A 288,358-nucleotide genomic window follows, 5' to 3' on the forward strand; every position below is an offset into this window, starting at 1 on the left:
GTTATTTGATTCTCCATCACACTGACATTCTTGTGTTTTATGTTCTATTTAAGGTTATTCTGGACCAGCACTCATCACTGAGTACTGGATTCGAGTTCTGTGTGCTCAAGTCCCGAGTAAGCTCTTAGTTTGATTATTCTTTAAATCTACATCATTAATTTCTACTATCGAGTCTTGAGTTTATCTGCACCTGGATCTGCTTATCTGAAGGTTGTAACAATTCAAGTATCTGTTCAATTACATTTTAAACATTGCAATTATATTGACTCTGCCACCTGCTTTTTCATATAACCATCACCCTGTGTGTGGAAAATCTTGCCCCTCAGACCTCCTTAAAATGATCTCCTCTCACCCTAAACCTATGAATTCTCTCATTACACCACCCCCCAACTTCAGGAAAAAGCCTCTGATGATCTACTCTACCTATGCCCTTCATAATTATATAAGACCCCATAATGTCACTCCTCATCCTACAGTGAGAACAAACCAGCCTATCCAAACTCCTATAAGCCCTCCATTGCAGGCAAATTCCTAGTGAATCTCTTCTGCACTCTTTCAAATGTTACTCTATCCTTCCTGGAGGGTGAAACCACATCTGTACACAAAACATCAAGAGTGGCCAGACCATTGTCTTGGCCAACTTATTACTGACACTCGGAAAGAAAACATTGTAGGCAGATGGGGCATGGATGTATTATCTTCAGCATATTAGTGTTTGTGGTTATGATATTACTTCAGTTTGCTCCGTGGAAGAGTCAATTTGGTCTTATAGGTTACAGGGAGAAGGCCAGGAACTGGGGTTGAGGAGGAGAAGAAAAAAGGCTCAGCTATGATTGAATGGCAGAGCAGACTTGATTGGCCAGAAGGCCTAATTCTGCTCCTATGTCTTATGGTCTTACGGAAAGGGGAGAAGTCTTTTGAATGTAGGCTATTGCGACACAATATTTGAAATGAATGCAAGTATATGCAAGTATATCCTGCTCCTCCGACACCTCCCTGTCTAACTGTCTGCCGCTTTCAGGGATCTTAAGATTTGTTAACCAATGGCCCTCTGTTCCTCAATTTTCTTTAGGGCCTTACCATTCACGATGCATATCCTGCCCTACTCTCCCAAAGTAAAAACATGTTACGTATCAGGATTAAATTCACCTGCCATTTTGTTAAACAATCAATATCATTCTGGAGTCCTTGAGTACCATCTTCACTATCAATACCATCACCAAATTTCATGTCATATGTAATCTTGCTATTCATATCTCCCATCTTCATATCAAAACCATGGATTGTATATACCAAACTGATGATACCAGCACCTATCACTGTAGTACACTGCTGGTGTCAGACTTCCAAATACAAAAGAAACCCCTCTTGGGACTCAAAAGTTTGCTTCTAAAATGTAAGGGTTCAAGCTTCAGATATTTAAAAGTATCCTGCTAATTTCCATCATTTTCCACTCTCTTTAATAAAACTGATCCTGGTATTTGGTTTTGAGATATGGCTGATGAGCCAAGGCTGCCTGGCTTTCTATGTCCAATATTTTGGTTCCTTTCAGGGCACTATGAGCCCTGTGGTTCTGAGATGTGAGGTTCAATTACAATTGATTCTGATTGGGGGCCTAATGTTTGGAGTTTTTTTTTTTGCTTGGAATTTAAATCCAAGTCATGGTGAAAAGGAGAGATGTGTCCTTTTAAAAGCAATAATGACTGAAGAATGACTGCAACCTCTGAATTTTAGGGTGGAATCCATGAGTTACAGAATAATGGCTAGTTATGGATAAAGTATCAATGAACTGCACTTATTAATATAGACCATCATTAAGTTAATGCATTATAAATGGTTATGTAGGGAATCTGAATTTTACAGGCATTACTATTCTTCATATCATTGCAAGTTCAGAGGGTTGCCATTTTATCTAGGTAGAATCAAAGTTCTTTGTCTCCATGGTTTCTTGTCTTGACATTTCAATTACATCATTGACATTCCTTCTCCTTTGCCCTTGGTTACTTTGCTTTGTTAGGTAGCTGCCCAATTCCTTGATCTTCTATCACAGCAGGTGCAGAAGCAATAGGGTCTTCGAGCTTTAGGTACTTAACTAGAGTTCTTAGTTTTTAGACTTGTAACTACACTGTTAGTGGCTTATTCAGAAGTCCCTATGACTTATCTGTTCAGCTGCTTGGGCCTCAGAATTTAGATGTTCAGTTACCAGAGAACTCAATCATTAGACAACCACAGAGAGCCCAAGATATTGGTACTGAACCTCTGAGCTCCTAGCTGTTAAGTACTCAGCTGTAGGACACTCAACTTTTCAAAGCCAAACACCATTTACTGTATTCTTGTTAATAGCATATGTTCAGAACATCATTTAATCAAATTTCCTAGAATGCTTCGAAACAAAAAAAAGGTACTCTAATAAGGGAGCAGCAGTTGAAGCTTGGAGCAATTTAGTGTGAGAAATTGATGGTTCCAGTGTGAGTTGAAACTGTGAAAATTGGTGATGTGATTGATAGCCAGGAGGACTGGGAAATGCAGGAGGAAGGTGAGATTGGGGCTAATAAACATACATGGTTGGTTGGAAGCTGGATCTGCACCTTGCAGTCCTGCTGGAAGACCAACCAATGTGGAACTACTAATGCATTCCAGGTTAGTCTTTACCTGCTCCTTATCCATTAGGTCTCAGACTCTAATATCAATTAATGCCATGGATTGACTGCTGATTGAACTCTGCCTGTGTGACACATGAGCTGCTCATTAGGGCAAATTAATGGTGCCTTGAAGGTATACCTGTCCATGCAATTCATCAGCTTAGATGGGCTTCTGAGGAGGCTTATGAACCTCCCATCTCACTACCCCTATCATTTCACCCGCACACATACACAAATCCAAAGTTGGAGAAACTGTTCACAGCCACGTCCATTACAAATACCATATGTTTAGCAATTAAGCCATAGAAGAGACAAATTCTGTCCTAATTTCTGGCCTGTCAGGTGCTGAATTATACAAATTCTGCTTTGGAAGGTGATTGTTGATTCAGTTAGGATATTCCATAGACAATTCATAAGATAAACTTTCACAAGTTGATTCTACAAGTTATGATATCCATTCTCTTACCCATCTTTTGGAAAAGTTCCATCAGAAATCGAGCCATTCAGCATCACGCTCACAATTCCCTCTGCCCCCCTTGAATACTGAAATTATAGTGACATGTAAATTGAATCATTTCAGAAGTTTCATAAGATTTTCCAAAAGCTGCTCAACAGTAAGTCACAAGAACAAAACAGTTTGGAGTAAACATGAAAAAATAGCTTATTTTTAATATAAGGACAATAGGGATAAGATGAAATTTGGATAGCAAATCGTTGAATTATTTTTTCTTTCCTGTAGACAATATACAAACTCTTCAGAGGAGGATTATTAACAAAAGACAAAAGATTGATTAACATTCTTTGTCACATGTGCTTTGAAACAGCAAAACATCCAGTGAAATGCATTGTTTGCATCAAATCAGCAAAGATTATGCTCTGCAGCCTGCAAGTGCTGCCATGATTCCAGTGCCAACATAGAATGGCCACAACTTATTAACTCTAACCATCCATCTTTGGAATGTGGGAGGACCTAGAGGAAACCCATACAGTCATGGGGAGAATGTACAAACTCTTTGCAGGCTATGGTGGAAATTGAACCCTGATCAGTGACTACTAGTGCTATAAAGTAATGCGCTAACTGCTACACCACCATATGCATCACTGGTTTGGTCCAATGTTATCCCCAATTACTTGTCTTAATATCTTCAAATCTTCATTGTCACAGAACTTCATTTGACTTGTTTTCAATTATATAGATAATAGGTAGATAGTTACTTTATTGATCCCAATGGAAATTACAGTGCCACAGTAGCACTACAAGTGCACAGATATAAATGTTAGAAGATAAACAGAACGGATAAAAAAGTTAGTTATCACGAACAGTCTCCTCCCCGTCTCTAGGTTGACTCATTGTAGAACCTAATGGCCAAGGGTAAGAATGATGTCATATAGCATTCTTTGGAGCAGCGCAGTTGTCTTAGTCTACTACTAAAAGTGCTCCTCTGTTCAGCCAAGGAGGCAGGCAGAGGGTGAGAAACATTGCCCAGAATTGTCAGAATTTTCCGTAGGGTCCTTTGTTCTACCACAGTCTCCAGTGTGTCTAGTTTGACTCCTATAACAGAGCCAGCCTTTCTGAACAGTTTATTGAGCCTTTTGGCATCAGCTGTGTTGATGCCATTGCCCCAGCACATCACCGCATAGAAGACTGGTAGAACATGTGAAGGAGAGGCCTGCATACTCCAAAGGACCTCAGTCTCCTCAGGAAGTAGAAGAAACTCAGGCCCTTCTTGTACACAGCCTCTGTGTTGGTGCTCCACCCGTCTGTCATCCAGGTGCACCCCCAGGTACTTGTGGGTCCTCACCACATCCACGCCCTCACCACCAATAGTAACAGGGAGTAACGCAGGCTTCATCCTCCTAAAGTCCATCACCTTCTCCTTTTTCTTATTAATATATTGTCTTTCTCTTTCAGAGACTTGAGAATAAAATTCTAGGTGGTCACTCCCTTCTAAACCATATCTAACAAGAGCTAATCCTTCCACTACCAAACATTTCTGTTATCCAAGTGCTGATCTTTTCCTAATCCTTTCCTGATAAATGCTGTTCTTCCCTTAATCCCTTCCCAAATCCCCTTGCCATTCTCCCACAAACAAAAGAAAATCTGCAGATGCTGGAAATCCAAGAAACACACTCTCAAAATGCTGGAGGAACCCAGCGGGCCAGGCAGCATCAATGGAAAAGTGAAATGTCAACATTTTGTGCTAAAACTCTTCAGTCCTGCTGAAATGCCAAGTTCCTCCAGCATTTTGTGTGTGTTGTTTGCCACCCACCCATGTTTGATTGCCACACTTTGTTCAGATGCTGATGTCAAATGTCAATTTCCAGCCAGAGCAGTGTTAATGCTCCAGTGTAGGTGTTATTTGGCCTTTTCTCTCAACACCTCCCTTGTGCATATCTCCCTAATCTTCCCCCCTCTGTTGACACTATTGGGCTACCACCTGAGTTCCCAAACCCACCCGTACCTTCATATTACATACATGACACTGGCATCTCTTCATGTGATGCTCTCCCCTTTCCCCTAACATTGAGCTTCTTGCCATGTCTCCAGCTCCTCTCTACTCCCTGAAGAAGAACTCTTTGGTCATTGTTTAGTTGAAATAGATGGATCTTTTTTAACCTGGGAAGGTGTAAATAGTGGAGTTCTAGCCATCAGTTAGTTACTAGCTATACAAATGAGATGGAGGGAGAAGCACAGTGTAAGGTATTCACGTTTTCTGCTGACATAGCAATAGGTTTGAGGACATGTTGATATGAGGATATTTGGAATCAGTAACAGAATATACGTATATAGGTTGAGCGAGCAAGCAAAAATGTTGGCAAATGGAGTCAATGCAGGAATCTACCAGACTTCAGAAAAACAAAACTTGAAAAAACCAAGAAAACATAAATACAGAAGTATTGTTACAGTTGTACATGGTGTCAGTGGGACTGCCCCTCAAGTACTGTGTATAATTTTGGAGATCGAACAAAGAGATTCATTCTGCTAATTACTAGTGTGAGACAATTGAACTGCAACCTGCTAAAATGTTAGCCTTGTTTTCTTTGGAGTTTAGAAGATTGAGCCTGTATCCACTGAAGCACGATGTACATGTTGAGATGTTTCCACCAATGGGAAAGTCTTAAGGTAATAGGATGTCATATAAAATGGAAGCCCTAGGAATTACTTCTTGTGAAAGGAGGAGAATCTCAGAAATTCTCTACCTTGGAGGGATGTGGAGGTTAAAGTACTGCAGGCCTTTAAAGAGAGTAAGATACACTTTTGAAAGATCCAGGAATTGAGAAATATGTAGAACTTGCACAGAAGAGCAGTTGAAGTCTGGGGCAGATCAGCCAGGAGTATGATGGGGTTGGTTTGAAAGGTCAAGTAGCCTAGTACTGCCCTGGCTATCTTGTGATCTTGTGCATTCTTCCACACTAAGGCTGGTTTTCACCTCTGTTTTGCCTTGTACTACCTCAAAGAACGCATCTATATGGATGGCATGTAAAATACTGATTTTTATTGTGCCTCAGTACATGTCACAATAATAAAACCAATTTATCAATTTAATATTCTACCTCTCCCTCTACCTTTCACAAAGGTACTCTTTCAGCTTCCATTAACTACTGCAAGCAAGGCTGAATCCATTGTATATAATGCTTTGGGTCTTTGGAAGGGCAGAGTATTGCTTTCAAGAGGTCCAGCACAAAACTCGTTTGCCCACCCTTCCTTGCAGAGTATCACCACAGCACACTTTTAAATGGCCAAGCTTTCTACTCCCATGAAGGGAAATACTGCATAAAGAAGAAGGAAAGACTTTGAAAGGTGTGAATGAAAAAGCATGTTGCACTGACATGGGATTATAAATTTGATTCATTTTACTAGAAAGCTTGAATTAGGCACCACATATAGAATGCACAACCAGAACACTGGCACGAGGACATCACAAAATCGGTTCTCGAGTTTAATCTTAATTTCACTACTTGTACAGTCTGCCAAAATCCAGCATGTATTCTGCTCATTTTTACTATGAACAAGCTGAGAAAAGTGTCTGCAATATCACCCTAACCCCGAACTAATTCAAAGCTGAACAAACATGAAAATGCAATACTAAATATAATAAATTCAATGCTAATTAACAATTATGTTATAACTTAAAATGATGCAAGTATATGTTTTTCAACGCTTTTCTGTGTTGCATTGCTGAATTAAAACATAATATGTAATTATAATGAAAGAACTTCCAAAAGTAAGGGTTTGAATGCATTTGTATATTTACAAGAGAGGATTTATTATGCTCTATTGAAGGAGGCAAAGGAAATTTTGATAATAATATAATTAGGAATATTATTCTAAAGGTAACTTACAGATTCAGATGCTATTACCCAAAAGGAATTCACCGGATTATTTTCACATTCAGTTGTAGTGGGACAGGATTGAAAATTGATCCCTGTAAACAATATGAATATGGTAAGGAAAAATAGATCAGCTTATTGTAATTATGGCATCTTATCATCTTACAACCTACACTGATCTTTGCCTTTGCTGTCACTGAACCCTTGAGAATTTTTGACAATCTAACTGATGAAAGACAAGGCTAGCTCGATCACTTTATTTGGTCATCTCTCAGTGGCTGTTCCAAAGAATTGAGCTCATGACGTAGGCTGACACAATGCAACACACTGGGGGAATGCTGCATTTTGACTTTACCATCTTCACGAAAGTATGGTGGTGAATTATAAAAAGCGTCTGGGATTACTGAAGTAAAGTTGTGCTGTCATGAAATTTCAGCCATGATCAGGCACAACTGACAGAATGGCAAAATTCAACACCATCACAAATAACGAAGGAGTTTGGAGAAGGATTATCTGTCTCTCATAATAGATGTAGGAATATATTGGGATAGAGCTTTGAATCTAACAAATACCCTTGGCTTTGGGGCTTTGCATTTCCTTTCCATGATTCGTCATTTATGTATTTTGAAGTAAGAAAGATTTTCTGGAAATGTAGATGCTTTGGTTAGCTGGAGAATAGAATGTAGTTTCGATCTCTGTACTTGAAGAAGGTCGTGCTGGACAAGAAATGAGTACTGTGTAACTTTAAAAGATTCCATCCCTGACTGAAGGAATCTATAACTAGCAGTTGAGGAATCTTGGCATGTATCCACTGAAGTTTAGAAAAATGGGAATGGGTGACATTGCTACTACACATGGGATTTTTGTCAGATGAAATACTGTGAAACAGTTTCCTCAGAGTAGGGAGTCTAGAACTAGGGTACATAATAGCAAAGGTCGGAGTGGAGAATAGAGTGGGGGGGGGGAAAGATTTGTTTATTATAAGGAGAAATTGATATTCCTGCCATCAGATATGAGGCTACCGAGATGGAATTTAAGGTGTTGCTCCTCCACCCTGAGGGTGGCCTCATCATGGCACAACAGGAGGCCATGGAATGACATGTCAGGACAAGAATGGGAATCGAATTAAAATACTTGGCCATCAGGAAGTCCCGCTTGTGCTTGATGGTGCGGTGGTGCATGATGAAGTGGTCCTCTAATTTACAATGGGTCTCACTAATGCACAAAAGGCAGCATTGGGAGCTCCAGACACAATAGCTGACCCCAGCTGAAAGAGTATTCTGTGCATGATTAACATATTAGAAAAGATAGCATTAATTTGTAAGATTGTGTGAATTCATATGCATTAATAATGTTTAATTATCAGACTTAATAGTAATGTTTCTATTCACAATGGAAGTGTATGATATCAGATATAATAAATGAATTAAGATTTGTTAAATGTCATAATTGAAATCTATGCTTGAAAATATAGAAAGCATCCAAAAATATAGATATTCTATTATTAAATATTAATATTCTTTAGTTATATAATTAATAAAATGTACTTTTAGTTGGTTGAAACCCTACATAGTATTGTCGATCAGAATGCTAAACCTGTGCAGGAGCTGTGTAACTCACCTGGAGCTTCAAGCTGTCCACACCAGTCCAAATTATCTGCCATATATCCAATCAGAGTGTCACCCAAAGGCATCATTCTTTTCGTTTTATCAGAATATTGGTGTACAAGAGGTTTGGTGTTTTCCCAGAATAATGCCTGTAATTAAGAGTCAGAGAATCAAACGGCACAGAAGCAAGCGCTTCGGGTCACCACATCAATACCAACTATTAAATGTGCATTGACACTAATCCATTCAACTCAACATCCTTCCTATAATGGGGTAACCAGAACTGAATGCAATACTCCAAACTTGAGTTTTATAAAGCTGCAAGATAACTTTCCAACTCTTGAACTCAGTTGATCAACTAATAAAGGCAAGCATGCCATATACCTTCTTTACCACTCTTAGCCACTTTCAGGGAGCCCTAGACAAAATCCTTCTGCATATCAACACATTTAAGGGTCTAGCTATCAACAGTGTATTGTCCTTTTACATTTGGTTTCTCAAAGTGCAACACTTCACATTTTGCATCTGCTATTTCTCTCCCCATATCTATAAATGATCCACAGTATATCCTGCTGCATCCTTTGCTAGCCTTCTACGCGATCCACAACACCACCAGTCTTCATATCACCTGAAAACTTACTAACTCACCATCTATGTTTTCATCCACGTCATTTATATAGATCACAAACAGCAGAGATACCTTGCCAAACACCATTGGTCACAGACCTCCAATTAGAATAAATCCTATCGTCTTTTATGAGCAAGTCCCTTCTAAATCCAAATGACCAATTCACCATTGGTCCCATTCAACTTAAATCTTCTGCATACATCTCTGTTAAGGGACCTTGTCAAATGTCTTACTAAAAGTGGAAACATCGTCTGTTCATTTCCATAGATGCTGCCTGACCTGCTGAGTTCCTCCAGCGTGTTGTGAGTGTTGCTTTGACCCCAGCATTTGCAGATTATTTTGTGTTTGTCTTACTAACATCCATGTAAATAATATCCACAGCCCTACCCTCATCAATTTGTGTGGTCACCTCCTTGAAAAACTTTTGACAAGGTCCCTTTGACTTTTCCTGCAAAAGGCCATGGCTTTTGAAATGTTCATTCTATAAATCTTAAGCCTATTGATTCTCTCCAGAACTCAGCAGCTTATAGTTTTCAGGATTATCCCTTTATCTGTTCTTGAATAATGGAAAAATGTCAACTATTTTCCAGACATCTGTGACCTCAACTGTGACTAGAGAGTGCATGAAGCTATTAGTCAAGGCCCTAGAAATCTCATATTTTGTCTCTCTCAATAACCTGGGATACTGTATATCCCATCAGACCCTAAAGATTTATCCATATTAATGTTCTTTAAGAGATACAACATATCTTCTTTATATTGAAATGTTCTAGCATGTTGACATGCTCCACACTGATTTATATAAATAATGAATAACAAGGCTCTCCACACCAACCCTCATGGCACACCATTAGTCACCAGCTTCCATTCCAAGAAACAACTATTAAGTTCATGTTTATTGTCATTTGACTGTACATATATATAACCAAACGAAACGATGTTCCTCCGGATCATGGTGCACCCACAATATATATATCACACGCAGCACAGAAAACTGAATATTACCACAAGTAAGTTCATAAAATATAATTTCATAAAATAAAAGAGTAAGAGAAAGTTCATAAAATAAAGAAGTGAACAGTATACTAAACTTTAAACAGCTTGCTCTCCTAGTGATGGCACCTCTGTGGAGCAGGGTATTCATTAGTCTCACACTTTGGGGGAAGAAACTGTTACCCAGTCTGGCAGTCCTAGTCCTGATGCTCCTATACCTCCTTCCTGATGGTAGTGGGCCAAAGAGATGATGGGGATGAGTGGTAGGGATCCTCAGGCCCTTCATATAAATGCTCCTGGTAACTTTGCACTCTACCCCTGAACCAATTTTGAATTTAGCTGACTACCTCAACCTGGATTCTATGGAAGCTAACTTTTCTGGCCAGCCTGCCAGGTGGGACCTCGTAGAAGGCCTTGTTCAAGTCTAAATAGATAACACCCTAACCTCATCTATCCTGTTGATGACCTCTTCATCAAGTACACTGTCTGATGCACAAAGCCATACTGACTCCTCCTAATCAAATTCTGCCCATCCAAATGTTAGTAGATCCAGTCCCTCAGAAATCCTTCTCGTAACTTCCCCACCATTGATGCCAGGCTGACAGGCCTTTAATCCCCTTGTTACCCTTCATAAACAGTACAACAACATTAGAGTCCCTCCATAAACTCAAGAGATTCTGCAGATGCTGGAGATCTTGAGCAACACATACAATGCTGGAGGAACTCAACGTGTCAGGCAGCATCTACGGAGGGAAATAAACAATCAAGATTTCAGGCTGAGACCTTTCATCAAGACTGGAAAAGAAGAGGGCAGAAGCTAGAATACAAATGTGGGGGGAAGTGATAGATAAGACTAGGTGAGTTGGTGTGGGAGAGTGGATGAAGTACGAAACTGGGAGGGGGATAGGTGGAAGAGATAAAGGGCTGAAGAAGGAGGAATCTAATAGGAGAGGACAGTGGACCTTGGAAGAAAGGAAAGGAAGAAGGGAACAAAAAGGAGGTGATGGGCAGGTGAGAAGAGAAAGGGTGAGATGGTAACCAGAACGGGGAATGGAAAAAAATAAGGAAGAGGGTAATGGAGGAGTTATTACAGGACTTTGAAGAAGTCGATGTTCATACCATCATGTTGGAGGCTTCCCAGATGGAATATAAGGTGTTGTTGAGTTTGGCCACATCACAGCCACAGAAGAGGCCCTGAATAGACATGTCAGAATAGGAATAGAAAGTCAAATTGAAATGGTACCCATTGGGAGATCCTGCCTTTCTGGAAGACTGGAGGATGAAGGGTGGTTATGAGATGGATCTGGCTGGCAAGAATAAGGAAAACTCCACATTCTCTAGATTCTGGTCAAGATGGTGCCAGTACACAGTTCCTTGGGTGACATCAGCAGATGGTCAATGTCTTCAATTATTTCACTTTTTCAACATCTTCTGCTTGTTCTTTTTGTCTTGGATGTGTTTCAGAAACTGTTGGAGCCTGTGACGTGCAGTTTGGAATTCGATCAAATGATCTAGCGCTCTGCTGTGTCCAGGTGCCTCGTGGAGTTTGGGTGCGGGGCCATGATCAACTCCATTTTGAAGCATCGAGGAAGATTGAAACATCGAGGTGAATGTGAAGGAGGTCAACAGTCGCTCTCCATGGAGACCATGGGGTCGGTGGCGTTCGGACCCAGTGTGGCGGACACCCTTCACAGGAGAACTGAGTTTGTGCAGCTACTCTCGTCGATGCTAATGGGAGGATATTTTTGAAATTCTGAGATTTATGTGATTATTGAACTCTAGTTTATATTAGCCTCCTTCAGTTTTCTATGTTTTCTGTCTTGTTGTCAGTTGGCAGGTGGGCGATGTTACTTTTTGTGTGAAGGAGGGGTTGGGGATTTGGGGTCTGATGTTCTTGTTGGTGTTTTTCTGTGTGGGCAACCTGCTAGTTTCTGTGTGTGAGAAAGGGGTTGGAGTTTGATGCTATTGTCAATGTTCTTTGTACCAAGGGAGGGGGGTTTGGGGTTTGATGTTCTAGCTAACATTTTCCGTGTGGGTGATCCGTTAATTTTTGTTTGCAAGACTGGGGGTTGGGGTTTGGGATTTGATGTTCTGGCTGCTGTTTTCCGTGAGGGTGATCTGTTAATCTTTTGTGTGAGGGAGGAAGTTGGGATTTGTGAGTTATGTTTCATTTTCTTTTTTGTGCAGGGGAGGGGTTGATGTCTTTTCTATCAACAAATCCTATGGGTTTTTTTTTGTATTTAATGACTATCTGGAGAAGATGAATATCAGAGTTGTATTGTACATACATATTTTGACAATAAAATGAACTGTTGAACCTTTATTAAAAGTGCAAAGGAAAACAAGACCCTTGAGAGATCAGCAGGGCTGCCTGTGTCTCTAGCCACACATGGGTGGAATTTTGAATGGATGTATTCCCTCAGAGAAAGAGGGAACAAGTAGAAATGTTTTGGAGAACAATCATATTATCTGGGAGGAGATACTGGCAGACTTACAGCGCATTGAGATAAATGAATCCCCAGGGCTTGGTTGAGTGCAACCTCAGACTTTGTGGGAGGCTAGAGAAGAAATTACAGAGGACCTTGCGGCAACATCAGTCATTGGTGATGTTCCCCAAGATTGGAGCGTCTCCGTGCAAAACACACAAAATGCTGGAGGAACCTATAAATGCTATCATAATTATACTTGCTCTTGAATTCTATGCTCCAGTAAATTAAAGCTAGTATCCTATTTGCTTTCCTTACACCTTATCTACCATGTTGCCACTTTCAGGGATTCTTGGACTTGTAGCCAAGATGTTTCTGTTCTTCAGTATTCCCTTGGACGTGACTGTTCATTGTGTTCATTAATGCTGTCCATTAAGGCCTTACCCTTATTGTTGCTCCCAAAGTGCATCAGCTCACACTTATCAGGATTAAATTCCATCTGTCATTGCTCAGCCATTTTACCAGTTAATCAATACACTCCTTTAGCCCAGATTATCTTTTCACTGTCAACAACACCATCAGGGGGGCAGAGCAAAGTCAAGTTGGCGCTAAGCAGCAACTCCTTTGCTTGCATCTTCGGTAACAACTCTATTTCTATCTTTGATATCTCTTTTTTTTCTTTTCAAGGTTCTTTTGAAGACCCTAACTTGGAAGTTACACTTTGACTTCGGTTCTTTGCGGGAATGGGACCTGCTCTCAGGGCCTCATGACTGGCTGCTTTTTGATATCCCAAGGTTGCGGCCTGGAAGACTAGTGTGCCTTCAGGGAGACGTGCTGACTCAAGGCTGGTGCCCATGACTGAGGGGTCGTGGGAGAACACAGAACATCAGGAGCAGCGGGTTAACTGCCGTGGGTTGTGTATCCAGAGTTCTGAGCCTTTCCGGGGTGGACTCTCTGGGCGCAGAACTCGGGAAAAGCGACACAAGAGACTTTTAACATCGTAAATCAATGAGTTGTTTGTTATGTCTCCCCTCTCACTGTGAAACTGGGACATGTCTTTTTCCCTTATTAGGGAGAGAGAGACTGTGATATGTCGAATTACCGGGTAAAGGAGCAGTCGTGGTACTGCAAATCTTTGTCTTTATTGACACTTGCTGCACGCTTGAGTGCTCAGTAGAAGGTGCTGATGCTTTTTTGTTAGTGGGGGTGATTGCCTTGCTACTGCTTGTGCGTGGGAGGGGAGAGCTGGGGGGGCTTTGGGGCTCTAACGTTTAATTCTTTGGGGCACTCCTCTGTTTCCTCTGATGCCTGCAAAGAAAAAGAATTTCAGGATGTATATTGTATACATTTCTCTGACATTAAATGTACCTATTGAAATCTACTGAATTTTAGTGTTATTTACAAACAAACTTATCACACTTCCTGCAAGTGACAAACGTCAAGGTTCCTAGCACTGGTCACAGACTTCCAATCACAGAAACAAATCTCTATGATCACTTCTTGTTTGTTAAGCTAATTTTCGATCCAATTTTTCAACTTGCCTTAAATCTCAGATGCACAAACGTTTTGGACCAATTACTCTTGTGGGATTATACAGTATGATCCCTCAATATGCAGTCTATATGGCCTTAATGAAGTCCACATAGACCACATAAAGCATACTGTTGTCATCAATGCATTTTGTTAACTCTGGAAAAATTGATTGAACAGAATTTCCTACTAATAAAGCCTCACGAACATCCTTTTATTAATTCTCACTTTCCAGTTGTAGTTCAATCCTGCCTCTTAGGAGGAAAACAGTTCACTGAAATTTAATAGCCAAAGAAAATGCTGTTCAAAACAACTGTAGAAATTGGTTAACTCCGATACATACTACTAGATAGTCCTCTAACACACTGCCATACTGATTTTGGCAGAGCTTAGACAAAATGGCACAAAATAAGAAACTGTAAATGCATTTAATGTTTTAAAATAACAGAATTAATTTTGTTTTACTTCACTCTACTAAAATACCAAGGTATAAGGGCTGAGCATGCATATACATTTATTAGACAATCTCTCCTGTTACTCAAGGAATTTTGCATTATCAATTAGCCTCACCTCATTTTGGGGGATCTTGTGAAATGCCAGCCTGATAAAAGTCTCATAGTTAGTAGGACTGACGTTGCATGGGTCTTTATAAACAAAGGCATTTTGAAATGCTTCCCAGATTTCTGTGCAGTTCTTCTCTCTGAAATGGAATGAAAAATCTCAAATATTCTTTCACAATCAATAATTGATCACCCACCTTCCTCTGTCTCCAAACCACACCTGTAACCCTTCCCTTCCTGGTTCCACCTGCCTGCTATCCTTCACCCTTCCTCAGCCCACCCATTATCTAGCAGCTACTGCCTCACTCACTTACACTGCCTCTCTTCCGGCTGCACTTAGTCCTAACGCAGGGTCTCCCTCCGAAACACTGACAATTCTCTTCCTCCAGCAGCTTGTTCTTTTTTTGCTTCATATTCCAGCATCTGCAGTCTCTTGTGTCTACGGAGATTTGTTTTTAATTTTTGTTAGCCATAGGTGAGGTATTGCAAAGGACAGACCAAAGAACAGTTAATGTTGTAACATTATTTAAGAATATTAGCAGGGACAAGCCAAGAAACTACAGGCTGGTGAGCCTAACACCAATGGTGGGAAAATTATCAAAAGGGATTCTAAGTGACAGGATTTATTTGCATGGAGAAACCAAAGACTGATTAGGGATAGTTAGTGTGGATATCGTCACTTAAAGTAAAATTGGATAGCTATATGGACAGGAAAGGAATGGAGGGTTATGGGCTGAGTGCAGGTCGGTATATGGTTATGTTTGTCTGTGAAAAGTATCATGCCTCACATCTTTGAAAAGGTGACGAAGTGGACTGACATGGTAGAGTGGTCTGGAAGGTTAGAGCATCTGGGACCTAGCAAATTAGCTGATGACCAATCAGTGAAAGTCATCCTGGCATTGGTTTCAGCTGACCACTAAGTGCTGATTGTTTTGGCTCACCAGGCAGAGGGCGGGATTATAGTTTGATTTCCCATATTGGAGACCTGTTACTAGTGGCGTGCTGCAGGATCAGTCCTCTTTTGTCTGTCATAAATATTATTTGGATGAGAATATAGGCAGTGTGATCAGCAGGTTTGCAGATGTCACCAAAATTGGTGGTTTAGTGGGCAGTGAAGATGTTTGTCTATGGTTGTAACAGGATAGCGACAAAGTAGAAAAGTGGGCCAGGGAATGGCAGGTGGAGTTCTACTCAGACGAGTTAAACCTGGCAGGATATTCACAGTGAATGGCAGGGCTTTGCAAAATGTTGTTCAAGGGAGAGGCCTTAGCAATGCTGGTAGACAGAGTGGTGAAGGAGGTCCATGACATGCAGATTCAGCCAGAGAGGATGCAGTAAAGAATCACAGAAGTGTTTCCTGGATAGCAAGGCTTGAGGTACAAGGAAATTTTGGATAGGCTGAGACTATTTTCCTTGGAGTGAAGGAGGCTGAGAGGTGACATGATAGAAGTATACAGAAGTATAAGAGGCATAAATAGGGAAGATAGCAGAGTCTCTCACCCCTGAGAGGTGTGCTGAAAACTAGAAGGCAAAATTTTAAGGTGAGGGAGGAGGTTAAAAGGCTATCCAAGACATGAACTCTTCACAAGAAGTGTAGTTGGTATCTGTAATGAGCTGCCAGATGAGGTTGTAAATACAGGGCGGTAACAACACTTAAGAGGCATCAGTACAGGTAGTTTAATGAACAGGGCGTATAGACATAAGGAAGTTTCCCTTCCCTTGCTTCATAGAATAAACAGTGAATTTATTATTCACTGGTATTAGTGATACTGTGGTATTAATAGGTGAAATTAAAAAGCAAGATTGCGCAAAGGCTGTACTGCAGTCTTTGTGCAGTGTATCCGAAATAATGTTTTGGGACAGGATGTTGAATGACTTCTCAAAGAAGGGGCTGTTGCCACTGAGAGGATACCCACTCCCCATCAACAGTATTCACACTTTTTGACGGCCGTTTGACCGCAGAGGACTCCTGCACTGCTTGCTTGCACTTACTGTCCTTCCTGGTGCTGAGCCGCCATTTCGTTTCTTTCTGTACCTGCGGCATATCCAACTCACTAAGCACGCTGCCTATCAAATGTTCTCCATCTGACACCAAATGGCTAATCGATATGGTAGATACTAAGTCTAGTTCAAAGGAGGAGAAATGGAAAGGCTACTGCATAATTTTTATGGCACTTCCTCTGAAAAAATATGTTCAGCGTTTCCTCTAATTTTTTTTTCTGCTACGTGGACCAACCATTCCTCAGAGCAGGAAGTTCGTGGACTGAAAAATGCACAGCACTTTGTGTTTTTTTGTAATTTTTTAAAATTTACACTATGAATATTTAGAATTGAAATATTAAAAATCACATAACTTTAATTTAACTTATTAAACAAATTCTGATTTGATGGAGACGGATGTGAGAGTACGGAGGAACGTCTAGAAAACTTCTGAAATGCCCGCTTCGCTGCTGCTGCTACTGTGTGGTAACCGGAATCTCCGGAGCAGAAGGCCCTGAAATCCTTGGCTTTGCGTGTTTCAGCGGCCGGTGCGAGGTTGAAGGCGCTCAGCAGAGGATGGCGCTCGGGAGGCTGTATCGGAGAGGCTGGTCGGAAGCTTGAAGTTTTCGGACGGATGGATTCAGTGTCGGCTGTGGTCGGCTGCTTCCAAGGCATCGGCAAGTTGACGGTGCCTGGAGGTTTATGGCAGGGAGTTTCTCCCTTTTGCCGCTTGCTATCGGGGACTCAGGAGTTGATCGACTCGGGGACTTTTGAGACTTTATTTACCGTGTCCATGGTTTGTTCTTCATCAAATTATGGTATTGCTTTGCACTGCTGTAACTATATGTTATAATTATGTGGTTCTGTCAGTGTTAGTCTTTGGTTTGTCCTGTTTTCTGTGATATCACTCCAGAGAAACATTGTATCATTTCTCAATGCATGTATGCATTTCTAAATGACAATAAAAAGAGGACTGTGTGTTCTCATAATCTAGTCTAATCTAATCGAAGGGTATAATGAAATACAGGACAAAAAAAAATCTTTCACTTTTTGTAAACTTTTTATAGCTGCGTCCAATGCCAGGTGCCTAGAAACCAGGCTATGCACACGGGAACATTTCAGTTACTGTGGCTACGTAGCCTAGAGGGAACAGTGATTATGTTTGTGAACAGATGGAGCAATACATCTTTCACTATAATGTAGAACAGTTCTACTCAAGCTCGGCGAGTTGTAACAGAAAAATCAAGAATGTTCTGAATGATGTGCAAGTTCAATCTTGTTGAGCTGATGTTGCCAAATTGCAATGATTGATACTGAGCGCAATAATTAAATATATATCCACCCATTCAGGTTTTAGCAATTAAATAGTTATATAAGGTCACCAGTTACTGAAAATTCTCACCCACTTGAACACACTTACCTAACATAATATTTAAACAATTGCATCAGAAAGAGAATTGCAACATCCACTGAGTTTCTAGCGAAGGTTGGAGCCCTTGAAGCTGGAGGAGGATGGAAAGATAAGAAACTAGGATGTGAATTTAAAAGGCAAAGCATTGCTGGAATCTCATATGGTGCGTCTTAGGTAATTTTCCTATGTTAAAGGCATTCCATTAGTACAGGTTAGGTGCTTTAGGGAGTAAATTTTGTGTGATATATTCCTGAGTACAATATTCGAAAAGCTTGAATAATCCAGCATCTTTGGAACTTTGATGGTATAGGTGCCAAGGAAAGCCAGTTCTGCTCTCTGTTACTCAATAGAAGCATTTAATCTCATTATTTTATAGATTTTTGGCAATAGAAGATTTACAAAAATGAAATCAATCAACACTTCTTCCATGCATGGTGAAAAGCAGACTAAACTCTGAACTACGTTATTTTGCAAAGCTGCATAAAGTATAGAAATGGAATTATTGGAAAAGTGGCTTGCTGCAAAGTAAAGGTGATTACTGCACCAATTACAAGGAAAAGAAATTCTTCCATTGACATTACAGATTTGATAACACTTCCATCATTTATCTATCTTGTTGTTGGATATAGAAGATAAATATTTCTGAATATCTAAACCAATGTTCTGTGAAGTCCACAGCTGAAGTATTCCAGTTTGCCAAATACAGGTGGCATATTTACTCCAGCAAGGACACACGCATGCCCAAGACCAACAAACCTTGGTTATGTATTACTACAGCATCCAATCTTTACATGACTAAACAAATAAATGTGTCTAACATTAGAAAGTGATGACCTAACATATTTGGAAAACAAAAACAAAGTAGTTTGTTCTCTTGAACTCATTCTGTGAAGCATCGGTTACAAAACGTCGGAAGACACTAAAGAACCACTCGATAAACCAAAATACAAGATGCTGCGTATACTGAAGAGGCCAGGCAACATCTGTGGAAAGAGAAAGAGAGTTAACATTTCAAATCCTTTTGATGAAGGTGTGATTAAAGGTCTCTGTCCTGAAATATTGACACTTCTTCTCTTTCACAGATGCTGTTTGACCTGTTCAATATTTCTGGCATTTTCTGCTTTTATTTTGGATTTCTAACATCTATGTTTTTTAAATTTTTAACTATAAGTACAACAGTCACGGCATAATTTTGAAGTAATTTTCCTGCTCACTACAACCTGAAGTCAAAGTATTATTCCAGAACACGAAAGGTATGTGTACCTCAAGTAAATCAATGTAAGATCTGTGTTACATGCACTGACATAACTTCAGACATCCCACCCTACAAAAGCTCTTTTTAGGGAGGTAGCACCACCACCCCTGCACCCCGCAACCTCATACTCCCCCCTCCCCATCTGAGTCGTTTTTTATTCTATTACAACTTTAAGCAAGTCTACAGGGAGTTTTTGTCCTGGATATGACTCTAACCTGCAACTGCTAAGAGAAAGTGGACTTACCCCCCTTAGTCATTCATTGCTCCCAGGGCCGCTCTGACCCAGAACGGTAGCACCTGCAAGGGTTCCTGCTCAGGATACGAGCGAAGGCCAACGGCAGATCTGGCAGGTTCAGTAACTGAACTTATGACAGAGAAGACGGATGAGATAGGACCCCAAATGTCAATGGCTATAGTGGTGGATGAACACTTGGGAAGAGAAATGGCGATTTCTTTAGTTTGTCCAATGGTAGGCAATAACAAACCACCGTTGCTAGATACTAGGTTTCCTAGAATCTATTTGCTAAGAAAGCTATGGTCAAACTCACAAAATGTATCACACACCAACAGCGTCAAGAGGATCTTCAAGACAATTCTGAAGATGCTTCGCTCGGTTGAGTTGATTCTGGTCAGCAGGGGATCCCCGACCGTCATCAAGCTACTGCTCATAAAATTCAAGCAACACAAAAGAAAATTATTGCCACTTGGAATGTAAGAACCCTATATCAAGCAGGAAGATTGGACAATGTGATAAATGAAATGGAAAGACTAAAGATTAACATCATGGGAATTAGTGAAGTTCGTTGGATAGCTGCTGGAACATGTCAGAATAGAAATAAAACACTGATTTATTCTTGTGGAACATCCCATACTAATGGATTAGGAACTCTTATGGATGAAAACATGGCAAAAAGTGTTTTAGGACATTGGGCAATATCAGAAAGAGTGCTCCTTGTTAGCTTCAGAGGACAACCATTTGATTTAGCAATTATACAGGTATATGCACCAACAACAGATGGAACAAATGAAGACATAGATAAATTCTATGAAGAGCTTGAACAAGCAAAGAATGGATGCAAATCTCAACATATTGATATTGTCATGGGAGATCTAAATGCTAAAGTAGGACAAGGTGCTGATGGAAATACCAGAGGAAAATTTGGACTAGGGGAAAGAAATGAAGGAGGTGAGAAATGGGTAGAATGGTGCAAGATGAATAATCAGGTCATTATGAATACCTACTTTACAAACCATCCAAGACGCTTGTGGACCTGGAAAAGTCCAGGCGATAACACTAGAAATCAAATTGACTTTATTACTATAAACCAAAGATTTAGAAACTCAGTGACTCAATGCAAAACATATCCAGATGCAGACTGTGATAGTGACCATAACCCAGTAGTATGTCATGTAAAAGTAAAACTTAAAAAACTAAAGAAGCAAAAACCTGAATAATCCCTTGGCTACTTGCAATTTATTAAAGAAAACGTAAGACAAAAATTTACAATTGCATTAGGGAAACGATTTCAAAGTCTAGAAATAGAATCTGTTGAAGATGATACCAATCATGTAGAAATGAAATTTAACTGTCTAAAGGATGCCTTGGTAGAATCAGCAAAGTCAGTGTTTCCTAAAAAAGAAAAAAGCACAAAGAATAAATGGATGACAGATGAAATCAAAAATCTAATGGAAGAAAGGAGACGGAAGAAAGCAAATCCTATAGAATACAGGTCCTTAGATAAAAAAGTTAAAAGCTTATGCCAAAAAGCCAAAGAAGAATGGTTAAACCAGGAATGTGAGCAAATAGAAAGAACCCCTGTTACTGATCCAAAAAGGTTACATCAACAAATCAAGAATATCACTGGTAAAAAGCTCCTTTGTTCTTCAGGTGGATGTTTGAAAGCAAAGGACATTACCATTATCATGGAAAAAGATGAGATTATGAACAGATGGACTGAGTATATTCAGGAATTGTTTGAAGACGATCGAGGCGAAAAATCAGAAATTAAGAAAAACATTGAAGGTCCAAGTATTTTAGAATCGGAAGTTCGAAATACAATAAATAAGATGAAGGTAGGAAAGGCAACAGGTCCTGATGAATTAGTAATAGAACAAGTTATCGCCCTTGAAGATTATGGAATTGAAAAGCTTACTGATTTAATCAATGACATTTATGAGACTGGAATAATACCAGAAGAAATGAAAAAATCAGTATTTATCACTCTTCCTAAGAAGCTGGAGCAATAGAATGTGAATTACATAGGACCATAAGTTTAATGAGTCTTATCACCAAGATACTTCTGAGAATTTTGATGACAAGAGCTAAAAGTAAGATACAAGCTGAAATAGGCAAAGAACAACGTGGTTTTGTGAAAGACAAAGGAACAAGAAATGCAATATTGATGTTAAGGATACTATCAGAACGAGCTATTCAAGTGCAAAAAGATTTGTTTGTTTGTTTTCTCGACTATACAAAAGCATTTGATAAAGTGAAGCACAATAAGTTATTTGAAATATTACAGATAACTCTAGATCTAGATTCGAAAGACCTCCGCCTAATCAGAAATCTTGGTAACTTGGTAGCCCACCAACCTCCTGGTGCCCCTAAAGGTTACCAGCTTTCCCTCGGGATATGGTAGTTATGGAACTGGTTCTTCATTTTCTTAATCTTAATCACTGACTATTGGATGTGGTCGGCCAGGTGAGTAATATTCCCCGACTCATCAGGGATGTATGTCCAGCACATACATCCCGTGCCATCTTGGCCAATGACGACAGAGGTGCTGCCCCTTTTCAGTAAGCAGATAATCTTATCATTTCCCAGGACAGCCTGGCTGTAGCATAAAGCCAGAAATCTTTCACAACTTCCGGCCTTTGTTATAAGCCTCTTACTCATCCAACCATCATGGGGCAGGGTGCTCAACCAGGTCACTGAGATGATGTACTGGTGCAAAATATCCCAGATAGCAGAAACCCTATCATCCTGTGAGAAGCTACGGGTAGGCTTGGGAGCGGCATATCCAATAAGTACCATTCAGAGTCAAGGAGAGCCCACTTTCACAGCACCGTTCAGCGTAGACACAATCATCTTACGATACCATTCATTTCCCTTGCTTGTTGGCTGGGGAGTCATTCTTAGAGTCAGGACCTTTGGATTAGATAAAACATAAACAGAGTCTACCAGGAATTGGAATGGATTAACTCCACCCCACTCACCCCAAAACAAAATGCCATAGCTGGAGAAGCTGATAAGTTCTTCCAACAGTCCTTTCCCTGTTCAACAAAGGGGATTGGTGCCAGTGGTTCCCCTTCTGCAGCACGAGCTGGAGCCTTCATACATATCCAGCAACTGAAACATTAGTGCGATTTGCATATTGGTACACCATCTGCAAGATCATGTTGTAGGTCATCGTCATCACCACTGTCGTTAGTGTCCACCCCTTTGTTATTCTGCAATGTAGGGAGATAAACACTCACTCCATCCTAGTTAGTCTTTGGGTATTTAAACATGCCATTCTCTGTTCCCCTGGTAACACTTCCCATTGCATATGTCCAATTTAACTGTTCACCAATGAGCAATTTCCCAAATGCCCATTTCCCTCTGAAATGTGGGCATCTCATATGAAGCACAGATTTCCATCACCTTAACCCAGATTACACATAATTTTTGTGGAATCTGGGTCTCCCTCTAAAACCAATTCCATGGAAAACAAAGAAAGACAAAACAAGAATTCATGATGTACTTGTCTTTTTTCAGAAACTTCACAAGTGACTGCAAAACTTAGAACTAACAATTACTCTCCACAGTGTAAAACATTAACTCATTTTCCAAAGAACGAAAGGAAAGAAAAGATGGTCAGGTGAGGGCCTCTGATACATTTAACATATTCCCATAACCTCTTAAAGGCACAGCCTCTTTTAAAAAAAAAGTTCTCCTACAAACTCAATTCACAGAGTAACAAAATATTCCTTCCACCCTACCTTCCTTGAACATTCCAACTCATCTCCTTCCTCTGATGACATCAACTCTCCTCCCCCTTCTGATCCCATCCATGTCTTCCCTATTCCTTCCGACCTTCCCCTCTCTAAGGTGGAATGTTCTGTGCTCAGCCACAGCCTACCCTTAGTTCCCCTTCACCTGCACCTCAGTGAGTTTCATGCCCGTCACAAAGCTGAGCTCTTCTTCTGTTGCCTCTGTTTCCAAGTCCACCTGTTTGGCAAGAATTCTCCACCCTCAATACCGCTTCTCCCATCTCCAACTTTCCTCCTCTTCTTGGATATCCCACTCTGGTTCTCTACCTTCTCTCTATCTTTTCATCTCTAATGGCTGAAGAAACATCAACTGACCTAACTTCAGTCCTCTTCACTCCTCCTTGAAACTTACCCCTCTGAATGCACTGCCCTCCACCCTCTCCACACCAGTCCCAATCTTACCATTAAACCTGCAGGCAAAGGGGTGCTATTGTAGTGTGACAGGCTGACCTCTACCTTGTTGATGCTAGATAGCAACTCTCAGATACCTCCTCTTTCCTACCCTTTGAAAAGAACCCCACTCCAGTTCATCTGAAAACTGTATCTGACACCATTTCTAATCTCATCAGCTTTGGGGAACTCCCATCCACTGCCGCCAAATTCATAGTTCCCTTACCTATCACAGTTCAATTGTACTTCCTGCCCAAGATTCACAAACCCGACTGTCCAGGAAGGCTCATTGTCTCTGCCTGCTCCTGCTCCCCCCTGTACTTGTGTCTGCATACCTCAACTCCATTTGGTCACCAACAAGAGAAAATCTGCAGATGCTGGAAATCTGAGCAACACACACAACATGCTGGAGGAACTCAGCAGGCCAGGCAGTATCTATGGAAAAAAGTACAGTCGACATTTCGGGCCAAAACCCTTCAACAGGACTGGTGAAATAATGCTGAGGAGTAGATTTCAAAGGTGGGGGGAGGGGAGAGAGAAATGCCAGGTGATCGGTGAAACTTGGAGGGGGAGGGATGAAGCAAAGAAGAAGTTGTTTGGTGAAAGAGACAAAAGGCCATGGAAGAAAGAAGAAAGGTGGAGGGGGTGGAAGGAGAACCAGAGGGAGGCGATGGACGGGCAAGGAGATAACATGAGAGAGGGACAAGGGCATGGGAAATGGTGAAAGGGGAGTGGATGCATTATTGGAGGTTTGAGAAATCAATGCTCATGCCATTGATGGTTCCACCTCCTCCTGTTATCTCCTTGCCCGCCCATCGCCTCCCAGTGATGCTCCTCCTCCCCCCTTTCTTCTTTCCTCCGTGACCTTCTGTCTCTTTCACCAATCAACTTCCTAGCTCTTTGCTTCATCCCTCCCCCTCTAAGTTTCATCTATCGCCTGGTGTTTCTCACTCCCCTCACCCTACCTTTCAAATCTACTCCTCAGCTTTTTTTCTCCAGTCCTGCTGAAGGGTTTTGGCACAAAACAAAAACTGTACTTTTTTCCATAGATGCTGCCTGGCCTGCTGAGTTCCTTCAGCATTCTGTGTGTGTTGATCCATTTTGGTCACCATTGGTTCAGTTTTTCCCACCTATAGTTGCAACACTGCATATGCCCTTGATCTCCTCAACAGTTTTCAATTCCCTGGCCTTGACCAGCTCATTTTCACCATGGATGGTCAGTCCCTATACACTTCTATCCTCGTCATGAAGGCCTCAAAGCCCTCTGCTTCTTTCCCAATAAAAGAACCAACCAATTCCCCTCCACCACCACCCTCCTCTGACTGACAGAACTGTTCCTCATCCTCAACAATTTCTTTGACTCATCCCATTTTCTCCAGACTCCAGGGATAGCTATGGCCAGGAGCATGGACTCCTGAAACACCTGCCTTTTCATTGACTACATAGAGCCGTCGATGTTCCAAGCTTTCAATAGTAATGCTCTTCAACTCTTCCTGCACTGCATTGGTTACTGTATTGGTAATGCTTCATGAACCTGTGCTGAGCTCATCAAGTTTATCAACAATGCCTCCACGTTCCACCCTGCCCTTAAGTTCACTTGGTCCATTTCTGACAGCTTCCTCCTCTTTCTCGATCTCTCTGTTCACATCTCTGGAGACAAACTATCTGCAGACATCTTTTATAAAAATACCAATTCTCACTTCTATCTTGACTATACATCTTCCCACCCTGTTTCCTGTAAAAAATGCTATTCCCTTTTCTCAGTTCCTTTGTCTTCACTGCATCTTTTCCCAGGATGAGGCTTTCCTTTCCAGAACATCAGAGGTGTCCACTTTCTTCAAAGAATAGAGTTTCCCTTCCTCCATCATTGATTCACCAGCAACTCCTCCATTTCCCGGACATCAATTTTCACCCGATCTTCCAGTCACCGTAACAGGGATAGAGTTCCTCTTGTCCTTGCCTGCCACTCCACAAGCCTCTGCGTTCAACACATCATTCTCTACAACTTTGGCCAACTTCAGTGGGATCCTACCACCAAACACAGCTTTACACCCCACCCCCCATGACTCTCTGCTTCCTGCAGGAATTGCCGCTCTGTGATTCACGTCTATCTGTCCATCCCCACTAACTTCCCTCCTGGCACCTACCCTGCAAGTGACCGAAATGCTACACCTGCCCACTTACCTCCAGGTGCTCAAACAGTCCTTCCAGGTGAGTCAACACTTGACCTGAGCATCTTAAATTGGGGGACTGCTTTGTCGAGCACCTCCGCTCCATCCGCCAAGAGCAGAATTTCCTGGTGGCCAAACATTTTAATTCCTATCCCCATTTCCATTCCATCAGGTCGATCCATAGCCTCCTCTTTTGTCATGATGAGGCACTCTCAGGGTGGAGGAGCAACAATTCATATTCCATCTGGATAGCCTCCAACCTGATGGCATGAATATTGATTTCTTCTTCTGGTAAAAACTTCCCTCCCACTTCTCTCTTCTTCTATTTGCCATTCTGGTCTTTTCTTCTTCTCACCTGCCTATCACCTCCCCTGGTGTCCCCTCTTATGTCCTTTCTCCCATGGTCCACCCTCCTCTCCTATCAGGTTCCTTTTTCTCCAGCCCTTTACCTTTCCCACCCACCTGGGCTCACCTATCATCTTCTAGCTTGTCCTTCTTCCCCCCCCTTCACCTTTTTATTCTGGAGTCTTCCCCTTTCCATTCCGGTCGTGATGAAGGGTCTCAGCCTGAAACAACAACTGCTTATTCATTTCCACAGATGCTGCCCAACCTGCTGAGTTCCTCCAGCATCTTGCGTGTGTTGCTCTGGATTTCCAACATCTGAAGAGTCTCTTGTGCTTATTCCAATTGGTCACCTTTTCCACTGAAGCATAGGATTAATTCAAACTTCCAGCATCAATTGAGTAAACACATGCCAGCCTTTGCACTCACTCATACACACACACTCTCTCACTTAAGTGAACTTGTGTGGTCACACCTCATGCAATACTTGAAACCTACAAATCATGCACACTTCATTACATGAGGAGGGTGCAGGGCAAATGGCCTCCTCCCTACAGGGGTGGAGTGGGAAGGTGCCACCCATGGCCCAACCCCTGACCTGCTGCGAAGATCAGCTCTAGCCTTTTGTAAGGTCTCCAGCGAATGATGGAAAGATCCCTTATCAGGGGAGGGCTTAAGAGATGATTTCCAGCCCCCCCTCCCACTCTCTATCTGCTCATCCAACTTATGCTCCTGGCTAAGGGCCCTTCTCCCGTGTATTTTAACCCTTCCAGCAATCGGATGGCAATGTTTACAGCACCCAAATGGCTGGTCCCATTAAGGGCAGCACTCCCTTTTTAAAATGGGGTTTTAACCAAGTACCCCACCACGGTCGTGCTTACTCTACGACCCTTTAGGATAGTGATGGTGGGTCATCACTATCACTGTTTATACCTATGATCAAAGCCCAATGGTGAAGGGCTTTAGTCCCTTCCTCTTTCATGCTCCACAGCTCCCAGGACTTTAAATCCCACTCGAGAAGGGAGGGTTACCTAACCTTAGCTTTGATCCCATAAAGATTAATCATCCCTTTGGAAGGCAGGTGGCATTCTCAGTGCATTATTTTTGCGAGATCGGGCAATAGCCTTGGTGCCCAACTCTATTGTATAAAAATAACTCCAGCACCCCCGCATCCTGTATACTCATATCCATGTGGTGAGAGACTTCCCCCAATTTTGTTTATATTCATCCCCCAATTCTCCCAGTCTCCCAAGCAGAAAACTCTAATCATTATCGTCTCCGTGGCCAATGATGCTATCCACCCCACACCATTCATGAGGAGGGGGCCATAGACCTAAGCAAAGTCCTCCATGTGTACGTGATCGCATGGTCACCGATCTAGCCTGTACTGGCCCTGTTGTATATGAGGGAGGCCAATTATTTGAGGGGGAATTACAGAACTCTGCTCTAATCTCTCTTCCCAATCTTCACTATCAAGCTAGATATTCCCACCCCCATCCACATGTTGGGATCATCTCTCGCTCCATCAAGACTCCGACCTTAACAGATTCTGGTTACCAATTAACTCTTTGGGCAGGCTCTAACTGCCACATTTTTACATGTTATCTCAGTGCCCTTGTCCTCTAGTTCTTCAGCCCGGGTCTGTCCTGGCTGGGCAGCCTCCCCATTGGTGAAACTGCACTGGTTCAATGCTTTCACCTCGTTTTTAAGGCTTTCTATTTCCTCTGCTCCCTCTGTGAAATCAGCTCATGTTGTGGCTTTACGATGGCTGCCAGCAGCCAAAAAGATCCCCTCTGGTTCCTCTTCCTAAATGGGAACCCTACCTCCTTCAGCATGGACACAATGTATGTCCCATTTCCACCCTGTGGGGGTCCAGCACGTCTGACCAGTCCAGCCATGTGCCATTGCCTGCCAGTAGGTTAGCAAGGCTTCCGAATCCCCCACTATGATCAGTTCATCCTGAGACTCAGCATTGTTTATATGGGGGGGGGTGGTGGGTTCCCTTTCTCACTTCTCCTTTTAAACATTTTCAGTATTTTAATCTCCTAATACCAAATCCTGGCCAATTGTGCCAATTGTTACAGGGAATTAGGTTCACTGATTTGGTAAAGGGGACAGAAGACACTAACTGCAGGTAAGTATTTTAAATATTTATGAACAAAACAAGGGTAAACACTAAAACGTTTAAGTTACACAGGTACTTTTGTGTAAGTGTGCACATGGGCCTCTATCCACAACACACTTCCAACCTTTCTGTCGCACTGATCACATGATACCAGTCCATTGGTAAGCCCCCAAGCAAGAGAGAGAGAGCTCCACACATGCATCATTAATACGTTAGCAGTACTTTGATGCCAGAAACTGGTACCATGGCACTAGAAGCGCCAATGGAGAGCATGCAGATTTTCAAAGTGAGAGTTCAAAGATATTTGTGAACACTCCTGCCAGTTGATAAGCAAATTCCAGCAAGTTCCTTCCAAACAACATCCTCCATGCATTCTTGTTGTGTTGGAAACAAGGTACTTTCTCTTTTACCAACTCATTCCTACTTAGGAAAGAATTTCCTACCAGAGTACAAGTGTAATACAAAAACTCATTGGAATTGTGGACAATAACAGGGTGAATATGGTGCCTCAGCTCTGGAGTGCCTTGCTAGGATGCTATCTGAGTCTGAAATTCTGTTTTGGGCTCAAAGCCACTGGAAAAGATATTTTGGCCCTGAAGTGGATGCATGTGGATATATCAGAAGAATACCAGTTGTATTTACAAACAAGAGAAGATCTGCAGACGCTGGAAATCCAACAACACACACAAAATGCTGGAGGAGCTGAGCAGGCCAGGCAACATCTATGGAAACAAAGTCCTGCCGAAGGGTCTCGGCCCGAAACGTCGACTGTACTTTTTGCCATAGATGCTGTCTGGCCTGCTGAGTTCCTCCAGCATTTTGTGTGTTACCAGTTGTATTTATTTGGGTGTCTTTGTTTAAGAGAAGAACTAATCAAGTAATTTAAAGTAGACCAGATTTTAATGGTACAGGAGTAGAGAAATTATTAGGGCAATAAAAGAACAATATGAGACCGATTATTTGTCAGTGAAATCAGGAAGCATTTTATCACACACAGTGAAATGGAACCCACTGTCACTAAAGAATGTGTACAGGTCAGACAATGATAGTACCTGATGCAGTGACTTCACTTTTCCAATTAACATTTGCTGAACTCCCTACTTCCTTGTGATGTGCACTGGAAACTTTGTTATTCCTTTTCATGCCTTGCGGCACATTGAGTGGCATTTTGACGTTTCCGTTGCATTTGGCAGCTTTTTAGAAGGCCAAGTTGCTAACTTGACGCTCAACCCAGCACGGATGGAACGCGTGCAAGGAGCCAGCTCGATTCAAACTCGAGATCACTTGCCTTGAAGTCTGGCACTGATGCTACTACACCACCAGCCGACCACTGGAAACTTTACAGTTCTGAAATTGTGACCGGAGGAAATATTTAACTTAAACTCATGCCAAAGCACTGATGGTTGATTGTCATCATCACATCCAAAGCGAAGGCAATGCATGGAATATGTGGAGATGAGTGCAACCCTTCCGACTTTTTAAACAACCCTCCTTCAATAACTGGATGCAATTCAACTATTAATTAATAACTTTGATCAACAAAAAGGCAGACACAAAGATAATATTTTCCATGCTGCCTATGAAAATGCACAGCAGCTCTCATTTCCCTGCTTCCGAAATGCTCAGGTCCTTATTTTGAATTTGACTGACAGACAAAAAAAACATTTAAAAACTTAGCTTGTGGGCTGGGGGCTTTTCTACCTGTTATGGCAGAAGACAGGAATATCCCAGACACAAGAGTGACTGCAGAAGCTGGAAATCTGGAGCAATATATACAAAATGCTGGAGGAATTCATTGGGTCAGGCAGCATTCCTGGAGGGAAATGAATAGTTGATGTTTTGGACAGAGACACTGCATCAGGACTCATGTGCCCTAGAGTTCACTTGTAAGTTTTTCAAACTTCAGGACATTTTTTAATTTGCTAGAGGCATTGGGTGAAATATGAAGAGTTTTTATGTGATTACGTGCTTCATAAATTTCCAACTGCAGGTTATTATCTACTTAAAAATGGATTCCACCATTTTCCCAGTAACAGATAAGAGAGTAACTGGTCTATAACTTCCTTATTTCTATCCTCCTCATTCCTGGAGTTGTGGCTTTATATTTTCAGTTTTCTAGTCTTCCAGGGACTCTCTGATATCTTGGGAACTTTCAGTGGATTTGAATCAGCATATTCACTAACTTTGCAGCACTTCAGTTCAATCCACCAAACTCAGGGCACTTTCTGTTCTTTCACCTTATTGGCTTGCATCGTACTATTTAGCACCCCTCCCCCAATGATGGAGATTGTTTAGTTTCCCTCTCCTTTTGATTACCTTTTATTGTATTTCTTAAATGAAAACAATCCAAAATAATTATTCAGGATTGATGCCATTTTTCTATTCCTCATTAAATCACCTGCTTAGGAGCAACCAGTTAGACTGCTCCTTTGCTGATTCTGCACGATCAGGAAAACTCACCAACGCCTCTACTTTCTGAGGAGGCTGAAGAGAACTGGACCATGCACATCCATACCTACTCCCTTCTACAGATGAACAGTAGAGAGCATCTTAACAGGCTGCATCACTGCATGGTACATTGTCTGCACTGTGGCAGACAGAAAGGCTCTATAATAGGGAGTCAAAACAGCCCGATGCATCACTGGCACCATCCTACCAGCTATCAAGGACGTATATACAGAAAGGAGCCAGAAAAGGGCCAATAACATCATGAAGGATCTCAATCACCCCACTCATGAATCGTTTGTCCCACTCCCATCAGGGAGGAGGCTACATAGCATCCATGCCAGGACCACCAGCCTCACGAAGTTACTGTAATTACAATTGTTGTAAGTGAGGAAACAGATTCGGTAGGTCTGAAAGACGAGGACTCTGGACGCAGTCTCAGTGTAAAGGATTTTATTTACAGAAGGCAAACATGGGAAAATAGCAACGTGCATACAATCTACAGTAGTCGGATCGGCAATAAAACACAGGGACAATAACGAATGTCGGAAAACCGCGTGGGGACAAAGTACACACACACACACACACACACACACACACAACCAAGGGAAAAGTCAATATGATACCTGCAACCCCTTGACTCTGTGCAGGCACGGCTCTATGCTTTTAGGGACAATAATCAACGCTCCCAACCCTATTCAATGCACAGCTCACCAGTAATTTCTCTAGCACTGTTCCACGGCTCTCAACCTGGAGTGAAGCAGGGTGGTCCCTCGGAGGACAAAGAGAGCGGGTCCAGCACACGTGGCACCCTTTATAGTGCAGCAGGGCTGGAGGTAACTTCTGTGAGGCTGATGGTCCAAGCAGTAAGGCTCATCAACACCTCCACCTTTAAGCATCTCTCCACAACATTTCCTGTCAGTGTAACCTTATGTACACACATACCTGTGCCTAGTCTTTACAGCCATACAATCAACCTATGCATATAAACCATCTTGTGTAATTATTGTGTTTTTTTGTGCTGCATCAGATCTTATGTAACCATTACTTTGTTTTCCTTTACACTTGTGTACTGGAAATGACATTAAACAATCTTGAATCAATGTGTAGAGCCAAATATAAATCCTCTGAAATGTTAATGCCTTGAAACTTGAATCTGTTCCCTTTTTCAACCACGGGCCCCTCAATGAGGGCTGGAGTGTGTTCTCTTGACTTTCTCTTCCTGAATTCCACAATCAATTCCTTGGTGTTGCTAATGTTGTTGCATTATGACTCAAGCTGCACACCGACACTCAGTGGCCAGTTTATTAGGTACACCTGCTCATTAATACAACTACCTAATCACCCCAATTATGTAGCAGCAGCTCAATGTTTAAAAGCATGCGGGCATGGTCAAGAGGTTTATTTGTTGTTCATACCAAACATCAAAATGGGGAAGAAATGTGATCTAAATGACTCTGACTGTGGAATAATTGCTGGGACCTGATAATTGCTTTGAGTATCTCAGAAACTGCTGATCTGCTGGGATTTGCAAGCACAATAGTCTTTAGAGTTTACAGAGAATGGTGCAAAAAATACTGTAAATAAAATAAATCCAGTGAGAAGTTCAGTGGGCATTAATGAGAGAGGTTAAATGGCCATACTTGTTCAACTTGACAAGAAGACAACTGTAACTGAAATAAATACACATTACTGTGGGAAAGGACAAGGAATCTGATAGGAGAGGAGAGTGGACCAGAAAAGAAAGGGAAGAAGGAAGTGAGCCGGAGGGTTGTGATCTTGCACTTTACCCTTTACCTGGACTGCACTCTTTCAGTAGCTTTCACACTTCAATCTCCGTTGTTATTTTACCTTATTCTAACTCAATGCACTGTGTACTGATTTGATCTGTATAAGCAGTATGAAAAGACACACTCTTCACAACAATAAACTAATACCAATACCAATATGAGAAAATCTGCAGAAGATGGAAATCAAAGTAATACACACAAAATGCTAGAGGAACTCAGCAGGCTAGGCAGTATTTATGGACTGAGTCGAGATCCTTACCAATACCAATTTTGCAGGACTTTCCTTTCAATTTAATATCACTGGACAACCAAGATTTGGCTTCCTGAATACTTTTGGGTGTATCTTATGGAATTTGGGCTGCTAATCATGAGAATTACCATGACATTTTCCTATCACGCATCATTTAAAATAAATCGCCTGTATTTGTTATTTCAATTCATAATTCAAGGCAATTAAAATGTTGCTCACAATGTAAGCTGGTCTTGTCCAGGCATATGTGGATATGCTTTGGTGGATCAGATGCTGCATGGCAGGGCAAGTTTTAGAAAAGCTATAAATTTCCATGAAGGATTTTGATATTTGGGTCCAATGTTTCCCAGAATAACTGATGCCAATATAAAGGAAGGCATTTTTCTTGGTCCACAAATCAAACATATCAATGATAGGCAATTCGAAGAACTTCTAATGGGACCAGAGAAAATCTCATGAAAGGCACTCAAGGATGTTGTTGAAAATTTTCTTGGCAATTATGTGCGGCTGGTATAGGCGTGCAGCAGTTTAGTGGTAGTTCAAAATCAAAGGAATTCAATTAAAAATATTACTAATAACACCTTTTCTAAAGTAAATTGTGGTAAACTATCACTGTGAACAATGAAAAGGTGAGCAATGAAATACTTGAGATGTATCCTACTGGTGCACTGGAGCTGGAAGCATGCTGGTTGAGTGAATGACTTGGAGAGGGGAAGACGCGACAGAGGAGTTCTGGTGCCTGTCCAACTAACCCAGGTGCAAGGATGATCACTTGAGCTGATTTGGAGAGGATGAGAACGGCATTTTGGCTGCAAAATCTAGGCCTGAAGTGTTTCGCTGTGGGGAGGTGGAGGAGCGTGTTCTAGGCCCAGAGTAATTGGCCACAGCGAAGCCTGGATCCTAATGCGAGTTACAATCTCCTGTTTGGACAATCTAAATGCCAGCCCAGATAGATTGGAAAGACAAGGTGCTGAGAGTCAGGTGAGGTTGGATTGCTACAGGTGACAAGCCGATTTGGAGAGGTCGAGAACAGCTTCTTTAGTAGCAAAATCTAGGTCCGGAGTGGTTCACCCAGGTTACAAGGCGAGGTATGATCTAGTGTTCAGACAATTTAAACGCCAGCCCAGATAGACTGGGTGCTACTCTCTTGGTGATGCTAAGGTTGTGAGACTGCCCTGGCTGCTCTGCTTCTTGGCTGCAAACTTTGTGGCAATTTGCCTTGCTAATATGATGAACTAAATCCCGAGTCTTTGGGCCTACACCAGGGATCTGGATCTAATGACTAAATTTGGTTCGGAATGCTATTATATTGTTTGCATGATTTGTTTTTTTTGATCTCTTTCTCTGTGCAAATTTGGGGCTGGTCTTTTTTTTTAAATTTCATTTTTTTCAGCTTCTTTGCTTGATGACAGCCTGTAAGCAAATAAATCTCAAGGTTGTATAATTTATACATGCTTTGATAATAAATGTACTTTCACTTGATTTTAACATGCATCAAGCATACAAAACCATGAAGTACAACATGTCATTAAAGATTCCTTTTCTGCATTCCCATTTAGACTTCTTCCCTGCAAATCTTGGTGCTGTCAGTGACGAGCATGGTGAAAGGTTTCACCAGGACATTGCGGTCATGGAGAAACTGTATCAGGGCAACTGGAATCCACCAATGCTGCCTGATTATTGTTGGACACTTACATGAGAAGCCTCAGACAGTGAGTACAAATGAAAATCATCAGCAAAACATGTTTAACTTAGTTGAACTATTACAAAGTATCAGCAGCGTTATACAATTAAACAGATAATATTTAATAAAAGTTATTTTCTTGTTTCTCCAAATACCAATTTGATAGAAGTAGTCTGAAATTATATTTGTGTTCAGCTTCAAGTGGTCTATTACAACCAAAAAAAACCTTAAGAAGAAACACCTTCGAAAAAAATTTGCGGTCCCGTGTAATGGATGAAGTGCAAATCAGGTCATGTTGCACAGAGGATTCAGTTTACTCCTCAGCCCTGCATTGCACTTATACTAATTGATATTTTCTCACTTCTAGGCATTCCTCATTCATCTAGCATGCCCGTTGTCCTCTACTGTTTCAAATGGAACTTTATTGAAATAGACTAGGATGACATAGTGCACTTGCAGAGCGCAAACACGAGGAAATCTGCAGATGCTGGAATTTCAAGCAACACACATAAAAGTTGCTGGTGATTGCAGCAGGCCAGACAGCATCTAGGAAGAGGTACAGTCGACGTTTCGGGCCGAGACCCTTTGTCAGGACTAATTGAAGGAAGAGCTAGTAAGAGATTTGAAAGTGGGAGGGGGAGGGGGAGATCCCAAGTGATAGGAGAAGACAGGAGGGGGAGGGATGGAGCCAAGAGCTGGGCAGTTGAATGGCAAAAAGGATATGAGAGGATCATGGGACAGGAGGCCCAGGGAGAAAGGAAAGTGTGGGCGGGGGGAAGCCCAGAGGATGGGCAAGGGGTATAGTGAGAGGGACAGAGGGAGAAAAAGGAGAGAGAGAGAAAGAATGTGTGTATATAAATAAATAACGGATGGGTTACGAGGGGGAGGTGGGGCATTAGCAGAAGTTTGAGAAGTCAGTGTTCATGCCATCAGGTTGGAGGCTACCCAGACGGAATATAAGGTGTTGTTCCTCCACCCTGAGTGTGGCTTCATCTTTACAGTAGAGGAGGCCGTGGATAGACATATCAGAATGGGAATGGGACGTGGAATTAAAATGTGTGGCCACTGGGAGATCCTGCTTTCTCTGGTGGACAGAGCGTAGGTGTTCAGTGAAATGATCTCCCAGTCTGCGTCGGGTCTCACCAGTTCATAGAAGGCCACATCGGGAGCACCGCACGCAGTATATCACCTCAGCCGACTCACAGGTGAAGTGTCGCCTCACCTGAAAGGACTGTCTGAGGCCCTGAATGATAGTGAGGGACGAAGTGTAAGGGCATGTGTAGCACCTGTTCCGCTTACAAGCTGCTTCCTGCACGCATGCTGAACTCATTGATTTCATTAACTTTGCCTCCAACTTTCACCCTGTCCTCAAGTTTACCTGGTCCATTTCCGACCCCTCCCTCCCCTTTCTAGATCTTTCTGTCTCTATCTCTAGAGACAGCTTATCTACTGATGTCTACTATAAGCCTACTGATTCTCACAGCTATATGGACTATTCCTCTTCTCACCCTGTCTCTTGCAAAAATGCCAACCCCTTCTCACAATTCCTCTGTCTCCGCCGCATCAGCTCTCAGGATGAGGGTTTTCATTCCAGGACGAAGGAGATGTCCTCCTTCTTTAAAGAAAGGGGCTTCCCTTCCTCCACCATCAACTCTGCTCTCAAACGCATCTCCTCCCATTTCACGCACATCTGCTCTCACTCCATCCTCCCGCCACCCCACTAGGAATAGGGTTCCCCTTGTCCTCACCTACCACCCCACTAGCCTCCAGGTCCAACATATAATTCTCCGTAACTTCCACCACCTCCAATGGGATCCGACTACTAAGCACATCTTTCCCTCCCCCTCTCTCTGCTTTCCGCAGGGATCGCTCCCTACACGACTCCCTTGTCCATTCGTCCCCCCCATCCCTCCCCACTGATCTCCCTTCTGGCACTTATCCTTGTAAGCGGAACAAGTGATATACATGCCCTTACACTTCCTCCCTCACCACCATTCAGGGCCCCAGACAGTCCTTCCAGGTGAGGCGACACTTCACCTGTGAGTCGGCTGGGGTGATATACTGCATCCGGTGCTCCCGATGTGGCCTTCTATATATTGGCGAGACCCGACGCAGACTGGGAGATCGTGTCGCTGAACACCTACGCTCTGTCCGCCAGAGAAAACAGGATCTCCCAGTGGCCACACATTGTAATTCCACGTCCCATTCCAATTCTGATATGTCTATCCACTGCCTCCTCTACTGTCAAGATGAAGCCACACTCAGGTTGGAGGAACAACACCTTATATTCCGTCTGGGTAGCCTCCAACCTGATGGCATGAACATTGACTTCTCTAACTTCCGCTGATGCCCCACCTCCCCCTCGTACCCCATCCATTATTTATTCATATGCACACATTCTTTTTCTCTCTCTCTCCTTTTTTTCCCTCTGTCCCTCTGACTATACCCCTTGCCCATCCTCTGGTTTTTCCCCCCCTCCCTCTTTTCTTTCTCCCTGGGCCTACTGTCCCATGATCTTCTCATATCCCTTTTGCTAATCACCTGTCCAGCTCTTGGCTCCATCCCTCCCCCTCCTGTCTTCTCCTATCACTTTGGATCTCCCCCTCCCCCTCCCACTTTCAAATCTCTTACTAACTCTTCCTTCAGTTAGTCCTGACAAAGGTTCTCGGCCTGAAACGTCGACTGTACCTCTCCCTAGAGATGCTGCCTGACCTGCTGCGTTCACCAGCAACTTTGATGTGTGGCACTTGTAGCATACGGCTTCGCAGTGCAAAACACCCGATTTCAATCCCAACCTCAGCAGAAGGCCAGAAAGTGGCATCAGTTTGATGGGTTGAAAACTAGAGCCTTAATCGAAACGGCTGCAAGGTTATTGGATGTGTGAAGTTTCCATGTTCTTGTCATGATAGTGGCTGCTTCCTTTGGGTACACTGGTTTTCTCCCTTACCCTAAAGGGGTGCAGATTGATGTGGTCATTGGCCCATGTACATAAGTAAGTGGTCAAATCTGAGGAGAATTGAGAATGTAGGGATAATAAAACAAAATTAATGTAGGATTCTACCAATTGGGTGGTTGATGGCTGGCAAGAAGATTATGGGCTGAAAGGCCAGCCAGTTTCTATGTTCTATCGCTCTATGACTTGTGAATGTGTCACCCATGTATTTGCAGTTATTAATATTTAATATTTCTGAACAATTTTAACAGTAAAAAATCAACTGCAAAATGGCACTTTCCAAAATTTTCCCCATTAGCAAAATACAGTCACAGTGCTAAAACCCAAAATATGAAGGTGTAAATACAACATACAAATGGATGCACACTCAAAAATAATTCATACAGTATATTTGTAAACAAATTTGGCTATAGATAATATAAAAAGTGATAAATAGTTTCCTTTACAAGACCCGAATGAGATTTTTTTTTGTAGAAAAGTACAAAATTGGATAAAATCATATACAGCTATAAAGTCATTATACAAAAATTCATTAATTTTAGAATCTGAAATAGTCAATGGAAATGTAACAAGGTGAATGTATAGAATGCAAAAGCTGTGACTTCATGTAAAACCTTCATTATTCTGCAGCTGGAAGTACCTGGTCACCACATGTTAGGAATGATATTGAAGAACAATATACAGTAAATCACAGATGGTCAGGTATACGGAAATATGAACTGAGGCTGTTATCATTAGATCAACATGTTTCATCGAGATGTTTAACATTTGGAGGTGGATGGCAAGAGTGGATAGAAGAATTCCTATAATAGAGTATAGAATTGGCTGATATAAAATTTAAGAAGAGAAACGAGTTAGAAAACAAACAACATTTTCCATGCTTCAGCCTCCTGGCTATGCTGTCAGTGCAATAAATCAAGAAAAAGCCATGTTAATATATGGGAACCTATAATTGTTTGGTTAAAAGGAGGATAAAAGGAACGTGGGAAAAATTAAACATGGGATTACAGCCTATGCTCAAGCTGAAGATAATTATCAAACATGGTCCATTTGGTGTAAATGTCTTTTTTATTGAGTTTCAGTTCTTATCTTTTTTGCATCTTGTGTTTTACTGAAGAACTTAAAGTAAATGAACATCTACAATATGTGTATGTATCATTAGATTTGTTTCTTCTCGTAGAAAGATCTGTCCTGAGAATGAATCCTCATCAATACCATCATTCTTATTATCACTTGGATATTGAACTATTAATTGTACATCTTTATAAAATATTATCTGAATGCAAGGTATCAATTTTGTAATACTTAAACTATATATAAACAAAATTATTTTACAGTTACCAACTTCTACAATCTAAGTCACATCCTGTGTGCTAAAGTAATTACTATTAACTGAGACAAATAACAAGATGTAATATAGTGGCCCAGATTTTCCACAAGGTATCCGTACAAACAATAAAAACAGAATCTGGATATCATTAAACTAAACCACTCTTAAATATCGGCAATTGTAGCCCTAAATTGATTTCCACTTATTTTTACATTGGCCAAGATAATTTCTGTCCATGATCATATTCACACGCCTGAAGGAAATTAAAGGTTCTCATCACTGCACCCATTTTGGAAGTTGCTAAGCTTATCCTGCTGTGACATGAACTCATAATTGCGAGCAGTTGCATCAACTAATAGTCCACTGAAACCACATTAGATCTCTTTCCCATATTAGTCTCTGTAATATTTTAAACACAGTTAGAAGTGATTTTAGACTGTGCTAATAGAGTTGTCCTTGGAAAGTAGATTACTATAGATTAACTTATTTATTCAGCTGCAGCAAACACTGGAAGAAATTTTCATATTTTTTAAGCCCAATAGCAGAAGTCTCATTCCAGACTGCGATTGATTGCAACTGGTCTTGCTGCCTAAGCATGTTGATTCACTGCCGATTTTGTGGTTGAATTTATGTTCATGAAATGTAGTGCAAATTTGGATGTTAACTCAATTTTGCCAAAGTATGTGTAGCGTTAAACACAGATTGTGGATTGCACATGTAATTGAAACTTGAAGTTGTGTAATGTTCATATTTGAGATCTATTTCAGAAACATCTGTTCCTAGTAATACACAGGCCAGGTTAGTAGTTTTCTGCTCTTGCCTTGACTGTCTAGTATGCAAAGACTTTCACTATGTTTTAAGATTTTTTTTATCAAACAGTGGTCCTCAGATGCATTTAGGAATCAAAATCAAAATCATTTTTAAAAATTAGACAGTGAGCATAAGGTAAGAGAAATACGAGAGAAAGTAGAAAGCAATGAGAAAGTTATGACCGAGTTTAAGCTTTAAACATGTGTCCAATATACTATAATGAAAGTAAAAAATTCCAAACTGATGACTAAGATTACAATTTCAACTACAACTGTACAAATAAATTATCTTATAAAATAAACTGACTTGTGTACAAAATATATACTGTGATTAATGCAACACCGTAGTTCAATGCAAGCAGTGGGCAGCAACGAACAGATTAATACTCCGATCTCTGTCTCTAGCCTCTTACATTTACAAAGGAAACATAATGGAAGCCTGTAGAAATAGGATCTCATCTTCTGACTAGGCATATTATAATCTTCAATGACTTCAGATGACAATTCATTGGGCTGAGACATTAACTGTATTTCTTTCTCCTCAGGATACTGCTTAACCTGCAGAATACTTGCACGATTCTGTTTTTTCTCTGAGTAGAAGTACTCTGCTGTAAACCACATCAATATTGTTGCAATATTGATGTTCTCAATTAGATCTAAAATTATATCTGTCTCACATGACAAGTTCACCATAAAGCAAGATAGGGGAAGGAATCAGGGTTGTTTGCGTTATGTGGAAAGACATGTCAGTTTTCATGTGCAAGGCCACATTTTTTACAGAAGTGCAAGAAATATGCATGTACAAATTTAAGATAGAGTCTGATATAAAGTTATGATAAAACATAAGTATTGTTTTCCATATGGTATTACATCTAATTTGCATTATGCTGAAAGCAAATAAAGAAATACTGTTGGTCTCTGTAATGTTCAGTGAGGCAAGGCACAATGATAGAAGTATACTTTCCCGTGAAGGTCAGGATGACAAAGATTACAACTCATTGTGTATGTCATCTGTTGCGAACCAGGGATGCCACATAAATCCAGACCGACAGAACATTGTTGGGATATGGGTGAATATACACAGCCAAAGCAAACTCTGCTAGAGGGATCTCCGTATTATGGACGCCAGTGCTGTGTACTGCTTCAATAATCGGCTTCAGTTCAGAGAAAGACATGTTAATAGGGAACCCAGAAATCTGCAGGGAGAAGAAATGGCTAAAGGTTACTTTAGATTAATTTTTTGTATTTCGAAGACATAATCAGCAGGTTGTGTCTGACAAAATGCTCCATTGTCAAGTAATAAAAATAATTCCCAAATCAATGCTTTTCTGCAGAACACTTTTAAAAATAAGTGATTGAAGAATAGTGATGCAATTCTTGGCCTTGTTTTACTGCATGGTGAAATCTTAATCTCAATATAATAAATTGGTAGGAACAATAAATTCAGAGAGTTGTTTTCGAACTGAGGTGTGATATGCAATTTCTAGAACACAGCAGAAGTTGATTCAATAGCCGTTTGTAAACACAGGAATTCATACCCAAATACAAAAATCCTGTGTTTGGTGCTAATTTCCAAGAATACACATATAATTTCCATGCTGCATATGTCTGGAGTTATGGCATTTTGCTTAGATTTTCTTCATCATTATAAATGCTTACTTGATTCTATACTGTGCACCCATTCCCAATGGTTTCTGTAAGTACCTTGAATAACTTGGCTAAAGACAATTTGACAATAAACTAAATTAATAACTAAAAAGTCAACAGGATGAGTTGCATTGTAAAAGGTGGATAAAATCGAAAAGGGTGAATACAGAACTGAAGGTGTTGTATTTGAATGCACACAGTGTGCAGAATAAGGTAGACGAAATTGTAGCACAATTGCAGATTGGCTTGTGCGATGTAGGCATCACTGAATCATGGCATAAAGAACATTATAGCTGGGAGCTTAATGTCAAGGTGTTGTTCTGTTATTAAAAGTGAAATCAATCATTAGAAAGAGGTAACATAGGGTTGGAAGATGCTGAATCATTGTGGACAGAGCTAAGGAACAGCAAGGGTAAAAAGACCCTGATGGGAGTTGTATACGGACCCCACCCCCCCCCGCCAGCCGCCTCACCAAACGGTAGTAAGAGTGTGGTCTACAAATTACAACAGGAGATAGAAAATGCATGCCAAAAGGGCAATGTTACAATAGCCATGAAGGTTTTCAATATGCAGGTAGATTGGGAAAATCACATTGGCGCTGGATTACAAGAGGGGGAATTTCTAGAGTGCCTACGAGATAGCTTTTTAAAAAGAAGCTCTTGAATGAGCCCACTACAGGACCAGCTATTCTGGATTGAGCGCTGTGCAATGATCCATAATTGATTAGAGAACTTAAGGTAAAAGAACTCTTTGGGGAAAAGATCATAACATGATCAGATTCACCCTGAAGTTTGTGAAGAAGCTAAATTCAGATGTATCAGTAATACAGTAGAGTAAAGAGTATTACAGAGGTATGAGAGAGGAGCTGGCCAAAACTGATTGGGGGGGAACACTTGCAGGGATGATGGCAGAGCTGCAATGGCTGGAGTTTCTAGGAGAAATTGGAAGGCACAGGATAGATGCATCCCAAAAGTAGTAGTATTTTAAAGGCAGGATGACACAACCATGCCGAACAAGAGAAGTCAAAGCCAACATAAAAGCCAAAGAGAGGTTATATAATAGAGTAAAAATTAGTGGGAAGTTAGAGGATTGGGAAGCTTTCAAATACCAACAGAAGACAATTAAGTAGTCATTAAGAAGGTAAAGATGGAATATGAAAGTAGGCTAGCCAATAATATTAAAGAGGACACCAGAAATTTCTTCAGATACATAAAGTGTAAAAGAGAGGTGAGAGTGGATATTGGACTATTGTAAAACAATGCTGGAGAGATAGTAATGGGGGACAAGAAAATGGTGGATGAATTGAATAAGTATTTTGCATCAATCTTCACTGTGGAAGACACTAACAGTATGGTGGAAGTTCCAGGTGTCAGGGGTCATTACTAGTGAGAAGGTTCTTGAGAAACTGAAAGCTCTGAAGGTAGGTAAGTCACCTGGACCAGATGGTGTACACCCCAGGGTTCTGAAAGAGGTGGCTGAAGAGATTGTGGAAGCATTGGTAATGACCTTTCAAGAATCAGTAGATTCTTGAATGGTTCCAGAAGACTGCAAGATTGCAAATGTCACTCCACTCTTCAAGAATGGAGAGAGGTTGGGAAAATGATGGAGCTGGTTGCCAAGTATGTGGTTTTCGGATACTTGGAGATACATAATTAAATAGGCCATGGCTTCCTCAAGGGAAAATCTTGCCTGACAAATCAGTTGGAGTTCTTTGAAGAAATAACAACCAGGTAAGACAAAGGAACATCAATTGATGTTGCGTATCTGAATTTTCAGAAGACCTTTGACAAGGTGCCACACATCTTAAACCTATGCCAAAAGCAGATATTTTCTTGTTATGGTTTTTGCTGTCCATGTGGTTAAAAAAAAGGGCAGTACCCTGTAATCTCCCAATAGATTCTGCAGTTCTGCACAATGGTCATCTCCAACCTCTCCCCCTTGACTGAGCTCAAGTTTAGGCAGGAAATGCCGTAGAGTAGAAGTACAGTATCTGTTCCAGCGTGTTGGATGTCTTGGTCTCCACTCCATGATCTTCTCTTTCAGGATCTTTTCAATCCTAAGATAATTACAAGAATCATTAGAAAACATACCCAGATGAAGATGTAACATTGGAGAGCATTCTTTAACAGATTTGGGTGGAAGTTCTTAAGCACAGTGATTAGGTTTGGCATGTGATACAGTGCCTATAAGAAGTATTCACCTCCTTGGAAATGTTCATGTTTTATTATTTTATAACATTGGAACACAGTGGATTTAATTTGGCTTTTTTGATACTGATCAACAGAAAAGACTCTCATGTCAAAGTGAAAGCAAATTTCTACAAATTGGTCTAAAGTTATTAAAATTATTAAACACAAGTACTCACCCATTCAAGTCAGCATTTAGTAGATGCACCTTTGGTAGCAATTACAGCCTTGAGTCTGTGTGGATAGGTCTCTATCAGCTTTGTACATCTGGACACTGGAATTTTTCCATATTCTTCTTTACAAAACTGTTCAAGCTCTGTTAGATTGCATGGGGATCGTGAGTGAAAGTCCTTTCCAAGTCCAGCCACAAGTTCTCAGTTGGTTTGAGGTCTGGACTCTGATTTGGCTACCCCAGGACATTAACTTTGTTGTTTTTAAGCCATTTTTGTGTAGTTTTGTCTTTATGCTTGGGGTCACTGTCTTGCTGGAAAACAAATCTTCTCCCAAGTCGCAGTTCTCTTGCACAGTGCATTAGGTTTTCATCAGGATTTCTCTGTATTTTGCTGCATTCATTTTACCCTCTACTTTCACAAGCCTTCCAGAGCCTGCTGCAGTGAAGCATCCCCACAGCATGATGCAGCCACCACGCTTCATGGTAGGAATGGGGTGTTTTTGATGATGTGCAGTGTTTGGCTTATGCCAAACATAGCGTTTAGTCTGATGGCCAAAAAGCTCAATTTTGGTTCATCAGACCATAGAACCTTCTTCCAGCTGACTTAGAATCTCCCACATGCCTTCTGGCAAGCTCCAGCCAAGATATCATGTGAGTATATTTCAACAGTGGCTTTCTCTTTGCCACTCTCCCATAAAGCTGACACTGGTGAAACACCCAGGCAACAGTTGTTGTATGATCAGTCTCTCCCATCTCAGTCACTGAAGCTTATAACTCCTCCAGAGTTATCATAAGTCTCTTGGTAGCCTCCCTCATGAGTCCCCTTCTTGCATGGTCACTCAGTTTTTGAGGACGGCCTGCTCTAGGCAGATTTACAGCTGTACCACATTCTTTCCATTTCTTGATGATTGAATTAACTATACCCTAAGGGAAATCCGGTGACTTGGAAATTTTCTTGTATCCATCTCCTGACTTGTGATTTTCAATAACCTTTTTGTGGAGTCACTTGGAGTGTTTTTTTGTCCTCCTGGGGTAGTTTTTGCCAGGATACTGACTCATCAGCAGTTGGACCTTCCAGATACAGGTGTATTTTTACTACAATCAACTGAAACATCCTGACTGCACACTGGTGATCTCCATTTAACTAATTAGTGACTTACAAAACTAATTGACTGCACCAGTGATGATTTGGTGTGTCATAGTAAATAGGGTGAATGTAATGCAATCAATTATTTTGTATTTTATATTTATAATTAATTTAGATCACCTTGTAGAAACCTGATTTCACTTTAAGATGAAAGAGTCTTTTTCTGTTGATTAGTGTAAAAAAAAGCCAAGTTAAAACACTGTGATTCAAAGTTGTAAAACAATAAAATATGAAAATTTCTGAGGAGGGGTGCATACTTCTTATAGGCACTGTAAGTACTTAGAGATCAATATTATGAAAATATTGAAAATGCAGTAATTTTCATTGACGTATTAAAAACATTTAGACAACAGTCATAGTTTGAAATTATGCAGTTTGTTAAGAAAATGCAAAAGAACCTCTACATATAATGCAGAAAAATCAATAAAAACACAATTTCAATTAACAAATAAGCATTACTTGTCCTGAAGTTCTACTGCAGCAGCCTTGTCAGTATGGTGATATACCAACTCTTCTGGCTAAAAGACAGAACAAGTGAACAGAGAATCACAAAGCTGCTCAATAGCTGATTTGTACAGGTTAGATATCAAACACCTAATGAGTGCAGTCCACTTTATACCACTGACCATGACATTCCTGTACTTAATGACTTTGCCAAATGCAGTACAAGGAAATCATACAACTGAAGATTAAAATCAAATACTTCAAGTCTATGCCTCATGTCTACAATGTAAGTATGGTTTGTTGAGAGTGACCATGGCCTGATGCTTTTGGGAAATAAGTGACCAAATTTCAAACTGAAAACAAGAAAATCTGCAGATGCAGCAACACACACAAAATGCTGGAGGAACTCAGCAGGCCAGGCAACACCTATGGAAAAGAGTCCAGCCGAAGGGTCTCGTTTGGGTCTGGGACCCTTTGGCAGGAGTAGAGAGAAAAAGCTGAGGAGTAGATTTAAAAGGAAGGGGAGAGAGAAAAACACAAGATAATAGGTGAAACCTGAAGGAGGAGGGATGAAGTAAAGAGCTGGGAAATTGATTGGTGAAAGGGATACAGGTGGAGTCTGGTAGAAGAGGACAGAGGACATGGAAGCAAGAAAACAGGGTAGGAGCACCAGAGGGAACCAAAGGGTGGGCAAGGAGATAAGGTGAGAGAGGGAAAAGAGGATGTTCATGCTATCAGGTTGGAAGCTACCCAGATGGAATGCAAGGTGTTGTTCCTCCAAGCTAAGTGTGGCCTTATCACGCCAGTGGGGAAGGCCATGGATGGACATATCAGAATGGGAATGGGAAGTAGAATTAAAATGGATGGCCACTGGGAGCTCCCGCTTTTTCTGGCAGATGGAGAGTAGGTGCTCAGTGAAGTGGTCTCCCATTCTACATCAGGTCTCATCAATGTAAATGAGGCCACACTGGGAGCATTGGACACAGTATGTGGCCCTAACAGACTCACAGGTGAAGTGTTGTCTCACCTGGAAGGACTGTTTAGGGCCCTGAATGGTAGTGAGGGAGGAGGTGTAGGGGCAGGTGTAGTACTTGTTCCGCTTGCAAGGATGTGCCAGGAGGGAGATCAGTGGAGAGGGACGAACGGACAAGGGAGTTGCATAGGTAATGATCCCTCTCGAAAGCAGAAGGTGTGGAGGGAGAGGGAAAGATGTGTTTAGTGGTGGGATCCCGTCGAAGATAGCAGAAGTTTTGGAGAATTATGTGCCAGACGTGGAGGCTGGCGGGGTGGTAGGTGAGGACAAAAGGAACCCTATTCCTGGGAGGATGGGGTGAGGCAGACAAGCGTGAAATGGAAGAGATGCAGTTGAGGACAGCATTGATTATGGAGGAAGGGAAACCCCTTTCTTTGAAAAAGGAACATATCTCTTTTGTTCTAGAATGAGAAGCCTCATCCTGAGAGCAGATATGACAGAGGCAGAGGAATTGAGAGAAGGTGATGACGTATTTACAAGTAACAGGGTGGGAGGAAGTGTAGTTCAGGTAGCTGTGAGAGTCCATGGGCTTGTAACAGACACCAGTAGAGAAGCTGTCTCCAGAGACAGAGACAGAGCGAGATCGAAAAAGAGGAGGGAGGTGTTGAGATGGACCAGGTGAATTTGAGGGCAGGGTGGAAGTTGGAGGCAATGTGGATAAAGTCGACGAGTTCATCGTGGGTACAGAAAGCAGCACCAATGCAGTCGTTGATGTAGTGTAGGATAAGTGCGGGATGGTCACCAGTGTAGGCTTGGGACAGACTGTTCCATGTTGCTGACAAATAGGTAGGCACAGCTGGGGCCCATGGCTACACCTTTTGTTTGAAGGAAGTGGGAGGAGCCAAAGGAGAAATTATTTAAAGTGCGAGAAGTTTCAGCTAGGCACAAGAGATGGAAGGGAACTGGTTGAGTCTGCTGTCCAGAAAGAAACAGAGAGCTTTGAGGCTCTGAAACTGAGATTACTTGCAAAAGTTGTTGCTTGAGGAACAGCATCATAAGATGCATGTGACACCGATGACACCTGTCCATGCACGATTCCAGATGGGATGTGCGCAGTCTAATTTTCAAAATGATTTGAGGTGATCTAGAAACCATCATTATAAAGATATATTCTGGAAAAAACATCAGTTATTTATTCACACAATGCTGGAAAATAGCACAGCATGTTCAAATTTCCAGGCAAATAATGTTTACCAAACATGATTGAGTAGAATTTCCATGCTTCTGCATTCCTATATTTAAAACTTCCTGTCGTGGTCCTTCACCACCACCTGTTATTGACTCTCCATTTGCAGGAACTGATTTTTTTTTTATTCCTGTCATCAAAATGCTTCACAATTTTACAAATCTCTATTAAATCTCCTTCCTTAATCCAATGCAGTTTATCCTGGTATCTGTGCTTCCTTCCATCAATTTTCAACATATGGCAGAATTATTCCTTCTACTTTCAAAACTGCACATGGTATCCAACGACAATCTAACCAGTATACAGTATTATTTCATCTTTATTCTATAATTCCTATATGCTCTAATTTATGAAAGCCATGAATGTTATTTTTGTCGGCATCTTTTATCCACCTGCAATTACGGAGGGTAAATCACTGAACTCAGGCCATACCATCAGTACTTCAGAGTATCTTTGTCTATATATCCAACTTTCTATTCACAAGTATACATAAATAGCAATGTAGTTGAAAGATGTTACTTCCCACTCTTGATCAGCTCCCCACTTTCACACCAGCTACTCTGCTTTATCCTACCATCCTTTTATCAGTTGAGGTGCAAACACTTAACCAATCAGGAAAAAAAACAGCTTTTAAAAAAAAGCATGCTGGCTCCTCCCCTCTGATGCACTGGTTGTTGCAACTGGAAAAATCAAACTCTGAACCTCATTAAAAAGAAATAAAAATATATATTCATTGCACCACCGCACCTGAACACTTGATAAGCCTGGGAAGGGAAAGCTTCGTGAAAAAAATGGCTTCCACATGTTTGACTTGCTGGTATCAAAATTTATTCTCGTAACCGTTTCATATTTCTGCATGTTGAACCAGATCTAGAAAATCAATCATACACGAATTAACAAAGAAAAACAACATCTATTTGAAAGTTCTGTGCATTTTTTAAAAATGTTAGTAAACAGAAATGATATAAAGCACAATCTGATTAACTAGACTCTGAAGAAAGCCAAAGACAGGAATACAACATTCAGGTTTCAAGTGGCAGAAGATGTTACTTGGAGCAGGAGATTCAAAAAGTGGTGCCTGTCAGAACTTTCTATTCAGTTGCAGGTAGCAGGGGCCTGAAAGAAGACTGTGTTAAGGAAATGGAGCTGGATGACCTAATGGTCATTAGGAAGTCAGAGGGGTTGATTGACAAGAGTTACAGGGAAGTTTGCCACTCCCAAATTGTAGGATGCAAGTAACCTGGTGACTGTCGGGAGAGAGAGAATGGTCAGTGAAGGACATCCCTGAGACTGTTCTCCTCAATCATAAGTTGTGTTAGATACCACTGGGGTGGACAACCTGGAAAAGCAAAGCCACAGCAGTCAGTTCTCTAGCATTGAGTCTGATTCTGTAGCTCAGAAGGAAAGGATGAACAGCAGTAATAGAGAATTCACTGGTTAGGAGGACCGACAGGAAGTTCTGTAGATGAGAATGAGACTCCCAGATGGCAATGTTGCCACCCAGCTGCCAGGGTCAGAAAGGTCTCCGATCAAGTCCATGGTGTTCTTGAGGGTGGGAGGCTGGTGAGAAACTAAAGGTTGCGGTCCACATACAGTCCGCAATACCGTAGGCAACTAAAGGTTGCGGTCCACATACAGTCCGCAATAACATAGGCAGGAAAGTTGATGAGGTTCTACAAAGTGAGTTCAGTGAGTGAAAGAACAGGGCCTCTAGGGTGGTGATCTCAGGACTGCTACTAGTGCCACATTCCATTGAGGCTAGAAACAGGAAGAGTAAATACAGTTTAACATGTGGCTAAGAAGATGGTGCAGAAGGGGAGGCTTCATTTTTTAATCATTGGGCTGCATTTGAGGGAAGGTGGGACCTGTGCAAATGGGACGGCTTGTACCTGATCCGAAGAGGGAGCAATATTCTTGCTAGTGTTGCTCCAGCGGGTTTAGAGTTGATGTGGGGTGAAAACCAGAGAGCCAGGTCAGTAAGTGGAATGGCTGTGGGGAAATTAGATGTTTACTACATGCAAAGAGCGAAACTGAAAGCCTGAACATGGTGGAACTAATGTCCTGAGTTGAGTATATTTCAATGCAAGCAGTATTCCAAGTAAGACAGAACTTAGAGCATGGATAAGCATGAGGAACTATGATGTTTTAGCCATTAGTGAGACATGGTTGTGGGAGGGGCAAGACTGGCAGCTGAATATTCTGGGGTTTTGTTGTCCTAGACATGATAGAGGGGGGTGCTTTTAAAAGTGGGGGGGGGGTGTGGCATTATTTATCAGAGTTGTCAGAGCAGTGCTTGGAGAGGACATATTGGAGGACTTGTCTATTGAAGTAGTATGGGTGGAACTGAGCAATATGAAAGGGATGACCATGTTAATAGGTGTATATATTCAACCTCCCAAAAGTTAGCAAGATTTAAAGGAGCAAATTTTTGGGGAGCTAGCAGACAGTTGCAAGAAAAATAAGATTGTGATTTTAGCTTTCCGCATACTGACTGGGACTCCCAAGCTGTAGAAGGACTGGATGGGATAGAATTTGTCAAATATGTTCAGGAAAGTTTCCTTAATCAATTTGTAAAGACCCCAGCTAGAGTGGTTGTGATACTATATCTCCTCTTAAGGGATAATTGAATGTAGTGATCATAATTCCATTAGTTTCAAGATTATTATGGAAAAGGATAGGCCTAGTGCTCTGGTTGAGATTCTAAATTGGAGAAAGGCCAATTTTGGTAGCATCAAAATAGATCTGGCAGGTTGTTTTCCAGCAAAGGGATGCTTGGTAAGTGAGAGGGCTTCAATGGTGAAACAGAGAGTACAGAATCTGTATGTTCTTGTTAGAATAAAAGGCAAGGCTAACAGGTTTAGGAACATTGGTTTTCGAGGGATATTGAGGCCCTGGTTAAGAAGAAGGATATATAATGGACAAAAGGATGGCAAAGAACAAAAGTAATCCTCTTAATGACCAAACATCAGAATGGTCATCTATTTATGGAGCCAAAAGAAATGAGGAAAATCTGAAGTGATTTTTTTTGCATCTGTATTTACTCAGGAGACAGACACAGGATCCATAAAACTGAGGCAAATGAGCAATGAGGTCATGGACCTCATACAGGTATATGGATTACAGAAGAGGAGGTGCTTGCTATCTGAAGCAAAATAGGGTGGATAAATCCCAAGGGCCTGCTGAGGTGCCCCCTTGGATATTGAGGGATGATAGGGGCAGAAATTGCAGAGGACCTGGCAGAGATATTTAAAATATTTGGCATGGGTGAGCTGTTGGAGGTCTGGAAGACAGCAAATTTTGTTCAAGAAAGGCTCCAAGAATAAGACAGGAAATTACAGACTATTGAGCCTGATGTTAGTCATGCATAAATTATTGGTATGTATTCTAAGGGACAGAGCCTGATATGGCTTTGTGCGTGATGGGGTGTAGCTAACCAATCTTATACAGTTTTTAAGGAAGTTATGAGGGAGGTTATAGAGTCACATGGAACCACAGATTAGAAACAGACCTTTTGGCCCATTAAGTCCATGTGGAAATGTTACTTTGCCTGGTCCCATTGACCTTCACCTCAACCTCACATCCGTGTACTTATCTAAATTGCTCGCGTACTTCATCCGGCAGCTCGTTCCACACTCTCACCACTCTCTGAGTGAAGAAGCTTCCCCTCAGTTCCCCTGAAATATTTCACCATTCAGCCTTAACCTATGAATTTTAGTTAGTTTTAGTTTCATCCAACTCCAGAGGAAAAAGGCAGCTTGCATTTACCCTATCTATACTCCTCATAACTTTGTCTACCTCTGTCAAACCTCAATAAAGTTCTAACTTATTCATCCTTTGCCAAGAATTCAGGTCTTCAAGTCCTGGCAACATCTTCATAAATTTTCTCTGTACTCTTCTGATGTCATCTGCATAGGTTGATGAAGGATGTGTACAGTTTTGGTCTCCAAATTTGAGGAAGGACATTCTTGCTATTGAGGGTGTGCAGTGGAGGTTCACGAGGTTAATTCCCGGGATGGCGGGACTGTCATATGTTGAAAGATTGGAGCGACTGGGGTTGTATGCTCTGGCATTTAGAAGGATGAGAGGGGATCTGATTGAAACATACAAGATTATTAAGGGATTGGACACGCTAGAGGCAGGAAACATGTTCCCGATGTCGGGGGAGTCCAGAACCAGAGGCCACAATTTAAGAATAAGGGGTAGGCCATTTAGAACGGAGTTGAGGAAAAACTTTTTCACCCAGAGAGTTGTGGATCTGTGGAATGCTCTGCCTCAGAAGGCACTGGAGGCCAATTCTCTGGATGCTTTCAAGAAAGAGTTAGATAGAGCTCTTAATGATCGCAGAGTCAAGGGATATGGGGAGAAGGCAGGAACGGGGTACTGATTGTGGATGATCAGCCATGATCACAGTGAATGGCGGTGCTGGCTCAAAGGGCCGAATGGCCTACTCCTGCACCTATTGTCTATTGTCTATTGAAAGATCGTGTATGTTGTCTACATGGAATTTAGCAAGATGTTTGACAAAGTCTTCTTTGGGAGGCTGGTCCAGAGAGTTGAGTTGCTTGGCATTCAGGATGAAGCAATAAATTGGACTTAGCATTGGCTCAGTGGGAAAAGACAGAGTGGTATAGATGGTTGTCTTTCTAACTGGAGGCCTGTGCCTGGTGATGTGCCGCAGAGATTGGTGTTGGATCTGTTGTTATTTATCATCTACAGTAATGATTTTAGGTGGTAATGTAGTAGATTGAATCAGCAAATTTGCAGATAACACAAAGATTAGAGGCATAGTGAACAGCAAGGAAGGCTATCAAAACTTGCAACACAATCTGGACAGCTGGAAAAATGGGCTGAAAAATACCAGGTGGAATTAATGCAGACAATTGTGAGGTGTTGCACTTTGGAGGGGAGAAATCAGGGCTTACACAGTGAGCAGTCGGGCAATGAGGAGTGTGATAGAACAGGGATCTGGGAATACAAATCCATAATTCCTTGAAAGTGGCGTCATGAATAGATAGTGAATAGATAGGGTCATAAAGAAAGCTTCTGGCACATTAGCCTTTATAAAACCAAGTATTAAGTACAGGAGTTGGAATGCTATGTTGAAGGCGTATAATATGTCAGTGAGGCTGAACTTGGAGTATTGCATGCAGTTCTGGTCGCTGACCTACAGGAAAGATATCAATATACTTGAAAGAGTGCAGGAAAAATTTATAAGGATGTTGCATGATTTGAGGACCAGAGTGATAGAGAAAAGTTGAATATGATGGGAGATCTTACGCAGGTAAGCAAAATTATGAGGGGCATTGACAGGGTAAATCCATGCAAGCTTTTCCCCCTGAAGTTGAGGGAGACCAGAACAAGAGGGTGATGTGAATGTGGAACAAAGTGTCAGTAGAAATGGTTGACATGGATTCAATTGCAGCATCTAAGAGAAGTTTGAATAGGTACCTAGTTAGCGGGGTATCAAGGGCTATGGGCTGGGTGCAGGTAGAGGGGACTAGACAGGAAAACAGGTCGGTGTGGACTAGATGTACCATTGGTTTTGCTTCTGTGCATTAGTGCCCCATGACTACGTAGTTGATGGTAATCAGTTTTTTTTAAAAAGAAGCTACAGTTTAATTAAGAAACAAGATTCTAAAGTAAGCAAATTTGATCAGTGAGCTAAATCAATAAAGACCATTCTAACCTGGTCAAGTAATTGGATTCCGATACGAGTAACAATTTCACTCTCATTTTCAGCAATATGCTACAGTGAAACTTACATTATCAGCACTAATCAAGCACGTAACACTCTGCAAAGGACAGAATGCATCAAATTGTCCGTAATAATGTCCAGTAGTAGAGTTCCAGATTACATATTGGTTCTGGTCAAAGGTCAGCACATACGCTGTTGGACCCTGAAAATAAATTTGAGCAAAATTTCTTAGCAAAAGGTAATTAAGTGAGAAAAGTGATCATGAGATAGCAACTAGGGAGTGCTTAAATAAAGAAAACAACAAGAAACCATTCATCTCCCCCCACCACCCTTGTCTCTGCCAATCAATATCAAGGATGATCTTTTATCTCAGCTATGCTTTCCTGCACGCATCTCATATTCCATTAACATTTCAAAATTTATTGATATATCTCTTGACTATACTCAGTGACCTAGCCATCTCAACTCTTTTTTTCTTGGAGAGATAATTTCAATAATTCTCTATCATCTGTTCAAAGGAATTTCCTCACCTGATCCCTTATTTTGAATTTATGTAGGAAGGGGAATTAAATCTCTATCTACCCTGTCAAAGTGCTGAATGAATTGCACATGTTTGAATTTGATTGTCACTTGTTCCTTTTTTATGATCTCTCCTATTAATTTGCCCACCATCCCACATTTGTTAAATGTGTGGAAAACGTATTGTCATTTTTACCTGCTCAGTGAATTTTCTGCCATCATCCTGGTAGTGGTCTATATTCCACATCAGGCCAACGTCAGGCAGGCACCGGAGGAGCTGATCACTGTAATCAGCAGGCACGAAACAATGCACCTGAATGCCTTCCCTATCATTGTGGGGCATTTCAACCAGGCCAGCTTGAAGGAGTATCTGAACAACTGCCACCCTAGCTCTTCCTTCAGTTAGTCCTGACGAAGGGTCTCGGCCCGAAACGTCGACTGTACCTCTTCCTAGAGATGCTGCCTGGCCTGCTGGGTTCACCAGCAACCTTGATGTGTGTTACCACCAGTATGTGTGGAACCAGCAGCCAACACATTTGACCACTGTTATACGACCATCAAGAATGTGAACCATGCCATTCCGTACCCACACTTTGGAAAGTCCAATCACCTGGCTGTATTTCTACTCCCAGCATGTCGGCAAGGCGGAGACCAAAGACTGCAGCACCAGTGGTGAGGACCCAGAAGGTATGGTCAAGGGAGGAGAAGCACCTACAGGACTACTTTGAGTCAGAGGACCAAACAATATTCAGGGATCCATCTTCAAACACAGCACAGCTGTCACTGACATCAAGACCTGTGTAGCTGTGCCTTTGAGAACATACTGGACATACCCAAACCAAATTCCGTGGATGAACCAGGAGATTCATAGTCTCCTGCGGGTGAGATCTGTGGCATTCAAGACTGGTGATCTAGAACTATGCTAGAAGTCCAGGTATGACCTACAGAAGACTATTTTAAGAGCAAAAAAAAACCAATTCCAGTTGAGGTTAGTGATGGAATTGGATGTACATCAACTCCGGCAGGAGTTGCAGGCCATTACTTCCTACAAAACAAAACCTAACATCAAAGATGGCTGTGAGCTTTACACCTTTTATGCTTGCTTTGAAAGAAAGAATAAAATTACACCTGTGCAAATCCCTGCAGTATCTGCTGACCCTGTGGTCTCTGACTCGGGGGCTGACGTCAGAACATCTTTCAGGAGGGCGAACCCTTGTAAGGTGTCAGGCTGATGCTGAAACTGATAGGGCTTTGCCAATCTATGTGGGCATGTTCAAGGACATCTTCAATCTCTCACTACTGCAGTTGGAGGTTCCCAACCATTTCAAAAGGGCGACAATCATACCAGTGTTCAAGGAGATCAGGGCAAGCTGCCTCAATGACTATTGCCCAGTGGCACTCACAACTACTGTGATGAAGTGCTTTGAGAGGTTGGTCCTGGCTACAATCAACTCCTCAACATCAGTAAGAAAGGAATTATTTGCGGACCTCAGGAAAGGGAAGTCATGGGAACGCACACCAGTCCTCATCGAGAGGTCAGCAGAGGAAAGAGTGAGCAGCTTTAAGTTCCTGGGTGTCAACATCCCTGAAGATCTATCCTGGGCCCAACATACTGATGCAATTACAAAGAAGGCATAACAGTGGCTATATTTCATGAGGAGTTTGAGGAGACTTGGTAGGTCACCAAAAACACTTGCAGGTACCATGGGCAGCATTCCAATGGGTTGCATCACCATCTGGTATGGAGGGGCAATTAGACAGGATCAAAAAAAATCTGCAAAAAGTTATAAACTCAGCCAGCTCCATCATGGGCTCTAACTTCCCCAGCATCGAGGATACCTTCAAAAGGTGATGCCTCAAAAAGGTAGCATCCATTACTAAGGACCTCCATCACCCAGGACGTGCCCTCTTCGCATTGCTACCTTGAAGGAGGAGATACAGGAGCCTGAAGACACACACTCAACTTTTCAGGAACAGTTTCTTCCCCTCCATCATCGGATTTCTGAATGGACATTGAACACTACTTCACTGTTGTTTTCATCTCTTTTTGTAGTACTTATCTAATCTCACTTTTTTATATGTACTTTTTTGTAGTTTATAGTATTTTTATTATGTATTACGATGTACTGCTGCCATAAAACAACAAACTTCATGACATATGCCAGTGATATAAAATCTGATACTGAAACTGCCAGTGAGCATTTTAACACTGAGGTTCAACCTATTTATCTTACACAAATGCTGACATAGGAAGAATGATTTTGGACGGGGAGGAGTGAAGGAATAGGCATAAATTCTCATAGGAGTCACCTTTAGGAAATGTTCTGCTTCTTCAGCAGAGATCAGCCAACAATTTGAGCTGGAAATCAAAAGGACTTTCCTGGATTATGTGTTTCTGCTTGACACCACAAGAAAGAACAAATTTAACCAAATGACAAAATACAAGTAGAGGCAAATAAATTATGTAGACTATGCAGTTCTGTGATGTTGGTCCCCTTTGAGTTTGGTCATTGTTAGGAATTCAGGACTTATGGAAATATGTGGATATAAAAAGGATTATTTCAAACAAGCTCCTATCTTCAGCAAAACAAGTTCCAATGGGCAGCACAGTAGTGTAGTGGTTAGCACAATGCTTTACAGTACAGGCGACCCGGGATCAAACCACGCTGTACGAGCTTGTATGTTCTCCCTCGGGTTTCCTCCGGGTGCTCTGGTTTACTCCCACGGTCCAAAGACATACCGGTTGGTAGAGTAACTGCCTATTGTAAATTATTCCATGATTAGGCTAGAATTGAGTCAGGGATTGCTGGGTGGCGTGGCTTGAAGGGCTGGAAAAGCCTACTCTGCGCTGCATCTCAATAAATAATCTACAAGCAGTAGTAAGTATGAAATTAAAGACAGCTTAGTAATCAAATATTACAGTCTACAGAGCTCTGTGGGTCAATGGCAGGAGGTTGCTCAGGAGATAAGGGTTGCAAGTTGATATGACCATGTGATGTTCTTGAATGAATCAGCCAAACATAAATCAATGGGACTGTGACAACTGGCCTACTTCACACTAGGCACCAGACACTTTATCGACATTTTGTAACTTTACACATTAAGCACGGTCATTTGCATATTTGTTCCATCTCTTAATAACTGGGATATTTGTGTACCCAATACTAAGTTTGGGCATCTGGGCTCTCTGCCCTCAGGAGCTTTTACACTATCCTTGTGAATTACTTCATCACAACAGAGATGCCTGAACACTCAGAGGGGTGTGCTCAGTTACAGTGTGCTCCAACTGTAAATCTTGAATTCAACGGAACGTTTTATCAGACTCAAAATATCAAATGTCATTGTAGTTATTGAATTTGTACTGAATCACTAGATAATAGCATTTTTCTTAAGAGCATAAAAGTTTGATGCGGTTTTAGTTAGGTGAGTCTCTACTGAGAGGGGCAACAAGACTATGCCAGTGAACAAAACTTTATATTTTTCAGCTTCTGTCAGTTAACAGTCACAATAATCATGATTGATTTGTATCTTATTCCACCTATACATCATAGAGTTTTAGTACTCTTACAAAAATTTTAAAAAATGCCAATTTCCTATTTGAAATTTTCAATTCAAGTAACCTTCAGGAGTTCTAGTTGTGAGACTAAGTCAGGTGTTCGCACCTGGGGTCCACAGACCTGTTGTTTATTGGTCCGTGGCATAAAAAAGTTTGGGAACCCTTGGACTAAGTGTTTCTGATAGTTATTAAAGGCCAGTCTCTAAAGATTAGCTTTATTTGTCACACACATCAAACCATCCTTATTGTTGGTCTGCTTCATCACTGAAACCAGTCCTCTCCATCAACATACAAAAGAATTAATCTATTTAACCAACGTAAGCCTCTGTTCATGGTTTAATTAATTTGATATTACAATTTAAACTATAGCAATCATTACTTTAGGCAATCATTAGATACCCTGATTAAACGACTCATCTCTCTGTGGAAAGTCTAAAAAACATGGTGAAGAAGAATGAACTGCATTTTACCTCAGGAATGGCTGTCCCTATCAACAACCAAGCTTTCTTTCCCAGTGCAAGGAAATAGTTACAGAGAAGAACTGCATGTTCCTCCTCATCACCAGCAAGCAAGCTCAGGAATTGCTGTTTTAATTGAAAAAAGATAGATGTTAGAATTTGAAAGAGGCTATTTAATCACTATGATTACAAAATGCATCACAACTGACTGTACAGCTGCACGGTATTGACTAACCTGTGTCACTAGTAATGGTATTCTATATTGCAATTGGATTGTATTTATATACAACACTCGAGCCTTAAAGAATAGACAAGATCTACAGTGGGCCAGAATTCAGCCTATTAAACAGCAATCAACATCTTTAAGGCCAACTGCTGCCATAGGTACTGAGTAAATACACATGATTTTCTGATGATTGGCCAATGCTTCAAAATAACAGAAAAACAAATGAAAAAAAAAACAGAATTTGTTGTGTAACATTGTGTGCACTGCATTTCACCAAGGCTTGAACAGTACTTCCATAAACCCATGCACAAAATCAAATCTCTTATAAAATTTGCCCAGGGGTGTTTGATATGTCAATCTTTGAAAAGTGCAATGTGTGGGCTGTAGATCTATTTTGCGAAATTTGTCTCCATCATAATTTTGAAGCTAAGGAACGGAAAATTTCTTTTTCTAGCAGCCAAGGTGAAGGTGATGCAGATGAATGCAGTCATTTCTCTGTTTTCAGTGCTAAAAGGTCAAAGCTGAATGTATAGTCAAGTGTATGTATGCACAGGTGCAATGGAAAACTTACTTACAGTGGTGTCACACTGGTAATCAACATCAAGCATGTATTTTCTTCTGCTCCTTCTTCTCCTCTCTAACTCTTTCTTTCTCTCTCTACATCAGCCATCTTTCAGGTTTTTCACTGGGGATTCTACTTCATGCAAAATTACATGTCACAGACCATCCTACCCAACTTCACCTTACACCACATCTCGCAAGGGCCTTTGCTTTTAAAATGAACATTCAATGCAATAATGTCACCTTGTACTTATACAGAATGACAATAGAAATGTGCCAGAATTATTTAAGAGACAACCAAGTGTGCTAAAATGGGGGTGTGCAATATAGTCTGTCACTAGTTGGAATTCATATCCAATGTGACCCACAGTTTGTTTAGTTTCTCCAACAACACTGCTCTTATAAATATATAAAATGGTAAAATCAAGAGCACAAAAATCTATAAGCAGAACAATGAAGATATAAAACTGCTTACATCTGAAGTGCACCAGAGGTCACAGACACCAGCAAAGGGTATACTGTCTGGTAAGAATGGAATCAGAGAAACATAACGAGCCACCAGCTCCTAAAACACATGGGCAGATAAGATCAAGTAGCATTAATTTCCTGACACAGATCAGGATGTGAACCATTTGTGTTATGAAATAATGAAAATACAATAGATTCCAGTTCATTGAACCATCCGTTAAAACAGGACAGCTGCTCATTTGGGACTCTCTGACGCGTAATTGGAATAGGAGACTGTTGCCGAACAGTTCTAACTAATATCAATTATGTGCACTTGTTTATAACTAGTGTCAGTTGCATGTGTTTGTGTTTAAAAAGCAGTTATTTTTGTCACTGATGATTGGTGAGAAATAAGCAGTAAAACAATTCAGAGCAAAACATATAAAAGCTGTTGGTGAACGCAGCAGGTCAGGCAGCATCTCTAGGAAGAGGTACAGTCGACGTTTCGGGCCGAGACCCTTTGTCAGGACTATTGCTAAAACAATTCAGAGTTGGTTTGCTCACTGCAGTTTCAAGCATTCCTGCCTGGAGATTCCAGAAACGGTCGGGAGTGAAAATGAAACAAGTTTCGGCAAGTTGGGAACTACAAAGAATTGTAAGGTATCGATAATCACCTTGAATAATACAATGAAAATGAAGATATAGAGGATGCAACCTTTGAAAGTATTGCATGAAGGCAGTCCATTTTCTGAACTGGGTGTCTGCACTGATTTTGTTCATTTACAGTCAGTCAAAAGAACAGCAGCAAACACTGGATTGAACTTCTCTGTCGATAACTGTTAGGAATTAATACACAGATTTCTCGTACTGTAGTTATACTAGTAGTGTTCTAATTTGTTCCATATTTCATTTAGATACATAATTTGTTACTCAGTTAAACAGTAGTTTGTCTTTCTTATACCTTTCTAACTATTTCATTGAAACTTCGGCTAACTAGAGCAGTCACTTAACTGGGCCAAAGTGTACTGGTCCCGATGTGCCCCAGTTAACGGGAATCCACTGTATGATCATAGAACGTAACACAATAAAGCACAGAAACAAACCCCTCAGCCCAGCATGTTCATGTTGACCATTTGCACTAATCCCACTTCCCAATACTTTGAAAATGAACAGGACAGCTGAGGAACAGACTGTCAAATTAAACCAAATCCCTTCTGCCTGCTCATAATTCATAGCCCTCCATTCCTTGCACATCCAGGTGCCCACCTAACAGCCTCTTAAATATAGTCCAATTAGGGATAGTCAAACAACAGGAATTCTGCAGATGCTGGAAATTCAAGCAACACACATAAAAGTTGCTGGTGAACGCAGCGGGCCAGGCAGCATCTCTAGGAAGAGAAAGGGTCTCGGCCTGAAACGTCGACTGCACCTCTTCCTAGAGATGCTGCCTGGCCTGCTGCGTTCACCAGCAACTTTTATGTGTGTTGTAGGGATAGTCAACATAGCTTTGTAAGGGGCAGGTCATGCCTCATGAACTTGATGCTTGAGCTTCAATTAGAAATTAACATTAAAATGTGCATTACTGAAGGATATAACAAAAGAAGGACTCAGTGCAAAGTGCTGATGTCATTTAAAGTTAATTGTCAAAGCTATGTCAAGCTGCCTCACAGTAATCCAAATGCCTACATTTTTTAATTAAGCAGTTTATCTCAGTAATGTCAAGTGTGGTCTCAGAATTTTCTTACTGTTATTAAGAGAATCTTATTTAGTGGTAAATAAAGGATTTATAAAATAGTGGGCAAGAAAAGAAAGAGAAGGAAACAAACTCTGGTAAAATTTTTGCCGCATTTATAAATGCTATAAGTGTTGTTGGACAAACACCACAGCCAATAACAGAGTGGTCATTGCTCATCCAAATTCCTACATTAAAGTCATGCTTATAAATTCCCCATTCCTCCTCTCCTCTGATGTTGTCACCCCTCAACCCAGAAATGAGAACTAATTCTTATCATGAAGGACTTGAAACACTGACATTACTTCATCAGATCAGAAAGACTAAGCATAAAATTCAAGAGGAACATTGATAGCTTGAAAATTTTCAATATCGTTAGTAAGAAAAAATCATTCAACTTGCATAGAGAATCAATGAAGAGCAGTCATCAACTGAAAAGATTAAAGGAAAATATGGCTGGTAGGTTATAGAAATCTTTTGAATGGAGGGGTTGGGGTAGAAGAATAACTTTTTCTGTAAAAAGGAAATTTGGACAATCATTTCAGATAGAAACTGATTCAGGAGAATATGGAGTGAAGGGGACAGTTTGCTCCAGCAAAAAGACAGCACAGAAATGTGAGCCAAATTGCCTCCATTTGTGCTGAGAGTTCCTATAGCTATATGACTTGAGAGGTGATAATCATAGCTGAATTATATAATAACTCATTTCTATATGCCCACAGCATAGCAAAAAGACCCCAATATGGTACAGAAAGCATCGTTAAATCGTCTTAGGTTCAAAATGTAGAGATGTTTTTGTTGAAATCTACTGTAGTTTGTCTGTATCATCTCTTTTGTTTTGACATTCCTTTGACACATTCACTCATATGGCAAAATATGTTAACTATTTCTATGAGGGATATTTTTAAATGATGCCTGTCAACTCCCATCTGCTTTAATATTAGGTGCTTCATAAAATAAAAAAACTCACCATTGTGGCCTCAGGATTATGAGCAGACACATCCAGCAGCTCCTGGGGTGGAAATAATGGTTTAATGAACCTTGTAACAAAAACCATCTTGCCGGTGAGATCAGTAACAGTCGTAATACATCGACGATTTGGGAACTTCTTTGTGACTTCCTTCTGGAACTTGTCTGCCCTTTCCAGAAGTTTATCATCTTCCTGTGTCTCAAACTGAAAATTTCAGAAAAGTCAGAATGTTTCAGTTAGCACGAGTTATTTTTTTACGTCAGCTGTTGAATGCGCATCTGAACTAGTAAAATGTCAGAAGAACCAGTCATATAGGAATGATAAAAGAAAAATCAATCTTCCACCGTAGCAGATTTGTTTTTATCATTAAACTAATTTCTTATACAGACTTTTTCAACATATGTACTGTTCACTACCCTTGGACAAAATACAGGTTTAGACAAACATTTGATGATAATCAATTGAGATATTTGATTCTTTGCTGCAGTATTGAAAATGTTTACATTAGATGATCAAACAGGCCTGCATGGTGAGAATTACTTTACCTTTTTCAGCATCTCAGTCATCTGCAACGAAGCAGAAAAAGTAAGAGATAAAAAATAAAGACAGACATGAGATGCAAGGAGAAGAAAGATCACAGGGGTCCAGAGTACAATTATGAATTCTTTACAAATTAAAATACAAGTTCAGAATTTACAACGATGGGAACAAAATTCCATATGAAAGGCAAATACACAGAGAAATAAAAACACACTTTGGACACTTCATAACTCTGGAACATATGGGTAATAGTGATTTGCTAATCATTTTCAATAGTTGAAGAATCATGTGCAGCATATGGCCACACTTCTCCAAACATGTACTACTGCATAAAACACCTCAAGGCAGTGTAACACTAGAAAATCCTACTTCACTTAAATTATACCCACAATAATTTTTTAAATCTGATTTTTATTAATGCTCTTTTCCAACTTTGTAGAGTCAATGAAATGAAATCAATGTTGTGACATTATGGCAACGTGGTACTAATTTAAATTACATTCTTGTCAGGACAATGGAAGAAATCCCTTTTTATTTAGTTGAATGCTGCAATAGGAGCCTTTAACTACCTGATATGGTAGACTGGAACTTGGCTTATCACCTCCTGTAAAGGACAACACCTCTGACAATGAACCTCTCCTTCAGTTCTTCACTACAATGGCAGACTCATATATTATTAAATTTAAAGGTCCAAGCCTGAATCTGTCTGTTGGAAACATCGATGACCAGTGAAATAAATTCACCAACAATTGCAAAAAACCTTCAAATTATTGCATATAGCATAATGTATATTCATTGCAGACATGTCTTCAATGAGTCTATTAAATGAGAACCCCAAGTCTACCTCCAACATATTGGTGAATTGTAATGTACAATGCTGAAAAAAGAATAGGGTGATCTGGATTGTTCTGCCTCCCACCATTTTCCTTACCCAATTACACAGTTGGAAGACCCTCCCATAACACAGGACCTCACTCTGACTTTTGCAGCTGTTCCCGTTCAGTAAGCTCCTACTGGGGGAACTGTGCAACATGAAGAGCTCACCAGTTCTGGCACAGAAAATTTATGGCACGAGGTATATATTAATTGTACAAATTATTGTTACACTGGAATCAAAAAAGAAATTCAGATTTTGATAAATCAACTTTAATAAATGCCTTTCTTTTCTTACTTCATGCTAATATCCATACATGAAGCCTACTCTGCAATACAGTAACTGATCCACAAAATTAGCTGTGCAGTCAGACTCTCAAGTTTTCTGTTCCCCTGCTCTGACGTTCTCTTAGCTCTATGTTCCTCAGTTCAATCATATACTAAGTCGCTTCTATGTGACTGAATTTTACTGATGTCTTAAATATGCTTGCTATCTTACAGTATACGTGCCTTGTGCTGTGTGTGACTGTTGGTATTGTGTTTTGCACCTTGGCCCTGGAGTAGTACTATTTCATTTGGCTGTATTCACGGATATTCATGTATGGTTAAATGACAATTAAACTTGAACTTGCACCTTAACTATTCCTGAAATCTGGCAAGAAGTTAATTCATTTAGACACTCACTCAAAAGAATCTGAAATACATCTCAGACTGATATTTCAGTTTTCCTTTCCAAAGTAGTTATTTGACCTTGAATGCCAAACCAAAAACAATAACAGAAGGTATTTTGGATTCTGAAAAGTAAGTAAATAATTATTCAAAATACAGTGCAGATTTGGAGCTGGTTTATGTTTTACCTAGTATAAAGTTTGTAGAATTAAAGAGTTTTATTTTGTGCCATTATTATTTAGTTTGGCATTCAAGTTGATTGTAACTTTTGGTTTCACGTATGTGATGAGGATTTTTGCATCGTGCTCTCCTCCTCACTCTGCTTCTAAATCTTTTTATCTCATTCGAGCAATTTGTTATCCATCTACCTTTTGTTCTTTTTTTTAAAAACACCTCCACTCAATACAACTGCTCTTTAATTGGTCTGGTTAAGTTTCCATGTGAGGATAAATTCAACATTCATGTTGTAGGGACTAATGTGAAGCCGTTCCTCAGGATTTATGTTTATGACTGTTAATACCTGACACATTGTGTTGAGACAGGACTTGGAGTGTTGTGTACTTTCCTTATAATAAAGGCTTATTCTTGCAATGGAGAGTGGGAGGTGCGGGTGAGAACAAAAGGGACAGATGGTGAAGGAAATGCCAGAGAGTGAAGGGGACAGAGGATACGGGAAGTGATGAGGAGGAGGAGAGGTGATTGGGGGGGAGATAGGGAGGGAGAGAAAGATACTGACTGAGGAAGAGAAATCATGGAATTATTGAATATTGGGGCAGTTTGCGGATGGGAGTGTGCTCTGGTTAGGTACATGGTATGCTGTTGGGAGCAATGCAGAGTTTTTTCGCTCCACAGAGGGCACTGGGTTTGTGAACAATTTCAATAGTTTCTACATAGCTTGATCTGGTTTTACCAGTTCTGGATTTGGATGGTGTGATGAGCTTTGAATCAGAAATGATTAAACCTGATCTAATTATAAACAACAAGCTAAATGGTTTCTCACAATTAAGCTGACTAAGCTCTATACTTCAATAATTAATTTACAAAACAGAAGGAAAACTAGTGTTGTTGCAAAAAAAAAAAGGGATTTAGAAGAACTTTTATTCATTTCAGTTTACTTCTGGTTTCTAAAAGAAGTTGTGCATTATCCTATCACATCTTATTTAATGGTGACGTGACCCTAATGAATCAGAATGATGTGCTTCAAGGAACAATTTTCCTTTAATGTGTGTTGAGACAAATGTTCTATCGTCCGGTCCTGCAATGTAAAGAAATCCTGTAGAGAGGGCAGAGGAGCGACCTATTGAAGTTTGTCATAGACAAACACAGATCTCTGTGAGAGGCCGCCTCAAGACATGAGACAAAGTGGCAAGCATTGGTTTGGTAAAGTATTGTAAATTATCTCTCTTTGAACTCATATTCTTTCCAGCCTGGATTAGGTTACAGAGCTTGAGGAACTCTAAGGAAAAATAAACTGTACGTGCCATGAAAAGATATTGCATGGAAGTCCCAATTATACCTAACATCAACCTTGCACATTGCTCTTTTTTTTTCTTAACTTGAGTTGAGTGCCTGCAGAGCGCACCAATTATAGTTTGAAAACAGCTCAACTCTTGAACTATTTTGACACCTCTGGAAAACATCTGCATTTAAACACTTTCATTTGACTTCAACTTGACATTGCAAATGGAAGACCTAACAAAGTCTGGCAAGGACGCTGAAGACAATCTTGATGGAAGCAATTTTAAATTTAGAATGTACACTACCTTTTCAATTACAGCTTCTCCAGGTACAAGATGAGGCTCAACAGTAATGAAGAGAGACAAATATGATCCTTCACTTAAACTCCGAACTGCCTCCCATCCTCTTTCACTGGCTAGATTACGCTCTTTGCTGTACCCTAGAAGTACCGGGGGTGTATTAATTCTGAAGGTTCCATCAATCTGTAAAGCAAATCATTTTATTACTTGCCAAATAAAATCTACTGCTAAATTGCCCAGTTATAAAATGGGGTTTGAAGAGAAAACATTGTTAATCTCTGAGCAAATTGTGCACAAACTCTCAACAAATAGCAATGAGATGAAAGAACAAGGTTGATTTTTAAAACACAAGAAATTTTGCAGATGCTGGAAATCTACAGCAACACACACAAAATGCTGGAGGAATTCAGCAGGTCAGGCAGCATCTATGGAAATAATTAACCAGTTGACGTTTCGGGCCAAGACCTTTCTTCAGGGCTGGAAAGGAAGTGGGGACATGCCAGTATAAAAAGGGGTGTGTGGAGAAAAGGGGGAAGGAGGATAGCTAGACGTTTATATGTGAAGCTAGGTGGGTAGGAGAAGTATAGAGAGGAGTTACAGGCAGGTGGTCACACCGGGGCCACGGGAGGCAGACAAGTGGGTCACGGTTAGTAAGGGGAAGGGGAAGAGTCAGGTAATAGAGAGTACCCCAGTGGCTGCGCCCATTGACAATAGGTACTCCTGTTTGAGTACTGTTGGGGGGGGGACAGCTTACCCGGGGGAAGCCACAGTGGCCGTGCCTCCGGCACAGAGTCCGACCCTGTAGCTCAGAAGGGTAGGGAAAGGAAGAGGAGGGCAGTTGTGATAGGGGACTCGATAGTAAGGGGGTCAGATAGGCGATTCTGTGGACGCAGTCCAGAAACCCGGATGGTAGTTTGCCTCCCTGGTGCCAGGGTCCGGGATATTTCTGATCATGTCCAAGATATCCTGAAGTAGGAGGGTGAGGAGCCAGAGGTCGTGGTACATATAGGTACCAATGACATAGGTAGGAAAAGGGAAGAGGTCCTGAAAGGAGAATATAGGGAGTTAGGAAGGGAGTTGAGAAAAAGGACTGCAAAGGTAGTAATCTCGGGATTACTGCCTGTGCTACGCGACAGTGAGAGTAGGAATACAATGAGGTGGAGGATAAATGCGTGGCTGAGGGATTGGAGCAGGGGGCAGGGATTCAAGTTTTTGGATCATTGGGACCTCTTTTGGCGCAGGTGTAACTTGTACAAAAAGGACGGGTTACACTTGAATCCTAGGGGGACCAATATCCTGGCGGGGAGATTTGCGAGGGCTACTGAGGTGACTTTAAACTAGAATGGTTGGGGGGGTGGGAATCAAATTAAAAAGACTAGGAGAGAGGAGGTTAGTTCACAACAGGGGTATGGGAACAAGTGCAGAGAGACAGAGGGGTCTAAAATGAGGGTAGAAGCAAAAAGTAGTAAGGTGAAAAGTAGAAGTAGCAGGCCGACAAATCCAGGGCAAAAATCAAAAAGGGCCACTTTTCAACATAATTGTATAAGGGCTAGGAGTGTTGTAAAAGCAAGCCTGAAGGCTTTTTCTGTCAATGCAAGGAGCATTTGTAATAAGATGGATGAATTAAAAGTGCAGATTGTTATTAATGAATATGATATAGTTGGGATCACAGAGAAATGGCTCCAGGGTGACCAAGGATGGGAGCTCAGCATTCAGGGATATTTAATATTCAGGAGGGATAGACATGAAAGAAAAGGAGGTGGGGTAGCATTGCTGGTTAGAGAGGAGATTAACGCAATAGAAAGGAAGGACATTTGCCGGGAGGATATGGAATCGATATGGGTAGAGCTGCATAACACTAAGGGGCAGAAAATGCTGGTGGGAGTTGTGTACAGGCCACCTAAAAGTAGTAGTGAGGTTGGGGATGGCATTAAGCAGGAAATTAGAAATGCGTGCAATAAAGGAACAGCAGTTATAATGGGTGACTTCAATCTACATATAGATTGGGTGAACCAAATTGGTAAGGGTGCTGAGGAAGAGGATTTCTTGGAATGTATACGGGATGGTTTTTTGAACCAACATGTCGAGGAACCAACTAGGGAGCAGGCCATTCTAGATTGGGTATTGAGCAATGAGGAAGGGTTAATTAGCAATCTTATCATGAGAGGCCCCTTGGGTAAGAGTGACCATAATATGGTGGAATTCTTCATTAAGTGGAGAGTGACATAGTTAATTCAGAAACAAAGTTTCTGAACTTAAAGAGGGGTAACTTTGAAGGCATGAGATGTGAATTAGCTAAGATACACTGGCAAATGATACTTAAGGGTTGACGGTGGATATGCAATGGCAAGCATTTAAAGATCGCATGGATGAACTACAACAATTGTTCATCCCAGTTTGGCAAAAGAATAAATCAGGGAAGGTAGTGCACCCATGGCTGACAAGGGAAATTAGGGATAGTATCAATTCCAAAGAAGAAACATACAAATTAGCCAGAAAAAGCGGCTCACCTGAGGACTGGGGGAAATTCAGAGTCCAGCAGAGGAGGACAAAGGGCTTAATTAGGAAAGGGAAAAGAGATTATGAGAGAAAACTGGCAGGGAACATAAAAACTGACTGTAAAACCTTCTATAGATACGTGAAAAGAAAAAGATTGGTTAAGACAAATGTAGGTCCCTTACAGACAGAATCAGGTGAATTAATTATGGGGAACACGGACATGGCAGACCAATTGAATAACTACTTTGGTTCTGTCTTCACTAAGGAGGACATAATTAATCTTCCAGAAATAGTAGGGGACAGAGGGTCTAGTGAGATGGAGGAACTGAGGGAAATACATGTTAGTAGGGAAGTGGTGTTAGGTAAATTGAAGGGATTAAAGGCAGATAAATCCCCAGGGCCAGATGGTCTGCATCCCAGAGTGCTTAAGGAAGTAGCCCAAAAAATAGTGGATGCATTAGTGATAATTTTTCAAAACTCTTTAGATTCTGGACTAGTTCCTGAGGATTGGAGGGTGGCTAATGTAACCCCGCTTTTTAAAAAAAGGAGGGAGAGAGAAACCGGGGAATTATAGACCGGATAGCCTAACATCCGTGCTGGGGAAAATGCTAGAGTCAGTTATCAAAGATGTGATAACGGCACATTTGGAAAGCAGTGAAATCATCGGACAAAGTCAGCATGGATTTGCGAAAGGAAAATCATGTCTGACGAATCTCATAGAATTTTTTGAGGATGTAACTTGTAGAGTGGATAGGGGAGAACCAGTGGATGTGGTATATTTGGATTTTCAAAAGGCTTTTGACAAGGTCCCACACAGGAGATTAGTGTGCAAACTTAAAGCACACGGTACTGGGGGTATGGTATTGATGTGGATAGAGAATTGGTTGGCAGACAGGAAGCAAAGAGTGGGAATAAATGGGACCTTTTCAGAATGGCAGGCGGTGACTAGTGGGGTACCGCAAGGCTCAGTGCTGGGACCCCAGTTGTTTACAATATATATTAATGACTTAGACGAGGGAATTAAATGCAGCATCTCCAAGTTTGTGGATGACACGAAGCTGGGCAGCAGAGTTAGCTGTGAGGAGGATGCTAAGAGGATGCAGGGTGACTTGGATAGGTTAGGTGAGTGGGCAAATTCATGGCAGATGCAATTTAATGTGGATAAATGTGAGGTTATCCACTTTGGTGGCAAAAACAGGAAAACAGATTATTATCTGAATGGCGGCCGATTAGGAAAAGGGGAGGTGCAACGAGACCTGGGTGTCATTATACACCAGTCATTGAAAGTGGGCATGCAGGTACAGCAGGCGGTGAAAAAGGCGAATGGTATGCTGGCATTTATAGCGACAGGATTCAAGTACAGGAGCAGGGAGGTACTACTGCAGTTGTACAAGGCCTTGGTGAGACCACACCTGGAGTATTGTGTGCAGTTTTGGTCCCCTAATCTAAGGAAAGACATTCTTGCCATAGACGGAGTAAAAAGCAGGTTCACCAGATTGATTCCTGGGATGGCAGGACTTTCATATGATGAAAGACTGGATTGGCTAGGCTTATACTCTCTGGAATTTAGAAGAGTGAGGGAGGATCTTATTGAAACATATAAAATCCTAAAGGGATGGGACAGGCTAGATGCAGCAAGATTGTTCCTGATGTTGAGGAAGTTCAGAACGAGAGGTCACAGTTTGAGGATAAAGGGGAAGCCTTTTAGGACCGAGATTAGGAAAAACTTCTTCACACAGAGAGTGGTGAATCTGTGGCATTCTCTGCCACAGGGAACAGTTGAGGCCAGTTCATTGGCTATATTTAAGAGGGAGTTAGATATGGCCCTTGTGGCTAAAGGGATCAGGAGGTATGGAGAGAAGGCAGGTACAGGGTTCTGAGTTGGATGATCAGCCATGATCATGCTGAATGGCGGTGCAGGCTCGAAGGGCCGAATGGCCTACTCCTGCACCTATTTACTATGTTTCTATGTATAAGGCTGGAGGGAAAGAAGAGTGGACCGCAGGAGAAAGAGAAGGAGCAGGGGACACAAGGGGAGATGATAGGCAGGTGAGATCAGGAAAGAGGCCAGAGGCCAGAGTGGGGAATAGAAGAGGGGAGAGGGAAGGAAAAGTTTTTCCACTGGAAGGAGAAATCGATATTCGTACCATCAGGATTATTCATTCCCTCCTCCTTCCCACTTTTTCTATTCCCCACCCTGACCTCTTACCTCTTCCTCCTCCTTCCATCTTCTCTTCTCTCGGATTTCTTCCTCTTCAGCCCTTTACTTTTCTCACCCACCTCGCTTCACCTATCAATTTCTAGCTATCCACCTGGCACCCCGCCCCCCCCCACCCACCATACCTTTTTCATTCTGGCGTCTTCCCCCTTACTTTCCAATTCTGAAGAAGGGTCTCGGTCCGAAAAGTTAACTGTTTATCCAAGGTTGATTGTTGGCGTAATTTGAGGGAGGTAAGTTAGCTAAGACCTGGGGAAAAATCTACTTCTTTGAAAGGTTTACATTTTAATTTAAAAAATTCTATTGCGCCCTGGGATCTTGGATTAACATTTGATATAAGAATGGCACTTAACATTCATAAAAACAATATTATATGTGCACATGATCAGTCCTGGAGTAAGAATAGGCCTGATGAATTTCTGAATCTGATGCAGAAGGCTAAAGGTCGCAGCAAATTCCTGTTCTGCAGATAGACTGGATACGAGGTTCAGTAGAAGAGCACAGCTGGGTATTTATTGGTCATACTTCAGCACAGGGCTCAAACCTATGTGTTTGCACTGAGAGCTGCTGGCAAACCCAGAAAACGAGGTGTACCATCAAAAGCAGGAATCCCCAACCCTTTTTGCACCGCGGACCGGTTTAATATTGATAATATTCTTGCGGACCAGCCGACCCGAGTGTTCAAGTAGGGTTAAACTCACCTCAACAGGTCTTTTACAGTTAGGGTTGCCAATTTTCTCACTCCCAAATAAGGGACAAATGTAGCAGTCAAATCCCGGGACATTTGTGTTTACTCCATAAAGACTACCATGACCATGAAGCCTTGCGCGGGCACCTGTGTGTGCATGCGTGACGTGCGCATGCGCGTACGTGCCGGTTATTTTCCCACAAATCAGTTTTGGCTTAATCTTCCCGACTACATAGTACATACATTATTTCTACTTTATATAGGCTGCATATTTATCATATCATTCCTGCTTTTACTATATGTTAGTGTTATTTTAGGTTTTATGTGTTATTTGGTATGATTTGGTAGGTTATTTTTTGGCTCAAAAATTTTTCGCATATAAATTAATGGTAATTGCTTCTTCGCTTTATGCCATTTTGGCACAAAAGTTTTCATAGGAACGCTGTACCTTAGCGGGGGAAATACAGGACAAAGGCGGCCCCGTATGGGACAAACCAATTTAGCCCAATATACGGGATGTCCAGGCAAATATGGGACAGTTGGCAACCCTATGTTCAAGTTCACCAGTGCGTGACAGGGAATGAGGAAAGGAGCAGCTGACTCGCATCATTTCCTCGCGGCCCGGTAGCACATGCTTTGCGGCCCGGTGGTTGGGGACCTCTAATCAAAAGGACTTGTATACTTAATTCTCCAGGAGCAGGAAAAACGCCATATTATGTAATCAGAGAAAAAAAAATCCCATTCCTGACAATAGTTGCTTTTTCTTCTGAGGTAACAACAACAGGAATTTGAACTAATGCACCTTAAATTCAGGGTCACTGAGATCAGCCTATGCTGGGAGAGTAACTGATTTCAGTGTACTATATCCAATTATCAAATACTTCAGGACATAGGCAAAGAGGACAAGAAGGAAAACCAGGGAGGTCAAGAGTCAGTGACTTAAAGGATTTCAATCTGGATCTCTGCAAAGTTCCTCCGGGGAAACTCATTAAGTTCTCATTGCTAACTCATTGTTAATTCCAAAACACCAACTAAGTCTGACAAAATGAATGTTTGTCCATGATCTGTTTTGCCGCAAGATAAAATATCTGCTATGGTTGATGTGAGACAATGTCAATGAAGCAACTGTGAGAACAAAAGGGTTTGTAGACGTGGGAGGCCCTATTCAATGCAAAAAGACGATCATGAGTTATGAGTAAATAAAGTATTACAAACAATTAGTGATATAAATTGAATGTGACTCATCTGAGAGTTGGCTGTCGCTCTATGATTTGTATTGTTGTCATCTATAATTTGTAAATGTCACATGCTGTAGGGCTGTGGCTGTCACAAAAGCAGTCTGTATTTGCAATATGTGGTCACCTCACCTATTACCTGAAACTGTACTATGCAATCTGCATACAATAGCTTTCAACTACATCAAGTAACAACACATATTTCTGCCAAAGATTTGCATCTCAGCATTTAAAAACTATCATTCATGTAGAAAATAAAACAAGTCCTTACCCGGGACTGGGAGTAGATGGTAGCAAATGGAATATGGACAGTACCCAACCAGTGTCTCTCAATACGGGTGTGAACTCCACTTCCACGTTCCCTTTCATCCTAAAGGCACAGAATAGATTTTTGAAAATGTTTACACAGTGATGATTATACTGATTGGGATAATTTGGTTATATAATAAGAACTTTGATTACCTCAAGTACATCATAAACAACTTCATCAAAAACATTGATAAAAACTTCATCTGTAACAGACTGTAGACTGGGAGTACTATAATCCCCATTTGGTGCTCTAGAATTAAAAAATAATTAAGTCAGGCACCCATTAGCTTCGAATGTGGATTTACAGCTCTGTAATTATTATTATTTAATGGCAATTTTCTAAGAAGCTGAGAAAGAACAATTCTTGAAAAAGGTACTTTCAGTTATTAAAAGAAATCTATTCTGGCGAGTTATTGTGCTTGTCTGAAAGAGCCACCCATTTAGTCCTACCATTTTGCTCTTTTGCTCATTGTCCTTTTAGCTTCCATCCAACAATACACAAATACACTTCTTATAACCATATAGCAATTACAGCACGGAAACAGGCCAACTAGGCCCTTACAGTCTGTGCCAAACTCTTACTCTCACCTAGTCCCACTGACCTGCACTCAGCCCATAACCCTCTATTCCTTTCCTGTCCATATATCTATCCAATTTAACTTTAAACGACAACATCAAACCTGCCTCAACCACTTCTGCTGGAAGTTCATTCCACACAGCTATCACCCTCTGAGTAAAGAAGTTCCCCCTCATGTTACCCCTAAACGTTTGTCCTTTAACTCTCAACTCATGTCCTCTTGTTTGAATCTCCCCCACTCTCAATGGTAAAAGCCTTTCCACGTCAACTCTATCTATCCCCCTCATAATTTTAAATACCTCTATCAAATCCTCCCTCAACCTTCTACGCTCCAAAGAATAAAAACCTAACTTGTCAACCTTTCTCTGTAACTCAGGAGATGAAACCCAGGCAACATTTTAGTAAATCTCCTCTGTACTCTCTCAGTTTTATTGACATTTTTCCAATAATTCAGTGACCAAAACTGTACACAATACTCCAAATTTGGCCTTATCAATGCCTTATACAATTTCAACATTACATCCCAACTCCTATACTCAATGCTCTGATCAATAAAGGCCAGCATACCAAAAGATTTCTTCACCACCCTATCCACATGAGATTCCACCTTCAGGGAACTATGCACCATTATTCCTAGATCCCTCTGTTCTACTGCATTCTTCAATGCCCTACCATTTACCATGTATGTCCTATGTTGTTTAGTCCTACGAAAATGTAGCACCTCACATTTTTCAGCATTAAACTCCATCTGCCATCTTTCAGCCTACTCTTCTAACTGGCCTAAATCTCTCTGCAAGCTTTGAAAACCTACTTCATTATCCACAACGCCACCTATCTTAGTATTGTAGCGATGTGCTACACACAGCGCTAGAATAACCACACGGAGTCGGTGAGTTAGAGTTGCGATGAAAGAGATTTATTCAAACTTCGCGGCCTGCTTTAAAGCCTTCCCGTTCCTGCCCTCCCTGGGGCGGGACTGCTGTGGGGAATGCATATTCCCAGACCCTTTCCGCGCGTGGGATTTTCCCCCTGCTGGTGAAGATGGCCTGGCGCCCTTTTTGGGGCCGGACCTCTGCCTGCGCGCGCTGTTGTGAGCCGGTTCGTGGGTGCCAGAAAGTGGGTCGCCACATAACCCCCCCCCCCCCCCCCCAGAACCGGCGATACCTCCCCCAATGTCCACAGTCTGGATCGGCCTCTGTTTGGGAGGTCAGCCCCTGCGCCACGGTGCCTGAGCCTGGACCGGCTGCGCCAAGTCCACATGGGCCGGTTTGAGTCGGTCCACCGTGAAAACCTCCTCTCTCTCCCCAATGTCCAGCACGAACGTGGACCCGTTGTTCCTGATCACCTTAAAAGGCCCCTCGTAGGGCCGCTGTAGCGGTGCCCGGTGTCCGCCCCATCGTACAAAAAGAAACTTACAGTTTTGCAGGTCTTTGGGTACGCAGGTCGGGCTCTGTCCGTGCTGTGAAGTGGGGATGGGAGCCTGGTTACCGAGCCTCTCCCGTAGTCTGTCCAGGACTGCTGTGGGTTCTTCCTCTTGTCCCCTTGGGGCTCGTATGAACTCTCCTGGGACGACCAGGGGTGTGCCGTACACCAACTTGGCCGACGAGGTGTGCAGATCTTCCTTGGGCGCCGTGCAGATTCCGAGCAGGACCCAGGGAAGCTCGTCCACCCAGTTAGGCCCTTCTAGGCGGGCCATGAGAGCCAACTTCAGGTGACGGTGGAAACGCTCCACTAGTCCGTTCGACTGTGGGTGGTAGACAGTTGTGTGGTGTAGCTGAGATTCTAAAAGGTTGGCCATATCTGACCATAGACTGGAAGTGAACTGGGCGCCCCTGTTGGAGGTAATGTGGGCCGGTACCCCGAAGTGGGCTACCCAGGTTGCGATCAGTGCTCGGGCGCAGGATTCGGAGGTGGTGTCGGTGAGCGGGACTGCCTCTGGCCATCTGGTGAAGCAGTCTATCATAGCTAGGAGGTACCGCACTCCTCGTGACACTGGCAGGGGCCCCACAATATCCACATGGATGTGGTCGAACCTCCGGCGGGTGGGTTCAAACCGCTGCGGCGGAGCCTTGGTATGCCGCTGCACCTTGGCCGTTTGGCACTGCATGTACGTTTTGGCCCATTCACTGACCTGTTTACGCAGTCCATGCCACACGAACCTGTTGGCGACCAGCCGGACGGTTGTCCTGATGGAGGGGTGCGCTAAGTTGTGAATGGACTTGAAAACCCGCCGGTGCCAGGCTGCTGGGACGACGGGGCAGGGTTGGCCGGTAGCTACGTCACATAGTAGGGTCCTCTCACCTGGGCCTACGGGGAGGTCTTGGAGCTGCAAACCGGAGACTGCAGTCCTGTAACTGGGGATCTCAGCGTCTGTCTGCTGTGCCTCTGCCAGCGCTGCATAGTCCACCCCCTGGGACAGGGCCTGTATGGCTAGTCTGGAAAGTGCGTCCGCCATGACGTTGTCCTTTCCCGAGACATGCTGGATGTCCGTCGTATATTCGGAGACGTAGGACAGATGTCGCTGCTGGCGGGACGACCAGGGGTCGGGCACCTTCATGAACACAAAGGTAAGCGGTTTGTGGTCTGTGAACGCGGTGAAGGGCCTACCTTCTAAGAAGTACCTGAAATGCCGGATTGCCAGGTATAGTGCCAATAGCTCCCGGTCGAAAGCACTGTATTTGAGTTCAGGTGGTCGTAGGTGTTTGCTGAAGAACACCAGGGGTTGCCAGCGGCCCTCGATGAGTTGTTCCAGAACTCCACCGACCGCTGTGTTGGATGCGTCCACCGTGAGGGCAGTAGGAACGTCCGTTCTGGGGTGCACTAGCATCGCGGCGTTTGCCAAGGCCTCTTTGGTTTTAACGAAAGCAGTTGCGGCCTCTTTGTCCCAGGTAATGTCCTTGCCCTTACCCGACATTAGAGTGAACAGGGGTCGCATGGTTCGGGCTGCTGAGGGGAGGAAAACGGTGGTAGAAATTCACCATACCCACGAATTCCTGCAGGCCTTTGATTGTGTTGGGTCGGGGGAAGTTGTGGACCGTGTCTACCTTGGCGGGCAGCGGGGTTGCCCCGTCTTTAGTAATCCTGTGGCCCAGGAAGTCGATGGTGTCGAGTCCGAACTGGCATTTGGCTGGGTTGATTGTAAGGCTGAATTCGTTCAGGCGGGAGTAGAGCTGGCGGAGGTGGGACAGATGCTCCTGCCGACTACTGCTGGCTATGAGGATGTCGTCCAAATAGATGAATGCAAAGTCCAGGTCACGTCCCACCGCATCCATTAGCCACTGGAAAGTCTGTGCGGCATTCTTTAGACCAAACGGCATTCGGAGGAATTCGAAAAGTCCGAACGGGGTGATAAGTGCTGTTTTGGGGATGTCCTCCGGATGTACAGGGATTTGATGGTATCCCTGGACGAGGTCTACCTTGGAAAAGATCCTTGCGCCATGTAGGTTTGCTGCGAAGTCTTGAATGTGCGGCACAGGGTAGCGGTCTGGCGTTGTAGCCTCGTTCAGTCTGCGGTAGTCACCGCATGGTCTCCAGCCCCCCGTTGCCTTGGGCACCATGTGAAGGGGGGAGGCCCATGGGCTGTCGGACCGTTGTATGATCCCCAATTCCTCCATCTTCTTGAACTCCTCCTTCGCCAGTCGGAGCTTGTCCGGGGGAAGCATTCGAGCACGGGCGTGGAGGGGTGGTCCCTGAGTCGGGATGTGGTGCTATACTCCGTGTCTGGGCATGGCTGCCGTGAACTGCGGTGTCAGTACTGATGGGAAATCCGCCAGGACCCTGGTGAATTCGTCGTCGGACAGCGTGATGGAGTCCAGGTGTGGGGCTGACAACTTTGCTTCACCCAGGGAGAACGTTTGAAAAATCTTGGCGTGGACTAATCGCTTCCCTTGCAGGTCGACCAGCAGGTTGTGGGCTCGCAGAAAATCCACCCCCAGGAGTGGTTGGGCCACGGCGGCCAGTGTGAAGTCCCACGTGAACCGGCTGGAGCTGAACTGTAGCCGCACCGTGCGGGTGCCGTAGGTTCGTATTGTGCTGCCATTTGCAGCCTTCAGGGTGGGTCCCGGTTCTCTGTTGCGGGTGTCGTAACTCGTTGGAGGTAAGACGCTGATCTCCGCTCCGGTGTCGACCAAAAAGCGGCGTCCCGACTGTTTGTCCCAGACGTACAGGAGGCTGTCCTGATGGCCAGCCGCCGTAGCCATCAGCGGCGGCTGGCCCTGGCGTTTCCCGGGAATTTGCAGGGTGGTCTGCAGCGGTGGGCCTCTGTGCCCCACCGCTGGTGGTAGAAACACTATTGTTCGTTGGGCTCCTCACTCCCGTCGCCGGGTTTCATAGGCTCTGCTGCCGGGCCTGGTCTGGTCCGTCGTTGGGCACGCGGCTTGGTGATCTGTGCGACGGATGCCCCTCTCTCTTTCCTGGCATTCCACAGCACATCTGCTCGGGCGCCACCTCCTGGGGGTTGCTGAAATCTGCGTCGGACAGCAGCAGGCATATGTCCTCGGGCAGTTGCTCTAGGAACGCCTGCTCAAACATGAGGCAGGGTTTGTGTCCTTCAGCCAGGGCCAGCATCTCGTTCATTAATGCTGATGGCGGCCTGTCTCCCAAACCATCCAGGCGCATTAAGCGGCGTGCTCGTTCACGCCGTGAGAGTCCGAAAGTCCTTATGAGCAGGGCTTTGAATGCTGTGTACTTGCCGTCCTCCGGGGACGACTGTATAAACTCCTCAACTTGTGCAGCTGTCTCCTGGTCGAGTGAGCTCAGCACGTAGTAGTAGCGAGTGGACTCCGAGGTTATCTGCCGAATGTGGAATTGTGCTTCTGCTTGTTCGAACCATAATTGGGGTCGCAGCATCCAGAAGCTTGGCAGTTTTAACGAAACTGCGTGAACAGATGCAGCGTCGGTCATCTCTGGTCCAAATATTGTTTGGGCCGTCGGGGTCACCAATTGTAGTGGTGTGCTACACACAGCACTAGAATAACCACACGGAGTCGGTGAGTTAGAGTTGCGATGAAAGGGATTTATTCAGACTTCGCGGCCTGCTTTAAAGCCTTCCCGTTCCCGCCCTACCTGGGGCGGGACTGCTGTGGGGAATGCATATTCCCAGACCCTTTCCGCGCGCGAGATTTTCCCCCTGCTGGTGAAGATGGCCTGGCGCCCTTTTTGGGGCCAGCCCTCTGCCTGCGCATGCCGTTGTGAGCTGGTTCGTGGGTGCCAGAAAGTGGGTCGCCACAGTATCATCTGCATATTTACTAATTCAATTTACCACCCCATCATCCAGATCATTAATATATATGACAAACAACACTGGACCCAGTACAGATCCCTGAAGCACACCACTAGACACCGTCCTCCAATCTGACACACAGTTATCCACCACTACTCTCTGGCGTCTCCCATCCAGCCACTGCTGAATCCATTTTACTACTTCGATATTAATGCCCAACGATTGAACCTTCCTAACTAACCTTCCGTGTGGAACTTTGTCAAAGGCCTCACTGAAGTCCATTATGACATCGTCCACCGTTTTACCCTCGTCAACTTTCCTAGTAACCTCATCAAAAATTCAATAAGATTTGTCAAACATGACCTTCCACGCACAAATCCATGTTGATTGTTCCTAATCAGACCCTGTCTATCCAGATAATTATATATACCATCTCTGAGAATACTTTCCATCAATTTACCCACCACTGACGTCAAACTCACAGGCCGATAATTGCCAGGTTTACTCTTAGAACCCTTTTTAAACAATGGAAACACATGAGTAATATGCCAATCCTCCGGCACCATCCCCGTTTCTAATGACATTTGAAATATCTCTGTCAGAGCTCCTGCTATTTCCACACTAACTTCCCTCAAGGTCCTAGGGAATATCTTGTCCGGACCCGGAGACTTATCCACTTTTATATTCCTTAAAAGCGCTAGTACTTCCTCTTCTTTAATCGTCATACTTTCCATAACTACCCTACTTGTTTCCTTTACATTATACAATTCAATATCCTTCTCCTTAGTGAATACCGAAGAAAAGAAATTGTTCAAAATCTCCCCCATCTCTTTTGGCTCCGTACATAGCCGTCCACTCTGATTCTCTAAGGGACCAATTTTATCCCTCACTATCCTTTTGCTATTAATATAACTGTAGAAACCCTTTGGATTTATTTTCACCTTACTTGCCAAAGCAGCTTCGTTATCTTCTTTTAGCTTTTCTAATTTCTTTCTTAAGATCCTTTTTACATTCTTTATATTCCTCGAGCACCTCAATACCTCCAAGCTGCCTATATTTATTGTAGATAAACAGAATATTCTGCAAGTAAGAAAAATCAAATGGACTGAAATGAACTTCTTCATCCAAATCAATCTTTTTAGATATTACTTTAAGAAAGGCCCTCATATCAAAATATCAATATCTAATATTGGAAACATTGATAATGCAGACAATAAAAAATTTAATCAACGTAATAATTAGATGATTTTCAACCTGGTAAACTGTTCATAGATTCTTCAATAGCAGATAGTTAACAATTAGTGTGCTTTATTTTCACAATGCTATTTTGTTCACACTTATGAAACGCCTTTAGTTTATGTCAATCTGAGGCTTTTTTCGGGCATTTGGAAGATCTGCAGCATGTGGGGTTGAAGTGATTGCTGATGCACCACTGGGGACAATTTCATTTTCTAAGTTTGAGACTGACACACTAGAGTCTAGGCTGACACTACATGGAGCTACTGCCCTATCTGCAAGCAATCCTTCAAAAGTGATTTTTAAAAAAATTGCCCGCACACCATAGACATCAAATCAGCATTAAATACCTTCTTCTCAGAATTGCACGCACCCGCAAATGAATTAACAAGTTAGTGAATGGCACGTTAAGTAATTTCAGTAGGCAGTTAAGAGGCAATCATATTATTATGGCACAGAGATCACTTAAAGGCCAGAAAGGAGAGAAATGACGGACTCCCTTTCCTGAAATGCATCTGTTAAGGTTTACAATAATCTCCTCATTCATGATCATCAGCTTTTAATTCCAGAATATAGCTAATTAATTAAATTTAAATTATTCAGCTGTCATGATGTGAAATGAAATTGTGTCTCAGGGCATGTTCAATCATTTGGATTGTAAGTCCTGTCATTACTACCATCTGACCTTATGACAACAGACCATTCATTTTTATCAGGTAAGTGTCAGAAGGATGTAATATTTTCATTCTACAAGGAAGAAAAATCAAATGGACTGAAATGAACTTCTTCATCCAAATCAATCTTTTTTTTATGAATTACCTGAATGGAAGTTCCAGTTCTTCATTCCAGTTAGGGTTTGGACCATCTAGAGTAGCAGTTCGACGAACTGTACGTTGGAATGAAACCTCCACAAAAGGATGCACTGTGACCTTTGACAAAATGTGTATCCCAATTATTTTAATTTTACTTTCATAACATCTTCCTGAGTTTTCATTTAATGTTCACACTCCACACTCATAAAAGCAACCACCATTCACAGCAGGGAAAATTAGAGGGAGTGTCACTTCAAAATAATTCAACTTTGATTAATGATGCGAGTTAAGTGGACTAGATCCCAGAAATGCCTAAATTCATCTGTTAAGCGGTATCAAGTTGCATTTCTGAAGTACCTTCATCAAAATAAAATGTATAGAGACACAAAACATTAGGAACATTACTGCCAGGACCTGCAGGAGAAACCAAATGACTCAACTCCAAAGTGGTTTCCCGGTGTCATTACTTAGGATTTAGAAGGCAGGACCTGTACACAATATTCCAGGTGCTCTCACTAAACCCTAATATAATTGCAAATAAGAATTCTTTACCCAGGTTCTCTACTCCTCATGATTACACTTCCTAATTGCTTGCTGTGCCCAAACTTACCTTTCTTAGAGCAGAGTTTGTCAAGTGTTATGCACATCAAACCTTGACAGTGGACAGTATTTTCTGAAGACTTATTTCAAGACTTAATTGTCCTGTTCCCATATTCCATTATTATTCTAAGTTATTCCATATTGTCAGTTTGGTTCAAATGGAAGGAAGGAAGGAAGGAAGAGAGCATAGGCCATCAACTTTTTGCTGTTGATGTTTCTGTAGCAGGCAATTTCTTTTTTACCAGGTCGAGTTGCTAGCTCAACGCTCAACCCAGCACGGATGGAAAGTGTACCACGGGAGCCGGCTGGATTCAAACTCGGGAGCCTTCGCTCCGAAGTCCGGCACTGATGCCACTACGCCACCAGCCGGCTGTTGATTCAAATATTGCCAAATTAATGGAACAGTTTGGCTAAGGGAATAGATAACTTTCACTTTCTCTTAATGTAACGCATAATGATTTGGAGACATAGCCAGTAAAACATGATGTTAAATTTAGTTTCTACAGTGATAGTGATGTAGATTGTTGGATAAATATTGGCTAAGATGCCAGGGATAATTTCTCTGCTCTTCTTCAAAATAACCTCAACTTTTTAAGTTGATCAGAGAGATCAGAAGCATCCTTAGTCTGACTTGTCATTTAAAGGATGAAATGACTGAGAAAATGGCTTACAGGTTATGGCAGGGTTCAGTTCCTGTAACATATTTACAACCCACACAGTTCCCAAGTTGGAAATGCAACCACGAAGTGAGTTCCCAAACGGCAGAGGATACATGGCAGCTCACCAGCACCTGGTAAATCTCCCAGTTCTGCCAGTCTCCCACCTACGTCTATTTATGTCTATTCATTTATTCTTTGGTCACAAACAGGTAACTATATGCCTTATATTTCTTGATCGTTTCATACCTGGTCAGTAAACCACTCAGGGCTTTGAGAGGATGTCTGGGGTGGCTGAGAGCCGGAAAACGTTTCATTAATAGATCTAGCCGATCTGGAAGTTAGTGCTGGTTTACTGAAGGAAAAATAATAATTAAAAAAACATATTTAAGAGGCATCTGCACAGGTACTTGAATGAGGAAGGCACAGAGGGATAGGGAATTAATCCAGTCAAGTGGGTTTACTATAGATAATACTGAGGTGGTGGATTGATGGGCCCATTTCTATACTACACTACTCTTACTTATTTGATTACCTTCTTTTTAACAGATTTCAAACATATTTGATGTTTTTTTCCCCCTAGGGAACATCAATTCAAATTGATGAAATGAAAAGTGACAATTCTATTGGAGGACTAATATAAAGAAACTTTATAAGATTGATTTAAAAAGAACAGAAATCTGAGTATTTTGTTAGTTATACATCATTTATTTAAAGTTCAAATTTCTTGTGATATACTTCACTTAATTCTTTTTACTGTGAAATAATGATAATTTATCCACCACTAGTTACTGGCATGAAGGATTCTCAAAACAAAACATAAAATTACAAAGATGTCTGGAAAAATGTCTCTTTGGAATCTCCTACCTTCCCATGGATTTACGTAATGGTATGTCATAGGCTCTGATAATGTTCACCAGAAGCTTAATATCTCCGTCAGAAAGGTTCTGCGCAGTGACCTTCTTTCTTTCTTTTCTTCGCGGTCTAAGTGGCCTTCTTGGTTCAGCCAGTTTGATCAGACTGACACCCAACACACTACAAAGGAAAGAAAACACATGTTAAAAAATATTCACATGTTCTCACCAACTTTTTTTTTTAAAAACCTCTGGGTAGGCTTTACTTTCCCTAGACTAAAAACGTCATGCAAGATCAAACAAATAAAATTTATTCCAATATTAATAATAATAATAGAAAATATGATTTTAATGTTAAAATAATCACAAATAGTTAATATAAATCATCTAAAATAATATGGAAAGGAAATGATGAGAATAGCGTAACATACCGTGATTCACCAGAACTGTACAGAATATGCAGGAAATAAAGAGACAGCAAGATATATGAAAAGAAACCAACACTAAAGCAGAGAAAGACACAATAATTAGTGCAAAAGATAGTTGTTATAAACAGAGGCAAGTATCAAAAGTTTAAATTAGGTTTAAATTTAATAAAATAAGAATTAAGAAAGAGAATGATTTTTTTGTTTGGAGAATTTACTTAAACATTTTTTCTCAGTATGAAGTTGTAAGATAATCACCATGGAAGCGTGGCGCTTAGTGCGATGCTATGACAGCTTGGGGCATCAAGAGGTCGTAGTTCAATCCTGGCGTCCTCTGTACGTAGCCCCATGGAATGTGAGGGGTTTTCTCCAGGGCCTCTGCTTCCCCCCACCCCCACAGTGCAAAGACTTACTGGGCAAGTTAATTGGTCATTGTAAATTGTCCAGTCCAGTGATTAGGTTAGAGTTAAATTGGGGTTTCGGCGGTCACTGGGTGGTGCGACTCAAAAAGTCGTGCTGTCTCCCTAAATAAAAATAAAACTAAAAAATAATCCCCAAAAAATAAATCCTTAATACCTTTGGCCCAGGAATGTAATAATATAGAGTACTTGGCAATGTACTGAGTCCTTAGATCCAAACAAAATAGATAATTTGAGTTGTGGTTACTGGAATATTTGCTGATGGTGGATCTTTCCCCTTACAATATTCTGGACTTCATTTCTACCACCCAGAAATATCACTTTGCAATTGGGTACAGTCATTGGGAATATTTAGGAAATAGACACACAGGAGACAATACAATATTGTCTCCAATATGCATCCATCCAGGTGATCAAGCCAAGAATAAAAGTAAGGCCCATCACTATCTCTCTCAAAATTATTGGCTCGTGGCTAGGCATATGATGCATAACTTAGATGCAGGATTTCATTCTACTCCTATTGCAATGGTCTTAGAGAGCTACACTCTAACTATGGCAGCCGAATCTATGACACAGGACTTCAGTAGGACTTCCATATTCTCTCATCATCATTCACGGGAGATATTTTGGCAAAGGGGTTACACCTCCCACAATCTGTTCCAAGGAGATAACTCATCTGAACATATTTAATGGAGTTATCAAACTATAATAATAGTATACACCGCTGATAGAAATACTTGCTGAAGTTACCATTGCAAACCACATTAATTTAGAATTAGTAAGCCAAATGCCCCACATAGCAAAACAAATATTACAATAACAGTTCACAACACAGAAGCCAAACAATTGATCTTTGAGTCTACAAGAGTAATTTTTCTGAGTCAAAGTGGTGTTTGGAATGTAAGTTTTTCGAAAAAGGATGAAACTATACTCAGTGAAAATTAAGAAAGATATTGAAACGTTTTTATAATTTGAAATGTAAAACTTTCTATTTATATAAAGCAGTAAACAGATAATCAGATGCATATTTCACTAGAACTGATAATCCTGAAAATAAATGGACAAAAAATATAATGAAATAATAGAGAATACACTAAATTTTTCAGAAAGTTCACTGCACTCTTGCAATATATAGCATTCAAATGCTGGTAAGTAGAATATGAGAGGTCAATTTATTCATGAAGAGCATCTTGAAACAAAGAGCCATGAAGTGCTTGCTTATGCTGCAACTTCACTCATTTTTATTACAGAGAATTATTGTCCACCTGATTAAACACATTTGTAAAACGGCCAAAAACATTGTCTTATTTTTTTTCTTCAAAGAGCCAACAGTTCTGCATGAAAATGCCTCCTTAATCTGTGTAACTGCGTGCAAGTTCTGAATTACCCAAGCATACAGCCATCCTGAACCTTGCACACTCTCAGTGCAACTCAGCTGCTTGGAAGAACATGGATTTCAAGAGACCTCCCAGCAATTATGCCAATAATTCGACCCTTTGAGCCTGCATCAAATCCAGCAAAAAAATTATTTTTAAATGAAGATAACAATTTACAGGCAGAGGGATTTGTTTAATTTGGCATCATGCTTGGCATAGACATTGTGGGCTGTACTGTTCTAGGTTCAATGAAAGTGGACAAGAGGAACAAGTAAAGTTTAAACTCACTCTATTTAATTGAAGATAATTCAGCTTTATCGATAACTAATAAATGATTTCTAGTGCATTGCGTTTTTATATTTTTTAATAATTTAAACCACTAGAACAATACATTTACATTTAAAATAGATTTTATATATGTTTTAATGTCTGTGAATATCAGAAGACTTTACAAATCCTGACCTGTAAACTTGAGGGAGTTGCTTAAGCAGTTGTCAAGGCATTTCCAGAGGCAAGGTTTACTACTTACTTTTAAACTCAAATGGTCATAAAGTACTACAAAAGAGTTTAATATGATTATGAATTGATGACAAATTTCATGGTCTTAGACATATATTGCATTGATTAATCCTATGTCTTTCAATATGCAACAGTTATTTTCTTAACTATGCGACGAGGAAATGATGAGGTGGTGAATAATGGCCTCTGGATATTCAATGTCAAAACAAAATTTAATCCCATTCAAAATCTAAAGTAAGATGCAGGTTATAATCAAGAATACAACCTTATTATTTACCTTATGCTTGGTACCGCTTCCTCAATAACCATATGTGACAAGGTATAACGATGCTTTGCCAGCAGAAATCTACTTGCTACAGAATTCCGCACCTAAGAGACAAACATTTATCAAGTGTTTTTGATTTAAGATTTCCACAAAATTCCAACCCCTTTTTTACTCAATGCACTACCAGAACAGATGCGTGCTTTTGAACATAATTTTGAAGAGTTTTACAGCTTTTCCACATTCTGTATATAAATATGTGCAGAACAACAATAAATCAGTCACTTTAGTTTAACCTTTATTGTAGAGAAACTACTTGAAAATGTAGTCAGGATCAGTCTTAGCAGCCACTCCAGCAATGTGGATTAATCAGGAAAATCCAGCGAGGGATTGTTAAAGGCAAATCTTATTTAACTTGATAAGAGTTGTTTAATGATATAGCAAAGAGAGCTAATGAGGCAAATGCATTTGCCAGGATGTATAAAGTGTTGCATGAAGGCTTGTGAGTATGACTGAAACCCACTTAATAAAAGATGTTATTAGTAGCATGGCCAGAAAATGGCTAAAGCACAGCAAACAGAGAGTAGCAGTGGATCATTGTTTACTGAATTGAAGGGGTTTGGTAAAAAAATTACTGCTTTGCTTTACATAATATTCAGGACAGATTTGGGAGTTTCCAAACCTGCAGATGACACAAATTTGGAAGTTTAATGAATTATGATTCCCCTAATTTTAATCCTAGCCTAAACAAGGGACAATTTACAAACGCAAACACAAGGAATTCTGCAGATGCTGGAAATTCAAGCAACACACATCGAAGTTGCTGGTGAACGCAGCAGGCCAGGCAGCATCTCTAGGAAGAGGTACAGTCGACACTTCAGGCTGAGACCCTTCGTCAGGACTAAGTGAAGGAAAAGTTAGTAATGCCCCACCTCCCCCTCGTACCCCATCCGTTATTTATTTATATACACACATTCTTTCTCTAACTCTCCTTTTTCTCCCTCTGTCCCTCTGACTATACCCCTTGCCCATCCTCTGGGTTCCCCCCCTCCTTTTCCTTCTCCCTGGGCCTCCTGTCCCATGATCCACTCATATCCCTTTTGCCAATCACCTGTCCAGCTCTTGGCTCCATCCCTCCCCCTCCTGTCTTCTCCTATCATTTTGGATCTCCCCCTCCCCCTCCAACTTTCAGATCTCTTACTAGCTCTTCCTTCAGTTAGTCCTGACGAAGGGTCTCAGCTGAAACGTCGACTGCACTTCTTCGTAGAGATGCTGCCTGGCCGGCTGCGTTCACCAGCAACTTTGATGTGTGTTGCGACAATTTACAAAGACTAATTAACCTACCAACTGGTACGTTTTTGGACTGTGGGAGGAAACCCATGCATTTCGTGGACAGAACATACAAACCCTTTACAGGCAGCAGCGGGAACTGAACTTGAGTTGCTGGCACAGGAAGGCGTTGTGCTAACCACTACACTATCGTGCCATTCATATACACAATTTAACATACAAAAATATGGTAGGAAGAATGAGCAGAGACAATACAAATCAAACAGCACAATTCATGTCGATGAAAACAACAGCGCAAGCTAAGAAAGTGCTATGAAAAGCAACAGTGTCTTGGGCTTTATAAACAAAGGTACAGAGTACAAAAGCAAGTCATACATCTTCATCAGATATTTTCTCTGCTGCAATTGTTCTCGCAGCCCGTTTTAGAAAAGATATGAAATTTCTAGAGAGGCTAGAGAAGAAATTTAATAGAATGTCTTCAGGTTTGAAGGACTTTTAGTCACCTGGAGAACTTGTTTTGTGTTCCTTACAATCAAGGCAATATGCTTAGTGAAAATGGAGAGGGGATTAAAAACCAGGGGGCAGAGTATGAATGTGATTGGCAAAAGAATAAAAAGAAACAAGAAGAAAAAATTCCTTGCATAGCCAACAGTTTGAATGTGAAGAAGGAATAACTACGAGGGGGTGTAGTGAAGGCAGATTCTATCTTGGAATGCAAAAGGAAATTAGTTAAGTAATTGAAAGGAAAAGAATTACTGGTCAATGGAAGAGAGTTCTGAGCAGCTAGATTGCTCTTACATAAACACACAAAGGAATGAACTCCTGAAAAATGGATATAGGGAACTAGGTAGGAAAAAGAAAAGCAATCTCTCAAGGTACTAATCTCTGGATTGCTGCCTGTGTCCCATGCCAGTGAGGGTAAGAATAGGATTATATGGCAGATGAATGTGTGGCTGAAGAATTGGTGCAGGGGGCAGTGTTTGAATTTGCGATTCATTGGAATATCTTATGGGGAAGGTATGACCTGTGCAAAGGGGACAGAACACAAGGGGATCAATATTCATGCAGGCAGGTTTGCTAGAGCTGTTGGGGAGGATTTAAACTAGTTTGGCAGGGTGTTGGGAACCAGACTGATAGGGCAGAGGAAGGGGCAGTTGATCTAAAAGAAGATGCAGCATGTAGGGAGAGTGAGAGGAAGGATGCAGTGGAAATGGCTATTCCTGCCCTTCCTGTAATGACTACAACGTCATAGTTCCATGCACTAATCTGTGCTCTTAAGTGCATGTAGAATGGGGCTCACTCCAGAAAAGTGTGAAGTGGTTCACTTTGAAAGGTTGAACTTTAAGGCAAAATACAAGGTTAATGGCAGGATTCTTAGCAGTGTGGAAAAACAGAGATCTTGGGGGTTCACATCTATAGATTTCTCAAAGTTGCTAAGCCAGTTGAGAGGGTGGTTAAGAAGGCATATTGTGCATTGGTCCTCATTAGTCACGGGGGAGGGGTTTGAGTTCAAGAACCATGAAGTAGTGTTGCAATTCTATAAAACTCTGGTTAGACCGCACTTGCACAATTGTGCCCAGTTCTGGTTACCTCATTATAGGAAAGATGTGGAAACTTTAGAGAGAGGTAGAGGAAATTTACCAGGATTCTGCCTGGTCTAGAGAGCATGTCTCTTGAGGATAGGTTGAGTGAGCTAGGGCTTTTCTCTTTGGTGCGAAGGAGGACAGAGGTGTGCAAGATGATAGGAGGCACTATTTAGAGTACACAGGCCGTGCCTTTTCCCCAGGGCATATATACCTAATTTGGCATAACTTTAGTTGATTGGAGGAAGGTTTAGGTGAGCATGTCAGAGCCAGTTGTTTTTTTTTTACACACACAGAGAATGGTGGGTGCACAGAACATGTCGCCAGGGATGGCAGATACTTTAAGGATATTTAAGAAACAGTTAGACACCTGAATGAAAGAAAAATGGATAAGCGTGAGGGAAGAGGAGGTTGATCTTGGAATAGGTTAAAATTTCGGCACAACATTGTGGGCTGAAGGATCTGTACTGCTTTATGTTCCATGTTCTAAACCTGGCATGGGTAAATATATACGTCCATGTCTCCACGTGTAATCTGTTTTTGATTCAGGAACCCAATGAATAGAAATGTCTACACCAATAACTTTATTCACAGTGAAGCAGAGAAGTAATTTTCTTTTTCTGAACTGCGGTGTTGTGTGGAGGATGGTTGTGTTGTTTTGAAACAAGGAAGGTGAAAGTTGAAATGCACTTCTCTTCAATTAAAGAGTTGACTGAATAGAACTGCTGAAAGAAGTGGAAATTCTGCCTGGGGTTAGGGTGTGTGTGATGCAATTCAATTGTAACTCTTAACTCAATAGGAATGAAAAGACTAAAAACTGAGACAATTACACTGGAGATAAATCACCAGCAGAATAGGAGGTGATCTTAGTTTTTGCTTTCACAGTCCATACACAGGTGGCTTATGCACAGGAAAGAGCAGGTTTCTCACTATGATATTGTGAAGTACGTAGTGAAGGTTGTTTGGTTACCTGCAGCCAAAGAGGAGCAGGAAGATGACAATTGATCTCAGAAAAGAAGCTGACTTACACTCCTGTATAAAATACATAATTTTAACTTCTTTGCTAATCTTTATGATTATAACTTCTCATTATTGCTGTTAATCTAGTTAAACTTTGGTGTAGACTGTCTAGGCTCCCATATCCTTGAGATGATTATGTGCCCAGAAGTGTGTTTTTTTTCTATTTTGTCTGCAATGAACCATCACCAAATATTCTACAGCAACATACTGAAAAGCCTCATATCCTCAGCTGTAAGTTGCCAAGCCTCATAGAAAACTATATTCAATTACTTGTGGCAGTTGTCGTACTGAACAGTTACCAAACTTCATAATAGATAAACAAGACTTCTGAAGTAACTACCAGTATAAACATCAAATTCAATAACTGGATGTAAAAGATGAAAAAGAAATTAGAAATTGAACCCTTTACCTAGTGTGGAATTTGATGGTCAATATTCATACAATGAATGAAGTGCATGTCGTTGGGTATTAAAACTGAAAACTGTCAAAAGCCTTTTATAATCTTAAAAATACTTAGCTGTATTCAGTGCTGTTATATTACCTTTTGCAAGTATTTCGATACCTTTGCTCTATGGACATCAAGGTGGCTTGTCATATCAGTCGTCTCTCTTTCACATTGTTTCTTCTTGTATTCCTGAAAGAAGGGATACAAACAAAACACAGCACCGTCCATGAAGTTGATTGATTTGTAAATAAGACACAAGACCGTAAGACATGGCAGCAGAATTAGGCCATCTGGCCCATCGAGTCTGCTCCACCATTCAATCATGAAGGAAGGAGTTGGAAAAGGCGACCCATCACACCCTGGACATCACCTGTTCCAACTCCTTCCTTCTGGTAGGCGCTTTAGATCACTGTATGCCAGGACAAATAGGTACAAAAACAGTTTCTTTCTGTATGCTATTAGTCTTATGAACACTTGAATTTTAGTCTATTATAAATCAAGTTCACCTGTACATACACAGGTATACCTCATTGTATATAGTTCACGATTATTTGCATTATTGTTTTGTTTGCTCTTTGATTCTGTACAGCGAGAGCTCAGGGAAACTGGCATCAAATTCCCTGTATGTGTCCACATACTTGGCGATAATAAAGGATTCTGATTCTGATTCTGATGACTGATCCTGTTTTTTAAAATCTCCTCCTCAACCCCAGTTCCTGGCCTTGTGCCATAACCTTTGATGCCATATCCAATCAAGAACCTATCAATCTTTGCCTTAAATACACCCAATGATCTGGCCTCCACAGCTGCATGTGGTAACAAATTCACCACCCTTTGGCCAAAGAAATTTCTCCACATCTCTCTTTCGAAAGGGCGCCCATCTATCCTGAGGCAGTGCCCTCTTGTCTTAGACTCTCTCACCACGGGAAACATCCTTTCCACATCTACTCTGTCTAGACCTTTAAACATTCGAAAGGTTTCAATGAGACCCTACCCCCAGCCCAACCTTCTGAATTCCAGCAAGTACAGACCCAGAACCATCAAACGTTCCTCGCATGATAACCCTTTCATTCCTGGAATCATCCTTGTGAACCTCCTCTTGCCTCTCTCCAATGCCAGCACATCTTTTCTAAGATGACGAGCCCAAAACTGTTCACAACACTCAAGGTGAGGCCTCACCAATGCCTTATAAAGCCTCAACATCACCTCCTTGCTCTTGTAATCTAGACCCCTTGAAATGAATGCTAACATAGCATTTGCCTTCCTCACTTTCGACTCAACCTGCAAGTTAACCTTCAGGGTGTTCTGCACAAGTCCCTCTGCATCTCAGATTCCTGGATTTTCTCCCCATTTAGAAAACAGTCTGCACATTTATTTCTACTACCAAAGTGCATGACCATGTATTTTCCAACATCATATTTCATTTGCCGCTTTCTTGCCCATTCTCCTAATCTGCCTAAGTCCTTCTGCATGCTACCTGTTTCCTCAACACTACCTGCCCCTCCACCAATCTTTGTATCATCTGCAAACTTGGCAACAAAGCCATCTATTCCATCACCTAGATCATTCATGTACAGCATAAAAAGAAGTGGTCCCAATACTGACCCTTGCAGAACACCACTAGTCACTAACAGCCAACCAGAAAAATATCCTTTTATTCCCACTTGCTGTCTCCTGCCAATGCTCTAACCATGTTAGTAACTTTCCTGTAATACCATGGGCTCTTAACTTGGTAAGCAGCCTCATGTGTGGCACCTTGTCAAAGGCCTTCTGAAAATCCAAATATACAACATCCACTGCATCCCCTGTATCTATCCTACTTGTAACCTCCTCAAAGAATTCCAACAGGTTCCAATAGTTTCCTAAATTAACAAATGTGTTTCTGATTTTGATTTACTCCTCTGTTCAGTGTCTTGCTGTCTCAATGAGCATAGAAGCTATGCGTGTCAAGAATCAAAACTGAACACTGGTATGCCAAAGCACTGAATAAAATATACTCAATCCAATGAGGAGATATTCATACGTAGAAACTTATATTCATTCATTGTATTTTTGGTATAATCCAGGTAGCATACTTCCACTATCTGTTGGGCTAGAGACATTACTTTATAATTATGGCTGATCTGAATAACTGAAGTCAACCTGGCATACATTATCATATTCTCTGGAGGTAGCGCTTTGCAAGGTCACAGCTTAGGGCACCAGTAAACTTATGAAATGCTATTAATCTTACCTGGAAAATCTTCTCAGAAATTTGAGAATCCTGAATGGGAATTTGTTTATAATTAAGGAATTCTGTCACCCCTTCATTTCGGAGCTGCAGCAGTCGAAATCTCTTGGATTTATTCAAATGTTCTTCTGAAACAAAGTTAAATTCTTCTTGCAGGTGCTCAAGTCTGAAGTAATCTTTATCCCGTTCTTCACCATTTGTTGCAGACTACAAAAGCAATTACTTCTGTTTAAATATTCATTTCAGTGCAAAGGTGTACATTACAGTGCTTATAAAGATTTCAAGGCATGCATCATGGAGGAACAGATGTTGAGATGTGCCCAGAGATGTAGAGGAAAAGAAGTTACACACAGTATATACATCTATAGATAGAATTCCAAATGGGAGGATAGCACAGCTACTAATTCTCAATCACTAAAAAGGGAAAGCTTGTAATAAAGACTGTACTTTATGGAGCAAAGCATTTGAGATTGTAACACCAAGGTAGGGCAAAAATCAGGTTAACCTGCCGCAACATTGATGTCAACAGTGGGTTCTGGTGAGCCATTCTTGATATAGGCTAGTGTGGCAGAAAAGCCAGGAGAAAGAAACGAATGGCATCCCAGTGTTTAATTTATACACGCTCAAACTAGATCTAGTGACCGGTAATGAAAATGCCCTTGACAAATTTTGCATTTGGATTAGTTTGACTCTAGGTGCAAAGAAGGAAAACAAAGAAGTGACTGTGTGGAAGGTAGTAATTAGCTTTATACAGGAACATCAAAGGCCATAAAGTTGAATATGAAAGATAGTTCTGAGGAACTAAATACAAAAGGAATGTTCAATTTTCATTTTCCCAAGTCAATACTGAATGAAGGAGAATAAAGCAATTTACAGATTTACAAAATAAAAAATAGCTAAAAGCAGAAAACATGACAGGTGTCCCACCGCTTCATCATTTCCTGTCAGTCATCTTATGAACAGTGCCTTGAAAAAGTACTGTAAACTATTTTTCCATTTTACTGTCTCATTTTTAAACAGTTTAAATAAATTGAAGCAGGATTTTTGAGCTAATCTACAGAACATAGTGCATCATGTCAAATCAAATGAAAAATTCCAAAACCCGTCAACAATTTACTAAAAATTAAAAACCAAAATTGTGAGGATGAAAAAGTATTCATCCCCTTTGTAATTACTACGCTAACTTTCATCAGGTGCAATATATTACTTTACCAACTCACCCAATCTGCTGATGGAGAAAATCTAAGGACCACCTGTTTTCAATGATTTGTTAAGAATAAATACCACCTCTCTCTGTAAGGTCCAACAGTACGGTTGATTTTCAACTGACCAAACCAAACTGAAGACAAAAGAGCATTCAAGGCAAGTCAGGGAAATGATAACAGAGAAGCACAAACTGGAGAAGGGTACAAGAGCATCTCAAAGGCACTGAACATAGCTCAGAGCTCAAGTCAACCATGAAAAAGTACATTGCCAGAGCAACCACGGAATGGCTTCCAATGAAGAAAATTGATGTCCTTGAGTGGCCCAGTCACAGTCCCGACCTTAGCCCAATTGAACATCTCTGGCAATACCTCAAGATTGCTGTCTACTGCTGCTCCCAAATAACCTGGCACGCCTTGAGCAACATCGCAAGGAGGAATGGACAAACCTTGCTCCATCACATTGTGTGCAAAGCTAATATAGACTTATCCAAAAATGACTACTAACTGTAGTAGCTGTGACAGATGGTTCAACTAAGTACTGAGCAAAGGGCAATGAATAATTTTGAACCACTGACTTTTCAGTTTTTTGATTTTTTAAAAGTTTTTCATACTTTACAATTTTCCTTTTTTTGGGATGTACAGTGAAATAAGGAGCATGTGATTCATAAATAAAAATTCTCAGCTAAACTGATGAAAACCTTGGTTGTAATACTAATTTAAGTGAACAAAGCATTTGTGGGTTGAATACTTTCACATAGCACAGTATATACATTTTTTTAATTATTGTGTTGCTCATCTTACAGTGGTTTGTGCTGAAGCAGATCTGGAGTAACAATTATGTTGTTCTTCTTTACACCTTCGGACTAGAAAAGACATTAAACAATCTTGAATCAGAGGATGAATAAACATCTTGATTAGATTTGTGAATTGCATTTACCAAAGTAGAGAAGTTTGAAATCCTCAAAATCAAAAGACACTGTGAAGCTGGAAATGTAAAATAAAAATAGGAGCTGTTGGAACTATTCAGCCGGTCAGGCCATCACAGTGATGACACTTCTGATGCTTCATGTCACTTCGACTGTTTACAATTTCCTGATTCTAGCAGGCTTATCTTCACCGTGCACATACAATCACTTTATAGCTCTGCCCCACAGCAGGATGGACTGAGGCTCTTCTGTATTTAATATTTCAGTACTACATGAATAATATTGTAAATATACTGGATAGTTTGATCAAGCTTTCTTTGGTGTTTACACAATGCATGTCGGGTTATATGTAGAAGTACGTCAATGGCATACGCTGGATTTACAGAACATAACAGTAGTGATAGGGGAAGTTTTAAACAAATTTGACACAACTACGTACCAGCAAGGCGTTCGAGTAAAAAAAAAAGCATTGTGAGAAATGGTCATGTTTAAAAAAAAAGAAAGAAAACGGACAAATTCTTGGGTTTATAAACAGGACCGGGTGATAATCACATTTAGTAAAAAGGCAGATATGGCTGGCTATATCAGATAGATGCATTTGATTGCACAAAAGGTAACTGGCTGCTGTATACGGAAGGAACTGAGCAGTAGTTTGAAGTAAATGGAATGAGAAATGAGTACCAGTTTTGCTGAGTGCATTGGGTTTAAAAGGCGTAGTTTTCTTACAAGTCTGACAGCTCTAACCAAACAAGCTGAAATGAGCTGCCCTCCGGTGTTGGATCTGTGGAATTACAGGCCATCAATTTGTAGGACTTCTCACTCAGGGTCTTGGACTAAAATGTATTTTCTTATGTGATTATGTTCTTTTTTTCCCTTTCTTACTATTTTGTATCTTGGCACCAGAGAAACACTGTCTCATTCAGCTGTATCCATGTATGGTTTGAATGACAAATAAACTTGATTTGATTTTGGACCTGTTTTTCCAGATCCCTTTGTTCTACAGCATTCCTCAGTGCCCTACCATTCACTGTTTAAGACCTACCCTGGTTGGTCCTACCGAAGTGCAACACGTCGCACTTGTCTGCATTAAATTCCATCAGCCATTTTTCAGCCCATTTTCCAGCTGGTCTAGATCCTGCTGCAAGCTCTGATAGTCTTTCTTGCTGTCCACTACACCCCCAATCTTGGTGACATTTGCAAATATGCTGACCCAGTTAATCACACTATCATCCAGATCATTGATATAGATGACAAACAACAATGGACTCAGTACCAATTTCTGTGGCACTCCACTAGTCATAGACCTCCAGTCAGAGAGGTAACCATTAACTACCAGTCTCTGGCTTCTCCTGTGAAGCCAATGTCTAATCCAATTTACTACCTCATCTTGAATGCTGAGTGACTGAACCTTCTTGACCAACCTCTTGTGCTGGACCTTGTCAAATGCCTTGCTAACGTGCATGAAGACAACATCCACTGCTTTGGTGGGAGGAGAGAGAGCGTGCGCAGCCCTCTGGTGAAAAATAGGGGCCGTGGACAATTTTGATTTGATGGAGATGGACATGAAAGCACAGAGGAACATCTGGAGAAATTTCTGAAACGCCAGTTCGCTGCTGTTGTTACTGCGCGGTCGGGAATCTTCCGGAGGGAAGGCCTCAAAATCCCCGGCTTTGCCTACTGTTGGCGACCAAGATTGAGGTCGAATTGTTCGGACAGAGATGGCGCTCAGTACTCGGTGTCGGAGAGCTGATCGGAGGCTCGAAGTTTTCGGATGACTCAGAGTCGGACTGTGGTCGGGCATGGCAGGGAGAGTTTTTCTTCCTTCTCCCATCTGCATGAGATGTGGGACATTTGAGACACTTTGAACTTTTTACTGTGCTCATGGACTTCTTCATCAAGTTATGGCATTGTTGCACTGTTGTAACTATATGTTATAATTATGTGTTTTTTTCAGTCTTGGTCTGTCCTGTGTTTTGTGATATCACACCGGAGGAAATATTGTATCATTTCTTAATGCATGCATTACTAAATGACAATAAAAGAGGACTGCGTGTCTTCATAATCTAATCTAATCTATTTTCCAGATAACTTCCTTGAAAAATTCTAAGTTTGGTTAAACATGACCCACCATGCAGGAAGCCATGATGATTATCCCTAATCAGTCCATGTCTATCCAAATGCTTATATATCTGGTCCCTTAGAATACCTTCCAATAACTTTCCCACCACTGATGTCAGACTCACTGGTCTATAATCTTCTGGTTTATGTTTACAGCCTTTCTTAGACAGTAGAACAACATTAGCTATCCTCCAATCCTCTGATACCTCACCTCTCACTGAGAATAATTTACGTATCTCTGCCAAGGCCCCAGCAATTTCTGCACTTGCCTCCCACAGGATCCGAGGGAACACCTTGTCAGGCCCTGGGGATTTATTCACCCTAAAGACAGCAAACACCTCCTCCTCTGTAATCTGTTTAGGGTCCATGAAGTTGATGCTGCATTGTCTCACTTCTATAGATGCTGCATCCATTTCCTGAGTAATACAAATGCAAAAAAATCCATTTTAGATCTCGCCCATCTCTATTGGCTCCATGCATGGATTACCATTCTGATCTTCCAGAGAACTAATTTTGTCCCTTGCAATCCTTTTGCTCTTAAAATATCTGTAGATTCCCACAGGATTCTCCTTCACCTTGTCTACTAGCGCAGCCTCATGACTTCCTTTAGAGCTCTTGATTTCCTTCTTAAGTGTTCTCTTGAATTTCTTATACTCTATAAGTACCTAATTTGTTCCTACCTGCCAAGCACCTCCTTTTTTCCTTAACTAGGGCCTCAATATCTCTTGAAAACCGAGGTTTCCTAAACCTGTTACCTTTACCTTTTATTTTGAGAGGCACATACAAAATTTGTACTCGCAAAATATCATTTGCCAAGTACACCTTTCCCAGAAAACAGCCTGCCCAATCCTTTCTGATTCCAACAAAGTTGGCCTTTCTCCAAGTTAGAATCTCAAATGATCTGCATGACCTTTGCTGACAAGTTGATGCACATCTGGACACAGTGAAAGCTAGCAAGAACTTTGAAGGTGTGCCTGTATTTCTGACCTTCATAGAGAAGTCAGAATTTTGGGCAGACCACTGAAAAGGCCATGGTCAATAATACAGACAAATTGATTTCACCATTCTAAGTCCACTTGCCATGGTCCACTCCTTTTCAGTTCAGTGGTTTTCAGGTTTACCAGTTGCAGGCAGAGCAGAGGTTTCAATGCAGGAATCTAATTTGTCTGTACTCTGAGTGTATAGGATCTATGAAGCTCAGTTTTGCTCTGCTCTAGTTCAGCTGCACAGCTACTTCAGTGTTGCAGAAGGTATTTCTAGGATTTGTGCACTCTTCACAACGTCACACTACCCTGCCAACTGTCACTGCTTCCCATTAACTACCCCTCCCAAAGATGGTGATACATACCTGCAACAGAACACTCAGTCCACCGGAAAACCTGCATTCATGAGCACGGAATCCAACATGGATTTGGCACATACCTTGTACAGAAACTGAGGCCTATCCCTTCTGGCGTGGATTTCAAATGAAGTCATAAGGCCACCCTTTGGAATGCAAGCAGCAGCCACCTTGAGTTTTGCAATGGATGCTCATGTTGCAGAACTGCAAGCTCTGACAACTGGAGCAATGCCTGCAGAATACCATGCAGAAAGGAAACTTTCACGCAAGAGTGCAATGTGGAAACTGTTATGTGGAAATGCAAAGTGTTAGAAAGAGCATGAATTTATCATGGTCAACACTTCACTTCTGTTGCATGTTGGAGGGACTAGACCACGATAAGTTAAGTCATCTTACCATTATCAGTTGCATCAGAGCTGCATTGCTGGGATCATTGGGGTCAAGCCTTGACTCTGCTGCCCATTTAGCCAGTTTCTTTGTATCTGTTAACCCAGTTGCTCCAATAGATGAAATGGCATCCAAGTGTTTTAAGGCACTGGTATATATGTACGAAAAATGTTAACACAAGTTCATCTTACTTGCAAGTAGGATTTTCAAACAGCAGGTTGTTAATGAAAGCCATGTTGTCTTAACAGGCCAGAACTTATTGGGAATAAATTTTCAAGACACTTTAGTAATTGTGTTTGCTTTCATGTTTTTAATTTTTAAAGAAATGTACATTACCATATTATTATCCCTCATCTCCACAGCCACGCATTTTGATTCAAATGAATAGCCTTACTATTTTTGCACCACATCTAACCTGGCACAGTCCACAAGCCAGCTTCCTAGGGGTGACTACTTGAATACCACTCAAGTTCTCCATTTAGAGTCCAACATCAGAAGGTAGCTGGAAAAATCACCTGTGAAACTTAGCATGATGGGTTGCTATTTACTGGCTATGTCAGATGGCTCCCTGCATGAAGTCCTGAACTTGCCTGCTGAGACCGGCTGGCAATTTCCAGTTGCTTTCCAACACCTGAGTCTTCATAGAGTCTGGTAGTGAGGCAAGAATTTAGAGCAATTCCTATGTAGCAAAACCAAGGGATTCACCTGATGAACCTGTCCTTGGTTAGACCTAGTAGAGGGGGAGCAAGCTCATTAAATGAAGAGGAATGGACAATGGCATTTATACATTTTGAACTGTTCAAATTAATTGAGTTTGCTTTTAATTATTTAAGTACATCTATATCTGTTTTTATTATTTAAAAAATCTTTTGTAATATTATTTCAATTGTATAACTGAAGTTGTAATAGCTTCTGAGAGCCAGGGTTTGCTGACTGCCAGTTTACTTTCAGTTCATTCAAGGCTTGCTCACATAGCAATTTTATACTGTGCAAAAGACCCTGCCATTACATAATGCCTTCCTATTTGGGAGTGCATCAATACTTAATAGCAAGTCAATATAACAGGATTTATGAGAACTACATTTACAGTTGAGTTGTGTGTTGCTGTTGAGGGCTGAAAGCTTGCCAATAACAAGATGTTCTAGGCTAACGTATTTTTTTGGGCTGAACTTTCCGCGTACAGTGCCATTTTAGTTTGTTGATGACACCGCTGTTGTTGGCCAAATCAAAGGTAATGACAAATCAACATACAGGAGGGAGACTGAAAATTTGGCTGAATGGTGCCGGAAAAAACAACCACTCACTCAAAGTTAGCAAAACTAAACAGCTGATTATTGACTACAGGAGGAGGAAACCAGAGGTCCATGAACCAGTCCTCATCAGGGGATCAGAGGTGGAGAGGATCAACATTAATTAACCCCCACCATCCAGGCCATGCTCTCTACTCACTGCTGCCATCAGGAAGAAAGTACAGGAGCCCCAGAACCCATCCCACTAAATTCAGGAAGTTATTATCCTTCAACCGTCAGGCTCTTAAACCAGAGAGGATAACTTCACCCAGCTTCTCTTGCCCCATCTCTGAATTGTTCTCACAACTGATGGACTCACTTTCAAGGACTCTTCATCTCATGCCCTCAATACTCATTGCTTAGTTATTTATTTATTTATTTATTTATTTATTTCGTGGTTTTTTTTCCCTTTCATATTTGCACAGCTTGTTACCTTTTACACACTGGCTGTTTGTCCATCTTGTGTGTGGTTTTTCATCGATTCTATTGTGTTTCCTTGTATTTACCATGAATGTCCACAAGAAACTCAATCTCAGGGTAGTATATGGTGACATATATGTACTTTGACAATAAATTTACTTTGAACTCTTGAACTTTGAACAATAATTCAAAGAAAGCATTAAATTCTAGTAAGATGGCGGACACTCAGAAATATCAGCCTCTCCAGGGCCAACCAAAGTTGCTTTTGTCTTTTTTAAACATTATTTTTATGATCACAAGACACTGCTTGACATTAAGAACTTCAAGTATTGCAGGTCTCCCCCCTCAGCGAGTTGCTCAATAGCAGAGGATAACCCAAATCAGGAGCTAATTTTGCCTCTAAATTAGACAATATTTCAGACTAAGCTGAATCTTTTACCTTTGAATACCATAATTTTGCTGAAGCATTGGAGGCACCAGTGGCACACCATCTTCACCCACTGCCCAGGAGACACTGCAAGCTAGTTTGCCAGAGGTCAACAGGATCAACTGATTGCTTCCATCAGCTTCAAAGGAAAATGGCACACCTGAAACCAATAAGAATAAGATTGATTACTTCTCTAGAAACTAGTGGATTAAGTTAACGTAGCATGAAGCAGCCTTTCAAGTGCAATAGGTATTTGGTTCTTCTATCCATTTGGTTGCGAATAATAATTTCTCATACTTAAACTTTAAAGTGAATTTTTTAATCAATGTACATATATGTCACCATATACAACCCTGAGATTTGTTGTCTTCTGGGCATACACAGTAAATATAATAAGCACAATAGAATCAATGAAAGACCGCACCCAGTGGGACAGACAAGCAACTCGTGTGCAAAAGACAACAAATGGAGCAAATACAAAAGAAAAAAAATAATAACAAATGAGAAATAAATATCAAGAACACGAGATGGTGTCCTTGAAAGTAAGTCTGCAGGTTGTGGGAACAGTTCAACGATGGGTTCAAGAAACTGAGGGGTAATAACTGTTCCCAAACCTGGTGGTGTGGGTCTGGGGGTTCCTGTACCTTCTTCCTGATAGCAGCAGTGAGAAGAGAGCAAAGTTAGACTTGCATCTTTCAGACTCTCTATCTTTTCCTTTAAATTATATTTATGCTTTGGAGTTACAAAACATAACAGTTCTTTAGTCAATAATCAGCTCCTTGGTCTTTCTGACATTGAAAAAGAGGTTGTTGTTGTGGCACGACTCAGCCAGATTTTCAATCTCCCTCCTATATGCTGATTCTTCATAACCTTTTCTTTGACCAACAACAGTGATGTCATCAGCAAGCTTGAATATGGCATTACAGCTCTTCTTAGCCTCACAGTTGTAAGTACAAAGCAGGTAGAGCAGGGGGCTAAGCACACAACCTTTGGTGATCTGCACTGATGGAGGTCGTGGAGGAGATGTTGTTGCTGATCTGAATAGACTGGAGTCTGCAAGTGAGGAAATTGAGGATCCAACTGCACAAGGAGGTGGAGAGGCCCAGGACTGGAAACTTACTGATTAGTTCTGAACGGATGATGGTATTAAGTGCTGAGCTGTAACGAGCATCCTGATGTACGCATCTTACAATCCAGATGTTCCAGGGTTGAGTGAAGGGAAAAATAGAATGGCATTTGCTGTGGACCTTTTGTGACAGTAGGCAAATGGGAGCGGATCCAAGTCACTTCTCAGGCAGGAGTTGATATGTTCATCACCCACCTCGCAAAGCACTTCACCATGACTATAGTCATTACAGCAGGTTACCATGTTCTTCTTAGGCACCGGTATACAAAAAGCCTGCTTGAAACAGGTGGATACCTCAACTTCTGAACCAAGAGGTTAAAGATATCGGTGAACACCAGTCAATCGGCAAAGGACTTGAGTACTCAGCTAGATATCTCAATGTGCCGGATACCTTCTGTGGGTTCACCCTCACGAAGGATGCTTTCACGCTGGCCTCAGAGACTGAAATCATGGGGTCATCGGGAGCTGTGGGATTTCCTGAAGGTTCTTCCATGTTTTGATGGTCAAAATGACCATAGAAGGCATTGAGCTCATTTGGGAGCAAAGCCGTGTTGTCACTCTGTTGACTGATTTCACTTTGTACGAGATAATAGCATTCAAGCCCTGCCACTGTGGTTGAGCATCTTTCAGCAAGTCAAGTTTAGTCTGTAATTGGCAATTCACACACGAGATGGATTTCTGGAGATCACTCCTTGACCTCTTGTAACTTACGTGGTTGCCAGACCTGAATGGCACTCAGCAGATTGCTGTTCATCTAGGGCTTCTGGTTGGGGGAAGTCTGAATGATTTAGTCATAGTCATACTTTATTGATCCCGAGGGAAATTGGGTTTCATTACAGTTGCACCAACCAAGAATAGAGTATAGATATAGCAATATAAAACCACAAATAATTAAATAATAATATGTAAATTATGCCAGGAAATAAGTCCAGGACCAGCCTATTGGCTCAGGGTGAGCCAAGGGAGGAGTTGCAAAGTTTGATGGCCACGGGCAGGAATGACTTCCTATGACGCTCAGTGTTGCATCTTGGTGGACTGAGTCTCTGGCTGAATGTACTCCTGTGCCCACCCAGTATATTATGTAGTGGATGGGAGACATTGACCAAGATGGCATGCAACTTGGACAGCATCCTCTTTTCAGACACCACCGTGAGAGAGTCCAGTTCCATCCCCACAACATCACTGGCCTTACGAATGAGTTTGTTGATTCTGTTGGTGTTTGCTACCCTCAGCCTGCTGCCCCAGCACACAACAGTAAACATGATAGCACTGGCCACCACAGACTTGTAGAACATCCTCAGCATCGTCCGACAGATGTTAGAGGACCTCAGTCTCCTCAGGAAATAGAGACGGCTCTGACCCTTCTTGTAGACAGCCTCAGTGTTCTTTGACCAGTCCAGTTTATTGTCAATTCATATCCCCAGATATTTGTAATCCTCCACCATGTCCACACTGACCCCCTGGATGGAAACAGGAGACACACTCATCTTGTGTGGATGCACTCATCTATGACTGTTTTTATAAAGTCCACGACAACTGTGATGCATTCATTCAGATTGTCTGATGAGTCCTTGACCATGGCCCAGTCCATTGACCACCTCTTTGATGTCCCTACCTCTGGAGCCTTGCTGTTTAGATTTTGCCTGTATGTGGGTAGGAAGAGGACAGTCAAGTGATCAGATTTCTCAAAAGCGGCCTAGGCATGGAATGATAGGCACTCCTAATCGTAGTATAGCAGTGGTTGAGTGTGCTGGGTCCTGTGGTGCAATAGGTTATTTGTTGATGAAGATTGGGCAGTTATTTCTTCAAACACGCCTGATTGAAGACCCCAACTATGATTTGACATGTGTTGAAGTGGGCTATTTCTTGTCTGGTGATGGCAGCATTCAGTATCTCGAGTGTCAGATGAACTTCGGCATTTGTTGGTATGTAAACTGCGGTCAGGGTCACGGAGGAGAACTCTCTGGGTAAGTAGAACAGTTGCACTTAATCGTTAGATGTTCCAGGTCAGGGGAACGAGAGTGTGACAAGTTTACTGCATCTGAACACCACAAAAAAATTTATCATGGAACACAGACCCCAACCTTTTGCCTTCTCCAAATCGGCAGTCTGGCCCATCCTGTGTATTGAGAAACTTTCGAAACTCCAATGAGATAAAGTAGTTATTAAAAATTCAATGAAATTGCAGGAGAAGACAACAAAGATTGTGAAAAAGAATCAATCAATATTTTCCCACGGAACAACAAAAACCATTATAGAGTTATAAAGATTCTCTACTTAGAAGAAAAATACTAGGATAATATTTCAGGCAGCAAAAGACCATAAGACATAGGAGCAGAATTAGGCCATATGACCCATCGAGTTTTCTCCGCCATTTAATCATGGCTGATCCTTTTATTTTCCCCTCCCTAGCCCCACTCCCCAGCCTTCTCCCCATAACCTTTGATGCCATGGCCGATCAAGAACCTATCAATCTCCGCCATAAATACACCCAACAACCTGGCCTCCACTGCTGCCTGTGGTAAGAAATTCCAAAAATTCACCATCCTCTCGTTAAAGAAATTTCTCTGCATTCTTAAATGGATGCCCTTTTAGCCTGAGGCTGCACTCTTTTGTCCTCGACTCCCCCACCATGAGAAACATCCTTTCCACATCTACTCTATCTAGGTCTTTCCACATTTGAAAAGTTTCAATGAGATCTCCCCTCATCCTTCTAAATTCCAGCAAGTACAGGTCCAAAGCCATCTAATGTTTCTCATATGATAACCCTTTCATTCCCAGAATCATCCTAGTGAGCCTCCTCTGAACCCTCCCCAATGCCAGCATATTTTTTCTTAGGTGAGGAGTCCAAAACAGTTTACAATGTCAAGGTGAGGCCTCACCAGTTACTTATGAAGCCTCAGCATCACATCCCTGCTCTTGTGTTCTGGACCTCTTGAAACGAATGCTAACATTGCATTTCCATTCTTCACCACCAACTCAACCTGCAAGATAAACCTTAGAGTGTTCTGCACAAGGACTCGCAAGTCCCTTTGCATGTCAGATTTTTGGATTTTCTCCTCATTTAGAAAATAGTCTGCACATATATTTCTTCTACCAGAGTGCATGACCATGCATTTTCCAGCATTATATTTCATTTGCCACTTTCTTTCCCATTCTCCTAATCTGTCGAAGTCCTTCTGCAGCCTACCCGTTTCCAAAGCATTACATGTCACATGCTGTGAGCAGAATTATCTGCAGCTTAATGTGAAGAAGACTAAGGAGCTGGTGGTAGACCTGAGGAGAGCTAAGGTACCGGTGACCCCTGTTTCCATCCAGGGGGTCCGTGTGGACATGGTGGAGGACTACAAATACCCGGGGATACGAATTGACAATAAACTGGACTGGTCAAAGAACACTGAGGCTGTCTACAAGAAGGGTCAGAGCCGTCTCTATTTCCTGAGGAGACTGAGGTCCTTTAACATCTGCCGGACGATGCTGAGGATGTTCTATGAGTCTGTGGTGGCCAGTGCGATCCTGTTTGCTGTTGTGTGCTGGGGCAGCAGGCTGAGGGTGGCAGACACCAACAGAGTTAACAAACTCATTCGTAAGGCCAGTGATGTTGTGGGGATGGAACTGGACTCTCTCACGGTGGTGTCTGAAAAGAGGATGCTCTCCAAGTTGCATGCCATCTTGGACAATGTCTCCCATCCACTACATAATGTACTGGTTGGGCACAGGAGTACGTTCAGCCAGAGACTCATTCCACTGAGATGCAACACAGAGCGTCATAGGAAGTCATTCCTGCCTGTGGCCATCAAACTTTACAACTCCTCCCTTGGAGGGTCAGACACCCTGAGCCAATAGGCTGGTCCTGGACTTATTTCATAATTTACTAGCATAATTTTCATATTACTATTTACCTATTTATGGTTTTATTACTATTTATTATTTATGGTGCAACTGTAACGAAAACCAATTTCCCCCGGGATCAATAAAGTATGTCTATGACTATGACCCTCCACCAGTCTTTGTATATCTGCAAACCTGGCAACTAGGCCATCTATTCCATTACCTAAATCATTAACATACAGCATAAAAAAAGCAGTCCCAACACCAACCCTTGCAGAGCACCCACTAGTCACTGGCAGCCAACCAGAAAAGAATACTTTTTTTCCCCACTTGCTGCTTTCTACCAATCAATCAATACTCTAACAATGCTACTAACTTTTCTGTAATACCACGGGCTCTTAACTTGGTAGCAGCCTCATGTAAGGCCCCATGTCAAAGGCCTTTCAAAAATCCAAATAAACAACATCCACTACATCCCCTTTATCTATCTACTTGTAATCTCCTCACAGAATTCCAACAGGTCTGTCAGGTGAGATTTTCCCTGAAGGAAACCATGCTGACTTTGTCCTATCTTGTCCTGTGTCACCAAGTACTTCATAACCTCATCCTTAACAATTGACTCCAACATCTTCCCAACTGCTGAGGTCAGGCTAATTGGTCTATAATTTTCTTTCTGCTGCTTCCTTCCTTTCTTAAAGAGTGGAGTGACATTTGCAATATTCTTGTCCTCCGGAATCATGTCTGAGTCCAATGATTCTTGAAAGATATTTACTAATACCTCCATAATCTCTACCGCTACCTCTTTCAGAAAAGTTACAATCATCTGGATCAAAACATTCTTCTGGTGGGCAAACATTCTTGATTTTTTTTTAAGTTAAATTAAACTTTCCCAGAGAGCTCCAGCCACTTGATAAGCATTTTTTTTCCAGAAGAGTGACGAGGTGGAGGAGGAGGGATAGTGGGCAGATGAGCAAGATTGTGACCTTTCTTTGAGCGAAGGGGATGGTGTGGAGGAAGGGAGAAATTGTCCGGAAGAATTGAGTCCAATGGTCAAGAACTGTGCTTTAGTAAGTGCCAAATAGAGGGTGAATAGATGGCGATCAGGGCTCTTATAGAGAATTATAACCCTTAAGGTTCGTGATGCAATGTTTTCACCCGCAACAGCAAAATTTCCTTTCTTCCCACAGATGCTGCTCGACCACGCGAGTTCTTCTAGCAAATTGTTTTTTTTTTGCTCTGATGGGAGACGAAATGATCAGCAGGGCCTGAGAGGATGGAAGTGGGAGGCTGTGCCCTAGAGTGGGGAAAAGTCATGGACTTTACAGTGGTGTTGTGTTATTCCATTAGTCAGAGTTACAGACGTTTCTGAAGGCTCATAAAACAACACGAATATTGTTATTGGGGAAAAATGAACCCAGTTTCCAGATTTTGATATATTTGGCAAAGTGCAGTACTTTTCCTACCCCGTAGGCCTACTTCAATGAAAATTCTTAGCCAGAATGAGGGGAGGTGGGATTGAGGCAATGGGCAAGAGTGAAACGACACCAATGTGAACATTTTTCCTCATTGAATAAAATTCTTAAGGATTTAAAATTTTGCATTTGAAACTTACCACTGCCAACGCCTTCATGGTCAAACATCACACGATGATCACTGCTAAATTCGATTTCCTCAACTGGGGCACTCCCTGTGAGGATGCTGGTTTCTGGGATGGGAACAAAGATTTCTACCTTCGTGGTATTTGTTCCAACAGATTCAAATATCTGTAGGGGAGTTAGAAGAAATGCACAAACATTGAAACAAGCAATATAATAATTTAAGAAACTTAATTAAGTTACATCATTTTAAAACTTCATTGAAAGTCAGCACCCTATACTTTTTTTAAAAATGGGAACAGTGGGGTTACAGACATTCAGTGCACAACACGGGAATATAATAAACTTGACTAAGTCATGTAACTCATGTAATAAACTTGGCCAGCTCATACTGTCCATCAGCTGCCGACTCCATATAGGAGCACCTGCCAGCTGCACTTACATGGGTTTGGTTGCCTCTGCACTGCAATGTGGAACTCAGGAATGTGCAGGAGGTCAGATGCTAGTGCACCTGACACCCACCCAACCCCACTCCGCTGCTGGACTCAGTACTGAATCAGGGGCGAAGCACAAACATCACAAACTGAGGAGCCTGCTGTAAATCAGGTCCAGTCTCTTAGTCTTCAACAGAACAGCACATCTAGCACTTTCCTGTTCAATTGACTGGAATCATCATCTTGATAAAAAGTACAGGTAAGTGGTTTGTTACCAGTTTCCTACTTTACTTGAGCTCAATGGGCTAGATTACTCCTAATCTATGCCACGTCTCAGGATCCACTACCTGAGACCTTGTCACCAATGGTGGAGCATTACATCTCATCAGAGAGATGTTGCTGTGAGGTCTTCAACTCAAATGGCTCAGTAGATTTATAAAGTACATATGGAGAAACTGTTTTACCTGTTTGATGAAGTTCCTGGTTGGAACGAATTACAAAAAGAATGCCTCAGCAGCAATATAAACCACATATGAACAAATTGCCTGATCAATATTTAAATAATTATCAACTTTAAGAGCATTAGTTGGGCCAAAGGAGGCACCCTTGTAAAAATACCTGAATCTTTATACTTTCTGGCCAGTTGACTATTTGCATGTTGAAGATCTGTCCAAAATGAATTCTAAAATCAGCGTCCAATGTTCGGCTACTTGTCCTGGATACCTCTTTGTTGTTAAAGAGAACTTTAGCAAACAGTGTGCATCTTTGCACATCCAGTCTTCGCAGTTGCTCCCCTCTGGAGAAGAAAATAAATAATTTGCTTTCAAACTGCATTTTAAACTTCCATTCCTGCATGTTCAGTCAACTTTACTGGAAGCACACTTGGAATACTTAGTAACACAGAGGAGGGGAATGATTTCTCGATATACATATACTTGAAATAAAGTGGAACAATGTCATGGCTTCAACTAAATTCAGCATTCTACACTGGGTGGAAAAGCAAAAAGGTCTTTTTCAAATACTTCTCTATCTATCTATCTATTTATTTATTTTTTATTTATTTTCACAAGAGTTCACCAAAAATTTACAGATAAGGCAGAATACACAAAGAACTAACTACAGGAAAATCAAATTATAATTTGAAATGCTTGCCAAATATAGTAGCAAAATTAGAGAATGCCAACTATCAAATAGATTTGCAGATTTTTCTCTTTTGTTTTTATCAGATTTACAAATTACTGGTTGGCAAGTTATTTTATGAGGAGAAATTAATCAGAATGTGCCTACTGAGCTTAGAAGAATGAAAGGTGATCACATTGAAATGTACAAAATTTTGACAGGCTAAAGAACAATGCCATAGTAGGAATATTCTTGGTGGAAAGGAAAAACAGATCAAGGCTACAGCATGTGCTTCTAGCAGAAGGCTGCCAGGGTGTTCTTCTTACACCATGAATGCACTTTATACATGTTCAATTTTGGGAAGTCTGCATTCCTTCTGAGGCCTGATGTGGGGACACGGATTGGGGGGGCAGGATGACGAGTTGGGGGGGGCAGGACGGGGAGGAGGGGGGAACAGTGAGCGGGAGGGATGGAGAGGGGGAGGTGGGATAGGGAGTGTGGGGGATGGGGAGAGGGGGATGATGGGGAGGAGGGGAGGAGGGGGGGACGGGGAGTGGGGGGGACAGGGAGGAGGTTTTGCATTCTTGGCAATTCCCAATTTGCTGATAGAGTGAACCACATCATACATTAACAAAAATTGATGCATTCTGGCTCCAAGGCAAATGTACAGAATTGCCATACTGCCATACTCTCGAGGAAGCTAATTTGTGACTGCACAGCACCATTGTTTGGAAGCTGTACAAACAGATTTCTAGGCCAGTGTGCTCAGACGTTAATAGTTTTAAATAGGTGACAGAGATATTTCAGTTCAAATTCTTAGCACTGTAGCATAATCCTTCAGCTTATCCGCTCTTGGTTGTGTCAGACATACCACTCACTTAATATTACTAATACGGCCTACCTTGGGCACTGGCTGGTGGGTGTTACAGTAGCTGCCATGCTCAGTTCAGGGGACAGGATGGGTTCTCCTGGTTTCCGATAAATTCTGGTGGCTCTTTCTCGGACTTGCTGCTCTATGACTGAAGAATCAACTGGCTCTGGAGGATCAGGCTTTGAAAGTTCTTCAACCATCAAACTCTCCTCTGTGTCAGTCTGCTGCTCACCTGCATTCTTCTTCTTCCTTTTCTTTGCTTTCTGCCAATAAACAAAGCCAAGCTTAATTCTCAGTTATAATCGATCGATACCTATATCAACTAGGTTTGTTTTGTAACATGTTATCAAGGATTACTATTTCAAACTCCCTTTTTCTAAATTAAATACAAATATCTGCTTAGAGTTTCTAAAATGATTGTTGTGAACAGACCAAAGAGGCAGTTGTAGAAGTCCGATAGAGGGAGAATATCAGGCCGTGATGTTTATACCAGCTGTATTTGATTTTCAATCAACTAGAACAGAAAACTGGAAAATGTTATTATTTCCAGTTCTTGTATTAACTGGGATTGTTGAAATGGGAGTTAAAAAAAAGTGAAAGAAAAAGCGCTGGGGAAGCTATTCTTGGGACAGGATTTATGAGCATTTGGATTTATGGGGCCGAATTGGAAAGGTCGAGTCCAGGCTGAATCGAGGCAGTGCGGTCCAGGCTCCAGAGAAAACCGAAGTGACTGAACTCAATGTTTTGATGGTGATCTAGGCGCTGGGCCAGATTGAAGAGGTCAGGCTGTCGGGACCTGAGGCAAGGGATGGGCCGGTTCAGATCACTGCTCTGAACTGTCTGACGGACTCTCCGTGAACTTCATCTCAGAACACTATTTGCTTGCGTTTATTGTCTGCACGGTTTTTGTTTCTCTACACATTGGATGGTTGACGGTCTTCTCCTTTAAAAATGGGTTCTTTTGGGTTTCTTTGTTTTGTACTTGCCTGTTAGGAAACAAATCTCAAGGTTGTATAATGTATACACAGTTCGATAATAAATGTACTTTTAACTTTGAAAAGCATAACTAATGAGGGATAGTTAGTATAGCTTTGTGTGGGGCAGGTCATGTCTTACTTAGCTGACTGAATATCTTTTGAGGTGGTGATGAAGGTGAACAATAAAGGTAGCTTACAAGGATTTTAGTACGATATTTGACAAGGTCCCTCATGGAAAGCTTACACAAAACACTAAGATGCATGGGATCGGCAGAAAATTGGCCATTTGAATGCATAATTGGCTTGTCCATGGAAGATAGAGGGTCGTGGTTGATGAGTCTCATTCTACTTGGAAGTGGTGTTCTGTGTGGATTCATACCAGGACCTCTGCTGTTTGTGAGGTATATAAATGACTTTGATGAACATGTGGATGGGTGGGTTGGTAAGTCTGCAGATGACACAAAGATTGGTGACCTTGTGGATAATGCTGAAGGTTGCCAAAGGATTCTGTGAGCTATAGACCAGTTGCAGATGTGAATGGAGAAATGGCAGATGATGTTTAATCCAGGCAAGTGTGAGGTGTTGTCCTTTCATATATCAAACGTAAAGGAAAAATACATAGTTCATGGCATGCATCAAGGAGAGGGGGGTGGGGTGCGGTCCAGGCTCCAGAGAAAACCGAAGTGACTGAACTCAATGTTTTGATGGTGATCTAGGCAGCTTTATTTTTAACAGAGCATGGTGGGTGCCTGGAATGTGCCCCCAGGAGTGGTAGTGGAGAAAAATAGGGGCATTTAAGAGCCTCTTAGAGATAGGCATATGAATATGGATTCTGTATCAACAGAAGGGATTAGGTGCCATTAGCTGAGTCTGTTTGACACAATATCATGGGCTGAAAGGCTTGTTCCTGTGCTGTACAATTCTATGTTCTAAACAACAGAAGGCTGGAAATACTCAGCAAGCCAAACAACATCTGTGGAGAGAAAAAGATAGTTCATATTTCCAACATTTTCTGATTGTATTTCATTTCCTCATCCTGTGCTGTCCATCAAATTTATTTCAGCGGTTATTTCTTCAGTGGTTTGATCGGGGTACGACTGCACAAGCACGTGGACGTCAGCCAGGTAGAACGGCGAAAAGAGTTTAAAAGGAGATAGCTTTATAGAGTGGGCAACAGAGTAGGAGGGCTTTGGTTCAACGGGGCTACAGCGATAATAGGTTGAGGTGAGGTAGGTTACCTGTGTAGAATACAGACAGGAAGTATGTGTGTGAGGCCGATGTTCTGCGCTCAGTGTCAGATGAGGGAAGTCCAGGAGACTCCCAGCCTCCTGGACAGCCACATCTGTGCCAGGTGCATTGAGCTGCAGCTCCTCAGGGACCATGTTAGGGAACTGGAGATGCAGCTCGATGACCTTCATCTGATCAGAGAGAGTGAGGAGGTGATAGATAGGAGCTTTCGGCAAGTAGTCACACCGGGGCCTCGAGAGACAGATAAGTGGGTAACAGTCAGGACAGCGAAGGGCAGGAGTCAGATGCTAGAGAGTAATACTGTGTTTGTACCCCTTAACAATAAGTATTCCTGTTTGAGTACAGTTGGGGGGGGGGGGGGAGCGGCCTACCTGGGGGAAGCAACAGTGGCCGTGCCTCTGGCAGAGTCTGGCCCTGTAGCTCAGAAGGGTAGGGAAAGGAAGAGGATGGCAGCAGTGACAGGGGACTCTATATTTAGGGGGTCAGGTAGGCGAGTCTGTGGATGCAGGAAAGAAGCATGGATGGCAGTTTGCCTCCCAGGTGCCAGGGTCCAGGATGTTTCTGATCGCGTCCATGATATCCTGAAGTGGGAAGAACAGCCAGAGGTCGTGGTATATATTGGTACCAACAACATAGGTAGGAAAAGGGAGGAGGTCCTGAAAGCAGACTGCAGGGGGTTAGGAAGGAAGTTGAGAAGCAGGACCACAAAGGTAGTCATCTCGGGATTACTGCCTGTGCCATGCGACAGTGAGTATAGGAATAGAGTGAGGTGGAGGATAAATGCGTGGCTGAGGGATTGGAGAAGGGGGCAGGGATTCAGATTTCTGGATCATTGGGACCTCTTTTGGGGCAGGGGTGACCTGAACAAAAAGGACGGGTTGCACTTGAATCCCAGGGGGACCAATATCCTGGCCGGGAGGTTTGCTAAGGCTACTGGGGAGAGTTTAAACTAGAATTGCTGGGCGGCGGGAACCGAACTGAAGTGATGGAGGAAGGGGCAGTTGGCTCACAAATAGAGAAAGCTTGGAGACAGTACGAGAGGGAGGATAGACGGGTGATAGAGAAGGGACGCACTCAGACGGATGGTTTGAGATGTGTCTATTTTAATGCGAGGAGTATCATGAACAAAGCTTACAGTGTGCATCAGTACTTGGAGCTATGATGTTGTGGCCATTACTGAGACTTGGATAGCTCAGGGGCAGAAATGGTGACTTTGTGTGCCAGGCTTTAGATGTTTCAGAAAGGACAGGGAAGGAGGTAAAAGAGGTGGGGGTGTGGCACTGCTAATCAGAGATAGTGTCACGGCTGCAGAAAAGGAAGAAATCATGGAGGGATTGTCTACTGAGTCTCTGTGGGTGGAAGTTAGGAACAGGAAGGGGTCAATAACTCTACTGGGTGTTTTTTTACAGACCACCCAATAGTAACAGGGACATTGAGAAGCAGAGAGGGAGACAGATTCTGGAAAGGTGTAATAATAACAGGGTTGTCATGGTGGGAGATTTTGATTTCCCAAATATTGATTGGCATCTCCCTACAGCGAGGGGTTTAGATGGGGTGGAGTTTGTCAAGTGTGTTCAGGAAGGTTTCCTGATACAATATGTAGGTAAGTCTACAAGAGGAGAGGCTGTACTTGATTTGGTATTGGGAAATGAACCTGGGAGAGTATTTTGGAGATAATCATTACAATTCTATCTCCCTTACCATAGCATTGGAGAGGGATAGGAACAGACAAGTCATGAAAGCGTTTAATTGGAGTAAGGGGAAATATGAGGCTATCAGGCAGGAACTTGGAAGCATAAATTGGGGACAGATGTTCTCAGGGAAATGTATGGAAGAAATGTGGCAAATGTTCAGGGGATCTTTGCATGGAGTTTTGCATAGGTATGTTCCAATGAGACAGAGAAAGAATGGTAGGGTACAGGAACCATGGTGCACAAAGGCTGTTGTAAATCTAGTCAAGAAGGAAAGAAAAGCTTATGAAAGGATCAAAAAACTAGGTAATGATAGAGATCCAGAAGATTATAAGGCTAGCAGGAAGGAGTTTAAGAATGAAATTAGGAGAGCCAGAAGGGTCCATGAGAAGGCCTTGGCAGACAGGATTAACAAATCCCCAAGGCATTCTACAATTATGTGAAGAGCAAGAGGATAAGACATGAGAGAATAGGACCAATCAAGTGTGACAGTGGAAAAGTGAGTATGAAACAGGAAGAGATAGCAGAGGTAACTAATAAATACTTTGCTTCAGTTTTCACTACAGAAAGGATCTTGGCAATTGTAGGGATGACTTGCAGTGGACTGAAAAGCTTCAGAATGTAGATATTAAGGAAGAGGATGTGCTGGAACTTTTGGAAAGCATCATCAAGTTGGATAAGACACCAGACTGGATGAGATGCACCCAGGCTACTGTGGGAGATGAGGGAGGAGATTGCTGAGCCTCTGGCGATGATCTTTGCATCATCAATGGGACAGGAGAAGTTCCAGAGGATTGGAGGATTAGAGGGTTGCAGATGTTGTTCCCTTATTCAAGAAAGGGAGTAGAGATAGCCGAGGAAATTATAGTCCAGTGAGTCTGACTTCAGTGGTTGGTAACTTGATGGAGAAGATACTGAGAGGAAGGACTTATGAACATTTGGAGAGACATAATATGATTAGAAATAGTCAGCACGGCTTTGTCAAAGGCAGGTCATGCTTTATGATCCTGACTGAATTTTTTGACGATGTGACTAAACACATTGATGAAGGTAGAGCAGTAGATGTAGTGTATATGGACTTCAGCAAGGCATTTGACAAGGTACCCCATGCAAGCCTTATTGAGAAAGTAAGGAGGCATGGGATCCAAGGGAACATTGCATTGAATTGGCTTGCTCATGGAAGGCAAAGTGTGGTTGTAGACAGGTCATATACTGCATGGTGGTCGGTGACCAGTGGTGTGCCTCAGGGATCTGTTCTGGTACCCCTACTCTTTGTGATTTTTATAAAAGACCTGGATGAGGAAGTGGAGGGATGGGTTAGTAAATTTGTTGATGACACAAAGGTTCGGGGTGTTGTGGATCGTGTGGAGGGCTGTCAGAGGTTACAGTGGGACATCGACAGGATGCGAAACGGGCCTGAGAAGTGGCAGATGGAGTTCAACTAAGATAAGTGTGAGGTGGTTCATTTTGGTAGGTCAAATATGATGGTAGAATGTAGTATTAGTGGTAAGACTCTTGGCAGTGTGGAGGATCAGAAGGATCTTGGGGTCCGAGTTCATAAGACACTCAAAGCAGCCGTGCAGGTTGACTCTGTGGTTAAGAAGGCATACAGTGTATTGGCTTTCATCAATCGTGGAATTGAATTTAGGAGCTGAGAGGTAATGTTGGCGCAACGGAGGATGAGAGGTGACCTGATAGAGGTGTATAAGATGATGAGAGGCATTGATTATGTGGACAGTCAGAGGCTTTTTCCCAGGGCTGAAATTGCTAGCATGAGAGGGCACAGTTTTAAGGTGCTTGGAAGTAGGTGCACAGGAGATGTCAGGGGTAAGTTTTTTTACGCAGAGAGCAGCGAGTGCATGGAATGGGCTGCCAGCAACAGTGGTGAAGGTGGATACAATAGGGTCTCTTAAGAGACTCCTGGATAGGTACATGGAGCTTAGAAAAATAGAGGGCTATGGTTAACCTGAGGTAAATTCTAAGGTAAGGAAATGTTCAGCACAGCTTTGTGGACCGAAGGGCCTGTATTATGCTGTAGGTTTTCTATGTTTCTAAATTTATTATTATAGTTTTACATAGGTGCCAAGACAGATAATTATCGAATAAATGGTTCTTGACTTGAAACTTTACCTCAGTTTCTCTTTGAAAAGATGCTGTCTGATCTGCTGAGCACTTCCAGCAACCAATGATTTTATTTCACATTTCCTGCAACTGCAGTTTAGTTTCAATATGAAATTAATTGCTCTGAGAAAAGGAATATCAATTCCTTGCAACACACATAAAATTTGGTGGTGAACACAGCAGGCCAAGCAGCAATCTCTAGGAAGAGGTACAGTCGACGTTTCAGGCCGAGACCCTTCGTCAAGACTAACTGAAAGAAGAGCTAGTAAGAGATTTGAAAGTGGGAGGGGGAGGGAGAGATCCGAAATGATAGGAGAAGACAGGAGGGGGAGGGATGGAGCCAAGAGCTGGACAGTTCTTTGGCAAAAGGGATACGAGAGAATCATGGGACAGGAGGCCTAGAGAGAAAGAAAGGAGGAGGGGGGAAGCCCAGAGGATGGGCAAGGAGTATAGTGAGAGAGACAGGGGAAGAAAAAGGAGAGAGAGAAAAAGAATACACAAATATATATATAAATAATAAATAAATAAATATCTGATGGGGTACGAGGGGGAGGTGGGGCATTAACGGAAGTTAGAGAAGTCAATGTTCATGCCATTAGGTTGGAGGCTACCCAGACGGGATATAAGGTGTTGTTCCTCCAACCTCCAACCTGAGTGTGGCTTCATCTTTACAGTAGAGGAGGCCGTGGATAGACATATCAGAATGGGAATGGGACGTGGAATTAAAATGTGTGGCCATTGGGAGATCCTGTGGACAAAGCGTAGGTGTTCAGCGAAATGGTCTCCCAGTCTACGCTGGGTCTCGCCAATATATAGAAGGCCACATCGGGAGCACCGGACGCAGTACATCACCCCAGCCGACTCACAGGTGAAATGTCGCCTCACCTGGAAGGACTGTCTGGGGCCCTGGATGGTAGTGAGGGAGGAAGTGTAAGGGCATGTGTAGCACTTGTTCCACTTACAAGGATAAGTGCCAGGAGGGAGATCGGTGGCGAGGGATGGGGGGGGGACGAATGGACAAGGGAGTTGCGTAGGGAGCGACCCCTGCGGAAAGCCGGGGGGGTGGTGGGGGGAGGGAAAGATGTGCTTAGTGGTGAGATCCCGTTGGAGGTGGCGGAAGTTACAGAGAATTATATGTTGGACCCGGAGGCTCGTGGGGTGGTAGGTGAGGACAAGGGGAACCCTATTCCTAGTGGGGTGGCGGGAGGATGGGGTGAGAGCAGATGTGCGTGAAATGGGAGAGATGTGTTTGAGAGCAGAGTTGATGGTGGAGGAAGAGAAGCCCCTTTCTTTAAATAAGGACATCTCCTTGGTCCTGGAATGAAAAGCCTCATCCTAAGAGCAGATGTGGCGGAAATGGAGGAATTGCGAGAAGGGGATGGCATTTTTGCAAGAGACAGGGTGAGAAGAGGAATATCCAGATAGCTGTATCCATTCCTTCTCTTTGCCTTGGTAGTAAATATTTCATCCACATAAAAACATCCATCAAAAGAATAGAAGTGCAAACACAGAGAATGTAAAAGAAACTGGGCATATTAGTTTGGTATAGTACCACTGTAAAATTAAATTCTTGCTTTGATCAAACATAATTTATTATTGTCAATAAGGTACTTTAACCAGGTGTTTGACCAAAGCATATTGTATATAAAATAATCATAATTTAACATAACACCCACTTTTGCTTTTCTCCAGGTTTTCCATTCCTCATACTTTATTTTATATTCTTCCATCTTATTCTCATAGTCTTCTTGATAGTCTTCTAGAAGTTCTGCAATCTCAGCCTGGATTTCACATTCATAGCTTACTTCATCAGCTTTCCTGTTAACCTCTTGTCTGTAACACAAATAATAAATCATACATGTTGCGTGTTCATTAAATACATAAATAGGCCCATAGCTACAGAGCAGTGCTGGAAAACCCAAATCTGAATTCTCATTTTCAGACACACTGGTGAACCAGCTCAAACACGTGATAACTGGCAGTAGCCTTTACAAGTTGTTGTAATGTGAGCATTATTAAAAGTAAGTTAATACTAATTAGGATAATGGAGGGTTTTACTTCTGTTCTTTTTACTTCTGGTATGCTTTGTATATAGGGTGCCTGCCATGCTGTATGGGTTGTGAAAGCCTCTGTAACGGTTTTGAAATTCGAGATAAAGTTGTTTCTTGGGCATGAAGTTGTCGAGTGTACCTTTTTCAAGGTAGATGTTACCACATATTTTTGGCGATGAGGTGAACTGGTTTTGTGAATGTATCGGCATGATTTTCAAACGGGAGCTTCGTGTTTCAGATGGCTACGTTTGGAACTATTGGGGAATTTCTAGAAGGAAATGAGGACTGGCCGGAGTATGAGGAAAGATTGGGACACTTTTTCTGTGCTAATGGAATTACGGAGGAGGCTAAGAAGTGCTCTATTCTCCTGAGTGTGTGTGGGGCAAAGACTTACAAGCTAATAAGGAATTTAGCCACACCGCGGAAACCTGGGGACATTCCATATAACGAACTGGTCAAGCTCATGGGGAACCGCTACAATCCGAAACCTTCTGTGATAGTCCAGCGGTGTAAGTTTCACAGCCGTTTCAGGAAGCCAGGTCAGTCTGTGGCCAATTTTGTGGCCGAGCTTTGGCAGCTGTCGGAGCATTGTAATTTCAGAGCGGTGTTGGATGACATGCTCTGTGATAGATTGGTATGCGGCATTAATAATGACGACATACAATGCTGCCTGTTAGGGGAAACCCCACCGTTGACTTTCAAGAAAGCCTTAGCGATTGCCCAAGGCATGGAGATGGCTGCTAATAATGTCAAAGATATCCAGAAAGGACATTGGGGGGTCGCAGTCGGCGGCAGTGCACCAAGTCGGGAGGGAGACTGGCAAACAGGTAAAGTGGGTGGAATGTTTCCGGTGTGGAGGGACGCACTATGCAAATGATTGCAAATTCAAAGACACTGTCTGCCATGCTTGTAGCAAAAAGGGACATTAGCTAAAAAGTGCAGAAGAGACGGGAGGAGAAGATGGCAGCGCCACGCAGCTCTCTGGTGAAATGATATCGTATCTGTTAAATAGGGGCCGTGGACAATTCTGATTTGATGGAGACAGACGTGAAAGCACAGAGGAACATCTGGAGAAATTTCTGAAATGCCGGTTCGCTGCCATTGTTACTGTGCGATCGAGAATCTTCCAGAGGGAAGGCCCCAAAATCCCCGGCTTTGCCTGCTACTGGTGACCGAGGCTGAGGTTGAAGCGTTCAGATAGAGATGGTGCTCGGTACTCGGTGTCGGAGGGCTGATCGGAGGCTCGAAGTTTTCGGACGACTCAGAGTCAGACTATGGTCGGGCATGGCAGGGAGAGTTTTCTTCCTTCTCCCGTCTGCGTGAGATACGGGACATTTGACAGACTTTGAACTTTTTTACTGTGCCATGGCCTGTTCTTCATCAAGTTATAGTATTGTTGCACTGTTGTAACTATATGATATAATTATGTGATTTTTGTTAGTTTTTCAGTCTTGGTCTGTCCTGTGTTTCTGTGATATCACACCGGAGGAATATTGTATCATTTCTTAATGCATGCATTACTAAGTGACAATAAAAGAGGACTGCGTGTCCTCATAATCTAATCTAATCTAAATTCAAAGGGTAAGATTCAGCCTGGGCAGGGGAAAGCTCAACAGGCCCAGGCAGCCACACACCATCTAGAAGAAACAGATGAAGAGGCAGCGTGTGCCTACGACATGTTTGCAGTGGAAACAGATGAGGAACCACCTGAACCATATTATGCCACAGTCACTGCCAGGGGAAAGGACATGTTTGAGATTGATTCAGGGGCTACTGCATCGGTCATTAGTGAGGAGACCTACAGGAGGACATGGGGGTCCAACCTGCCTCTCATCAGACCGTCAAAGCTCAAACTTAGGACCTATACGGGGCAGCCCATACCTCATTTAGGGGTGTTATATGTGGACATTTCAGCTGGGGGTCAGAAGGCTGAAGCCAGGCTCGTGATAGCTAAGGGCAGGGGGCCCAGTCTTTTGGGTTGAGATTGGCTTCGCAAAATCTGGCTAAACTGGCATGAAATTAAGTATACACACATGACGGAGGACATTCCGCAGCGGTACAGTGACGTTTTCAGGGAGGAGCTAGGAACACTGAAAGGCGTGACAGTGAAACTCCATGTCGACCCTGAGGCTACACTTCATTTTTATAAGCCCAGGTCGGTGCCCTATGCCATAAAAGGCAAAGTCGAGGAGGAGCTGGAATGTTTACAGAGGCTGGGCATTATTGAGTCCGTCCAGCTTTCAAGGAGGGTGGCTCCTATTGTTCCAGTTTTGAAGGCAGACAAAACGGTGAGGATATGGGGGATTATAAGCTTACGGTGAATCAGATCTCTAGGCTGGAGGAGTACCCATTGCCATGGGTGGATGACCTGTTTGTGACCCTGTCAGGGGGTAAACTGTTCACAAAGCTGGACATGAGCCACGCCCCAACAGCTGCTGCTCGATGAGGATTCAAAGGAGTATGTCACAATTAATACGCACAAAGGATTATTCAAGTACAATCACCTGGTGTTTGGAGTGGTGTCCAGCCCTGCCATTTTCCAAAGGACAATGGACACTTTGCTGTAGGGGATTCCGCACGTAGCAGTGTACCTTGATGATATCTTGATCATGGGGGCTATGGAGGTGGAGCATCTGGCTAACTTAGAATGGGTGCTGAAAAGGCTCTCAGACGCAGTGTTGTGGTTGAAACATGGAAAAATGTGTGTTCTTGGCATCAAGTGTGACTTACCTGAGACACAAGATCACAGCTGAGGGGCTTTGCCCTGTGCAGGACAAAGTGAGAGCTATTAAGGAAGCCCCAAGCCCTAAGACTGTCACGGAAGTCAGATCATTTTTGGGCATGGTGAATTATTATGGCAAGTTTCTCCCTGACCGCTCAAGGGTTTTGCCCCCACTGTATAAGCTGCTTCACAATGACACTAAGTGGCAGTGGGGTGAAGAGCAGGAGAAAGCTTTCAAGGAAGTGAAAGAACTCCTCCACTCAGCGAAGCTGCTTGTTCACTATGACCCAGACAAGGAGATCACCCTTGCATGCGATGCCTCACCCTACGGAGTCCGGGCAATTCTCTCACATGTAATGGAGCACCATTCAGAGAAGCCTATTAGTTTTGCTTCACGTACCCTGACAGCTGCTGAGAAGGGATATTCACAGCTAGACAAAGAAGGTCTGGCCATTGTTTTTGCAGTCAAACACTTTCACCAGTACCTTCATGGACGCGTATTTACAATTTATATGGACCATAAACCACTGATAAGCTTGTTTAGTGAGACTAGATGCATCCCACTTCTAGCCACAGCCAGGATACAGCGTTGGGCTCTTACATTGTCAGCCTACTGGTAAACTATAGTGTACAGAGCGGGTGGGAATAATGCAAACGCTGATGCACTGAGTCGACTACCTTTATCTGAGACACCTGTTACTACATACGTGTCTCCAGAGACTGTGTTTTCATTGGAGAGGCTGTCAGAGACACCTGTAAAGGCAACCCAGATCAGGCAGTGGACAGGGAGGGACTCAGTCCAGTCCCAAGTTAAGACTTTTCTTTTACAAGGTTGGCCCAATCGTGGAAGGAGAGGAACTGAGGCCTTATGCCAAATGCAAGACAGAACTCAGTCAGCAGGATGGCTGCATTTTCTGGGGGGTGAGGGTCATCGTGCCTCCCCCTGGCTGTTCACAGATTGTGGAGGAAATTCATGAGGTTCACCCAGGAGTGTCTCGAATGAAAAGCCTTGCAAGATCCTATGTTTGGTGGCCAGGAATGGATCAGGATCTGGAGAACAAGGTAAAATCATGCACACAATGTCAGACGAATCAGAATATGCCACCACCAGCTCCTTTGCATCCATGGGAGTGGCCAGACCACCCCGGTCTAGGCTACATTTCAACTTTGCTGGCCCTTTTATGGGGCAGATATTTCTTGTAATGGTAGATGCGCATTCTAAATGGATCGAAGCTCACATCATGAGCAACATCACAGCCCTCTCAACCATTGACAAATTCAGGCAAGTGTTTGCAGTCCACAGGCTGCCTGACACTCTGGTCATTGATAATGGCCCGACGTTCACCAGTGAACTGTTCAGTGAGTTCATGCAGCAGAATGGCATTGATCACATTCGTACGGCCCCTTTCCACCCAGCCTCCAATGGTTTGGCTGAGCGGGCTGTTCAGACAGTGAAGGAAGGCCTGAAGCGGATGACAGGGGACTTTCTTAGCATTCGGCTTTCATGTTTCCTGTTTAAATACCGCCTCACGCCACAGACTATGACTGCCGCACTCCAGCAGAAATGCTGATGGGGCATAGGCCCAAGTCAAGATTGGACTTGCTGCGCCCGGACATGAAGGCAAAAGTGGAGAGAAAGCAGGAAAAGCAGAAGGAGGGACATGATCAATGTGCGTGAGAGAGACAGTTAAAACCGGATGACAATGTCTATGTGAGAAACAATCAGCAATGGCTGCCTGGGGTTATTCTTAAGCAGAGTGGTCCCGTCTCCTATGTTGTTAAGCTGACTGATGGGCGTGTTTTCCACAGACATCAGGACCATGTGCGCCTGCGTAATATTACCGGCTCAGAGGCAGACAGTTCCATGGACTTTCCATTTGTGAGACAGACTATGGTGGGAGCATGTCCACCAGTGACTTTGCCAGAGGGCGAGACTCTGGAAGAGGGGTCGGGGTCCCCTGAGGAGGATGGACATTCTCACGCAGACACACAGACCCCTCTCATGCCCCCAACACCAGACACACTCAAAACACCATCACCAGCGGTGCCTGCTGGGTCACCGGGGGTAGTGTGCGGATCACAGCACACTCGTAAACTTCCTGACAGACTGAATCTTTGACGGGACAGTTCTTTTTTTGTTGTTGCTAGATTGAATGTTGAACCTGTCACATTTTCCACATGTCTTGTACTGATAAACTGTTGCTGAGATACTAGTATAAATTTTCAGGTGTATGCAAGTTAATAACACCACTGTTTTTATTTCCTAGTTTTTTACATTTGGGGTTGTTGGATTTTAAAGGGGGAGAAGAGTTGTAATGTGAGCATTATTAAAAGTAAGTTAATACTAATTAGGATAATGGGGGGTTTTACTTCCGTTCTTTTTACTTCCGGTGGGCTTTCTATATAGTGTTCCTGCCATGCTGTACGGGTTGTGAAAGCCTCTGTACATATATAACGGTTTTAAAGTTCGAGATAAAGTTGTTTCTTGGGCATGAAGTTGTCGAGTGTGCCTTTTTCAAGGTAGAAGTTACCACACAAGTGATCTCTTGCGATCCTTTCAAAATCACCAGTTAGTCCTCATGTTGAATAAAAAAAAATCAGATCTAATTAAACCTTACCATATTAAATAGTAACCTTTGGTAAGGTTACTATTTAATATTGCTAGAGTGGAGTTCAGTTCTGCCTACATTGACAATTACAGAAACAAGGATATTTATTTTAACTAATAAGAAGCCTAATGATAACTGAACATCTTGATGTTATAACGTCCTCTGACCAGGACTTTCTTACATAATAATATTCTAATACATCAAGTTTCTTCTTCTTTGAAAAGTATTTTTACACTTTATTTGTAACAATACAGTCATCTGATCCTGATTACAGGTTCATTTTTTTTTCCACAGTTGGTTTGCTTTTCTCAACTGTGTATTTGCCTCTGATGCATTTTTCCTAAAGGGGCAAAATAACTCTTAAAGTGCCTCCATACTATTCTGCGAGTTTTCAACAACAGGTATCTGTATCACCACAGGGAGCCAACCATGGTCAAAATGTGTCCAATTCCACAGTAGGATGCAAATCTCTCCATTGACACCAAGGCAACATTTGAAAGATTTTGGTGTCAAGGAGCTTTGGTAAAAACAGAAGGCAATGGGAATCAAAGAGAAAATTCTTTAAGGGTTGCAGTCGTATTTTGCATAAAAAAAGGAGACTCGTGGTTGTTCACACTTCATCTGCGCCCTAGGACATCACTGTGGTTATTCTTTCAGATTAGATTACACCCAGCCCCCTTCATGCAGCCTGACCTTGAAATCACATGGTCTAGACATAGATTGACGTTTTATTGATATTTACATATCCTCAGATCAAAAACAACACAGAAGTGCCAATCTCACTACCTCCAATGAAAGAAAGTCTAACAATTTTTAAATTTCAGTGGCTTTACTACCAATGAATCAACCATAATCAACTTGCTGGGTATCACCATATATTTGAAACTTAACTGGTCCTACATCTGGTTAATGTGGTTCTAAGAGAACTGTGCAAATCCTTTGGTGCGCAAACAACAGGAATTCTGCAGATGCTGGAAATTCAAGCAACACCATAGAACCACAGAAACAGGCCCTTTGGCCCTTCTTGGCTGTGCCGAACCATTTTCTGCCTAGTCCCACTGACCTGCACACGGACCATATCCCTCCATACACCTCCCATCCATGTATCTGTCCAATTTATTCTTAAATGTTAAAAAAGAACCCGCATTTACCACCTCGTCTGGCAGCTCATTCCATACTCCCACCACTCTCTGTGTGAAGAAGCCCCCCACTAATGTTCCCTTTAAACTTCCCCCCCTCACCCTTAACCCATCTGTTCTGGTTTTTTTCTTCCTTTGCCTCAGTGGAAAAAGCCTGCTTGCATTCACTCTATCTATACCCATCATAATTTTATATACCTCTACCAAATCTCCCCTCATTCTTCTACGCTCCAGGGAATAAAGTCCTAACCTATTCAACCTTTCTCTGTAACTGAGTTTCTCAAGTCCCAGCAACATCCTTGTAAACCTTCTCTGCACTCTTTCAAACTTATTCATATCCTTCCTGTAATTTGGTGACCAAAACTGAACACAATACTCCAGATTCGGCCTCACCAATGCCTTATACAACCTCATCATAACATTCCAGCTCTTATACTCAATACTTTGATTAATAAAGGCCAATGTACCAAAAGCTCTCTTTACGACCCTATCTACCTGTGACGACACTCTTAGGGAATTTTGTATCTGTATTCCCAGATCCCTCTGTTCCACTGCACTCCTCAGTGCCTTACCATTAACCCTGTATGTTCTACCTTGGTTTGTCTTTCCAACGTGCAATACCTCACACTTGTCAGTATTAAACTCCATCTGCCATTTTTCAGCCCATTTTTCCAGCTGGTCCAAGTCCCTCTGCAGGCTCTGAAAACCTTCCTCACTGTCTACTACACCTCCAATCTTTGTATCATCAGCAAACTTGCTGATCCAATTTACCACATTATCATCCAAATCATTGATATAGATGACAAATAACAATGGACCCAGCACTGATCCCTGTGGCACACCACTAGTCACAGGCCTCCACTCAGAGAAGCAATTCTCTACCACCACTCTCTGGCTTCTTCCATCGAGCCAATGTCTAATCCAATTTACCACCTCTCCATGTATACCTAGCGACTGAATTTTCCTAACTAACCTCCCATGCGGGACCTTGTCAAAAGCCTTACTGAAGTCCACGTAGACAATATCCACTGCCTTCCCTTCATCCACTTTCCTGGTAACCTCCTCGAAAAACTCCAACAGATTGGTCAAACATGACCTACCACTCACAAAGCCATGTTGATTCTCCCTAATAAACCCCTGTCTATCCAAATGCTTATAGATTCTGTCTCTTAGTACTCCCTCTAATAACTTACCTACTACTGACGTTAAACTCACCGGCCTATAATTTCCCAGGTTACTTTTCGATCCTTTTTTAAACAACGGAACAACATGAGCCACTCTCCAATCCTCCGGCACTTCACCCGTAGACAGCGACATTTTAAATATTTCTGCCAGGGCCCCCGCAATTTCAACACTAGTCTCCTTCAAGGTCCGAGGGAACACTCTGTCAGGTCCCGGGGATTTATCCACTTTAATTTTCCTCAAGACAGCAAGCACCTCCTCCTTTTCAATCTGTACAGTTTCCATGGTCTCACTACTTGATTCCCTCAATTCCATAGATTTCATGCCAGTTTCCTTAGTAAATACAGACGCAAAAAACCTATTTAAGATCTCCCCCATTTCCTTTGGTTCTGCACAAAGCCGACCACTCTGATCTTCAAGAGGACCAATTTTATCCCTTAGAATCCTTTTGCTCTTAATATACTTGTAAAAGCTCTTTGGATTCTCCTTCACTTCGACTGCCAAGGCAACCTCGTGTCTTCTTTTAGCCCTCCTGATTTCTTTCTTAAGTATTTTCTTGCACTTCTTATACTCCTCAAGCACCTGATTTACCCCGTTTCCTATACATTTCATACAATTCCCTCTTCTTCTTTATCAGAGTTGCAATATCCCTTGAGAACCAAGGTTCCTTATTCCTATTCAATTTGCCTTTAATCCTGACAGGAACATACAAACTCTGCACTCTCAAAATTTCCCCTTTGAAGGCTTCCCACCTACCAATCACATCTTTGCCAGAGAACAACCTGTCCCAATCCACGCTTTTTAGATCCTTTCTCATTTCTTCAAATTTGGCCTTCTTCCAGTTCAGAACCTCAACCCTAGGACCAGATCTATCCTTGTCCATGATCAAATTGAAACTAATGGTGTTATGATCACTGGAACCAAAGTACTCCCCTACACAGTCTTCCGTCACTTGCCCTAATTCGTTTCCTAACAGGAGATCCAATATTTCATCCCCTCTAGTTGGTCCCTCTATATATTGATTTAGAAAACTTTCCTGAACACATTTTACAAACTCTAAACCATCTAGATCCCTAACAGTATGGGAGTCCCAATCAATGTACGGAAAATTAAAATCCCCTACCACCACAACTTTATGTTTCCTGCAGTTGCCTGCTATCTCTCCGCAGATTTGCTCTTCCAAGTCTCGTTGACTATTGGGTGGTCTGTAATACAATCCCACTAATGTGGCCATACCTTTCCTGTTTCTCAGCTCCACCCATAAGGACTCAGTAGACAAGCCCTCTAATCCGTCCTGCCTGAGCACTGCTGTAATATTTTCCCTAACAAGCAATGCTACTCCCCCACCTTTCATTCCTCTGCCTCGATCACATCTGAAACATCGGAACCCTGGAATATTAAGCTGCCAGTCCTGCCCCTCCTGTAGCCAAGTTTCACTAATTGCTACAACATCATAATTCCACGTGTCAATCCACGCCCTCAACTCATCCGCCTTCCCCACAATACTCCTAGCATTGAAATATATACACCTCAGAAGACTTTTACCACCACTCACAACTTTTCTATCAGCGGATTTGCTTAAACTTTCAACATCATTTATTTTCACCCCAGCCACACAGTCAGCTCTGGCACTCTGGTTCCCATCCCCCTGCAAATCTAGTTTAAAGCCTCCCCAATAGCACTAACAAACCTCCCTGAAAGGATATTGGTCCCCCTGTGGTTCAAGTGTAACCCGTCTCTCTTGTACAGGTCCCACCTGCCCCAGAAGAGGTCCCAATGATCCTGAAATCTGAAACCCTGCCCCCTACACCAGTTCCTCAGCCACTTGTTCCTCCTCCAGAGCATCCTATTCCTACCCTCACTGGCACGTAGCACAGGTAGCAATCCTGAGATTACCACCCTTGAGGTCCTGCTTTTCAACTTCCTACCAAGCTCTCTATACTCACTGTCCACACATACAAGTTGCTGGTGAACACAGCAGGCCAGGCAGCATCTCTAGGAAGAGGTGCAGTCGACGTTTCAGGCCGAGACCCTGATGAAGGGTCTCGGCCCGAAACGTCGACTGCACCTCTTCCTAGAGATGCTGCCTGGCCTGCTGCATTCTCCAAGTTCTTTGGTGAACTACTCTGGTGTTTACAAGAAGTACAAATCAGGACTGTGATGCAATATCCTCCATTTGCTTAGATTATTGCAGTTCCAATAATCCCCGGTGTGTTTAACAGCATACTCCAGCCACAATCCTAAACATTTAATTCATCCAGCTGAAAACAATGCCACAAAGTGATCAGTGAAACATAATCCCCTCTTTCATTCTTCTGCAATGGATCTATTTCCAAGTTAATTGGATTTCTTCATTTTTATTGTTTCCAATTTTAAATCGTGGAAGTCCTTACACACTGGAACAGTAGGATCACCAACAGCAGAAGGATTTCAATGGCTCACCACTGCATTTTGGAGGGCATTTAGGGATGTGCTGGCTTTGCCAGTGATATTCCACATATTTTTAATGAATAAAACAAATTCCACTGTAGTGTCTTATCAAATGAATTTTTAAATTAATTATTTTTGTTCTTACTAACAAACATATGGGAGGGAATAGGGTATGAAAGAGGCACAGGCTGGGGGAATGAAGACTCAGAAATGAATGGGGAGAACAGAGAAGGGGTTATGGGATGGAACGGGAAGGAAAAGTGGTAGAAGAAGCATTGTAATATGACTAGAGCTCTTTGTGTACCAACTCCATTAAGTATTATAATGATTGAAAACTGAAAACAAAAATCACTTCACCTTCTAAGATGTAGCTTCACTGGTGTGTTGGTAAATTTCTGGAACTCTCTAAGTGACTTTATGTCTTTCCATACTTTAACAATATTCTTTAGCAGGGTTCGATCTTTTTCTTGTTCCATGTGACACATCCTTCGGGTTGCTCTGTGAAGAAATATTCACATTTATTTTTGTATTTTGATTACACCAATCTTAAACCTAATGAAAAGCCTCCCTCTTTAGATCATGTTTGTAGATCAGTTGGTTTTAGTGTTGTGAAGGCTTTAACCCAGCTTTTTTATTAAATCACTCTGCATTCTTGGCAGACTCTTCTCAAAAGACATTCTCACTGCTTATTAATTTAGCCTCCTTTCCAAAAAACAATAATGCCTGAAGGAAGAAGTTGTCTTCTCAGCAAAAAAAATAGATACAATTCTTTTCATGTTTGAATAAAAACACCTCAGGGTTCGTTGAACACAATAATTAAAATATATCTTGTTCTGTTTAAGACTATGGTACAGATCAACGCAATTTCCAATATTGATTGTGAATCAATTTATTCTGGCAAATAGTACGAAAAAAGTAACTACATAATTCAATCATTTGTATGCCTATTTGTTGCACTAGATTTATTTATTAGTTGCACTTGGCAGTAATATTACTTTTTCCACATAGTTGTTGAATCAAATGTCCTGTTTCATGCATTAGTTGGTTTCCATGGTGCTGGATAATATTGTTGCTTCAAGAATGATATTAACTTTATTCTCCCTTCGGCCTTACAAGTAAACACCCTACCAGATGGCATCAGATTTAATTCTGATTTGTGCTGTATCAGCTTCTTGAATTATTTAGCAGTTGGTGCAATATAATTAATCACGGTGTTGCTGGGAGACAAAAGGAAAAATTTGCTGCAGCTCCTGATCAATGCCCACTCCTGCAATGAATGTATCTGTAGAGATTACACCCACATATAAATCACAGGTATGATAATCCATTGTCAAATGCAGATTGATACGACACATGCAGATTTACAACTGGATGAAGTGCAGCAGGACCTGCTAACATTTGTGGGGCCATATCTGCTGCAAACTGCACAGGTAGAGAGGGAGTGGTAGCATTTGATTGAACAGAAGGGAGCTATTCAACATATTATGCCCAAACCACCCAAAATCGGAATGATTTAGCTTACTCTCAACTCTTCAATAACCTTACAGGTTACAGATACATAAACAGACATCCAGTACATTTTAAATACAGTCAGATGTATCTACTTTGCAGAAGTGAAACACCGCAGTCCTGAGGCTGCCACCAAGTGGCTGATGCCAAACACCACCAACAAAAACACTGAACACAGAGAACTGCAGTGTGTATACTAAAGAAGTATCAAATATAAAATCAACACAATATATACTCTAAAAGAATAAGCTTCAAACTCTGACCATATATTGTGGATAATAGGTGCTCTAAATCATCCTTTATCATGGATGGTAAACAGTGATCTAATCACTTGAATGTGCTGCAGTGTAAGTTCTGTTACTCTGGTCCTGCTACCCTATACTACAGAGATTCCCCTTCCAGTAACTTGTGATACCCTCCACCAACAGCCTCCATTTGGGAGGAATGTGAGGAAAGAGAGGAAAATTATAATCCTCCTCTCTAACTACACCCATTCTCCTCACCACAACTATCCTCACCCTCAATAATTTTTTCCTTCAGCTCCTCCAACTTTCTCCACACTCAAGGGGTAGCCACGGGCCCCAGCTATGTCTGCCTTTTCACTAGCTACATAGAACTGTCCATGTTCCCAGCCTTCCCCAGTAATGTTCTCCCCAGGAAATCGGTCAGGGTCTATCCAAACCAGAAACCCTGGATCAAGGGAGGAGAAGATGGCAGCACAACGCAGCGCGCGCGGCCTCTTCAGTGAAATGATATCATATTTGTTAAATAGGGGCCGTGCACAATCCTGATTTGATGGAGACAGATGTGAGAAGCACGGAGGAGCATCTGGTGAAACTTCTGAAATGCTGGTTCGCTGCTGCTGCTACTGTGCAATCGAGAATCTCCGCAGGGAAGGCCCCAAATCCTCGGCTTTGCCTGTTGCTGGCGGCCAGGGCTGGAGTCGAAGCGCTCAGCAGAGATGGTGCTCGGTGCTTGGTGTCGGAGGGCTGGTCGGAGGCTTGAAGTTTTCGGACGGACTGAGAGTCGGACTGTGGTCGGGTGCTTCCAGGGTGCTGCATCAGCAAGTTTGCGGCGCTGGAAGCTCATGGCAGAGAGAGTTTTCTTCCTTCTACCGTCTGCGTGAGATGTTGGGACTTTCAAGAGACTTTTGAGACTTTTTTTTTTAACCATGCCCATGGTCTGTTGTTCTATCAAATTACGGTATTGCTTGAACTGTTGTAACTATATGTTATAATTATGTGGTTTTTGTCAGTTTTTCAGTCTTTATCTGTCTTGTGTTTCTGTGATATCACACTGGAGCAACATTGTATCATTTCTTAATGCATGCATTACTAAATGACAATAAAAGAGGACTGTGTGTCCTCATAATCATAATAATAACAGTTCTGTGCGTGCTGTGCGAGACAGAGTTTTCGCCGCCGGTAACCAACAGAAACTCAAGAAATGCAGCTACGATCTAAATAGTCATCAAGCCAGTGAAACAACAATACAGGGACAAGATCCAGGCACAACTGTCCACCAGCAACACACACAGCTTATGACATGGTCTGCTCATCATCGCAGACTTCAAAACTAAGCGCAGTGGTGCTGCCAACATTGCAGCCTCTCTCCCAGATGAGCTAAATTTTTTTTAAGCTGAGTTTGATGTCGCCAACCCTGAGCCCCTGAGGAGCGCCACTGAAACGACCCGTACCTTGGTCATCTCTGAGGCTGAAGGACGCAGTTGTTTCCAATGAGTGGACATTAGCAAGGCTGCGGGACCAGACGGCATCTCAGGATGTGTGTGGCACAAATAGCAGGTGTGTTTACAGACATTTTTAATCTCTCCCTCTCCCTGTGTTGAGTGCCCTCCTGCTTCAAAACATCCACCATTGTCCCTGTACCTAAAAAGACCAAGGTAACATGTCTGAACAATTGGATTCCTGTCACACTCACCTCAACAATAAGTAAATGCTTTGAGAGGCTGGTCAAGGACTACATCTGCAGTATACTGCCACCCACACTGGACCCCCTACAATTTGCCTATCGACACAACCAATCAACAGATGACGCAATAGCCACAGCTCTACACACCGTCCTTACACACCTGGAGGAGAGGGATGCTTATGTGAGAATGCTGTTCTTGGTCTACAGTTCAGCATTCAACACTATAATTCCCTCCAGGCTCAACAAGAAGCTCAGAGACCTTGACCTTGTTCCTGCCTTGTGCAGCTGGATCCTGGAATTCCTGTCAGATTGCCGGCAGGTGGTAAGAGTGGGCTCTCTCACCTCTGATCCTCAACATAGGTGCCCCTCAGGGCTGTGTCCTAAGCCCCCTCCGTTACAACCTCTTCCTCAACGTCGCATTAACACAGGAGCTGGTTGTGGACTACAGGAGGAATGGAGACAGGCTAGCCCCTACTGGCATCAATGGATCTGGGGTTGAGAGGGTGAACAGCTTTAAGTTCCTCAGCATACACATCACCGAGGATCTCATGTGGTCTGTACATACTTGGCTGTGTGGTGAAAAAAGCACAACGGTGCCTCTTTCACCTCAGAAAGTTGGAGAAGTTTGGCATGAGTCCCCAAGTCTAAAGGACCTTCTACAGGGGCACAATTGAGAGCATCCTGACTGGCTGCATCACTGTCTGGTGTGGGAACTGTACTTCCCTCAATGGCAGGACTCTGCAAAGAGTGGTGTGGACAGTCCATCGCATCTGTCAATGTGAACTTCCTACTATTCAGGACATTTACAGAGGCAGGTGCGTAAAAAGGGCCCAAAGGATCATTGGAGACCTGAGTCACTCCAACCACAAACTGTTCCAGCTTCTACCATCCAGGAAACGGTACCATAGCATAAAAGCCAGGACCAACAGTCTCCGGGACAGCTTCTTCTACCAAACCATTAGAATGATTAATTTACGCTGATACGATTGTATTTCTATGTTATATTGACTGTCCTGTTGTACATACTATTTAGAGTATGTAGACCTCAGACTCCGCCCTCCAAGATTGCTGCCTCGGACTTTGACTTCGACTTCCAGCTCCATCCCCTTATTTTTTCTTTACTGCTACTGACCTCTCACTCTTCTCATCCCTGTCCCTACCCCTAACTTCCTGTTCCAGCCCCAAACAAACTTCCCCACGAACCTTTGCCACAAACCAACAGATCCCACAGCTTGGCACCATTTGATAAGTATGTCTTCCTTACCGGATCTCTGACTTATATTCCACAAGTCTGTGCTGTGCCAGTGAATTCTGCACACTTCGGCCATCGGTAATATTGTTCACCGCATTCCTTAGAGCACGTAACTATAAACATAAACAATGACAAAATAATTACTGTCAATTATAATTAATACAATGGATTCCAGTTAATTGGGGCACATCAAGAATAGTACATTTTGGCCCAATTAAGTGGCTGCCCCAATTAGCCAAAGTTTCATGGAATAGTTAAAGGTATAACAAAGACAAACTACCATTTAACCAAGTAACAAGTTACTTAATTAAATGAAATACAGAACAAATTAGAACATTAACAATATTATTACAGTTTTATGGTACTGTAATAGTTCCTAACAGTTTATCAATGGATGAATGCCATTTTCGCTGCTATGTTCGTTTGATTGACTGCAAGTGAACAAAATCATTGCAGACACTAAATGTAGATAATGGACTGCCTTCATACAATGCTATAGATGACTGCATCCTTCAAATCTTCACCTTTGTTGTAACATTCAAGATGATTGTCAATACTTTCTAATTCTTCATAGTTCCTAACTTGTTGAAGGAGTGAAATAGTTTAATTTTCTCTCATGGCCATTTCTGGCATCTCAAAGCCTGAATTTATGAAATCACAGTGAGAAAACAACTCTGAATTGTCTTACTGCTTATTTCTCACAGACAATCAATGACAAAAATCACTAATTTTTGAACACACACACAACTGACAGCACTTAAAAACTGTTCGCTCTAAATACAGTGTGGTATCTAACTGCCACACAAGTGCACGCGTCTGATGCAAGTTAGAACCTGTTTGGTAACAGTCTCCTGCCCCTATTAAGTGGCATGGTGCTGCAAATAAATGAAGGGAATCCCGGCTATTTTCTCGATTAGTGTTTGCTTTTTAAGAATTGCCCCAAATAAGCGGCTGCCCCCATTAAACAATGGCCCAATTTACCGTAATCCATTGTATATGTTGAGTAGCGATTTAATGCTAGTTAACCCAATATACTGTTCATGCTTAACAGTAAACTAGTGTAAAGAGTCCTATATTAAATATTAATCAACTTTCAAAACATACTTCAAAAAAAACATTTAAACAATATGTTCTAAGCTTGGTTACTTTGCATCAAAATCTGTCATAGAACACATAGTGAATTGAATAAATGTCATCAATTCAATAGTTTTAGACTTCATCCCATACTGTATATTTCAATGAATTAGTATATTCAATCTTGTTCAAAGATCGTCATTTTAAATTAGCAAAATAATTGCAAACCTATTTTTCTTTCATCAATAACTTTGCAATCACAACTTGAAAGCCAGTTTTAAACCTGGTTTACAGCAAAAAAATCATCAAAAAAAATTACAATTAGCCCTCTTGATGGGCTGTTGCATGTCGTGATATTCAGCTGCAAAACTGGACTCTCAGTTCATGTCACCCTGCAAGTTAAGACTGAAATTTCATCACTCCCTAGTCTCTTCTGCAGTAAAATCTTCATACCTTGTCAGTGTAAAGGGTAGCGAGGTTCTTCTGCTGTCGAAGTTGATACTGGTCATACAGCTGAATCAGCTTAGCTGCCAATACATGCTCACGACTGAACATAGGGTGGTGGGTGAATACAATACCGGCAACATCAATGTCGAGTTGAAAATGTCCCTGTAGTTCTGCTGATCCAGTGATATATTGATTATTGTACTTGGACTTCTCAGCCTGAAATTACAACATGAAGATTGCTGAGTCCTCTGTAGTTTCTACTCCACATTCAGAAGAGAAATGGTAGTGTAGTGGCTAGCACAATGTTTCACGGTACCAGCGGCCCAGGTTCAATTCCCGCCACTGCCTGTAAGGAGCTTGTACGTTCTCTCTGTGACCACGTGCGTTTCCTCTGGGTGCTCCGGTTTCCTCCCACCGCCCAGAGATGTACTGGTTGGCAGGTTAATTGGTTGTTGAAATTCTCCCATGATTAGGCTAGAGTTAAATTGGGGGATTGCTGGGTGGCGTGGCTTGAACAGCTGTATGGGCCTATTTCGCGCTGTATAGGAAGATGGGGGAGGGGGAGGAAAAATGCCCATTTTGCAATGAATTGCCCTAATCAGCTCAAGATGTGCAGCCAGGAAACAATTGTACAGAAAATAACATACCTATAACTTGTTTGAGAGTGTGATTTTCAAGGTATACCACAAAAGATTACTAATAAAAATGAAATGGCTCAGAATTGGAGATGTATGACGGAAGTCACGAATTTGAATTGAGATATGAGGCTGGCAGTATGGATAAAAGACTTAGATTCATAGAGTACTACTATATTACAGAAGCAGTTCATTTGGCCCTTCTACTCCATGCCAGCCCCGTTTTCTGCCTAGTCCCATCTACCTGCACCCAAACCAAGCCTCCAAGCCTCTATCATCCATGTAGCTATCAAAACTTCTCTTAAATATTACAATTCCACATTCAGGGCAACATCTGAGTAAAGAAGGTTCCCCTCAGATTCCCCTTAAATATTTCACCTTTCTAAACCTATGACCCCTAGTTCTACTCTCACCAAACCTGATGGGGAAAAGCCTGTAAGTATTTATGCAATCTATACCCCTCGTAACTGTGTAAAATCTCTCCTCATTTTCCTACGTGCCAGAGAAATATATCTTAACTTATTCAACCTTTCCCTATAACTCAGGTCCTCAAGTCCCGGCAACATTCTCGGAATTTTTTTTCTGCACTCTGTTCAAATATTTATATAATGGAACATAAAGGCATCTTATTTAAGCATTAATCAATGTCCTCTTTACCATTTTTACTTTTACATACCTACCCGGCCCATTTGGCATTCTCTGTATACATGTTCCTTTGATGAATTGTAAATATAATTCTACTTCTATGTTTCATTTTAAGCATTGTATCTTTACTAATACAAGAATATCTAGGATCTGACAACCTTCCTTTCTTGAATGAATGAATATGCCTCATTTATACCTCAACCTCTCCGTTCGCTGCTCATTTAGTTTCACCGGCTGTCCTTGAAACTAATCCAACAGCTCCTGATAAATTAAGTCCTCCTCCTATTGAAAATTTACACACTTGAATTTTTGTTGTCCTTGTCCTTTTCCACCAATGTTTCAAACCTAATAGCATCACGTTCATTGCTCTCAAAATGTTCAGTTACTGACGCATATTCCTTAGAAATAATTCCAGCACTGCTACCTTCTCATTTTATTGGAAACATATAGCAAACATATTTAAATTACACTATCCAGAGCCGAAAATTCTTTCTAATCATCTATCAGGTCTCCCCCTTTATAGCAAAAGAACATGCACAGTCTGTTTAATCTTTCATGAGCGTTAAGCATTCTCAGTACAGGTATTGCCATTTTTGCAATTTCCCTAGGTATTTATATACATTTTCATAGAATTGTTAAAGCATGGATGGTGGCATATGACCCACTGAGTCCATACATGTTAAGTGTCAAATCAATCAAAATAGTCCCACTCTTTCCCTCTGTAGCTACTTTGTCGTACATTTATCCAAAGGTTTTAATTAAATTTGAATTCTTTTCTTGTAGATGAATATTTCTCAATATGCTATTTTTGATTTCTAACTGTTGTTTAAATGCTTTGTGAAATGTATCTGCTCAAACCTTTGTGTACCTCTCTCCTGTTCCTATTTTCCAAATCGTATTTGACCTTTGTCCACATACTCAAAAAAATTGTCACTCATTTCTCCAGCCTTCCTGTTACTATTGGTGCCATCAAAATCCTTTATACAAATACTGACCAACAGCAGCTTTAGCACAAATTCCCATGCATCATTTCTCCTCAGCAACCTGAGTACCCATCTTGGTTTCTTACACGTCACTTTCTGCCTTGGGGACATTTCATTATCTTTTATGCCACTAATTCTACACTCTTTGAATTTAGTCATGAATCTGTAAAGCAGTGCCCTATCCAAGGCTTTTTGAAAATTTCATTATTTTTTAAATTACTTTCACCTACGATTTGGGCATATTAAAATAAATCACAAAGATTGAAGAAGCACAATCTTCCTGTTTAGTTCATATTATATTTTAAAATCCTAGATGCTTTTCAATTGTACTTTTGAGTAGGAAATCCAGTACCTTTCCTAACCTTCACATTAAGCTGATCGATCAATAGATTCCTGAAATTCATCTGTTTCCTTATTAAACTGAGGAATGATGTTAGCTGTTTGTCTTTTGTATATTTTATATATATGTAACAAAACTATATATAATTGTTTACACTGGTGAGACTGAATTATCTACAGAGATAGAACTACCTGTACCTTCTCTACTTAATCCCAGCTTTGTAACGAGGGGAATAAAACTCCAGATGCTGTAATAGAAATGTGGAGAAAATTTGAAAATTTGTTAAAATGCTCAGCAGACCAGACAGTATCTATGGAGAGAGAAATAGAGGTAGCATTTCAAGTTGAATAACATTTCACCAGACTAGGAAAAGATAAAAATCAAACATTATAAGTTGTAGAGAAGGGGGGATGGATGGGGTGAAAATGATTGTAATAGGGTGGAGACCCCCTCAGCAAAAGAAGCAGCCCATGTCTGCATGTAGCAAAACCTAGACAACCTTTAGGTTCAAAGTGATAAATGGCAAGGATATGAAAAATGACTAATTTGAGGGGCAGGGAATTTGTCCCAAAGGCCCGCCCAACATTTATCTCTCGGACGGTATTGTATTAAGAAAAACTGGCCTTATCAGCCTACTCATGTACAAGTTTGTTGTGCTCAAATTAGTTGCTCCCTTTCCCAGTTTACAACTATGTAAACATTTAAATACTTCAGCATGTTCTGGCACTGTGTAAATGGTTTACAAATGCAAACCTATTTTTATGGATGCAAAAATATTATATATCTAAAAAAAGTTTGTATTATTATACGTATAACCAGAAATAGCAGCATTTATTTGGAAACTATATCAAAAAGTGCTTCAGGGAGGCACACTAGGTATGGATGCCAAAGCTAAAGTGGTGGTGAACCACACCCTCCCACCCCATCCAATGGTTCAATAAGTCCATAAATAGCAAACAGCTGTAAGTTATATTTTAAAAAATAGTGCACTTGAAACATCATTACTCAATTATAAAATTTAGCTTTTCATTACAAAACATTTTTTTAAGTTATTTCTGGGAGCTCGTCACTGACACGATGATAGAACCATTTTCCTTGCAATCACAGCTGCAAAACTGTTACACTGATTTTTAGTTGATATTTAGATTAGATTTTCCCAGAATCTATTTAGGGATCTAAGGATCAAACTTTAATGCAAATTTGAACTATTACAATAATTAAATAATAGATAATATCCAGTGAAATTACCCTCAGTGCAAAATGAAATATAATTCCTTCAACAAGCATTCCTTGAGAATAATGAAGGGTGCAATATTAATGCTACACTAATCATTCCACAGATAATATTAATTTCTATAGGTTTTAAAACAGATCTAAAATGTTTTCATATATAATCTGAATAACATTAAAAATCTTGCATTCTTGAAACAGATCTGTGCTCAGTTGCCTCATGCATATTGAATTTGGATAAAATGCTGGCTTCACAAAAGTCTCTGAGTAATAACTATAATGGATCCAAATCTCACCAAGAACCGTAGTTGGCATTGCTGCCGCAAAGCTGCGGTGACCTGGGTTCAATACTATCTTTGGTTACAGTGTTTGCATGATCTCCCAATGACTGCATGAGTTTCCTGCAGGTGTTCTAGTTTTATTCCACATATCATGATGTTTTAATGGGTTAATGAGCCACTGTAATTTGCCTCTAGTGTCGGTGAGTAGCAGATGAATCAGGGGAAAGTTGGTGGCTATGTGAGAGAGAAAATTTTACGGGGAGATAAGAGGAGTAATGGGTCTGACAAGAATGCTCTAAGGGCCAATGGGCCAAACTACCCTTTCTGGAAATATGAAGCTGGCTTACTTTAAGAAGGAACTTACTAAGTTTAACTTCCCTAATAGAATGAAATTCTATTACATTAATCTTTGAAAATCAACTGACTTGAAGGCAAGGAACCTGGATTTTCCACAAGAGGTTGCCTTGGCAGTCAAAGTGAAGGATAATCCAAAGAGCTTTTACAGGTATATTAAGAGTAAATGGATTGTAAGGGATAAAATTGGTCCTCTTGAAGATCAGAGTGGTCAGCTATGTGCGGAACCAAATGAAATGGGGGAGATCTTAAATGGGTTTTTTGCATCTGTGTTTACTAAGGAAACTGGCATGGAGTCTATGGAGTTAAGGGAAACAAGTAGTGAGATCATGGAAACTGTACAGATTGAAAAGGAGGAGGTGCTTGCTATCTTGAGGCAAATTAAGGTGGAGAAATCCCTAGGACTTGACAAGGTATTCACTCGGTACTTGAAGGAGACTAGTGTTGAAATTGCAGGGGCCCTGGCAGATATATTTAAAGTGTTGGTGTCTACGAGTGAGGTGCCGGAGGATTGGAGAATGGCTCATGTTGTTCTGTTGTTTAAAAAAAGGATCGAAAAGTAATCCGGGAAATTATAGGCCAGTAAGTTTGACGTCAGTAGTGGGTAAGTTATTGGAGTACTAAGAGACAGAATCTACAAGCATTTGGATAGACAGGGACTTATTAGGGAGAGTCAACATGGCTTTGTGCGTGGTAGGCCATGTTTGACCAATCTATTGGAGTTTTTCGAGGAGGTTACCAGGAAAGTGGATGAAGGGAAGGCAGTGGATATTGTCTACGTGGACTTCAGTAAGGCTTTTGACAAGGTCCCGCATGGGAGGTTAGTTAGGAAAATTCAGTCGCTAGGTATACATGGAGAGGTGGTAAATTGGATTAGATATTGGCTCAATGGAAGAAGCCAAAGAGTGGTTGTAGAGAATTGCTTCTCAGAGTGGAGGCCTGTGACTAGTGATGTGCCACAGGGATCAGTACTGGGTCCATTGTTATTTGTCATTTATATCAATGATCTGGATGATAATGTGGTAAACTGGATCAGCAAATTTGCTGATGATACAAAGATTAGAGGTGTAGTGGACAGTGAGGAAGGTTTTCAAAGCTTGCAGAGGGACTTGGACCAGCTGGAAAAGTGGGCTGAAAAATGGCAGATGGAGTTTGATACAGACAAGTGTGAGGTATTGCACTTTGGAAGGACAAACCAAGGTAGAACATACAGGGTAAATGATAAGGCACTGAGGAGTGCAGTAGAACAGAGGAAACTAGGAATACAGATACAAAATTCCCTAAAAGTGGCGTCACAGGTAGATAGGGTCGTAAAGAGAGCTTTTGGTACATTGGCCTTTATTAATCAAAGTATTGAGTATAAGAGCTGGAATGTTATGATGAGGTTGTATAAGGCATTGGTGAGGCCGAATCTCGAGTATTATGTTCAGTTTTGGTCATCAAATTACAGGAAGGATATTAATATGGTTGAAGGAGTGCAGAGAACGTTTACAAGGATGTTGCTGGGACTTGATAAACTCAGTTACAGAGAAAGGTTGAATAGGTTAGGACTTTATTCCCTGGAGCGTAGAAGAATGAGGGGAGATTTGATAGAGGTATATAAAATTATGATGGGTATAGATAGAGTGAATGCAAGCAGGCTTTTTCCACTGAGGCAAGGGGAGAAAAAAACCAGAGGGCATGGGTTAAGGGTGAGGGGGGAAAAGTTTAAAGGGAACATTGGGGGGGGCTTCTTCACACAGAGAGTGGTGGGAGTGTGGAATGAGCTGCCAGACGAGGTGGTAAATGCAGGTTCTTTTTTAACATTTAAGAATAAATTGGACAGATACATTGATGGTAGGTGCATGGAGAGACATGGTCCGTGTGCAGGTCGGTGGGACTAGGCAGAAAATGGTTCGGCACAGCCAAGAAGGGCCAAAAGGCCTGTTTCTGTGCTGTAGTTTTTCTATGGTTTCTATGCCACCAAAACAATAGTAGAGTTATCAGCAGTTATGAAAAACATTTTCAGAATTAAACGCAGTCAAGACCATAAGACATTGAAGCAGAATTAGGCCATTCTGTCCTTCGAGTCTGCTCTGCCATTTCATCATTGCTGATCCATTTTCTTCTCAGCCCTAACCTCCTGCCTTCTCTCCATATCCTTTCACGCCCTGACTTATAAAGAATCTATCAACCTCTGCCTTAAATATACATAAGGATCTGGCCTCCACAGCTGCCTGTGGCAAAGAATTCCACAGATTCACCACCCTCTGGCTGAAGAAATTCCTCCTCATCTCTGTTCTAAATGGACATCCTGCTATTCTGATGCTGTATCCTCTGGTCTTAGACTCCCTCACCATAAGAAATATCCTCTCCATATCTACTCTATTTGAGGCCCTTCAACATTCAATAGGTTTCAATGAGATCCCTCCTCACTCTTCTCAATTCCAGTGAGTACAGGCCCACAGCCATCCAACACTCATTATATGACAAGTCCTTCAACCCACGAATCATTCTTGTGAACCTTCTCTGAAACCTCTCCAATGTCAACACATCCTTTCCTAGATAAGGGGCCCAAAACTGCTCACAACACTCTAAGTGAGGTCTCACCAGAGCCTTGTAAAGTCTCAGGGTTACACCTTTGTTCCTGTACGATGCTGTTATGCAGCTTGAGCTATTGTATTAATGGTATCTTAACTTTATGCCCTGGTGAATGCGTGAGGATGAAAAGACAGATGACTAGGAGGAGACGTGCCCACAAATGCCCATGCCAAGGTACTATGATGTTTAACAAAATGCTTTAAAACATATCCTATGGACAAAAATGGAGAATATCCGCTGGTCAGTATATGTTTCTCCTAGCCCTCTAGCTGCTCATGCTAAAAAATACATAGCATTCCAGAAGTAGAGGCTCCCATGATGGCATAAATTCACTGTTAATAACCAGCAAACGAGGCCTTTGAGTAATAATTTTAATGGATCTAAGCTTCATCAAGGACTACTGTAGCACTGTGATGCTGCTATCCTATTGCTTTAGCAACCCAGCATTGATCCTGACCAGCGACTCCCTCAGACCTGTTTCTTACACTGATGCTGTAACTAATTTTAATTGTTTTAAATTCAGTTTAAATGAGTTCAAGGTAATCATTGATCCAGCATTGATATAATTAAACCAGTGAAATAAAAGGTAGCTCATTTTTTCAACTACATGAATGACAGGACACATTTTCAAATCAATTCAGCAAAACAACCATGTCCCAGTTAAATCCACTCGACCCACTTTTGCTGATTTACAGAATTGGTGTGCATGCCAAAGACCACATGGATTAGTGCAAGAACAGCCTCACTATGTGGAATTGATATTTTGTCCTGAATATACTGGTCATATTTTCCCTGTTGTGCACCACATCCTAACTTAAGATCTGCATATTCACTGCAAGTTGTCAATCATATTGCAAACATAAAGCACATACTTTGTTGATTTAAATGCTATTTTAAATAGTGTGGGTGTCAGAAATTACTGGCTTCTCTATTCTACTTTTGCCCATGTAGTTATACGTATTAAATGTGTTTTAGTATTAAAACTGCTAGGGAACTCAAATGCACAGAAGTAATTTAACAAAATTATTTTCTGCGGGTTGACCTTGCTGATATCATACACAAAATGCTGGAGGAACTCAGCAGGTTAGGCGACATCTAAGTTAATAAATAACCAACATTTCAGGTTGAGGTCCTGAAGAATTAGACTCAGTGACTTATTACAAGTACAAATTATTGGTCATTACGAGATATTCACCATTTAGTAACTTGAAACTGTAACATTATTGGAGATGTATTAGGAAAATATCTATCTAGATCAGGGGTTCCCAACCTTTTTTTATACCATGCACCCCTACCATTAACTGAGGGGTCTGTGGACCCTAGGCTGGGAACTCTTGATCTAGATATAGGGGATGAAAAACAAAGTGTGGATTACAAACTAGAGAGAAAATGCTGGAAATCCCCAGGAAGTCAGGCAGAGAGGGAAATGAGGTTAATATTTCAAGTCGATGACATTTCATTCTAATGGGATAAAAAGTCATTGATCTGAAATGTTAACTCTTTCTCCCTCTCCCTTGTTCCACTTTCTCTTCTTTTTGTCCCTCTCTCCACCAACTTGTTGAGTATTTCCAGTATTTTCTATTTTATTTATCAGTAAGTGGAGATTAAACTTGGCTTCGCAGTGAGTACACAAGAGATGAAGAAAACAAACTACACCTTGAAAGCAACACACATCAAAGTTGCTGGTGAACGCAGCAGGCCAGGCAGCATCTCTAGGAAGAGGTACAGTCGACGTTTCAGGCCGAGACCCTTCGTCAAGACTAACTGAAGGAAGAGTTAGTAAGAGATTTGAAAGTGGGAGGGGGAAGGGGAGATCCAAAATGATAGGAGAAGACAGGAGGGGGAGGGATGGAGCCAAAAGCTGGACAGGTGATTGGCAAAGGGGATATGAGAGGATCATGGGACAGGAGGTCCGGGGAGAAAGACGGCGGGGGGGGGGGGGGAACCAGAGGATGGGCAAGGGGTATAGTCAGAGGGACAGAGGGAGAAAAAGGAGAGTGAGAGAAAGAATGTGTGTATAAAAATAAATAACGGATGGGGTACGAGGGGGAGGTGGGGCATTAGCGGAAGTTAGAGCAATGTTCATGCCATCAGGTTGGAGGCTACCCAGACGGAATATAAGGTGTTGTTCCTCCAACCTGAGTGTGGCTTCATCTTTACAATAGAGGAGGCCGTGGATAGACATGTCAGAATGGGAATGGGATGTGGAATTAAAATGTGTGGCTACTGGGAGATCCTGCTTTCTCTGGCGGACAGAGCGTAGGTGTTCAGCAAAGCGGTCTCCCAGTGAAATCTTGAAAATACAGTCGACCTTCACTAATCTGACTACCTGTAATCCGGTTCCTTCGATAATCCGGCATTGATTATGCTTAATGTGATCCTTCCGTAATTCAGCATTTTCACTAATCCAGCACTCCTCAGGTCCCAATGGTGCCAGATTAGTGAAGGTCAACCTGTATTCCCTTAAATCTATAATCATAACCTGATCTATGTGTATTAAACACATCTTACCTATAGCCTGGAATGTTTTTTTTAAATCTCAATAATCTATTGGCATCTCAATAATAACTCAAAGGCATAACTCTTTAATCAGAATATGATATCTGCCTTAGAATTAGTTAAATAAACCAGTTTCCGGCTAGAATGAACACAATGGGGCGGCTTACCTTTCTATATAAAGTTTCTATTGCAGGATCCACTTCATCATGGGGAGAGAATATAGGAGGTCTGGTTTTGGTCTGCTTGACTGGGTTAGGTAAGGCTATAATTCTGCCGTCACTTCCAAACCACTTCTTCCCCTATGATGATAAAACGTCTTTATGAAGCTCAGAAGTTCATAGGTTAAAATAAAATGCATTTTTTTTACATATGGGAAATATGCAAAAACATACCCCACTTTGGCTTCACTTACATCCTCATTTTTAAGTAGCCGATTCTCAAAAATATTCTGGTTTGGTTTGGAAACTTTTGGTTTTTCTCCAACATATATACCTTCATCTTCCGGATATCTTGGTTGCATGTTTTCAGGCACTTTCTCTGACATAGACACTGAACATTAGAATAAAACTTATCATAAGATTATCTATTTATTGGCAATCAATTTAAAGTTAAGACATTAAAAGCAAAAGATCCCAACTTTGTTGGATAGGGTATGCTAAACACATTCAAATCTAAGAGGCTTTTGCATGTTAGTTCGATAATAACAATCAGACAATTTCCAAGGTGCCCACAGACCTTACCTGACTGAGCACACAGGTCAGAAATTAGTAGCTTTAACTTACTGCTCAATTTACAAAAAAATTTGCAAAGTCTTAGTAATTTGGAATGTCCCAAATGTAACATGAGAAAAGATCCGTATTTATTTATTTATTGAAATACAGAGTGGAATAGACCCTTCTGGCCCTTAGAGCTGCGTCATCCAACAAACCCCCAATTTAATCCTCGCCTAATCACGGGACAATTTACAAATACCAGTTAACCTGCCAACTGGTAGGTCATTGGACTGTGGGAGGAAACCGGAGTGCTTGTAGGAAACCCGAGTACTTGTAGGAAACCCACGTTGTCATGGGGAGAACATGCAAACTCCTTACAGGCAGCATCTAGAATTGAACCCGTGTCGCTGGCACTGTAAAGCGTTGTGCTAACCACTACCCCAGTGCCACCCCAATCAAGTTGTATCAAAGTTGTTTTCTTTAAATGACATTGCATCATAAATACTAGTTACTATTAATATTGTCACATTATTAAGAGATAGAGCAGCTGATGCCTTCATCTTAGAGCATTGCTCCGAGGACATCTTGGAGTCAAAATTAAATGCCCATGCACATGTCCATTCGGCTTCTTGTTTTCTTGTATTTATCCTACATTATGTATTAAATATTTCAATTGTCTATTACCTTATTTATAACAGAATGTTCATGTAAATATTAAAGCTCCTGTTTCTCTTCAAGTATTCACAAGTGACTGGTTCTGCACATTATTATAATGAACCTGTTAACTGCCTGGAATTTTAGTGAAATACATGATTTAATATTTATTTTAGGTGAGTTACCAACTCATTAAATAACTGGACAGTCGTATCTCAGACAAACTAACTTGTATCACAGTATGTATATTCAGCTTAAAATTATTATTTTTATTCATGAAAAAAATATCCTGGAATGTAATCTACCATTTTTTTCCCTACAGATATGGATGCTAGACCAATGTACAAAATAAATTACCTGCCAGGATACTGGGGGTGAAAAGGACTTTTCGGTCTTTCTGCAGTTGATTGTGGTAGCCTTCATAATCAGGAGCTTTCACTACAAGAAAATCACAAACTGTCTGATCGATTATAAAGAGATAGTCATCCTCATCATTATCTTTCACAAGGGGTTGATCCTCTTCCTGCAATAATTAAAGAAAATTGATTTAATTTTTTAGTACATGTTAAACAAACACATGGCGAACTCTGTATGTGAATGGTTAAATCTAATTCCTCTTTGCCTCCTAGCTGCTACAGGCAGTACACTTATCTTTTATTGTTTGGAATACCAAGCTCCCTTAACCATTCGTATTATATTGGTTCCATCTCTTAAAATTATACAGGCAATTGGATATAATAATCCGATCTACACTTAAGAAATAATTCTTCTAAATCAAATCTGGGTACGTTTGGCCAAGACAAATGCTGGAAATACATTGAATTACAACTCCTAAACATCTTTATCATGTCCAAATACACAATCATGCCATATAACCTTGAATTAAATAATGTAAATTATTTTTCTCTAAAAGGTTATATTTCTGTTTCCGAATGTCTTCACTCCTCAGATCCTCCTGTACCACACTTGCAGCAGAATAGAGCTGCAGGTGATACAATTGCACTCTTCTGATTCCTACAGTCAGGAAGTCGCTAACTGGAGAACAACCTAATGTGGTTCTCTCATGGATATGGATGCTTTCATTATAATAGAGTTGGCTTTCAGTTAACTGAGGTCATGTTGTGAGGAATGCAAAGTGGCTATTGGCTTGCAGAGAATTTTGTGGTATTCATAGTGAATCATAAATAAGTACACTGTAAGATCCAAGACTTAGCAAGTGATTCAAGTAGAGTTCCAAAATTCCAGAATTGTCAAAATTCAGCATTCAATTCCACCCAGTAACAGAGTGGAAGTCCACATGTAAACCCAGCTTTTCCAACATGTAAATCATGTCTCAGTTCACATGAAAAGCATTAATTTTTAAATAATATCAAAATTTTTAAATAACACCAAAACAGCTCTATTTCCATCTTAAATATCTCTATTTTTCCCTTTCAGGGTTCTTTTGAAGTCCCTGACCTGGAGTTACACACTGACTACAGTTCTTTGGGGGAATGGGACCCGCTCGCTGGGTTTCACAACCAGCCGCTGTTTGACACACCAAAGGCTCTCAGCCTAAGAGACTGGCTCGGATTTGGAAGCCTAAGATCTCGTGGCTCTGGAGACAGGCAGATCGAGGGTCGCTGTCATGGCAGGAGATCTTTGAGATCTTCAGGCACAGAGCTTGAAAACAGCGATGTAACGGACTTTTAACATTGTAAGCCAGTGAGTTGTTTGTTACGTCTCCCCGCTCGCTGGGAAAACAGAGACACCTCCTTCTCCCTTATTACGGAGAGAGAAAGAGCCTGTGGTACATTGTATACCGGGTAAAACGCAAAGTCTTTGGGGTAACTGCAAGTCTGTGTCTTTGCTATTGCTTTGCTCCCACTTGAGCTTGGTGGCAGGTGCTGTTTCCTCTTTTATGCTGGTGGGGGGAGGGGGGTTGTTGCTTGCTGCTGCTTATGCACGGGAGGGGGGAGCTGGGGGTGTGACTTTGGGGTTCTAACATTTAACTGTCGTTCATTCTTTGGGGCACACCTCTGTTTTCGTGGATGGTTGCAAAGAAAAAGAATTTCAGGATGTTTATTGTATACATTTCTCTGACATTAAATTGGACCTTTGATCCTTTGAAATCAGTGAGTGAGTTTGTATTCCACTACCTTCAGATAAAAAAAAAACTTGCTAATGGGGAAATAAATCATGGTTCACAGGACTTGGGTCACCTCTGAAGTGTTGATAAAACACACATCCAGCTTCGGGGAAGTTCTTCATTTTCATGTTAGATAAGCAAAATGTTCCCATCAGATATTCAATAAAAACAAGTAACATTTTTATAAAGCTTAATTTCTTAGTAATATACATTTTCTATCTATTGAATTGTTCACCTGCTGGGTTAATATGGTGGTAATAGGCTCTGTGTCAGATAAGAAAACAAAAACTTGGTTAAAAAAGCGTTAATCTGAAACAAAACAAAAGGTTTCTCAAGAGAAACAAGGCTCCTGTAATACATTTTTCTTCAAACTAGACTGTCAAGAGGCAAGTTGTTTAGTATTCAAAGGAGCCATTTGCTGGCCAGCAGTTCATTGCAGTAGATGAGTGATCATTCATTACTGTTCAGAAATAAGGTCATCTACCTGAAAGATTAATACTGATTCTCTTTCTCTGAGTGCTGCCTGACATGCTGAGGTATTTGCAGTACTTTGTTTTACTTCAATCATTTAATCAGTTGTACAGACCCTCACTCAAAATGTTGACAGTTCCATCTTTGATGTATATTTTTCCCATTATAATCCTTCAGGGTTGAATTAGTGATAAATGGTCATAAGTATATGGGAAAGTATTAGGTAAATCTTTGTTTTATAGCAAGACTCATCTGGAGTCAATAAGGCAATGAAGGCAACCAACAAAAGACAGCTGGGGACTTTTCTCATTTCTATTTTCTAATTTCTTTCCTTTCTTTCAAATAGAGAAACTAAACTACACCTAATTAAAATGCAGCCATGTTTATGGCTAGCACAAGAAGGCACAGTTTTAAGGTGCTTAGAAGTAGGTACAGAGGAGATGTCAGGGGTAAGTTTTTTTTTACGCCAAGAGTGGTGAGTGCGTGGAGTGGGCTGCTAGCGACGGTGGTGGAGGCGGATACAATAGGGTCTTTTAAGAGACTCCTTGATAGGTACATGGCGCTATAGAGGGCTATGGGTACCCGTAGGTCATTTCTAAGTACATGTTCGACACAGCTCTGTGGGCTGAAGGGCCTGTATTGGGCTGTAGGCTTTCTATGTTTCATTTCCTATTTAGTAAACCAGTAGAAAAATAGACAGCAAATAAGTACTCTTATTAATTTGAAAAATAATTGTTTTGGTAGATTGTTGAAAAAAATGACAATTTCTATTTCTTTGGAAGTCCTGCCATACCTCTTCTTCTTCCTCCTTTTCTCCACCTTTGCTGACTGCAGACTCTTCACCACCATCTTCTAACTCTTCCTCTTCACCCTGGTTTTCCTTATGTGGTGTTTCTGGTCGATTCTCCACTTTTGTCTCTTCCTCTAACTCTTCAGGGTCAGGATCAAAATTGAAGGTGAAGAAGTTATATGCCTCCTCGGCAGATGGAAACCCATCCTGTAAATATAAGTACTAGTTTCAAAGTTCTATGCTGACTGGTCTCTTTGCTTTTTGGAAAGAAAACTAGATAACTGATTGAAATATTGCCAGATTCTCAGTTCCAGTTTCCTTGCATGCATCAAAAACTTGTAGTTTTTTGATTAATTGGTGGCTGGGAGGGCTGGAGGGGTTAATGGCACTTGTGAAAGAATATGTTATGGGAACATAAGTGGGGGGGCGGGGAATGAGATTATTCTCACCGGTCAAGTGACCTTATATATTGTGGAAATACACCACAAAGGTTTATCACCTTTGCCAAGTGTGGATAGGTTACTGTTCCACAAAAAACATGCAGAAGTATAAGCATCAATCATAACTAGCAGCTGTACTTCTCTCTCTTTCTCTAAATCATGATTTCTATTATGATTTGGATTATGATATGATTTCTATTACCAATATAAAATTATTCTTACTCTATACCATCAATGGAAAGTCTACAAATTCAGTTCCACTTTAATAACATGAAGGATCCTACCCACTCTGCTCATGGACCGTTTGTCTCACTTCCATCAGTGAGGAGGCTATGTAGCATCCACACCAGGACTACCAGATTAAAAAAACAATTACTTCCCCAAGCATTAACATTGATCAACACCTCCACCCACCAACCCACCTTTCCAAACCTTTCACCACCATCACTTCATCATTTTCTTTTGTATTTATATTAATTGTGTTTTCTTTTATTATTGTGTTCTTTGTCTTATTTCTTGTGCTGCATCGGATCTGGAGTAACAATTATTTTGTTCTTCTTTACACTTCTGTACCGGAAGTGACATTAAACAATCTTGAATCGTAAACAGCATTAAAGACAAATTAACCAGAACATCACCTTAAAAAAAACGTAGTACCTAGAAAAATAAAGATCAGCAAGTTATAAACTCGCTCATAACTAAAAATGTATTATTACTGTCAGGAAAATAGATTAATTATCTTAGCAAATGCTATTCATTCCAACACCAGCAAGTTAATACAAACTTACATACCTAGCTACTGCCCATTACGCTGCTGGTGTTTTAGGGCAGCAATGAAGGTCCTCCACCTCTGGCTATGTTCAGGGCTTCCTTCATCATGTCAGTAGCTTGCTCTTGGTTTTCACTACTGTCAGTCATGCAAGCCCTGGGTGGAGACTCAGGAATACTGTCGCAGAATTCTTCATTGCTGTTTCTGTAACAATATTTATTTTGACCAATCAGGGCTGTTGGCCCTGAGCTGAACCCCTGATTCATGAGGACTGGTGGAGTTCTCTTAGTCTAGCCTCTACCTTTTGACCTGTTTGGCATGGGTGACCCTACCAAGAGCCAAAGCATAAAACCCTGACTCCAGCCAGCATAGCGCTCCAGGTCATTGAGGTATACAAGCCTCCAAACCCCATGACAAGATTGTGGTCCTCTTGAAGGAAACACATACAAACCAATGAATTAAATGCTTCTACTCCCTTTTTCAAATATATTCTAAGTATATGTCAGTCTATTAATGTACAGACAATATGTCAGTAAAATATATACAGAATGACATATAAACATATTCAGTTAATATTATAAATATATGAACTATATACAGTGGTATGCAAAAGTTTGGGCACCCCGGTCAAAATTTCTGTTACTATGAATAGTTAAGTGAGTAGATGAACTGATCTCCAAAAGTCATAAAGTTAAAAATGAAACATTCTTTTCAACATTTTAAGCAAGATTCGTGTATTATTTTTGTTTTGTACTATTTTAGAGTGAAAAAAAAAAGGAAAGGAGCACCATGCAAAAGTTCAGGCACCCCAAGAGATTTGGGCTCTCAGATAACTTTTACCAAGGTCTCAGACCTTAATTAGCTTGTTAGGGCTATGGCTTGTTCACAGTCATCGTTAGGAAAGGCCAGGTGATGTAAATTTCAAAGCTTTATAAATACCCTGGCTCCTCAAACCTTGTCCCAACGATCAGCAGCCATGGGCTCCTCTAAGCAGCTGCCTAGCACTCTGAAAATTAAAATAAATGATGCCCACAAAGCAGGAGAAAGCTATAAGAAGATAGCAAAGCGCTTTCAGGTAGCTGTTTCCTGAGTTCGTAATGTAATTAAGAAATGGCAGTTAACAGGAACAGTGGAGGTCAAGCTGAGGTCTGGAAGACCAAGAAAACTTTCCGAGAGAACTGCTCACAGGATTGCTAGAAAGACAAATCAAAACCTCCATTTGACTGCAAAAGACCTTCAGGAACATTTATCAGGACTCTGGAGTGGTGGTGCACTGTTCTACTGTGCAGCGACACCCGCACAAATATGACCTGCACGGAAGAGTCATCAGAAGAAAACCTTTCCTGCGTCCTCACCACAAAATTCAGCGTCAGAAGTTTGCAGAGGAACATCCAAACAAGCCTGATGCATTTTGGAAACAAGTCCTGTGGACTGATGAAGTTAAAGTAGAACTTTTTGGCCGCAATGAGCAAAGGTATGTTTGGAGAAAAAAAACGGTGCAGGATTTCATGAAACGTACACCTCTTCAACTGTTAAGCACGGGGGTGGATCGATCATGCTTTGGGCTTGTGTTGCAGCCAGTGGCACAGGGAACATTTCACTGGTAGAGGGAAGAATGAATTCAATTAAATACCAGCAAATTCTGGAAGCAAACATCACACCATCTGTAAAAAAGCTGAAGATGAAAAGAGGATGGCTTCTACAACAGGATAATGATCATAAACACATCCAAAATCCACAATGGACTACCTCAAGAGGCGCAAGCTGAAGGTTTTGCCATGGCCCTCACAGTCCCCCGACCTAAACATCATAGAAAATCTGTGGATAGACCTCAAAAGAGCAGTGCATGCAAGACGGCCCAAGAATCTCACAGAACTAGAAGCCTTTTGCAAGGAAGAATGGGCAAAATTCCACCAAACAAGAATTGAAAGTCTCTTAGCTGGCTGCAAAAAGCGTTTACAAGCTGTGATACTTGCCAAAGGGGGTGTAACTAAGTACTGACCATGCAGGGTGCCCAAACTTTTGCTTCAGGCCCTTTTCCTTTTTTGTTATTTTAAAACTGTAAAAGATGGAAATAAAAAAGTAATTTTGCTTAAAATATTAAAGAAATGTGTCTTCTTTAACTTTATGCCTTTTGGAAATCAGTTCATCTTTTACTCGCTTAGCTATTCACAGTAACAGAAATTTTGACCGGGGTGCCCAAACTTTTGCATGCTACTGTATATATATATTCAGTTAAGTGAAGGGAATCCTGGCTATTAGCTCCATTCATTTTTGTTCTTGAAGAGTTGTCACAAATAAGCGGCTGCCTGGATTAACTGATGGCCCAATTAACTGGAACCCACTGTACTAATGAAAGGAAGCGCATGACCATACCTGACACTTTTTATCTATAAAATCAACTTTGAAGAATTGGCAAAGTACCATCAGGATGAAAAGACTGTTGGGCAACAAAATTCCTTTCACAGAGGAAAGTTGATAGAACTATATATTCTGGAAATACATTATCATGCCTTTACTAAAATTCAATTTTTCTGCCTTATTAAAATTGGAAGTGTACATTCATTGCTCATAGATTCATAGTGTCAAATCGCACAGAAACAGGCTCCGACTTCAAGGAATCTATGATGACAGTCAAGCACTCACTTAGTCAGAATCAGAAACCGGTTTATTATCACTTACATATGTCATGAATCTCAGTGTTGTGGTGACATGTATGGACTCTGATAATAAATTTTACCTTTGAACTATGGAATTTGTTGCTTTGTGGCAGTAGGATAGCACAATTCAGAAAACTTACTATAAATTACAAAAATATATAAAAATATAAATACGTAGTGCAAATAGTGAGTTCGTGGGCCTTCAGAAATTGGATGTGAAGGGGAACAACCTGTTTGAAAAGTGTTGAGCATATGTCTACAGGCTCCTGTACCAACTCACTGATGGTAGTAATGAGAAGAGGACAGGTCCTGAATAGCGAAGGTCCTTCATGATGGATTCCACCTTCCTGAGGCATCACCTTTTGAAGAGGCTCTCGATGCTGGCGAGGCCAGTGCTGACGATGGAACTGACTGAGTTTACAAGCCTCTGCAGCCTTTTCCAATCCAGTGCAGTGTCACCCCCATAGCAGAAGGTATTTGCCAGTCTTTGGTGACATACTAAATCTCCTCAAACTCCTAATGAAATAGGCGCTCACATGCATTCTTCATAATTGCAACAATTATGTAGGGCCCATGGCCGACTTTCGGAGATGTTGACATCCAGGAACTTGAATTTGTTAACGCTTTCCACGGCTGACCCCTTGATAGGGACTACTGTGTGATTTTTCCCTTCCTGAGTCCACAATCAATTCCTTGGTCTTACTAATGAGGAGTGTGAGGCAGTTGTTGCAATGCTACTCAACCACTCCTCTGTGCCACCTAATCGTTATCCGAGATTCTGCCAACAACAGCTGTGTCACTGGCGAGTTTAATAGATGGTGCTTGAGCTGTGCCTGATCACACATTCATGAAGGTAAAGAGAGTGAAGCAGTGGGTTAAGCATGCATACTTGAGGTGCGCCTGTGCTAATTGTTATTTTCAATCCCGATGACCAAGTCAAGGATCCAGTTGCAGAGGGCGGTACAGAGGCTGAGGTCCAATCCCATTTTACTCCCTCACACTCTTACCAATTCCCCCTACAAATTCTTTTTATCATCAATACACCAGAGGCAATTTACAATGAACAATTAATCTACCAACCTACACAATTTAGGGACATGAGAGGAAACTGGAGTACCCAGAGGAAACTCACAAGATCACTGAAAACTTGTGAACACCAAACAGACAATATCAGAGGCTAGGATTAAACTAAATATCCTAATTCAGCAAACATGGACTGGATAACACCAACTACGTACAGATTTGTGGATAAGCTGCACTATGAATATACATCAAGAAGGATAATAGCTATGATCTAATTGTATGCACTAAACTTCTCCACTGCACAGTGAATTTAAACATGCCTTGATACTTTCCATTACATAACAAGTTAAGCAAACTTTTCTAAGTAACACTTTACAAAACTTTTAACAAATGCTCATGGACAATTAAGTACTAATAAATATCATTATAGGTAGGTTAAGATTACATCACTCCTACTAAATCTGGTTACAAGTAAACATTCAACTTCACTAACATGAGAAAATCCACAGACACTGGAAATCCATAGCAACACACGCAAAATACTTGGCAAACTCAGCAGGCTGGGCAGCATCTATAGAAAAGAGTTAACAGTCGACATTTTGGGCTGAGAAAGAGGAAAAGTCACAGTAAGAGTGGGGGTAGAGAGGAAGAAGTACAAGGTTGTAGATGATGTGTGAAACCAGGAAAGGGGGAGGGTGAAGTAAAGAGCTGAGAATCTCACTGGTGAAACAGATAAAGGACTGGAGAAGGGGGAATCAGATAGGCGAGGATCGAAGACCATGGAGGAAAGGTAGGAGTTTCAGAGGGAGGTGATGGGCAGGTGAGGAGATAAGGTGAGAGAGGGAAACAGGAATGGGTAATGGTGAGAGCTGAGGGAGGGCAATTATCGGAAGTTAGAGAAATTGATGTTCATGCCATCAGATTGGAGGCTACCCATATGGAATAAAAGGTGTTGTTCCTCCAACCCGAGTTTGGCCTCATGGTGGCAGTAGAGGAAATCCAATTTCACTGTTAACTGAAAAATCAATATACAGCAACTGAACTCTTCCCACCTGGAATCACTTACCAAAACACAGCTTAAGAATTAGACAACTCTCCTTTTGTCTACTGTATACTGAGGAGAAAGTTTTCATATAGAAAGGAAAGAGCACATGCTAAAATCATAAATGAAAATGCAAAATGTAAATCAGTCTGAGAAATTAGTAAATAAAACTACTTCTGTAAATAATCTAAGTTTTAAGTGATAACCTTTTCAAAAAGTGGCCAATTATAATTAAGTATACCAGAAACTGTAACTGCTCTTTGAAATGTTGGAAACATAGATATGGTGAGTTTTTCCAGCATTTTTCACCTTTATTTCACAATGTAATCTACCCACCATTCCACCTAATTGAGTCCTACATAATTCCAATATTCATATGTTTCAGTGTTCATATCCTGCTGTGTACTGTAGGCACTGAATTCTCAGGGTCTTTTTCTGTCTTATTTAGGGAACATGAACGGAGAAGTAATGACAGCCCCAACATGAAAGTTGGAGAATTACAAGAGGTTACAAAACTTTGACATGATGTTGAGGTTACAATACAAAAATAGAACGTTCAACCTAACAAATCCATATGAGTATAATGTCAAGCAAATAAACCTAATTCATTAGCCTGATATGTCATCTACTGGGTTGAACTTGAATACTTCAGAGTTTCTTTTTCAAACATTGCCTTGGAAGCACAGTACGCAGCCTCATAGCTTTAAGTATTGTTGCTCAATATTCTAAATTCTGTGTCTAAAATCTCTTTTAGAAATTTTACCCCTTGATGACTGAAATCAAGCCACTTTTGATTAGCTTGCTTCAGCATTTCAGAATTTGAACCACTCTGCCAGAAGTCGCCTGGCTGCATGAACACTTAACATGGTGTAACACAGCATGAAATCACACCACCCGGCTCAACCCATCCATGCCAACCTGGATGCCCACCAAGCTGGTCCCACCTTCCCATACTCGGCCAATATTGAACCCTTCCTATCCATGTACTTGTCCAAACGTCATTAAAAAGCTGTAACTGCACATGCCTCAACCACTTTCTCTGGTAGCTTATTCCATGTTTGTGCCATCCTCTCTGTGTAGAGGTTGCTGTTCCTCAGGGCTCTTTTATAATCTTTCACCTTCATGCCCTCTAGTTTGTAGATCCCTCTCCTTGTAAAAAATGACCATGTGCTTTCACCTTATTAATAGTTCTCCTACCCCCAACTGATTTCACACACCTCTGTAAGTCACTCCTCAATATCCTATGGTCTAAGGAATAAAGTCCTAGTTGGCCTAACACCTCCCTGTAACTCAGGTCCATGAGTCTGGGCATTATCCTGGTAAATCCTCTCACCACACTACTACCATGCGGTTCTCAAGCGCATCTCCTCCATTTACCACACAGCTGCCCTCACCCCGTCACCTGGACCCCATTAGAGGGATAGGGTTCCGAGTGTCCTTACCTACCACCCCATGGGCCTCTATATCCAGCACGTCATTCTCTGTAACTACCACCATCACCAGCGGGATTCTTCTACCACACACATCTTCCCCTCCTCACACTGCTCTCTGTAGGGATCTCTCTCCACGGTCTTTGTCTGTTCATCCTTCCCCAGTGATCCCCCTCCTTGCGCTTACCATAGTAAGCATGACAAGTTCTACACTTGCCCCTACATCTCCTCCCTCGCCACCATTCCTGACTCCTGACAGGCCTACTGGATGCCCCTTCTCCCATGGTCCACTGTCTTCTATGAGATTCCCTCTTCTTTATCCCCTCCCAACTTCTTGCTTCATTCCCCTCCCTCACCTGGTCTGTCAGCTTGTATTCCTTCTCCTCCTCACCCCCACCTTCTTATTCTGGCTTCTGCTCTCTTTCTTTGCAGTCCCGATGAAGGGTCTCAACCCTAAATATCAACTATTTATTTCCCTCTATGCAGGCGGCCACACTTGTTGAGTTCTTCCAGCATTTTGTGCGTGTTGCTTAAGATTTCCAGTATCTGCAGAATTTCTTGAGTTTATCATCCTTGTAAATCTACCCAGTTTACTATCATTTACATAAACAACGAACAACAAAGGCCCCAGCATCAACCCCTGCAGCACGTCACTAGTCACAGGCTTTCTGTTTGAGAAACAACTCTGACCATCACTTTGAGCATTCCCTACCATTAAGCCAATTATGAATCCAATTTATTATATTTCTCTGACTCCAATGTAATCTAACCTTCCAGACTAGCCTGCCACATGCGATCCTGTCAAAGGCCTTGTTATAGTCCAAACAGGCAACATCCACTGCCCTACCCCCCTGGTTACTGCTCCAGAAATTCTAAGAGATTTTTCAGACACAATTTTCTAAGTACCAAGCAGTGCTGACTATACCCAATTAATCCTTGCCCCTCCAAATGTTAACTGACCCTGTTGTTTAGAATCCCCTCTAGTAACTTAGCACGAACTGATGTCAAATTCACTAGACTTACCTTTATTGCCCTTTTCAAATAAGAGTAAAATATTACCCACCTTCCATTCATCTGGAACTTCACCTGTGGCTAAAAATGAAGCAAATTTCTCCTCAAGTTTCTTCCCTCACTTCCCACAAGGTCTCTGGATATATTCAATTGGGCCCTGTTATCTCTGTTACGCTTTAAGGTCACCAGTATCTCCTCACTGGTAATTCATATGTGGTTCAACACATCATCACTCATTATTATTTCTTAATAATATCCCTTATTTCTTTAGTATCTATCATTTTCTCCACAGTACAAACTGATGGGAAATATTCATTAAATGTCTCTCCCTCCTCCTGGGGCTCCACACATTGACAGCCATGCTGATCTTTAAGTGGGGGTGGGGGGGGGGGAAGATTGCTATTCTCTCCCAAACCACACGTTAACTCTTAATGTACCAATAGACCCTCTTGGGATTTTCTTTAATCCTGTCTGCCAGATCCATTTCATATCTTCTCTTCACCCTACCTGACTGGAGCCTCAACATCTCTCAACAACAAGGGCCATTAAACTTGCCAGCCTTGCTCTTCACCCCAATTGGAATATGCCTCCCCCTGGACTCTTCATACCACACATTGTGTTCCACAAACATAAGACTACTTGCAGGTAAGCCTTCCTTTACCACCAAACAGTCTCACCCAAATGACCCCCTTGAAAATCCTGCCTCATGCCTCCAAAATACCCAGTTTAGGATCTTAATCCACAGATCATTCTAAGTTTCTCCAGAACTATTTTAAAACTAATACAAATATAGTCACTGGACCCAAAGTGCTCCCCAAATGACTCTTCAGTAACTTGTTCCAATATTGCGCCTTCTCTGGTAGGGCCCTTTATAGATTGATTAAGGTAACTATTTTGGACACTTACATTCTACCCCATCCAAGCCCTTTGCTCCATGGACGGTCCAGTCAACTCACGGAATTAACATCTCCCACTAATACTAGCCTATTATTCTTACAACTACTTGTACCCTCGCTACAGATTTATTTATTTACTTGTTGAGCTACAGCGCCACTTAGCAAACCCTGATTTATCTCTCACCTAATCGCGGGACAATTTACAATGACCAATTAACCTACTAACCACAACGACTTTGGACTGTGGGGGGAAACCGGAGCACCAGAAGAAATCCCACACATTCTACCGGGGAAGACATGCAGACTCCTTACAGATGACATTACAATTGAACTCCAAACTCCAACACTCCGAGCGCTAACCGCTATGCTACTGTGGTACCCATTAGATCTGTTCATCCAATTCCCGCCTGACTATTGTAAGGGGGAGGTAGGGAGGGGAGGAGGCTAAAACATAGCCCCATCAAAATGACCATCTCCTTTCTACGTCATATCCATAAGGTCTCACTGGATAATCCACCACAAGTATGTTCACTCAGCGCTGTTCTGTCTACCCTCATCAGAAAGACAAGACCCCTCTCCTCTACAATGTGTAACTGTATCACAGCAGCAGCATCTGTATCATGGAATATTAAGCTCTGAGATCTGCCCTTCTCCCAGCCATATTTCTGTTATGGCAGTAATACCCCAGTCTCCAGAGGCAATCCATGCCCTGAGTTCATTTGCCTTATAAGTTGAGCCTTTTGCATTAAAATGAATAAAATAAGACAGCTGAGCAACAGTCTTTCCTCGTCCTTTGTTGTGCCCTTGGCTATCCTGACTACTAACCTTTTTCTGTTGAATGATTCAGTTGGCATGACCACGGAAATAACTGTCATAATTATAATTTGGAATGCAATCAACATCTCTTTGTTTGAGGATGCGGCTAACTACATCTGTGCAAGGCACGCCTCCATTTCAGAATCAAGTTAAGAGGAGATTAGTGACAAGGATAAGGGAACCAAACTAAACCCTTAAGTTCAGTAAAGCTACTAATTTTGAAAATAAAACAATAAGATTAATGTATCCAGATTCAAAAGAAATTAAAACACTTCAAGCTGATTGATCATTTGGTTACAAGAAGGTACTATTGCCTGGAAAGTGAGTAAGCAAGAAATGGGACTCCAAGGACTTAGGAAATCGACTGCTAAGAAAGTTTCAGGACCTTGCTGCACTCAGTTTCTGTGGCTAACCACTGAGATTCTGGTCCTCAAACATACTAATTTCTTTGTGCTTCTTCTGAAGAGCTTGGTCAGCACATCTTGAAACTCCTGTCTGCTGCAAAATTTCGGCTCGGGAGAGGTCTTGCTGATGCAGAATGACCACCTTGTGTTTTGTTGCTATGCTCACTCTTGCCACGGTGTAAGAATTGATGATTTGAAGGTTAAACTGTCATATCTGCCACACCCTCACCTTTTAGTTTGGTTGCCCTTCACCCAGTTTGATTCCTTCTACACCTGTTTCTGTTTCAGTTAATCAGTTTAGTTCAGTCAATTCATTATGTCATTGATCATTAGCATCTCTTTCTTATCTTTGTTTAATCATGCACTGGGCTATATACCTACAAAGTAATCAAGTTTCTATTTGAAAAGTGGTCTATTACTTCATATATTACTTTCATTAATGAAATACAAAACATTTTCTAACATTTATTTTTTTTGGAAACTGAATGCTTGGAAATCTAAAATTTGCTCTTTTGTACTGACAGACACACTAATGCAGAAGTTAACAAATAAAACATCTAAACCAAAATCTAGCATGCCTAAGACTTTTGCACAAAACGGTCAGTACGAAATTCAAGAATATGCTTGATTGTTGATCATGCAAAACTGTAAAATGAAGATGAACATGCCAAATCAATGGAAAATGAAATTATCTAAGGCTTTCATTGCATTCATTATCAATCAGAAGGTTTGGGATTGAATTGATGGATCAAGAGATTAAGGGAAATTGATAGATTAATGGAGTAAATCTACTTCTACTGGTTGTGAAACAGGACTAGAGTACATTGTTTAAAAATTGGATTAGAAGTGTCATTTATGACCCATCTATTAAATTTGATGAGATTTGGAGACCATTTATTCAATATTTTCACATGATGTAATTTGACCCTTTCCAATTCTATTTTGTTACTTCAATATGTGGGGAGAGGAGAGGAAGTAGCGACACTAATGGTTTTATCTGAGATATCATAATAGCCCTTTCTTTTTCTTTTATTTTCTCTTTAGTTTTCTTCTAGTTTTGTTAGATTAGGTTTTTTTCTAATGATATATATATATTTTTTTCTTTTTTTGTTTTTTTAATGATATTTTTGTATTTTCATGTATATTTTTTCTATATTTTATTGGTAATTTTGCGAGATTTTGGGAGGCTTATTAAGTATGTGCCATTTGACTTTATGCTTGTATAAACTAATTATTATCAATATAATCCCAATTGCTCTGTACTTACTTTTTGTAATGTTTATGATGTTGAAATTAATAAAAAGATTAAAAAAGAAAGAAAGAAAAATTGCAGCCAAACATTTCAGGGGTGAAATTTGGAATGATGATAGTGATAAATACTTGGACATCCACGAGGATAGTCTGTAGGTTATCTAGAATCTCACTGCATTGGCTTCAAGTCAGGTGTATCCTCAAAAGCGGAAAGAGAAATTTTATAGAAGTTGTACATCAAAACCCTGTACAATACATTGAGACTGCCTAAATTGTATTTCAAAGCACTAAAAATTACAAACACAAGGAAATCTGCAGATGCTGGAATTTCACACAACACACATAAAAGTTGCTGGTGAACGCAGCAGGCCAGTTAGCATCTATAGGAAGAGGTACAGTTGACATTTCGGGCCGAGACCCTTCGTCAGGACTAACTGAAAGAAGCGCTAGTAAGAGATTTGAAAGTGGGAGAGGGAGGGGGAGATCCAAAATGATAGGAGAAGACAGGAGGGGGAGGGATGGAGCTAAGAGCTGGACAGTTGATTGGCAAAAGGGATACGAGAGGATCATGGGACTGGAGGCCTAGGGAGAAAGAAAAGGGGGAGGGGGGAAGCCCAGAGGATGGGCAATAATGGATGGGGTATGAGGGGGAGGTGGGGCATTAGCGGAAGTTAGAGAAGTCAATGTTCATGCCATCAGGTTGGAGGCTACCCAGACGGAATATAATGTGTTGTTCCTCCAACCTGAGTGTGGCTTCATCTTTACAGTAGAGGAGGCCGTGGATAAACATATCAGAATGGGAATGAGACGTGGAATTAAAATGTGTGGCCACTGGGAGATCCTGCTTTCTCTGGCGGACAGAGCGTAGGTGTTCAGCGAAACAGCCTCCCAGTCTGCGTCGGGTCTCGCCAATATATAGAAGGCCGCATTGGGAGCCCCAGACGCAGTATATCACCCCAGCCGACTCACAGGTGAAGTGTTGCCTCACCTGGAAGGACTGTTTGGGGCCCTGAATGGTAGTGAGGGAGGAAGTATAAGGGCATGTGTAGCACTTGTTCCACTTACAAGGATAAGTACCAGGAGGGAGATCGGTGGGGAGGGATGGGGGGGACAAATGGACAAGGGAGTCGCGTAGGGAGCAATCCCTGCGGAAAGCAGAGGGAGGGGGGAGGGAAAGATGTGCTTAGTGGTGGGATCCTGTTGGAGGTGGTAGAAGTAACGGAGAATTATGTCTACCAAAATGAACCACTTCACACTTATCAGGGTTGAACTCCATCTGCCACTTCTCAGCCCAGTTTTGCATCCTATCAATGTCCTGCTGTAACCTCTGACAGTCCTCCACACTATCCACAACACCTCCAACCTTTGTGTCATCAGCAAACTTACTAACCCTTCCCTCCACTTCCTCATCCAAGTCATTTATAAAAATCACGAAGAGTAAGGGTCCCAGAACAGATCCCTGAGGCACCCCACTGGTGACCGACCTCCATGCAGAATATGACCCGTCTACAACCACTCTTTGCCTTCTGTGGGCAAGCCAGTTCTGGATCCACAAAGCAATGTCCCCTTGGATCCCATGCCTCTTTACTTTCTCAATAAGCCTTGCATGGGGTACCTTATCAAATGCGTTGCTGAAATCAAGATTTGTCAAGATTTTTGATGTCATGTCAAATCTGCAGAGACTCCTAAGGACGCCTAAGCACTGTTGTGCTTCTTTGCAATTATATTTAGATAATGGGTCCAGGATAGGTCCTCTGAGATAGTGACTCCCAGGAATTTAAAGTTACTGACCCTCTCCACCTCTGATCAGTATTGGCTAATGGACTTCTGGTTTCCCTCTCCTGAAATCAATTCCTTGATCTTGCTGACATTGAATGAGATGTTGTCCTGCCACCACTCAGCCAAATTTTCAATCTCCTTCCTGTATGCTGATTCATCACCACCATTGATACGACCCACAACAGTGGTGTTGGAGCTGTACTTAGCCACACAACCATAAGTGAAAAGTGAGTAGATCAGAGGGCTAAGAACATGGCCCTGTGGTGCTCCCCTGTTGACGGAGATTGTGGAGGAGATGTTTTTGCCAATTTGAACTGACTGGAGTCTGCAAGTGAGGAAATCCAAGATCTAATTGCACAAGGAGATGCTGAGACCCAGGTCTTGGTGTTTACTGATCAGTTTTGATGGGATGATGGTTTTAGATGCTGAGCTGTAATCCATAAAGAGTATCCTGATGTATGCATCTTTGCTGTCCAGATGTTCCAGGGTTGAGTGAAGAGCCAATGAGATGGCATCTGTTGTTCCAGTGGGCAAATTGGAAAAGATCCAAGTTGCCACTCAAGCCTTCCTAATTGCTTACTATTCTACCTGGTAATTCTCTTTATTCCATTTGTAAGAATATTCAAATCCCTCTGAATTAAAAAAGGAGGTTCCTAGCATGTAAAATGTAGTGTTTATTTTTCTACTAAAATGAACACCTTCACATTTTCCTGAACTCTGCTCCATCCAGCACTTCTTCCCCCTCACCTTCCAATGAAGTTTGGAAACTGTTTGAAACTTCATAGCTTACTTTCTACTTGGTTTGTGTTGCAGGCAATTTTGCAGAGAAACACCAAGTGTTTTCACCTGAAACACCAATATAGATTTTAGATACTTGATGCCCCAGCACTAACTCTTATGGCACAGACTGGATTAGGAACTATACTGCATGAGGCACTGAGTAGAAAAGAACCTTTACTCACTGCAATTTAGAAGAATGAAAATCGATCTCTTTCAATGTGATTTACTTTCTGATCTTCAAACAACATTGAGCTGACATATGAGCCCTCTCCACTGCCAACCTCTGAGTATGTTACTTTGTGCAACAATCTTTTGAGGAGCTCTTTATTGAATTAAGTGTGAATATCCAGACGTACCACATCTGGTGCCTCTTCTTTATCTTACAATCTGCCACATTGATCCATTACCTATCTTCACAATTCCAAATTATAATTATTGAGGAGCAAAGACTTTTTACCTTAAGGTTGGTTTAACTTAAACACAGTGCACAAGTAGAATTTAACACATGAACAAAAAAATAAGTGTGACAATGGTTTACAAAGACTTGCCTTAGGCTTCTGTTTCAATCTACTCGCTACCTCACGAAACCTAACCCGTGGAGGAAGAGCTGACTCAACACCCCTTGGTGTCTTCACATCCTCTTCATCTGCCTAAACAGGTGATAAAAATCTCAAGTTAAAAGTGTAAATAGTGAAGAAAAGAATGTGCCTGTCACATTCAGTTCTTTTCTGCCTTATTTAGGATTTAGATTATTTATATGTACTATGTAAATAACCTTCAGTACAAATGCTTGATATGTGGATATGTAATTAGTCATTTCCTTCATCACAAGTGTATATCTCCACTGAATTGAGTTAACCGAGGGTATCCAGGGCATTATAAACTTAAATTCAAATGATCAATAACAGATCAAACAAAGTTAATTCACCAACCAGTGAAACAGGTGGACAAAAGCATTGAAACCTAGGATTGCCAGACAGGAATGAAGCATTCCATTTATGACATTTATGGGTGTTTACTGATGTTCATATGACACTAATCAGAATTATTTATGGACAGACTAGCTCTGGAGGGAAACAGACATACTTAAACATTGTTTCTTGTCTTCCTAGCTGCCTCAGAGACCTAGATTACCAATAACAGACATCTCAATGCACTAGAAAATGCCACCAATGTTGTTTCCAAAGTATTCTCCTATTTTTGTAGAAGATAGTTAAATTGGGGTGAGTGCCCTCTCTCAGGCCAACTCCTCCTATAGAGGCCCTGGTTATTCTCAACCACCTATATTGGGCAGGCCACAGTAATTGCAAGTTCAACACCAAAAGCCCAAAACAGGCACTCTATTCAGAGTTCCACCATGGGGCAACTTACCAGTAGACAGAAGGAAAGGTTCAAGGCTTTCTTAATAATTGCACCATCCCCAGTGACTCTTGGGAACCTCTGGCCCACAAACTCTCATAGTGAAGAAGAAACATTTGGGGTGGTACTGAAAATCATGAGTCTGTGTGCCAGGAGCAAACAAAGCCCTGTTTGAACAAGGGAAGCAGTAAAGCACCTCACAAATGATCAAATACCTCCTGCCCTATTGTGGAAGAGTTGATGGGTATTATATTGGCCTCATCAACCATCTCAGAACCCACAAAACTACAGCGGAAATCGGTTACCCTTGATCCAGAGGATTATCTAAGAATAAGATTTTTTTTATTACTAAGTTCAACTGTTTCTTTAGGGTTTTCATTATAGGATTCCAAAGAGAAGATAATATAGTACCCTGTCAGATGGCAAAGATGGACCCATCAAATATATCTAGTGCATCATCACACTGCCTTTACTTTCATTGTTGAATTCAGAACACTTAGATCATCTGAAATTCAGCACCCTGACTCATATGATGGATAAAGGTCATAGAAAGACAGACCTATGCACAAACTGCTTGGCAGGTCTGATGCAAAAGAAGAAATGAATAAAGTATTATTTTTCTGCAAAGAATGTAACAACATAAATCTATATCTGGATCTTCCTTAGAACATGAATTTTAATCCAATTTGAATTTAATTCAGAAAATTATACAAAGGCCCAATGAAAAGAAACTGTAACAGAAGGAAATGCAATAAGTGGCTTCATCAACAAGGAAGTGAATAGAAATCTATGAAAAGAATGAAGTAATAAATTACCATAAAGGTTATATTAAAACAAATAATAGTTCAAAATACCATACATTTACTCACCTCAGTGTCAAATTGAGTGACCAATGCTTGATCTTTGAGATCGGTTGGACACCCAGATGTATCCTCTTCCTCTTGCTGGATGACACTCTCAGCTTTAGACTAAACAGTACATATTAAAATGTAAGTTTTAATTCAACTATGCAGAAAATGCACATTCACATAAACACATCCCCTCAATCATATAAACCATCTCCCTTTGCCCTCAAGACCTGTTGCTGATCTTTCCTTCATCTCAGACATTTCCAGTTCTTTCAGCTTCACACCAGAATGACCATCAATCCAAATACATTTCAATTAACTTAGAGTGCTAAAAGGGTTTGCTCAGGCTCTCAGGTGAATTAAACAAGCTATCCTCTAATACAATGCCAGCAGCGAACATCAATCTTCTTCAGTGCGAGTACAACAAACGTCATTTGGTTTATACGCAAGATATTACGTCAAAACTGGAAAATGTTTTTGAAAATTGCAAGCATGTTTAACCAGTTAATAAATAGGAAAAAATACAAAGCAGTGGACAGACTTTAATTCAATAAAAAAAACTTACATTATATTACCTTAATGACATCTGAAAAATATTGGATTGAAGTAAGATAAGCCGAGAAATATGGATTTTAACAGATACTGTCTGTCACACAAAGGCATTTGGTAAAAGATGAATCTTGATTTGGAGATATAAGAGGGTGCAAATACCAGAATCTGAGGCAAAACAAAAACTACTGGAGGAACTCAGCAGGTCAGGCAGCATCTGTAGTGGGAAATAGAGCTGTCAAGTTGGTGTGTCCAGGTGAAGTGAGATGACTGGCAGATGGAGGAAAGAAGGATGGAATCATAGACAGAGGCTGGGAGATGCTAGATAGAGCAGCAAACGGTGACAGATGATGGAATCCAATGGGATAGGACAGTAGACTATCCAGGTGCTCTTCTAGTTTACACTTGATCTTATCCCAGTAGAGGATAAGGCTGAGGGAATGGGGAGGGAATGGGGAGGAAGCTGCAGAAAGCCACGGTGGGTGGAGTGTAGGTGCTCAGCAAGTTGGTTACCTAGTCTGCACTTGGTCTTACTGATATACAGGAGACCATATAGAAAAGCACTAGCTGAAATAAACATGACTACAGGATATTCATGTGAAATTCTGCCTCACCTGGGAGGAATGTTTGGGTTTCTGGCTGGTGGCGAGGGAGGAGACGCAGTGACAGGCATCACAGCTCATGGTTGCAGGAGAAAGTGTCTGATTTCATTGCTACTAAGAACAATCATCTTCCTCTCGAGATAAGCAACCAACAAACTTCATCAAACGATGTGTGCAATTCAGTCAGCCCAACAAATTTTGGACCAACCACAAACAATCATAGGTATGATCACACCTCACGGCACAAAGATAAAAGAAAGGCAACATTTATAAATTGGTTTATAATTCCTAGTCCTTTCACTGCAATTAACAAAAACAAGGATCATGATTCAAAATTCAATTGGTAACCATGTCTTGATACGATTGTATGTCATGCTAGTTATATCTTTTGTTCAATCTGTACGTTACTGATTCACTAAAGATAAATTCAGAGAGCTAATGTGGCTGAATGCTTCTCTCAATGGCAAGTCTATAACATCAGTCTAACAACTGATATGATTTCCTTTTAAATGGATTTCCTGTTTAATTTCCTATTAAATGGAGACAATGAAGCCCTCAATGATGTTAAGTTTCCAATGAAGGGTCTTGATCTGAAATGTCCACTGTCCAGTTCCCAGCATAGTGCTTGCTGCCTGCCTGCTGAGTTCCTCCAGCTGCTTTGTGTGTATCTCTTATTACATATATTAATGAGAAAGCAAAGATCTTGGAGTAAAAATAAGTGAAAAATATTGCAATGAGGCAGAGATGTGCAAGTCTGCCATGCAAAATCTACAAAGGGAACAGCTATTCTTAAAAAAAATACAAAATGATGTGAATTGTTAGAGACAATTATTTTTTGCAAAAACTTAATGTAGGCATTGCTACTGGCCAGGTGATCCAAGGGCGAGTGGAGAACCAAGAAGATTGCACCCACCGTAGACCTATTCTGTCCTACACAATGAAGACTGATGCTAAATACTTAGAGTTCACTCACCACTCCTTTGTCTCCCACTGTTACTCTCCAGCATCATTTTCCAGCAATCCAATATCCACTTTCGTCTCTTTTTTTTATATAACTCTTTAAAATCTGAAAAAACTTTGGTACCCTCATTTATATTATTTGCTAGCTTACCTTCATATTTCATTTTATCTCTCCTTAGTTGGCTTCTGTTGGTTTTTAAAACATTCCCAATCCTCTACCTTCCTGCTAATCTTTGCTATATTATAAGCCTTCTCTTGTGCTTTTATGCTATCTTTGACTTCCCTTGTCAGTCCTAGTCACCTCATGCTCCCCCTTAGAACATTTCTTCTTCAGGATGTATGTATTCTGCACTTTCCTAATTGCCGCTAGAAATTCCAGCTATTGCTGTTCTGCCGTCATCCCTGCTAGTGACCCCTTCCAATCAACTTTGATCAGCTCCTCTCTCTTGCCTCTGTAATTCCCTTTACTCCACTACAGTATTGATGTATCTCACTTTAGCTTCTCCCTCTTAAACTGCAGGGAGAATTCTATCACATTATGATCACTACCTTCGAATGGTTTCTTTACCTTAAGTTCCCTAATCAAATCTGGTTAATTACACAATACCCAATCCAAAATTGTCTTTTCCCTAGTAGGCTCAACCACAAGCTGCTCTAAAATACCATTTCATAGGCAACATACAAAGTCCCCTTCTTGGGATCCAGCAGCAACCTGAGTTTCCTAATCTACCTGCATATTGAAATGTAACATTGCCCTTCTTGCATGCCTTCGCAATCTCCTATTGTAATTTATGTCACACATCCTGGCTACTGTTGGGAGGTCTGTATAAAACTCCCATTGTGGTCTTAAGGATTCCAAATCTTCTGATCCTATGTCAATTATTTCCAAGGATTTGATTTCATATTTTACCAACAGTACCACCCCATTCCTCTCCTCTTTCGATACAACATGTATCCTTGGACGTTAAGCTCCAACTGTGATCTTTCAGCCACGAGCCAGTGATGCTCACGTCATACCTGCCAATTTCTAACTGGGCTACCAGATCATCTACCTTATTCTGAACACTGTGTGTATTCAAATGTAACATTTTCAGTCTTGTTTTCATCATCTTTTTTGATTTTGCCCCCATGTTACACTTCAACTCATCCCAATGACTGCAATTTTACCCTATCATCTGCCTGTACTTCATCACAAACTTACTATACCACTGCAACAACCTCAGTCCTATCACTCTGGTTTCTGTTCCCCTGCCAAATTAGTTTAAAATCTCCCCAACAGCTCTAGCAAACTTGCCCACAAGGATTTTGGTCCTTTTTGAGTTCAGGTGTAACATGTCTTTTTGTGCAGGTCATACTTTCCCCAGAAGAGAACCCAATGACCCAGACATCCAAACCCCTGCCCCCTGCCCCATTTCCTCAGCCACAGATTCATCTGCCAAATCATTCTATTCTTACCCTCACTGATGCATGGCACAGGCAGCAATCCAGAGATTTCTACCCTTGAGGTCCTGTTTTTCAGCTTTCTACCTAACTCCCTGTATTCTCTCTGCAGGACCTCATCCCTTTTCCTACCTGTATCATTGGCATCAATATGCACCAGCACTTCAGGCTGCTCACCCCTTCTGCCCTTTAGAATGCTGTGGACCCAACCTGAGACATCCCTGAACCTGGCATCCGAGAGGCAACACAACATCCCCGTGTCTCTTTCACATTCACAGAACCTCCTGTATGCTCCCCTAACTATGGAATCCCCCATAACTACTGCACTCCTCCTCTCCCTCCTTCCCTCTGAGCCACAGAGCCAGACTTCGTGCCAGAAACCCTGTCGCTGGTAGGTTATTCTCCCAACAGTCTCCAAAGCAGTATACTTTTTATTGAGGGGAACAGCCACAGAGGTTACTCTGCACTGGCTGCCTATTTTCTTTCGCTCTCCTGACAGTCACCCAGCTACCTGCCCCCTGAAACTTATGGGTGACTACCTCCCTGTAGCTCTTATCTATCACCTCCTCGTTCTCCTGTATGAGCTGAAGGCCATCAAGCTTGTAGCTGCAGATCCTGAACATGTTTTCTGAGCAGATATAGCAGTCTGGGAGACAGGAGGTCTCTCAGTGCTTCCACATCTCACAGTAAAGAACATACCACTAACCCTGGACCCATTCTCAATGCACTATGTACTAATAAACAAAAAAGAGAAAAAAAAGCTTACTTGAAACTTATTTTGAGCCTTTGCCTATTTTCTCTGAAGCCTGCTGAACCGGAACCTCCCACCCTAACCTTAGCCCACTCCAAAAATGGCCGCTCCCACAATGGCAGCTCTGTTTGCACCTCATTTCTTTTTGTTGGCCCTTGGTAAGTTACTAATAAACAAAGCATTCTCCCACTCGGCACACAAGGCCAGAAAGGCCCGGCTCGCTTTCTAAAACTGGTGCATAAACTCCACAGGAACTGTCTGCAACTCTTAACAAATAGGTATACCTAATAAAGTGGTCACTGACTGTATGTACGTGATTGTTCTGTGAGTTTTCCAGTGGTTACAGTTGCCTTTGTATTTTTTCTGGAAACTTCTTGGTTTCAGTGGCAGTTGTCACAATATGACTATCTCATTGGAACGTCCTGTTATCAGTTGTCTGGAAGAAGAAGGTCATACTATCTTCAGCCTCTCTTTTCTTTGTCTCTTGCCATGTTTCTTCTCTTTTGCTCTCACAACACTTAATAAGATGACCATAAGCAGCAACCTGTATGCTTGATTCATTCCTAACTTCAGAAGAACCTTTGGATGCAGGATCCAATCCATTTTACACAGGAAACCCAAAACTTGCCAGTATATTGAGAATTCTGGAAATCTTGCAGAGACCAAACAAAATCAGAGCCAAAATATCCAAAGAAAGCAAGATTGTAGCTTGAGTCTTGTCATACACAGAATGACAAATAAATTACACTTTCTGTTTTCCTACTTCAAAAAATTACATGGAAAGGGTTAAGACAAACCACCAATCAAAATAACACATTTTAGCAAGAAGCATGAGTCTATATTGATATAAATTTAAAGTTTAATCATGTAAGCCACACATACCCTGGCTGCTTTCAGTTTCTCCCTCATTTTCTCTCTCATGGAATATTCAGCAAAACTAGTACTTGGGGTGGACACAGCAAAAGCAGGAAGAGCTGATGGGACAGTAAGGGGGAAGACAATCACAAATTCATGCATTGAAAGAACACTTTGAATTTCTCCCTCTTTGTGACTGAGCCACCCTTCCCCCAGTCCTGAGGAAGGGTCTCAGCCTGAAACGTCAACTGTTCATTTCCATGGAAGCTGCCTGACCTCCCAAGTTCCTCCAGCATTTTGTGTATATTACTTCCCTCTTCATGAGAGAGCCACACATTAATCACCCCACATAGAAGGGTGGCTGATGGATCTAGTTAGAATTCATAAAAATCTAGTACCAAATATGAATCCTCTAAATACTAATATTCAAAATAATACCTTTCTCATGTGAATGTATTTAAGTCAAAACAGAAAAAGAGGATTGAGCAAACTGAGATAAGGAACTAGGAGCAAAATATAGTTCTAAAAGTTATAATTGACCTAAAAAGTTGTTGTCTTTCTTGGTGAGAAAACTAAGAGTCATGTGCCTCCTAATGTAAGAACAGTTTGTTTGGGATAAACTGATAACACCTCGAGGACTCCCTTTGAATTGAGGACATCAGAATTTATTACCATTACTTCAACATATTCAGTAACACGACTTAAAAATGTTGTTGACATTCCAATGGTTTCTATGCGTGACCTTTCCTTCAATCAATTTAATATTTTCCTAGAGCATAACAAGGTGGTTGCATCAAAAATTATTTCAGACAAGTCTGAGTTTATGACACAACTCTAATTCCATTTGTTCTGTTTATAGTAATAAAAGCCAACCATTTTTACACAACGCCTTTCGCAATCTTAGCATGCCTCTAACAGTTTAATAGCTGATTTATACATACTACAATAAAAACCCCCAAGAGACAGCAAAAAGGGAAAAAAATACTTTTAGCCAGGACACAAGGGAGAAATAAATAACTCATTTTTGAAATTATTTATAACTGTGCATGAGAAGCATCCATAACCGGTATCTGTTGGTGCACTGTAAATAGCAATCATTTAAAACTGAGGTCCATATGAACAGCTTCTTGCAGTGTGTGGCAAATATCTGGAATTCTCCACCACACAGGGTTGCAGAGGCTGCATCCTTTAAGATATTTTAAAGAAATGGGTTTTTATTTGAACGATTGTGGAACTGATCTGTGGAGCTGATACAGAGAAAGAGATGAAGCGTGAAGGACCTCCTCCTCCTCCAATTACCTACCTTCTTATTTTCCCTCCAGATTTCTCTGACTATCTGAGCATTTTACGTAAACAAACCTCTTATGTGAGGCTAAAACAATATTGTCCCAATCTTAAGCTATGGTTGACAAATGAAAAAATGCTACTTTGGGAATTGAGTGAAGTACATTCCATTTTGCTCAGAACCCCACCCATTTTCCTTGCTCTCCCATACATCAGCTCCATCCATCTATGCACTCCCTCTGCAAAGCAAAAACACTTGAAACACTTCACATTTTGAGTACCCACACAGAACAAAAAAAAGTTTAATATCTTAAGCTACACACACACACACCCACCCACCCACACACACACACACACACACACACACACAAACAGACTTGCATGCATAATCTAGAATCATAGCTGTGAAATGCTGTATATTGGGCCAAACTCTCCTGATAGCTAGTCTGTATTTCCTTAGGAGAGTATCAGCTATATGCAGAACATGCATCAGTATTTTCTGGATTTCCATACTTGGACACTGCATTTAAAAGTATAGGATGCACTGGTGGTTAAAGCACACTTGACCTCCTGTGGCACTGTTTGGCGTGACATTGTAAGGTGCCACTGACCTGCAGTTAAAAATTTAAGTGAAGCAGGTGTTTTGTTCTTTTCATCAAATTAATAAAAGCATTAGTATTAATTATCTCAATGTGCATTTGAGTAAATGGGTTACCTTTGATACTTTTTTCACTAAATGAACTGTCAGTAGTCCATCAGGATGAGACCTCTGTTTTTACGACCTAATCAATAGTTCCTAGTCACAGATAACTGAATACTGTGACAGACTAGCCTCTACAATAAAAAGGGTGACTGCAGACGTCCTGTAGGAGGAAAACATGAGCCAAATGCTGGATCAAGCACAATCTTCCCTAGCATTCTGAGGTCAAGAACCAGATCATGGCAAGTGACTATTTTATTAGGGCCTCAATCACACTAGTGATTTTTGAAGCTGGGAGGCAAATTAATTCATACTGTTTACAGTTTTGGAAATCGTACATCGAAACAATAGTATACAGCAATAATTAAATGCTGTTAATGACAACTCACATCTCTGACGACGAGTGATCTTGATGATGTCCTGTTTAGATTCTTCAGGATTTAAATCAGCAACATCAATAAGCTGTGAATTAGAATAGGAGTTAGTGCCAATGATTTCCACAAATATTTTCCAGTTTGGAAAAAAAAGCTATTTTTAAAAAATACATCAGTAGGAACAAAATATGAATGCCACATGAAATATGAGAGTTCAAAGACAGTAATTTATATTAGCTGCTTGAAGGGTCTCAAAACTGTAAAAGAGCTGATACAATTTTGTACTAGCATAAGAAAAACAGCATCTTTAGTGAGTAAAGGTATTTTAGCACCTAATTTACTGAATCCTTCTCACTTTGCTATAAAGATATTTTACAGGACTCTGAAGGGCAAGGTGAAATGGAGAGCAAAGGGGGAAATTACTAAGCATCGTCTGTCTCTTTCTTCCCCCACTTTCAGTTCTTGATTTCCTTATCAATCTCATGTGCTTTTCATGACATTCATTGCAACACCAGGGAGATATAGTCATCGTCATAGTCATACTTTATTGATTCCGGGGGGAACTGGTTTTCGTTACAGTTGCACCATAAATAATAAATAGTAATAGAACCATAAATAGTTAAATAGTAATATGTAAATTATGCCAGTAAATTATGAAATAAATCCAGGACCAGCCTATTGGCTCAGGATGTCTGACCCTCTAAGGGAGGAGTTGTAAAGTTTGATGGCCACAGGCAGGAATGACTTCCTATGATGCTCTGTGCTGCATCTCGGTGGAATGAGTCTCTGGCTGTATGTACTCCTGTGCCCACCCAGTACATTATGTAGTGGATGGGAGACCTTGTCCAAGATGGCATGCAATTTGGACAGCATCCTCTTTTCAGACACCACCGTGAGAGAGTCCAGTTCCATCCCCACAACATCACTGGCCTTACGAATGAGTTTGTTGATTCTGTTGGTGTCTGCTACCCACAGCCTGCTGCCCCAGCACACAACAGCAAACATGATAGCACTGGCCACCACAGACTCGTAGAACATCCTCAGCATCGTCCGGCAGATGTTAAAGGACCTTTATGATTACCACATAAAGTGACTTCAGAGTATTTTCTAACTTATGGACCAAATTGATTTACAGACATCTACAAAAAGAAAATCCATCTGTTACTCAGGCACGACCTGTAGATATTTCTGCATAATCCTAATAATTTTTGGCAGGCAGTTGTCAGTAATTCTGGAAGGTTTACGTTTGTTTCAAATCCAGAGAAGCAACAGACTCCATAAAATAGCTGGCAATCTCTTAAGTGAAGGAAACTAGGATAGACGTAACACTGACATAACAAGTCCCATATCAAAAACCTACAGGCTTTTTTCTTCGTCTTCTTTGGGCTTTCATGGTTTGCTTGAGGTTTTCTACCTGTTCATCCTCATTCTGAATATCCTGTACAAACAATAATGTAAACAAAGTTATTCTATAGTGTCTGAAGAAAGCCAAGTTAGTCAAAATTTGATAGCAGTCATAAAACATTTGGAGTGACCTTAAGGAAAACATATGGTGGAAAGTGTTGGTCTTCAGCCCATGGACAGTAATTTGGCAAAAGCTGTTCTTTGAAGAGTTCAGAAAGTTTTCATCCCAAATTAGTACAAAGAGGCCACCAAACTAGAAACGGCAGATGTTAGAAAGATGGGGATTGATTTAGAACAAATATTGTCGTATGGAATGTCACTTAAAAAATGTTTAAACTATTAAGATTAAAAAATGGTATTTTTGAGTTTAGGCAAGATATTAATAAAAAGATTAGAAACTACCTAATATCAGAAAGGGAATAGCACCCTGTGGTTATGAAGAAAGAGTGATGATGCAGGGAAATAAGATTATGACACAAATAAAAAAGAGAGAAGCAAAATCTCATTATTATCATAAAGCATGTAAAGTATTCCACATACAAAGAACATCGTTTAATGTGAGTTTTAGGGCCTGAGAAAAGGGCAGAACAACAAGATGCCAAAAAAGATTGCTGGAATAGTTAATGGGTTATTTCCATCAGCATTTAAATGAAGAAAGTGACTTTGTGAAAGAAGCAAGTAATTGGAAAAAGACAAAACACATATTATAATAAATCGGAAGAGAAGTTATTGAGACCCGTGGCAAAGGTGGGGCTGTGGTAAAACTTCCCAAAATGTGGAAATCTACATGCGACTCTCACAGCAACTGGAGCTTGTGGTGATGAATGTAATGGACAAGAGGTTAGTATACAGTAGCGCATGGATGTTTTGAGAACACAGAAATATGGAATTAAGGGAAAGGTAGCAGTCAGCCAGTAATCTGCAACTGGAGGTGCGATGACGCTGGTGGGGGGCGGTTATTACCACAGGATTAGAGTATCATACCAGCCATCTAGGAATCATTACACATGTGCATAAATATCTTCTGATATTGCACATCAGCAAGTAGTGGGGAGAGTGGGAGTTATTATAATTAACAACTCATCCTGGGTGGCTCTATGTGACAAATGCATGGCCAATGAAATAATGCATCTGTGGGAAGTCAGCGCCAATTCCAAACCCAAGAGCTGCTCATTTTATATATATCTAAGGTCAACGACCCAAACAAATGAAAGGTCTGATAACTTGAAAAAGAACTCTGTTTCTCTCTCCATAGACGCATCCTGTCCTGCCGATCATCTTCAGCTCAGTTTTTATTTCACTTTCTGGCTCATTCAATAATCGCTGAGCCTGACAAAACAAAAATCAGTCACCTTAACAAAATTTCACCATTCACTCTCAACTGGCACCACCAGTTGTGCCAGTCAGTCTTTCTTGGTCTCTCTTCAATCACCGACATCCACTTCTTTCACTCTAGCCCTTCTTCTCTGACTTAAAACATGTATAATTTTAAGCATTTCTCAGTTAGAACAAAAAGTCAGTAATTTAAACGTTTTCTGTTTCTTCCTCCACAGATGTTGCCAGACATGCTGAGTGCTTCCAGCATTTTATGTCTTTGTTTCAGATTTCAAGCCTCTGCAGATTTCAGATACCCATCTTACTGATTTCCAAGGACAATATCTATTTGACAGCATTAGTGACTTTGAGAATGATTGGTAAAACATGTGAGCCAATCTTGTCTCAGGAGGCTGGCAAACACCTGTCACTAGCTGGCATTCCAACTATTAAAGAAAGATTAAAAACAAAGATTCTGCAGATGCTGGAAATCATCAGCAACACACACAAAATGCTGGAGGAACTCAGCAAGTCAGGCAGAATCGATGGAGAGAGTAAAGAGTCAACGTTCTGGGCTGAGATCTTTCCTCATAAAGAAAGCTTATCCTCTCACTGTAGACCAATGATACCTCTATGCTGCTCTGTGCTCTCTATAGAGCTGTGCAACTGTTAGCAGCACACTTTTGCTGGTGCTGCTCATGCTACAGATTTTTCTGCGGGTGTCATGTTGCCATCTTTGTCCTCATCAGAGGTCTAAGTGAATGTAAGTAGCACTCTGAATGATGATAGGTCAGGCCTCTGGATGCGCTAAGCCCAGATAACATCTCTAAAATCTATCACACAGGCGCTGCCCTCCACTGTTAGTTTTGTGGAAGACAATCCGGATTGTATTTGTCTTCAAGCATAGCCTGTGTATTGTAGTTAAACTTGCCAGTCAGTAAGATGCTGGCAGCCTCCTGATGCATCCACATTTTCTTGCATTTCACTGCAGCTCCTCACACCCCAACCTCACACATACATTCACCTATTAAAATTATCACCTAAAACTAGTTTGGAATATTTGAAAGTTGGCACTGGTGGCTCATGGGGCTCCGTTTTGATACGTTTTAAAATCATAGTATGCACTAGTGATCTAGCATAGATCTCAGAAAAAATGTCCAAATGATCACAAATTTCCACAAAATCTTCCATAAGCACTTAGAACAATCTCAAAATATAGCACTAATGTGATTAGCAACATACCACCTGTTTATTTGTATTTATAATTTATTTCTGAAAACTAGAAGCAACAAGGCCAGGGTTATGGTGATTTAAAAATGTTTCCGGAATAATTCTTTTGCCTAAAACAAAGGAACAAGCTTCAAATTTCTATCTCTTTGCAACTAAAGCAAGCAAAAATTAGCTGGGTTTATCCAGAAGACTCAACCAAGAGACAGATTTAATCACTTTAAATTTATGTATAATAATGGAATTCAGAAATAAAATTCTTTGTTAAAACCACTTTATATACACCATTGATCTACATTCAATTAACATGACTGGAAAGCAGAATTGAAGTTTCTTTTAACATTACAAAGCATTTATTATTTGATCACTTGATCATAAACTATTTACCAAAAACGAAACCCTGAGCAATGTTCTATTGGGATTTAGATTAACAGAGTCAGAAATATTAACGTAGACTATTTGCCTAGACTAATATAAAAAACGTAAACTATTTCTAAACGGAGAGGAAGTTGAAAAATCAGTCGTGCAAAGAGATTTAGGTGTCCTCGGTAGGATTCCCTAATGGTTCATTTTCAAGTTGAGTCGGTGGTAAGGAAGGCAAATGTGATGTTTAACATTTGTTTCGAGAGGATTAGAATATAAAAGCAAAGATGTAATGTTAAGGTATTATAAGGCACTGGTGAGGCCTCACTTGGAGGATTGTGAGCTATTTTAAGCCCCTTATCTAAGAAAAGATGTGCTGACATTGGAGAGGGTTCAAAGGAGGTTCATGAAAATTATTCCAGGATTGAACAAATTATCATATGAGGAGCGTACGACAGCTCTGGGCCTGTACTCACTGGAATTCAGAAGTATGGGGGGGGTGGGATTTCAGTGAAACCTATCAAACGTTGAAAGGCCTCGATAGAGTGGACGTGGCGAGAATGTTTCCAATGGTGGGTTAGTCTAGGACAGAGGACACAGCCTGAGAACAGAGGGATGTCCACTTCCAACAGAGATGAGGAGGAATTTCTTCAGCCAGAGAGTGGTGGATCTGTGGAATTCATTGCCACAGGTGGATATGGAGGCCAAGTTATTGAGTATACACAAGGCAGAGTTTGATAGATTCTTGATTAGGAAGGGCATGAAGGATTACAAAGCAAAGGCAGAAGATAGGGAGCAGTCGAGCATTGTACCAGAAGTCCCTACAAAGGACTGCGAGAACAGCTGAGAGGATCATAGTGGTCTTCCTACCATCCATCAGGACATTTATCAGGAGTGCCGCACACGCAGGACCTTTAGTATTATCAAGGGTCCCACCCATACATCCAGCATCCTCTTTGACTTCCTACCATCAGGCAGGAGACTCCGATGCACAAAAACAAGAACAGTCTGGATGAGAAGCAGTTTCTTCCTCCAGGCCATTAGGCTTCTGAACTCACAGCCGCATCGTATTTGAAGTGTCACTGATTAATCTGTTACATTCCTTACAATATTTAATATTAATGCACATCAGTTTGTTATTTATGTGTGATTCATCTGTAGATTTTATCTTTGTTATCATGTGTTACGTTCTTTACACCCTGGTTTCTATATACATTATATGGTTATATACGTTATATATGTGTATGTAGTTGTCTATATCCCATACTGCCCCAATGGCAGTCTGTTCAACCTGAGGCGATTACAGTCCTACACCAAGACATTGGAGCAACCCATCCGAGAGCTACTCTTCGCAGACGATGCTGCCCTTGTTGCCCACACAGAGACAGCCTTGCAGCGTATAACATTCTGCTTCGCAGAGGCTGCTGAGCTCTTTGGACTGGAAGTCAGCTTGAAGAAGACAGAAGTTCTCTATCAGCCCACACCTCAGGAAGATTACCACCCTCCCCGCATCACCATCGGTGAGGTAGAGCTGAGGACAGTCCACCCACCAGTTCAGCTACCTGGGGTGCACCATCTTGCCAGGTGCCAAGATCGACAAAGAGATCGACAACAGACTGGCAAAGGCAAACAGCGCATTCCGCAGGCTGTACAAAGCAGTCTGGAACAACAAGCATTTGAAGAAAGGCACAAAGATCAGCGTGTACAGAGCCATTGTACTGACTACCCTCCTGTACGGCTCCGAGTCGTGGGTCACCTACCATCAGCACCTATGACATCTTGAGCGTTTCCACCAACACTGCCTCCGCACCATCCTCAACATCCACTGGAGTGACTTCGTCACCAACATCAAAGTCCTCGAACAGGCGGAGGTCACCAGCATCGAGGCCATGTTGTTGAAGACGCATCTGCGCTGGGCAGGGCACGTCTCCAGGATGGAGGATCATCACCTGCCCAAGATTGTGCTGTATTGCACACTCTCCACTGGCCACCGTGACAGAGGGGCACTGAAGACGAGGTACAAGGACTCTCTGAAGAAATCCGTTGGTGCTTGTCACATTGACCATCGCCAGTGGTCTAATCTAGCCTCCGATCGCGAGGCCTGGCGACACACCATTCACCAGTCTGTCTCCTCCTTCGAGAATGTATGCAGGGCTGACATTGAGGACAAAAGGAGAAGGAGAAGGAGGAGGAGGAAAAACCGTGACACAGCAGCACCAAATCCAGAACAGAACTTTCCTTGCAGCCGCTGTGGTCGGACCTGCCTGTCCCGTATTGGCCTCGTCAGCCACCAGCGAGCCTGCAGCAGATGTGGGCAGCCCCCTTCCTAAATCTCGTTTGCGAAGCCAAGCCATGAACTGAACTGAGTTAAATGACAATAAACTTTGCTTGACTTGATTTGATTAGGACTGAGAGGGAAATGGATAAGCCACGATGAAATGGTGGAGCAGACTTATTGGGCCAAATGGTTTTGATGCAATCGTCAAAAGCACTGTCTGAAGGCGGTCCACTGTCTGCACTAGGTGCCTGTGATGATTTTATTTGTTTACAGTCACTCAAAAGAACACAGTATGGTCTATTGGATGAATTCCTCCGTCAATAACTGTTATGACCTAATACACAGTTTTATAGTACTGGAGTAGTTTTGGTAGTGTTCTAATTTATTCTATACTTCATGTAAGCGCATTTTGCTCAGTTTGTCAATTTTATACCTTTTTAACTATTTCAATGAAACTTCAGCTAACTGGGGCTGCCGCTTAATTGGGCCAAAATGTATTGGTCCCAATTAACCAGAATCTACTGTACTGAATTGACCAGATTGTTGAGGGGATAAAGAGAAAGTACAAAGCTGTGAACCAATGAATACACAGTAAACATGAGAGGCAGAAGGTTCTTGGCAATGCAGTATCGTTGTTTTCCATTGTCTAGTTACTTTGTAGCAAGATATGAATGGAGGGAGATGACCCTCACGTTAATTACATGCTGATCACCACTGTGCTGATCCAAATGGAAAAACGGGCATCATTTCCGATCAATCAATTCTGCCATACGCTGAAATTCCATGCTGTTGAGAATACCGTGCTTACAACTAGAGTTCTCTGGGTTCTGAGATGACTTAGTAGCTCTCCGAAGGATCTGGCGACTCTCTCACGGTAAGGCACGTGGCACTTAATATGACAACAGGGTGGATTACTCGGATTCCTGAACATTCTTTCATTGGTTCCAAGATAATTCAAGACCTCAGAATCTTCCTGGGTGTTTTTCTGCCAATATACTGTGATGGAGCTCCTATCCCACTGTTATAAAACTATTAAAGGGTTCCCTTGTAGGTAAAATGGGTTCTTGACCTCACTATCTACCTTGTTTCTTCCCTGGTGCAAACAGCAGGGATATTCTGAATTTCACACCATTGTGCTAAATCCCCGTTTGAATACACCTACAGTTAAAATGCCCTAGATCCCGCAGCATACAGTCTTCTTTACAGAGGAGGGAGCTGTTATTATAAATTCTCATCAAAAGTACTTCTTCACCATGTTTTAGCAGGGGTTTTGTCATCTCTAGATGTTCTACTGCATCTCAGCTACTTCATAGGCTTTTCAATGTCTTGTTGGCGAGGGTAGTGCCAAGACTACAGTAAAGAGCAGATCTGGAATGGAATTAAGTTCATTTATGTCAAAGACAGTATCTCTACTGAGGAGATCTTTGTAGTGTTCCCACCAGTTTCACTGTCCTTAATAATCTCTTTTACAGGATGAGTCCTTGGTGTTTTAGGTCAAAGACTATCTTGGCAGTAGAGCAAGACAAGAAACAAAAATTAATTATACCGTTACTTTCACTTGGAGTCAGGATGATTGAAAATGAATGGACATCATTCCCAATTAGCTTGGCAGAAGTTAGCTTCAGTAAGGTCCTAGATCATGTCCTCACAAGGCCAGGCAGACTGATTTGCCACTTCCGAAAACAACACAAGGTTGCCAATTCAGTAAAGGGATCAGGGAATAACTTATTTGTGTCATGATCAGTGTCGCAGTCAGAGAACCTCAAATTGTCCACGCCATCAATATACCCCAGCTTCATTCTGCTGGGATAAGCAGTTAAAATTCTGCTGGTTACCTCCTTCAGCCACCTGGTCCTGTTTTCTTCATCCAGTATCTCATGCTCCTCAGGTTCTGGGTCTGCATTACACTTTTTCCTTGGCATCACTTCTGCCTGTAGGTAACTACATTCTGCTTAATTTCTGCACCACCTAGACGTTCACTCTGGGGTGGCCCAGGAGTGACTCAAACATATGATTTTCAGCAAACCAGTGGTACTTTCCACAATAATTCAGCCATATGGATTTGATGTGTTGGTGCTAAATATGGTAGGATGCAGTTCAGTGTCAATAACTGAAGTAGCTTTGTCCCTTGCAGTCCGTGGATCTAGGTGTACTAGAATGGGAAGCCATCTTATAAAGGTGTATAAACTCATGAGGGACATAGGTAGGGTGATATTTTTTTCCCATTTTACCCAGGGTTGGGGAATCAGGAACAAGAGAACATAGGTTTATTGTGAGAGGAGAGAGATTTAATAGGAACAGAGGGTGGTTGTACACTCAGACCAACCCCACATAACAGTACCTCACATAGCACTGATTTGTTACAATGCCGTTATTCAATTCATTATTGAAATTTTTTAAATGACAAAAATTCCTTCTAAACAACACTTAAAAGTGGCTCCCATTACAGTAAACATTCAATCAGCCAATGAGAGTGCTTTACATAGGCTCTGAGCCACTTGCAGCCAATCACGTTGTTAGTTCACGCACTGCCTCCCCCATATGTGTGAACGTTTGTGCTCCCTCACCAATTTATTCCATGTTTTCCCCACCGATAGTGTCCAGAAAACGGCTTGCAACTTCCAGTGAGGGTAGTACATCTAGATGTCTAGGAAAAGCATTAGCATGGATGTGAAACTGCAAGTGATATGGCGCTTGGAAACTGGTGAGCGTCAGGTTGATGTTGGCACCTCTTTGAAATTGGCTACATTGACGATCAGAGCAATTATAAAAGAAATGCAGACAAGATAAAAGGAAACAACCTAAGAGTTATCATCAACGGCGGTGACTCGTTCAAGGAGATATTTGCTTGAAAGAATGGAAAATAGACTAAATATATGAGTGGATGACCAAACACAATGAAACATGCCCCTACCCCAGCTGATAATAATGGAAAAGGCAAGAAGCATCTTCAGTCATATCCAAGAAGACGAAGATATGTCAGTAACATTCACAGCCAGCAGAGGTTGGTTTGATAGATTTTAAACAGTGCAGTAACCTCCATACCATATGTATCTCTGGTGAAGCCACTGGTGCAGACAGAAAGAGCCTTAACAACAAAGAGCTTCGAGAATTGGCACAGCAATGCATCCTGGGTGAATCTGACGACATGGATGGAGAACAGGAGACACCAGAAAGAAACTTCACCACAATTCCTCACACTAGCATCACCACGATCACACAAATCATTGACCAGTTCATCGATAATGACCCTGACTGAGAGTAAAGCAACAAGACAAAGAGAGGTGTTCTCAATGTGATTTCCTGCTACTGAGAACTGCTTCATGAGAGAAAACTTAAGAAAAGGCAGGCAAATCTTGACGCCTACTTGAAGAAGAAGACAAAGTTAGAGGAGGACCCACAGACTGGTCCCTCCTCTAAGATATAACCACTACCCACCCGCTTCCCTCTGCTGCTGCTGCTGCGATGTGTGGCTGCTCCACTGATGTACAGGTTAGGCCTATTTGTGAGTTTGTTACTCCACAAACTACTGTGTATACATAAAATATATATCTGTTTTGACTTTTTAAAAAAATCTGGCACACATGTCCATTTACGTAATGTTATAATGACCCCGTATGGCGCTGATTGCATGGCACTCTACCTCTGAGGAATGCATCCTCAGTGTTAACCTGGGTTAGACTGTACATAGCAGTGGTTGCCTGAGGAAATAGTTAAGACAGGTATACTCACAACATTAAAAAGATACTTGGAAAAGTACATATAAGAAGTATAAGATATAGGAGCAGAATTAGATGATTTGGCCCAATGAGTCTGATCATGGCTGATTCAATTTTTCTCTCAGCCCCAATCTCCTGCCTTCTCCTTGTATCCCTTCATGTCCTGACCAATCAAGAATCTATCAATCTCTGCACCTTAAATACACATAAACACTTGGCCTCCACAGCTGTCCATGGCAAAGAATTCCACAGATTCACCATTCTCTGGCTAACAAAACCTCCATTCTAAAAGGACAACCCTCTATTCCAAGGCTGCATCCTCTGATCTCACACTCTCCTACCATAGGAAATATTCTCTCCACATCCTCTCTATCAAGGCCTTTCAATTTTCAATAGGTTCCAATGAGGTCACCCTTCATTCTTCCTAATTATAGTGAATACAGGCCCAGAGCCATTACATGCTCTTTACATTGATAGAAAATGTTTAAATGGACAGGGGCCAAATACGGCAAATAGGACTAGCTGAAATAGACAACTTTATCAGCATGGACTAGTTGGGTCAAAACGCTTTTACTGTGCTGTATGACTCAATACCTTCAGCAATTGCAGTTCTTTTACCCAAACATTTCTGAATCTCATTACTGATGTTATGTGCACAGGACATCAGATAAAACAAAATATATTCCCTATAGTAAACACTGTTTATTCTTATATTCAAATATATCATTTGGGAATTTATCTTGGGCAACCATCTCTTATTTAATAAGCCCAATAAACAGAATTCATACAACATAATACTTTTTCTAGACAGAAGGTAACAGAGCAGAATTTTAAATCTATTACAAAACTACAGAGCTGAAATTCTGTAATATTAACGAATACACTGTAATAGACTCACAGATTATCAGATACCATTTAGGAAGTAAAGGTGCAAGACATGTTTGGAGATAACAAAGAAATTGACAACTGATAGAAGCAGGGTAAGTTTTTTTTTGATAGCTTTAGAGTTTTAACAAACAAAATAGGGTGAGAGAGAAACAAACCTCCACAAATGTACCATTTTCATTTCTTGTACCATTTTCCACTTCTGCAGAAACCAATCCCTAGCAATTAAAAATATATATGGATAAAGTAATCTTTATAAATTATTATTTACCTATAATTTAACAACTCTTTGCGTTATTGATTGGAGATATTCTTCCACCAACAAAAGTAAGTATTTCACTTTAATGCTCCAGAACATTTAAGAACTTACAGTGGAAACCTACAAGTATGTATAATAATATGAATTACTCGAGCTCTTGACAAATTCCCTTCATGAAGATCTCCAGATAGTGCATGCTGAAACACATATATCAACAATGAGACACTTGAACTCAGTACTTCTGGCAAGAGCTCTCTAAATTGAAGATTAGATTAGCATTATTTGCCACATGTACATCGAAACATACAGTGAAACGCACTGTTTGCATCAAATCAAATCATCGAGGATTGTGCTGGGCAGCCTGCAAGTGTTGTCATGCCTCTGGCACCAACAGAGCATCACCATAATTCACTAACCCGAACCATGCGAGGAAAGTGGAAGGAAACCGGAGCACCCGGAGGGAGAACACACGATCACAGGGAGAACATACAAACTCCTTGCAGTCAACGGCAGGAACTGAGCCGCAGTCTTACAGCTGACACTGTAAAGTGATCGTGCTAACTGCTACACTACTGGGCTGCCCCTGCTTATGTTAATAAAGCTTATGTCAATTGCCCTAATTAAGAGCATCCAATACGCTGGATACTAAAGAAAATTCCGAATACATCAGTAAACCAAGTTTTGATGCACCAGTTAATATACACTTCCCTGTGTGCCTTTGTAAGAGTGTTCTCAATTGTATGCTGTGTGGAATCTATAAGTACTTTTTCCACCCTGAACACCATTGTGATGTTCTAGATGGAGAAGTCATTGTTAATCTATGACAAATTAATGCAATCTGTTCTTTTCACAACATTATTATTAATGATGTTTTCCACTTTAAAGCAATGCATTCAAGATAACAAAAACTTGTTGCACAAAAACAAAATGTCAGTTACTTGTCTGGTCCTTTATAACCATTATTTTAATTGGCCTAAAGAATTATACTGTAGAGTTGCAAACTGGTTTCAGGATTCTGTCAGTTGATGCTTACACACCTATGTATCTTGTCAAATTGTGCTTTGATAACAGACTTTCCTAGACTGTCTCTGCTTGGTTACAGGAGAACTGCAGGCTGAAAAATGTGAAACCTATGAAACAAAACGAAATTCATCTGTACCTTAATACTTCTGATGGTTAGTGTCATTCTTTTTAAACGACATTACTCAGTACAGAGGAAATGACATGCAAGTGCTTACACTCTTACGCTACAAAAAGTTAGTTTTCTAACTAAGATTTGCATTGTGTTGTGATTTTCTGTTAAATTTCTCGAATTCAACATTCAGTAAATCCCTCTTAACATTAGTCTGGAGCCAATTCAGGATTTCAATAAATCCTAATCCAAATCCTAGCATGTTGAACTGGTAAAGTCGACCAAGCTTTTAAACCTGATTCTGATATCCTTGGAGTAAACGGACACTGCTTACAACATGACCACAATTTCCCCATGCATCCTCTCCAGATGCAGGAAGCTGTTGTTGTCCTTAGGAATTCCACTTTTGGGTGGCTATGGGTGAGGCAGGCAGAGCTGGAATTGCTTTGCTTGTTATTTGAATTAAGATTTTTTTTGGTTTTGGAACTGTAATTCTACATTCTGTTGACAGCATTTGTAAGGGAGCTTTGCCTCTGGCTGACTTCTACCCATAGTTTACATTAGAGAACATTCCTTACAGAATGGCGAACTCTACAGTGATTTTTATTTTTTAAATTTGAAAAAATATAGCATTGAGAACCAATTTTGCTGGCTGGGCTTGAAGGCACAGGGGGATAATTCTCAAGCAGAACTTTGCTTCCAACCCATCCAACATACCTCATTTCTTCTGTCAACAGAATGTACATTAAAAAGAGCATGTGCGCGATACAAATTGTGAAACACCAGTTATCACTAATGCATATGACTCACTTGCAGGTGAGAAACAGCCTTTAGTGGTGATTATATACTGACTATTGTCAATCTTTCAATGACATTTGCATTTCTGGAAAGTCACTACATCATCCCTCTGCTTCTTGAAAATTCAAAATGGTTATAAACTCACCTGAGTATCACTGACATCTCTGCTCACATTTAGAGATGCTTGCAATGCCTTTCGCTTATTTTTAATCTTCTCACGAAGATTTCTGAAAGGAATAAAAAACTGTATTGTAAATAAAATAAGGAATCCTTACCATGTTTAGTTGATTCATTAGCACAGCAGCTATGACAATCAAAACAAATTCCACTGATTTAACTTACTTTCATCAGTACTGTGATTGGGCCACCATTCATGCTGTAGGTCTTAACTTTATTAAAGATTCCAAAATATGTCATCTTACGCTTATCAGGATTGAATTCCGTCTGCACCTGCTCCAACAAACTTACCAGCTGATCAGTTTAACTCCTCAATAAATAGAAAAATAATCAGTCACATGTCCCAGGTCTTTTGAACTCTTCCTTTTTAACCTTACTTTTGATCTTTTCTTCCAGTCAACTTTTGTCTTCAGAATGAAGGTCTTTTTAACTTTACCTTCCAATTCCAGGCCAAGGTTCTTTCTTACTGTGTTGATTAAAAACTAATCAAGTGTCTTTTTTTTTGTTTCCTCTGTATTCTCCTTGGCAGGATTTGCTGTAATGTCTTTCACTTCAAACAGTTTATAAAATGTTTAATTTCCTTCACACCTTAGATGCAGGGCTATGAAAGAAAAATTCCTTTTATTCTAAAAATGAATGGGCTAAAGACAAGAAAGGTGACTGTAATTACATCAATTCAGATTCAAGGGATTAAGTTGAAGAATATTCAGAAAAAGCTATGGATTTCATTTTTGTGACTAAGTATTGTTGCAAATTGCTGTTACACTGAAATCATTTGACATGAAAACCACAGAGATACCCAACTCTGAACCTAACACTAGTTCTGATGAAAGGTCACTGACTTGAAATGCCATCTCCACTTTCCCTCTCTGCGGATCCTCTCTGACCTACTGAGCATTTCCAGTATTTTCTCTTCCAACTAGGTAACAGTTTTCTCCCCCTTTGTAGATTATTTATTTATTTGAGATATAGCACAGAACAGGCCATCTGGTCCCTTCAGCGGCACCACTCAGTAATACCCTGATTTAATCACGGGCCAATTTATGACCAATTAATTTATAATCTGGCATGTCCTTGGACTGTGGGAGGAAACAGGAGCACCTGGAGGAAACTCATGCAGTCATAGGGAGAACGTACAAACTCCATACAGGCAACAGAGGGATTGAACCCGGGTCATTCCTACTGTAAGGTGTTGTGCTAACCACTCTACTAGCATACCAATACTGTTAGGGAAGTATTTCTAGAATGTTGACCCACCAATAATGGATCACTGATGTAATTCCAAGTCAGATTACTTGAAGGGGAGCTTGCAGGTAGTTATATTTCCTCATTCCTGATAACTGTGTTGTCAGAAAGACACTGGTAAAGTAGCCTTGGCAATTTTATGTAGTGTGTTTTACATAATGAAGTCATTGTACAATAATGAAGGATGGAATAGGGGAACTATAAACGTCTAAATTGCTGTTTACAGGCTTTGCTGACTTCAAATACAAACTTCCTAATATGTAAAGGTAAAGCAGTGTAAACTACAGCCGATTTTCCCATTTAACCCAACCAGAATCCAACGTGTAAATAATTTGGTCACAAAATATTCTTACAACTCTTGGTTTTAAACTATGTATCTCCTTCCTTACATCTTCCATATCATTCCATCTGCTTTAATACCTATTCCTACTTCAAATATTTAAAACATTTTTCTTTCATTTTAATTTTTGTTTTGAAAGAAACCCTGGATGAATTTTGTCTTTTGTTAACCAGGCATAATTAGTATGATAATAAGCACAAGCAATAAATTCAAAAGGCAGAATACAGTAGATCAGATTTCCACAGACAAGAGCAATGATACGAAATGGAACCTGGATTACCAACTTTCCGGATGTGATAGTTATTATGCTGTGCCATATTTTTTATCCACCTGTGTTCTAGTAAGGACTTAGTGGCAGTTACACTGGGTCATTCACAATGTTACAAGTAACAGCAACATAGTTGCTAGTTATGTATCTAAAAATGATAAATTAGTGGCTATGACAATTATATCCCTAGTAAACCTGAACTATCTAGACAAGCTACTGACTGATAAACATGAACAAATATGATCTAAAGCACAATCTGACATTATGTAAATAAGAGTAATGCTTCACTAAACAAAACACTGCATTGTAATTGTTTTACTTACTCTGTGGAGGCCATTTTCTTAAGGTAATTCAATTATTCAGAACTTTGCTTTTCCCCACAAATTTCCCAGGTCATATAAATTAAATTTGAATGTAAAGCCATCATTTATGCTCCACTTGCATTTTGTGATGAAGGTAGCTCAATCCATAATGAAGCCTCCAGCAACTACAAGAAAAAAACACTGTATAACTGGAATCGTAATGTTAAGTATTAACATAAACAACTAAATGAATCCCTTGGTATGGGACATTCTACTTTTTCTATAGAAAAAAATGTAGTTAGTGGAATAGTTATTGCAAAATAAGTGTTTGTTGGTGTGAGTTTGCTTGTGTTGAAAAAAAAATTGGATGAGTTTAAATGTGCATAAGAATGAGTTTAAAAGTCTGATATTCATTGTTTCAAAGAATTCCAAAAGAAAATGCTTCAAAACAGAAGAACAAATAACATCCTTAAGTATTTTTGGCATTATGACCAAGATGAGGAGTAATTCTTTTAATCACAGGGTGTGCTCCAACAAATTAAAGAAGCTCAGTCATCGAATCCATTCAAAACCAAAATCAACTGTTTTCTGGATATTAGGGGTATCAGTGATTATGGGGATGGCAGAAGAAAATAGAACCAAGGGAGAACAACAATCATGAAACTGATAAATAGAAGAGAAAGCTTCCAGGGACAGGCAGTCTGCTCCTCCTCCTAATTCTTATGTACTTTATCACCCACCTATTAGTGCAACCCTCAACCCCCTCGCTCTCTCTGTCATTTCCAGACACGACTACTCCTGGCCATCCACATAACATTGAGCAGGTAGACCTATATTATCTCCAGCTCGAGCACCACCTTCATTTCATATCTTTTCATTCTTGTTTTCAATTCCATCACCTTTTCTTACCTCTGTCATCTCCTCTAGTTCTCCAGGTGCCTACTCTGTGTTTCAGTCAGAGTACGAGAGCACAGAAAGGCCCTTTGCTCCATCTAGTCCATGCCAAACTGCTACCCCGCCTAGTCTCATCCACCTACACATGGTCCGTAGCCCTCCATGCCACTCCAATCCATGTACTTATCCAGACGTCTCTTAAATGTTGAAATCAAATCCCTATCCACTACTTCCACCACCAGCTCCTTCCACACTCTCACCACCCTCTTTAGTGAAGACATGTCCCCCTCCGGTTCCCCTTAAATGTTTTACATTCAGCTCTAGTTCTAGTCTCACCAAACCTCAGTGGAAAAAATCCTCCTTGCATTTATCTGTATGCCTCATAATTTTGTATAACTCTATCAAATATCCCCAAATTCTCCGACACTCCAGGAAATAAAGTCCTAACCTTTTCAAGCTTTCCCTGTAACTCAAGTCTTGGCAACATGCATGACATTTTCTCCATATTCTTTCAATCTGATTCATACTTTTCCTATAGGTAGGTGACCAGAATTACACACAGTCCTCCAAATGTGGCCTCACCAATGTCTTATACAAACAGAGGGAGGAGAGAGTGGCCCTCCAGTGAAAAATGATAGTATCCATTAAATAGGGGCCGTGGACAATTCTGATTTGATGGAGATGGACGTGAAAGCACAGAGGAACATCTGGAGAAATTTCTGAAACGCCTGTTCGCTGCTGTCATTACTGCGCGGTCAGGAATCTTCCGAGGGAAGGCCTCAAAATCCCCGGCTTTGCCTGCTGTTGGCGACTGAGATTGAGGTCGAATCGTTTGGACAGAGATGGTGCTCAGTACTCGGTGTCGGAGAGCTGATTCGGAGGCTTGAAGTTTTCGGATGACTCAGAGACGGATTGTGGTTGGGCATGACAGGGAGAGTTTTTCTTCCTTCTCCCATCTGCGTGAGATGTGGGACATTGGACAGACTTTGAACTTTTTACTGTGCTCATGGACTTCTTCATCAGGTTATGGTATTGTTGCACTGTTGTAACTATATGTTGTAATTATGTGGTTTTGTCAGTTTTTTTCAGTCTTGGTCTGTCCTGTGTTTTGTGATATCACACTGGAGGAAATATTGTATCATTTCTTAATGCATGCATTACTAAATGACAATAAAAGAGGACTGCATGTCTTCATAATCTAAAAAAAAATTCAACATAACATCCCAACTCCTGTACTCAATACTGTACTCTGATTTATGAAAGACAATGTACCAAAAGTTTTCTTTGCAACCCTATCTACTTGTGACCCCAGTTTCGGGGAACTCTGTATCTGTATTCCCAGATGCCTTTGTTCCACCATACTTATCAGTGTCCCACCGGTCACTGAGCAAGTCCTGTCTAGGTTAGCCCTTCAAAAGTGCAACACCTGCCAAATTCCATCTGCCATCTTCAGTCCATTTTCCCCAGCTGGTCCAGATCCTGCTGCGAGCTTTGATACCTTCCTCGCTGTTCGCTACGCCTCCAATGTTGGCGTCATCCGCAAATTTGCTGATCCGATTTACCACATTATCATCCAGATCATTGATATAGATGACAAACGACAACGGACTCAGTACTGATCCCCGCGCCACACCATAGTTGTTTAATCTTTTTCAGCAAAGTTCCGTCATTTTAAACGTACAACACACACATTATCACTGTTGCAATTGTTACACTTTTGAAATATTCCTTCCAGTTAAACTTTGCAATAGCCAATGTGACTCGAAACGTCATAGGTGGGTATGTTTGAATGAACAGACTGTGTAGACTTGCAAAACAAAGAGGAAAACTTGCGAGTTTTCAAAACCAGGATAAGGCCGGTAAATCTGCGATCTGCTTCACACGGCGCTCCAAACGGCAGGTAACCGGAAAAGATGTGGATAAGTCTGAACGCACTTCAATCGCAATATAAAAAGAAACAGGGGACAAAAGATCAAGAACCACAAGACATAGGCAATGTTTTCATAAAGAAATACCACTCCTACTGGCGATTTGGGATTGTCCTTGGGGAAACAAAGCTGATTGCACGTTTAGTGGGTAAAGGAAGGGATTGATACCCGCACGGTTTAAAGAATCCTAAAAGCCAGCCTGGACTGGAGAAGAGTCGGGCACTGGATTTGAGTGAAGGCACTTACTCTGCAGCCAGTGTATATGCCGAACAGCCATGCCCGTGCCTTCGCACAGACGCCTCCGTGTCCAGGAAACCGCTTGCCTAGTAACCGCCCTGCAAGCAACCCCGGGCCGGGCGCCGAGGGAAGCAGGAGAGGGAGGGAGCCTGTTGGAGCATGCCCCCATCAATCATCTGCTAATCCTCATTCCACACTCCTCACTACGGTGGCCTGAGAGGAGGAGAAATACAGTACATTGCAATTCCAAAACAAAATTCCCTGTTTGACAAATCCATGCTGAAAAAGGAAGGTACAGAGCAATTCTTGAATCGATCAACATTGTGTTGTTTTGACGTTTTTAATGCCGCATTTTACTCTGGAATGGAATTTTGCTGGTCGATAGAGCGCAGGCTGGCAATTGTGCAAAAACTGAAGCATTCCAGAAACGAAATCATAATTTGCTTGAAACGGCGGGTAGTCAGTTTCTGGCTAAAATTGCCCGTCAGTATACCTGCACCAGCCTATTTATGTTTCTCTCACAAAGCTTCCAACCGCTACACGTGTAAAATGGAATCATTACCTTTTGTGCCTGATTACCAATGGTGTGCCTGGTAATTTGATGGAAAGTAACTGGATTAACATTTCTATTTCTCCATCCTGTGTGCATCCGGTTTTGGCAAAGGGTGTATTCCCGTTCCGCAGATGTTGCCTGACCTACCCGGCATTTTCTGTTTTTTTTAAATTTCTTATAGTATTGATCCTAGAGTAACCTTTTGGTTATTTGAAGAGTATTTGTTTTAAATTAGTACTTCATGGCGAACCTTTTCCATACGTTGTACAATGTTGTACAGTACAATCAATCGCGTGTCGGGCACATCCATTAGAGAGTGAAAGGGTTAAAAAGTAGCTATTTATCTTTGGTGACAAGTGCTAAGGGGATGTCGGAAAACTACTGTTCACTGTACTCTTCACGTGACATTTAGTTCGATTGAAGTCAATGGTAGTAAATCTTCGGATTGGACCAGATTGCGCTGCTTGTTCTCTAGCAGGTGTTTTTACCTAGCGATTAAAGGCATATTTATCCCCGAATCTTTACTCTTGTTCATAATTGAGGTAGCTGCATCAATGTACCTCTGTGTTTAAATATATTTCCTATTGTTTAGTAACTAAATCCTAATGTTCAATGTATTGGTAACATGCACTATACCAAGATACAGTGTAAAAATTTGTTTTGCATGCCAGCTATGCAGATCATTCCGAACACAAGCACATCTAGGTAGTACAAAAGGGAGACAATAACAGAATGCAGATTGCAATGTTGCAGTTATGGTTGCAGAGAAAATGCATTGCAGGGAGACAAATGAGATGCTGTGCCACAACAGGGTAGATTGAGAGATCTCTTTCAATATTTTTATTAGTTTCTGCATAGAAGAATACAGAGTACAAGAAGATATATATTATAAGTCAAAAGAAAAAAATAGTACCAAATACTATTAAAAATGTATTAAAAATACAGTTACAACCACAAAACCCTGTATTCATAAAAATTAAATTAAATCATAAGATTGAGAGATCAAGAGTTCATTTTTACAAGAGGTCCATTCGTAAGTCATATAACAGCAGGGCAGAAACTGTCCCTGAGCCTGTGTTCAAGCTTTTGTATCTCATACTCAATGTGGTCTGATTAGGATGATCTGAAGTTCAATTAATTCCTTTTGAGTTAAATTTAACTCATTTTGCTGTATGGTTCATGTATATTTACAATAGTGATAACTGAACTTTGAATTTACTAAGAGATTCTATGAATATTTCAATGTTTTAATGTATGTGTGTGTGTATACACACACACATACTACCTATTTCACCTTCCTCCATACATTACATTGATTCAATTTAACTTGCGTAATTTCATTTCCCCATTATTTGGGTAATTTCAATAGTTCAAAGTAGGTGCATTCTGGGTTTCCTCCTATCCTGTTGCCTCTTGTTATCTGATATAACCTGAACACTGATGTGTGCACAACGGTTCGGACTGAAGATACAGGTTTATGCTTAGACATGGATAATTAAACCTACACTGTATCTACAGAGCAATTGCCTTTTTTTAAGACACTGACCAGATATCTCCATGTTGAAATTTTCCATTGACTTTATGACTGACCAGATATCTCCCTGTTAAAATTTGCCAATGACAGGTTTTCTAAACTGAGGAACAGAAACAACATAGAATTATTAGTAAAGATGGTGATTATTATAGTGGTAAAATATGTGTTGCTTCAGTAAATTGTGATGTAGAATTAGATTAATTTGGGTCAAGCTAAGAAAAAGCAAAAAGTAAAAAAATAGTTGGTTATAAGCCGCTAAATAATAGATGTAATATTGGATTGATCGTAAATCAGGAAACTGGAGGTGTGAGTAACATAGGGCAATAGGTAGGTAGATAGAAAAATAGATACTTCATTGATCCCAAGTGTCACAGTAGCATTACAAGTACAAAGATCCAAATATTAGAAGGGAAGTAGAAAGAATAAAAAATAAGTTATCTCAAGCAGTTTAACAGGAGGGGGTCATCACTTCCCTGGCTATAGGTTGACTCATTATAGAGCCTAATGGCCGAGGGTAAGAATGACCTCATATATCGCTCTTTGGAGCAGTGCAGTTGTCTTAGTCTGTTACTAAAAGTGCTCCTCTGTTCAGCCAAGGGGATTTTGAGCTACATATCAAACTGGACCAAGTCAAATTACAGTGAATGATGGAGTTTGAATTCATGAAATGGACACAAGGTTTTTTTAAACTATCAGATGGTTGAGGAATCGACTAGTAAACAGGCTCTTTTGATCTTGTTTTGTGTAATGAGTAAAGGTTGATTGGATAATCTTGATGTACAGGTCAATTTGAATCTTAAATCTTAACAAAGGAAACTCTAAAGGTATTCTATTACAAAGATACCTGACACATTAAATGGTTTCTGTAAATTATTCCTTAGTGATAAACAATCAAATTATTAGTGATAAACAATCAAATTATTCCTTACTGATAAACAATCAAAGCGAGTCTCATACACACAAAGTGCTGGAAGAATTCTGCAAGTCAAGCAGCATCTATGGAGGGCAATAAACAATTGACATTTCAGGCCAAGACCCTGCTTCAGGACCGGATAAGAAGTTGGGGAGGAGAAGGAGTACAAGCTAGCAGATAATATGTGTGTCCAGGTGGGGGGAAAAGGTGGGTGGTTGGGAGAGGGGGTTGAATTTAGAAGTTGGGGGGGGGAATAGGTGGAACAGGTAAAGGGGTGAAGAAGAAGGAATCTTGTCGAGAGGGCAGTGGATCATGGAAGAAAAGGAATGAGGAAGGAACCAGAGGGAGGTGATGTGCAGGTGAGGATGGAAGGGGTAAGAGATTAACCAGGATATGCAAAGTTAAAAGAGAAATGGTAGGTGGAGTGATTACTGGAAGTCAGTGAAATTGATATTCAAGCCATCATGTTAGAGGCTACCCAGACAGAATATCAAAGGGGAGTCAATGGGTTGATGAGAAAGAATAGATTTGCATTCCAATAAGGAGAGAGAAAGTGGGACATAGAATTGCTGTGCTGACAGCTAAACTGAATTAAAGGAGACAAATAAGCTCCTGTGTTACAATAAGTATGTTTGAGTTGCTGAGGTGGAACAATACATTAAAGTGCTTTATCTTGTTATCAACTGGCTCACTATCAAGTATTTAATATATTTGAAATGAAATTAAATTGATGCATAAGTTCCAAAAAAAATTCCTTTAGGGCATTAAACCTGGAAAGGGGAAGTGATTCCTTGGTCTGATAAAGGAAGCTGAAGATGACTTTAACTCAGAGAGAGAGGCTTATAATGTGGCCAGAAGTAAAAGCAGATGTGAGAATCAGAGGCATTTTAGAACTCAGCAAAGGAAGACCAAGAAATTGATGGAAAGTTAGACTATGGAAGTAGACTGGTCACAAACATAAAAAAATGGATAATAAGAGATTCTATAGTTATGATTGGAAAGGAAAAGATTAGTGAGATTAAATGAGGATCTGTAATTGATAGAGGGGAGGATTAATGATGGGGAATAAAGAAGTGGCAGAAGAAGTAAACAATTTCTTTGAGTCTGACTTTACAGAAGGTGAAACAAACAAACTGCCACATATACTAGCAATCCGAGGGTCAAGTAAGAAAGCAGAACTATAAAAAATATACTGATCAATGAAAAAATTATAAGAGAAGATGGTGAGCTTGAAAGTTGACAAATCTCAAGAACACAATGATGGAGAAGCAGAGCTTTGAATGGGGTTGCTGTAGATATGCTGAATGGTCTGATTATCACCTTTCAAATGTCCATAGAATCTTGAACTATGCCTGTGGACTGAAGTTAGCAAATAAGACCTCACCATTTAATAAAAGAATGAGACAGCATATGGGAAACTATCAACCAGCTGGTGTGTTGACAAATATCTTCAACCTCTCACCTCAGCAGTTTGTGGTACCCACCTGCTTAAAGCAGGCTTCAATCATACTGGTGCCCAAGAAGAGTTTGGAAACCTGCCTCAATGACTGCTGCCCCAGTGGTGCTTACATCCAGTGTGATGAAGTGTTTTGAGAGGCTGGTGTTGAAGCATATCAGCTCTGGTCTGGATCCACTCCAATTTGCTTACCGGAGCAACAGATCCACAGCAGGTGCCATCTCATTGGCTCTTCACACAACCCTAGAACATCTGGAGAGCAAAGGTGCATACGTCAGGATGCTCTTTATCGATAACTTCTCAGCATTTAATATCATCATCCCCTCAAAACTAATCAGTAAACTCCAAGACCTGGACCTCAATACCTTCTTGTCAATTGGATCCTGAATGTCCTCACTTGAAGACTGCAGAAAGTTTGGATTGGCAAAAACATCTCCTCCACAATCTCCATCAGCACAAGTGCACCACAGGGCTGTGTGCTTAGCCCCCCGCTCTACTCACTTTACACCTATGACTGTGTGGCTAAGTACAGCTCCAATACCATATTCAAGTTCACTGATGTGGGCCGAATCAAAGGTGGTGATGATTCAGTATACAGCCGGGAGATTGAATATTTGGCTGAGTGGTGTAATAACAACAACCTCTCACTCAGTGTCAACAAGACCAAGGAACTGATTGTAGACTCCAGGAGAGGGAAACCAGAGGTCAATGACCCAGTGCTCATCAGAGGACAGAGTTGGAGAGGTCAGTAACTTTAAATTCCTGGGTGTCATTATCTAGAGGACCTGTCCTGGACCCATCATATAAAGATAATTGCAAAGAAAACATGACAGCACCCTTACTTCCTCAGGGGTCTGTGGAGATTCAGCATGTCATCAAAAACCTTGGCAAACCTCTATAGATGTGATTGGCTGCATTATAACCTGGGTTGGGAACACCGAAGACTTTGAGCAGAAAATCCGACAAAAGGTAATGGATTCAGGCCAGTACATCACAGGTAAAGCCCTCCCAACCATTGAGCACATCTACATGTAACGTTGCTGTAGAAAAGCAGCATCCATCATAGAAGGTCTTCACCACCCGGGACATGCTCTTTTCTCATTGCTGCCATCAGGTAGAAGGTACAAGAGCCTCAGGACTCACATCACCAGGTTCAAGAACAGTTCCTACCCCTCAACCATTGGGCTCTTGAACAAAAGAGGATAACTGAACTCATCTGAGCAACACAAACAAAATGCTGGAGGAACTCAGCAGGCCAGGCAGCATTTATGGAAAAGGTACAGTCAATTTTTCAAGCCAAAACCCTTCGGCAGGACTGGACAGAAAAAGATGCAAAGAGCAAAGTTCAAAGTAAAATTTATTATCAGAGCACACTCACCTATTGAGATGTTCCCACAACCAATGATCTCACTTTAAGGACTCTTTATCCTGTCATTTCATGTTCATGATTTATTGCTATTTACTTACATTTGCATTTGCACAGTAGTCTTTTATGCTCCTGCTTGTTCATTGATCCTGTTTACAGTTACTATTCTATAGATTTGCTGAGTATGCCCATAGAAAAAAAGAATCTCAGGGTTGTATATGGTGACATGTATGTACTCTGATAATAAAGTTTACTTTGAACTTTGCATTTTGAACCTTCAATGCTAATGTTAGTAGTAAGGTATTATAACAGATGATATAAAACAAAGCATCTTGAAAAGAATTGGTCAAGTAGATTCAGGATGGATTTATGAAAGAAAACTCATGTTTGATTAGTAAGGAAGTGACCAGTAGGAGGACCAATTGATCTAGTTCATTTGGATTTTCAAAAGACTTTCAATAATTACACAAGAGGTTGGTCAATAAAGTTAGAGACATTAAATGGGGACAATATACTGACATGAACTGAGAATTAGTTAACGGACAGAAAATAAATACGTCCTTCGCGGGTTGAAAGGCAAATGGAGCAATGCTTGGGCCCCATCTATTCATAATTTATAACAGCAGTTTGGCTGAGGGACTGGATATAATATCTGTTATGCACAGTTGATATTGACCTAGGCAAGACTCAGAGTACAGATGATTCAAGTGAATTTAGGCAAGCTGACTGGATAAGAACTCAGCAGATGGAACATAATATAAAAAACTGTGTAGTCATCCACTGTGGACAGAACAGAGAAGCAGAACATTTTTTCATGTGCTAAAAGATCTGGAACTCTTAAAATTCAGATGAACATATGGTGTCCTATTACATGACGTACTGACAGCCAATGTGCCAATGCAACAAGAAATTAGGAAGTTAATAAGTATGTTAGCTTTTGTTCTGCAAGAATTAAATATTAAAGCAAAAATCTTACTGCAGTTGTATAAAAGCATGACGAATTGTGCACAGTTTACCCCAAAAAGGTTGGGTTTACCATGGATGGATGCAGAAATGTTTCATGGCAACTTCAAGGCTTGAGACGTTTGCCATCAGAGGAGAGATAGAATAGATTGTATTCTCTAGAATTTACAAAGATGAAAAGAGGTTTGATTGAAATTTACAGAATTCCTGCAGGGCCCAGCAGAAAGAATGATTTCATTAGCTATGGTGTCTAAACCATGGGTTGCAGCCTCAAAACAAGGAGTAGGTCCTTTAGGACTGAGATAAAGATAAATTTCTTCACTCAATTTGAATTCTCTCTCTCTGTCTCTTTCCACTCCTTGAAGACTATTGACACTCTGTCGCTCAAGTTCATTTAAACTAAAGTTTGCTAGATATTTGGATAGCAAGGAATATCAGAATTGGAAGGATGGGACCAAGATAAGCCATTATCCTTATGAATGGTAGAGCATGCACAGAGAATCAAGCAATCTCTTCTGACTCCTATTTTTAAGTCTTTTTGATCTTAGTTGAAGTAAGATTCAATGAAAAAAATCAAAAGCTAGTTCATTTCTTGTTCAGGCTGTGCATAAATAATGTTTCTATCAGGTTACTGAGTATCTTTGAATGGAAACAACTTCTTCTCTTCTGGATACCAAATAAACTTGATGTCTTATTTCTGGAATGTCTAGTTGTTATCTAACCTCATAATTTCACTGGGTTTCATTACCACTGCCAAGTTTAATCGTCCAAAGAATTTAAAGCCAAATTGAAAGTCTACAGTTTGATTTATTTGAAAACACAGATATGATTTTTATGCACCAAATTCCTGGGGCATTTTGCCACTGGCAGAAAGGGGCGGGGGGGGTGACATTTGTCAGCCATCTTCTCCTAGTTCTGACCCGATACTAAATCCTGTAGTTAGATTCATAATTAAGCAAACTTTTAGCATGCAAAGTTTGTAAATTTTCTGTGCATCTGTATCTCAGAGAAAGGTAAGAGATTCTTTTTTTTTACTTTACAATGTTTCAGAATTGTGCAAATATAAATTACTTGCCCAGTTACAGTTCAGGAAACTGAAAGCTCATGCAATACTTTAAATTTAATTTTTGACACACTTCTTTCAACAATGAGCATGTAAAATAGGCTGCTATCTTGGGTTATATAATTTCTTGGCACAAAGCATTCTTGTTCCAGTCGTTAGTCCATATTCTAGACAGACTGCACTTCCAATCCACTTTGGAAGGGAGGAGCCTCTTTCTTAACCAATTGGACTAATTTTGAGTGTTTGTTAAAGAGTCCTATAATTTCCATCATAAGATGTATTAATTCAAGGAATTTTTTTAACTGTGCACCATTTAATATCCTTATTATGTTTCAGCTGGGGATTAATTTTCAAATCCTGGAAATTACACAGTTATTCTGAATTAATATTAAATACCAAAAAAAGCTGTTACATGATTCCAATTTTTCCTTTTATTTAAATATTATTTACACATACAGTCAGTTTCATTAGCAATGTGCTAAAGTATATTTTATCTTATCAATTGTTTACATTAGTAATTATTCTAATGTAGAATATTGCTATTGATCAGTTTCTTATTGTGAGGATGTAGACTGTTATCAATCCTCATTTCTAGTATTCTGTCAGGATGCAAAAGCCATCTGCTTTTCACAAACCATACTTAATGCATCACTGTAATTTTGTGCTTTCTGCACATTGCTCATATCTATGTAACTATCTGATACTGGTCCTGCATCAAAATGTTTATTTTTCATATTACATATAAAGGAATTAGAGAATAACTTGCAAATTACAGTGTTGGTAACTACAACAAATTCTTTAAGCTGTGATGAGTAAATAAGCTACACCATCTGCTCTGTGTAACAACTTGAGGGGTTCCAAACCCGTGGTCCGCAGGCTCCTGGCTTAATGGCACTGGTCCATGGCATAAAAAAGATTGGGAACCCCTGATCTAGATGCATCAATGATCACAACTTTACAATATTGTCATTCACCTTTTCATTAGGCATCTGTGCAGATCGGTGATAATATCTCTTCCTCGCTGATGCACCTCAGGTGTGTGCTTAGTTCACTCATCTACCTTCTCTATATCCATGACTGTGTGACTAGGTATAGTTCAAGTACCATCTATAAATTTGCTGATGATACAACCATTGTTGGTAGAATTTCAGATGGAGAGGAGAGGACGTACAGGAGCGAGATATGCCAACTGGTGTTTCAGCAACAACCTGGCACTCAACGTCAGTAAGATGAAAGAGCTGATTGTGGACTTCAGGAAGGGTAAGATGAAGGAACACATACCAAACCTCATAGAGAGATCAGAAGTGGAGAGAGTGAGCAGCTTCAAGTTCCTGGGTGTCAAAATCTCTGAGGACCTAATGTGGTCCCAACATATTCATGCAGCTATAAAGAAGGCAAGACAGCGACTATATTTCAGTAGGAGTTTGAAGAGATTTGGTATGTCAACAAATACACTCAAAAACTTCTATAGATGTACTGTGGAGAGCATTCTGACAGGCTGCATCACTGTCTGGTTTGGGGGGCTACTGCATGGGACTGGAGGAAGCTTCAGAGGGTTGAAAGTTTAGCTGGCTCCATCTTGGGTACCAGCCTACAAAGTACCCAGGAACGGTGTCTCAGAAAGGCAGCGTCCATTATTAAGGACCTCCAGCACCCAGGACATGCCTTTTTCTCACTGTTACCATCAGGTAGGAGGTACAAAATCCTGAAGTCAAACACTCAGTGATTCAGGAACAGCTTCTTCCCCTCTGCCATCCAATTCCTAAATGGAAATTGAACCCATGAACACTACCTCTCTTTTTACATAGAAACATAGAAAACATTCAGCACAATACAGGCCCTTCAGCCCACAAAGCTGTGCCGAACATGTCCTTACCTTAGAACTACATAGGGTTTACCCATGGCCCTCTATTTTTCTAAGCTCCATGCAACCATCCAGGAGGTTACATCTCCATCCAGGAGTCTCTTAAAAGACCCTATCGTTTCCGCCTCCACCACCACCGCCGGCAGCCCATTCCACGCACTCACCATTCTCTGCATAAAAAACTTACTCCTGACATCTCCTCTGTACCTTCTTCCAAGCACCTTAAAACTATGCCCTCTCGTGCTAGCCATTTCAGCCCTGGGGAAAAGCCTCTGACTATCCACATGATCAATGCATCTCATTATCTTGTACACCTCTATCAAGTCACCTCTCATCTTCCGTCGCTGCAAGGAGAAAAGGCCGAGTTTACTCAACCTATTCTCATAAGACATACTCCCCAATCCAGGCAACATCCTTGTAAATCTCCTTTGCACCCTTTCTATGGTTTCCACATCCTTCCTATAGTGAGGTGACCGGAATTGAGCACAGTACTCCAAGTGAGATCTGACTAGGTTCCTATATAGCTGCAACATTACCTCTCGGCTCTTAAACTCAATCCCATTATTGATGAAGGCCAATGCACTGTATGCCTTCTTAACCACAGAGTCAACCTGCGCAGCAGCTTTGAGTGTCCTATGGACTCAGACCCCAAGATCCCTCTGATCCTCCACACGGCCAAGAGTCTTACCATTAATACTATAGTCTCCCATCATATTTGACCTACCAAAATGAACCAACTCACACTAATCTGGGTTGAACTCCATCTGTCACTTCTCAGCCCAGTTTTGCATCCTATCAATGTCCCATTATAAACTCTGACAGCCCTCCACACTATCTACAGCACCCCCAACCTTTGTGTCATCAGCAGATTTACTCACCCATCCCTCCGCGTCCTCATCCAGGTCATTTAAAAAAAAGCGTAAGGGTCCCAGAACAGATCCCCGAGGCACACCACTGGTCACCGGCCTCCAGGCAGAATATGAACCTTTACAACCACTCTTTGCCTTCTGTGGGCAAGCCAGTTCTGGATCCACAAAGCAATGTCCCCTTGGGTCCCATGCCTCCTTACTTTCTCAATAAGCCTTTAATGGGGTACCTTACCAAATGCCTTGCTAAAATCCATATACATCTACATCTACAGCTCTACCTTCATCAATGTGCTTAGTCACATCCTCAAAAAATTCATTCAGGCTCGTAAGGCACGACCTGCCTTTGACAAAGCCATGCTGGCTATTCCTAATCATATTATGCCTCTCCAAATGTTCATAAATCCTGCCTCTCAGGATCTTCTCCATCAACTTACCAACCACTGAAATAAGACTCACTGGCCTATAGTTTCCTGGGCTATCCCTACTCCCTTTCTTGAATAAAGGAACAACATCCGCATCCCTCCAATCCTCCAGAACCTCTCCCATCCTCATTGAAGATGCAAAGATCATTGCCAGAGGCTCAGCAATCTCCTCCCTCGCTTCCCACAGTAGCCCAGGGTACATCTCATCTAGTTTCAGTGACTTATCCAACTTGAAGCTTTCCAAAAGCTCCAGCACATCCTCTTCCTTAATATCTACATTCTCAAGCTTTTCAGTCCACTGCAAGTCATCCCTACAATCACCAAGATCCTTTTCCGTAGTGAATACTGAAGAAAAGTATTCATTAAGTACTTTCGCTATTTCCTCCAGTTTCATACACACTTTCCCATTGTCACACTTGATTGGTCCTATTCTCTCACGTCTTATGCTCTTGCTCTTCACCTTCTTGTAGAATGCCTTGGGGATTTCCTTAATCCTGTCCGCCAAGGCCTTCTCATGGCCCCTTCTGGCTCTCCTAATTTCATTCTTATGCTCTTTCCTGCTAGCCTTATAATATTCTAGATTCATATCATTACCTAGTTTTTTGAACCTTTTGTAAGCTCTTTTCTTCTTGACTAGATTTACAACAGCCTTTGTACACCACAGATCTTGTACCCTACCATCCTTTCCATGTCTCATTGCAATGTACCTACTCAGAACCCCATGCAAATATCCCCTGAACATTTGCCACATTACTTCCATACGTTTCCCTGTAAACATCTGTTTCCAATTTATGCTTCCAAGTTCCTGCCTGATAGCCTCATAGTTCCCCTTACTCCAATTAAACGTTTCCCTAATTTGTCTGTTCCTATTCCTCTCCAATGCTATGGTAAAGGAGATAGAACTGTGGTCACTATCTCCAAAATGCTCTCCCACTGAGAGACCTGACACCTGACCAGGTTCATTTCCCAATACCAGATCAAGAACAGCCTCTCCTATTGTCGGTTTATCTACATTTTGTGTCAAGAAACCTTCCTGAACACATCTAACAAACTCCACCCCATCTAAATCCTTCACTCCAGGGAGATGCCATCAATATTTGGGAAATTAAAATCCCCCACCACAACAATTCTGTTATTATTACTCCTTTCCAGAATCTGTCTCCCTATCTGCTCTTCGATGTCCCTGTTACTATTGGGTGGTCTATAAAAAACACCCAGTGGAGTTATTGACCCCTTCCTATTCCTAACTTCCGCCCACAGAGACTCCGTAGACAACCCCTCCATGACTTCCTCCTTTTCTGCAGCTGTGACACTATCTCTGATCAACAGTGCTACGCCCCCACCTCTTTTGCCTCCGTGCTGGTCCTTTCTGAAACATCTAAAGCCTGGCACTTGAAATAGCCATTCCTGCCCCTGCACCATCCATGTCTCTGTAATGGCCACAACATCATAGGTCCAAGTACTGATCCACGCTCTAAGCTCATCTGCTTTGTTCATAATACTCCTTGCATTAAAATAGACAGAGCTCAAGCCATCAGACTGAGCACGTCCCTTTTGTATCACCTGCTTATCCTCCCTTTCGCACTGTCTCCAAACTTTCTCTATTTGTGAGCCAACCTCCCTTTCCTCTGTCACTTCAGTTCAGTTCCCACCCCCCAGCAATTCTAGTTTAAACTCTCTCCAACAGCCTTAACGAACCTTCCCGCCAGGATATTGGTCCCCCTTGGATTCAAGTGCAACCCGTCCTTTTTGTACAGGTCACACCTGCCCCGGAAGAGGTCCTAATGATCCAGAAATCTGAATCCCTGTCCCCTGCTCCAATCCTTCAGCCTCCCATTTATCCTCCACCTCATTCTATTCCTATACTCACTGTCACGTGGCACAGGCAGTAATCCGGAGATTACTACCTTTGAGGTCCTGCTTCTCAACTTCCTTCCTAACTCCCTATAGTCTTTTTTCAGGACCTTCTCCCTTTTCCTACCTATGTCGTTGGTACCAATATGGACCACAATCTCTGGCCGTTCTCCTTCCCACTTCAGGATATCGTGGATGCGATCAGAAACATCTCGGACCCTGGCACCAGGGAGGTAAACTACCATCCGTGTTTCTTTCCTGTGTCCACAGAATCGCCCATCTGACCCTCTAATTGTAGAGTCTAACCCCCTAATTATATATAATTTCTGCTTTTTGCACGATTTTTAAATCTATTCAATGTAAGTATACTGTAATTGATTTATTTATTTATTATCATTATTTTTTTCTTCTTCTTCTATATTATTATGTATTGCATTGAACCGCTGCTGCTAAGTTAACAAATTTTATGACATGTGCCAGTGGTAATAAACCTGATTCTGATTCTGATTACAGTATTGAAATCATTGTGTTTCCACAAAACAATCAACGTGCATTATGTATTTTACATTTACATGGAAAGATCATTACAACAAGGTCACAGGATACGTTCTAGATATTGAATGGGCCATGCTTAAACAATTGGGGGCCTAGTGTTGAAAGATTTAGAAAGCTGCAAATCCTGTAAAACCTGTAGCAGAAAAGGCCTTTCCTTGCAGACAGAACTCTGCGTTTGATAGAAGGATGTTAGGAAGTTAATGGAAAAGGTAGAAGATAATTTGGGTCTGCCTGGCAGATTGCTCAGACTGTTTCAAGGCAAGGATATTGACAGCCAGGAACTGGTAGTAGTGAATGGGTTTGTTAGATATATTTGCTAGTGGAGTGGGGTTATTGGGATATAAACATGGAACATAGAAGAGTAAAGCACAGGGACAGACCATTTGGCTCGCAATATTGTGCTGAACTAGCTACAAAAACAAATCAGAAACACCCTCCCACCTACACCAGGTCCATATCTCTCCACCCCCTTACATCCATGTGCCTATCCAAACATCTCTTAAAAGCCTCTAATGGATTTGCCTCTTCCACCATACCAGGCAGCACATTCTGGGCATCCACAACTCTCTAAGTAAAAAACTTACCCCTCGCATCCCCCTTGAACCCACCCCCTCTCAACTTCAATGCACGCTAGTTATAAGATGGTGGGTAAGTGAGAGTTCCGATTGGGAAGGAGCTGAGGGAGAGCTGGGCTTTACGTGAAGGGAAAACACTTAAAGTGGTTTACCATTCCTAAATTTGCAGGTTGGAAGCTGGTAAAAAAACTCCACCTTGATGTCATCTCACAAGTACCATGAAGGTCTGTTCCTACATGCGTGACTAGCACCATGGCTAATGCATGCCTGCATTCACCGATGTCAGATCCACTGAGCAGTCAACGGAAGATCACAGATTTCATGAAACTTTGAGTAAGTCTCTGATTTTCCTTCACGTTTTTGTTTTTATTAAATGGAATTACATAATGTAAAAATAAACATAGTGCAATCTAAGTTTTTAGGAACATAATTTTTTTGGCTGCTGTGTAATTGCTTGTGTAAATGATATTAACGACTCAGGTTCTTTCAATGCTACATCACCACTGCTCCACACTACAAAGAAACACATAATGTAAATCAAGATGATGCTAAATATAAAATATTTCAAAAATGCCCGCATTGTATTTGCATCAATAAATCCAAATATGAAATTGGTTAGGTCAGAAGTGGGGGGCGGGGTTGCTGATTTTCGCACAATATTCAATTCTGTTCACATTCCTCAGGGTGCTATGGCAGCATAGCTGTTAGTGTGACCCCATTACAGTGTTGGAGTTTGGAGTTCAATTCTGGCATCGTCTGTAAGGAGTTTGTACATTCTCTCTGTGACTACGTGGGTTTCCTTCAGGTGCTCCGGTTTCCTCCAACTATACAATGACATAATGGTTAGTAGGTTTATTGGCAATTATAAATTTAGACTAGGATTAAATAGTTGGGTTTCTGGGCAGTGTTGGGCCAGAAGGTGCTGTTCTGTGCTGAGCTCTAAATAAATAAATGAAACAGTTTATCCCTGTGTGAAACAAGATCTAGACAACATTCAGCAGCTGGTTGTAAAGTCAGAAGTAACATTTGCTCTACAAAGGTGCCACGGGCCAGTCTGGGCCCAAAAATTCAACTGGACCAGCTCTGTAGGTAATGTGAATGCAAGAGCCAGCAGGAAGCCAAGAATCTTTCAGCACATGACTTGCTTCCTGGACCCAATCCTCACAGCCTTTCCGCCATCCTAAAGGCACAGATCAGAAGTGCAATGAAATAACCGTTACTTGCCTGGATAAGCAGCCCATCATCTCACAAGAAGCTTGATGCCATCTAGGACAAACCAGACCACTTGATTGACACTGCATTCACCATACTAAAGGTACATTATTTACTTCACTGGTGCACAGTGGCTACAGAATTCTCCATCTGCAAAATACACTGCATTCAGTTACCGCTGTCAACAGCTCTCAAACCCGTGTCCTCTACCACTACCAAGGTTTACAGCAGTGGATCCATGGGACGATCAGCAAATGCAAGTTCCACAAAGTTGCAACCATTCCCAATTGAAAATTTATCACACGTCATTGATTTTCAGGAGAATCACCCAAAAGCACCGAGGAAAATTTCACTAGGGGAATGAAAGTGGTTTCAGAAGGTAACTCACTATCATCCTTTTCAAGAACATTTGCAGCTGGTCCTTGTCAGGGGTACCCAGATCCTAAAAATTATTTATCAAAATGAAATCTGGTCAACACAAAAGACTGTAAAACAGGTGAAGATCATGTCGTCCATTGAACTATCTTCACACGGTTCTGTTGCCCTTGGCTTCATGACACTGAAATTTTCTTTCGAAGCAGAAACGTTTAGTAACCTACATCACAGCAGTTATTACATACCATGAGTGACACCATAAAACTCTGGGATGATCTAAGGCTGGGAAAGTCACTATATAAAAAAAACATTCCCCATTTGTAAATACATGGGAGAAGCAAAACATACGATGTTTTAATAATAATGAAAAACATATAAGAAGACCAGATAATTAAAGAAAAGCCTCTGCAAATGGCTTATCTGAACACTTCAGGTGACTGAAGTTAATTCTGGAAATTAATTCATATGATCCTGACTAATGTTACTGATATTTTGATTGAGCAGAAGATCTACTCAATGCTCTGGATGTGAGTTGGCAACAGCACTTGACGAACGTCAAGCTCTATAACAACCTACTGATGCTCACCACTAAAATCGAGGCGTGAAGACAGTAACCAGCAGGGCACTGTCTCCTGCCAGCCTAGTCATCATATAGGAGCCCAAGCACGGGAGGATGAACCCTGGGCGCCCTCCCAAGACTATGGTCAACACGCTCCTAGAAGACAGCAGCAAGGCTAATGTAGCTGAACTGAGCACACCGATGAGGGAGAGGGAGAAGTGGAGAGTCCGTTATCGTGCCCGACGCCGGCCCCCTAGGCCTGAGTCGACGTAGTAGAAGATCTACTTAAGTACCACTTAGTTGCTTCAGAGTTTTATACATTGATCAAAAGATTTTAAAACTTTTTGACTTATCTTAGAAGCCAAGATATTTTAAATCCCCCAAGTCCTCTGCATCCCCTGCTCTACAAACTCACTGCAGACTCATACTCACTCTTTGTGCTTATTATAAAATACTTAACATCACAAAGAAGTTAACTGGATCTGAAACTATTATTTTTGGCGGTTCATTCAAAGCTCCTGCTGAATTAAACTATTTTACAGACATAAGATAATAATCAAGGATGTTTGTTTGTGCAATACATACAATATTTGATGTGGTTTGTTTGTTTGTTGTCTATTTATTGACTGAGATACAGTGCAGAACAGGCCCTGCCAGCCCTTCGAGCTGCACCACCCAGTAACCTCCCCCCACTCCCCCCCCCCCGTTTATCACTAGCTTAATCATGGGAAAATTTACAGTAACCAATTAACCTACTAACTGGTATGTCCTTAGATTGGGGTGAAAGCAGAGCACCTGAAGAAAACCCACGCATTCCACGGGGAGGCCATATGGACTCTTTACTTTGGAATTGAACTTCAACCTGCAACGCCCTGAGCTGCAATAGCATCACATTAATCGTGATGCTACAATGGCGTCACGTTTGACCAGAATTCATCTCTGAATCAATGCCATTGCCAGAAACGTTAAGAGATCATTAATGTGGTTATTTATGCAATTAGTTTGCAAAGTGGTTGCAGTTATACCAATGGTGAAGGTGCTTGGACTTTCTAAAACACACGAAAACTGAATATTTTTGTGTTATGAATTTTAAAAAAAAAGAAAAGTTGTAAATATTCTGCTTGCATGTCATCTTTAAAAAGTGGAACAATTAGATTAAGTTTCCAAATACTGTTTTGTTTCTGAATTCGATGCATTTCCACTTTTTGAACAGACGATGGCAAAATGATTTGCATTAATGCAGCATCTTTTGGAAGCTCCTTACAGCTAATGAATTACAGATGTGGAAAATACTTCAAAACTCTACCTCACAGTTACACCTCCACATCCTGATTCTCTTGCCAAATGCCTGTAAGTTGTCTGATCATATGGCGGCTCAATAGTAGATGCATCTAAGGCTTCAGTGATTGTTCTTCATAATCACTCTATGCTAGTTTTGGTGCAAACTACTTATCCCCTCAACATGTTTTTAAATCACTGTATATTCCTTATTATATATTTAAATATATTCCATCATAGAACACTACAGCACAGTACAGGCTCTTCAGTCCATGATGTGCCAACCTTTAATCTATTCTAAGATCAATCTAATTCTTCCTTCCCACATGGCCCTCCATTTCGCCATCATTCATGTGCTTATCTAAGAGTTTTTTATATGTCCCTAATGTATCTACCTTTACCATTCCATGCCCCCACCACTCTGTGTACAAAAATGACAATTTTATAGAAATCATTGTTAAAAGGAGATTTTTTTAAAAAGCTTTGTATTTGGATGTTTTTAAATGGCAAAACTTACCGTAGGTCTTGAGCAGTTAGGGAAGTGGGCCGAGAAGTGCTAAATGGATTTCAGTGTAGACCAGTGTGAGCTGATGCATTTTTGGAAAGTCACACCGGTGGAGGAATTGTATTACGAATGCTAGGGCAAAAGAGAGTGTAATGGACCAGAGGGATCTAGGAGTACAAGTGCTTAGTTCAGTGAAAGTAGCATCACAGGTAGACATGGTGGAGAAGAAGGTGCCCCACACACAGGCCGTCACCAGTCAGGGCAAGGAGCTGGGACGGTATGTAGCAGTTGTATACGTCGCACCTGGAGTACTGCAGGCAGTTTTTGCCATCCTGTCATACTGGTTAAACCGGAAAGAGTACAGAAAAGATTTGCAAGGTTGTTGCCAGGACTAGGGGGTCTAAGTTATTGGGAGAGGTTGGCCAGGCTATGTCCTCTTTCCTTGGAATGTAGGAAGATGAGCGGGAGACCTGTTAGAAATATAGAAAATTCTGAGAGGCATTGATAGGGTGGATGGTGGTGGTTTCCCACCCCCCGCCCCATGTAGGGGAGTCCAAACTAGGAAGCACAGATTTAAGGTGAGGGAGAAAGATTCAAAAGAGATCTGATGAGCTTCTTTTCATATAGAAGATGGAGAGTATGTGGAGCAAACAAGGGAAGGGGTTGAAGCAGAAACACTTAGAGGAGTGGGGCTTGGAAGGACATGGGTCGAATGCAGGAAATGAGAAAAACTGGGTGGGTACCCAGGGGCCTGCATCTATGCTGTGTTGCTGCATGACTTTATGACTCTATGCAAATACTTAAAAAAAAACCCTGAAAGTTTTAAAAATAATGCATCAGTAATAGTATTTAAAAGACAAAATAAAACAGAAAGTATATAAGCTACACAGCTGGAATTAAATAAGATATCAAAGAAAAATGTTTTGAACTGACTACAGATAAATTATGTCTTTCCCTGATTTAAAGTGTAAAAACAATGGCAAAATTGCTCAATTGATTTCACAACATGAAAGCTGTGATTTATTCTGTGTGAGAGAGGAGAAGGGAAAAGGGACAAAGAATTTACTAGAGATTCTCTAGAAAATGTCATGCTTTTTGTATGAGCTACAATTTTTGAGGTGGCAGTAAAGCATTGTAGTGAAGATCGCCAGCAGATTTCGACATTGTAGTTTCAACACTGTGTTACAAACAAATTGAAGCAAAATTCTGAATTTTTTTCTTGAAATTAACTATTTTGATTCATTATTTATATTACTAAATCCCTTCACTGGGAAAGGGAAAATTTGGATAGATACAGGTGATCTTTTCAGGGATGCTTACATTGCATTTTGGGGGTCATTATTGTATCTGGTACTCTCAGTGCAGCTATCTCTACATTGGTGAGACTCAATATACTTTAGGGAAATGGATAAATGGATAGCCACTGCAAAAGGCAGGATCACCCCGTGGCTACTCGTTTCAATTCAACTTCCCATTCCCAGTCCCATTCTGACAGGTCAGTCCATGACCTCCTCTGCTGCCATGATGAGGCCACTCTCAGGTTGGAGGAGCAACACCTCATATTCCACCTGTATACCCCCCAATCTGATGGCATGAACATTGATTTCTCTAACTTCCAAGAATTACTCCCTCCTCAATCCTTCCTTCTTTTTCTCATTCCCCATTCTGGTTACCCTCTCACCTCTTTTCTCAACTTTTCTTCTTTGCCCAACACCTCCCTCTGGTTCCCCTTCTCCTTGCCCTTGTTTCATGGTCCATTGTCCACGCCTATTAGATTGCTTCTTCTTCTGCCCCTTACCTATTCAATTTACCCCCTCCCAGCTTCTTACTTCATTCCACCTTGCCCACCTACCCACCTTCCCCTTCACCTCCTCCCACCTACTTACTGCTAGCTTGTACTCCTTCCCCTCACCCCACCTTCTTATTCTGACCTGCCCCATTCCTTTCCAGTCCCAATGAAGGGTCTTTTTTTTGGCGTGTGCATGCGTCTGTGTGTGTGCATCTGAGTGTGCATGCGTGCGTGCGTGTTCGCAATGTTGGCGGAACCATGTCTTTTTCATGCCTTTACAAGGCGCAAGAGAGAGAGAGAGAGACTGCGTGGCGTGCCACTCCTCACACAGACATTTTCGCACATTTTTCTCTTTTATTTTATGAGGTCGAGTTGCGATCTCAACATTCAACCCAGCATGGATGGAAAGCGTACTTGGGGCAGCCCCGACTGGATTCGAACCCAGGATCCTCCGTTTCGGAGTCCGACGCTGATGTCATTGCGCCACCAGCTGGCCCCCCAATGAAAGATCTTGATTCAAAACACAATAGATTATTCCCCTCTATAGATGCTGCCAGACTTGCTGAGTTCCTACAGCATTTTGTGTCTGTTGCCCTGCATTATGAGATAACTTTTTACCAGGAACACCTTTGACCTATCACAGGATTCTGCAACATAGCTGTGAAGTTCAAGTTCAACTTGAATTTCAGTTTATTGTCACTCAACTAAACACCTATATGAAGCAAAGTTCCTCTGGACCAAGGCAACAACACAGTACACTTAACTCACACACATAACAGCTAATGTAATTATTAAATTAACAACTCATAGGGTTAATATGTACATGTTAAAAAGTAAATAATATAACACTACTGGCACTTCAGATGTGATGAGACCTTGGTGGTCGCAAGGAGTTCAGGAGTCTTAAGGCCTAGGGAAATAAGATGTTTCCCATCTTATCAGTTCTTGTCCTAATGGTAGGGGTCAAGGAGATTGTTGGACGGATGGGAGGAATCATTGACAATGCTAAGGGTCTTGTGTGTGCCGCACTCCTGATAAATATCTCTAGCGAGCAGAAGAGGATTCTGATGTTCCTCTCAACAGTCCTTGCAATCCTTTGTGGGGACTGACTGTCAGATGCCTAGCAACTCTGTGATGCAGCTGGTCAGGTCAGAGTCGATGGTGCTCCTGTAAGCAATTGGTTAAAATAGTGGGGAGGGGGAGCCTCACTCACCTCAATCTCCTCAGCAAGTGGATACGCTATTGTGCTTTCTTGACCAAAGAGGTGGTGTTGAGAGACTAGGTGAGATTGTCTCTTATGGAACCACAAGTCCTACTTGACAGTTAATGCCCGTAGGTTCTCACCAACCGTCAAGGAGCAGAACATTCATGATTATTTGTCTGGTCTATCATAGACAACTTTTGGCATTAAGGTGTTCTTCATGGGAAATGTTGGGCACGTGGCCAAGTGGTTAAGGCATTCGTCTAGTGATCCCAAGGTCGCTGGTTCGAGCCTCAGCTGTGGCAGCGTGTTTGTGTCCTTGAGCAAGGCACTTAACCACACATTGCTCTAATGTCTGTGCGAGGAGTGGCGCCCCACACAGATTTCCAGTCTGCACCTTGTAAGGCATGAAAATGCTCGACGCAGGCCTCTCATGGTCTGAGTCAATGTACCCCTCATGGGAAATGGCCCTATAGGGTACTGGTATAAGAATACCATCATTTCCTGATCTTTTAGTGGAGAAAAGTTAATATCATCTTGTAAAATTAAAACTCAGGGAATTAAAATACATTTTAGGTTAGAGACAATGCCAAAGAACGTTTTAAATAAGGTTGCTGTATATTGAATTATGACTGGAAATTACTATTGCAATTATTAACAGTCAAAGACTTAACACTTTTATTTTACAATCTTTTTTTGAGCTATTTAGTCATAAGTAATCCTGGTCTAATGTGTCTACTCAAGTGGCAAATGAATATCAACAGTATGTGTTACCAAATGATTGAAAAAATCTCCAAAGGATATTTGTAAGATGAAAACTTTTAGAGTGACCAAATGAAAACATTGTAGAAGCTGCACAACAAAGTCAAGGCAAGATGGTTTAAGATGGCTCTCAAGATGGCGCCGAGCTGTGACCTCCATTGAAGCAGCTGCTCAGTTTTAGTAGTTTTTTAGTGTGTTTCTTTTTTGGGTTCATGCGGATGGTTTTGGGGACTGGGAAGGGAGTTAAGAGTCAGGTTAGGATTTTAGGGACAAGGATGTGGGTGAATAAAAATACTTTGCTGTTTTTATATAATATATATGAGATTAAAGGTGAAACTGTACAGATAGAAATGTTGGGAAGGCACACTAACTGTCCTATTTTCAATTAAGTGATCCCTACTGAACAAATAATACAGAAATGACAAATGGCTTCAGTGTCCTTTGCACAGGAGAGCAGCATTAGCTCAAGAACAAATTACTGCAGGTGACAAAATAAAAACAGAACACACTGCAAATACTTGGTAGGTCAGTCAGCATCAATGGAGAGAAGAACAGAGATAGTATTTTGTGTTGATGTGACTTGAATTTCAAGGGAACTGGAAGATTTTAATAGAAGTAGAGCATCAAGCTTGCAGAGAGCCCAGAGAGTTGCAGGTGGGAGTGTAGGGACTGGTTGTTGAACAAATGGGTAGATACAAAGTGACATTGGTATTCTACAAAAGGGGAAGGCATACCGCGGTGCACAGTGATGATTAGGTTACAGTGCAGAACTAATATCTAGTAGAGGTGTATAAAGAAAAGTCTGGTCCAGAAGGTGTAAATGTTTACACCATAATTGTAGAAGAGGAGCATGGGATCACCCTCAAAGATCGGATATCCTGCCTACCACTTTACACACATTTCAGGTAGATAACAGATATTGCGTGTGAAGTTAAAGAACTGAAGTACTTTTGGACTGAAGTAAAGAGTTGAAAACTGTGCTTCCCTAACCTTCTCCTCATCCGAAACTTGCTAGGAATTCAAACTGATTTTCTAATGATCACATTAGACTTGGAAAACCATGTCATTTCTGATAATAGAGAAATGATAATAGCATAAAATAATTTTGCCACCATGACTTACTAAATAGAATAGAGCAATCATTTACCTTAAAAATAAAGGTAAAGAGTAGAATATTTTACAGACTCACTGCCTAGGCAGAAACCTTCTGCAGAAAATGCCCTCTCTTCCTGTTACCTTAACAAATGATTTCAGTGGTGCAAAACTTGGACGGTTTGTATGATTGATGGGTGATGTGCTCTGTCCTTTCCCATACACTTTAGGCAATTGACTTTCTCTATAATTGTAGCTGTGACTTAAACAAAGCACATTTCCATCAGATATTTATTACTTTTAACATGTTTCACAAATTTCATAGATCTATCTCTTTTAGTCTGAAATCAACTAGTCAAGTTCAGTTTCCTGTTCTGTGTTTGCAACTCATGTTGCTGTTTTCAATCACATTTTACAGCTGGATGTATTCTGATACTGAAAACATCACATCATCAGAAATGAAAGCTATAACGTATGTGTGTAGATTAGAAATCTGCTTTTATTTTGTGTAAAATTAAATGGAAGACAAATTACAATGGATCCTAGTGAATAATTGATATGGCATTCTGACTGATCATATCTTCAATGTTTGTGGAAACAGGCAATCTCTCGCAGAAGGAGGTATAGTACAGGAACATATATTTTGCTATCATCATTTCAGTGCAACATTAAGAAAGAGGAACCTATCAGCATTATCTTACCCTAGATCAGAATGATTATAATCCATATGTATCAGCAAAACAAGCTTATTAAAGTAGGAGATTTGATCAAGTGAAAATGATGGGTTCAATTTATATTATGTTCAAAAGCTGCAGCCATGAAGCCAAATTTAGAGTTGGCTAGTCTGTCTTCTTTCAGAGCAACCTGCCTACTTTCAGTTCCCAGTAAAATGCCCTCATTCAACATTATTTAATGAGATAAGTATAGTATGAAGAATCAGGTTTCTCTCACGATCCTAACTTCTCAGTAGTTTCTGTAAACGTTTGAAGCAATTTTAGTTCTGGATATTGGAATTCTATATTGAAAGCTTAGTTTGTAAATGAAATAGTTCCTTGTTTGCTTTGCAGCCCCAGGGGATCTAATATTTGGAAGCAGATTTCCATTACAATTTAAGATGTAACAGGGTGGTTATTCCTGTGTGAGTAATTTGGCAGTATGTATTGTATCAAGCATTGTCCATATAAAACTTTGGGCTTGCTTCATTAACTAGTTGACAACAGATGCAAAGCAGAACTATTTAGCAATATGTTGACCTGCAAATATATTTTTTGAGTAAGTATCTTGGGACCACCTCCACCTCATTCAAGTAAGATAAATAATTGTGCAAGCAACAGGAGATGGGTTGCTGACCAAGTTTAGGATTCTCAAGGTTAACCCCAAAACAACTAGCAGCTAACTGAATGCACCATACAGCTTCCAGAATTAACTTGAGTGTATCTGCTGGCATGGCAGACATCCCAGACTGAGCTACTTGCGGAGCCACAAGTACATAAAGAACATAAGCCCTAAATAAGGCTCCAGGGTCCATTTCCAGCAGTCTTTGTATTTTGAAATTTCAGCTGAATGTACTGAAAGTTGGGCTCTGAAGAATAAATCAGACAATGAAGGAAATTAAAAGCTGAGAGAATATTAGTGTGTATTTAATATTTCTGTAATATATGAGTAATATTGGAAATATATTATTTGATTAAACATTTATTTGGTTGTTTAAATAGTTAATTATGGGTTCTATGTAAAAGTACGTGAACAGCAGACGTCATCATGCCACCACGTCATATGTGTGCACTTCATAAAGGTACAATGCAACCAAGCACACGCATCACTCAGCTCCGTCAATTTTTTTCTTTCAATTACTTTTATGTTTCAGGGTTACAAAACATGACAGCGGTGATGAGAAGGTTTTAAACAAGCTCGAGATGACTACCTATATGTTGAAGCACAGCAGGATGTTCAGGTTTAAAAAAGTGCAGCAAGAAGCAATCCAATATAAACAATAGTGCAGCTCAAGAAGGGACAGAGATGGTCAAGTTAAAAAGGGACAGAAAACAGTGAATTCATGGGTTCATAAACAGGGCAACCTAGTTTTAGAAGTGATAACTGGATATCTTATACTGAGCAAATTGAGCAGTTTTTTAAAGCAAATAGAATAGCCAATGAGAAACGACTGCCAGTTTAGCCGAGTGTGATAGGTGGAAGAGCATACAGTTTGCTTAGAAGTTTGACTACTCCAACCAAACCAGCCAAATTGATCATTGCTGATACGGTATTGTGAAAGTAATGTAGGAACATTTAGGAACCATTGTTGATTGCAAAATGCTTTAAGTTTCATAAGTGGAATCAAAAGGAAGGGGAGTCCATTTCAGTTTATGTAACTGAATTGAAGAGATAGTCCGCGGATGGCCAGTTCAGTAATGGGCTTAATGAGGCACAGGGAGATTGTTTAGATTGTGAAATCTTGCAAGAAAGCCTTCAAAACAACTCATAACTAAAGTACAGTTCACATTTAAAGCAGTTGAAATCATTGTATCAAAGGAAACAGCAGGCAAAGATGCAATTGGAGGACAAGAAGATGGCGATGCGACGCAGCTTGTGCAGAATGATATCTGTAATCTGTCAAGTAGGGTGCAGTGCACAATTCTGATTGGATGGAGACAGACATGAGAGAACGGAGGAACATCTGGAGAAACTTCTGAGATGCCTTTTTCGCTGCTGCTGTTACTGTGTGATCCTGAATCTCCGGTGGGGAAGGCCCCGAATCCTTGGCTTTGCTTGTTGCTCGGCGACCGGGACGGGGTCGAGGTGCTCGGCAGAGATGGTGCTCGGTGTTCAGTGTCGAAGGGCTGGTCAGAGGCTCGAAGTTTTTGGATGGACTCTGAGTCGGCTGGGGTCGGTGCCTGGACGTTTATTGCAGAGAGAGTTTCTCCCTTCTGCCACCTGCTATCGGGGACTTTGAGACTTCTTTTTACCGTTCCCATGGTCTGCTCTTTATCAAATTATGGTATTGTTTTGGACTGCTGTAACTATATGATATAATTATGTGGTCTTGTCAGTGTTAGTCTTTGGTTTGTCCTGTTCTTTTTGTAATATCACTCCAGAGGAACATTGTATCATTTCTTAATGCATGCATGCATTTCTAAATGACAATAAATGAGGACTGAGTATCCTCATAATCTAAATTGAGTTGAAGTCAGGAATGAAGGAGAGCGTGAACAAAATTGCAGACATCTAAACAAAAACTGGTCTGGCTGAACAACTTGTGTTACCATTGTGGCAGGGGCTCACATAAACCAGACCAATGTAGATTTAAAGGCAAAACCTGCAGAAAATGCAACAAAGTAGAACACATACAAAGAGCATGCCAGGCAGACAGAAATGAATGGGCTGCACAGGGAAGAGACAAAGGTCTAATAACAATGAGAGTGGTGCGGGACTGGTTAACCTTGGGATTTACAATGTGAAAACTAACAATAGACAAGCTTACTTCAGAAGTAAATGACAAATTAATTAAAATGTTATTGGTTTGGCTGTTTCAGTCATCCCACAAAATGAGTTTGAATGGCATTTCAAAGGTAGTAGATTGAAGCCTGTGGATAATCAACTAAGAACTCATACTGGAGAACAGGTTACTCCTGTGAGAATGACATTCGTAACAGTGAGATACAGCAATCAACAAGTTAAATTAGGCTGATATGAGGTAAAGACAGGAGGGGCAGCTGAAATGGAGTGCTAGTCGGGATGAGGTTGCTGAAACAACTCCAACTTGATTGAATATCCATCCACTATTTGCACACCACATTTCCTGGAATAAAGTCAACTGACAGTGAATTAAGAAAGGTACTGGATAATGTTACAGCAGTATTCAAGGATGGAATTAAATATTCAAAATATCAAGAGTAAAATAGTGTCAAATGAAAATGCCACACCGAAGTTTTACAAGACCTGTCTGGTTCCTTATACCATCTGTGATAAAGTAGCCAGTGAGCTAGAATGTGTGGAGGCAGAAGGGATTATTTCCAAAGTTGAGTGGAGTCTGTGGGAAATGCCAGGAAATATGGGCCTATCAGGAATGGCGGTGACTTTAAAGTCACCATCAACCCAGTACAAAAGTAGATCAATAGCCTTTGCCCGGAATAGAGGATACCTTTGCAAACCTTTCTGGAGGGAAACACTTCAGAAAAGTGGGTTTAGCTGAGGGCTACCTATAGATTGATATGGAAGACGAGTTCAAAGTGTTTCTCACCATAAACCCTCACAAAGGGCTTTATCGCCATAATAGGCTTATTTTTAGAGTAGCATCTGCACTCTGGGAGAAAGCTGTGGACCAAGTACTGCAATGCTGCCCAGGCACTCAGTGTTACCTGGATGACATCACTCCCAAAACTTCAAGACAGTGCAAAGAAGGTTAGAATATCATGAGCTCAGAGTATGGAACAACAACTAATATGGCAGGAGGATGGGAACCAGTATGATGGAGATGAGGATGAGGCAGCAGCTATACAAGTAGATGAATATGTAATATGAATGTTGACGCATGGCCAAGTGGTTAAGGCGTCGGTCTAGTGATCTGAAGGTCACTAGTTCGAGCCTCAGCTGAAGCAACATGTGTGACCTTGAGCAAGGCACTTAACCACACATTGCTCTGCGACGACACTGGTGCCAAGCTGTATGGGGCCTAGTGCCCTTCCCTTGGACAACATCGGTGGCATAGAGAGGGGAGACTTGCAGCATGGGCAACTGTCGGTCTTCCATACATAAACCTTCCAAGGTGCAAATCCATGGTCTCACGAGACTAACAGATGCCTGTTATTAATATGAATGTAAGGAAGGACCAGCAATGATGGGGTACAACTGCGGACAGGGCAAAGAGTTAAGTTGTACCACAAAGGCAAAATTCACAAGGGCAAAGAATTCAGGACTAAAGGTGCTGTATTTAAATGCACCTAGCATTCTGAATAAGGTGGACAAACTCATGGCACAATTAGAGATTGGTCAGTATGATGTTATGGGTATCACTGAGTCATGGCTGAAAGAAGGTCGTAGTTGTGTCATGGTCCAGTCCGTGAAGTCTGCATTCAGGTTCACGGTCCGGTACATAGACTCAGGACTCCGGGTCTTCCAGCTGTCCCTTGTTTGAATTAATCATAGGCACCTGATTCCCATCTTTGGGCTTGCAATATAAGTAGCCTTGGGTTTGAGTGTGGGCTGCTGGTTTGTCTTGTCAGTCCCCCTTAGAGTAACCTGCTGATGGAGGGCTAGTGAAACCATTTGTGATCTCTAGGCCTGGTTGGAGGACCACTGCTTCATGGACCCTTGTTGCCACTTGTTGGAGTGGTCTTTGTGGTATGGATTTGGCTATTTCCAGGGCCAGCTGAGTGGCTGCCGGCCAGCTGAGTGGCTGCCAGCCACTCCAAGCTAGGTAGGGATCTGGCTGTTTCTGTAGCTAGCTGAGGGTGCTGGCTGAACTGAGACTTGGAGCTTCCCTGGAGCAGAGATGGAACTGTCTGTTGTTCTTTTGTGTTTGTCTCTTCTTGTCCTTGCCTCTGTGGGGATAAGTTAGGCTGTTCTGCTGTTGCCCCATGGGGGGTCATGTCTTGTCTTGCCTTGTCCTTGCCTCTGTGGAGTAAGTCAGGCTATCTTGCTGTTGCCCTGTGGGGGGACATGTCTTGTCTTTGCCTCTGTTGGGTAAGTCTGGCTGTCCTGCTGTTACCCAACAGGTGGACCTGTCCCACCATGGTGTGGAGATGAAGATGAGTCCCAGCTTGTTGAAGGATAAGTCCCTGCTCTATGTCTACATTTCTGTCCTGTCTCATGTTAGTGTCGTGTTAAAGATGAGTCCTGCCTTGTTGAAGGATAAGTCCTGGCTCTATGTTGATCTTTAGTTCCCAGTCTGTCTCTGAGCTCCTAGAACCCAAGCCTCGAGGACCCCGCAGCCAAGCTGAGCCCCAAGACCCAAGACCCCAGCCTCAAGCCATGTCATGTCCTTGCCTGGTTCTGGGGTCCGAGCCCGAGGCAAGACCCAGGTTCTGGGTCCTTGTGCAGTCTTGGGCTCGGAGTCCAAGCCTTGTCTCCTAGTCCATGGTTCCTAGTCCTGGTCCCGCTTTCCCTAGCCCAAGTCTGCATTCTTGTCCCTGCCCCTTGCCTGAATCCTGTCATGTCTTTACTCTAGTTAAGTCCTGTTCCTTGTACTTCAGTGTTAGTGTCTTGCATTTGGGTCTGTTCCCAGCACCCATTGTGACAAGTTGGGAGTTTAACATTAAAGGATATACTTTATATTGAAAAGTTCAGGCAGGAAGGCATAGGCTGTGGTGTGGCTCTATTGGTAAGAGATGGAATTACATCTTTAGAAAGAGGTGACAGTGTTAGAAAACATTTAATATTTGTGGGTGGAGTTAAGAAAGTGCAAGGGTAAAAAAACATGGGAATCATATATAGGCCTCCAAATAGTAGCCAAGATATGGGGTTGAGATTGCAAAGGGAGCTGGAAAGGGCATGTAATAAGGGTAGTGTCACAATTGTAATGGGGGACTTCAATATACAAGGGGATTGGGAAAATCGGGTTGGTGTTGAATTTCAAGAGAGGGAAGTTGTTGAATGCCTATGACATGGCTTTTTAGAGCAGCTGTGCTTGAGCCTACTGAGGGAAAGGCTATCTTAGGTTGGGTGTTGTGTAATAACCCAGATTCTATTAGTCAGCTTAACATAAAGGAACCCTTAGGAAGCAGCGATCATAATATCATTAAATTCATACTGCAATCTGAGAGGGAGAAGAATAAGACACATGTATCAGTATTGCAATGAAATAAAGGGAATTACAGAGGCTTGAGTGAGGAGTTTGCCCAGGTGGATTGGAGTAGGATACTGGTGGGGATGATGGCAGAACAGAGGTGGCTGAAGTTTCTGAGAATAGTTCACAAGATGCAGGATAGATCTGTTCCACAGAGGAAGAAGTTCTCAAATAGCTGAGCTAGGCAACCATGGCTGACAAGGGAAGTTAAGGACTGCATAAAAGCCAAGGAAAGGGCATGTAAGGTAGCAAAAGTGAGTGGGAAGTTGGATTACTGGGAAGTTTTTAAAACCCAACAAAAGACAACTAAAGCTATAAGAAGGGAAAAGATGAAATGAGGACAAACTAGCCAATAGTATGAAGCAGGATACTAAAAGTTTTTTCAGTTATATAAAGAGTGAAAGGGAGGTGAGAGTTACAATTGGACCAGTGGAAAACGATGCTGCTGAGGTAGTAATGGGGGATAAAGAAACAGCAGATTAGCATAGTAAGCACTTTGTTTCAGTCTTTACTATGGAAGACACTAGCAGTGTATCAGAAGTCTGAGTGTCAGGGAGCAGGAGTGAGTGCCATTGTTATTACAAAGGGGAAAAAAAAAGTGCTAGACAAACTCAAAGGTATTAAGGTGGATAAGTCACCTGGGCCAGATGGACTACATCCCAGAGTCCTGAGAGAGGTTGCTGAAGAGATAACGGATGCATTGGTCATGATCTTTCAGGAATCACTTGATTCTGGCATGGCCCTGAAGGACTGAAAAATTGCAATTATCACTCCACTCTCTAAGAAGGGAGGAAAACAAAAGAGGAAATTATAGGCCAGTTAGTCTAACCTCAGTGGTTGGGGAAAGTGTTGGGGTCTTCTATTAAGGATGAGGTTTCTGGGTAAATAATTTCATTCCCAGAACGTAACATGCCAGAATCTGTTATGATAATACTCCATGCCCAACCATGTTTAGTTGCTCCACCTTTGACCTTCATCCCTTATAAGACACAAGTTGGGAACAATCACTGATGATTGCAAAAGTTTTAGTTTCAGTCACAGCTACTGATGCAGTAAAACTTGGACAACACTCAAACTTTGGCTGATAACTAACAATTAAAATTTGTGTCAGGCAATCAGTGTTTCCAAGTACATACAACCTTATCATTTCATCTTCACACTGTTATTGAGTTCTCCATCTTCAGCCATCTGCAAGTGACAGCTCATAAGAAATTTGTGGGTCAGCCACTGTGTGTGTGTGTGTGTGTGTGTGTGTGGTGGTGGGGGGGGGGTCAGCAACTAAATGCAAGAAAGAGTTTGAACTGAAGTATTATATAGTGAGTAAGATACCCAAATTTCCAAAAGTAATTTTGCCATCAACAATGCACTAATCAAAAATCTTGTAGAGTATTTACCTTTTCCTGGATGACTGCAGCTCCATAACACTTAAGAAGAAATCATTCAGTTGAACACAGCCCACTGTTTGAAACAGTCTAGTATATAAAAATCATCTACAAGATGAAATGCAGCAACTCTCCAATGCTTTTTTGACAGCATCTCCCAAACCTGGAACCATGGTTAGGTAACATAATAGCCTTTACCACACAGGTACCTGTGAAGATGGCTCATCAGCACTTTTCCATGGGCAAAGATGGCAAGCAGATGGCATAGACAATCAGATGGGCAATAATTTGCCAAGGACAACTCCATCACATGAATGAATGAATGAATGAAGAAAATGTGTTGCAAAAGTATCAAAGAAGTAGTATCAATGAACAAAATGATTAGATTATCAATAGAATTACAGGAGACTGGTACATCCTGCAATCAATCCTCTCAGAGCCTCTAGTGACCAAAGACAAAGATGTTCTTTGCACTTTCTTTTGGTGAAGATGATTCAGAGAAAAATATTGGCCAAAATACCCGGGAGATTTTCTTGCTCAATAGTGCTAGGCCATCTTTAACCTGCACTTGGGTTATTGACATGATTTCCTATTAATACCTTTAATTAAAAATAGTATTCCTGATTGAAAAGTCCTCCTTCAATCCTGTACTGAAACTTTAGCCTTGTCTTTGCTTTTGACTATGAAATCATAACTTAATGAAGAGCAGAGTGAAGCTAAATCTAGACAAACACTTCATTTCATAAAATATTACTGTTACATACCTCAAGAAGATCTGTGATTTTTTTGTGAGAATGATGTAATGGTCTTTTGGAAGTCACCCGATGTAATTTTCCCACTGATGTGAGGTCACGTGATGACATGTGCACCACGGGTATATAAGGGTAGATCCCAGATGACGCAGTTAGTTTTTAGTTTTCCAGCTAGAACGTGCATCTGTGTCTCCATTTCTGTTGCGTATTTATTTTATGACGCAGTTTCATTTTCTTAAAAACAGGGTGTTGCGTTCTGTTGCAAGGTACAATCATGCTGGATTGGCAATTTTTGTTAGATGTGTTGATGTACCTTATTCCAGCAGTAGTACAGGAGATTGAAGACTTTATCGAAGTACAGGACCCGAAGGATTGAGAGGAGTCGGTTTCGTTCGGCAGTTTAACAAAGGATCAACCTAATTGAGTCTTCGTTGAAGGAGTAGTGACCTGCATCGAAGATAACTCTTGCCAAAAGAGAAAGAGTTCATGCAAGGTTTGCTCTCTGGATTTTAAGGTCAGTTGTTTTAAACTGTTTATTTCCTGCATCGTGAATCCTTTGGATAGAACCAGCAGGAAAGTTGCGTCTATGAAGAAATCCTTCTCCAGAGAAGTCTCTCCCAATTGAATGTATAAATCTGTTGGACTTTTGAATTTACCATTTTAAGAATTATATCTGACTTTACTGCTTTAAGAACTGTTTTCACATTTAACGCTTTAAGAACCAGTGCCGAGTGACGATTTGTTGAAGGGCTGCGTAACGGTTAACTTCCGGTTAAGGTTTTTGCTTGTTTTTTTTTATCGTTTATCCGTGTTTAATAAATGTTTGGTTGTTTTTATATAACCTGTCTCGATTGATATTCATTGTTGCTGGCTACGTAACATTACAATTACTTTCTTTGTTACAATTACTAATTTATATTCTTAAAAATATTAAACTTTATTTGCAATTGTTTAAATATGAAAAAGCCATTCTCTCATCATATATCATTGAAATATTATTTTCATTGTATAATTGATTAGCATTTTGAAATAAAATTCATGAACAAATTTCACCAATCCTAGCTGCCAGTGGGAGTTTGCAGACAGAGTAAGAGTATCAGAGCAGCACAGTTTGCTACCTGTTTCCAACCTATCCACCCTCTGATTGCACTGCTCCATTACGAATTATGGGTCAGGGAATTTACTACCCTGCAACAATTCAAGCTGACTCCTCAAGATAATTGAGGAAAAATTCCAAGCTATCAGTTCGAGATCCTGATTTGTCTTTACTGCTGAGTTGTAAAATATCAAATTAATTGAAAACTGTCCTGATAGAATTCAATATAGATGCGTGATTTTCCACACTTGAATTTCTTTTGTGCATTTTACTTGCTGATATCTGATTAATGATATCTGCTGTTATTTATAACCATGGAAATGGAAAAAAAATGAAACCCTTGTGACTTTGCCTTTGTTGTTATGAATAAAACATACATTAGCATCATATATATTGGATAGAAAGCCCATTTTCCACCTTTCCATAAAACATCGGTTTGCATAAAATATGGCATAATTCATTAAAATAGAGTTACTAATACCAAATTAACAAATGATGTTAAGAGAATTCAGGGTATGGATCTGTTGGGAAAAGCAAAATTCATGATTGTTTTATGTATAAAGAAAAGCAAATTTCAGTCATTGGAGAACTTGCCAAATAAGCTGCAATTTTAAAAAAAAGTGTAATTGGCCCTAAATCAAACTAAAACCTGATTCAAATGATATCAATAAACAAAAATGTAAAATGTAGTTTCAATTGAATGATATTTAAGTTTTGGATATTCAGGATATCAGGGCTGTTTACACTGTCTTTGAAAACTTCTGAGCCATACTAATGTGAAAACTTGTAATTGTGCCTGTATTTTTGAACTGGATATGTGAAATATCATTATCAGGGTTTATTCCAAATACCCCACTTCTAATTAAATCCATTAGAAAATGAAACAAGATTGGGCAATACTTAGTAGGCAAATTTCATTCGAATTCCAAAGTAGAGCACCCAGTGAGAAATAGAACAATTTTATGTATTTCAAACATGGCTAAATTTTACCATTAAATATTTATGATGTATCTTGACAAATGACTTGCAAATCAAACTATAAAATATCTGGCCCTTTTTGTACTAAAGTTCATCTTCTGCCAAAGCATCCAGGTAATCAGCATCAGCATAAAGCAAAAACCCAGAAAATAAACTGTCAGTCCAGTTAGGATCAGAAAATAGACCATTTTGTTCATATTCAAAGATCTCCAGCCACACTTCATCTTCTGGCTTCAGGTACATTACAGTAGATCCTGAAGATACGTCATGATTTCCCGTATTAGCGTCAAAGGTTCTTATACGATATTCACCGTTATGCACTAGTGCAAGTGCAAGATGTTTATTAGCCAGGGTAATCTCATAAGAAAAGTAATAAATCCCTGGAATGGCACATATAAACTTTCCAGAAGAAGAGGTGTAATGACCACCCTCATTTAAGAGGATTTTATTGAATATAATGGGTGTTCTTTCTGTTGGGTAGCTGGTAGTTATGCCAACAGAAAAGGCAGATTTGAGTACCAAGCTCCCACATTTACAAACACCAGGGGGTCCAGGGTCTCCTTTCTGTCCTTTGTTTCCTTTTGGTCCTGAAGATCCTGTGGGTCCTGATTTTCCTTTCAAGCCACTCTGCCCTCGAATTCCAGCTTTTCCAGCTGGTCCTTTATCCCCTTTATCACCCAAGTGTCCATCATGTCCGGTTTTCCCCCTTATCCCTGGAATAAATCAGAATGATGAAGTTATTATGGCCAGTTTTCATTCACTCATGGGACTAAACAAATCTTAAACAAATCTAAAAAAAATTGATATTTTAAAAATGTTACAATTGAAGCTTTTATATATTTGAATAGTTCTCCATGATGTTTAGTTGATTTTCCAACTGTAATACAAATGTTTGTATATTGAGGGGTTTTCCAAGCTGTCAGTAAAATTTATAATAATTGACACAAATGATCTTATTGGATTACGGGCTTCACACAATGGAGTTGGAGGAAGTTAAAGAGTCAGGAAGCATCCATGGATGGAAATGAACAAATAACATTTTGAGTCAAGGCCCTTCATCTAGAAAGGACTAGAAAGAAAGAGCGAGATGGCCGGTATAAAATGTTAGGGGCAAAGGGTAGAGGTGAATCCAGGTGAGGGGGGGTGATAGGTAGGGGAGAGCGGAATGATGTAAGAAGCTGGGATAGGTGGAAGTGACAAGGACTGAAGAAGATGGAATTTGAGCAGAGAGAACAGTGTACCTTAGAATAGTTCCACTACTTTTCCTGCTCCTTGTGTGTTGCTCCAGTCAGTATCTGCAGTCTCTTGTGTCTTCAGTAGATTATGAAATTTTTTTATCAGCAAGTGCATTTCTTTTTTTGCAAAATTGCTTTCTATCATATTCTACTGAGCCAAGATACAACTGTGAGATTACATTAACGGTTAAGCAATTTAATTTTGTGCCAGATGCAGCAAATTTAAAACCAGACAATGCAGGGGTTCCTCAGCAGAACAAATAACATTTTTGGAGAGCAATAAAAAAAGACTCTCTCAATAGTCGCTGTCTGACATTCTGAGAATCTCCAGCAAGTTAGTTTCTGCAGTCAATTGAAATAACTTTATCTCATATCACATGTTCTGGGGCCGTAGTTGAAGATTATGGGCTAAGATTTAGAGGGCCAAATCTACCAGATCTTTATAACGGAGGAAGCAGCTTTGTGATCAACATCAGAAGGGCATTCATTATCTCTTCCATTTGTAGGTAATTTTTCTCAAGAGAGGGTTTTGCTTTTGCTCTATATTGAGTGGGCCTTTTTTCTCTCAGTTCACTTTTTGTTTGTGAATTATTTGGTTAATGTTTACGGAAAGAAATGAAGCAACAAAAGGTCTATTGTGCATTCGTACTTAAACAGTTCAGAAGTATAATCAATTCCCTTGCAAAACAGAAAAATATTATGTACTCTAAGCTGAAAATGCTATTATTTGGACTATGAATAGTTCAACATTTAATATAATTGCATTTTTCTCACAAAGATGAGAGACAGCACAGTGACACAGCTAGCAGAGCTGTTGCCTCACAACTTCAGCAACTTAGATTAGGCCATAAGACATAGGAGCAGAATTAGGCCATTCAGCCCATCGTGCCTACTCTGCTATTCCATCATGGCCGTTCCTGGATCCCACTCTACCTGACCTCCAGTACTATCAGTAAGAAGTCTGCAGACTCCCTGTGGCTGTGTGGGTTTTTTTCCCCAGGTTTTCTTGGTTTTCCCACATCCTAAAGGCATCAGGGATTGGTAGGTTAACTGGCATTGTAAATGTGTTGGTGAGCAGTAGAATCTTGTGGGATAAAGGGTTACTGAAATGCAGAGCACATGAAATAAATTTGGGTAGTATTGGTGTTTGACAGTCAGATAACCTCGGTGGGCCAAAGGACCAGTTTTCGTGCTGAAGGAACCTATGACTATATAACTCTATGGTCTATGGAACTCACTTGTCCTATATTAATCAACATAATAGTTCGCTTTTCAGTCACACATACTGAAAAAAACTCTTAGGTCTTCTTCCGCCGGTTTCTTAAAATTAAACGACCTCCCTCAAAAGATAATTGGCAGGCCAGCTTCTTTGAAATACACTCCTGAACTGTGGAATTCAGTATCCAAAACTATAAGGGATGCTGACTCAGCTGGTGCCAGCTCAAAACCCATGTATTTAACCTTGCTTTTAATTAATCTCTTTTTGTCTTTTATTTTCATGTTTATTTTAACTTTTATTTTTTATTTTATTTTTGTATTTGTACTCCCATTCTAAAGTACTTTGAATTATTTGTCTGTATGAAAAGTTCTCTATGAATATGTTATTATTAGGATAATTATTATTACATAATAGTCATGCCTTAAATTGTTTGTTCAATTTACTGAATTTACATACCTTTGTTGAGTTAAAAACAATTTGTTAATGCATAACCCAGTCAGTATTTGAATTTTACTGTTAAAATAACAATAAGCACAAAAGTTCCTAAGTTCTGACCTGGAGATTTTAAGCTGGGAGTAAATGTCGAGTAAATGGTAAATAAGCAGGGTGTCTTGGTAAGAAAATTACAGAATTCTGGGGATCATTTAGATTAAGGGACTATGAAGTGTTGGCAACACATTTCAAAGTGGAGCTGAATCTGCAGGTGGTGGAGATCCCATGTGCCAACTCTGCTTGTTCTTCCTAGCGGTAAAGGTTGTGAGAGTTGGGATGTTCTTTCAGAGCAGCCTTAGTGTGTAACTGTAGTGCTTTAGGTAGATGGCAAAAACTGCTACAATAGTGCCCAGTTGATGAAGGGTATGAACATTCAGGCATGTTTATTACACAGACAGCTTTGTCTTGGATAGTTTCCAACTTCTAGAATACTATTGGAGGTGCAATCCAGACAAGTGGAGAGTACTTTAGCCTAATTTTGATGTGCTTTGTTGAACATAGAAAGGATTTGGATGCTAGCAATTGAATCACATGCCCAAGGATACAGCCTCCAAATGGTGCTGGAGAAATAGAGGCCAACATAGATCAGCCATGACAGGCTTGAAAGGCCCGATTACCCACGCTGCTCCTGTCTTTTTTATGTCTAGGTCTTGCTGCATACAGGTATGGACTGATTTATTTGCTCAGGAGTTGTAAATGAAATTGAACATTGTGCAATCATCAGTGAGTATAACCACTTCTAACATAATTGAACAAGGTCAAATACAGATGAATCGGACCAGGACACTGCCCAGAGGAAAAGCTGCATTGTTCTACTGAGCCTGGGATGTTTTTCACACTTTTCCCCTCATGCTTCCCTATCCTTGCCTCATCCCAATAAGCACAAGCCCCTTCACTGTGCAAAGTTTTCTCTTTATGCCCAATTGACTTGACTTGTACAAAAGGCATTAATGCCACAATCAGCCAAAACCGCTTTCTGCAATTTAATTCCTTGGTCCATGTTTGGGTTAAAGTTGTGATGTAGTATGTAACATAGTGGTGGGTCAAAACCTGTACTGGGCATTAGTGAGCAGGTTCCAGTTTAGTCCCTTAACACACAGTCAGCGACACTGTCCATCACAGTACTGATTATTGAGGGTAGGCTGATTGGACAGATGCTAGAATGAGTAATGTGTACATGCCAGATTAAAGGAGAAGCAGATAATGCTGGAAACAGCAGGTTGGGCAGCATGTGAGGAAAGAGAAATGGTTAATATTTTACATCCAAATCCCTTCGTCAGATGCTGCCTGAATTTTTCTGGCATTTTCTGTTTTTATTTCATATTTCCAGCTTCTTCAGTATTGTGTTTAATTTTAAATCTTCCAGGGTGTTGCCATTTAATTGGAAGTTTTGGCCAGAAATACAACTAGTTTTGGAGCATAAGTTGTTAGTGCTACAATCCAGATACAGCCTGGCCCCATAGATTTTGTCCAGTATTCTGAGTCATTTCTTCAGATCAAGTTCAAAACAAGTTTGTATGCATCTAACTAACTGTACGATCCTCAGTTTCCCATAGTTTGCCCCAATGACTTTTATGGCAACTTACTAATGATGCATTACTGAAAAGTTGTTCTCTGTATCTTATGGGAACTCTTCTTTTAGAAACTATAATATATCTACTATTACAATGAGTTAAATAACTCTAATCCCTGTGACTTTGAAGGACAAGTCTTGGAGATTAGCACAATGCTTTACAGTACTGTTGGCCCAGGTTCATTTTGTGCCACTGCCTTATATAGCCACTTCAGGTGGAGGTTGAGTTGGATCATCTACTTTTGAATGAAAATTATTGTTAAAACTAGCTGGTGCAACTTTGCTGATCTTCTGCCGAATTATGTGAGGAAATGTATATCGTATTCATGTTTCGCAATAGGATTTGGTTTTGATTTGCATAATTAGCGTTGATTTTGGTGAAGAAAGGACATGTCTAACAAGTCTTTTAATAAATTTTATATCATCCAGATGCATTGAATATTTTCAAGAGAGGGGCAGATGGATGCTTGCTAAAATGTGAGATGTCACTTTGGGAAGGTGGACATGTGGAGTTCAGATTACAATTAGATTAGCCTTAATCTTGCTGAATGTAGCGCAAATTTGAGTTACCTACAGTTGCTCCTAAATTTGCATATTTCAATATACTTTTGTTTCAATGTTCTTAGGTTGCTGAGTAGTTCACCTTGTTACTCATGAGCACTAGTAGGAATAGATCTATCTCTAGTCTCCTTCCACCTACAATATCCCAAAATCCCCACTTATTTCAATATGACTTTGATTCTTCCTCCTTAGTTGTTCCTTGGTTTATGTTTCAATTCATCAATTTCAGACTTTGAGGACATTCCTTTGGTCCTGTTTATCACCAAGGTCCAGATGCCTCATTGCCTCTATTGCATTTTTATTGGTTCGCACGTCCAAGCAAAGCATTTCAAGATCGAAACAATCTTGAACAAGTAATCTGTCTGATAAAGTACATTTCAAAATTCTCTGTTTTAGCAAAGTCCAGGCAAGTTTGTTTTTATGCAAAAATGTAAAGGAGTCACTTAGAAACTTGGCTATCTCCTGAAAAATGTACACGATATGTTCATTAAGATATTCACCTATGCAATTGGGTTAAATCTATCCTATTATTCTGTGTGAATTATGAAACTCAGGTCTTGGAGATTAAATAATGTGTAAGTCACTGTGTCACTTAATCCTTCCTTGCAAATTCATTGACAGTACCATCACAAAACACATAATGGTATTGTACTTTGTGCAATATTTGTTTCCATGTGTGATTTGCATTGCAGACCATAAAATAGTGTTACTTCTAGCATCTAAAGAGACTTAACTTTGCTACCTTTCACTATGTGTATTAAACTTTTGATCTCCAAACACATCACAAAATAGGCTGAATTTGACAGTCTCTGCACTTCTGTGGAACAGCTTCTCCTGCCCATGTATTTTGTCTATGATATTTTCCTTAGGCTGTGATACTGGCTCTAAATTCAACATCACCGTGCCCATTTTATGATAAAGGAGGAAGGCCTGTGTCTGATTTGCACTTGGGCCTGGGCCAATGGAGCTGGGATTATTTTTGGTCTTTGAAGCTTTTGCTTCAAATATATTTTGTACAATTTGTGTTTTCTTATGACATACTTAAAAAGCGGCCATTCAAAGCATCCAGTCTGTGGGGACTCTCAGAGCAATCCCAGCAGTCCTAATCCTCTTATTTTCCAGTAACCTCTCCTCATTCTAACATGTTCAATAACTTCCACCCTGATTGTCCTGCCCTCCTGTTACCACCTCCACTAGGGGCATTTTACAACAGCCTCTTAAACTACCAATCACCATGTTTTCGGAAATCAGGTCACCAGGGATAAATCCACACCTGTAATGAAGAGAAAATTCAAATCTCCCATAGAGAACGTTGGAGGTCAGAATTGAACCTAAGTTACTGGAAGCAAGAACAATATTCACTTCAGTACCTTCCCCCAAATTAGTGGAAAAAAAACCGATACAGCCTGAGAAGCTGTTTCAAATCTACTGATATCTATTACAGCCACCAAAGTCTTCTCAAGCTAGTACATTTTCAGCTCCTACAGTGAGTTAACAAATTTTTATTCCAATAAAGGATGAAGTTGGTAGGTAAGGCTTTTTGACACACTCTTACTGAGATTACACACTCTTACAACGAGATCTAGGTGTTCTTGTACATCAGTCACTGAAAGCAAGCATGCAAGTACAGCAGGCTGTGAAGAAAGCTAATGGCATGCTGGACTTCATAACAAGGGGAATTGAGTACAAGAGCAAAGAGGTCCTTCTGCAGCTGTACAGAGCCCTGGTGAGACCACACCTGTAGTACTGTGTGCAGTTTTGGTCTCCAAATTTGAGGAAAGACATTCTTGCTATTGAGGGAGTGCAGTGTAGGTTCACAAGGTTAATTCCCGGGATGGCAGGACTGTCATATGTTGAAAGATAGGAGCGACTGGGCTTGTATACTCTGGAATTTAGAAGGCTGAGAGGGGATCTTATTGAAACATATAAGATTATTAAGGGATTGGACATGCTGGAGGCAGGAAGCATGTTCCCAATGATGGGTGAGTCCAGAACCAGAGACCACAGTTTAAGAATAAAGGGTAGGCCATTTAGAACGGAGTTGAGGAAAAACTTTTTCACCCAGAGAGTGGTAGATGTCTGGAATGCTCTGCCCCAGAAGACTGTGGAGGCCAAGTCTCTGGATGCTTTCAAGAAAGAGATGGATAGAGCTCTTAAAGATAGCGGAATCAAAAGTTATGGGGATAAGGCAGGAACTGGATACTGATTGTGGATGATCAGCCATGATCACAGAGAATGGCGGTGCTGGCTCGAAGGGCTGAATGGCCTACTGCATCTATTGTCTATTATGAGGAACAGGCCCACCTTCCACTCACTTTTCCTCCACATACTACAGCACTTCACCCAGCTTTCCTCTTCTACCTGCCCAGGACTCAACTCTACTGGTGTCTGGCAAAGTTTGAAAGTCTCACTGTAATTTTAGGTATACGACAAGGATCAACTTGTCATAGTCGGAGGATCTCTCCATCTGCTACCTGATAATGGTGCCTCACTTTGATCAAGCTTGGTTCTGGTAGGTGGGGGTAATAAATTTGGAGTTCAATGCCTTTTTGCAGACCACATTTAACATTTTTCCTGATGGCATACCTGTAGAGGGAAGCCTTTCCAGTCATCAAGCATCTTCTGGTGCCTCCATTCTCAATGAGTTTTACCTGAAACGTATTCTCCTCAGACCCAATCACCTGCTCAATTCTGCAACTCACTTACACACTCGGAGCATTTTCCAGTGACTAGTTAAACCACCAAATGACTCTGCTGGAGGAACTAGTGACTAGTTAAACCACCAAATGACTCTGCTGGAGGAACTCAGCAGGTTGAGCAATGCCTATGGCACAAAGGAATTGCTGATGTCTTGCGTTGAAACCCTGGATTAGGACAATAACCCTTCCTGATGCAGGTTTTCCACCTGAAGCATCGTCAATTCCTGACCCTCCACAAATGCTGCTCAAACTGCTGATTTCCTTCAGTAGATCGCTTGTTGCTCTGGGTTCCAGCATCCCTAGTCTCTTCTGTCTTAAAAAACTACCAACTTACAGGTCTTAGGTTGTGAAAGGATATTGGAGCACTTACAGGGAACCCAGAAGTACTGGAGGTGAGGATTAGATTAGGGTCCCTGGAGTTGCCAGGCAGTAACTCTACTAGCTGCTCTGCTCAGTTGCTGGGAATTTACTTCACCAGCAATAATGCAGCAAAATCAAAGAGAAAGCACCCAGAAAAGAAAATAGAAAAAAAAGAGAAACTAAACCATTGTTTTGAAATAAAGAACTGAGTGGAAAACATACCATCCATTAAGATATTTTCTGAATTGAGCCAGTGACAATTCATAGAAAGGCTGTCTCATTGTACTCTTAGCAATGTATTAGTTATATTTGTATATTAGTTGTTCCTGTAATTTTCCAAATACAGTAAGATAAACACACGCCTATTCAGCAAGCAGGATTACCAAAAAGTTTTATTTTCATTTTGAATAAATTAAAGGATTTAATGAGCTGTGAAGCTGAATTTAAATATTTAGGAATAATGCCTAGAACTTCCATTCTCTCCACCCACTCCCACTTCACTGGTAGTGTTAAAAATGCTAAATCATGTTGTCAAAGTGTTTGATTGTTCCTCTAGATTTTATTCTATTGAAATCAAAGAAATAAATTTCGGATGTTGAGTATAACTGTTTTTGCTCTGTGTTTAGTTCCAGCTCTTTCACAGGTACAGCCCTAGCGTCATTGAGAACATCTCCAAGAGATGCTGCCTCAGGAAGGCAGCACCATCCCACACCAACCGGGACATGCTTTCATTTCATTACTACCATCGGGGAGGGGGCCTGAAGATGCATGCTCAATTTTTTTTTTAGGAACAGCTTCTTCCCCTCTGCCATCAGATTTCTGAATTGTCCATGAACCCATGAATACTCACTCACTTTTTCTCGTTCACACTATTTCATTATTTTTATAACTTATATAACATATTTTATGTCTTGCACTGTACTGCTGCCACAAAACAAATTTCTCGGCAAATGTCAAGTGATAATAAACCTGCTTCTGATTCTTTTTCTATTGACCTGCTTTGAATTTCTCAGCAGCATTTTCCACCAAGATGAACGTACAACAAAAAGGCAGATTAGCTTTGGTCATTGGGTTCACCTTTGCAGGTAGCTGCTCAGTGATTGTCTCTCGTGTAAGTATTCCATAAGGTTCTTATCTTCAAGAGTGTTGTTGCTCAGTTCAGTACTTAGTTATAAAACGTATCGCCTTTTAGTGTGCAAGAATGGAAAGTTTCTGCTCCCATGCGTCCCTGGTCTTGGCAGCTAAGGTTCTCCTGGGATATCTCTGAATTTCTGTCAGGCCATCATTGCCCAAATTATTTTTGCTGAATGTATTAAATATTTATGGAGCTTTAGGAATAGCTATGGGCAAAGTGACAAGGACATTATTCAACATATTCCAAACAGAAATATTACAAGGATAACAGGACGGACTCTCAAATAGTTCAGATTAATTAGCACCTGATTATCCTCCACAGGCTTACGGAAATAATTTCATGTTTTTTGTAAACGCTCATGAACACTTGTGTGAAATAGAAACATAGAAAATAGGTGCAGGAGTAGGCCATTCGGCCCTTCGAGCCTGCACTGCCATTTATTATGATCATGGCTGATCATCCAACTCAGAACCCCGCCCCAGCCTTCCCTCCATACCCCCTGACCCCCGTAGCCACAAGGGCCATATCTAACTCCCTCTTAAATATAGCCAATGAACTGGCCTCAACTGTTTCCTGTGGCAGAGAATTCCACAGATTCACCATTCTCTGTGTGAAGAAGTTTTTCCTAATCTCGGTCCTAAAAAGCTTCTCCTCTATCCTCAAACTGTGGCCCCTCGTTCTGGACTTCCCCAACATCGGGAACAATCTTCCTGAATCTAGCCTGTCCAATCCCTTTAGGATCTTATACGTTTCAATCAGATCCCCCCTCAATCTTCTAAATTCCAATGAGTACAAGCCCAGTTCATCCAGTCTTTCTTCATATGAAAGTCCTGCCATCCCAGCAATCAATCTGGTGAACCTTCTTTCTACTCCCTCTATGGCAAGGATGTCTTTCCTCAGATTAGGGGACCAAAACTGCACACAATACTCCAGGTGTGGTCTCACCAAGGCCTTGTACAACTGCAGTAGTACCTCCCTGCTCCTGTACTCGAATCCTCTCGCTATAAATGCCAGCATACCATTCGCCTTTTTCACCACCTGCTGTACCTGCATGCCCACTTTCAATGACTGGTGTATAATGACACCCAGGTCTCGTTGCACCTCCCCTTTTCCTAATCGGCCACCATTCAGATAATAATCTGTTTTCCTATTTTTGCCACCAAAGTGGATAACTTCACATTTATCCACATTAAATTGCATCTGCCATGAATTTGCCCACTCACCCAACCTATCCAAGTCACCTTGCATCCTCTTAGCATCATCCTCACAGCTAACACTGCCACCCAGCTTCGTGTCATCCGCAAACTTGGAGATGCTGCATTTAATTCCCTCATCCAAGTCATTAATATATATTGTAAACAACTGGGGTCTCAGCACTGAGCCTTGCAGTACCCCACTAGTCACCGCCTGCCATTCTGAAAAGGTCCCGTTTATTCCCACTCTGGGAAATGTGGGCTAATTGCATGTTTGTAGCCAAGACACAGATATTCCTAACATCTGGCTGGGAGATTATCTTGAGGTAGAAGAATCCATATAAATGAAGACAAATTCAACCAATACTTTTTGCAAATTCAAGCAATATGTAGTTGCAATTGGTGAGCAGAGTACTTGAGTTACAGATTTAAATGCTACAGAAAAAAGTGGTATTCTTATAACACATGTAACATAGCAAACTGCCCAAGGCACTTCAGAAGGAATGTATTAATTTAAGTGTTACATTAAGCACAAGACAATATTAGGACAGATGTTGAAAAGCTGGGTTAATGAGCTAGGTTGCAAGAAATATCCTAAAGGATGGGAAAAGTGCAAACCCTTGGAGGGTATTTCAGAAACTGGGATCTTGGTAAGTGCTTGGTAATACATAGCCTTCCAATCAAAGTTGCCATGCTGTAAGGAAGATCAGATGTCTTTCTATAGAACACAACTGGTGATTTCTCACTAGGATCTTGCCTTATTAAGGTGAACATTAACATCACCCAAGTTTCCTGTCATTTATTTAATACTGACTTGAGAAGAAGCAAGGGAGGAACACTTGGGTAGAAGTGATATTCTCTGTTTTCAAAAGAGGATAAACTTAGAATGTAAGAGATGCTATCAATACAGTGACAGGTTTTCATAGTAACAATAAACCACTTAGTCTGGAAATTCTGTGATTTGCAAATGACTTATTCTGGATCTCAGCTGAGACCTTAGAGGGATGTAAAGGGATAGATTTCATGCAGAAATGAAGTAATCCTTTCTGTAGCAACAGAACATTTGATTTAGGAATTCAGCTAATCTTATGGAAATGTAATTCATTTTGGACAGTATAAAAATATTAGTCAATTGAGCCAAGAATGATTGTTATCTTAAACTTGCCATTACTAATTGGATACAACAACAAAAGATGTAGTAGGAGATAACAGAGAACAAGGTCTGAAGATCATACTAGAAAACAGATGAATGGTGAGGTTACAAAGAAACCAAGGAGATGCAGAAAAGAAGCTGAACAGATGGCTATGAATAATGTCTGTTGCACAAGTGAGGCAAGGATGTTGGAAGTTATCTTAAAATCAAAGATGATGGAAAAGAGGACTGCTGCATTATTGTATGCTGTCTTTTGCTGTGGTATTAAACAATGACTTCACTTGCTTTTACCAAGTAACACTATTTTTGAAAAGGACAGTAGAGCCATCTCCTGTGTCCTGGGCAATATTTTCCCACCATCAACATTATGAAATCATTTGGATTGGATTACGCTGAAGTTGTGAATGGTGTTAATAAATACATGCCTTGCTTTATTTTCAAATTATACTTTGATTTCAGGAATATTACACGATGAGACATAGGAGCAGAATTAGGCTATTCTGCCCATTGAGTCAGCTCTGTCATTCAATCTAAGCTGATTAGCTAAGAGGGTTATTATGATTCTCTTTATTACTCTTTCATTCAGTGAATGTGGACATCTTTGGAAGATAAGCATTTATTCCCCATTCTTAACCATTGTTAAGAAGATGGTAATGAGCAAGTGTCATAAAGTTAAAGAATTCTTTTGGTTAAAGTACTTCCATGGTGTTGAGAGAAAAGTTCAAGTTTTAGACCAACAAATTCCAAAGAAAAACAACATATTATCAACAGTGGATGCTGTACCACTTGGAGAGAAACCAGCAGATGGCTATGTTGCTATGTGTGGCTGTGATGGGGGTTTCAAGGTTGGGAGATGCTGTTATTGTAGCCTAGGTGAGTTTCTGTACTGTTTTGTGTAGATGGTGTACCGTGTAGTTAAGGTGTGCTGGTGATAGAGGAAGAAAGTGTTTAGCCTGGTGGATACAGTGCCAAATAAGTATCACTTGATGGAATTGTTGATGGCATTTTCCATCATTTTACTGATGGATGTAGGTAGACTGATTGTTGACATTTTTCTGATGGATGTGGTAGACTGAATGTTGATGACATTTTCCATCATTTCTCTGATGGATGTGGTAGACTGAATGTTGATGACATTTTCCATCATTTTTCTGATGGATGTGGGTAGACTGATCGAGCAGTTAACAGCTAGACTGGATTTGTTCTGTTTTTTTTTAAGATCAAGAGGCCATTAGACATAGGAGCAGAATTAGGCCATTTGGCCCATTGAGTCTGCTCCACAATTCCAAGTGGTTGATTTATTATCCCTCTCAACCCCATTCTGCTGTCTTCTCCTTGTAATGCTCAAAGCCCTTACTAATTAAGAGCCTATTAACTTTTGCTTTAAATGTACCCAATGATTTGGTCTCCACAGCCACCTGTGGCAATGAGTTCCACAGATTCACCACCCTCTGGTTAAAGAAATTTCTCCTCATCTTTGTTTTAAAGTGACATCCTTGTATTTTGAGGCTGTGTCCTCTGGTCCCAGACTCTCCCACTATAAAAAATACCCTCTTCACTTCACATCTATTTAGGCAATTCAATTTCAATATTTGATAGTTTTCAATGAGATTCCTCCACCCCACCAATTCTTCTGAAATCCAGTGAGTACAGACTCAGAGCCATCGAATGCTCTTCATACATTAACCCTTTCATTCCCAGAATCATTCTTGTGACCCTCCTCTGGGCTCTCTCCAATGCCAGCACATCTTTTCATAGATATGGGCCCCAAAACTGCTCACAATGCTCCAAGTGCTGTCTGACCCAATGCCTAAGAAAGCCTCAGCATTACATCCTTGCTCTTATATTTTAGTCCCCTTGAAATGTTTGCTGATATTGCATTTGCCTACCTTACAACCGACTAAATCTGCAAGATAACTTTCAGGGAATCCTGCACAAGGACTTTAAAGTCCCTTTGCACCTCTGGTTTTTGAATTTCATTTCCCAATTTAGAAAATAATCTATGCTTTTATTCCTTGGAAGTGCTTAACCATACACTTCCCTACACTATATTCCATCTGCCACTTCTTTGACAATTCTCCCAATCTAAGTCCTTCTGCAGACTCCCTGCTTCCTCAGCACTACCTGCCCCTCCACCTATTTCTGTATTGTCCGCAAACTTGGCCACAAAGTCATCTTTGCCATATAGTGTGAAAAGAAGCAGTGCCAACACTAGCTCCTGCGGACACCACCACTAGTCTGCACAATTATTTCTGAAAAATATGTGGGCAATTTTCCATAATGTCAGATAGAGGACAATGTTGCTTGGGTAAAGGCACCCCAACTTCTTAGAGCATACCTTCAAGGCTACTGTCAGCTTGTTTTCTGAAGCTTTGCAGTATCAAATAGTTTTTTTTTCTTAATATCACATGGACTGGATTGAACTGATTGATGAATGACTTCTCTTTGGAGTGGCAGTGTAGCATAACACCAGTGACCCGGTTTCAATTCCACTGCCATCTGTTATGAGTTTGTATGTTCTCTCTGTGACCATATTGAATTCCCCTGGGTGCTCTGGCTTTCTTTCACATTACAAAAACATACAGGTTATTAGGCTAATTGGGTATAATTGGGTGACGCAGGCACTTTGGCCTGAAGGGCCTATAACCATGGGCCTATAAATAAAATTAGAAATACATGGCAAGGTCATCATGAGAAGTTCAAGAAGCATCATAAACTTCAAACCTCAGGCTGTGGATGTAAGTAAGTGCTTCAGGTTTGAGTTGTGACTTTTATTCAGAGCTCTTCCATGTTTTCCAGCCTTCTCCATCATGTCGCAGTTTAATTGCCCAACACATTTCATGGCCTGATGTGGCAACACTGCAAGGCAATGATCTAATCCATTGATGACTTATTTAATCTCATTAGATGCTGCTTTTCGTGTTTAACACACATACTGGACAGAGATAGTCTGAAGCACCCTTCCTATTCCCATTCCTCCTTTCACATACCTTTACAATTGAAGATATAGTAGTGGATAATCAATTATGATTATTTTGTGTAAACACTTAGTGCAAGGTGCTATACAAACCACTCTCCACCACAGGGGGAAAAGTCTGTGGGCAAAAGAATCGATTTGCTGCCACCTTTGCACAATATCATGACTGAGCCTCTTAGAAGGTGGTCAGAATGCAACTAGGCACAGAGTTGTGAAACTTCTCGGATATCAGGGTTACATCTCTATGACAGGCAGAAGATCTACCCCACCACTCCAATGATCACAATGCCAATGGCTGATTCTGCATTAAAGGGGAAGATTTATTCATGCTTCAAATGAGTTGAAACATTTTATATATCCGGGCTACTCTCTAGAAGATCTGGGGCAAAACATCTATGCTAACTACAAACAACAGGAATTCTGCAGATGCTGGAAATTCAAGCAACACACATCAAAGTTGCTGGTGAACGCAGCAGGCCAGGCAGCATCTGTAGGAAGAGGTGCAGTCGACGTTTCAGGCCGAGACCCTTCGTCAGGACTAACTGAAGGAAGAGTGAGTAAGGGATTTGAAAGTAGGAGGGGGAAGGGGAAATCCAAAATGATAGGAGAAGACAGGAGGGGGAGGGATGGAGCCAAGACCTGGACAGGTGATTGGCAAAGGGGATAGCTCTTCCTTCAATTAGTCCTGACGAAGGGTCTCGGCCTGAAACGTTGACTGTACCTCTTCCTAGAGATGCTGCCTGGCCTGCTGCGTTCACCAGCAACTTTGATATGCCAACTACATATCCCTCAGTTGCAGAGGAAAAGATACTGTTTCTTTTTGTTTCAATAAAATGAGATTCCATAAAGAGTAAATTGCATTAAATGCATTTAAGGTTCAGTGACGACTGTTGCTCTGAATTCAATAAGGCATGTTAGGGCAGTTTTGTTTAATCTTCCCCGCTTTACTGAATAAAGTAGAGGTGAGATGTTTGATTTTGTTGATAAAGGATTGTGCGCTGACTTTAAATCATATTTCAACAAAAACAAACCCGTACAACCTTTAACATACTTTTTCATCTGTACCATGATATTTGTCCCCAGCTGTATGAAGCTGTCTGCAGGGAAATCCCTTGCGTGAGCTGAGCATCTGGAAGGCATGGACTCAAAAAGCACTCCACAGCTCATTACCCAAAGAGGATGAAGTGCTTAACGGTGAGGTCATATGGTCTTTCAAAAGGCAGAAACACCGGTGGTGTGAGTTCTGAATGACGTGTAGTGAGTTAGATCATCGAGCTGGTGCTGGATGACAAAGGGATGGAAATGATGTTCTTTGGCCTCACAGAGCTCCAATTAAAGTGAAAATGAGCATTTCCAGAACAAAACATTTCTGTTCACGTTTATGAGTGTGTAAGTATGTATTTAGAAAAATTACTCCTGACTTTAAGCAGGACATTTATTTCCCTTTGCACAATCATTTTCAACATAAAGTGCGTTGTCATGAAAATATGCTCTGTGACAACTGTTGCTGACAAGGGAAGTCAAAGACAGCATCAAAGCAAAAGAGAAGACATATAATATAGTAAAAATTAGTAGGAAGTTAGAGGATTGGGAGCTTTTAAAGAAGGCAACTAAAAAAGCTGTAAGGAGAGAAAAGATGAAATATGGAGCTAAGCTAGGCAATAACATAAAAGAGGATACCAAAAATTTTTCCAGATATACAAAGAGTAAAGAAGAGATGAGAGTAGACATTGGACTGCTGGAAAATGATGCTGGGGAGGTAGTAATGAGGGACAAAAAATGGCGGATGAACTTAATAAGTATTTTGCATCAGTCTTCACTGTGGAAGACAGCAGCAGTATGCCAGAAATTCAAGACTGGCAGAAGTGAGGGTAGTCACTATTGCTCAGGAGAAGGTGCGTACGAAGCTGAAAGGTCTGGAGGCAAATAAGAAGGTCTGAAGCAGCAACAGCCAGCTGTGGCGGCCAAGTCATTGGGTAGACTTAAAGCAGAGGTTGATAGGTTCTTGGTAAGTATGGGCATTAGAGGTTTTGGGGAGAAGTCAGAAGAATGGGTTCAAAGGGATAATAAATCAGACATGGTGGAATGGCAGAGCAGACTCAATGGGTTGAATGGTTTAATTCTGCTTCCATGTCTGTGGTCTTATAGTGTCGAAGACCTCGTTATTTAAGGAAGATACCACAGAAGCTTTTGACGTTATAGGGTTATTATTGGTGATATGCTGCCAAAAAATCAGAAGACCTATTACGAGCTGTGCAAGACCAGCAATGATCCCTTGACTATCCAGCCCCAGATTTATGTATTGCAGGAGGATCTGCAAGACCGAATGTGTGGGGGGTCTATATGTCATCAGAGCTCAATTGTTTGATTATAGTGATGTCAATTGTAACATGAAGGAGGTCACTTGGCCTGCATTGGAGACTTCTGTTTGGCACACTGCTTATGAATATGGCAAGTGAAGTAGGTTTAGATAGGAAATGGTTTACATCCCACGCAGCCAATGCTTGTCTCGTGCACTTAGCTAGGAAATGAGACTGCGGATTCTCAGCAAGGACATCTCCCTGAATGCTTCAGCCTTCTTCCTACTCCCCATCCCTATGCTGTTTCAGGCTCCACTTATGGCTCCAGAGTCGCCTTCCATTTCTCCTTCAGCACCAGCTTTGACTGGGAATGTTTAGAAGCATGCAATGGGCAGTGATGAAGCTTTGCACATCTGGTGGACAAACGCCGGCAAGGATTGATACAGGCAATAAGATCTGATCATCAGGAGGGGAAAGGCATTCTCCTTATTGGTGGCTGTGTTGCTCAGCTATTGTAGCTGCGAGCATGTACTGGTGTGAAGAGCTACAGAAGCAGATGGTAATTGGAGGGTATATCACCGTGACAAGCTGTAGGAGCAGAGGAAGCTTTTATCTCCAAGTATGTATCCCACTGGTCAGTGCTATTTACTGAAAATATCTGGCTTTGTGTGCTACTTAGGATGAAAGAATCATGTGTTCTCAGAAATTTGACTTTCACCAAGATAAAATTCTTGTTGCAATCACAATGATCTGCCGCCCACAGCTCCAATCTGCTAATTAAATTTGCTGATGATACTACACTGATTAGCCTAATCTCAAATAATAACGAGGCAGCTTACAGAGAAGCAGTCATCACCCTGACACAGTGGTGTCAAGAAAACAACCTCTCCCACAATGTTGCAAAAGCTGGTTGAGGACTACAGGAGGAATGGAGACAGGCTAACCCCTATTGACATCAATGGATCTGGGGTTGAGAGGGTGAACAGCTTTACGTTCCTCGGCACAAACATCACTGAGGATCTCATGTGGTCTGTACATACCGATTCTGTGGTGAAGAAAGCACAACAGCGCCTTCTTTCACCTCAGACGGTTGAAGAAGTTTGGTATGGGCCCCCAAATCCTAAGGACTTTCTACAGGGGCACAATTGAGAGCATCCTGACTGCCTGTATCACTGCCTGGTATGGGAACTGTACTTCCCTCAATCACAGGTCTCTGCAGAAAGTGGTGTGGACAGCCTAGCGCATCTGTAGATGGGAACTTCCCACTATTCAGGAAATTTACAAAGACAGGTGTGTAAAAAGGGCCCAAAGTTCTTTGGGGACCCAAGTCACCCCAACCACAAACCGTTCCAGCTGCTACCATCTGGGAAACGGTACTGCAGCATAAAAGCCAGGACCAACAGGCTCTGGGACAGCATCTTCCACCAGGGCAGCAGACTGATTAATTCATGCTGATACAATTGCATTTCTATGCCATATTGATAATCCTGTTGCATATACTTTTTATTGCAAATTACTATAAATTGCTCGTTGTACATTTAGACGGAGATGTAATGTAAAGGTTTTTACTCCTCGTGTATGTGAAAGTTGTAAGTAATAAAGACAATTCAATTCAATTCAACATGGAGGGAATGACAAACCTTTCTGCTATGGAAAATATCTGGGTTCTTAATGGGGAAGTTATTAGCACACAAGTCAATGGCTGCCTGTACATGTGGCAATCCGAGTGCCCGAGATGCCACGCTGATCTAGATGGAACTAAGGTAGATCAGATTGTTTCCTGGTGAATGAGAGCTGGGTTGAATGTCTGTACACTGCAATGAGCAACAGGTTATGGGGGAAGAGCAGGAGTCTTCTGCCACCACATAACAACACACCGTAGTGAAGACATCGCAGACCAGCAAGACAATGAGAAAGAGTCGAAGCAAGGGAATACAAGAGAAGGTCTTCCCACAGAATGCTTTCTGCTCAGTGAAAAGCAGCCTTGGAAATCCTGGTCTTCAAAGGTCCAGGATGGCTGTGAAGACATTGTGACAGCAGGCTCTTCACAAATGACCAGGCACACCTCCTGCCCTGTCCCTTTGTGACCAGTCATGGGTGCATAACATTTCCATCAGCCGTCTCTCTTGAGGCATCCATTGAATAAAGATCTCAGCAATTATATACTGCAAAAGTTCTTACATTTTGTTAAGCTTAAGCAAACTTTGTAGCATTTAAAGGTGCTTGAGCATCTTAGACTAGGTTCTGAAAGGGCTGAAGGCTCCTCCACCATTTAGAAAGTAAGGGCTTTATAAAGCTACGTGCAGTACACTGTGGCATAGTGCGTATAAAAGAAATTGCACACAGCTACTTTTGGTGGACAGGACTAGATGTAACCATTGAAGAGAAGGCCAACGCATGCCTACATTATCAGCAAATGAGAGATGTTCCTCAACTTGTTCCTTTGCATCCATGGGAAAGGCCTGAAGAACCACAGCAGAGGATTCACATAGATTTTGCAGGACCTGCAGAAGGCCACATGTTCTTGGTCGTGGCAGTCGCAGCAAATGGTCCAAGGTTGCCATCATGAAGAGCACTACATCTGAAAAATGCACTGAAGAGCTAATTCCCATCTTTAGTCATAGTGACAATGGCCCACAGCTCCTGTCTGAAAAGTTCAAGGCATTTGTGGAAGCAATTGGTATTCAGCGCATCAAGTCAGCACCATATTATCCAGCCATTAATGGCCTTGCTGAATGATTCCTACAAACAATGAAACAAGCCCACAAGACTTCAGTGGAAAATGGATCCCTCAACTAACATCTCAGCATTTTCTTGCTGATATATCACAACACACCTCACACCACCACTAAAATGGCTCCAGCTACTGCTCTGATGAAAGACAACTTGACATGCTTAGATCCCCAAACACAAAACAGATTGTGCTAACTGAACAGAAAACCCAACCAGAGAGACATGCCAAACAAAGTACAGCAGTTTTACAGCAGGAGAGAGAGTACTTGCCCAGAGCTACATCTCTGAAACAATGTGGATACCTGCGAGGGTGGTGGCACAAATTGGTCCTGTGTCATACATAGTGAAAACTAGTCACCACAACATCTGGAGAAGGCATGTAGGTCAGCTGTTGCCCATTTCTGAGGCTATGAAAACCAACACAACTGACCAATCCAGACCCAGATGTAGAAATGGGATAGAATTCTGAGATAATGATGGTAGGACCTCCATTAAGATCAAATGACACAGCTAGTTCTCCCCCATCATGTGTGCTTTCTGAGGAACTCCCTCATGACAATGGAGTACCCAAGCTAAGATCTATACGTACACCACCAGGAGATAAAACAACTTTCCCAGGACATTACTACCCTCACAAGAATAGGTGGCCTCCAGACAGATTGATTTTCTAGTTTAGTGACTAACCCTCAGCACACGGGACAGTATAATCCCTAGAGGCAATGTACCCTCTTTCCCTAGATTAGAAACAAAGATGTTTTTTGTTGTTGGTTGAATTTGATGCTTAATAGTTCAGCAGCTGGTCCATGTATGGGAATGGGGAGGGACATGTCATATATCTTTTGACCCTTATGAGTTGCAGTTAAGCTTCCCTGTGTGTTACATAATGTGAGAGGGCATTCTGGGTAAATGACTACAAATAAAATAAACAGCAACACATTTGTTCCTCACCTCTCCATCTCTCATGTGTGTTATTTCCAGCCACATGGCTTCCCAATACCACAAACATGACACTGGGAGAACTATCTTATTAAAGTGTACCTGGAGTAATGTATTTAATTCTGAGCAGAGTGCATGTTACCTAGACTAAAAGGTTATTTTATGAAGCCTGGTTGCAGAGAGTCCAGAGGAGATTTACAAGTATGTTGCCTGGATTGGGGAGCGTGCCATATGAGAATAGGTTGGGTGAACTCTGCCTTTTCTCCTTGGAGCGACGGAGGATGAGAGGTGACCTGATAGAGGTGTATAAGATGATGAGAGGCATTGATTGTGCGGATAGCCAGAGGGTTTTTCCAGGGCTGAAATGGCTAATACAAGGGGCCATAGTTTTAAGGTGCTTGGAAGTAGGTACAAGCGGGACTTCAGAGGTAAGTTTTTCCACACAGAGTGGTGGGTGCGTGGAATGCAGTGCCAGCAAAGGTGGTAGAGGGAGATACAATAAGGTCTTTTAAGAGACGCTTAGATAGGTACATGGAGCTTAGAAAAATAGAGGGCTGTGCTGTAGAGAAATTCTAGGCAGCTTCTACAGTAAGTTACATGGTCAGCACAACATTGTTGTCCGAAGGGCCAGTAATGTGCTGTAGATTTCTATGTTTTCTATGTTTCTATATCCCTTTGAGAGTGTGTCTGTGGGGGTGGTGTTGGGGTAGGATAGACTGGTGGGAGCAAATGGAGATGAAGACATTAGCTCCGCTTCTGGTGAATCTTGAACAGGGAAACAATAGAACTAAGTCAATGAGAGCATGCTTTACACTGTAGGTATGGAAGTTTATGGCTCTCCAACTCTCCAATTGATCATTGCACAGATGCAGGGCAGATGTCCACAGTTCAGTGGATGGCCTGTTTTGTACTCATTGTGCTTATTGGTTTTAACTTGAGATACATTCACGATAAGTGAACTAAATATATACAAACAAAAGGCACTCCTACAAAGAAAAGAATCAAGTGCGGATGAAGCATAAAATGAGAAAGAATGAGTAATGATTTAATTACAGGCTCAATAAATATTGATGAGAAGGCTGATGGGGTATAAACAAGGAGAAGAAAAGGAAAAGGCTCAGTGAACACATTGGAGAGAACGATTGGGGGATTACATTGAGGAAGCACAAGGCAGTGGGATAGAGGGACCTAGTGAAAAATGAGAGAGAGGGACAGAGAGGACAGGGACAGAGGGATAGATGCGGAGAGAGAGAGAGGACATTAGGGAGGGAGTGATAAAAACCCCAAACTATTGGAGGAACTCAGCGGATCAGGAGTCAGTGGGAGGACAGTTGATATTTCAGGCCGAAACACTACGTATCAGATCAGTTTCTCTCGAAAAGTTTGTTCTTTTGTTCCAGATTACAGTGTCTGCTGTTTACACAAGGGAGGGACACAGATGGACCTGGTGAGAAGATCAGGAAGGGAGACAAAGAGGGATACAGAGCAAAGATCCAGGAGAGAAATGGAGAGGAAGCCAGTGGAAACAGAAGAGAGGGACAAACAGGCAAGTGGTGGAAACAACAGGGTTAGGGAGAGAGAGGGACAAACTGTAACAGCCAGGCGGAAGGTTAGAGGGATATTGTCAGTGAGAGGAAAGAGCAACACAGAGCGATCAGAAAAGAAAAAGACAGAAGATGAATGGAAGAAAGATAATGAGTGGCACGAAGCAATAAAAAGAGTGATGAATATTAATCAAAGACATAAGAGAATATCTTGCTATAATATTGATATGCTGCTCCAAAATATGATTTGTGCATCAAGCACATTTGAAAATATTTCTGGATGTTAATTGGCTGCCATCTTTCTTATGTTACACCAGACATTGCTCTTCAAAACTATTCATTAATTATAAAATATGTTTGAATTACCTGAAGTTGTAAAAATCCTCTAAATTCAAGCATATTTCTATTTATTGCTTTAAAGTTTACAGATAATTGGATCTATCGCTAGAAAATCAAAGTGCTACTCTTGCCTAATAAATAGCTTGATATAGACGATAGGATAGTGTAATGGGAAACTCAATTAAAATTTAGTGCATTTGCACAAAGATGATAAACATGCACTCAGTGGCCTCTTTATGAGGTACTTCCTGTACCTCATAAAGAGGCCAGTGAGTGTAAGTTCATGGTCTTCTGCTGCTGTAGCCCATCCACTTCAAGGTTTGACATGTACTGCATTCAGAGATGCTTTTCTGTATGCCACTTTTATAACGCATGGTTACTTGAGTTACTGTCACCTTTCTGTCAGCTTGAACCAGTCTGGCCATTCTCCTCTCATCTCTCTCATTAACAAGGCGTTTTCACCCACAGAACTATCATTCACTGGATGCTTTTTGTTTTTCACACCATTCTCTTTAAACTCTAGAGACTGCTATGCCTGCAAATCTCAGGAGATGAGTAGTTTGAGATACTCAAACCTACCAGTCTGGCACCAAGAGTCATTCCACAGTCAAAGTTGCTTAGATCACATTTCTTCCCCATACTGATATTTGGTCTGAACAACAACTGAACCTCTTGACCATGTCTGCATGCTTTTATGCATTGAGTTGCTGCCACAGGATTGGCTGATTGTATATTTGCATTAATGAGCAGGTGTACAGGAGCACCTAATAAAGTGGCCACTGAGTGTATGTTACAGAGGACATAGTGTTGGAGATCATGAAAATGCACTTGAAAAATATCTGCTAATATTCCAAAATAGTTTTGAGATAAATAAAATACTCACTAAAAAGAAACTGAATATTCCAATGCATTTAAAATTCATTCATTGAAACTGATTACTTAATAAGCTTATGACTTACTTTAGTATAATGTACTGAATATGACAGCCTTTGGAGGCACTTTATTAATGGAAAAATGGAAAATTAACTAAATTCTGCGCACCACAGTTGCCAAGGAGATGTTGGATTGTGTGCAGCGGGAGAGGCATTTCAACAGAAGTGTGCAGGGGACAGTCGGGACATTTTGCATTCCTGAGGAGGTATTGAATTGTGCATAATCAGACACTTGACAAAGACCAATAAAAAGAATTTAGTTTTAAGTGGAGTGACCACTGTGTGAGTGGGACAGAGTTAAAGTGGGGAGTTGAGGCTTTGGCTCAGAGAGGCATAGGGGAGGCAAAGGCTGTAGGTAGATATTTTTTGTATAATTTTCTTTCTTTCTTTCTCATCGCACGGTTAGAGTAGCGGGGATGCCAGACAGGGTAGTGAATGCTCCTCTTGCGGGATGTGGGAAAGCAAGGAGACCTTCAGAGTCCCTGACGACCATTTCTGCATGAAGTGCATCCAGCTGCAGCTTCTAACAATCCACGTTAAAGAACCGGACCTGGAAATGGATGAACTCCAGATTACTCAGGAGGCTGACGGGTTGATTGACAGGGCATATAGGGAGGTAGTTACACCCAAGGTGCAGGACCTGGTAGCTGGATGATCATCAGGAAGGGGATAAAGGGGTTGGCAGCCAGAGCAGAGTACCCCTGTGGCGTTCCCCTCAATAACAGGTGTACTGCTTTGGATACTATGGGGTGGGGGTGGGGGATGACCTAACAGTGGAAAGTAACAGTGGTCGGGTCTCTGGCACTGTCCGGCTCTGTGGCTCAGAAGGGAAGGGTAGAGAAGAGGAAAGCTGCAGTGATAGGGGATTCAATGGTTAATGGAACAGACAGGAGGTCCTGTGGATGAGAATGAGATTTCTATATGGTATGTTGCATCGTCGGAGCCAAGGTCTGGTACATATGATATTGAGTCCACAGTATTATTAAAATGAGCAGCCGGAGGTTGTGGTCCACAATAGTATCAATGACATGGTTAGGAAGGGAAATGATGTCCTGCAAAGTGAGCTCAGGGAGTTAGGTGCTCAAAGGATGGGCCCTCCAGAGTTGTGATCTCAATATTGCTACTTGTGCCATGTGCCAGTGAGGACAGAAGGGGAGGATAATACAGTTGGACACATGGCTCAGGAGTTGGTGTAGGAGGGAGGGCTTCAGATTTTTGAATCATTGGGCTCTCTTCCAGGGAAGTTGAGACCTGTACAGATGGGACAGTTTGCACCTAAACTGGAGGGGAACTAATGTACTTGCGGAAATGTTTGCTAGTGCTACTTCAGGGAGGGTTTAAACTAGAGTTGCAGGGGGATGGAAGCCTGATTGACCGAGAAGATATTGGAGAGAGCTCTTGGCACATTACCCTTCTTAAATCAAGGTATTGGGCGCAGCAGTTGGGATGTTATGCTGAAGTTGTATAAGACTTTGGTGAGGCTTAATTTGGAGTATTTTGTGCAGTTCCATTTGCCAACCTACAGGAAAGACATTGATAAGATTGAAAGAGTGCAGACAAAATTTACAAGAATGTTGCCAGGATTTGAGGACCTGACCTACAGGGAAAGATTGAAGAGGTCAGGATTTTGTCCCCTAGAGCACAGGAGAATGAGGGGAGATTTGAGAGAGGTATACAGAATTATGAGGGATAGAGATAGGGTAAACGTAAGCAGTCTTTTTCCACTGAGGTTGGGTAAGACTGGAACTAGAGGTCATGAGCTAAGGGTGAAAGGTGATATATTTAAGGTGACCATGCAGGGTGAGAGTTTTTCATCAGTCAGAAGGCAGTGAGAGTTTTAGAATGAGCTAGCTTAAGTGATGGATATGGGTTGATTTCAATATTTAAGAGAAATTCAGAGAAATATGTGGATGGGAGGGATATGGAGGGCTATAGTTTGGGTGCAGGTTGATGGGACTAGGTTAGCATGGACTAGATGGGCTGAAGGGCCTGTTTCTGTGCTGTAGTGTTCTATGACTATTACCATGACTTCTGCTGAGTTTATCAGTTTTTTTCCTTCTGGTATTCACTGACTCTTTTCGTTATCTCATTTCAAAGTATTGCAATCAAAGTATTGACATCACAATTTATCACTATTTTTCTAATTACATCGCTACATAATGACTATAAAATAGAAACATAAATGTTGTACCTGCTGCCCCTTTCTCACCCTTTTCACCCGGTCTTCCATCTCTCCCATCTCTGCCTGGTAATCCAATGCGCCCATGTGGGCCAGGTGTTCCATTTGCTCCCGGTGGCCCTGGGAGTCCGGGAAAGCCAGGAGCACTACATATTAATTTGGGAATGCTATTGGTGTATCTCCGCTCTCCTTTGAGTTTAATCAGAAGAGATTGGCTAGTTACACAGTACACAATGGCCACCAGGTAGAGCACGACTAACATTTTGGAATCTACAAGAAAGTAATAGAAGTGGTTAATGTGCAGCTTTACACCACTTGATAGTAATACATAATTGACTGAATCACTTCTGCAATTGTGGTCCTGCTAATGCTGATGTGATAGAGATGGCTTAAGTGACAAAGTCATGATTTTACAAGTAAAAAGTGAAAAGAGAACCCTAAAGCATTCCAAAGATAAATAAATTTACTTTAAATCCAATTATTAATGAGTTAATAATAATAATCATCATTTAATTTTCTGGTCACAAACTTTTGACTGATGATCTAGAGAAATTCCCAAGATGAGTTTGAAACTGTAAACGTTAACCATTATACCATTGAAAAATCACCTTTTCTACTGAACGTTGAACTTTGAGTTCAAATTTCCCTAAACTGGCAAATGTGTTAATCTTATTTTGGTTTACTTTATGCATTGCATGAGACATATTATCTGCCTTGAGGAAAGCATTTTTTCTGTGGGTGAATAAAGAAAATAAATCCTTGATTTTCCATTCCTGTCCATTTTATACATGGCTGCAAGGAGAGAACTAGTGAGTCATGAGTGAGAGATTAAGAGAATTCATAAACCAGACCCAACATCAAGCCTATATCAAACACCCTTTGATTTAGAGGCTGGAATTGGCATTATAATCAAACATATCTTACTTTTCTTCATCAATTTCTTCACAATTTTCTCATTCAAATGCCTTTCAATTTCTGTGCATTTTATGTTAGTTCGGCTTTTGTCTGAAATCACAAGCATGGTACATTGTTAAAAGTGGGTATATCTCGGGACAAAAGAAACTGCAGATGCTGAAATCTGGAGCAACATACAATCTGCTGGAAGAACTCAGCTGGTCGAGCAGCATTCTTCAGGACTCTTGTATGACCTCTGCCAGCCATTTCCCATGGAATCCACCAGCAAGGCAGGATCTTGCCAAGATTTTCCAGCACTTACTCTGGGGAATCCGCTATAAGATCGTGCTACAATTACACATTGTACAAGATCCACAAGCCCATTTCCTTCAGTAAGAACTGTAGGACTGTGTCAAAAAAGGGGGAAAATAAAGTCACATTTAAAATATTTTGTTTGTGTTTACTTAGTGTTTTTAATTATTTAAAATTCATTTTAAGTGTGGTGATGAACTTTTTGCCAATAGTGAGGTGCTGGTGTCCAGGAATGAAAGGGTTAATGTATGAGGAGCACTTGATAGCTCTGGGCCTGTACTCACTGGAGCTTAGAAGAATGAGGAGAGTATCTCATTGAAACCTATTGAGCAGTAAGAGGCCTAGATGCTGTGGATATGGAGAGGATGTTTCCTATAGTGGGGGTGTCGAGGACAAGAGGAAATATCCTCAGAATAGAAAGACGTCCATTTAGAACAGAGGTAAGGAGGAATTTCTTCAGCCAGAGGGTGGAGAATCTGTAGAATTCATTGCCACAGATGGCTGGGGAGGCCAGGTATTTGGGTTTATTTAAAGTGGAGCATTACAGGGAGAAGGCAAGAGAATGGGTTCAGAAGGAAAGTAAGTCAGCCATGATCAAATGGTGGATCGGAAGCGACAGGTTGTATGGCCTATTTCTGCTCCTGTGTCTTATGGGGACATCATTGTGGGCGGATCATTGTTCAGTCTGAGTCCCATGTCAGATGATGGATGGAGATAAACAGAGAGAAGAAAGAGGAAAAAGGGGGAAAAAAAACAGATGGAGCAAGGTGGAGGTAGGGAAGAGCAAAGACTGAAGACAGGTTCTAATCTAGAGAGAGCTAGCACTCTATCCCACACTCTCTTGGTTGCCTTTAATGAGGCCCAAAACCGAAATTATTTTAGGGCTTTATAATTATGTAAGAAGAGAAACTCACTGTGAATCTAAAAGTGTAGGAAATCTATTTTACTATCTTCTACTGACCTGGATAGGGATGGAAATTGCATGCAACTGGGAGCTCAGGATGGTCACCGTGGACCCCAGTCTGTACTTGGTCCTCCTGTCGTAGGGGAGGCCACATCGTGAGTACTGACTGTAGTAGGTGAGATTGGAGGAGGTCCATGTGAATCTTTGCCTCACCTGAAATGGCTGTTTCAGAATCTTTAGGGTGTTGAAGGACGAGGTATAAGGACTAATGTTGCACCCACTATGAGGGCAAGGGCAAAGTGCCAGAGATCAGGGAGAGGTGGGTGGAGAGAGATGAGTAGACCAGGCAGTCACAGTGTGTGGGTCCCTGTTGAAGGTAAGAAGTAGGAGGGAAGAGAAAATCTGGTTGGTAGGATCTTGTTGTAGAAATGACAGAGGATGGCATGCTGGATGCAGAGGGCCACAGAGTGAAAGGTGAGGACCAGGGAAATCCATCTCTGTTCTGTCTGGAAAGAGACAGAAGTAACAGAAAGAGAGGAGGTGCCAATATTTTGTGAATTCCATCTTTCCCAGAAACTCCCCTGATGTTTTGAGTGAAAAATATTTAAATGAATTCAGAGGCAGCAAATATGTGGAGGTAGATATAATATTGTCACACATGTTTAGCGACCGAGGACAAATTTGTCGCACTTTGAGTTTAATGTTTCTTTATAGCATACGATTAGCTTGGCTTTGCACAAGTTGTAAGATTTCTGGCCTGAGCAAATCTATTCTGTAATTACTAGTAATTATTCAAAACCGACATGAAGAATTAATTGAACACATCTGCCACTTTCTGGACTATCATGGGATTTTCAGTCATCTTAATTCTTTGTAGTGATGCATATTGTAATCAGGTCCCAATCTGAAGCAGCTGTGCAAAATCTCAGGGAGATTGTCTCATGATGCTTGGTCTTGGCAATGAAATAGAACCCCAAACAATATTAAGTCAGGTCTGATTATGTTTTCTGAGGGTCTTGTGGAGATTTTAGAATAGGATCTAGTTCTAATACTTTTAGAAATGGATCTCTCTACCATACTTCTGAATCTTTGAAAATGTTTCTGTGATTAGTGAGGCTCTATGTGTGTCCTTCATTGCTGGCAGTCAATGGCTGTCTGTAGGGACTAACATCAAACTAGTAGCACAGCCTCAACACAACAATGGTCATTTCCAATAATGTTGTATGGGTAACCATGTGCACTATAATAAGACTGAAGATCTACTCTCAGTGATTCAGAAACAGCTTCTTTCTGACCTGTCCATGAACACAACCTTTTTTCCCCATTATTTATATTTGTTATTTACAGTAATTTTATATCTTTTGCACTGCACTACTGCCTCAAAATGACAAATTTCACATCATAAAAGTCACTGATAATAAATATGATTCTGATTCTGAACCTATGTGTACAGTAACATGAAGGTTAAAGTAAATTTATTGTCAAACTATATATATGTCACCAATTACAACCCCGAGATACATTTTTGCATGCATACTCAATTAATCCATTGAATAGTAACCATAACAGAATCAATTAAACACTGCACCAACTTGGGTGTTCAACCAGTGTGCAAGAGACAACAAATTGCAAAAACAAAAGGAAAGAAATAATAATAATAATAATAATAATAATAAATAAGCAAAAAATTGAGAAAATGAGATAAAGAGTCCTTGCAAGTGAGTCTGCAGAATGTGGGAACTTTCAGTGATGGGACAAGTGAAGTTGAGTGAAGTTATCCTATTTGATTTAAGAGTCTGATGGTTGAGGGATAACTATTCTGGAATTTGGTGGTGTGAGTCGTGAGGCTCCTATACCTTCTTCCCAATGGCAGCAGTGAGAAAAGAGCATATCCTGGGTGGCAGGGGTCCTTGATGGTGGATGCTGCTTTCCTACGACAGCATTTTGTGTAGAACTACTCAATAGTGGGCGGGGGGGGGGTGCTATAGCTGCAATGGGCTGGGCTCTATCCATTACTTTTTGTAGGATTTTCCTTTCAAGGACACTGACGTTTCCATACCAGGCTATGACACTGCCAATCAATATACTCTCCACTACACGTCTACAGAAGTTATGAGCTAGGCCCAGGACAGGTCCTCTGAAATAATAACAGTGAGAAATTTAAAGTTACTGAATCCCTCCATCTTTGATCCTCTGATGAGGACTCTTGGTCCTCTGGATTGCTTCTTCAGAAGTCAATAGTTAACTCCTTGGTCTTGCTGACATTAAGTAAGAGGTTGTTGTTATGGCACCGCTCAGCAGATTTTCAATGTCCCTCCTGTATGTAACCAGGCAACCGTTGAATATCATTTTTCTATTGTTAAAGTGTACTTATGTATTCACTCTGGTAATGCAAAAATAGAAAACAGTGACATCATTATGTATGCGTGGAGTAGGAAGAAGAGTTACAAGGTTCTAGAAAGAATGTCGAGTGCTGGTCATATGGTGAGGAAAGGTGAATAATATTTGATAATATCCATGTAAATTCATTTATACTTATTTGTAAATCTAGAAGATTGGTAATTTGACATGTCTTATATATGGATGCTTTAGATATTCGTGAGTAGGTTATCAGTGCTGGATAGCGTGGCTGTATGAAGTTCCTTATTGGCCTGGTAGGTTTGTCTTTCTAATAATTTAACTACAGGTCAATATGTTGTAAACGTTTTTGTAAAAGTTTATTTTTGTCTTACGTTATTGTTTCATGACTGACTATGAATGTAACAGAGTAATATGAATGTGTTAATCTCTGTCCACGAAGTGTAAGTGAGGAGAACTCATTTCAGGGTCTGGCCTATATGTGTTTGGAAATTAAGCATGTGTGTGCCAACCCAAAGTGAGTTTACCGTTTAGTTAAGATGAGATGTATTTATTCATATTTTTGATGTTGTGTACAAGGTTCAGGGTTGATGGGATTCTAATGCAGTTTCTATTGTTTTTTTTAGAATTGCCACTACCATTTGCAGAGCATCTACGCTCCATCCACCAGAACAAGCCGGCATGAACATCGATCTCTCAAACTTCCAGTAATGCCTCCCTACCGCCCTCTCCTTCTCCTTTACCCATCCTCTTTTCCCTGTCTTGCCTCATCTCACCAATCAACTTCCCAGCTCTTTACTTCATCCCCTCCCTCCAGGTTTCACCTATCACCTTGTGTTTCTCTCTCCCCTCCCCCACCTTTTAAATCTACTCCTCAGCTTTTTTTTTCTCCAGTCCTGCCGAAGAGTTTCAGCCTGAAACGCTAACTGTAATTTTCTCCATAGATGCTGCCTGGCCTGCTGAGTTCCTCCAGCATTTAGTGTGTGTTGCTCACTACTGTATTTGCTTTGTATATTTTGTTTTATTTATTTTCATACTGCATGTGTAACTAGTTGATTAACAAGTGTGTGGACCAAAATTAAGCTGAGGTTGTAACATCAGGAACTCTGTTTTTTGAAAAATTCATTTTGTTGTTTTTATTTGGATACCCTCTTTCTGGAATTAAACATCTAAAGCAAATAAAGGAATTAAAGACCCGAAAAGTGTTTGTTATGCCGAGTGTGTATTTTTGCCAGGCTACAAAATACATTCCATTGATAGTTACCATTCTGATGCAATTTTGAATAATTTCTTGTTCAGCTTGTGTAGTCTTTCTGCGGCCATTGAAATAAATTAAAATACCCTCCTCTTCCATTGCTTTCCAGCATCAACCATCTAGATGGGATTGTTCTCATGTGTTTCCCTACCTCTGTCGTCATAACCAGAGAATCACCAAAACTAGCTTCTCTTCCCAACTCCAACTCCGCACAGTAACAGTAGGACCGTTCAAACCAATGCCCCACCACATCATCATGTGAGTGTACATTGAACACGCCTCACCATCACCTTGCTTATTCGCTCCACTACCTTTAAATTGCAAAACTGCTTGTCTGAAATCCAGTATTGCATCAACAGAAATGTCCTTCTATTAAATAATGCAAAGCCAAGACCATCACCTTAAGTTCCTGTTGGAGTTCTTCCTCTACCTACTGACTACTCCATTGCTGCTTGACCTCGTTCATTTCATTTCCCACAGACGTAAAACCAAAGCCTCCATTACCTGTGTTCTCACTTGAATTGCCCCTGATTGCTGACGTACATGCATCAAATCCAATTCCACTTCATCATCCCTTACATGGAACATTTTACTGTCTCTGTACTGCCAGGCTGTTTCTCTGACACCCACTGTTCTGCCTGTTTCAACAACATTTCAGATTTAAGTTTGACACCCTCATTTCCAAATCTCTTCAGGTATCACCACTTCCCAGTTCTGTAATTCCTCCTATTCCTTAATGGTTTTGTAACTTTATATTAATGGATTGGATTGATGCAGGGAACTCTCTGCATGATAACATAATGGATAGTACAACAGTTTACAGCGCCAACTGTAAGACTAGGGTTCGATTCCCACCACCGATGTAAGGGGTGTGTACGTTCTCCCCGTAATCTCAAGGGTTTCCTTTGGGTGCTCTGGTTTCCTCCCACATTCCAAAGTCTTGTAGGTAGGGTTAATGAGTTGTGGACGTGCTGCACTGGCACTGGGAAATGTGGCATCAACTGAGGGCCACCCAGCACAACTGAGGCCATGCAGCTTCAGAACTAGAGGACTACCGCCCAGAAGCACTGACACCAATCATCATGAACTGCTTTGAACGGCTGGTAATGGCACATATCAAAAACTCAATTCCAGCCACATTGGACACTCACCTATATGCTGACCGACAGAACCACTCCACAACAGATGCCTTAGCCTGGCCCTGACTCTCCTAGAAAACAAAGACACTTATGTCAGAATGCTGCTTTCGACCTTTATTTCAGCTCTCAACACTGTTGTCCCACAGACCTTGGTGAACAAACTCCCACTCCTCAGTCTAAGTTCACCACTGTGCAACTGGGTGTTGGATTTCCTAACCAACAATCCTCAGATAGTTAGGAAGCACAAATGATCCTCCCTCCCCATCATCCTCAACACAAGTGCCCCCCCTCCCCAGGGCTGTGTACTGAGTCCATTGTTGTACACTCTGTTCACACACTGACAAACATCCAAACAATCACATCGTCAATTGCACTGATGACACAACGGGGGTGGGGCTCGTCAGCAACAACAATGAGATGGCCTACAGAGAGGAGGTGGAAGAGCTCGAGGCCTGGTGCCAGGCAAATAACCTCTTCCTTAATGTCAACGAGACAAAGGAGATGGTTATTGACTTCAAGAGAACCTGCACCATGCACAACCTTCTTTACGTCGGTGGCACAGCAGTGGAAACTGCGAGCCATTTCAAACTCCTCGCAGTGCACATCTTGCACAACCTTTCATGGTCCCAGTACACATCCTATACATCTCACCAACACCTCTGCTTTCTGAGGAGGACGAAGAGAGCTGGATTATGCATATCTACACTCTCGTCCTTCTACAGGTGCTCAATACAGAGCATCCTAACATGCTGCATCACTGCATGGTACGGAAACTGCACTGCAGCAGAGAGGAAGGCTCTGCAATGGACAGTCATAACTGCTCAAAGCTTCACCGGCACCAGCCTATCCACCATCACGGGCATATATACAGAAAGGTGCTGGAAAAAGGTTAGTAACATCATGAAGGATCCCACCCACCCTGCTGGTGGACTGTTTGTTCCGCTCCCATCAGGGAAACGGCTATGTAGCATCCATGCCAGGTCCAGTAACCTCAAAAACAGTTACTTTCTCCCAGCAGTAAGGCTGATCATCACCGCCACCCACTAACCCACTGCTACATTATTATTTTTCTTTCAGTCACCTTATTTACAGCCCAGCATCACTTTATGGACATACAATCAGTCTATGTATTTTAACTATCTTATGTATTTATAGTTATTGTGTTTTTTTTAATTATTGTGTTATTTAACTTTGTGTTTTTTGTGCTGCATCAGATCCAGAGTAACAATTATTTTGTTCTCCTTTACACTTGTGTACAAGAAATCACATTAAACAATCTGGAACAATCGAAAATTCTTGAATAATCTTAACTTGGGAAAGCAAGAGGAATGATGAAATTGAACTGCACCTAACCCAGAATGAGGAAGTCCTATAGAACGTATACATTTGACCACTCTCTATATCACTATTCTACAACTCATCAGTATAAATCTACATCATATCCTAAATTGTAGCTCTCTGATACACAATTCAGACATTAGTGACGTTAGTCCAGATTTTTCCACAGTCCAAGAAGTCTGTGAAAAATTGCAAAGGTGTCCACTTCATTTCACTTGTCCTTAAGGCATACACAAGTGTACAATTAAAAGCTTCTGTTTATTTTTCTCATGTGAAGTGCTGATTTTGTCCATTGTTGCCTTTAAAGAAAATTTGCTGAATTGGAGGGTTTAAAGATACTGTTCAGCACCATTTAATAGGCAACCCCTTGTTGCCCAGTTAAGAAAGTGGAGAGGTTTATAAAAGACCAATCATTCAAATCTAATGACAAAAGTCATGATTCTTGATGTACTTATTGTCTGTAAAATTACCAATCTGCTGAAGGCACAATATTGGCTTGCAACAAATGCAGAATGCTGTGGTCATAGTAATGACTTTAGAACATTGTGCCTGGAGCTAAATATTTACATTCTGCCTCTTCAGGCAATCCGTAGGAATTCTACAACTAACTGTGGACTATGATGTTTTGGATATGTCGGCCAATTCAGCATCATCTTGATTAAGAATGCTGACCACAAGCAAATTTTCCATATTTATTTATGACAATTAAATTCACAGATCTGAATATCTTATGGAATATGGAAAAGCCCAAGTATATCTGAGGCTCCAGAAACTTTTCTGTGATGTTTGCTCTTGAAATAGAAATGAATATGCTTTGTTCTCAGAGAGCAGCAAGCAGAATTAATAAGCGGTAACTTCATCGATCTTTGCTGTTTTCACAGCGTGTAGAGCGTGATCAATTACACACAAGTCACTTTGAAAGTACTGTTAGAGAAGGGGCAATACTGACCCTAATCTTAGTGAATGTAGTTAAAGTGTCAGTGGGAGAATGTTTTGGAGATAACGACCATAATGCTGTCACTTTCCAGAGTTATGGAGAGGGATGAAGACTGGCTGGGAAGTAATGTCCTAGTTAGTGAAAGGCTGATTTCAGTATCTGGCAAAGGCACTTCGGGTGCAACTGCCTACAGGTGTTCTTTCTACCCCTGCCATCATGTGGGCCAGTCCTTGACACCCACAATATTGAGGTACCTGTGGTTCACGAGGAAGAAGAGAAGACAGGAGGACAGGAAGGAAGGAAGCAGCCTGTGAAATTTATTTCTCAAAGAACAACTTAGGTGGCTGTACTGTACCACCAGTGGATACACACAATCCCAAATTCCAGCCAGCAAAGTTCTGCACTTTAACTCTGCCCTCATTCATCATAGAGGCTCTTCTTCAAGTAAATGCCATCACTCATTTTAACTCCACTTTCCCTTCCCAGTCCAACGTGTCAGTATTTGTTCCATCTGCCGCAAAAAGCAGACATTCCTGCTGGTCATCCGTTTCATTTCCACTTCCCATTCCCTGAGTGCATAAAGCTGTAGCCTGACATCGCAGCTGTAGTACTCAGTGTCCAGACTAATGAAAACAAACGTGACAAATGACCATTCACCTGAGTCCCCACATTCAGTGAGCTCTGTACTCGTAATGGAAATTCATTGATACCTTTGCTCCTTAGCTGTTGACCAGCCCCCTGGCTTGTGAATCTCTCGGCTTTACGGAAAGAGAAAAATGACAAGGAGATGGTTGATAAAGTGAGTAGTACACACCTATACCAAGTGGCCAAGTGGTTAAGGCGTAGGACTAGTGATCTGAAGGCCACGAGTTTGAGCCTCAGCTGAGGCAGCGTGTTGTGTCCTTGAGCAAGGCCCTTAACCACACATTGCTCCTGTGCGTTTATACCCAGCAGCGGTGGTTGGTGCAGTATGGACAGGACAGGGCAGGATGTACCATTTGCAACTTGAAAAAGGAATGTGAGAACATGAGTATGACATTATCACTTGTGGTCTTTTCTCTGCTGATTGGTATGTGCTCCGCAATGGTTGCTGCATTACACCGGCATTCCTCTTGCAAACATGCCTGTCAGCATCAGAGAAAACTTTCAACGAACCCGTCACGATTGATTTGGTAGCTAACTGTGTACGCAACAACATATGGCTGCGTGATTCTGAATAGTGAGAGGTATGTAGTGGTAAGCTGGTATTCCTGAATGTCAGCACAGATATATGTAATGAAATAGATTTGGCTGCCTTTAGAGGGAAATGTGCTTATATCATTAATGTTATTGCGGCACACATGCAGGTGCATTAATAACTAACTGTACAGAGCACAGTTTCAGATTAATGATGGGGGTGTTCTACTCCACCCACTCTAAGCCCTAAGAGCAATTGGAATTGTCAGCATGTGAATGTGTCTGAGGATGTATTGTGCAGAAACTGTGGGTAACAGTACGGCCTGTGGAATATGTAATTTGAGCACACGTGTGGCATCACTGAACTTTTTCCAGCTCAATGTCCAGGTACTTGGGAGAAAATTTGTTTTATTTAGCTTACCACTGCAACTTCCGTGTGCACGCAGAGAGCTTGCAGGCTCCCAACAGGTAAAGGATCCCTCTCTCCTCACTAACCCATCAACCTGGGGCACCTGCGCTGTCAGAAAGTCGAACAGCTCACCCTTACCTCTGATCTGCTTTGGCTTTCAGCAAGCTGCAAGAACACTGGAGCAATTTCCAGCTACAAAACAGCCTTTTAAGGGGGTACAGGCTAGTTTTAATGAGCCAGCTGGAACTGGTGCTAAATAGTCCTGTATTTGCTAAGGCAATCACTTAAATCAGGGTATCAAGCAGGCAGCATGAATTCCATGCAAGGCCTGCACAGGATCAAATAGTCACAGGGTAATTACATACTCTGGTCCCAACACAACTTTTCTCACAGTATCCATGTGTATTTTGGTGTTCCTTTCAACAGAAATCAACTCCGATATCCTTGTGGAATCTGCTCACCATTTATTTTTTGTAAAGTTGCTGAATTAGTTGAAGTGTGTTAATTAACTCCAATTGCCTGAAGAGAAACAGATCTGGCTGGTTGGCACAATGCCGAACATTTTAAACTCTTCTGAACTTGCTCAGTAATACTGCCAGTAACCATCAAGTTAATCCTGGAGCTGGAATATGGAATAAGAGCACTTACAGAGATGTCAGAATCACGGTTGTATATTACAGCTATCACTGGGGCTGATTGTTCATAAGTTGGTTTCTGCTTATACGCAGCTGTTCATTGGCCACATAAATGTTCATTTCTAGCATGTAAATTCCAAACGTTAAGCATCAAGATGTTGGAAAGTGCATGATGTTCAATTCAAAGGAGAAAATTATTGTCTTGCCAAGTTAATTGCTGCATGAGGAGTAAATGAGAATTATTGTTTCTAAGCTTCCAAAGAAACATTCAGCCCATTTCTCAAATTAAAACTCAAAAAGAAAAAAAATATGCAAAACAACGCTTCCAATATAAAAAATATATCTTGTACGTTGAAACATTTTCTCGAATGTGTAAATACCTCTTTAGTTAATATATTAGGTGAAATGATGGGCATCATATATTACTGGATTTTCACGTGTTGCAGTTTATCACAGCAGAAGACACATATGGCTATTTGGCATACGGGTGATGATTTTCCAGAATCTTTCATTTGAAAGGGGCTGGAATCTGACAGGAGTACAATTAAAAGCTAATTATTTTCTGTCTAACTGAACTCAAACCACTCGGTTCTGCCTACTGGTTTTCAGGAGTGGAGGAAAATCTGAAAAAGTATATGGAAGATCAGGGATGAAGAAAACACTATAGAATGGGAAGAGAAGCTGCTTGTGAAGTTTGCTCAAATACACAGAATAATGGCCTTTAGCAGAAGAAATAGATCTTACCAGAGCGTGGCAATGTACTCAGCTTGGACTAAACCAGCAACAGAAGAAAGAATATGCACTTAAAAAATGTGTTCTGTAACCCCAAACTTCCTAAACACCTACCAGTCCCGCCACAGGGTCATAGACCTGAAATCCTTTCCATAAATCTGTTGAGTTTTTCTGGTATTTTCTGTTTTTGCCCCTGATAACGTAACATTTTTGTTCTGCGGACACCTTTTACAGAAAGACTCTTGTACTGAACTATGTCTGGAATCGAACTATAAACTGCAGAGGCACCAGTTAGAAATGGCTTTGAAACTTTTTCCTAGCTATGGCAGTCAAACAGCACCTGGGTAATTGTATACTATCCCTTTTTCTGCGCCCAAGCTGAATTCCACTTAAACCTCCTTTATGACATTTCAGACAACTGAACATGACAATTTCTGAAAATAAATGTCACTTTTGGTCTCTAATTCTGTGCTTCTTCTTCTCCTCTCACACACAAAGAAAAGTAGGATATGAATAAGTGAACAAATATCATGAATAGTTGAGTCAGCCCATTGAGCGTGCCCTACTGTTCTGATTGCGATCTCAACTCTCCATTTGTGCTTACTCTGGTAACCCTCGCCACCTTGCTTGTCAAATGTGTAACTACTTCTAACTTTCACACAAGTTTACCATCTTGGTCAATGAGTTGAAGTGTGCAGGAGGAATTTCCGCTCCTTCCTTTAAGGAAAATATTTTTCTTCAGTTGCCTGCTGGTGCTCATCAGAGAGACTGTCTAGCATCTTAATGGGAAATGCAGCAAGGATGAACTCTCCTGCCAATGACCGGCAGAGCAGGAGTACATAAATCTTTGTTCTGAACTCTTATGGCTTCTTTAAACTATGTTCCGCTTTCAATGTTCACTTACTGTTAGAGCTTTTGAACAGGACACTTTTGGGATAATTTCTTTGCCAAGATCCCACCAGCACGCCTATCACCATTTGCTTCATAAATCTTTTGAGGTGTTCAACTGAAGTTAGCAAATGCTAAACTTCTCAAAGATCAATCTAACCCTTCCCTCCTACATAGCCCTCCATTTTGCTTTCAATCATTTTGTGTATTTATGCGTTTCTTAAATGTCCTGTGTGTATCTACATTTCGTGCACCTACCACTTTCTGTGTAATAAAATAAAACTTACTTCTAAACTTCATGGGAGTCACAAGAGACTGGAAGTGCATACAACAGATCTCTTGCTTGGGTGTCCCTTGTTCTGGTTGAGGAATAGGAGGAGGAAATGATAGCAGGCAGAGCAGCAACAGTGGCTGTAGGAGAGATGCACTGGTGAAATGAGAAGGTGAAGTAGGGTGCTTTACCTACTATGGGCATTATGGAGAAATATACTCATAATTCTGCCAAGGGGAAGATATCTTTTTTCTTCTAAATGAAGTTAATTAAAGTTAGCCAGCCAAGCTTTGAAAGAGATGTAAGCTTTTGACACCTAATAACATCATTACTATGAAAACATAATCACATTGCTGTTCTAAATGATGGCGAGATTTCCATTTCCCATGTGCCCTCTGGGTTTCTGGTCTATGTTGGAATGGGTCAGGGTCCATCTGCCATTTTGTCAACCAGTTCATGAAGGTGTTTGCAAGTGAATTAAGTTCCTTTTACGCCAGGCTTAATGTTGGGCTTGCAGAATACTGACCAATTAGTGACCATGGGCAAATTAAATTTGTGCCAATGGCCTCAAAGTGTCAGCATCTACCTCCATGACATTGCAGTCTGAAAGCCTCAATCATGCCTTTGTTGCCTTAATACTTGACTGCTCCGATTTAGTCCCTTAGTCAGCTCTCACTAAAATTAGTATGGTCCTTAGCATGTGGTCCAAAGCCTAACCAACATATATTTATCATATCTGTGTTTATAGATCTACACTGATCCTCAGTCAAGAAATGAGTGGATTTTAAAATCCTTATCCTTGTTTTCAAATTCATTATTACTTCTATAATTTCTGCTGGTGCTCTGCACCCAGAGCTCTCTGTGCTCCTCTGAAAGTCGGTCACTTGGACAGCTCCAGCTTCTGTTTCTCCATCACTGGTAGCAGATCCTCTCCTCATTTTCCTAAACATGGAAAACTCCTAGGCTAATTATAACTAGAGCCAACATATCTGTGTGTGACTGAGTTTTTATATGTCTGAAACTTTAAATCAGCAACACAATTCTTTCTTCAGACTTCACAAACTGCCACAGGGCCTGGAAATGCAGTGGATTCCGGTTAATTGGGGCAGCTGCTTATTTGTGTAACTCTTGAAGAACAAAAGCTAACTAAGAAAATAGCCAGGCCACTACTTGAGACACTATGTGCAAAATTAGGCCGGGGACTGTTGTGGAACAGTTTCTAACTAATGTCAGTTATACACACTTGTGTGGCTATTAAGACACTACACTGGACCTAGAGTGAACAGTTTTTAAATAGCATCAGTTCCATGTGTTTATGTTCCAGAAACACTAATCACTCACTGATAGTTGACAAGAAATAAGCAGTAAGACAATTCTGAACTGTTTTGCTCACTGTGATTTCAAGCATTCAGGCTTGCAGATGCCATATATGGCTGGAAGTGAAAGTGATATAAGGTCACTACTTCAACAAGTTACAAACTACAAAGAATTTGAAGATGTTGACAATCATCTTGAATGTTACAATGAAAATGAAAATTAAGAGGATGCAGTCATCAAAAGCATTGTATGAAGGCAGCCCATTATCTACACTCAAATTTCAAAGTTCAAAGTACATGAATTATCAAAGTATTTATACAATATACAAACTTGAGATTAATCTTCTTGCCAAAAGCCACAGAACAAAGAAACACCATAGAAGCAACCCACATCAAAGTTGCTGGTGAATGCAGCAGGCCAGGCAGCATCTCTAGGAAGAGGTACAGTGGATGTTTCAGGCCGAGACCCTTTGTCAGGACTAACTGAAGGAAGAGTGAGTAAGAGATTTGAAAGTGGGAGGGGGAGGGATTCTCCGATCATTTTGGATCTCCCCCTCCCCCTCCCACTTTCAAATCTCTTACTAACTCTTCCTTCAGTTAGTCCTGACGAAGGGTCTCAGCCTGTAACGTCGACTCTACCTCTTCCTAGAGATGCCGCCTGGCCTGCTGCGTTCACCAGCAACTTTGATGTGGGTTGCTTGAGTTTCCAGCATCTGCAGAATTCCTGTTGTTTGCATTTAAAACACCATAGAACTTGTTTAAAGAAGTCCCCCACACAACCAAACTATCAGATGAGTTGAAAAAAGAACAAATCGCACAAACAACAAAAAGCGAACAAATAACACACACAAAACATTAAATATCGAGCCATAGGGTCCCCAAAAGTGAGTCCAGAATCAGAATCAGAGGCTGAGGCTGTCGCCACTGCCAAGAGCTGCTGAGGCTAGTAAAGCCAATCCAGGAGCCGATTGCTGCTGCCACAGCCTCCATGTCGGTCAGTTCAGCGCTGCATCGTTACCTGCAGACTACAGCCGCAGATCCAGTTCTGCGCTGAAGCACCTTGATCAAATCGTGCAAATAGTAAATTGTGTTCAGTGGTGAGGACAATAAACATCAAACCGTAGCCGAAGGTGACTCCACAGCCACGTGCCGCCGAGGCGATCGAACCTGCAGAATGGGACCCAAGACTTCTGCACCTTCCGCTGGCAGCAGCGAGAGGGAGACTAATCAAACGCAGGTAGACAGCACAGAACACCTATTCATTTTCCCCTCTCGTCATCAGCTATCTCAATCGTGCTCGACGCTATATTCGGCGCGGCGTAATGGAGTTGGCCACAGGTTCATATTCCACCATTAGGGATTGACCCCCCAGCGACGGCCATAGCTGCGCTCCACGTCGAATACTCCGGGAGATCGCAGATGCGGCTGATCGTATCAGCCAAAAAATACATTCTTAAAAAAGAAATTACAGGCTGCAATTGACACAAGTTCAGAAGGAGGAGAAGAAGAATATCCACTAGTTTTGCAAGATGTCACAGTGGTCAATGGTGCCATCTTGCCAGAAGACACAAGGTATCTGTGCTAATTTTGTCCAATTATGGTCAATCAAAAGAGCATGGCAGCACACACTGGATGAATTCATCATTCAGTAACTGTCAGGAACTAATACACAGTTTATGGTACTATAGCAGTATTGGTAGTGTTCTAATTTGTTCTGTATTTTATATAAATATATAATTTGTTACTCAGTTAAATGGTACTTTGTTATACTTTTTTAACTATTTCCATGAAACTTCAGCTTATTAGGGCAACTGCTGAATTGGGCCAAAATGTACCGGTTCTGATATGTCCGTGGGTAGTGGGTAGGTAGTGGCTCCATATGTCACTACTACAGGGTGTGACGATCCTGCCTTACACGAGTCCTGGGCTCAGCTGGCTCCGGCTGACAGTACCCGCTATGGGCCCTTATCCAGGGTTATAGATCACACTGCCTTGTGGGTATCTTCGGGAGAAGAGAAGGCTAAGTAGTAAACCCTACACAAATCCGGAGGTAGTTGGATGACGTATCATGTCACCTCCTGGCAGCTCCTGCAGCCAAGCTGATGCCAAATGTACTGCTTCGCGTTCCTTTGGTCCACATCCGTGAGGCCAAGAGGGGAATCTTGATGTCTGGGCAGCCCAGAATCTCCGTATTCATCGCCCAGGTCTGTGCCCCGGACGGGTGCATCCATTAACTACTTAGACAGACGGAGCCATGATGATGATGATGATGATATGTCCGAATTAACCAGAATCCACTCTATTAAATATTGCTTTAGTCCAACAAATACTCCAATTTATTTGGCAACGAGCTCACAAATAACAGATGATCCTCTTAAACAGCAGAATTGAAAGTAGGGGAGACCATTCCTGCGGCCAAATGATTTATTCTCTGTAGACGTGTCATTTATTATATCATTGAGCTCTAACGTGGCTGGACAAGAGATCAAGCAGCTTTGCATGCTGATTGATTTCCTGATCTGCCTATTTTACATATTCTCAGCATGCAGACGTGTCACAAAATGGTGGCTCCATGATTTGAGCTGCAATATATACATTCAATGTCAGATATTGAAACTAAACCCATACCCTAACCAACCAAACAGCAGATGCCAGAGTCAAGTTTTGCAGCAGAAGTTTTATATTTTCAAACTTCGTAGGAAACTTCATTTAGCAGAAATTTTGCCTGATGACCTATTCTTTACTGGCAGCCAAAGTTAAAGAAACCCTGCCCTTTGAAAAATAATACTATTATTATGATGACAGAAAGGAGGAAATTTGAATAATTCACCTGATATAGTTTCGACATTCCATTTAATGCTTAAAAAATTTGAAAGATGCTGTAAACTTCAAAGTTACGGCAGCAGAAATTTCAGTTTACCCATTTTAATGCCTAGGGGATACACAAAGTGTATGCCTTGTGCCTGAACGGTGAGGTCCAAGGTTCTCTGATATTGTCCCTCAGACTTTATTTGAACAGTTCCTGCAAGGCTAAAATCTGTCAATCATTGAGTGGGACTTGGAAACATAGCAATTCAAATATAAAGTAAGTGATAAAACCAGAAGATATTAGCAACACTGAGCAAATCAGGCAACATCTATGGAGAAAAAAAGGCAGAGAAAGCATTTCAGGTTAATGATCTTGCATCAGAACTGGAGAAGTCTCTCAGCTGTCTCTAATGCTGTGTGTTGCCACAAGCAAGCTTTTCATTGCAACTGGGTATACAGCTAATTGCGCATCTGACAATAAGTTTGAGTTTGACTTCAGATTTGAGTAAGAAAGTAAGTAAATGTGTTTGAAATTGCAGAAAGGTGAGGAAAGCAGAGAACAGCCAAAATATCCGTGACAGGTGTAGACCAGACTTGTCCAGCTGAAAAAAAATTGCTTTCTGTGGAATCTAATTAATAGTTGCTGATTTGTCTGGAGGACAGAGGGAAATGAACAAAGGTAGTTAACGGTGAATGTGAGTTGCTGATCTTTGAGGTAATTTTTGAGTATCATTGCAACAGTTTAGGAGGTCAAAGACAGAGGTTAGACCTACTTGACATGCTCAACATTTATTATTTTTACTTTACACTTTCAGCATCTGTGGTGTTTTGATTTAAATGGAAGAAGTTGGGACAGTGGGTGCATTCCTCCTTTTTCTGCATCCACATTCAACATATAAATTTAGAAATAATTTTCGTTTGTTTCAAATCACCACATCTGGTTTCATTGAATGCATCTGGTGCTATCTTGCAGTGGAGTGCATGGTTCACATTTGACCACTTATGCGGTAATGGAGTGGATCTAATTCTTGTTTCAAGTGTTACGAGGGGAGGAGAAGATGGTGGCGCGATGCAGTGCGCGCGGCCGCTCCGAATTGAGATCGTATTTGTTAAATAGGGGCCATGCACAATCCTGATTTGATGGAGACGGACGTGAGAAGCACAGAGGAACATTTGGAGAAACTTCTGAAATGCCTGCTTCGCTGCTGCTGCTACTGTGCGATGGAGAATCTCCGGAGGTGAAGGCCCCAAATCCTTGGCTTTGCCTATTGCCTGTTGCCGGGGCCGGGGTTGAAGTGCTTGGCAGAGATGGTGCTCGGTGCTCGGTATCGGAGGGCTGGTCGGAGGCTCGAAGTTCAGACGGATTCAAAGTCGGACTGTGGTTGAGTGCTTCTAGGATGCTGCATCGGCAAGTTTACGACGCTGGAAGCTCATGGCAAGGAGAGTTTCTCCCTTCAACCGTCTGCGTGAGATGATGGGAATTTCAAAAGCTTTGAGACTTTTTTTTACCATGCCTATGGTCTGTTCTTTATCAAGTTACGGTATTGCTTTGCACTATTGTAACTATATGTTATAATTATGTGGGTTTTGTCAGTTTTTTTTAGTCTTGGTTTGTCTTGTGTTTCTGTGATATCATTCTGGAGGAACAAATTGTATCATTTCTTAATGGATGCATTACTAAATGACAATAAAAGAGGACTGCACGTTCTCATAATCTAATAATCTAAAATCCTCTTGTTTCCTTTACACATGTGGCAAGCAGTAAATTCTGGACAATTATATGTGTATCTTTACTCAGTCAACTCTGGCTAGGTCATTTAGCACATAAAATAGATCATGTAATCATGCACAATGACGTCAGAAAAAACTTAAACTAGCATTGCTGGAAATCTACAGTTATCAACCTGATGTTAAGTACCATAATTTAAATCAGTCTTTTAGTGACTTAATAACTTAAAACACAAGCATAAAAACAAAACATATTTTGGAACACTAACTGTGTCAAAGCCTTGAAAGTTTGAGAAGGAGTGTAAAATCTTACTTCTGACTTAATTCCTATTCACACAGTTTTGTTAACTAGCCTAATACTAATTTAAAAGTGATACTTAATGGGACATTACCATCCACCACAGGCCACCACATGAACGCACGAGCTTGAAATGATTCAATTACCTTAGCTGAAGAGTTTGTGCACCCTGACCTCTTTCCAAAGCCTTCTCCATCATCAAAGCCAGTCTTCAGGATGAGTATAGAGGTTACAGCATCATGCTATTGATTTTTATATGGAAAGGAACTGACAATGGGTTTTGGCATGTATGTGTGTGTGTGTTCGTCCATCGTCAACGTCGATGAGGACCTCGACACCATTATTGATGGTGTCAAGACTAGCGCGTGACTTGGATTTAAGTGAGGGAGAGTTGCGCAGCGTCAGCCTCACTCTCTCTTCCCAATTCCCATCTGGATCCAGTGGCAAGACAGAGTTGAAACATGTATATAGGTACAGCAAATGGCTACGTGACCCAACAACATCTTGGCTGCAGTTTTGAAGGGTTGTGTCCCAGAAACAGAGAGCCCATCCCACGTAGTGTTCTCAGAACATTGAAAATCGCCTTTTAAACCCCACCTATAAAAAGCAAGACAATCTAACTTGGCCATCTACAGCTCCTCCCCAGTCTGCCAGTCATTAGCAAGGTGTCAGAGGGTTCACACAGTAGTTACTCACCAATAAGCTGCTGACTGATGTTTAGTTTGGGTATCACCGGGACTAGGTAGCTCCAGACCTGTCACAGCCTTAGTCGAAATATGGGCATAATATCTGAAAATGAGAAGTGCGGCGAGAGTAACTCAACTTAACATTGAATTGAAATTGAGTTATTTAAGCTTTTTATTTAACTTTTTATTGTTTAGTTATTTTAATTAAAATATAAGCAGTGGCATTTGATTGATTGGTTAAAAAAGTGTATGGGATGCTGTTTTTTATTGGTATGCATAGACCAAAAGATATACTGAAACTGCACAGCACCAACTACACTACAACATGGTTCCTGAATGCACCTCGGATGTGGTGGAAATGTTAAAACTAGTGTATGATGGTGTACTTGACCAGTCTGGAGCAGCTGGACTTAAGACTGCTGATGCAAGTCGATAAAAATCTTGGATGATAAGCGCAGTGCCAGGAATTAAAATAAACAGGATATTAAGCGCCTGCCCCAGGAGGGAGGATGCGTCTGGAAGTAAATTGTGAGTCCTGATAACAAGGAATAAAGAGGGCTGTTAGACCCATGCTGAGAGACAGTTGACATATCTTTTCAACAATTGATCATGTACTGACTGTGGGATGCTAAACAAAGTTATGTGAAAGTTGTTTGTCTTGCTGGATAAATATGAGCTCTGTATAACCTAAAATTCAGATCTCTGGTGGTGGTGGAGACTGCTGCAGACTCTCCATTATACCATGTTAATAAACTCTTAAAATGAAACTTGGAGTCACTCTTGTGTTCTTAGTTAGTGTTTCCACAACATTGGATCACCACATTAGGAAAGGTGTGATTGCACTGGAGAGGGTACAGAGAGGATTTATGCAGATATTAAAGGGATGGATTATTATAGCTAGGAAGAGCAACTGTATAAGTCTGCATTGTTTTCCTTAGAACAGACTGAAGGTAGATTTGTCCAGAAGATTATGAGGGACAATCTTAAAGTAAATAAGACTTCTGTTAGCAAAGCACTGAAAAACCGAAGTGGGGTAATAGTGGTGCTGCATAGTTTTTTTAAATATTGAGGATTGGATTAGAGAGGAGGCTAAGGAAGATTTTTTTTCACCTAGAAGGAGATGGTAATCTGGACTCAGTGTCTGAAATGGCATTAGATGCATTTAGAAAATCCTTGGATGTGCATTTGGACCTTGACCTGAGGAGATGTGGACCTCGTGTAGGAAGACACAATTGGCTCGTTTGAGATCAGCTTGGACATAATTGGCCAAATAGCCTACTGTGAGTGTGGCACCAAGAGCCCAAGTAAAACTGAAGTGGATGAGAATTAAAGGGAAAAATCTCATAGAGTTGGAGACACAAGCTACCATAGAGGAAGATGATTCTGCTTGTTCAAAGTTGATCACCTTACTCACCAGACATGGCTGCATCAGTCACTCAGGGCAGTGTCCTGGACCCAACCATCTTCAACGGCACTGGTTAAGAATGTTCACGGATGATCATACAATTGTTTGTTTCCATTCGCAGTTCCTCAGTACCTATTTGCATGTAACAACACCTGAATATCATTCAATCTTGGATGAATGTTTGGCAAGGAAAATTGCTTCTGCACGTGTCAGGCAATAAAAATCTCCAAGAAAAAATCTAAGTGGTTTACTTGACACCTCATCATCAACATTCCAAGCAAAAAGATAACTGGACAACAACATAAATACTGTGGCCACAAAAGCTGATGTGAATCTAGGGTAACAGGCAGCAGGACTATAGCTGTATAATTATCTATAAATTATAAAACAATAATATGGCAGAGAGTCATTGACAGTACCTTCCAGTCCTGTGAATTCTACTATCCAGAAGGATGAGGGTTAGCAGGTTCAGATGGTAATGCAGTGATTAAACTTTTGGATCAATTAACCAGAGGCATGAACTAACAATCCAAAGGTCAAAAGTTCAAAGTTCAACATGCAAAGTCCAGAGGCAGGAGAACCACTGCCACCATGGATGCTAATTCCATTTAATTAAATGAATAATCTGGAATTAAAAATAAAAAAAAATTGTTTCTAGTAGACCATCAGCTACAACATTATTGTATAGAAAAGCACCAGAGGGGAGTGGGAAGGGAGAATCCAATAGATATTCTCAATATTGCATGCAAACCCCATGAACTCTTATGACATTGGGTCAAACAAGAGCACGGACACCTCCTCACTATCTGATTATCACCCACAGTGTCCATGGGTAGACAAATACATGCTCTTTCTTATTCAACAAGAAGCATAGAAGTAGTAAGGACACAGATGAGGGAGTTCAAGGTCCATTGCTAAGAGTGGTTTGGCAGCTCTGTGCACCAGGTTATGAAAGACAAAGCTGTTGGGTTGGGCATGGGAGGATATAGCAAACAACAAGAGGGATAAACTTTTTTGAATTTACCAATTCACCAGTGGCAAATGCACTTGTCTATAGCAATGCTGTTAGAATAGACCTGTGGAGGAAATGCCTCGATTCACACAAATGACACTCTTTATTGTGTCATGTGGGACTATGAATGCTAAATAGGATAGACTCAGAACAGACCTGGCATCTCTAAATGGAGTGTCTGTTTGACATTAAAGACATCAGCAGTCACTGAACTGTACACTACTGCAACCCATAACTTTATGGCCCAGCTTAACTTATATTCTAATACTATGAAGTTAAAGGATTTAGCTCTGGTTCAATGAAGAATGCAGTGAAGTATGCCTGGAATGTCTACAAATGGGATACCAGCTTGGTGAACACAGGACTACATGAGAGAAAAACAGCAAAACAAAAAAACATGCAACAAAGGTAAGCAATGGCACAATCAATGTATCGGGTCAAACTCTGCAGCTGTACCATATCTAATTGTGAAAGATGGACAACTGAATACTTAACAGTAGGAGGCTCCAAGATTATTCCCAGCCCACCAGTGCAGAAACTACTCAAATCGAGACATATATATCTGAATGTTTCACAAGATTACAGGTATTTGTGGGCTGCAACAGTGAAAGGCACCTCAATGCAGCCCAATGGTTTACAGGTCTTGGCTGGAATTTGATGTGTGTGGAAAAATTGGTTAAATTTACTCCGTGTAGGTTTCTAATTTTTGACCAACTTCAGATCTACGTTAGCTATACTCTTAAATAACAAATGCTTGTCACTATAGACACGTAATTCCTGGCATTCTTATGGAATGCTGTCGCAGGAAAGCACCATCCATCATCCAGGACCCCCACTGCCTACATCATGCTCTCTTCTTGGTGTTGCCATCAGGAAGAAGGTACAGAAGCCTCAGGACTCACACCATCAGATTTAGGAGCTATTATTAACCCTCAACCATCAGGTTCTTGAAGCAGAGGGGAGAGCTTCATTCAACTTCACTCTGCTGGCTCACTTTCAACAACTTTCCATCTCATGTTCTCAATATTTATTGTTTATTTATTTATTCTTTTTTATTTGTATAGTTTGTTGTCTTTTGCACACTGGTTGTTTGTCTGTCCTATTGGGTGCAGTCTCGCAATGATTCTGTTATGGTTCTTGCATTTACAGATCACCATATGCCTGCAAGAAAATGAACCTTGGGGTTGCATATGATGACATGTATGTACTTTGATAATAAATTTACTTTGAACTTTGAACATCTTATGAAATTGTACTTATTTTCTTTCTTGCCAAAGTAACAGGTGAAATAAGCCACCCTGCCCATTTCTATTTCTAGCAATGAAATTCAATAACTTCTCACAAATGATACCCTTCTCCCTTCCTTCATTTGTAAAATACAGAGATATGTTCTAAATTTTAATTTCTCCGCATGTTTAATTCCTGATCTAAAATCATTTGAAAAATCATTTGCGATCTTCTTCAGTGAATGATTAGGTCCTAGAGATCAGATTCAGTCTCATGATTTTCATTTACCATTTTTTTTAAAGCTTCCATTAAAGCTCTCCAAGTGGCCTTTTTAATTTTTCTTGTGGGAACTCAGGATGGTATGCTCGAACTCATGCCAACAACTCGATGTTTTCAATTCCAGCCCTCAAGTTTTCAGATCCATAAAACTGTTGAAGTATTCTTTAAGATAAAAATCGGTTATTAGAGAGTCCAGCTGGTTACTCCACTGTTGTCTGATACCAATTTGAAAGTTTACAGGAAGGCAAGGAATGCTTATTGGGAAAACCGAGAGGAAACCCTCACAAATAACAGTTAAAGGTGCATGATCTAGTAAACATGTGTTAAGGGAAGGCAATTACAATGGTTTACATTATCGTATGCATTTTCCCTAATATTCAAGGGAGGTACAGTAAACATAACAGTTGTGGATCAAGAAGAAAGGCCCCAACTTTCTATGGGCCTTGCACTGCGTTGCTGCAGTAAGCCAACTGAGAGATTCAACACAAGGCCAGATTCACCAGGTTCTGGCTTCTGATTGTTTCCACCAGGCTTCATGTGGGTGGAACTTTCACACCAGAGCAGGGCTGGTCTGGGAGAGAGAACCCAAGAGTGGGAGTTTTCTCATTCTGTCCTTGGGGTCATTAAATGCCATTACATTTAGGGATGCATTCCAGCTTGCCAGCTGCTGTTACCATTACAGACAGGCTGTGTTCTAAAGGTCTTGGTATTCAGAGCGTAGCAATCACATCAAAAACAAAAGGCACAAAATACACTTGTGAAAGTGAATATTCTGCTGAGATAGCTTTAACTGGTCAGAGATATTTCAGTTATTGGTTATCAGGACAAGATCATAAATTTACTATATTTTGCAGGTCTACACCTTCATTATTTCAGAGACAACTAAGTGGAGTTGTAATCTTGAGAGGTAATGGGACCCTTTAAAGGCATTTTTTTAATGAGAGAATAGTGTACTTCCAAAGAAAACTGTGCCGAAAAAAGCAGCTATATCCAATTCATTGATAAACTGAAAGATAGCATTTAACCTAATTTTAATAGCAATATAAGTTTAATGTTAAAATTCTCTAGGAGATTTTGCGCTTAATCTTACTTTTGAACCAAGTATTTTTTTCCTTTCATAAGTTGTAGAAAAGCATTAAAGATAAAACTTCGTGCCTTTACAGTTGCTGACTGTATTCTCTCTGGGGGTTGGGGAGGGGGGTTCAGTCCCCAAGTACCTTTTCAATGCAAAAAGAAACATTGATTCGTTTTACATATGTAATGGAACCACAAACATTTTCAGCCTCTGCTCTTTTCGGAGTCTCTAAATTTTATTTAATTTCCCTCAAAACTAGGATGCTCAGCAACATTCTACAATGCTTTATTTTAGGAGAAATATTTAAGGTTTAAGTTTAATATCATTACAGTCTCTTTATCCATCTGAGGGTCTCCTGTATTAATCCAAAGCAATGTAACCTGCCTTATGTTTGTTGGCGAAAGTACATTCCACTCCTGACATTTATTTACTAATCATCGGAAGTATTAAGAAATCCAGAAGTTACATTTGCTGACAATTATTCCAGTTCTGTCAGAAATACATAAATTATTCATCAAAACAGAAAAACAGCCCAGCTGTGGTCTGTACACTGAAAAGTCACATCTGGGCTTGCTTCGTTTTGCTGTTTGCCAAGAGACTCAAGCCTTAAAACTAAAAATTATCATCAGTTTTAAATTGTAAAAGATTTTACATTGAAACCGAATGCACTTTGCTAGATCTCTTGAAGTCACTTACCACCTTCAGGCAGTAGTCGCTTGCAAATGCAATTACAGTACTCAGAACTTTTGGAAGATTATTCAAAGACTGGATTTCGCTTCAGAATAAGGATCATATCAAATGCTTCTTTAAATATTTCCAAACATGCTTGCGAAAAGGTCTCAATGGAAAATGATTAGTTGCAGGTTGTAAAAAACTAATGAATGCAGCAGACTCTGATACATTCACTGTCAGATTGATCCCATGCATTACTCACAAGAGCTACAAATGGACAATCCTTCCTCTTTCCCTTCCAAGCTCTCCACCCACCCCCTGCCTCAAACTAAAAACATTTCCACAGCCATTTTTGGCAGATTGTTTGCTTGCATAGTTTAAGAATAACATAATAGGCCATATAATTTTATCAAAGGAGAGCAGGACAGTCAGAAGAAATTAGGGTTGCCTGAAATAGTACAAATTGAACAATGACAATAGGGCCAGTTGTAGACAATTCTGAGTTCAAAGTTTATATGCACAACACTGGAGATTTTATTACTTCTTTTCCAATATGCACATGAGTAAGTTTATTATTCATTTATAAAGTAATTAAGCTAAACTATGTGTGAAAATGTAATAGATTAATCAGATTTACTTGCCTCAACATGTAGATGTGTTTTCCCTGGAATATTTGGCAGGAATACAAAAGTATTAGGAGCCATTAAAATAACAAGCTATAACCCAGAGTCAGCTACACTTGCCCAGTAAAAAGCGTAACATCAAATCGTGACAGAATTATTGGAGACCAGTTAAATTGTAAATTCCAGAACAAAAAGCAACTTAGTTCAATGAAAAGCACAGGCACTCTGGATCATTTTTATTTTTGGTTCAGAATGGAAAACAGAACATTTTGAACCTAAAATGAACAGAAGCAGACAGAAGTCATTTGATCCTTAGCATCTGCTCAGCTATTCATGGAGATCACGGCCGGTCTTGTACCTCAATGCATTTTTTTCCGGCACCAACCCTATATTTCTTGATTCCCAATATCCAGAAATCTATTTGTTAATGTCTTGAACGTAAAGAATGATTGACCTCCAGAGCCTTCCAGTGTACTGGATTGAAAAGAATCACCACTCTCGTTTTCAGTCTAAAGTGGTCTGTTTGAGACCGTGGCCCTTGGTTCTAGACTCCTCAGCCAGGGGAGGCATACTTCATTTATCTAGCCTGCCCAGCACTGCACTAATTTTGTAAGTTTCAATAAAATCTCCGTTCATTCTTCTCATATAGTAAATACTAGTTTCCTCTTATACAGAGGATATGCAATCTCTCCTTGTACAGTAAACTCACCATTCTTGAAACCTGTTTAATGAATCTACACTGTGTTCCCTTTATGACAAATATATAATTTTTTACGTAAGGAAATCAAAGTTGTGCTGTATATAATATTCTAGCTGTGGCCCCACCAAGGCCTTTTTTTGAGTTGAACACATCTTTATCCTGATATTCAAATAGAGTGATAGAGTCATAGCATGGAATCAGGCCCTTCACCCTAACTGGTCCTTGCTGACCACGATGCTCATTTAACCTAGTCCCATTTGGGCCATGTGTTTGGCTCATATCCCTCGAAACCTTTCCGATCCATGTATCAGTCTAAAGAACCTTTTAAATGTAGTCTTACGTTAAAAGCCATCAAACTATCCATAAAGATCTGCTCCTCAGCCTTTTTTCTTCAGTCCTGCCGTAAGGATTTCGGCCCGAAACATCAGGTGCACTCTTTTTCTACATGCTGCCTGGCCTGCTGAGTTCCTCCAGCATTTTGTGTGTGTTGCTCGGGTTTCCAGCGTCTGCAGATTTTCTCTTGTTTATCAAGCTGGAAGACATGGCTTTCCTTTATACAGTAGAGGTGCTGGAGGCAGGCGAGATAGAAATTACAGAATGATGTAAAATACACCCAACAACTAAGAGACAATTGTTATACTAACTTCAAAATGTCATCAGTTGTCAGCGACAAACAAGAGAAAATCTGCAGATGCTGGAAATCTTGTAGCGGTTGTCAGCTTGGAGTTTCTATTGACTTTTAACACCTTCATTGTGAATGGTGATTGATCTTGCAAGTAAGGAATTCAAACGTACTCAATTTACCAAATGGTCAGTATCTGGAACTGATAAGCCAGTTCTATATAAAAATAGCAGAACAGTGTGGTTATAGGGGCATGCTGTTCTACTTGTGTACGAGTAAAATAAAGGGTGATTGAGTCATGAGTATGCGTGTATGTTGTGAATTCAGTTATTTAATTTTATTACTAGTAACAACGTGCTTGATGGTCAGCATTGACTCATTAGGCTAAATGATTTTATAATTCCATGACCATTTGTCTTCCTAATTTCTTCCTGTAGCTGCATTCTGGCCTTTAGTGACTTGTGTACGAAGATGCCTGGATCCCTTTGAACTTGAAATTTATTTATTTATATTTTTCTGGTTTGTCCTCCAAAGTGTATTATTTCACATTTTTGCATACATTCTCCAAACACTGTGTTCTCACCCACTCACTCAGCTTTGTCTGTCCATTTGAAGATTTTTTACATCATCCAGTCATAATCCCTCCAAGTTTTCATTCATCATCAAACTTGGAATAATTAGATTTGGTCTCTTGAACTAAATTATTGATATAACTTACAAATATTTGGGACCTGGACACTAATTCTTTTGAAAATTGTAGGCTACCAATTTGAGAACAATCCACTTATTCCCAATCTTTTCTTTTTATCTGTTTATTGCTATTTATTTATTTTGGTATTTACACAGTTTGCTGTTCATTGATCCTGTTTGCAGTCACTGTTCTATAGATTTGCTAAGTATGTCCATAGAAAAAATAATCTCAGGGTTGTATGTGGAGACATGTATGTATCCTGATAATAAATTTTACTTTGAACTTTGAACCAGTTATCGGTCTGTCAAACAAATCCCAGTTTTGAACGCTCTAACCTTATTGCCCAGTGTCTGTGTGTATAATTCCATTTTATTATGTTTTGAATAAATCAAAGATATCACAGATATTCAGATGATCCACAGGAAAAGCTTATGGAAAGATTGAACAAAATACCCCAATTGGTTCATTGGCCCAGTGCCTATTTTACAGGCATAATGTAGGCTCCTGAGTTTCCCATAAAATGGACAAAGGACGTCCAATGATATACATAGAATGATGAATCATACACTATAGGAACAAGTCTCCTCAAATCTCCTTTAAATTCCTCCTTTTTCACCCTAAGCAGGTGTCTTCTAGTTCTAGGCATTCCTGCCCTGGGAAAAAAGCGATTCATCCTCTCTATAACCTCCATAATTTTATAAACCTCTGGAACATCACTTCTCAGCCTCTCGTGCTGTAGAGAAAATGAACTCACCCTATCCAAATACTTCTCATAACTACAGCCCTCCACCTCAAGCCACATCCTGGCGAATCACTTCTGCACTCTCCATTTCTACCACGTTCTTCCATTAGTGTAAAATATTTCACTGCTACATTACAATGAAGTTTCTTTCCAGATATCTAGTTCTCACGGTTTTGCAAGTCCTGCTGTTATTGTAGGGATCTTTTCTGAAACTAGATGAGCTGAGCAATTAACCTTCAACGTGATAAAGAACAACAATGATCATTTAGACTTCACTGATACACAATTAATTATTAGTTTTACTTTTAAATTGCTGGACATTTGGTATTTTTTGCTGTTTTCTCTGTTCATACACTTCATTGGGAAGTTCCTCATCCAACTCCTAGTACAGGAAGAGATTAAGTTTCATCCAACTAAAGCTGTCATCCTCAGTCCTCACCAAAGACTGTCCCTAGCTAATGTGCCAATTTCTCTGGCACCTGCATGATGCTGAACCAAATCATTCATAACTTTGCTGGCCAATTTGACCCAGAGCCAGACACTGAGCTCATACACAAACTGTCTGCAAGGTCACTAATTTCTAGTTCTGTATTACAACTCAATCCAGCTCTTGTCTCGGCTAACCTGCTGCTGAAATTAACTTGGCTAGCTTTGCTATGTCCAGATTTAACCTTTACAAAAGCCAATGTAAATTCACTTAATGAAGTATGTATATGTTACCAGATTCATTTTCTTGCATACATTTACAAGAGAAAAGAAATGCAATAGCACGTTATGAAAAACCAGACATAAACACACAAAATCAATGTGCAAAAGAAGTCTAACTGTACAAATTAAAAAAACATAACGGGGAATCTACATTCCCTGCCACTCCTTCCTTCTATTCAAACAACACCGTCTAAAACTCTGTGATCCACTTCCTGTTCTCTTTCATCTATTCACTCATTCAATAATTACTGAACTTGTTTCCTGGACCAGCAATATTACACTGTTACAGCTGTTTCCTTTGGTTTCAAATCCCTCCATGTCCTTACCAATGTGACCTCATCTACCTTTAACATCTCTGTAACTTTTAGGGATCTCTGCAATCCTCCAATTCTGGCCACTTGTTCATTCCCTTTTTTAAAATTATCCCATCATTTGTTAGTTTTGCTGTCCATGCTCAGGACCATCTCTCAGCTTTCCAGCTTCCAACTAGCAGATAGTTAACTCAGCACCTTGGGTGCATGAAGAAGCAAATGCAGTGCTTACTGTATCCTCTATGTACCCAGGTCTTGCTGTATCCTCTACCCAGACCTTACTGTATCTTCCACCCAGATTTTACTGTATCTTCTGTGTACCCAGATCTTACTGTATCCTCTACGTACCCAGACCTTACTGTATCCTCTATGTACGCAGATCTTACTGTGTCCTCTACCCAGATCTTACTGTATCCTCTACGTACCCAGACCTTACTCTATCCTCTATCCGGATTTACTGTATCCTCCAAGTATCCAGATTCAAACAACACCTCATTACTGGACCATCAAGTGTTCAAGTATGCTGAATCTTTTCCTGAAGAAGATGGCTCCAGCAGAATACACAACCAAGGGCGACATCCTCCAGACAGTTCTGAAAACTACTTCTTTTACGTCTCATTTTTCTTTCAAATGTGGGAGCTTGTGATCCACACTTTTGTGGTGCAGTTTCGGGCTGGGTGAGCATTCTGGTGCTTTGCTGTCTCTGAGAGGGTATTGAGAGGCTTCAAGTGGCCTTAAGGCAAAGAAGCCTGGAGACGTGTTGCGAACCCAAGATGATGGTCTCCATTTCTTGCCCGTCTCACCGATTGAAGTCTGAAGAAGATTGAAATCATCCAGGCGAATGCAGAAGGCAAGGGGGTGTTCAGCACCATCTGCCAGCCTCTCATTCTCTGTTGCCGGAGGAAGGTGTCTGCGTGTGAGGGTCTCTCGCTGCTGCTGATGGAAGATCCCTACATTTGAATGGTTTCTCTCTCTTGCGATGCTGTTGGAAGGTGGTGCCAGAGTTCTGGGTCTTGGGAAAGGTTTAATCGATGCGGTTTGTGGATTGGACTCTATAGTTCACGTTATGATGTATTTCCGGTTGCTGTTTTGTTGCTATTTTGGGCAATTTTGATTGGGATGACCTGCAGATAACGAACTGAGCTGAACTGAACTACCTTACATCTTGTGTTTTTATCCTGTGTTTTTTGCTCATTTTTTTGTTGCTGTTGGCACAAATTTTTTGCAGATTAGGGGTGAGTTTCAATGTTTTTCTCTAAACTGGTCCCATAGTTTTCTTTGTTTCGTGGCTGTCATGGGGAAGACGAATCTTAGTGTTATATACTGCACAGCTACTTTGATAATAAACATACTTTGAATCTTGAATGTACACTTGACTCCTTTCTGAGTCAGAGAAAGCATATTAAAGCTAGCTTTAATTGTTCTGACAGTGGTATATTGTGCACAGGTGGAGAAAGTCAATCAACATTGTTCTTTGAAAGCGTCTGGTTTAATAGAATAAAAAAACCCTTGTGGTTAAATTAAATTGCAATAGCAATGCAAAGGTTTTGTTATTGTACTTCCATCTTCTCTCAGGCAAAATTTTAGAACCTATGAGTGCCCTGTGCTTTTCAAATGCAAGGTCTTTAAAAAATATTCCTTTGTTACTATTTTACAAGCTGGGAAAGGGAGTTGTACATAGCTATTAATCACTTCCTGAACTTGTTTGGCAAAGAAAATGACTACAAGCAAACTAGCCATACAACCGAGGAAGTGTTAATTGTGAAGGTGCTTCTATGTCTTTACCATACTTGCTCTCTCCTTTTCATTCTGTGCGTACGCTTAGTGCATGTTCTTGAATAAACAAATGCATGAAACCACAGCAATAAGGGATTTAGTTTTCTTTGAGCTTTGCCAGCCCCACTGCTACAATTTTGACAGAATCCCCCCTTTAATGCTGCTGGTGATGAAAATAGAGGGCCGGATCATGAGGTGTTCCGGTGAATTTTACACATTTATCACGTGTGCACTGAAACATCTGGCCGGCTGGTGGCATAGTGGCATCAGCGCCGGACTTCGGAGCGAAGACTCCCGAGTTCGAATCCAGCCAGCTCCTTTGCACGCTTTCCATCCGTGCTGGGTTGCGCATCGAGCTAGCAACTCGGCCTCGTAAAAGTAAGAAACCTTGTTTAAAAAAAAGCGCCGTCATGATGGCGTCTGGATGACTCCACTCGGAGTTAAGGGCTTTCTTCTTCTCCTTCTACACTGAAACATCAAAATGAGCAGTGAAATATATCGTTTGCATCGAAGATGTGCTTGGGGTATCCTGCAGAGGTTGATGTGCCAAAATAGCATGTCCACAACTTACTAACCCTAACTTTGATGTCTTTGGAATGTGGGAGGAAATCGGAGCACCCAGAGGGAGAACATATGTACTCCTTAATGTACCCCATGGTGCTGGTGACTACATTGCCATGCTGCCAATTAGGAAACACACTTTGTGAAATGTATAAATGTCACTGAGTGCACAATGCTGGTGGCCTTTCTTTCTTGTCATTGCTTTGCTTGTTGTGGTAAAAGCACAAGATAAAGAAGATGTCTACTTCACTGTTTAATAAGATCATAACAGATATTTTACATCTTCTTCACTGTAGGTTTTTGTGATTCTTTAAGACCGTAAGATATAGGAGCAAGAGTAGGCCATTTGGCCCATCGAGTCTGCTCCACCTTTCAATCATGGGCTGATCCAATTCTTCCAGTCATCCCCACTCCCTTCCCTTCTCCCCATACCCTTTGATGCCCTGGCTAATCAAGAACCTATCTCTGCCTTAAGTACACCCAATGACTTGGCCTTCACAGCCGCTCGTGGCAACAAATTCCACCGATTTACCACCCTCTGACTAAAGTAACTTCTCTGCATCTCTGTTCTAACGCACGTCCTTTAATTCTGAAGTCGTGCCCTCTTGTCCTAAACTCACCTACCATGGGAAATAACTTTGCCATATCTAATCTGTTCAGGCCTTTTAACATTCGGAATGTTTCTATGAGATCCCCTCTCATTCTCCTGAACTCCAGGGAATACAGTGCAAGAGCTGCCAGACGTTCCTCATATGGTAACCCTTTCATTCCTGGAATCATTCTTGTGAATCTTCTCTGAACCCCCTCCAATGTCAGTATATCCTTTCTAAAACAAGCAGCCCAAAACTGCACACAATACTCCAAGTGTGGTCTCACGAGTCCCTTATAGAGCCTCAATGTCACATCCCTGCTTGTATATTCTATACAAGAGTACCTTAAAGAGCCATTGGCACACCCCAGAAAGCTGGTTCTTAAGAAGAAGAAAGTAACTTGGCCTTCAATGTGAAGGGTTTGGAATTTTACAATATGGAGGCTCTTGCTGCAACTATGGTTTTGGTCCCCGTACCCAAAATGAAGAAGGCAACACTGGAGAGCGTACAGAAGCAATTCACCAGGCTCATTCTTTGGGATGAGGGGCTTGTCTTATGAAGAATCGCTTGGACCTGTAGCTCTTCTGGTTCAGAAGAATGAGGGGTAACCATATTCAAACATATAAGGAACTATGTAGGAGCTGGGATGTTTTCACTCATGGGTGAGCCCTGAACAAGGGGACATAACTATAAGATAAAGAACCGGTCATTTAAAATTGAATTATTAAGAAATCTCTTCTTGCACAGGGTGGTGAATCTCTGACACTCACTGCTATATTAGGTCGTGGAAGCTGGATGGGTAAATATTTGCTAGATCAAGGAATAGAGGCTTCAAGAACAGTTACTACCCTTCAACCATCTGACTCTTGAATAAAAGAGGATAACTACTCTCAGCTTCACTTGCCGCATTATGGAAATATTTCCACAACCAATGATCTCACTTTCAATGACTCCTTATCTCATTATCTCATGTTCTCATTACTTATTGCTATTTACTGGTATTTGTATTTGCATAATTTGTCGTCTTGTGCACACTGGTTGATCTTTCATTCATCCCGTTATAGCTACAATTCTATAGATTTGTTGAGTATGCCCACAATAAAAGCATCTCATGGTTATATGTGCTTTGATAATAGAATTTACTTTGTACTTTGAACTTTGAATAGAGGATCATGGAGAAATGGCACTGTAAAGGAGATGAGACCAGGATGGATTAACCATGATATTATTAAATGGTTGGGCATGGTTGAAGGATCTGATGTTTCTTGTATTCTTGTGATTCAGTTAATACTTACTGCTCTCTTCTTTGAATATATTGGGTGTCTGAGCCTCACAGCCTATTTGAGTGGTCAGAATCAGAACCAGGTTTAATATCACCGGCATATGTCATGAAATTTGTTAACTTAGTGGCAGTTAGTATATATATGTGTATTAAATCATTAAATTAAAAATAGTGCAAAAACAGAAATAATAAAAAAGTGGGGCGATATTCATGGGTTCAATATACATTTAGGAATCGATGGCAGAGAGGAAGAAGCTGTTCCTGAATCACTGAGTGTGCGCCTTCAGGCTTCTGTACCTCCTTCCTGATGAAAACACTGAGAGGGCATTTCCTGGGTGATAGGGATACTTAATAATGGTTGCCGCCTTTCTGAGGCAACATTCCTTGAAGATGTCTTGGGTACTATGGAAGTACTCAAAATGGAGCTGACTAATTTTACAACTTTCTGTAGTTTCCTTTGATCCTGTACTGTAAGCACCCCCCTCGCAATCCCATACTAGACAGTGATGAAGCCTGTCAGAATACTTCATGGTACATTTGTAAAAGGTTTCGAGTACTTTAGATGACATACCAAGACTCCTCAAACTCCGAATGAAATATATCTGCTGTCTTGCCTTCTTTATAACTGCATCAATATGTTATGACCAGTTTAGATACTCAGAGACATTGACGCCCAGGAACTTGAAATTGCTCACTCTCTCTCTCCACTTCTGATCCCTCTATGAGGACTGGTGTGTGTTCCCTCATTCTATCCTTTCTGAAGTCCAGAATCAGATCCTTGGTCTTACTAATGATGACTGCAAGGTTGTTGCTGCGACCCCACTCAACGAGCTGATATATCTCACTCCTGTACGCCCTCTTGACACCATCTGAGATTTTGCCAATAATAGTTGTATCATCAACAAATTTATAGATGGGATTTGAGCTGTGCTTAGCCACAAGTTCATGGGTGTAGAGAGAGTAGAGCAATGGGCTAAGCACACCCCTGAGGTGTGCCAGTATTGATTGTCAGCGTGGAGGAGATATTACTACCACTCCACACAGATTGTGGTCTTCTGGTTAAGAAGTCAAGGATCCAAGTGCAGAGGGAGGTGCAGGGGCCCAGGTTCTGTAGCTTAACAATCAGGACTCTAGGAATCCCATAGATGCACTACATCCCAATGAAGAAATTTCTTCTCATTCCTGTCCTGTATGGCCAACCCCTTATTTTGTAACTGTGGCCCCCTAGATTCTGCCATGGGAACATGATCCCTGCATCTACTCTATCATGTTCCATAAGAATTCTGTATGTTTTCTCGAGTTCATTTCGCATTGTCTAAATTCAGTCTCTCCTCATACCACAAACTAGGAATAAATCTGGTGAAGCTTTGCTGGCCTCTCCCTATTGCAGTATATTCCACCTTAGTTAGGGAGATTGGACCTAGGTACAGTATTCCAGATGCTATCTCATAGGGTCCTACTTAATTGGAAAAATATTTCTACACTACTGTACTCAAAAACACTTGAAATGTGCAGTTTATGTTCTTACTTGCCTGGTCAATACACATGTTAACTGAGACTAATTTGTATTCTAGTGCACATCGGTTCCTTGCAACACTATTACTTTTCACTCTCTCCTCCCTTTAAAAATGCTTATTTTTTCTACTCAGGATGACCTGTATCTGCAGTTTTCTGGCCTCCTCACTTAGTTGGAGAGACCAAATGAGGCTGATCACTTGGTCACTTGACCCCTTAGCTGATCTAACCCCACTGAAGACTCTCTACATCCACATCACAACTACATTGCCGCAATGATTTGCAGTGTCAGTAAAGTTGGATAATTATAGTGATCCCCTCGTTGAAGTCATTACTGTACCTAGTGAACAGCTGGGATCCCAGTTCTGATCCCTTCTAAACAGTATATCTTCTCAGCCTCAAAATGGACAATTAGATTAGATTAAATTATGAGGACACGCAGTCCTCTTTTATGGTCATTTAGTAATGCATGCATTAAGAAATGATACAATGTTCCTCCAAAATGATATCACAGAAACACAAGACAAACCAAGACTAAAAAAACTGACAAAAACCACATAATTATAACATATAGTTACAACAGTGCAAAGCAATACCGTAATTTGATAAAGAACAGACCATGGACATGGAAAAAAAAGTCTCTAAGTCTCTCGAAAGTCCCATCATCTCACGCAGATGGTAGAAGGAGGAGAAACTCTCCTCTTGCCATGAACCTCCAGTGCCGCAAACTTGCCGATGCAGCACCCTGGGAGCACCCGACCACAGCCGACTCTTGAGTCCGTCCGAAAACTTCGAGCCTCTGACTGGCCCTCCGATACCGAGCACCGAGCACCATCTCTGCCGAGTGCTTCGACCCCAGCCCCAGCAACAGGCAATAGGCAAAGCCGAGGATTTGGGGCCTTCCACTCCGGAGATTCTCAATCGCACAGTAGCAGTGGCAGTGAAGCGGGCATTTCAGAAGTTTCTCCAGATGTTCCTCTGTGCTTCTCACATCTGTCTCCATCAAATCAGGATTGTGCATGGCCCCCAATTATTACTTAATCTCTATTTTCTGTCCATTAATTAATACTCAATCCTTGCCAAAATAACATTACAATCATATGCTTTAATTTTGTTTAGTGATCTTTTTGGTGCATCTTGTAAGTGTCCTTCTGTTAGCCCAAATATAGTATCAGTTGATTTGCCTTTGTCTAATCTGCTGGTTTCAAATTGAGAAGTTACAGCATAAATAAATGGAATTTTCGAACATGATTTCAGTTTCACAAATCCATGTTGGTCTTGCCCAATCCCACTTTTACTTTCTACACACCCTGTTATCACTTCATTAATAATGGACTTCAGCACTTCTCCTGCTTTTTAAATCAGCTTAACTGGTCTGTATTCTGTTTTCCCTCTTCCTTCTTGACTAGTGATACTGTTCAGCAATTATACAGCTGCACTGATATAGGCTTCCATTTGATCCCCACTCTAAATTCTTTGATCTACCGCAGGACTGTGTAATTTTAGCCACAGAGCTAAACAAAAAATCTTTCATATTAGGATACTGTTCCAAGAATGTAAATTTCTTTGCAAGATATTATCTGCTCTGGTTTATACTGACTGCAGTGAAGTAGAGAATCCAAATACACCGTCAACTAGAATTCTTAAGAAATCCAAATATTTACTTAAATGAAGTAGCTTTTGTCCAAATATTTGGACTATTTTGGTTATCAGCATGTCATTTTGGCAGCTGGAGCCCCTTATTAATATTTCAGAATACTAAATGCAGTCACTATTCATCTATCCAATAATCTGTGAATCTATACAATCATTATGATATCCAGGTACTTTTCATCTGTTGGAATTTGATCTGCATTTCCAATCATTAGTTTCATGAAAGAAATATTCATATTTCTTATTTATATAGTGGCACGACCAATACACTGGGATATCTTGGCAGCTGTGCACGATGAAGAACAGGGAGAACTAATTTCAATTACACATTTTTATCACAGGGTAAATATTGATAAAAATGGTAAAAGTTCCTGGGAATCTGTTGTTTAATTTAGACCATGGGGAATTAAAATAATTGTTAATAATGGCTGAATTAGTCATGGATAGATTTTCCTTCTGGGGCAGATGCATGTTAGTTATATGCTTGATCATAAAGTTACTACAACGATCAGCTGGAGAAGATCATCTCCCTGAATTGTGTAAATAGATAATGTTCTAGACCTGGTCTTGGACTTGGAATACAATTACTACATTAAGGCTTCAAATAAGTTATTCCTATGATTTACTAATTCTGTTTATAGCTGCAAATCATTTTATATCTGAAGATCAAAATTAGTTCATCTTTTTTATTTCTTTGTGTGCTCTTTACTTTTTAAGAAAATGTGGATGTTTAAGTCTGCAAGACCATAAAACTGAGGAGCAGAATTAGGCCATTTGGCCCATCAGGACCACTCCACCAATCGTTCATGGCTGATCCATTTCCCTCTCAACCCCAATCTCTTGCCTTCTCCCCATAATTTTTCAAGTCCTGACTTATCAAGAACCTATCAGCCCCTGACTAAAGAAATTCCTCCTCACCTCAGTTCTAAATAGACATCCGTCTATTCTGAGGTTATTCCCTCTGGTCCTAGACTCCC

At 41.1% G+C, this 288,358-nt stretch overlaps 3 protein-coding genes and 1 long non-coding RNA gene across 12 annotated transcripts in view; 1 reads left to right on the forward strand and 3 right to left on the reverse strand.

Moving 5' to 3' along the window:
• LOC140195681 (ADP-ribosyl cyclase/cyclic ADP-ribose hydrolase 2-like) overlaps nt 1-16,794 on the reverse strand; it is a 16,965-nt gene extending 171 nt beyond the window's left edge. Inside the window, exons 1-5 of the mRNA XM_072254397.1 lie at nt 16,711-16,794; nt 14,729-14,858; nt 8,595-8,730; nt 6,987-7,069; nt 3,109-3,185 (exon numbers count right to left, since the gene is read on the reverse strand). Of these exons, the coding sequence (XP_072110498.1) occupies nt 3,109-3,185; nt 6,987-7,069; nt 8,595-8,730; nt 14,729-14,858; nt 16,711-16,736 (452 nt within the window). The 5' untranslated portion in view covers nt 16,737-16,794. The remainder of the gene's footprint in view (nt 1-3,108; nt 3,186-6,986; nt 7,070-8,594; nt 8,731-14,728; nt 14,859-16,710) is intronic.
• Nucleotides 16,795-37,932: 21,138 nt separating this feature from the next.
• cc2d2a (coiled-coil and C2 domain containing 2A) lies at nt 37,933-190,652 on the reverse strand. 5 transcript variants are annotated; one of them, XM_072253006.1, is made up of 39 exons: nt 190,551-190,652; nt 187,504-187,667; nt 185,296-185,377; nt 183,120-183,179; nt 173,132-173,209; nt 171,787-171,859; nt 169,441-169,532; nt 164,278-164,376; nt 162,598-162,699; nt 147,752-147,955; nt 144,717-144,882; nt 143,405-143,529; nt 143,160-143,291; nt 133,452-133,661; nt 131,937-132,037; nt 127,592-127,732; nt 116,778-116,934; nt 109,095-109,327; nt 107,693-107,870; nt 106,658-106,808; nt 100,101-100,248; nt 97,962-98,100; nt 91,981-92,184; nt 89,844-89,936; nt 85,425-85,516; nt 82,422-82,589; nt 81,804-81,909; nt 80,306-80,415; nt 72,606-72,702; nt 72,415-72,513; nt 65,510-65,686; nt 61,665-61,868; nt 58,991-59,080; nt 57,741-57,854; nt 53,263-53,397; nt 48,248-48,370; nt 45,297-45,355; nt 43,211-43,388; nt 37,933-40,881 (listed from the first exon to the last, which is right to left on the reverse strand). In XM_072253006.1, exons 2-39 carry the CDS (start codon nt 187,515-187,517, stop codon nt 40,693-40,695), a joined length of 4,923 nt encoding a protein of 1,640 aa, XP_072109107.1. In that variant the 5' UTR covers nt 187,518-187,667; nt 190,551-190,652; the 3' UTR covers nt 37,933-40,692. The 5 variants fall into 5 exon arrangements, with proteins under 5 accessions (XP_072109107.1, XP_072109106.1, XP_072109108.1 ...); XM_072253005.1 differs by having other exon boundaries at nt 143,405-143,541; XM_072253007.1 differs by lacking the exon at nt 183,120-183,179 and having other exon boundaries at nt 143,405-143,541.
• Nucleotides 190,205-215,912, forward strand: LOC140195150 (uncharacterized). Its single transcript, XR_011885373.1, has 3 exons — nt 190,205-190,833; nt 204,698-204,861; nt 215,834-215,912. It is a non-coding gene; the product is annotated as an uncharacterized lncRNA (long non-coding RNA).
• An 8,200-nt stretch (nt 215,913-224,112) lies between these two features.
• Nucleotides 224,113-275,842, reverse strand: c1qtnf7 (C1q and TNF related 7). Of its 5 annotated transcripts, none has more exons than XM_072251887.1 (5): nt 275,632-275,842; nt 271,352-271,474; nt 269,948-270,040; nt 249,866-250,123; nt 224,113-225,006 (listed from the first exon to the last, which is right to left on the reverse strand). In XM_072251887.1, exons 4-5 carry the CDS (start codon nt 250,113-250,115, stop codon nt 224,378-224,380), a joined length of 879 nt encoding a protein of 292 aa, XP_072107988.1. In that variant the 5' UTR covers nt 250,116-250,123; nt 269,948-270,040; nt 271,352-271,474; nt 275,632-275,842; the 3' UTR covers nt 224,113-224,377. The 5 variants fall into 5 exon arrangements, with proteins under 5 accessions (XP_072107988.1, XP_072107991.1, XP_072107990.1 ...); XM_072251890.1 differs by lacking the exons at nt 271,352-271,474; nt 275,632-275,842 and adding exons at nt 250,778-250,858; nt 256,728-256,786 and having other exon boundaries at nt 269,948-270,031; XM_072251889.1 differs by lacking the exons at nt 271,352-271,474; nt 275,632-275,842 and adding exons at nt 250,778-250,858; nt 256,728-256,786 and having other exon boundaries at nt 249,866-250,042; nt 269,948-269,971.
• Nucleotides 275,843-288,358: the final 12,516 nt, after the last annotated feature.

The sequence above is a fragment of the Mobula birostris genome, chromosome 3 (assembly GCF_030028105.1).
Source record: "Mobula birostris isolate sMobBir1 chromosome 3, sMobBir1.hap1, whole genome shotgun sequence".
Lineage (NCBI taxonomy): Eukaryota > Metazoa > Chordata > Chondrichthyes > Myliobatiformes > Myliobatidae > Mobula > Mobula birostris.

Excerpts from the sequence above, each read along its gene's own strand:
- cc2d2a (XM_072253005.1), bottom strand. Across the intron at positions 72,514-72,605 it reads TTGTTTATGATGTACTTGAG|GATGAAAGGGAACGTGGAAG; the intron begins GTAATCAAAGTT and ends CTGTGCCTTTAG. Across the intron at positions 59,081-61,664 it reads ATAATCCTGAGGCCACAATG|GAGCTGGTGGCTCGTTATGT; the intron begins GTGAGTTTTTTT and ends CATGTGTTTTAG.
- c1qtnf7 (XM_072251890.1), bottom strand. Across the intron at positions 225,007-249,865 it reads GGGTGAGAAAGGGGCAGCAG|GGATAAGGGGGAAAACCGGA; the intron begins GTACAACATTTA and ends GATTTATTCCAG.